Source organism: Zonotrichia leucophrys, chromosome 22 (assembly GCF_028769735.1).
Source record: "Zonotrichia leucophrys gambelii isolate GWCS_2022_RI chromosome 22, RI_Zleu_2.0, whole genome shotgun sequence".
Classification (NCBI taxonomy): Eukaryota; Metazoa; Chordata; class Aves; order Passeriformes; family Passerellidae; genus Zonotrichia; species Zonotrichia leucophrys.
In genome coordinates this window covers 4,988,286-5,271,915 of record NC_088191.1, presented here as the reverse complement: position 1 = coordinate 5,271,915, position 283,630 = coordinate 4,988,286, and the positions used below count along the sequence as shown (strand labels likewise).

The window sequence follows — 283,630 nt, the reverse complement described above, 5'->3', positions numbered from 1 at the left end:
TCTGTTCTTCCTCTCTGCACCTTCCTCATCCTCAGTTCCTACCTCCCTCCTCCTCCACTCTAAGCTATCAGCTTTGTTCTTCCTCTCTGCATGCTCATCATCATCCTCAGGTCCCATCTCCTTCTCCACCCCTGAGTTATCAGCTTTGTTCTTCCTTTTTGCATCCACCTCCTCTTCATCATCCTCAGCTCCCACCTCCCTCCTTTACACCCCTGAGTTATCACCTTTCCTCATCCTCACCTGCATCCTCATCATCATCCTCAGCTTCCATCTTTCTCCAGCCCTGAGTTATCAGCTTTGCTCTTCCTCTCTGCATCCTCATCATCATCCTTAGCTTCCATTTCCCCCTCCACTCCTGAATTACCACCTTTTTTCTTCCTCTCTGCATCCTCCTCCTCTTCATCATCCTCAGCTCCCATTTCCTTCCTCTTCCTCTCCTTATCAGCTTTGTTCTTCCTCTCTGCACCATCCTCATCCTCCTCAGGTCCCATCTCCCTCTTCCACCCCTAAGTGACCACCTTTGCTCTTCCTCTCCATCCTTCTCCTCTCCCATTTCCTTCCTCTTCCACCCCTGAAGGATTAGCCCTGTCCTTCCTCTCTGCACCATCCTCATCATCATCCTCAGCTCCCATCTCCTTCTCCACCCCAAGCTGTCACCTTTGCCCTTTCTCTCTGCATTCTCATCCTCATCATCCTCATCTCCCAACTCCCTCCTCTTCCACCCCTGAATTACCACCCTTGTTCTTCCTCTCTCCATCCTCATCCTCCTCACCTCCCTCCTCTTCCACCTGAGTCACAAGCTTTGTTCTTCCTCTCTGCATCCTTGTTCCCATCATCATCCTCAGCTCCCATCTTCTCCTCCCCCTGAGTTATCACCTTTCCTCATCTGCATCCTCATCATCCTCATCTCCCACCTACCTCCTCTTCCACCCCAGAGTTACCAGCTTTGCTCTTCCTCCCTGCATCATCCTCATCCTCCTCAGGTCCCATCTCCCTCTTCCACCCCTGAGTTACCACCTTTGCTCTTCCTCTCCATCCTCCTCCTCTCCCATTTCCTTCCTCTTCCACCTCTGAAGGATTAGCCCTGTCCTTTCTCTCTGCACCATCCTCATCATCATCCTCAGCTCCCATCTCCTTCTCCACCCCAAGCTGTCACCTTTGCCCTTTCTCTCTGCATTCTCATCCTCATCATCCTCATCTCCCAACTCCCTCCTCTTCCACCCCAGAGTTACCACCTTTGCTCTTCCTCTCCATCCTCCTCCTCTCTCCTTTCCTTGCTCTTCCACCCCTGAAGGACCATCCTTGTCCTTCCTCTCTGCACCATCCTCCTCCTCAGCCTTCCTCCCCATCCCAGCCCAGGGGATGCTGCATTCCCAAATCCCTGCCCTCCCGAGCAGGGAGTGGCTGTGTGAGAATCCTCTCCCCTCTCTCCGTTCCCCTCGGACAATCAGGGTCTGGGTTTTTTCTTTCCTGGTACAAGGAGGGGGAGGGAGGAAAGAAAAACAACTGCAGCACTGCTGGTCGTGGGCATCATCTGCAGGCTGATGTCAGATCTGCTCATGCTGACCTAGATGTCCCCACGGACTCAATTCATGCTGCAGATACTGCAGAGAGATGGGTGGGGTTTCTGATGGGGGGGAAAAAAAAATCCTGCTGGAGAATAAAGAGGTTTGAGATATAATCGCACCCTGCCCAGCCTGAGAGAGGCTGCGGGGTTGGGGAAATGTGCTCAAGTGAGGGAATATGCAGATTATTTTTATATTTCTGTTCTGCAGATGGATTTTTAAAGTGGTTCTGGAGACAATTTTCTACTCCTGTTTCACAGAGCTCCAAATGAACTGGTGGCATTCAGCAAACAAGAGCAGCAGAACAGGGTTTAGCAACCCCAAATGTTCTTCCCACAGAAGAAAAACTTCGTTCCAGCTTCAGCACAATTTGTTTTCACTTTTAATCCACTTTTAGGAGGTTTTTTGTTTGTTTTAGAATAAATAAATGAGAATAAATAAACGTTTTAGAATAAATAAGTGTTTGTATTAGAATAAATAAATTTAATATTTTCATAAATAATTTTATAATATTTTATAATTTTATAATAAATTAATTTTAGAATAAATAAATGAATGAATAAATGAGGCTTCTTGGTGGGCAAATTTCTACTTCTCATTCCCTGCTTTGGGGGTTTTGCCTCTTTTTTTGTGCTTCCAGTGGCACCTCACCCCAAGAATGAGAGAATTTACCCCAATTTAAAGCAGAAATTCCCACCCTGCCTGCAGAAGGAGCACCTGGCCCCAAACTGGGTTTTTTACACCAAAAATTCCCCAAATTTCTCACTGGGACTGAGGAACCAGCCCAGCCCAGGAGGGGTCCCTGGCAGGGCTCTGTGGTGCTAATTAGGATAATTAGGGTAATTACTGGGCTGCCTCTGTGCTCCTGTCCCATCCCACCCCCAGCCGGGGTTTTAGCACCTGGAAATGCTCCCGCTGCATTTTGGCCTCAGAAAAACAAAATGTGAGCAGGGAAACCGGCCCAGGCTGAGCTGGGATGGGGGATGGAGAGAGGGAATGGAGCAGAAATTCCCTCCAGCACCGAGTGGAAATATTCATGGAAAGTGGCAGGAAAAGCTGCAGAGAGGGGCTGGGCAGGAGCAGGGTGGGGATTGAGGCTTTTCTTGTTCCACTGCAGAAAAATCCCTGCTGCTGCTGCTGCAGGAGGGATGCAGCAGGTGCAGAGCAGGGCCAGAATTCACTCACCAGGCTGCAGCTCCTCCTCAGCACTGCCTGCCCTCATCCAGGCTTTAAAAATGATCATTGCAATTAATTAACGTGGTGATTATTGCAATGAATGCAGCAGGTGCAGAGCATGGCCAGAATTCACTCACCAGGCTGCAGCTCCTCCTCTGCAGCTCCTCCTCAGCACTGCCTGCCCTCATCCAGGCTTTAAAAATTATTATTGCAGTTAATTGACGTGGTGATTATTGCAATTAATGCAGCTGCAGTGGGTTATTCACAGTGCCTGGGTAGCCAGAGCCTTGTGGAGCTGCAGGAGGAGAAATTTTGGGGGGGAAATTTGGAAGGAATTCTCCCCTGGGAGGGTGGGGAGGGGCCGGGATGGAATTCCCAGAGAGTCCCTGGCAGTGCCCAAGGCCAGCTTGGAGCAGCCTGGGACAGTGGGAGGTGTCCTTGTCATGGCACTGGATGTGTGAAAAAACTGGGCAGGTGCATGAAAAACACCAAACTGGCTTTTTTCCTTGCTTCTTTGGGGTTTTTTGGTGTTTTTTTGGGTTTTTTTGTGGGGTTTTTTGTTTTTTTTTTTTTGTTTTTTTTTTTTTTTAAATAAAGTCCTTTGACTTTATTCCAGTAAAGGCAGAGGCCATGGGGCATTCCACTGGGATGTTTCAAATTTTTGGAGGATGCAGCCTCCCTTTTTATCCCAATTTCCAGCCACATTTCCCTCTCTCTTCCCCCATTTCTGAGGTACCTGAGAGGTTCAGACTTCCCAGAACACCTGACCCCAAAGATTTCCCTCTAATGTATAACACTGCCTTTTCATTTTTAATTTTTTTTTGTTTTGTTTTTGTTGGGGTTTTTTTTGGGGTTGTGAGTTTTGTTGGTTTTTTTTTTTTTTTTTTGGGGTGTCTCTTAACCCCACTTGGCCAAGAGAAAAGATTTTTTTTTGTTTTTTTATTAAATTTCAACGCCACGTCCCAACCATCCCCACGCTCCAACTCAGTGTGCAAATTGCCACCCAAAACATATGGAGGGAACAGATGGGAGGGAACTTCCTGTAAGCCATGGGAGAGAGGGGAGAAAATGAAAAATGAAACAGCAACTAGAGAGGAAAAAAAAAAAGAAAAAACACTTGGTGACAATTTACACTTACAAACCAGCGAAAAAAAAAAAAAGAAAAAATATAAAAAAACAGGAGCAGGCAAGAAGGCATCCACGTGTGGCTGAGCAAGGAGAAGCTGTGGATGGTTCAGGAAGGACCTGGAGGGGCTGGGGGGAATCCAGGGAAGGGAACAGAGCTGGGGAAGGGGCTGGAGCCCCAGGAGAGGCTGAGGGAGCTGGGCAGGGGCTCAGCCTGGAGCAAAGGAGGCTCAGGGGGCCCTGTGGCTCTGCCCAGCTCCTGCCAGGAGGGCACAGGGACAGGAGCAGAGGGAACGGCCTCAGGCTGGGCCAGGGCAGCTCAGGGTGGGCACAGCAGGAATTTCCCCATGGAAAGGGGCCTCAGGGCAGCTCAGGGTGGGCACAGCAGGAATTTCCCCATGGAAAGGGGGCTCAGGGCAGCTCAGGGTGGGCACAGCAGGAATTTCCCCATGGAAAGGGGGCTCAGGGCAGCTCAGGGTGGGCACAGCAGGAATTTCCCCATGGAAAGGGGGCTCAGGAACTGCCCAGGGAGGGTGGCAGTGCCCATCCCTGGAGGGGTCACCTGGAGGTGGCACTCAGTGACATCGGGCACAGCCGGGGCTCCATGGCTGGGAAGGCTTTTCCAAACCTCATTCTGTGATTCCACGAACCCCAGGCGTGGCCAGGCTGGCATTTGCTGGTGCCCAGAGCAGGAGGCTCCTGGAATTTGCTGCCACCACGAGCAGCAGGACCACAGCTCCAGCCCTGAGCAGAGCAGGAGAGCTGATCCTGGCTCTGGCACTCCCGGCTGCCTCCGGCCTTTGTTTTCCACTCTCTCTTGCTTTTCCTGGCCCTAAACTTCAGCTGGGTAAAAACTCAAGGTTCTTACAGCAGATTCATCATCCCTCCTGCTGGCTGAAGCATCCAAAGCTCTGTGAACCCAAACCTGGTCCCAGAACAAACTGGATTGTGCAGGAGCTCAGGAAAGCTCTCCATGCTGGGGCCAGGACAAGGACACAGTTTAGGACCACTGTGGCTCTCCGGGGGTTTTATTACATCTCAGGGACAGGGAAAGAGCAAAAAGTGAGATCATAAGAAAGAAGGTGACTTCCCCAAGCACCAGCACTGGGAATGGACACAGACTCCCGCATCCCTGAACCCTGCTCCATTCAGAGCTCCCTAACCTCAGGCTCATTTATTTGCACACCCAAATTAGCAAAAACCACCTTTGAACCCAAGGACTGCCAGATCCAACAATAACTGTGTGACCGTGTTCACAGGAGTCTGAGGATGAGGGAAGAGACGAGGATCTGGTCAGATCCATGTTTCAGAAGGCTTGATTTATTATTTTAGGATATATATGACATTAAAACTATACTAAAAGAATAGAAGAAAAGATTTCATCAGAAGGCTGGCTAAGAATAGAAAAAGAAGGAATGATAACAAAGGTTTGTGGCTGGGACAGAGAGTCTGAGCCAGCTGACTGTGATTGGCCATTAATTGGAAACAACCACATGACACCAATCCCAGATGCACCTGTTGCATTCCACAGCAGCAGATAACCACTGTTTGCATTTTGTTCCTGAGGCCTCCCAGCTTCTCAGGAGGAAAAACCCTAAGGAAAGGATTTTTCATAAAGGAATTTCTGCGAGAGAACTGCGTTTCACAAAGAGGGTTTCTAAAGATACACACACGTGCTGGATGGAGGGATTCTGACTTACCACAAAGTAAAACCAGGCTTAAAACCTGCTCAGGAGTCTTCCCGCATCCCTTCCTTTTGGCAGCTCCTCCAGGAGAGGACGACATCACCAAGGACAAGGTTCAGGACCACTGTGACTCTCCAGGGGGGTTCATTACATCCCAGGCACAGGCAAAAGTGACTTTTCTCAGAGAGACAGTGACTTCCCCAGGCACCATGAGCACAGACTCCCTTATCCCTGAATCCCTGCTCCAGTCAGAGCTCCCCAACCTCAGATTCCTTTATTTTCACACCCAAATTAGCAAAAACCACCTTTGAACCCAAGGACTGCCAGATCTCCTACCAATAACTGCATTTCACAAAGAGGGTTTCTAAAGATACACACACGTGCTGGGTGGAGGGAGTCTGTCTCACCACAAAGTAAAACCAGGCTTTAAACCTGCTCAGGAGTCTTCCCGCATCCCTTCCTTTTGGCAGCTCATTGAGGAGAGGATGACATCAGCTGTCTGGGTCCTGCAGCCATCAGGATGCACAAACAGCCCAAAGGCTGCAGAGCCTCCCCAAAGTGCCTGGATGTGCATCCTGTTCCTGAGATTCATCATCATCTCCTTGGCAGGATGACTCAGGGAGCTGGAGCCGGGCTCCTCTCAGCTCCCTGCATTTGCAATGAGATTCCCCTGATTTATTTTATCTGCAGTAATTAAGGCAGCTTCTCCCTCGCTGCCACGACACCAGGAAGATTTAAAAATAACACAGCAGCAGGGATCAGCAAGAAAACTGCTCTGCGTGGGTAAAATTTCACTGGAATGTACATGGAACGATTTCTGCTGCTCAGGGGCCCTGCCAGAGCCAAGCCTGCAGGAGAAACCTGCTTTTCTTTTGGGGTTTGACCCCCAGCATCCCCTCAGAATGTGCCAGCAACACCAAACCCCGACCCTGGTGCAACAATTGCAGAATCAACAAGAAACTCCAAGGTTGCTCCTCAGAGGAGCCACTCCCAGGCTGGAATTCCTGCAGCTCTGCAGGAGCTTTGTCCTTGCACACCCGAGTCACTCCTGAGGCTGCTGCAGGAGCTGCAGGCTCTGCTCTGCCCTGGCCTGGGATGGGAACTGGGCTGGCTGCTCATCCCTGGGATGAGGAGCAGCATCCCTGGAACGGGAACTGGCTGTAGGTGTCAGGAACAGCCCAGCCTGAAATCGGAACGGGCTGCAGCATTCCCTGGGCATGAGGGGTCAGGAATAGCCCTGTATGGAATGCGAACTGGCTGTAGGGGTCAGGAACAGCATCCCTGGAACGGGAACTGGCTGCAGGATTCCCTGGGGATGAGGAGCAGCATCCCTGCGATGGGAACTGGCTGCAGCATCTCTGGGGTGGGGGCTCAGAACAACCTCAGACCTGCCTGGAATGGAAACTGCCTGCACATCCCTGGGATTTGGGGGTCAGGAATAGCCCAGCCTGGGATGGGAACTGGGCTGGCTGCACATCCCTGGGGATGAGGAACAGCATCCCTGGAATGGGAACTGGCTGCACATCCCTGAGGAATGAGGGGTCAGGAACAGCTCCAGTCCATCCTGGAATGGGAACAGGGCTGGCTGCACATCCCTTGGGGAGGAGGAACAGCAGCCCTAGGAACGGGGGTCAGGAACAGCATTTCTGGGGATGAGGGGTCAGGAACAGCCAATCCTGGAATGGGAACTGGCTGCAGGATTCCTGGGATGAGGGCTCAGAGCAGCCGCAACCCTGCCTGGAATGGGAATGGCTGCACATCCCTGGGATGGGGTTAGGGTCAGGAACAGCCCCAGGCCATCCTGGAATGGGAACTGGCCCTGCAGCATCCCTGGGATTTGGGGGTCAGGATCAGCCCTGTATGGAATGGGAACTGGCTGCATCATTCCTGGGATGAGGGCTCAGAACAGCACCATCCTGGAATGGGAACCGGCTGTAGGATTCCTGGGATGTCAGGAACAGCCCCAGGCCATCCTGGAATGGGAATGGCTGCACATCCCTGGGGATGAAGGCTCAGAAGAGCCCCAGCCCTGCAGGATCCTCCTTCTCCAGAGCCTCCCCCAGCCCAGCCCAGGGACAGAAGGAGATTCAGCTTCTCCCTCCCAAAGTTCCAGGAGAAGGAGGAAAACAAACCAGTGTGAGATCCCCAGGCTCAGGTACTGAAGTTTGGCTGAATTTTGCATTTCCAGCGGGATTTTTAACCCTCCCTGTGCTCCCTGCCCCAAGGGCTGGGCTCAGTGCCCCCAGGCTGTGGCTGCAGAGGTACCTCAGGATTTTCTTCCAAAATCCTCTCTAAATCCACCCCCCTTCAGCTCCACCAGGCTCTGGACATCCAGATGTCATAAATAATTTATAAATAAACTCAAACTCAAACCAGTCACTAAAACCAATCTCTGCCTCTGGGACTGATTCTTTCTGCTGCATTCATTGCAATAATCACCAAATTAATTTTTTATTTTTATTTTTTAATGCCGCACCTGAGGGCACAAAGAGCAGAGGGGGAGCTGCAGCCTGCATTGTCCTGGATGTTCCGGATGCTGCAGGGAGCACAAAACCCCTCTGACACCACAAACCACAGCCAGCAGAGCTCCTCCAGGGCCTGATCTTATGGAATCATTTACTGTACATGCCAAGATCATTCTGTCACTTTAATATCTCACTTGATGATTCTGGGGGTTTGTTAAAGGTATTTCCTTTATATTTTTTCCCTTTTCACACCTCATGTGAGCTTGAAAGCTCATCCCCACTGTTCTGCCCCCTCCTGCCCTGATGTCCTTTAATTCCTGCTTTCTGCTCCTTTATTCCTGCTTTCTGCTCCTTCATTCCTGCTTTTTGCTCCTAATTCCTGCTTTCTGGTCCTTTATTCCTGCTTCTAAATTCCTGCTTTCTGCTCCTAATTCCTGCTTTTTGCTCCTTTATTCCTGCTTTTTGCTCCTTTATTCCTGCTTTCTGCTCCTTCATTCCTGCTTTTTGCTCCTTTATTCCTGCTTTTTGCTCCTTCATTCCTGCTTCTTAATTCCTGCTTTCTCTCCTTAATTCCTGCTTTCTACTCCTTTATTCCTGCTTTCTGCTGCTTTCTCCACTCCGAACCATCTCAGGCACTTCACTAATTAAGGGAGGGCCCCACCCTGCATGCTCTGGTGCTAATGAAGGGCTCGGTAATTTCTGGAGCTCTGCTGAGGATGCTGCAGCATCGCTGCCCAGGCAGTGGGAACAAATCCCATTTTCCTGGGTAAGCAGTGCCTGGAGTGTGTGCTGCTGTCAAGGTCGGGCAGGCTGCAATGGAAACAGCAGCAGGAGCTGAGCAATGAGTACAAACTGTGATGCTGCAGGCTCAGAAATGACATTTCCTCTGCTGGTTGGGTTCCCAGAATAAACCAGGGCCAGCCCTCGCAGGGAAAACAGCACAGCTCGCACTCCAGTGCCCACCCTGCCTTTATTCTGCAGGAATAAAGTGATTTATCAGGTTAATTACGGGCTCTGCAGGCTGTGGGCTGATCCTTCACCACGCTGGCATTTACACCAGGGGGATGAGCCATCCCACAGATCTGCTCCCAGTTTGCTCCGTGCACAGAGGAGTGTCAGGAAAATTAACACACAAACACCAGAGGTTTCTGTCCAAAAAGGAGACAGAGGAGTCCTTTGACTTTATTCCAATAAAGGCAGAGGCCATGGGGCATCCCCTGGGGTCTCTCCAATTTTTGGAGGATGCAGCCTCCTTTCTATCCCAATTTCCAGCCACATTCCTCTTCTCTCTTTCCCCATTTCTGAGAGGTTCAGACTTCCCAGAACACCTGATCCCAAACATTCCTCTCTAATTTTTAAGTTTTAATTCTTATGGAATTAATTAATTAATTTTAATTTTTAATTCTTACTGAATTTAGGGGTTTTCCCCATTTCTGAGGTACTTGAGAGGTTCAGGCTTCCCAATACATCTGATGCCAAATATTCCCCTCTAATGTATAATCCTCCATTTTAATTTTTAATTCCTACTGAAGTTTTCCCCATTTATTAGGTACTTGAGAGGTTTAAACTTCCCAGAACACCTGATACCAAAGATTCCTCTCTAATTTTTAATTTTTAATTCTTACTGAATTAATTAAATAATTTTAATTTTAATTTTAGTTTTAATTTTAATTTTTAATTCTTATGGAATTTAGGGTTTTTCCCCATTGGCTGAGGTACTTGAGAGGCTCAGACTCCTCGTTACACCTGATGCCAAAGATTCCTCTCTACCTTTTGAGTTGTAATTCTTATGGAATTAATTAATTAATAATAATTTTAATTCTTATGGAATTAATACATTAATTAATTTTAATTTTTAATTCTTATAGAATTTAGGGGGTTTTCCCCATTGGCTGAGCTACTTGAGAGGTTCAGACTTCCCTGAACACCTGATCCCAAAGATTGCCCTCTAATGTAGAACCCTCCCTTTTAAATTTTAATTCTTACTGAAGTTAGGGGTTTTTCCCCATTTCTGAGGTACTTGAGATGTTTAAACTTTCCAGAACACCTGATACCAAAAATTCCCCTCTAATTTTTAATTTTTCATTCTTATGGAATTAATTAATTCATTTTAATTTTTAATTCTTATGGAATTTAGGGGTTTTCCCCCATTTCTGAGGTACTTGAGAGGTTCAGACTTCCCTGAACACCTGATCCCAAACATTCCCCTCTAAGGTATAACCATACTTTTAGTTTTTAATTCTTACTGAAGTTAGGGGTTTTTCCCCATTTCTGAGGTACTTGAGAGGTTTAAACTTTCCAGAACACCTGATTCCAAAGATTCCCCTCTTATTTTTAATTTTTCATTCTTATGGAATTAATAAATTAATAAATAATTAATTTTAATTTTAATTCTTATGGAATTTAGGGTTTTTTCCCCATTTCTGAGGTACTTGAGAGGTTCAGACTCCCCGATATGCCTGATCCCAAAGATTCCCCTCTAATAAATAACTCTCCCTTTTAATTTTAAATTCTTATGGAATTTATGGGGTTTTCTCCATTGTTTCTTTCTTCTTTCAATGTCGAATTTCGTTTATCAGCAAACCCAAATTTTATTCGTGAAAGCAAATATCTTTTTGCATCCATCAATCTGTGGAACCCTTCCCATGGTTTCTTTTATCTCCCAGCGCTGGTTTTATCACCCAGCAGCCCCACAGCTTGTTTGGAAACACAAATCCGCCATTCCTCTCCGGAGGGGCCGCAGCCCTGGCACTCCCATTTGGGAATTTCCGTTTATTTTTAGCAGCCCCTCAGAAGATGCACATCCCATTTCTGTGACAGATGTGCCTGGAAGCCCTCACACAGCAGGAACAGAGAACTTCACACCTGCCAGCCCTGCTGAGTCAGCGCCGCTCTCTGCTCCATTTCCCGAGGCTGAAATGCAAATTTCAGTGGCTGAAGTGCAAATTTCAGTCGCGTTTCACTCCCAGGGCCATCACTCCTCCCTCTCCCAGGGAACAGGCAGGAAGGAAATGTCCATTTAATGGAATTACAGCCCCAATCACCTGCAGTGCCAGCAGGAGCAGATTTTGGGGTGCTCCAATGGAGTTTGACCCTGTCTGGGTCATTCCCCTGGGCCACAGTGGGGATTTATGGCTGGGGTGGTTTTTATTCCATGATTTCCATCTGTGCCTGGAGGCAGGATTCAAAGCCATGTTTCTCCTCGAAACACCCAGACAGCACAAAGGAATTGGGAAAAAAAAACCAAAAAAAAAAAAAAAAAAAAAAAAAAAAAAAAAACAAAAAAAAACAAAAAAAAAAAAAAAACAAACAAAAAACAACAAAAAAACCCAACAAAACACCAACCCCCCCCAAAAAAAAACTCAAAAAAAAAAACAAACAAACAAGAAACCCAAACCAAACCAAACCAAAAAACACCAAAAAACAGAAAACAAAAAAACCCAAACAAAAAAACATCAAAACCAACCAAACAAACAAAAAACCACAAAAACCCAAACAAACAAACAAAACAAAACAAAACAAAATATCCACAAAAACCCGCCAAACAGGAGCTGGGGAATAAATGGTTCTCTGAGGGAAATGATCCCAATAAAAGGGAGACACAGAGCTCTGGGTTGTGTCTCCTTTGTCATCATCAGAATATGGATTAAAGCAGTGGCAAACTAAAGGATGCCCAATGTGTCAGCAAGCAGCCTCACAGGCTGCTGAAGGATGATTATTGCTGTTTTTCATTACAGAAATTAGCTTGATAAGTGGAATAATTCGATATCTGCATGTGCCTGACACCTGTGGGAGATGAGTGTCTGCCTTTCCCCTTTTGTTTCTTTGCTCTACAGGTAATTTATAGATGAATAAATCCAGAACTGCCATGGTGCAGCATTCTGTGCAGCCCTGGTGTGTGTCTCAGGGGGTTTGCCCTTCCTGCAGAGCAGATTCAGCTGCAGCATTTCCCAGCAGCAGAGCTGGGCCCTGGCCCCACCCCAGAACCACGGCAGGACCAGGAAAAAGCAAAGAGAGATCCCAGAGGGGGGAATTGAGCTCAGCACGGGATCCTGGAGTGCTTTGGGCTGAAGGGACCTGAAATTCATCCCATGCCACCTCTGGTATGAACAGGGACAGCTCCCTCTGCCCCAGGGTGCTCCAGCCTCGGGCACTGCCAGGGACCCAGGGTGTTGGGGAAATTATCCACAAACACCAGAGGTTTATGTCCAAAAAGGAGCCAGAGGAGCCCTTTCACTTTATTTCAATAAAGGGAGAGGCCATGGGGCATCCCCTGGGGTCTCTCCATTCCCTTCGCCAGGATTTCTCTCCTGGGAAGCCAAGAAGCCTCAGAGAAAAAGGAAAACAATTCTTATCTCAAATGCTTCTCCTGTGTTTTGCTGCTTTGGAATGTGGCTGGAGATTGTTTATCCAACATGTGAATTGTTCTAACTTAATGATCAATCAGTGTCCAGCTGTGTCGGGACTCTGGAGTCAGTCATGAGCTTTTCACTATTGTCTTTTAGTCTTCTGTCTGTATCCTTTCTGTATTCTTTAGTATGGCATAATTATAATATAATATAATATAATATAATATAATATAATATAATATAATATAATACCATAAAACAATAAATCAGCCTTCTAAGAACATGGAGTCAGACTCGAAATTCCTCCTTTTTCCTGGGGACCCCAAAATACCACAGGAAACCTCCTAAGAGCAGCAGCCTCCAGCCTTTATTTCAGATTCCAAACCTTCAGTTCCTCTCCTGAAGCTGATTTCTGTCTCCCAAGGAGGGATAGGAGTTATCCTGTCACTGTCACATTTTCTGGAAAAAACCCTTCACCCAGGATTTTTCTCCTGGGAAGCTGAGAAGCTCCAGAGGAAAAGGAAAACAATTCTTGTCTCAATTGCTTCTCCTGTGTTTTGCTGCTTTGGAATGTGTTTGGAGATTGTTTACCCACAGGTGATTGTTCCATTGGATTCTGCTGGGAGTTGTTTTCACTCTTTGGCCAATCAGAGCCAAACTGTGTCAGGGCTCTGGAGAGAGTCACAAGTTTTCACTATTATCTTTTTAGCCTTCTGTCTGTATCCTTTCTGTATTCTTTAGTATAGCATAATATGATAATTATGATATGATACAATATAATATAGTATAGTATAATATAATATAGTATAGTATAATATAGTAGAATAGAACATAATAGAATATAACATAATAGAATACAACATAATATAATATCTTTAAATAATAAATTAGCCTTCTGAGAACATGGAGTCAGATTCTCAATTCCTTCCTGCCACAGGGCACCCTGTAAATACAACATTATTCCCCTCCCAGGAAAACCTGTCCCTGTGGCTGTGCAGCTCTGAAGCCTCTGGTGGCAGCAGCAGGCTTTGTGTGCTGAGATCTGAGCAGAAACTGATCCCTGGGACAATGAAAATTCCCCTTAAATAAAGGAGTTGTGGGGCCAGACCTTGGGATGCAGGGATTGCTTTGAACCCCACTGATTCAAAAGGAATTCTGCATTTTGGAGGGTGGTTCAGGAAAGACTGATGGGAAATAAACACATCATTCCTGTCTGTGCTGTGCAGCTCACAGAACAAAGCAAATTTAAATTAGAATTAAATAGAAGTTAATATTGATAAGTAGAATCCAGACCATGCCTGATTATTTTATCCAAATGAAGTGAAATTGTTAATTGGCATTTAAATTGCATCGAGGCTCTGATTAAGAGCACCCTCAGATTTCATGCCCTTTGCTGACTAAAATTAAAGATTTCATCAACAAAAATACAAAAAACCAGACCCTCAATGGAAGAACAGATTTATTCTTATTCCTGGGTAGAAATATCAGTGCGGGATCAAATGTGGCCTTTGGAGCAGATCTCTAAAGCCATGCTCAGCACCCTGAAAACCAAATCACAAATAAATCAGTTAATTTATGGCATCGTTTAATTGCACAATGCCAATTAACTCCAGCTGCTGTGTTTCACCCACAGCTGGGACCCAACACATGGAAGAAATAAGAGAAATAAAAATTTTGGTTGCCTGATCTCTGCTGTGCCTTTGACATAGAGGTTCCTGGGACAAAGTGCCACTGAAGTTGTTAAAAGGGAAGATTTGTGTCTCCAATTTCCATGCAGTTGGAAAAAAATGGGCTTTGTTTATTCATGGTCCTCAAATAAACCAAGGGATGAAGACATCTCTGGCTTTTGTTGTGTTTCTTTTCCCAGCCAAAATGAAATTACACTGAAATTCCAATTTATTTCCAGGATGTGCTTTATCTACACCAGCTATTTATTATCATAATTACAGCAGGGCTTGCAGAGCAACAAATCCTGTGCATTATTAAAGCCTGGAGATTTGCAATTTCCGTGGGTAAACATCATCCCAAGGAGCTGCAGGGACATCCTTTGGGATGCCACCACACTTTGAAACCAGAATCAACCCAGTGGATCAGTGTCAGAAGCCAGGACATTGCTCTGGCTGCCCTGGGTGATTCCAGACCCTGGCAGGGGCTCAGAGACCTTGGCACAGAGTCACAAACACCTGAGCCTTTGATTTCAGCCCGTGGAAACAATTCCCAACTTTGGGTGAGGAGTTACAAGCCACAAGGGTTTGAGTAGAATGATAGTGAATTTGTCACCAGGTGAAAAAGTAGAATTTTGGGGTTTTTAGAATGGGGGTTCAAGAGGCAAGATGGAGGAATCGGCATGTCCTGTTCTCCTTCTCCTTCTCCTTCTCCTTCTCCTTCTCCTTCTCCTTCTCCTTCTCCTTCTCCTTCTCCTTCTCCTTCTTGTCCTCCATCCTCTGCTGTGATGGTGGCACTTTTGGATTGGTTTAGAGCAGAGACAGACTGTCTAACATGGGTGATGGGTATTGGAAAATTATTGTAAATAAAGCACAGGTAGTTCTGAGTATAAAAAGCCAACAGCACCCCAAGGGCAGGGACTGTGCCACAACCCGACCTGCTGGACAGATCTCAGCAGGGCAGAGACAGAATGGAACAGATAAGAGCAAATAAACAACCTTGAAAAGCAAAACTGACCAATCTTGACTTCTTCGGTTGCGGAGCTGGGAAAAGAGACTTTCCAACACCTCGGGGTCATCTCAACCATAGAAACCCAAGAGATCAGCAGCCTTGACAGTCTGAGGAGAAAAGAAACAAAAATATGATGCTAAGATGCAAAATCATGATTTCCATTAGGAAATACCTGCTTTTTGGGGTGTGTTTGTCTTTAAAACGTCCCCAGTGGGGCTTGGCAAGGGCAGGAATGAGCCCAGAGCGTTCAGCCCCTGCTCTGGGGCCATCTGGGGATGCTGGTAATGGGTTTTGGGGGGGTGAGGGTCAGGGCACCCCAGAGAGGCTCCTAAAAGGCTCTTAAAGATGGATTGGGAGCATGGAAACCTCCCCCACACCTCTCAGGCAGGGAATAAAATCTCTTTTTGCAGAATTATGGACAGGAGAGGGGAAGGGCTGAGCTCAGGATCTGGCATCCAGCAGCCAGGGGGAGGAGATGTGCCCAGAAAACAGAGGGGAAACGGAGCATGAGACAGATAAAACCAGGATTTAAACACTACAAGTTCAATTAATTTCCTTTAGATTACTCTCAGAAATTCCAGGCTAATGCAGAATAAGATCTACACCAATATCCAACATTTTCCTGCATTTTCCATAGGAAAATTCAAAATGATCCTGGATTATGACTAAATCAAAAGAAATGTGGGTGATCATCAAAATTAATGTGTTTTAGCCATTATTATTATAATAATCCTATTATTACTGTTATTACTATTATTACTATTATTACTAACAAACATTAATTACTAACAGTTATTATTATTAATTATTACTACAAAAATTAATTTAAAATTAATTAATAAATTTCCCTTTTCAATAAAGCTTTTTGGAAGAGCCCTGACAATCAGCACCCCCCACATTTTGGATTTTCTCTGTGGGATCTGAGTGCTAGACCGGATCTCCCAAAAATCCCAAAGAGAACAGAACAAAAGCAGATTAAATTTTGATTTTTTCTCTTTAAAATCCAATTTGACCCAAAGGCCTCCAGTCTGCTGTGAGTTCCAGCCCCACCTGAGCCACCCCAGGGGAGTTTGGATCCTGCCCTTTGCTCCCTGTGCCTCAGAGCTCCTCCAGGATTCCCTGCTTCGGGTCCCCCCATGGAATTTCTGGTCAAAATTAGCATTTCAATCTGATTGATTGTTTGCTGTGGTTTAATGAGCCCTCAGCTGGTATAAAGAGATGGAGAAGTCCAACCCAATATTGATATTTCAGTCCCAGCAGCCACATGGCAAGGTCCCCATGGCCAGGTGGGTTTAGAGCATGTGCAGAGCTCCACATCTGAGCACAATTAAAAAACATTAATTTAAAAAGCTACAATTTCATCCTCCTGGAATAGACTGGAAGATCAGGATCCATTTTTTATCTGTGTTGTGGCTGTTCTCAGATTTTCCTGCCATAATCAGGTTTTTGCATCCTCCCATTTCATGCCCATCTCTGACTAAAATTAAAGATTTCATCAACAAAAATACAGACCCTCAGTGGAAAAATAGATTTATTCTAATTCCTGGATGGAAATATCAGTGAAGGATCAAGTGCTGGCCTTTGGAGCAGATCTCTAAAGCCGTGCTCAGCACCCTGAAAACCAAATCACAAATAAATCAGTTAATTTATGGCAGCATCCACAACTTTCCCTTCCTAATGCTAATTGGATCGATGAGAAACATTGGAGGGTTTTTGTCTTTCCCAATGATCAGATCATCAGCATAATGTTCATCAATAGCTGACATTTGCTTTGGCAGAAGGAAATAATTGAAGAAGGAGATAATTAAGCCTCGCACTTCTCTGATTTGGGGGAGCCCATTGCGTTTCTCCACTGGGGAGCCATCTCCATCTCTGACCCAATTAATAAATTCTTGATATAATCAGGTGGAATTTCCTGCTGGTGAAGGAGACATAATGAGATTTATCAGAGCAATCCCAGCTCTGCCACCATGGCATTGGAGATCCAGGGAAGCTCTTTTTGTGCAGAGCCCCCCAGTTTTTCTGCCGTGGCCCCCAGTTCCCAACCCTGAGCTCCTGCAGTGACTTTGTCCCCCAGTTTCAGCCAGAGGACACCTGAACCTGCTCCACTTCTCCTTGAATATTGCAGATGTTGGCCCTGGCACAGCCCCAGCTGCACGGGGAGGTTCAGGTGTCAAAATCCAGAGGGACACGTCTGGTTTGGGGGGTGGGAGCTCCAAATGCTCCATGGGCAGGGACACGTCCCATGTCCCAGACTGCTCCAGTCTGGATCCTGAGGACACCACCCATGCTGAGCTTGCTCCTCACACATCCCCCAGCACAAACAAAAGCTGATTTACTACAGAGAGTGAGAGGAAAGCTCCCTCCATCCCCTGCAGCAGAAACGTGTCCCAGAGGAGCTGACAGGACAGATTTACCCGACACAGCCCATTCAGAGCACTGGGATCCAGAGACCCTGAGGTTTGGGAAGGGGCTGCATGAGTGTGAGATGTGGGGGCAGCATCACTGATTGTCCTGGATTGCCAAGAAAATTTTGTTCTATTCCCCATCTGCATGGCAGTTGTCTCCTGTTCACTGGGCAGTTTTCCTTATCTCTTCCACACCCTCTCCTCCCTCTGGGGAGACATCTGCTGATAAGAGGCCATTGAATGTCCCTGCATGGCTGATAAGAACTACAGCACCACTGAGATGTGAGCCCAAGGAGGAGCCAGCATCCTGCTGATAACCTGGGGATTGGAACACGCCAAGCATTCCTGCCTGGATATAATCTGGGGATTCTGGAACACCAGCCAAGCATTCCTGCCTGGATATAATCTGGGGATTCTGGAACCCAGCCAACATTCCTGCCTGGATATAATCTGGGGATTCTGGAACACCAGCCAAGCATTCTGCCTGGATATAATCTGGAGATCTGGAACACCAGCACGCTTCTGCACTGGGTTCCAAGGAGCAGCAGCTGCCTCTGCCCCTGGATCTCCAGAGGAGACTCCACCCTTGTCCAGGATCCTGCTCCAGCAGAACCAGCCCTGGCACTGCAGGAGGGCTGAGCCACAATTCCAATGGCACTGCTGCCAACACCCTGACCCACAGCGTGTCAGGCTGGGTTCTGACTCTGGCAGAGTTGGTTTAGTTCACTCATTGTTTATTTTCTCTTTTTATTTTCTTCCCTAAAAAAGAACTGTTATTACTGCTTCCATATTTTTTGCCTGAGCCTCTTAATTTAAAATTTATAGCAATTTGGAAAAGGGGGGGGGTTCATTTTCCATTTCAGGGGAGGCTCCTGCCTTTCTGAGCAGACACCTGGCTTTTGAAACTGAAAGGAATGGCAGATTTATCCTTACAAACAAGCTGTGGGTCTGCTGGTAGATAAAACCAGCACTGGGAGATAAAAGAAACAATGGGAAGAATTCCACTGATTGATGAATGCAAAAAGATATTTGCTTCTACAAATAAACTTTAGGTTTGCTGATAAATGAAATTAGACAATGAAAGATGAAAGAAACAATGGGGAAGAAAACCCCCTAAATTCTGTAAGAATCAAAACTTAAATGGAGGGATTTATACATTAGAGAGAAGTCTTTGGGATCAGGTGTTCTGGGAAGTCTGAACCTCTCAAGTACCTCAGCCAATGGAGAGAGAGAGAAAGGAATTGTGGCTGGGAAATTGGGATAAAAAGGAGGCTGCATCCTCCAAAAAACTGGAGAGACCCCAGGGGAATGCCTCATGGCCTCTCTCTTTATTGGAATAAAGTCAAAGGACTCCTCCGTCTCCTTTGGACATAAACCTCTGGTGTTTGTGGATTAATTTCTGTAACAAAACCAAGACAATAATCCAGCCCTGAGCCTCCTCAGGTGTCCCTGAGGAACATCCACTCCCGGATCTGCTGCAGAGCTGCATTTTCTACCTGAGCAGCTTCGCTCCACCCAGGGCCAGCTCTGGCTGCTGCTGGGGCCCATCAATATTTTAGGGCTCTGTGAGTGGGAGCTGCAGGAGGAGCAGTCACGCAATGTGTCAGAGCCACTTAGTGCAGGGCAGCTGCCTCCCCTGACCCGAGGAGACCCCGCTGCTCCCACAGCCAGCGTGGGCTCAGGGTGGGTTTCCATCTCCCCTCACGTTGGGCTGCTGCAAAATGAGCCCTGGAGCCAAGCAGCCCTACCAGGAGGGCTGCTGTGATGGAAAAGCTGCAAAAAATGAAGTTATTAGAGAAAAGCGCAAGACTCGTGCTGGCTTTTCTCACACTCTGCATTCAAGGAATGAGTCCTGTGGGTTTGGAAGATCAGGAATCATTGTGGTGAAAATATTTTGCCATTCCCAACTCAGGAGAAGGAGGATCAGCATTGGATTTTCTCTCACCCCCAGGGAGCTCCTTGTCTGAGCAGGGAAAGGGGAAAATCTCTCCAGAATTGGATTTGTTTGGAAGATCAGGAATCATTGTTCACTCAGGCTGGGAGGGATGCCTGGTGGTATCAGTGGTGGTATCCATACTTCTCCTTGCTTCTTTTCCATGGGATTGGGGTTCAGGAAAAGCTGCTGGACCTAAAGGAAGCTGGAGAGAGGCTTTTTGAAAATTCCCAATATTTCATCTTAACTGTGTCTCTTTAGGTTAAAAGCCACTCCCTGGTGATGGGACAAGAGGGAAGGGCTTTAAACTGAAGGAGGGAGGTTTGGATTGGATATCTGGGCGAATTTCCTCCCTGTGAGGGGCTGGGATGGAATTCCCAGAGCAGCTGTGGAGGTGCCCAAGGCCAGGTTGGACAGTGGGAGGTGGCCCTGCCATGGCAGGGGTGGCACTGGGTGGGATTTAAGGTCCTTCCCAACCCATCCCATGTTTCCACAGCTCTGAGTTTAGGGAAGAGCTGCTGGTGTTCCACAGGGGAGGAACTGGCACCGGAAAGTGATGGAGGGAAAACCAAGCCCAGAACATGCCAAAGTCATCAGCAAATCAGCTCCAGAGCCAAGAACACAGAGCTGGCACGAGCAGCCAGGTCCAGCCAAGGAGGAGCTCTTCCAAGAGCAATCTCCATTTGTGTTATTAATAAAAACCCTCTCTGCCAACAAGCAGCAGAAAAATTGATCCCATCCTCAGCAGAGTAAAATCCAATCAAGCTCCACAAGGTGACATCTCAAAAGCTGAGGCTTTGATTAAGAGGATGGTGTTTAATTAAAGGCCTGTGCACTGCAGCTGGAAGGAGCAGCGCCTGATTAGGACAAAGTAATGTCACTTTTGGGGATGTTTCTCCCAGGAGAAACACAAACTGTTCCTCATGGAAACCAAGGGGAAGGACTGAGGGTTCAGGAAACCTCTGGCTTTGTTTCCATCTGGAAAACCTTGGAAATCTCTGCTCAGAAACCAAGTGAGAGGATCTGGGGGTGTTTGATTAAAATGACAAAAACTGTCCTGCACCTGTAATTACAACACCAGGTGTGCAGGGTGGGATGGAGAGGGATCATCTTCCAGTGCTCCTTCCCAAAATACCAACAATAGAGGGTGGAAAATATTTTTATATATTTTTTTATTTATATAAAAAGCAGCAAAAAAATGAAGTCATTAGGAAAAACCCAAGTCTGGTGCTGTTTTTTCTCACCCTCCACATCCAAAGAGTGAGTCCTGTGGGTTTGGAAGATCAGGAATAATTGTGGTGAAAATATTTTGCTGTTCCCAACTCAGGAGGAGGAGGAGGATCAGCACTGGGTTTGCTCCCACCCCCAGAGAGCTCCTTGTCTGAGCAGGGAAAGGGGAAAAACTCCCCAGAATTGGATTTGTCCCCACAATGCACTTGGAAAAAACCTTTTCCATGGCCCCTCTGAAGGGAAAAAAGAGGATAAAGCAAAGGATGGGAAGCATTTCCCAACAGCAGCAGCAGCAGGACCAGGATTGCTTAGCCCTGAATGGGCATCAGGTCCCTCGGGATGGGAAATCAAAGGCAGCCAAAAGCAGCCCCAACCTCATCCCTGCCAGCTATAGAAAGTGCTGGGCTTTAATCAGCTTCCCCAAAGATTGCCTTTCCATTGGAGAGCTCCAAAGCTTTTGATCAAAACAAAAACCCCAAGCAGAGTCTTACGCAAAAACCTCGCGGCTGCCTCAGTTCTGCCTCAGCTGTGACATCTTGACCCAAATAATCCCTTCCCTGTGGAGTTCCCCAGGATTTCATTTCATTTCATTTCATCCTGGGCAGAAGCACCAGTGAGGCTTGGAGAGAGCCAGAAATGCCTGGGCCAGGCTGGAGCTGGAGCAGGGAGTGACTCCAGGGGCTGGGGGTTTATGGATAATGCTGAGTTCCTGCAATGGGTCCCCCAAAGTCGGGACTAAAAGCAGCATTTCCTCTGGAACTAAAGCAACACAGCAGGTTTTGACTGGTGTTGGGGAAGATGAAACAGAAAATCCTTACAAATATGATTGCTTGGCAAAAGATTTTGAGAATATAGAAACTATAAGTGAGATTGGAATGAAAGCAAGCTTTGAGATCCCTCAGTTACTGAACAACTGGAAAACAATGGTGTGGCTGGCTGAAGGTGATCCCCTTTTGATGGAACAACACCCTCTGCTTGCAGACAGGCCCAAGGGTCAGAGCAGACCCTACAGCTTGGCAGAAGGGCCCAAAGAGGAGTTTTTAGGGTTTAAAATGTAACACAGTGTGGTAATGTAATGATTCTTATAGGCTGTATGGAAATGCTGTAGGATTTGTATCTTGTACTAGATTGGTTAGTGAGAATTAGAATATTCAACACAAAAAATGATTTACTGTATTGTAACAGGAACCTCTCTCTCTCTCATCCCCTTTACCACTCTCTTGCCTTTCTCTTTACCTCTCTCTCCTCTCTCAGGCCTGCTCTGAGCTGTGGCTGCAGCTCCCAGCAGGGCCCTGCACCCAGGCCCTTTGCAATAAACCCCAAGTTCCATGACCAGAAGATTTATTGTATTGTAACAGGAACCTCGTCCTCTTTTACTCTCTCTTTACTCTTCCTCACTCTGTCATCTCTTTACCACGCTCTTGCCTTCTTTCTCTTTACCTCTCTCTCCTCTCAGGCCTGCTCTGAGCTGTGGCTGCAGCTCCCAGCAGGGCCCTGCACTCGGCCCTTTGCAATAAACCCCAAGTTCCAAGCCCTGGCTTCAGAGATCTCTCATCTCCGTCCATCCCAGCCATCCTACCCCCATCACTCCTGCAGACTGGAAATGAGGATCCATAGAAACATGGAGTGGTTTGGATTAGAAAAGAGATGAAAATCATCTTTTCCCACCCCTGTCCTGGGCAGGGACACTTCCCAATATCCCAGGGTGCTCCAAGCTGGCTTTGGACACTTCCAGGGATGGGGCAGCCACAGCTTCCCTGGAAAACCTCATTAATCCGGGTGTTAATTAGGGTAGCAGATTGTTCCTTCATCCTTATCCAGCTGAGCCTGCAGGGATGGACAAACCCAGCACTTTGGGCTGCCCCAAAGCCCTTTGTTAGGGTTACAAAGCAATCCTGACCCCGACTCCTCAACACTCTCCCAGCACTCCCAACTTTACCCCCCCTGTGGCCTCCAACAAGCCAAATCCCAATGAAATGGAAAAAAATCCAGCCTGGATAAGAAATTTTGGACCTTTCTGATCTCGGAGTGCCTCAAATCCACTTTCTTCTTGTGTTTTTATTTCAGATAACCAGGCAAATCCTTTTTTCCAACAAAAAACCCCACGACTTTCTTCTTGTGTTCTCCTTTCAAAGAAAAAGGAACACACTTCCTTCAAAGCCTCCCCTCTCCAAAACATCCTGTTCCTCCCCACAACGATGCTCTCTGGTGTTTTAAAAGTCAAATTTCAGTGAGTGACATGTTTTGAGACTCGGGTGACAGAAAGTGAATTTTCATAAAACTCACTTTGAAATGAAATTGCTGTTCAACTCCACCTGAAGCTTTCTGAATTCTGAACTTACTGAAGGAAAAAAAAACCCCAAAATACACAAAAAAACACCAAAACATCTGGAAAATATGGGAAGCAACTGCCTGACTGGAGGAGCTGGAATAATTACTCAGAGTATTTCATATCAGTATTTCACAGGATTAGATACTGAGATTAATGACTCTTTGTCTAGGAAAAGGCAAATTGCAGCATTCACTGAAACAGGCAGTAACAGCATTTCTGCAACCTCACAAAGTCCAATGGAATTAGAAATTAATTGTCTGCAAGTCAAAATTAATAATGGTTGGAATGAGCACAAGGGAAACAAAGTGTGAGGACATTATTGAGGTTGAAAAGTAACAACAGAAACATCTTTCCAAGCATTAATCTCTCACAGCCTGACTCAGCTGGGGAGTTCATCTTCCTAAATTCCATTTTTCAGTACAACGGGGTGTTGTGAAATGTGTGTTTGGGTTGTTGGTTTTATTCTAATTAGATGGAATTGCTGAGGACTCATCGTTTGCGTTCTGCCAAGTGGCAATTGGATAAATTCTGAAAACAGCATTTTCTGTCACTAGAGCTCTGATCACCACATCAGTCAGAATGAAAACAACAGCGAGATGTTCAGGGAAAAGGAATTGAGGACGTTTTTGCATTCATTGTTTTCTCCCCTTTCCCACATCAGACTTTGCTTAAAGCACCACCAGGGCTTTTCCTGAGCTGGGAATTTTGGAGCTTTGGACCATGGCACAACACAAGCCCTGAAGGAGACACCTCTGCTTAAAACATTGATCCCTTCCACCCCTCAGGCATCTTCCCAATTCATTATGGATGGCAGGATCCCTTCTGGAGGGAATTCGTTCCAGCAGGAGGAGCAAAGTGCTGCCTCATCACCTGGCGCACAGAGAGGGGTGAAACTGCACCAAAATCTGGCGCTGAACCCACCTTGTCCCACCTGAACCTGGGTTCTGAACATGCAGAGCCACATTCCTGCCCCAAATCCCCTCTGGAGGTGCCATTTCTGCCCCAAATCCCCTCTGGAGGTGCCGTTCCTGCCCCAAATCCCCTCTGGAGGTGCCATTCCTGCCATTTTTGCCCCAAATCCCCTCTGGAGGTGCCATTCCTGCCCCAAATCCTCTCTGGAGGTGCCATTCCTGCCCCAAATCCCTTCTATAGGCATTCCTGCCATCTTCCAAGTCCTTGAGTGCCACTCCTGCCATTCTGCCCCAAATCTCTGGAGGTGCCATTCCTGCCCAACCCTATGGAGGTTCTTCCTCCCATTTTGCCTAAATCCCCTCTGGAGGTGCCATTCCTGCTCCAAATCCTCTCTGTAGGTATATTTCTGCCATTCTGCCTCAAATCCCCTCTGAGGTATAATTTCTGCCATTTTTGCCCTAAATCCCTTCTGGAGGTGCCATTCCTGCCATTCTGCCAAATCGCCTTGAGTGCCATTCCTGCCCCAAATCCCCTCTGGAGGTATCATTTCTGCCATTTTTGCCCCAAATCCTCTCTGAAGGTGCCGTTCCTGCCCCAAATCCTCTCTGGAGGTGCCGTTCCTGCCCCAACCCTCTGTAGGTATAATTTCTGCCATCCTGCCCAAATCCCCTCTGGAGGTGCCTTCCTGCCCAAATCCCTCTGAAGGTATCATTTCTGCCATTCCTGCCCAAATCCCTCTGGAGGTGCCATTCCTGCCCCAAATCCCCTCTGGAGGTGCCATTCCTGCCCCAAATCCTCTCTGGAGGTGCCATTCCTGCCCCAAATGCCCTCTGTAGGTGCCATTCCTGCTGGTTTTGCCCCAAATCCCCTCTGGAGGTGCCATTCCTGCCATTCCCATCCCAAGTCCCCTCTGGAGGTGTCATTGGGCCACTGAACTCTGGGAGCTCCTTCATCCAAAGGTCAGCAGAGCTGCCTGAGAATTGCTCCCACGCTGAGGCACTGCAGTGTCTAATTATTATTTGGAGAGAGTGATACTCTCATTTTTCAGATGATGCAAGGAAATAAATCAGTCTGGTGCCTCTCCAGGGGGAAAAATACCATAATTGAGCTGCTTTTGCAAACTCTACTTTAATTGTCTTAAGTGGCTCATCCTGACTGGGAGCATCTGTGGATCTCATCTTCGAGACCGCTCTGCTCCTTCTAGAAATGCCCAAACAAAAAGGATTCTGTCTAAACCCACTCCTGATCACAGGATTTTGCTGCAGCTGAGATGTTCAGAGCCCCCATTTCCCAAACCAGGGGTGGGAGGAATCAGGACCTGTCCCTCTCCCTACACAAACCTTGAACTTCCCAACCCAAACCCTCCCCGAGTCCCAGGAGCAGGAAAATTGTGATTTTTACCCTCCTGATTGATCAATCACCCAATGAATTTCAGGGAGAGGACAAAGCAGATTTTCCACCGGATGTCCTGAGCACCAGCAGCACCCAGAACAATATTTAGTTAAAGGAATTTAACGAGGGCTAATGCATGATTAATGAGCTATTAATGAGCTGTGCTGGGCTAGAGAAACAATTGGTGTAACGAATCCTCTGTGAGGACGCAGCCCCAGCTCTCAGGACACCGAGGGTGACTCTGCTTTTCCTCCTCATCAGCACAGTCTGCTCCTGCAGCTCTGGCTCCTCATGCATTTTTAAAAGCTTCCGTCTCCTGTGCTCCGCATGGCTCCAAAATCACTTTCCAAATGCCATTAACACGTGCATTAATTGAGTTATTGTTGTGATTGGCAGTGCTTGCTCAGGTCTATAAATCCAGCAGGGTTTTTGTGGGGCCCAAAGCAGCAGCTCTGGGCTCTGCTCTGCTCCCACCTCCCCGCACTGACCTGAGCAAAGAAGGAAAACAAGAAATTCCTGCTCTTTTTCCCGAGCTTAGAGACTTTGTTTTGTCTCTCTCTGAGATCATTCGCAGCCCTGAAGATCTTTAATTTCATCTTTTAATTTATGGTAGTGGCTGCCAAAGCAAAAATGCACAAAACCATTGTTCAAATTTTACAACAGCTACACTGACTTTAAAAATTCAATTTTTTCTGCCAAATCCATGACAATCTCCTCTGGGGATAAGAGGGATCATTTCCTACAGGTCAGAAATATTTTGGGTAAGCTGACCCAGGTGCTGAAGTGCAGCAGCTCCAAATTTCAGGTGCTAAAAAGTGACAATTTTTTTGGAAATAACTCTGTTTTCTCACCTCAATTTAGGTATTTTCCCACTTCCTGAATGACTGAGTGTGCTGCAAAGGAAAATCCAGCTTAACCTGGGCCTTGATGGGAGCCACAGTTAAGCTCAGGTTGTTGGACTGAGCCACTTCTCAGAGCTGCAGCATTTCCCTCTGCTGGGAGAGTGACTCACACAAGAAAAGAGCTCATTCCCCCAAGTTCTCTTTTCTTTTGGGCTGCTATGAAAGGTTTCTCTTTTTAATTAAAGAAAAAAGAGCAGTTTACAGCTGCCTTGCACGACCACCCAGCTCTCATGTCCTCACCTTTGATTTTTCCTTTTGCTCTTTGCCAGCCAGGAGAATATTCAGGATTAAGTTCCATCCCTTGTTGCTGACACACACTCCAGGCTTGGAAACACAAAATCAATTTTCTGCCCTGCTTAACCCTTCCTGAGGGCTTTGGACAGGTAATAATGAATTCTGCTTCATGGCAGGCTTGGATTGGAGGAGGAAGGCAGGACATTTTTAAAAATATAAAAATACAGATTATTGATGAGCACACTGTATTTAATAATGAGTTCTGTCAGTTTAGAAGAATTTATCAAGGATTTCCTTCCCTGCTGCTCATCTGGTGTTCAGCCCAACCGGGGCAGGGTCAATGTCTCTCCAAAACCAAATTCCAGCTGCTGGGACCCTGTTTGGGGACAGGAATTTCAGTCTGGGGACAGGAAACCAGGGACATCCCAGCCTGGCTTCCCCTGCTCATGGACATGTGGGGCTGTGGTGCTGGATCATTGATTGCTGGGAGTTTGGGGCAGCCCCGACCCAGCTGTGGGTGAGTGTTGGGGTCTCTGCTGCTCACAGTGACCCCAGGAAATGTTAGAAATTCTCTTTTCCCAGCCTGGTGCTTGAAGAAGGAGTCAGAGCTCTTCATTTCTCGGTCTCAAGGTTGTTTATTTTATCTTATCTATAAAATTCTTTCTCCTGTCCTGCCGAGGTCTGCTCAGCACGACAGTCAGAGGCACTCTGCCTGCCCCCAGGGTGATATTATCTTTTTACACTAAAAACTACCTGTACAATATTTACAATTACTTCCCAATACCTATCACCTATGTTAGACAGTGAGCTTCTACTCTAAACAAATCTAAAAGTGCCACCATCACAGCACCTCAGTTCTCCGCAGCAGTGTCTCTTCATGAACTAGAGGAGTTGATTTTATTCTTTTTTTTTAAGCTGATGCCTCAATCCCAGCAGAGCTCTGGTACCACAAGAAAAATTCCATTTGTGGATGAGGAATACGCAGTTAAAAATGACATTTTCCTGTCTCCAGTGAAGAGATCACTTCTTAAATCAGAGCCTGATTCAATAAACAGAGGTTCTGTTTAAGTCCCTCCAGGCTGGGAACAAAATTTCATCCCCTGTGCCCTCCCTTGAGGTGCTGATTTGCACCATTCCACATCCTCAGCACAGAATTGCACCCCAGAACTTATCCAACATCACATGGAGGTGTGATATTGCTAGGAAAAAAAACCAACAACTTATTTTTGGTGAAAAGCTAGCAGAAAAATTACTGTGAGAAACAGGGAAAAACCAAAAACCTTCCCACAAATATAATTATACTCTTGCCTGAGGATGAAAACCCATTTCCCAATGCTCTTAAACAATTTCAGAGCTCCCTTAAACTCTTTGATAACAGAATTTGCAAAAACTGAGGCAAGCGACAAAAATAATTTAACACAGGGAGCAAATTTCTGTCTCTCCTGCTAATAATAAATACAAGCAATAAATGCAATTTGTGAGATCAATGTAAACATGAAGAGTCAGTGAGAAAAGACTTTTAAAACTCTTCAGTCACTTGGAACTGGGAGGAATATCCTTAAAACTGTTTTTTACTCCCTTGGAATGCTCTTACAGCACCTCAAACAGGCCAGAGGCTGCTCCTTGGTGAGGATTAATAAATCAGTATATTTCCCAAGGCAGTTTCTGGGTTATATTTTACATTTAAGCAGGTAAAGCTGTGTAAAACAACCTGGAAGGAGCTGCAGAGATCAGCCCTCCCTGGTTGCCATCAAACCCTTTGAAAGTCGATTTTCAAAGGTGCACAGAGAGTTGAAATATTTCCCCTGAAAGCAAAAGAAGTTGGGCAGAGGGAGAAAAAAGGAATTCAGTTCTTAGAGGTGCAAACAATTCCATGGGAGGGCTGAGCACCAAAGGTCACCTGAGCAGAGCAGCCTTGAAAAACCTCTCTGTACCCACAGGATGGGGGAGTTTAAAGGGAAATAACTCCTGAAAACTCCCCTCAAAACTGGTGGGAAAACCTGAATTTACTGAAGGGATCAGAGGCGGGGAAGGAAGGGGCTCCTCCCCTGTGGGCTGCAGCATTTGGCCACTGGAGACAGCCCAGACACAAATAAATAAAATTACATGGGCTGCTGGAAAAGCCCATAAGAGCCCAAGAAAGGGCTCAGGTCAAAGCAAATATCCCAGAATTTACAGAAATTTCATTGCATTAAGTTGTGCTCAGCAGTGGAGCATTAAATAGTGAAGGGAATGGCTTTAATGGGAACAAGCGCTGGGTTAGATGGGACATTGGGAAGGAATTCCCAGTATGAGGGTGGGGAGGGATGGAATTCCCATGGAGCTGTGGCTGCTCCATCCCTGGGAGTGTCCAAGGGCAGCTTGGAGCACACTGGGATGCTGGAAGGTGTCCCTGCCATGGCAGGGCTGGAAAAAGCTGATTTTTAGGTCCTTTCCAACCCAAATAATTCCCAGATTCCATGAATGTTCATTCCCAGGGGATGGGCACCATGTCCACCCTATCCCAGCCCACCCCAGGGTTTAATCAGCAAGGAAAAGTTTCCATTTCATTTCTGGCCATGGAATTCTCCACCACAGAATCCCCTAAGTGTGGAAACCACAGGGAATATTTCTGTGTCTGCTCTGGGGTGCCCTGACCCCCAGGGGAGCTCTGACTTTGCCCCTCATCCATGGAGAAAGTTTCCTGGACTTCAAGACAGACCAGAATCCACAAAAGTGTGAAATAGATTATAGAGAGCAGTGTGGGTGTGTCACTGGGTGAGGAATTGAGGTTTTGGGGTTTTTAGTGTGTTGTGGGGAGAGGCAAGATGGGGAGCACGGGGGGCTGTTCTGGGTTTCTTCTTCACGGTGTTCACAGGGGTCCCAGGATGAGGTGAGAGATGAGAATGCTGACTCCATGTTTCAGAAGGCTGATTTATTATTTCATGATATATATTATATTAAAAGAAGATGGTATCTTGAAACTATACTAAAAGAATAGAAGAAAAGTTTTAACCAGAAAGGAAGAAAAAAGGGAAGGGAAGGGAAGGGAAGGGAAGGGAAGGGAAGGGAAGGGAAGGGAAGGGAAGGGAAGGGAAGGGAAGGGAAGGGAAGGGAAGGGAAGGGAAGGGAAGGGAAGGGAAGGGAAGGGAAGGGAAGGGAAGGGAAGGGAAAGGGAAGGGAAAGGGAAGGGAAGGAAGAAAGGGAAGAAAAGGGGAAGAAAAGAGAAAAAAAAAAAAAGAAAAGAAAAGAAAAGAAAAGAAAAGAAAAGAAAAGAAAAGAAAAGAAAAGAAAAGAAAAGAAAAGAAAAGAAAAGAAAAGAAAAGAAAAGAAAAGAAAAGAAAAGAAAAGAAAAGAAAAGAAAAGAAAAGAAAAGAAGAAAAAAGAAAAAAGATCTTGTGACTGACCAGAGTCTGAGCCAGCTGACTGTGATTGGCCTTTAATTAAAAACAACCCCATGAGACCAATCACAGATTCACCTGGTCCATCCCACAGCAGCAGATAACCATTGTTTACATTTCGTTTCTGAGCAAAAAGATTTTTCACAAAATCTGTCTGTGACATTCACGCTGCTTCCTTCTCCTTCTCCATGGGTTTGGGGGCATTTTGTAATTGGGCAGAAATTCCCCATTGCAGCTCTTTGGGATCAGTTATTGGGTTAAAAGGGAAAATAATCCAGGTGTCAGCTCTTAATTGGATAGTTTAGTCTTGAAAGACCTTGGAACCAGAGATTGTTACCCATTTTTGTGCCTTCTAATGAAAAGATGACAAACTCACAGTAGTGAGACTGTTTCCCTGATCAGAAATAATAAACATTTTAGTCCAAACACAAACTAGAGTCTCAAGTTCCTTCAATCCAGACCCAGAGAAACTGATGACTGGTACTGCCACACCTAACGTGCCCATGACAGATTTCCCATGATTTTTGAGGGATCTGCTCTGTTTCCCATCAAACAAGGCCCTTCTGGTGGTTACCAGGTATTGTTTTGGCAGCTCTCAAACGGGGCTGAGATTTCATCTGGGCAAAACTCCAAGTGCTGAAGCTTCCAGGCAAAGTCAGCATTCAGCAGAGTGAGGAAAATCTCCCAGAATCCTGAACCTGCCTTTTTTTTAATGCTAAATTGTTGTATTTAAGGCTTCTTTTGCAAGATAATCTCTCAAGTGTGTGTTCTTCCCCCCGAATCCTGACAAAAGCCTGAACTCTGCTGGCTCTGTGCAGAGCTGGAGCAGCAGATGGGGGAGCAGGAGGCTGGGATTGCCATTGGAAGCTGTAAAGTCACATTTATTTTCAGCTGACTCCAACCTTTCTGCAATTAAACCTCTCCTTTTTTGCTGGTTTTAATACTTGGTGGCTGAGCTTTTATTATCAATAATGCAAAAGGTGTGAGGAAAGCAGGAGCTGGCCAAGAGCTGATGGAAGAAATCTGGAGATTTGCTGCACCCCTGACACTCACACATCACCTTTTACAAATATTTCGTGGTCATAGGTCAAAGAAAGAGATACAAAAAGTGGTTCTCAAGTATTTTTCAGTCAGAGGAGGATGGAAGCTGGACAAAGAGAGCCCTAAATTGGGAATAATTGAATAATAGAACTGTTAATGTTCCAAAAGGGATTTAAAATCATCATTTCAACAAAGCAAACATAACAAAACAAAGTGGAGAGGATTGGAATTTCACTCAGCATCAGTCCCAAATCCATCCCTTACAATGCTGGGAGCAGCTCCTTGCCCAGATCCCTCCTGGGATAACTCTGCTGGTACATTCAAACCCCACCTTGCTCCAGGACAACCTCACAACCAGCCCCTGCACAAAGTACAATTTTCCATTCCTGCACAAATGACAATTTTCTATTCCTGCACAAACACAGCATTTCCATTTTTGCTGGGTACTTAGAGAAGAACTGAATCCCCAAAATCATCCCCAAGTGCAGCCCCCCAATCCCCAATTCCCTCCTGTGTGGCTGAAATTCCATCCAGCTCCACACCAAATGTTCCCAGAGTGTTCCAGGACTCTCCTGGAAGGGCTGGGCAGGGAAAGCAGCTCGGGCAGTGCTGATACAGCCCTGGGACACCTCTGTCCCCTGTCCCGAAGGTCACTGTCACTCAGGGACAGAGCTGCTCTTCCCATTAACTAAATTCCCTTCCCTGGGCCAGATGATTGCAGATTATCTCCTTCCAAAGTGCAGAATTTGGCTCCATTTCCACTTCCTTCATCTTTTGTGATCTCCCAGAGGAATTTTTTTTCATGGCTTCTCCTTGAAAGTGTGCAAATAAACTAAAAAAAAGTGACAAAACTCAAAAAAAAGGTGACAAAACTCCCGTGAAATACTCTCCCGTCCCAGTAAGAAATGTTTCACTGATGCCAGTTTGCCTCAGCTGAGAGATCTTTGCCAGTCACTGTTTCCACCCTCAGGAAATCCCTGATCCCAGGTTTCCTATAAAAAAAAAAAAATACTACAAGGAAAATAGAACAATATTTACATTGCTACTTTTTATCTGAAATCTCTGGAATTCAGCTGGGGAAGGAGATTTCTCCCAGTTTGCAACATTTTCACAAAGAAACAGACTGGGACAATCCCACTGCTACCTGTAATGATTTGGAGTTCCCTCAAGAGCTCCTTTTCTAGAAAAACAAATAAAAACTCAGTGTAAGGACATGATGAAAACCCCTGAGAGAGTTTTAAAGGAGGGAACAAGAATTCCAGTTTAACCAGGAGGGGACAAGAATTCCAGTTTGACCAGTTTGGTTATCAGCTTTTCCAGCAATGCTGAATTGGTGCTTTTGGAGATCCAGCCCTGCTGATGAATTCCTCACATCTCCAAACTCACCACTGGGTTTTCAGTTCTACATCCCCATGGCTGGGAATAAATTGAGGATAAGCCCAGGAAGAGGTTTGGATGTCAAACACGCTCTGAGGGGCTGCCCCAGCTGTAAAAGTGCATGTGAGGGGTTGATATTGAAAACAACAAAAGGAAAATCACTAATGATAGGTTGAAGGGCAGCACCACAGGGGAGGGAGCTGGAATTTATTTATGGGAATAAAGAGAAATAGAGGCTTTATTTAATTATCATAAAGGAAGCAAAGCCACAGAGCAGCACAGAGGGCAAGAATCCTCTTGAAGCAGCACAATGCAAATGTCCAGGACAAAATCCTGCTGCAATTCCAGGGCAGCTGTGGGGGAAGGAGAGAAGGGAAGTGGTGCAGGAACCACAGCCCCTGCCAGAGCTGGGGCTGAACTGCCTGGCACGGCCCAGAGGGGCAAGGAACAACCTGGGGGCGCTGAGGTGTCAACAATGGGGCAAGGAGATCAATAATGGGGCAAGGAGATCAATAATGGGGCAAGGACACCTGTGGGGATAGGAGATCAATAATGGGGCAAGGACACCTGTGGGGTTGAGGAGATCAATAATGGGGCAAGGAGATCAGTAACGGGACAAGGAGATCAATAATGGGGCAAGGACACGTGTGGAGCTGAGGAAATCAGTAATGGGGCAAGGATACCTGGAGGGCTGAGGGGATCAGAAATGGGACAAGGAGATCAATAATGGGACAAGGACACCTGTGGGGCTGAGGAGCTCAATAATGGGATAAGAACACCTGTGGGATGAGGAGCTCAATGATGCTAGAAGGACACCTGTGGGGATGAGGAGCTCAATGCTAGAAGGACACATTTGGGGCTGAGATCAGTGCTGGGGCAAAGAGATCAGTGATGGGACAAGGATACCTGTGGGGATGAGACATCAGTAATGGGGTAAGGACACCTGTGGGGCTGAGGAGATCAGTCCTGGGGCTGGTGCCCTGCCAAGCAGCCCCTGTTTGCCAGCCAGGTGAGCTCAGGCACAGCAGAGCCCTGGGCAGCCCCACAGAGGCCACCTGCACCCCTTTTCAATCACCTGCACCCCATTCCTGTCACTGCACCCATTCCATCACCTGCAACCCTTTCAATCACCGACACTCCATTCCCTCCAGCACCCCATTTCCATCACCTGCACCCATTCTGCACCTGCACCCATTCCAACACTGCACCCCATTCCCATCACCTGCACCCCATTCCCAACACCTGCACCCCATTCCCATCACCTGCACCCCATTCCCAGCTCCTCCACCCCATTCCCATCACCTGCACCCCATTCCCATCCCCCATTCCCATCACCTGCACCCCATTCCCAGCTCCTCCACCCCATTCCCAACACCTGCACCCCATTCCCATCACCTGCACCCCATTCCCATCACCTGCACCCCTTTTCAATCACCTGCACCCCATTCCCATCACCTGCACCCCATTCCCATCACCTGCACCCATTCCAGCTCCTCCACCCATTCCATCACCTGAACCCATTCCCAGCTCCTCCACCCCATTCCCAACACCTGCACCCCTTTCCAGCTCCTCCACCCATTCCCAACACCTGCACCCATTCCCAACACCTGCACCCCATTCCAGCTCCTCCACCCATTCCCAACACCTGCACCCCATTCCCATTACCTGCACCCCATTCCCAAACCTGCACCCATTCCAGATACTCACCCCATTCCCATCACCTGCACCCTTTTCAATTCACCTCACCCCATTCCATCACCTGCACCCCATTCCATCACCTGCACCCCTTCATCACCTGCACCCCATTCCCGTCACCCACCCTTCCCACCTGCACCCTTTTCCCATCACCTGCATTCCCCTCCCATTCCCATCCTCACCCCATTCCCACAGACTCCTCCACCCCATTCCCCATGCACCTCCCACCCCATTCCCATCACCTGCACCCCATTCCCATCACCTGCACCCCATTCACAACACCTGCACCCCATTCCCATCACCTGCACCCCATTCCCATCACCTGCACCCCATTCCCAGCTCCTCCACCCCCCTCACACCCAGCTCCGGCCGAGCAGGATTGAGACAGTGCCACCTACTGCCACCAGCTCAGCTCTCCCTGCAGCTGAAGGGACACACTGACATAAAACTGACATAAAACTGAAATTAAACTGAAATAAAACTGGACCCGGGAGTCCCAGGGCAGGAGCAGATGGGGCTGGGGGAGCCCCAGCAGGGCAGGAGCCAGCACAGCACAGGGGACAGCCTTCTGTGTGGAACTCAAATAAAACCGAGAGAAGAGTGGAGCAAAAGTGATTGTTGTGGTTGGGAGACTGAAAAATAGAAATCAGTGGAATGCTGGTTTGTGGCAGGAGGAATCTGAATTTCCCAAATCCAGCTGATTTGGGGGTTCTTTCCTTGCCCAGGTAAAGGACAAAAGCCTGGTGGGAGCAGGACAGGGGGCATAGAAAGAAAATGTATGGAGAGAAACTTTGGACAAGGGGTGGAGGGACAGGACTGGGAATGGCTCCCACTGCCAGAGGGCAGGGATGGATGGATGTTGGGCAGGAATTGTTCCCTGTGAGGGTGGGATGGAATTCCCAGGGAGCTGTGGCTGCCCCTGCATCCCTGAGGTGCCCAAGGCCAGGCTGGAGCCCCCTGGGACAGTGGGAGCTGTGGGTGGCACTGGGTGGGATTTCAGGTCCTCCCATCCCAAAGCATTCCAGGATTCTGTGAAACTCAGGAAGCAGAAGCCAAAGCAGTTCCAGGTCCCAGGGCTGCCCAGTCACTCGTCCTCAGCAGACTGAGCCTCCCACAGAGCTGGAGAGAGAGAAATGAGCTGTGCCTGAGCCAGGGTGACCCTTGTGGGATCCACACCCAGGCACTGATGCATCTCCAAAAGCCTGAACATGGAACAGGGAATGGGATGGGTGGGCAGGGACCTCAAATCCCATCCAGGGCCACCCCTGCCATGGGCAGGGACACCTCCCACTGTCCCAGGCTGCTCCAAGCCTGGCTTTCACCTTTGAGATGAATCCATGCAGTCAAGGCCAAGTTCCCAAAGGTTTCATCTGTATTTTTTAGGATGCCACAACAAAACCAGCGGATCCCAGAGCCAGGCTCTGTGCAAGCAGCCCCTGACAGACATTTCACAGCTCCTGGGCCTGCTTGGTGCTTGAAGGGCAGACAGAGCTTTGCATCATCCCCCTGTCTGGGCCCTCACTTCACCTCCCCTGCTCCCTCTCAGGGACAGAGCAGAGGAGCAGCTCAGTCACAGCCTGTTAGGCAGCAGAGCCCTGATGAGCCGTGTCCCCAAAAATGGCCCTGCTGGCCCCAAATGAACCTGTCCAGCTCAGAGGGGATGGCAGGCCAGGTATGAACAGCTCTGCTCCATTCCTGCTCCAGCTGCTCCCTGTCCTGCCCCACAGGATCCAGAGAGGGCCAGAGCATTCTCTGCTTCATTCCTGTTCCTCTGAATCCAGGGAGGGCTGGAGGATTCTCTGCTCCATTCCTGCTAAGGCTTCTCCCTGTCCTGCTTCATGGAGCACATGGAGAGTTGGAGAATTCTCTGCTCCCTGTCCTGCCCCACAGGATCCAGAGAAGGCTGGAGAATTCTCTGCTTCATTCCTGCTCCTCTGAACCCAGGGAGGCCTGGAGGATTCTCTGCTCCCATTCCTGCTCCACAGGATCCAGGGAGGGCCAGAGCATTCTCAGCTTCATTCCTGTTCCTCTGAATCCATGGAGGGCTGGAGGATTCTCTGCTCCATCCCTGCTACAGCTGCTCCCTGTCCTGCTCCTCTGAATCCAGGGAGAGCCAGAGAATCCTCTGTGCCCATTCTGCTCCCATTCCTGCTCCTCTGAACCCAGGGAGAGTTGGAGGATTCTCTACTCCCATTCTGCTCCCTGTCCTTCTCCACAGAATACAGGGAGAGTTGGAGAATTCAATGCTCCCATTCCTGCTCCTCTGAACCCAGGGAGAGTTGGAGGATTCTCAGCTCCCTCTCCTGCTCCAGAGGGTCCAGGCAGCGCTGGAGGATTCTCTGCTGCCAACCCCAAAAATGAGCTGCAAAAGCCCAGCAAAGGCTCTGAGCAAAGGGTCACAATTCCTGCCTCATTCCTGACAGAATTCCTAGGAAAACAGGATTAGCTGCTCTCTGTCAGATTGCACACCAGCAGCACATCCAACACCCTTCACTTCTCTTCACATCCACTCCTTCCACTCTTCCTCCAAGGGTTAAGGTTGGCAGAGCTTTGAGGAGCCTGACTGGGAACTGGCTTTAATTCTGGCTATTGATTTGTGCATTAATGTGCCATTATCCCCACAATCTATGGCAGCTGAAACCCAGACAATGTTCAAATTTATTGCTGCCTCTCTTTTTTTTTCCTCTTGTTAAATCACTTTTATTGTTTCTTCCATCTCCAGAGATGTGTCATGAACAACCTTCAATCAGACATTAAGGCTTCCAGTCAGGAAAAATGTTAAGTGTGCAAAAAGCACATTTTTAAATACATCATACCCATATACATCTTCATAATCTTAAATGGTTTTGTTCTTCAGAGTCCTTTACCACTAAAATTCCAGTTTGGCTTTGAGATGCTCAGGAATTGGGAAGATCAAGGAGCTGCAGCTGGAAGGAAACCAAGAGATGTTTTCATGGGAATTGCTTCTTCCTAAAGTGGCACTTTTGGAAATGTCACTGCCATTGTTGGTCACCAGCGACACACAAGAAAAAATATTAAAAACCCAATAAAAATATATAAATGATATATTAAAATATGAAAATAAAATAAAATATAAATAATTAAAACCCAAAAAGAAAATTTTAAATGCTCCAAGTGAAGTATCCTCATCAGAGGGGATTCACACCCCTTTGGGATATTCCCTCTTCTATAGATCCAGATTATCTGTGATATTTTCCAAGTCACCTTTGACATTGAAAATAGCACTTGGAGACCTGCAGAAAACCCAAAAACCATTAAATTAACCCAATTTATTCCAGATTCATCCACCTGCAACTCCCCCAGCCTTGAGCACAGGGAGGAACATTGCTCAGGGCTTTGAGGAGTTTTTCCCACTTTTCCAGCCTCCTGTAGGATTAGAGTTGGTCGTTTTGAATTAAACTTCCCTTACACCAAATGTAGTGAATTTCTGTAAAAGACTGAGTTTTGGAAGCAGCCACAGAGGGGGATTGGAACTCTCAGGGAAGATTTTGCTTCCCCAGTTTGTGTTGAAAAGCAAACACTTCAAATAAACCTCAGGATTTCACACATGAATTTCAATCTATCATCAGTTATTCCACTGAGTTATAAATCCAAATTATAAATACCAAACCACAGAGGGAGCTCATCACTGCAGCCTTTGCTGATAAATCTTACTGCCCTTATCCTTTTTGCCTGGAAAAACCAGGATTCTGCCTTGATTTCCTTATTGGGCTTGAAGATAATGAGATGTCAGTAACTCACATCCTCAGCAACAACCAAAGAATTCCATGTTACAACTCACTTTCAAAGTTTTTTGACCAATCACACAAAACAAAAGCACATTGACAGTGGTTTTATCTAACCACTATAAGCACACATACTTTCACTTAAAACAATGCTTGCTTATTTCGAATACAATACTTACTTTCAAGCTTTAAAATACAACACATTTAGTATTAGAACTCCATTATTAAGCTTAGAACTCCCTAATATCTCACTAGATATACTTTTCTGTAGCTTAGGGAGTTATTCTAGCCAAGCATTAACACACAGACCATTGTTTTATTCATCCTTACTTTCTACTTCTCATAAAGTCTTATAACGACCACTTAGCTCTACTTACTTCTGCTGTTTCTAAAACCTTTCCCAAACCCTCTCATGTTAAAGATTCCCATAGCAGCTCATCACTGCAGCCTTTGCTGATAAATCTTACTGCCCTTATCCTTTTTGCCTGGAAAAACCAGGATTCTGCCTTGATTTCCTTATTGGGCTTGAAGATAATGAGATGTCAGTAACTCATCCTCAGCAACAACCAAAGAATTCCATGTGACAACTCACTTTAAAAGTTTTTTGACCAATCACACAAAACAAAAGCACATTGACAGTGGTTTTATCTAACCACTATAAGCACACATACTTTCACTAAAACAATGCTTATTTCGAATACAATACTTACTTGCAAGCTTTAAAATACAACACATTAAGTATTAGAACTCCATTATTAAGCTTAGAACTCCCTAATATCTCACTAGATATACTTTTCTGTAGCTTAGGGAGTTATTCTAGCCAAGCATTAACACACAGACCATTGTTTTATTCATCCTTACTTTCTGCTTCTCATAAAGTCTTGTAACTACCACTCAGCTGTAATTACTTCTGCTGTTTCTAAAGCCTTTCCTAAAACCCTCTCATGTTAAAGATTCCCACAGAGGGAGCTCATCACTGCAGCCTTTGCTGCTAAATCTTACTGCCCTTGTCCTTTTTTACCTGGAAAAAACAGGATTCTGCCTTGATTTCCTTACCTAGGCTTTTAGGAACAGATCTAAAATATTCAGAGAAATGAACCTAAAAGGGCACAGGATGGGAAGAGACAACATTTGCTAAACCCTGCCTGCAATTCCTGCACCTTCATGGGGATTTGAGCACAGCCAAGTCACCTCTGATGGAAAAAAAAATAAAAAATCTGTCCAAACCCCTCAGATATTGGTGTAGACAAGAGATTTCTCCCTCTACACACCCAAGAGTTCTTTATCAACACTTGTTTCTATCTCTTTTTTATTCTGCACTACAAAATAATCAAGTTCATGAAAGTCCAAGCAAATGATAAACTGTGAACATTTATAAAAGAGGAATCTTACAAAAGCCAGGGAATCCGGCAGGGGCACAAATTCCATGATCCTGGAAGATCCAGCCTATACCTGCCCATATGCACTGAGGTTTCTGGGCTTAAAAACCTTAAAAACCATTGAATTTTCTGGGCCTTAAAACCTTAAAAACCATTGAGTCCTCTGGGCTTAAAAATCTTTTAAAAATTGAGTTTTCTGGCCTTAGAAACCTTAAAAATCATTGTGTTCTCTGGGCTTAAAAATCTTAAAAACCACAGAGTTTTCTGGGCTTAAAAACCACTGAGTTTTATAGGCTGAAAAATCCTTACAAATAACAGAATTTTCTGAATTTAAAAATCTTATAAATAATTTCATTTTCCAGGCTTGAAAAAATCTTACTAATAATTGTTTTCTGGGCTTAAAAAAATCTATAAAAATCCTTCTATATTTGAACAGTCTCCTCAGAGCTGTTGTAAATTGAATTTGCCTCAGCACAGGAAGTGTTTTGGGTTTAGGAGTTCATCCTTTGGTTTTCCTGGAGCAGCAATCCAAGGGTTACAGGGATTGTAGCACCTGGCTGGCGAGGCTGCATCTCTGCACAGGCCACAGGAATTGTGCCAAATAAAAAAAAAAGAAAAGCTGCACAAACTCCTGATGCATTGCAGATAAAATGTAGATCAGGAGAGCTCAGGCTGAGCAGAGTCCTGGCTCCAGGATGGGAACACACATGTCCTTCCTTATCCTTTCTTTAGCCCAGGTAAAGCCTTTTTTAGAAAAAGAAAATACTAAAAATTTGCTTTAAAATTAAATTATTGCATAAATTTAATTTTTTTTTAAATTGCATAAATGCAGTTATCTTGTAGTAATTCACAAATCTCAGGGGTTTTGGCTGTACCACCCAGCTTTGCTTTCACATTAATGTAAATAATCCATATTTAGATGTGATAGAATCATTTAATTAGGCAGCAATCCTGTGTCATTACATTAACTGTTCATTTTGCCATTGAGACAGCAGCTAGTTGTGCAGCATAATTTAATTGTGCACTGGAATTCCATGGATTTACCTCAGGAAAAGGCAGGAAATCCTTGCACACACAAGGAAAGGCCCTTCAGGGCCCCGCTCAGGCACAGCCTGGCCCTGCTGTCCTCGATCCAGAGGCAGAATTTACAGATATCAGTTAGGAAAAGGTGACAGAAATGGGGGGATGTCCTAAGTTAGAACTAGGAGTCTGTGTTCAATTCCCATCAGTCAGAGGTGGGCCATTATCTTCTGTTCATTGGGCAGTTTTTTCTTTATTTCTTCCACACCAATCCTCCCTCCAGGAGAATCTCTTCCATTAATGATCCATAAAGTGTCACTGCATGGCTGATAAAATTCAATCATTCCTTGCAAAAACTCCACCCAGAGGGAGGAGCCAAGCATTCCTACCTGGATAGAATCTGAGGTTTGGAATACCACAACCAACCTTTCCCACTAAATTCCCAAAAAACAGCTTTCTTCTCCAGCAAATTCCCAAAAGAAGACCAAGGCCATCTACACCACCACCAAATCTTCAAAAAAACCGAAACTACACCCTTCTACAAGATCACTGCTTCAACAAAACCACATTTATCACCCCAAAAAACTGCAACCACCATTTCATCACACTGCTACCAACACCCTGACCCACAGGGTGAATGATCATATTCTGACTCTATCAATAGTGTGTTTTCTTTTTTATACTATTTTTATATCTATTTCTATATTTTTCATATATATTTCTATATATTTTCCATATATTTCTATATTCTATGAATTTCTATTTTATACTATTTTAATAGTATACTTTTTAAGTATAAAAAGTAGTTACTTTTTAATAAAAAATTAAAGCATTTACTTTTTAATAGTATACTTTTTATACTATTACATTTGTATTTTTAATTCCCCTAATAAAGAACTGTTATTCCTGTTCCCCTATCTTTACCTGAGGACCCCTTAATTTCAAAATCATAAAAATTCAGAGAGAAAGAATTTACATTTTCCATTTCAAAAAAATGCTCCTACCTTTCTTAACAGAAATCTGACTTTTCAAATCAAGAAATTTCTGCTCCCCCAAACCCATCCCTGCCGTTTATTCACAATTCCCTGCTTTGGGTTCACTCCTGCCCTTGCTTCCTTCACATGAGCCCTCAAAATTCCATCCCAGGGCTCCTCTGCATCATTTCCACCCAAATTTTGCAACTTCCAAAGGACCCAAATATTCCAAATCCTCTGGAAGGACACTGATGTCCATCAGTGAATTCACACCTGGGGCATGGAGGGGAAGATTTTAAAGCTGCTGAAATGTTTCACTTTAGTATTTTACCCTTTTCTCTCTTTTTTTTGTCACCTCTTCTGCTTCACATATGATTTTTCCTACTTTTCCTGATCAGAATTCGAACTACAAGACTTCCAGCTGAAGAAAATGAATTTTTCCCTGGAAAAGATCAATGTTTGCTACTGGTTTTCTCAATGAATTCAGTGAAATTCTCAATCCAGAGGTCAAGTCTGAATTTCTCACCAGCACTGCTGTGCTGGAACAAAACTGAGAATCTGAAAAGAGAAATATTTCTCATTTACAACCAGAAATGTTTTCTCAGAGAAAAAGAAAAAATAAATCAATCTTTCCTCACTTTCTGTTTGGTTTTTTTGCCTCATGATTTCTTAATTTGTTCAAATTCTGAGATGTTTTGCATGCAGAGGATTTAGCGATTGATATTATTTCAAATAAAACAACTATGAAAATAATAATAAAAATAAAGAAAATTAAGAAAATCAAGCACTATGAAAATAATATTAATGAAATAATAGCAAAAATGAAATTTTCCCTCCTGCTTTTACACTCTTAGGAGCTCAGTGGCAGCGTGGGCTCATGAAAGCTCAGGATCCAGCTCCTCCCATGGACTCTGTGCTCCATGGATTTGATTCTCTTTGTGTGTTCTCACTCGAGTTCACTTTGAAAACACAAAATCTGCAGCGTCAACCCTCCTGCCTTTTTTTCCCCAGCAGTTCTTTGTGCCAGATCTCCCCATCTGCTGTCAGAAAGAAAACTTTAAATGTTATTTATGTGAATTCCTTGATGCCACCAACTCCCGCCGCAGGTTTCTTGCAGCAGACAGAGCTCAGATTTAAGGTGAAAAAACCCCAGAGCTCAGCAGAATGAGCTTTCCTTGAATCACTTTGGCCAGGCTGAAATCACTTTGCTGCACCAGCAATCAATAAATCCCCATCCCCAGCTCTGGCATCCACAGGGTGAGAAAATGTTGGGATCAGCAGAGGGATGGAGCAGAAGTGTGGAGTCACTGCTGCTGCAGTGCATTCATTACACAGAATCACACAGCTCCAAAAAACTCCTTTTTACACAAAAATTCTCCTTACCCAGGGAGCAAAATTGACCTTCCAGCTGCAGGGATCTGACAGAAATCCCACACAGGGATAATTCAGCTGCCAAGCCTTGGGATGCTGCTGAGGAGCAGCACTGGGTGGCCCTGGAGGATAAATTCTCACAACAAAAAAGGAGTAATAAAGGAATTTTCACTCCTAAACTGCTGGAAAAGCCCCCTGATCCACAGGACTAATTGTTCTGCCAAGGGAAAGCCAGGTTTAACAGGTCAGGGAGTTACAGGTAGGATGGGTGGGACAGTAGAACTTCCTGGGGATGATTTTACAGATAAATTAGGTAGAAAAGATAAATATAGGACTGAATTAATATAGAATTAACTTAATATAGGACTCACTAAATATAGAACGCACTAAAGATGGGACTAACTAAATATAGGACTCATTAAATACAGGTCTAGCTAAATATAGGACTGAAGCTCACAGCCCCAAAACCCCTTTGGCTCTCAAGTGCCCCTGATGTCAAGTTGAAAACAAGAGTTCACCCCTCATAATGTAGAACTGCACAGCGACCCCAATCCCAGTGAAAGACAAAAACCTCTCTGGTTTACAGCTTGTCAGTGTAGATTGAAGTTGCTCAGGATCCTGAAGGAAGTTTCCAGCAGAGCTTAATTCCACTGCTGCCCCTTTGAAGGATTTGAAGGACTCCAACCATTTGCTCTGTAGCCAAAAAAAAGCCCAATTCTGATGATGTCTGGACAAAGAGCAGGAGCCCAGCCCTCAGTGATGGATTTCAGCTCTGTGAACAGGCAGGGTCACTGCTGTGCAGGGATTTGGCAGAGCTCCCTGGGCATGGGACACGGATCTGCTGGAAAATGGATATTTGGGAGCAGCCAGGGTGGGATGGCAGGGTTACATCAATTTCTGGAAGGTTTTTCCATTCCCCCATGTCTGCATCTCCTCAGGGGTGTTACCCATCCTCTGGAGCTGCCTCTCAGTCCCTTTGGGGCACAAGGACATGGCCAAGGAGCATTTCAGCAGAGGAGGTGCTGGCCCAGGGCTGGGGTACCCCAGTGTGACGGTGTTTGCAGGGGTCTGAGGATGAGGGAAGAGATGAGGATCTGACTCCATGTTTCAGAAGGCTTGATTTATTATTTTATTGTATATATTATATTAGAACTATACTAAAAGAATAGAAGAAAGGATTTCATCAGAAGACACAGCTAAGAATAGAAAAAGAAAGAAAGATAACAGAGTCTTGTGTCTCGGACAGAGCGTCTGAGCCAGCTGACCGTGATTGGCCATTAATTAGAAACAACCACATGAGACCAATCCCAGATGCACCTGTTGCATTCCACAGCAGCAGATAACCATTGTTTGCATTTTGTTCCTGAGGCCTCCCAGCTTCTCAGGAGGAAAAATCCTAAGGAAAGGATTTTTCATAAAAGATGTCTGTGACACAGCCCCTTTGCCCAACCGGGCTGGGAAGGATTCCTTGGAAACAAGTGGAAAGAACCTGTTTATTTACCAGGCAAAGCACCCCCCAGCACACAAAATGAACAATACCAGATGACACCACTCTTTCACCACTCTGAAAAAGATGACAAATTGAGAAAGTCTCTCTTGGAGGTGGTCACTCTGTTATCAGTCCCTCCGGTGCTGGCAAAGGCTGTGGCCCAGAGTAGGCCCCACTAGGCCACAAAGGGGCCCAGTCCAGAACAGGCTCGAGTTGGTGCAAAAAAGGGAAAGAAAAACAGTCCAGGGAAACAGTTCAGTCTCTTCCCTCATCCTCAGACCCCTGCGAACACTCTCACAGGGCTGTGTGGGTTTGCTTTCTGGAGGGGCCCCCTTTGGAGGTTTTCTCCCAAATTTGCCCTAAACCAGGACACCTGTACAGTGGGAACAGTGGGAAAGGCTGGGAACAGCCCTGGAGTATTTCCAGAGCCACAGCAGCTCTTCCAACACATCTGAGTCTGGTTTTATTCTCCTGGTTGCCCCAATGAATCTCTTGAAAACATCCCAGCCTCTACCTGAGCTAAGCGGTCACCTGGGACAGGGAGAAGGTACAAAAGGGACCAGGGGTTGACACTTCTGTATCTCATCCAAGATTTGCTGGCCAGGGGAGGAATTCAGGCCAGACAAAAGAGCTGCAGCTTGTTCCTGGCATTTCCATCAGTGGAATTAATCAGGATTAAATTCCTGCTCTCCTTACAGGGACAGAGCCAAGAGGACAGGACAAGTGGAAAGGACTTTAAACTGACAGAGACCAGGGAGAGATGGGACGTTGGGAAGGAATTCCTGGCTGGGAGGGTGGGGAGGGACTGGGATGGAATTCCCAGAGCAGCTGGGGATGCCCCTGGACCCCTGGGAGTGTCCCAGGCGAGGTTGGAATAATCCGGAATAGTGGAAGTGTCCCTTCCCAGGAGATGGGGCTGGAAGGGATTTAAGGTCCTTTCCAACCAAACCCTTCTGGGATTTCATGGCACTGATTCGAGTGGATCCACCCCATTTCTGCTGGCCCAGGAACAGGTTCCCACTGAAAGCCAGCCCAGTGTCCCTGAGGGGATGCTCCTTGCTTTGCACCAGCTGAGGATTTTCCCCAAAGAGCCACGAGGGATGGGACCAGCTGGCAAATTCCTGACCCTATTAAGAGAGCTGGAAATCAGAGTTTAAAATATTCCTGATCAATAACAGCGAGTTTGCTTTGACTCAGACTCTTCCTTATCAGTGTTTAAACACAAAGAGAGAATAAACCCCAGAGTTTTGTGTCAGTAAAAACTCCTTTCAGCACTGACAGAAAGAACAGTTTTAGTAAGATTCCCTCCTTCTCCACTCTTGAGAAAAATCCCTGCTTTGGTCACTTCCCACACAACTTCTCCAATCCTGCTTTATTGTCTCTCCCAGGATTTCTGCCTGCTCAGAGCACTCCAGCAGGGCACAGATACAGCTGAGAATCTGATTTTGGAATTACACATCCCAGCTGATTTCATCAGCCTCCTTCCCCAGCACCAGTTTGTCCTCCCAAAAGTATTACAGAACCAAATCCAGTTGAGAAAGTCCTTCCAGCTCCTTCATGGAAAATTTCTGTGAGTCCCAGCATGGGCTGGGCTGGGCAAAACCCATCTCTGAGGAGAATAACAGCAGGAACTCTCTGCTTTTCCTTCCTGTGCCCAGTGAGAGCCCCCTGAGCCTGCCAGGCTGCTCCTGTACTGCTGCCTCTGCCACACACCTGCCCAGGGTTCTGTACCTGCAGAATGGGCTCATTCCTGGTTTTACACACCTGTCCAGGGTTCTGTACCTGCAGAATGGGCTCATTCCTGGTTTTACACACCTTCCCAGGGCTGGTTTCTGGTATTGCACACCTGCCCATGGGGTTCTGCACCTGCAGAATCAGCTCATTCCTGGTTTTACACACCTGTCCAGGGTTCTGTACCTGCAGAATCCGTTCTTCCTTGTTTTACACACCTGCCCAGGGCTGATTCCTGGTTTTACACACCTGCCAGGCTGGTTTCTGTATTGCACACCTGCCATGGGTTCTGCACCCGCAGAATCAGCTCATTCCTGGTTTTACACACCTGCCCAGGGACTCTGTACCCGCAGAATGGCCTCATTCCTGTTTTGCATTCCTGCCCAGGGCTCATTCCGGGTTTTACACACCCAGCCAATGGTTCAGTACCTGCAGAATCAGCTATTCCTTGTTTTACACACCTGTCATGGGGTTCTGTACCTGCAGAACAGGCTCATTCCTGGTTTTACACACCTGTCCAGGGTTCTGTACCTGCAGAATCTGTTCTTCCTTGTTTTACACACCTGCCCAGGGCTCATTCCTGGTTTTACACACCTGCCCAGGGCTGGTTTCTGGTTTTGCACACCTGCCATGGGGTCCTGCACCTGCAGAATCAGCTCATTCCTGGTTTTACACACCTGCCCAGGGGCTCTGTACCCGCAGAATGGCCTCATTCCTGTTTTTGCATTCCTGCCCAGGGCTCATTCCTGGTTTTACACACCTGCCCAATGGTTCAGTACCTGCAGAATCAGCTATTCCTTGTTTTACACACCTGTCATGGGGTTCTGTACCTGCAGAACAGGCTCATTCCTGGTTTTACACACCTGTCCAGGGTTCTGTACCTGCAGAACAGGCTCATTCCTGGTTTTACACACCTGTCCAGGGTTCTGTACCTGCAGAATCCGTTCTTCCTTGTTTTACACACCTGCCCAGGGCTGATTCCTGGTTTTACACACCTGCCCAGTGCTGGTTTCTGGTTTTGCACACCTGCCATGGGGTTCTGCACCTGCAGAATCAGCTCATTCTTGGTTTTACACACCTGCCCAGGGGCTCTGTACTCGCAGAATGGCCTCATTCCTGTTTTTGCATTCCTGCCCAGGGCTCATTCCTGGTTTTACACACCTGCCCAATGGTCCAGTACCTGCAGAATCAGTTATTCCTGGTTTTACACACCTGAGAGGTCCCTCCAGGGCCACAACATCCTGACAAGATGCCTCAAACCCCGTCCCAGGCTGAGCTGGAGCAGGGGCAGTAAATAAACTCCAGACAGGAGTGGATGGTGCCTGGTCTCCAAAAATGTCCCCTCTGAGCTCTGGCAGGCAAGAGAGGAGCAGGCAGTGCCCGTTCCTCCATTCCTGCTGCAGGCAGCACCGGGAACTTCACTTTCCCCATTTCACCTCTTGCATCCTCCCTGCTCTCAACTCAGAACTTTCCAGAGCAGCTCTGAACATCCCAGGGTACAAAAGCAAACCCAGGGAGGCTGCTGGGCCCTCGAGCTCCTTTTCCAGCCTGCAGGGCTGCAATCAAGGCAATGCCATCCCAGGCAGGGCTGCCCTCTGGCTCTGAGCCTTTGCCAGCCACACAAGGGGGAAAATCCAGGGAAAAGTTGGTTTTCCAAGGCTCATCCAGGTTGGGACTAAAATGAGCCAGATCAGAGCAATTAGGGCCAGAGCTGCCCCCTCCATTATTTCCTTATTTGGGAATTAAGGGGCAATTAAAGCCTTAACCAGCATTTATTAATTGCAGGGGTGTGGGAGGGGCTCTTTAGGCCTCAGAGCAGCTGAGACCCCAAACCTCTCCATGTGATAAAACTGCAACTTGTCCTCCAAGCTGCAAACCCCCTTCCCTGCAAAATGAGGTGAACCCAGGGGGATCCATCAGCAGAGTGTTCTCTGTCCATCACTGACTCCTCCTGATGCTGCCTGAATAAATCACCAGGGCAGTGTTTGCCTTTCTGGCCCTTTCATTAAAGGTTCTTGTGTGTTTTGTGAGCTTGTCAGAGCAGCTTGGCAGCTGCAGGCAGGAATTCCTTCCAGAGGGAGGCAGGGATTGCTGGGGGACAGGGCAGCCTCGCCAGGGTGGGCAAAAATGTGGGAAAAAACCTTGGGAACAGTGAGGAGAGAGTGCTGCAAGATCTCATTTGGGACCCTTCAGCTCCTGGAAAAGGGCAGGGAAGGAGCAGGGGAGCAGAGAGGGAATGCCAGGAATGGCTGAGGGCCTTTCCCTGCTTCCTGCAGCCCTTGCACAGGGAGAAGGTGGGAGAGGGACTGAAATCCAGGTGTTTCAGTGTTCCCTCTGCTTCTCACCATCCAGAGCCATAAAATCCATCTATTGTCCCCAGGCTGGGCCTGTTTGCCCCCTCACTGCTGCCTCAAGGACCTTCCTTGCCTTCCTCTCCATCTCTGAGGGATTTTCCATCCTGTTTTTGTCCCTCTCCCTTTCATCCCACTCCTTCCCCAGGTTCTGCCTGGCTTCAGTTCCCACCTCTACAAAATTCTTCTTTGTGAAGATTTGGTTTCAAATCCCTTTGGGCAACCCCATCCCATCTGAGCTGATCCATTAAGGTACGAGCCATCTTCCAAACAAGTTTAAAAGCAAATTAATCCCCTTGTACAAGGATTTTTTTTTTCCAAGCTGCCAACTCCACCACGTTGTTTATATGAGGCCTTTGCTAATTTATCTCTGGTATAAACAAACCCATCGAGTTTAGGAGCTGGTGGAATGCACATCAATCTGCTTTGCCTCCGTTATTAACACAAAAAACCCATTAGGCATTGCAGGATCACAGGAATTGGATAAATTATCTCTTTATTCCCTCATATTTTTAGAATCAACACTGAGCATACAAATGAAAGATGCTTTAGGGTATTTATTTCTAACAAGGTTTTTATTTAATGGCCTTAAGAACAATTACAAAACCAAGAGCAGCAGCTGCCCCAGATTTTTTGGATGGCTCATCCCATCTCACCCCCAGATCCCAAATCCTGCTGTGCTTCTGTGATCCTCAATTAAATATTGAAATAACCCCTGAAATATCAGTTTTACTATTCAGTTGTCAAACCTCTCCAGAGCAGTCTGGATATTAATTTTATTTTCCTGGCTGCAGCACTTTAATCTGGATTTCTATTTGATTTTCCTGAGTGCAGCACATCCTTTGTTGCAATCTCTGGGATTCCAGGCCCCTCTCCAGATCCCAGCAAGACTTTGGATACTTTTCTATTTCTGAGGGCAAATAAATTGCTTTTGGAATGACCCAGCTGTATGCACCTCTCAAGCATCTGCTCCAGGTGGATCCTGGAGTCCTAACAGGGATTTTAATCCCCTTCCATCACTTCTTGGAATACTTAACTGGAATTTCAAAAGGATTTTGGAGAAATTAGATCCTGAGGATTCTTTTGTTTCTTTTCTCTTCCAGGGTTGGGATTCAATCACAGGATGGTGATTGAATGATTTCTTGTTCAACTCAGATGTTTATCAGTTCTTATCTCTGTCCCAGTCCCACAAACCCTGAGTTCTGCAGCACTTCTCTCTAGCAAGGTAAAAGTGGAGCCCTGTCTCTCTGTTCAAGGCCTTTTAAAGATAAAATGTCCAATAAAGAAATGACACTGTGAAATTATTTTTATTTTTAACCCAATAACCAACCACCAATGGCCTGCAATGGAGACTTTTTATCCAATTACAAAAAACCACCCAAAGCCATGGAGAAGAAGGAGAAGGAGAAGAAGGAGGAGAAGGAAGGTAAAAGAGAAGGTGAAGATGAAGGAAAAGAAGAAGGAGAAGAAGGAGGAGGAGGAGAAGCTGAAAAGAAGGTGAAGAAGAAGAAGGAGAAGAAGAAGGAAAAGAAGGAGAAGAAGAAGGAGAAGAAGGTGAAAAAGAAGGTGAAGAAGGACCAACCTCCACCCCAAGACCTCCATCTTCCTTTATATCCATTACTACATTCTAAAACCTTAAAATCTAAATTTTCCACTATTTGATATTACATATTGTATTCAAACTCCACTACTAATTCACTACTAAAGAAGAAGTGAATTCCACTACTAATTTAATTTCTAAAAGTGTGTGATGTCACACACTTCTATCCAAACTCCACACCCACAATCCTACTTCTATCATTCCATTTTGGAAGCTTCTCCACAGCCTCAGGTCAAATGCAGAGCTCTCCTGGGGGTCAGTGCCTGTCAGCACAGAAAGTCTCAAATTCTCAGGGTTCCAACAAGATCCCATTCTGGTGTTGACACAGCTTAAATATTTTGAAAATTCTGCATTGGTGGAGGAGGTTTGAGCCTGGTCTGTGGTGGATCCACAGATCCCACGTGGATAACGGGATCTGTCCAATAAAATCCAGGTGTTCTCCTCTTCATGGAAGTTTTTTGCTGTATTTTTCCTTAGGTTTTATATTTAGTCTCAGTGCTTCATGCCTGACTTGCTCTGGTATTTATAGATGCACTTACACAGGTAATTTGGGAGACAAAAAACCAAATGGAGACATTAGAAAAAAAAGAAAAGTTTTTTTTAACAGTGCTCTTCAAATCCTTGAATTCTATAAAAAAAAAAGGCAGGAAGAAATAAAAAGAACAGGTTTTATTTAAAAGTGCTCCTCAAATCCTTGCAATTCACCCAGAATAAAACCAGGGGAAAACAAAACAGGTTTAAGTGTTCTTCAAGTCCTTGAATTGTACGCAGAAAAAAAATAAAATAAGGTACAAATCAAAGAAATGCAATGCTGGAGAGAAATATCACCCAGGAATAAAAGCATAATAAAATATAAAAATATAGAGGAAACATTTGGGTTTGATGGCTCAAATGAGAAAAGTTTGTTTTCATTGGCTTTCAATAAAAGATTTAAAAATTGTAAAAATCTTTGCATCAAATTCTACACAGGAGGAAAAAAAAGCCATTAAATGAGCAGGGTTAGGGGGGATATTGAGAATAAATTCATTCTTTGGAGGGTGGGGAGGGGCTGGGATGGAATTCCCAGAGAATCTGTGGCTGCCCCTGGATCCCTGGAAGTGCCCAAGGCCAGGCTGGACAGCATGGGACAGAATCAGTTTATGAGGAAATTGTGGAAAATTTGAAATTCCAGTATTTTCCAGAACAATCCAACTGCAGCACAAACCAGGCTTTCAAGAGTTAAATAATTCTGGTTTTTTAATCTGACTTTTCTGGCTCTGCAGCCCCTGCAAGCAAAAGAAGCCAAAATGCACATTTTTGCCTCAGAAGGACTTTGCCAGCTTCTCATTTTCAATCATTTCAGCAGCAATTCTGTGTCCAGCCCCAGTAAAAATTATTTGGCAGAAATTTGGCATCTGAGCACCATTAAACATTTTGTGTTTGTGCCCCAATTCTCTGTTAAAAAGAAAAAAAGAAGTGGTGGGATTCGTAGCACTAAATCTTCCAGATTCCCAAAACTCAAAGTCTTCAGGATGGATCCTATAAAGTAGAAGAAAACAAAAATTATTTCTGTTATAAAGCAACACAATTTCAAGTTTTGTGTCTTTTAGGATTTAGGTTCAGCACAGTTGCTCATGTTAGAATTAAACTGACTTTTTAAGTTGAAAATCACCACAACAAAAACAAGTTTTATGTTGATATTTTCATTTTTCCAACATATATTTGGTCTTTTATGTGCATCTAGAAATTACATCATTTGCTGAAAATAAAAAATAAACCAAGCAATATTTATTCCTCTCAGCCTCTTTCAAACATCTCCAAATCAAATTTTGCTGTCCTAATCACAGTCATTTTTAGCAGCAGGCTCAGGTTTTTTATTTCATTTCAAGGTTCCAAAGGTTTCTTTTACCTTCCTGTAAATTTGTCCTGGAGATTTCTCAGGCTGAGCCCCCAGAGCCCCCTCCTCACATCCCTGTGCTCAGGGGGATCCTGCTCCACCCATGCTCAGCTTTGAAGAGAAATCCTCAAAACCCAGAATATTCCATTGGAAAACAACTGCAAAATTACTCCTGGCTTGAAAAAAAAAAAAGAATCTTTCTCTGAAATTACAAATCCAGCACCATTTTCTGGTGATGTTTTCAGCCATTAATCTGATAGATTTGGGTGTTAATCTCTCGTTTAAGGCATGAAAAACTCCTGGATTTAGAACCATCCTCTGTCCTTCCTTACGAGCAACTCCCAGAGGCGCCATTTGCCTCTCTCTTTATTTACAATTTTTTTCTTTCTCTCTGTTCTGTTTCAGGGCTTTTCCTTGGCCTGATCAGACACAGCAATCCAGGGGCAGCTGGGGTGGGGTTGTAGGAAAATCTGAAATTTGAGATTGGCCAAAATCTGAGATTTGATCCTGGTCAGAATCTGGAATTCGATACTTGTCAAAATCTGGGATTTGAGATTGGCCAAAATCTGGGATTTGATACCAGTCAGATTCTGGGATTTGATACTGGCCAAAATCTGGGATTTGATACCAGTCAAAATCTGAGATTTGATAATGCCCAAAATCTGGGATTTGATACCAGTCAAAATCTGAGATTTGATACTGGTCAAAATCTGAAATAGTGGTGAAAATCTGAGAGTTGAGATTGGCCAAAATCTGAGAGTTGAGATTGGCCAAAATCTGAAATTTGATACAGGTCAAAATCTGAAATTCTAATAAAAATCTGAAATTTGAGATTGGCCAAAATCTGAGATTTGATACTGGTCATATTCTGGGATTTGATACTGGCCAAAATCTGAGATTTGATAGAGGTCAAATATGTGATTTTTACACACACAGCCCTGCCCAGGGGTTTAAAGCTTGGTCACACCTGGTGCACTCTATTTTTTCCCAGTGATCATTTTGGGGAAGAACAATTATAATTTCACTCCACAAATACAGGATTTTTGCCCCTAATTCTTCCCCTCTGAAGTTTGCCCCACTGACCTCCCCAGCTCAGATGCTGAGCTCAGAACCCTCCAGTCCTTGCTGCCACCCCCAAAGCTGCCCCAACACCTGAGAAATGCCCCAACTCTTCACCCACATGGGTGAAATTCCACATTTTATGGAAATGTCCTGCTGTCACCCGGCTGACAGGGATATCAGCTCCCTTCCCCAGCTTGTGCCTGACATTTCCTGCTGGATTTGCTAATTAGTCAATTATTTGCACACAGGGTTTGCCTGTGCTGTGTCATTATTGACCTGCCAGGGCAGAGCAGCTTCCAGGGCTGCAACTCAACCCAGGAGTTGACTTCGTGAGAAATGATCTTCCCTTCCAGAAAATGTAAAAGGTTTATTAAAACCTTACCAAAAATACAACAGAAGACTGAAGAGAGAAAATCTTTTGGGAGCAGAGGATTTTCCCCACTGTGTGTTCATCCACACAATGGATGTTTCACCTTTTAACCCTTTAGCCCTCACAAAATTCTGTCCATCGACTTCTTCTTCACTGCCCAGGGGTGGAGGTCACTTCCTGACACCTTGATTGGAGGTCAGGTACTGCCAGGGTGTCTTGGTTTGGAAAGCCAGGTGTCTGCTAAGGAAGGCAGGAGCCTCCCATGAAATGGAAAATGCAAACCCCCTCCTCTAAATTGCTATAAATTTTAAATTAAGGGGCTCTCTGGCAAAAAATATGGGAACTAAACAAACCCTGCCAGAGTCAGAACCCAGCCTGACACCCTGTGGGTCAGGGTGTTGGCAGCAGCGCCATTGGAATTGTGGCTCAGCCCTCCTGCAGTGCCAGGGCTGGTTCTGCTGGAGCAGGATCCTGGACAAGGGGGGAGTCTCCTCTGGAGATCCAGGGGCAGAGGCAGCTGCTGCTCCTCTGGGGAACCCAGTGCAGAAGCCGTGCTGGTGTTCCAGAATCCCCAGATTATATCCAGGTAGGAATGCTTGGCTGGTGTTCCAGAATCCCCAGATTATATCCAGGCAGGAATGCTTGGCTGGTGTTCCAGAATCCCCAGATTATATCCAGGCAGGAATGCTTGGCTCCTCCCTCTGGGCTCACATCTCCCAATGGGGGACATTCAATGGCCTCTTATCAGCAGATGTCTCCCCAGAGGGAGGAGTGGGTGTGGAAGAGATCAGGAAAACTGCCCAGTGAACAGAAGACGGCTGCCATGCAGATGGGGAATATAACACAGTTTGCTTGGCAATCCAGCACACATGGTAACGAGCTGACCCTCCCAAATATCCCAAACCCAGCCACCCCATAATAACAACGCAAGGGGAGTAGAACAGTTCATAAGTTTTACTTATAAGTTTATAGACTTTCATTTCTAAGTATATAATTTTTGTCTAAGTTTTATAAGTCTATAAAACTTCTCTTAACATATATACACAATTATAGTAAAATCCCAATGTGAGGAAATGATTGGCATCTGACTGCATTGATTCAGAAGGCTGAACAATTGCTTTATTAAAATATTATATTATATTATATTATATTATATTATATTATATTATATTATATTATATTATATTATATTATATTATATTATATTATATTATATTATATTATATTATATTATATTATATTATATTATATTATATTATATTAATTATAGAGATGCTATACTACACTTTACAAAGATACATCCTAAAGAAAACTGGTGACTGTCTCCTGACAGCCAGGACACAGCTTTGAGTGATTGGCCAAGGAAACAAAACAATCCTCAGCAGAATCCAACTGACAAATCTCTTCAGATAAACAATCTTCCCAACACATTCCACATGTGCAAAAACAACAGGAGCAGCAAGTAGAGACAAGAATTGTTTTTCTCTTCTTCTCTCTGTGCTTGTCCAGGAAAAAACCCTGAGAGAGAGAATTATGTCTCTCCCTCATTTCAGAGAATGTAAATGCCACATATAATATTTTCTTATATAAATAAAGTGTAATAATAAAGTATAATAATTATTACACTTTTAATTGTGAGAGCCAACCATGGCATTACTCATCTATCACAATTCTAACAATTTTCCCTCGCTGGATGGATTTTCCCGCTGCAGTGTGTCCCTGCTGCTCGCACACTCAGCTCCTGCAGGAGGGGAGAGCTGATCCAGGCAGAGCCAACCCAGCCCAGATTGTGTCCTGGCAGCAGGGATGGTTCCATCAAATCCCCATTTCCACACCAACACCCCGGCCCACGCCAGGCCCGAGCGTGCAGGGGCTGCTGGCCAGCCTGGAGAGGGTTTGATGGACAGGGGGAGCGATTTCCCTGGAGATCTGAGGCTGGAAATGTGCAGGGAAGTGGGGAGCAGGCGGTGTTACTCAGCCTGGGATGTGGAGAACTTTGGTTTTACCTCACTGCAGGTTTTAGCTGCACTTTGGGATTAGAAATGCACTCAAATGTTGCAATTTCTGGGGTGAAATACAGAAATCCACTAAAATATTGCAGTTATTGGGGTGGGCTGTGAAATACAGAAATGCACTCAAATATTGCAATTATTGGGATAAAATACTGAAATGCACTTAAATAGGGCAATCACTGGGGTGAAATACAGAAATCCACTAAAATATTGTAGTTATTGGGGTGGGCTGTGAAATACAGAAAGGCACTCAAACATTGCAATTATTGGGATGAAATACTGAAATGCACTTAAATAGGGCAATCACTGGGGTGAAATACAGAAATGCACTCAAATATTGCAGTTATTGGGGTGGGCTGTGAAATACAGAAATGCACTCAAATATTGCAATTATTGGGATAAAATACTGAAATGCACTTAAATAGGGCAATCACTGGGGTGAAATACAGAAATGCACTCAAATATTGCAGTTATTGGGGTGGGCTGTGAAATACAGAAAGGCACTCAAACATTGCAATTATTGGGATGAAATCCAGAAAGGCACTCAAGTATTCCAGCTACTGAGATGAAATACAGAAATGCACTAAAATATTGCAATTACTGACGTGAAATACAGAAATGCACTCAAATATTGTAATTACTGGGGTGGGCAGTAAAATCTAGAAATGCACTCAAATATTGCAATTACTGGGATGAAATATAGAAATGCATTCAAATATTGTAATTACTGGGGTGGGCTGTAAAATCTAGAAATGCACTCAAATATTGCAATTACTGGGATGAAATACAGAAATGCACTCAAAAATTGTAATTATTTGGATGAAATACAGACATGCACACAAATATTGCAGTTACTGGGGTGAAATACAGAAATTCACTGAAATATTGCAATTACTGGGTGGGCTGTAAAATACAGAAGTACACTCAAATATTGCAATTTTAAAATATTTTATCCCAATAATACTGAAATGAACTCAAATATTGCAGTTACTAGGTGGGGTGTAAAATACAGAAATGCACTCAATTATTGCAGTTATTAGGTGGGGTGTGAAATACAGAAGTGCACTCTGTTGCAGCTACTGGGGTAAAATACAGAAATGCCCTCAAATATTGCTACTACTGGAGTGAAATACAGAAATACACTCAAATATTTCAGTTACTGGAGTGAAATACAGAAATACATTCAAATAATGCAATTACTGGAGTGGGCTGTAAAATACAGAAACACAAATATTGCATTTATTGGGATGAAACACAGAAATACACTCAAATATTGCAGTTACTGGGGTGAAATCCAGAAATGCACTCAAATATTTCAATTACTGGGTGGGCTGTGAAATGCAGAAATACACTCAAATATTGCAATTATTGGGACAAAATACAGAAATGCACCCAAATATTGCAGCTACTGGGGTGAAATACAGAAATGCACCCGAATATTGCAATTATTGGGATGAACTACAGAAATGCACCCAAATATTGCAGCTACTGGGGTGAAATACAGAAATGCACCCAAATATTGCAGCTACTGGGGTGAAATACAGAAATGCACCCAAATATTGCAATTCTTGGGATGAAATACAGAAATGCACCCAAATATTGCAGCTACTGGGGAGGGCTGTGCCCGTTCCCTGTCCTGGCTCCAGTGGCAGCAGCTTTTCCCAGGAGGGATCAAGGACTGTGATCTCCCAGAGCTATTCCTGAGGAAATCCCATCCCCTGAGAACACTCAGCACAGGGAGCGCTCCCTATTTTAACACAGAAAAGAGCTGCAGGTGCACAAATCACCTTTGAAAAATGTCCCAATAATGGCTGAGCCATGCAGTGACCTCCGTTTGCTGTGGAGGACAGGAGATAACCACATCCCTTATCAGCAGCCAGATACAGGGCGCTGCTTGAGATAAACATCACAACACGACATTTCCTGCCTGCCTCAATCTAATTAATTAATTCCTGACTTAGGAGCCGGCCCTGTCTGCAGCCTCATCCTTGGAGTGCTGACTGGAGACTTTCTCTAACTCCACATATCATTAACCTCAGAGTATAAAGCCCTTTCCTGGGGGAAGGAGCATTTGTTTGCTGAGAAGCAGCAGAAACAGGCAGAAAAATCAATTTTACACTGCAAGATTTAGAACTGAATTAAAGAAATCCTTCCTGAAGGCCATGGCAAATAAAGACATCAGCTGTGAGGCAGCTCGGGGAAGGCACTGAGCAGAAATATTCTGCTTGAGGGCTTGGTTTTGTTATCTGAGTGCTCGAGTGCTACCACAGGTGCCAAACATGACACACACTGTCCTGAGGGGAAAACATTCCCATCCAGGCTGCAGTTCCACAGAGCAGTGTCTGTTTTATGGATTATATGGATTTTATTGGCTAATGAAAGCTGTCAAAGCCCAAGTGAGAAAAATATTATCAGAGTTTAGATTGTGGACAGTTTGTGGCCCAAGCCAAGCTCCCAACTGTACCCCAAGCTCTTCAACCATTCCAAATGCCCACCCTGACCTCAGGTGAGTTCCTTACACACCCATGAAGGTGCCCAAATATGGATAATTTATGATTATTAATTTATATTTTTTAGGCTCATTTGAGCCTCAAGAGCAGCCTCCACACATTGATATTTTGTGTATAACGAGTCAAATAAAGAAAGAAAAAACACCTCATCCATCCTGCACATCAGTGTGATCAGGAAAACAAACTGATGGATTGGATGAGCCACGAATAAAAACCCTCATTTATCAGCCTGTCTCAAACCTGAATTTCTTAATTTATTTCTCCCCAGCTACAAATCCTTGCTGAAAAGAAGCTTTTGATCATCTGCCTCAGAGCAGAAGGGCCCAGCTGGCAGTGCCAGCAGCGAAACTGCTGCGGAGGGGCAGCACTTCCAGCCCCTCCTGGTGAGCTCCTGGCTGGCACAGGGAGAGGGGAAGGGCTGGCAGCTGAAATCCCCCTGGCAAAGAGCCCCAGCCAGCAGCTGGGATCACCTGGGGGCTCTTTCTCTGATCCAGAGAGTTACAAGTGTGTAAATGTCCTGCTTTGAAAGGAGGGGTCTGCTAAGGAAGGCAGGAGCCTCCCATGAAATGGAAAATGCAAACCCCCTCCCTCTGAAATATTATAACTGAAATTAAGAGGCTCTCAGGCAAAGATATGGGAGCAGGAATAACAGTTCTTTACTAGGAAAATTAAAAATACAAATGTAGTAGTACAAAAAAGAAAACACAACACTGATAGAGTGAGACCATGCCCTGTCCCTGTGTGCCAGGGGGTGTCCCAGCCCCATCCATGGGGGCTCAGCCCTCCTGCAGTGCCAGCTGTGGCTCTGCTGCAGCAGGGATCCTGCACAAGGGGGGAGTTTTCCTCTGCAGCTCCAGGGCTGCTGCAGATGGGCCTGGGCTCCCTCTGGCCATGCAGGGCAGCAGAAAGCTGCTCCTCTGGCAATGCAGGGGGCAAAGGCTGCTGGGGTGTCCCAAAGCTCAGATTGGATCCAGGTAGGAATGCTTGGCTCCTGCCCTGGGCGGAGCATCTCCCCATGGGATGCTGGGATTGGATCAGCCATGCCGGGACACTCACTGGCTATGGACAGGAGGTAATTAATAATAAATGGCCCATGAACAGCAGATAATTAATAATTAATGGCCCATGAGCAGTAGAGATGTCCTGGAGGGAGATTGGGTGTGGAAGAGATAAAGAAAAACTGCCCATGAACATCTGCCCCACCTCTGACAGATGGGAAATAGAATACACACCCCCAGCTACACCTTTCAACCTAGGACAGTAAGGGTTGAAGCTCTTGGAGTCCAAAACCAAAAACACCTTTCACCCCTCCAAAAGAGGACTTGGAATATGAAAAATCTCCAGGAGATCATCAAAATTTAAGAACCAGAATAAGTTCCTGGATGTCACCATCATATTTTCTGAAAAATCCTCTTTGCCCAAGATTTCTCTCCTGGTAAGCTCAGAAACCTCAGAGAAAACAGAAAACAATATTATCTCATTTTCGTCTCCTGTGTTTTGCTGCTTTTGAATGTGGTTGGGGATTTTTATCCAACATGTGAATTGTTTTTACTTAATGACCAATCATGGTCAGGCTGTGTTGGGCCTCTGGAGAGTCACAAGTTTTTGAGTAGTATCTTGTTAAACCTTCTGTAAGTATCCTCTCTCTATTCCTTAGTATAATTTAGTATAGCATAATAAATATAATATAATATAATATAATATAATATAATATAATATAATATAATATAATATAATATAATATAATATAAGCCTATAAGCCTTCTAAGAACATGGACTCAGATTCATCCTTCCTCCTCCAATGGGGGACCCTGAAAATACCACACCTGGGCAGACAGGTTGCCTGTGTGTGCCAAGCATCTGTTCAGGGATCATTTATTCTTGGATAAGAGCTCATTTTGGGCAGGCCCAGCTTTAGATCACACTGTGAGCCCTGTCCTTATCTCCCACTGCTGCTGTTTCATCTCTCTCCGGGATATTGAGCTGGGAACTGCCAATTGCTCCCACAAGTCACTGTGGGAGGATTCAGAACAGGTGAAAAGAAAGCATTTGTGTAAATCAAAGCAATTTTATTCAACCTCCAGGTGAGCAGGAGGGGCTGAGAGCACTCTTCACACAGCTCAGCTCTGTGGCTGCTCTGTCAGGGCAGTAGCAAGGACAAGCTTTGGGTGAGTTTGGATTCAGGCTCAAACCCAGTGACTTTACACTTGCTCAGCCCTTGTTTAATTAATTACCTGTCACTCACTGAAGCTTGAGTTAAAGCCAAGCCCCTTCTCTGCTCTGGGCACACATGAAAATCAACAGCTCTCTGCCAAAAGCTCATTAAAAATCTGCCAAAAAAGGGTCTTTTTCCTTCACCTTTCGTCCAGGAAAGAAGTTGCTTTTGTTTTCTCAGCTTCCCTTGGAGTCACTCGCCCCAGTCTGGGAAAGTCTTTGATTGATTATTGCATCTCTCTCCCACCCTCTTTTAATTTATTAATGTTTGATTTCTGTCTTGGTAAAGAGAGAAAAAGCCAAGTTAAAGCAGGCAGCAAGAGTGTCACCAATGACCTGTGAAGAAAACCTCAATTAACCCTTGGGAACCCCTCCCATCTCTCAGAGCAGCTCCAGCCCTCAAACCCAGGCTGCAAACGGAGGGGCAGGGCTGAAATCAGAATTAATTAATGTGGCTGTTCATGGAGACCCCACCATCCCTTGTGCTGGAGGGTTTTAGGGGGAACATGGAGAGGAGCAGGAGTCTTGGGGCAGCAGTGCAAGCCAGAGAAATCTCTGGCTCCTACTGGAAGCGGTGAATTTTGGGTGTTGAAGAAGGCAGTGTTGGGCAGGGTGAGCTGTTCCCGGAGGTGATGGGTCCATGAATCCCTTCTCCTCTGTTCTCCTGCCCCAGAATCCAGGGCTGACCCTCAGCCACCCCCTCAGCAGGGGCTGTCCCTGTCCCCAAGGCTCCCCATGTGTGACAGCCCACGAGCTTCTGGAGTCACCAAGCTGAGATCAGGGTCAACCTTTCATCCAGACTCCAAAATTTACAGTATAAAAATTATCCACTCAAAACACCCCAGGCCCTCAGGGATGCTGCCCTGCACCCAAAATTGCACAGCACTGCCCCAAATCCAGCTGATTGAAGGTGCTGTAGCTGCTCCCAGGCCAGGAACAGTGGAAATCACCTTGGAGAAGCCCAGCCACACTTAGTGGTGGTGCAGCATCCCAAAATCCCCAGAGCTCCCAGGAGTGAGTATCATCTCTCTATTCTTTAGTATAGCATAATATAATATAATATAATATAATATAATATAATATAATATAATATAATATAATATAATATAATATAATATAATATAATATAATATAATATAATAATCAATTAGCCTTCTAAGAATATGGAGTCAGATTCATTCCTTCCTCCTCCAACGGGGGACCCCAAAATAAAATTAAATAAAAGAGCTCCTACCCCTGCAGAGGGATTAAACACCCTGGAGCAAGGAGGGGCAGGGATAAATGCAGGTGGGAAGGTTGGATGGGCCAGAATTACCTGTCCTAGCACTGGGTTAGAGCTGAAAATGGTGAGGTTTGGTTGGAGATGGGATTGCAGTGAAGAGATTTTGCAAAATAAACCCCAAGCAATATCAAGCTCTTTATATGGACACCTTTGAATTGCTGTAAAATACCAACATCCTTCAGATATCTTGGAGTCTAAAGTTACATTTTAATCCCAGAGCAGTTTTTTTTTCCCAAGGTCAGGAGTCCATGGATGCTCTGAGCCTCCTTTGTTCTCTTCTCCATCTCTAATCACTTTTTTTTTTTAAAGCTTTCACGGCTCCCTCTGAACACTTTGGGTGTTAATCCAGCCCAGACCAGAGAGGGGATAAAAAAAAGCCACACTAAAGTGACATTCACACAAATAAACAAACAAACAGGGGAGGCTGCCACTGCCTCTCTGCTTTGTTCCTTTTAGATTGGTTCAGAAATCCAAATGAACTCGGTCTGGGCACAGCAATTGGGCTCAGCCTCCTTTCATTCCAGCTGAAGGGTGTCACATCTCCCTTTGTTGTGCTGCTTCCTCCTGCATTCAAACTTGGAATTGATGAACAAATCCACTCAGGGCTGCAGGCTGGGGCTTGGCAGATCAATTTGATAGCAAAATGAAGGGTTTTGGTTCTCTGCATAGAGAGCAGGGCAGACAGAGCAGGGGGAAAATGGGGTTTTTAGGCTGATTTGCATTTCCACAGCTCTGAAATGAAATGTTTGCAGAGATGCATTTTCCTGGTGGGGAATGGAGCTGCATGGAGCTCATTCATTGTGGGATATCTGAGGCTTCTCCACAGGATTAGGAAGGACCTGAGTGTTTAAAGACACTGAAATTCTGCTGAAAGTCACCTGGAATTACAAATTACATGCAAGGAACACTCAAGGCTTTCTGACAAACCCCATGTTATGATCATGAGGGGGCTGATCTGTTTTACACTGACCCAAAGCACATTAAATCCCACTTGGGACAGAATTTGTTTTGTTTTGTTTTATTTTTCCCAAGCAGCCAAATTGCTCTGCACACAGAGCCCCTTCCTCTCCCCTCTCCCTGCTTTTCATCCCTGCTCACTTGTCCTTGATCTCCCCCAGAAAAAGGTTCTGAGTCCCATCCCCTCACCAGGGATGATTTTCCTCTGGCCCCAAATGTCCAGGGATAAATTCACCTCACAGAAACCCCTGGGCTCTCATTCCTGCTGGGTTTGAGGTTGAAGCCAGGTTCCTCAGGTTATCCTAATTCCTCATCTTCCTCCATCTGTGACTGCAGATTTGTCCCTGCTGAAGTGGCAGTGAGGCAGTGAGGGGTATTAATAGAAACAAATGATTTTACAAGCTTCAAAAAGAGCCATAAATCAACCCCTCGGAGCTGAATGTTCCCAGCAGTCGGGGGCAGCTCCAGTGAAAATGAACCTTTTTCCTCAATGGGTTTGCTCACAGAGGGTGAAATAACAATTCCAGAGCAGAGGCTCTCCAGAGAGAGCTTCAGTGAGGGTTTCTGGCCCTTAAATTACACACAGCTCCTGGCAAACCATGCTTTGGTGGCTCCTGTTCTGCCTGGCCTCAGGTTGGCCAAGCTCTGGCCAAATTTGTCACCTGCCAACCCATGGTGACACCCATCTCTGTGCCAGTGCCAGACCAGGAGGGGCTTCTCCCCCTCCAGTGCTAAAAGAAAAGTAATTTCCTTCTTTTTTATGGTATAAGTCCCAAATTCCCAGCAGGGAAAGGGAGTTTGCAGTCCCTGACCATGATCTGGTTCAGGAGGGGCCACGTGGAAGTGCAGTGAGAGCCCAGGGGAGGCTGTGGATCAGCCCAGAGAGGATCCTGCAGGAAACACCCGCTGCAATTTGTGCCTCCTGAGCGGGAACAAGGGTCTGGACCACAATGCTCCCACTTACAACTGTCTTTAAATGCTCTGTGTGTACCCAAACCCTTCATGTCTAATTTGTCTCCTGAGCTGAGCCCTCAGACAGGGCAGGAGCTGGGGAGGAAGGGCTGGATGCCTTGGGTTGGAAATGCAAGGTGTGCCCAGGGCTGTGTGTTCTGTTCCCATCTGTGAGAGCTGGGGCAGTTATCCTCTGCTCATTGGGCAGTTTTCTTTCTCTCTTCCACACCAATCCTCCCTCCAGGAGATCTCTGCTGTTCATGGGCCATTAATTATTAATTATTAATTATCTGCTGTTCATGTGTCCCTGTATGCTGCAGTTGAGATGGAGACAATCCAAAGCAACACACTCCATTTTCAGAAGGCTCCAAACTGTTTTTATTCCAGCATGGATGCTTTTTGTACATTCTTACAAAACTCATAAGCTTACACTTCACTCATTGGTCACCAGAGACAAACACAGTGCTCACTGGAACAGGCAGTTGCAGGTTTCTCTTATTTCTCCTTCTTTCTCTCTTGGTTTCTATGTCAACGACCTTGGTAGAAAATTCTTTCAGGGGTAAACATGGATCCTCTCATCCAAATATTCTCTGGCTCACAGAAGTCGCTGTAAAACCTCTTCCACAACTGCAGGGCTGATCCAATCCCAGCATCCCATGGGGAGATGCTCCGCCCAGGGGAGGAGCCAAGCATTCCTACCTGGATCCAATCTGAGCTTTGGGACACCCCAGCAGCCTCTGCCCCCTGCATTGCCAGAGGAGCAGCTTTCTGCTGCCCTGCATGGCCAGAGGGAGCCCAGGCCCATCTGCAGCAGCCCTGGAGCTGCAGAGGAAAACTCCCCCCTTGTGCAGGATCCCTGCTGCAGCAGAGCCACAGCTGGCACTGCAGGAGGGCTGAGCCCCCATGGATGGTGTGAGCGTGTTCACAGGGGCTGAGGATGAGGGAAGAGACGAGGATCTGACTCCATGTTTCAGAAGGCTTGATTTATTATTTAATAATATTTATTATATTAAAACTATACTAAAAGAAGAGAAGAAAGGATTTCATCAGAAGGCTGGCTAAGAATAGAATAAGAAGGAATGATAACAAAGGTTTGTGGCTGGGACAGAGAGTCCGAGCCAGCTGACTGTGATTGGCCATTAATTACAAACATCCAACATGAGACCAATCACAGATCCACCTGTTGCACAGATAACCATTGTTTACATTTTGTTCCTGAGGCCTCTCAGCTTCTCAGGAGGAAAAATCCTAAGGAATGGATTTTTCATAAAATGTGTCTGCACCAGAATGGGGCTGTGCCACCACCCTGACACACAGGGGGCAGGGCCTGCTCTGGCCCTGACAGTGTTTTTGTTTATTTGTGCTACTGCATTTGTATTTTTACTTTTCCTAGTAAAGAACTGTTATTCCTGCTCCCATATCTTTGCCTGAGAGCCCCTAATTTCAATTATAATAATTCAGACGGAGGGGGTTTGCATTTTCCATTCCAGGGGAGGCTCCTGCCTTCCTCAGCACGCACCTGCCTTTCCAAACCAGGACTGGAACATCCTGGCAGCTCGTGGAGCTCTTCCCTTCAGCTCCACTTCCCGAGGACAGCAAACACATCCCTGCTCCATCAGGGCCCTGCTGATGCCCCATTGATCACCAGAGGGGTGGGCAGGACCAGGGAGCTGCTCCTGCTGTCCCTGCTGCTGTCACAGGACATCAGGGGACAAGTGGCTGACTGGGAGCCTTTCCCAACCATTACAGCCCTGTTCTGGCTGTCAATTAGAGCTCTAATTCCATCTGAAGGGGACGTGGCTAACGAAGCTGAGCCTGAGCAGCAGAGGACTGGAGCAAATTAAGAAATTGGAGTTGAGGCTGACAGGGAGAGGAGGATGGCTCAGAATCCCAATTGCCACAGCCTGGCTGCAGCTCCCAGCAGCTCAGATCTGCTCACAGAGGGGTTCAGGGCTTCTGGTCCCAAAATGTTGCTCAGGTGAGAGGGAATGTTGACAAATGCAGCACCTGGTGCACCCTTCTGCAAAGTCAGGTTATAAACAGAGAATGACCAGGATCAGGGGCTGCCAGGGCCTTTCAGGATAGGCATGGAGTGATTCCAGTTATTTGTGTGGAATTCTTGATGCCTTTAATGGCTTTGAACTGACAGGAGGTTTGGGTGGGTTATGGGGAAGAAATTCGGTGAGGGTGGAGAGGCCCTGGCACAGGCATGAAAACCCTGTCGGGGGGATGGAATGGGCTGAGCTTTAAGGTCCTTTCCCACCTAAACCACCCAGAATTCCATTAAAATAATAATAAATCTGTAAACTAAAATGAGAATCCAGATGTATCTTGGGTTTCTCATTCCTCCATCACATCTGATGTGATCCCAGGTTTCACTTTGCTTCAGAAGAGCCCAAACTCCAGTGGCACCAAAGGGCTTGGAAGCTTTGTGACCAGAAAACAGCCCAAAATCACAGAATTGGGGATTATCCTGAGCTGGAAGGGATCCAAAAGAACCCTCAACCCCAAAGCAGCAATGGGGGACAGTGGGAAAATTTGGTTTCCTGATGGCCCAGCTGCAGCTCCACTGGGAGCTCCGGTTTTCTGACAGCTCCTGGTTCTCCAGCAGCTCCTGATTTTCTGGCTTTATTTACCCAAACCCCCCCAAATCCAGCAGAATAATCTGTGTTTCACCCTTTGGGCTGTCCCTGGGGTGAGCAATGCCTGTGACTGAGCCCCAGCCCTTCCCATCACATTTTCCAGGCAATTCCTTTCTCTGGGGCTCAGGGCTGCCCTGCCCCAGCCCTTCCCCTCCTCAGGATAATTCTGCACACAAAGAAAACTCCAGGAGCACAAAGCCTGCCTCAAACACTCCCCAGTGTCTTTATTTTGGAGCAGCTGGAATCCATTGCCTGTGGAAAACAGGCAGCCAAGGAGCTCCTTCCTATTATTGCCATTATTTCTATTACTTCCATTATTTCCATCATTTCTATTATTCCTCCTCTATTTCAGAAGCCTGAAACACAAAGCTAGAGATGAAGAAGTTTCCTCCATTCTCTAATTTTATGGAAAAGGACCCCAAACAGATGCAGGTTCCAAAGCTCAGCTCCTGTTTTTCGTTGCAGGGTGAACTCACAGCAGCCCCTGCACTTTCCACCACCTGAGCCCAAATTAGCTGGGATCTCTTGCAAACACATTTATTTTTCCATGCTTTACATGTTCCCCATGCTAAGGATAGAAACTCAAATCAATATTTATGAAAAAGCTCTTATTGATGTCGGAAGTAGCTGGACCAAGCACAGCATTTCTTGACAAAAGAGGTTTTATTCTGTATTATCCTTTGCAAATATGTGGCATAAATAATATAAAGTGTATTAAAGTGTTTGCAGCCCCTCAGATAAATTCAGATTCCTGTGTGCAGGAGCCTGGATAATGAAAAGGAATATTAAAACACAAGCAGCAATTCTGGTGATTAACATTTAGTACCAAATAAAAATTGAGATCACTGAAGGATGTGGAATCTAATGGGCAAAGCTGACAGTTAATTTAACCTGCAGGAGAACAGCAAATATGCTTTTACCTCCAATTTATATTATTTTTTTACATTTTTAACAGGCATGAGTCCAAGCAGTGAAAATTTAAACCAGAAAAGCACAGTCAATGCCTTGTTTTAAATGGGTTTTATGATAATAAAATGAAAACACATTTTGAACAGAAAATCTGGAATGTTTCACCTGGAATGATTTACACTTATTAATTTATTTTGCTCTTTGTGGGCTTTCACAGAGGTTGCTGTTAGTGAGAATAACTGGGAAATATGGAGGTGATACCTGAGAAAAAAACATCCCATAAAAACCCCTGTGGATTTTTTAAAAACGTGTTTAAAGCAGGAAACGGGAGATTTAAGGCAAAGTAGGGCATTTTAAAGGATGAAAGCAGAGCCAGGGAAGGGGTCTGACTGCAGTGCCACATCCACAGGGCTGGGAGCAGCAGGAAAATCTTCCCCAAGGAAATTTCCTCTGGGAGGGAGGGGAGCCAGGGCCTGATCAATATTCTTAGTCATAGCTGGGTTATTTAATTACGTGGGGATGAGCTGGGGTTTAACCAGATTTTTTTCCAGCTCAGGCTATTAAAAAGCTTTTCCTATAAATATCCCTGAGCCCCAGGGCAGGGACCCTGCACTCCCAGCCCCAGCTCCACCCAAATCCATCCCCACAGGAAGCTCTGGAAGCTCCGTCTGCAGGGCAGGGGGTGCTCCTGTTAACGTTCAGAAACACATAATCACTGGGGATTGTATGCGGTGCTTTTTATTTAAGAGCTCTGGGAATCGGGGTATTACCCAAATCTGATTCTGACCATACATCCGAAATGATCATGTTTTTATACTCTATCGTTATATAACTTTCATGTTAATTATTAAACTTATGTTGTTCTATTGTATACATAGATTTCAGCTAAGCTCAGCTCCCCCCCCAAATTTCCAACATAGTTTTTCATTATTTTTCTGATGGTTGTATAATAGTTATATTTAATTACTAAACAATCATCACATATAACAATTATATAATTTATCATACTGCTTATGCAGGCACAGTTGATATGGGAAAACACAAAGTCTAACATTTTAGATTCTATCTTTAACTTTTTCCAGGGCTCCACTATCACTCCCTGAGCCCAGGGATTGCAGGGATCCCTCCCCTGGGAATGTGCCTGGAACTCTGTCAGGAGCCACTTTGGATAATTGAAATCCTGCCTTAAAAGCATGCAGGGCGAGGAGCAGGAGCTGGAGCCTAATGCAGGGCCAGGGGTTAATGCAGGGCTGCGGGAGAGCATTTCATCTTCACGGAGGGACGGGGCAGAAATTGATTGATTTGTTTGTTTATTTGCTGGTGTTTGGCCCCTCCAAAGCGGGGAAAAATCTGCTCCACGACCAACAGCAGAATAAAAGGGAAATCCCTCTCTCTGCACAGCTCTGCTCTCCCTGTGCTCCTCCTGGTGTCCTGTGGCACTCCCGAGGCAGGGGACAGTGGCACAGCCCTGAGCTCGGGGTTCCCTGGGTTAACACAGCCCAAAAATCGCCAGGAATTTGGCACAGGAGGGGCTGAGCTGAGCCTGTCCCCTCTGCAGGGAGAACTCCTGGCAAGGAGGAGCAGGAGGAGGGAGGGAGGGATGGATCCTGATCCACCAGGAACAGAGAGAAACCTTCAACAACGGGAATCTCCTGCTGGGCAGGAGCTGGGGAGCTGAGGGGTGGGATGGGATGGGATGGGATGGGATGGGATGGGATGGGATGGGATGGGATGGGATGGGATGGGATGGGATGGGATGGGATGGGATGGGATGGGATGGGATCCATGGGATGGGATGAGATCCATGGGATGGGATGGGATCCATGGGATGGGATGGGATCCATGGGATGGGATGGGATCCACGGGATGGGATGGGATGGGATGGGATCCATGGGATGGGATCCATGGGATGGGATGGGATCCATAGGATGGGATCCATGGGATGGGATGGGATAGGATGGGATCCATGGAATAGGATCCATGGGATGGGATGGGATCCATGGGATGGGATGGGATGGGATGGGAGGGGATGGGATGGGATCCATGGGATGGGATCCATGGGATGGGATGGGATCCATGGGATGGGATCCATGGGATGGGATGGCATGGCATGGCATGGCATGGCATGGCATGGCATGGCATGGACGAGCTGTGCCCACAGGCAGCAGCACTTCTGGGCACCTGCCCCCAGCCCTGGCAGGGACAGCTGAGCAGCAGCACTGAGGCTTTCATTTCACCCCCTGCCTTTTAAAATGTTCTGCTTTGACTTAAATGTTGTGTTTCCTCTTTAAAATCATGTTTTACAAAAATCCACAGGGATTTTTATGGGCTGTTTTCTTCTCAGGCATCATCTCCGTATTTCCCTGTTATTCTCACTCCCAGCAGCCTCTCTGAAAGCCCACAAAGGTCAAAATAATAATAAGTGTAAAACATTCCAGGTGAAACATTCCGCATTTCCTGTTCAAAACGTGTTTTCTTTTTTAATATTAAAAAAAGAGATTTAAAAGAAGGCGTTGAAGTTGCTCCTAAACGACTTTTCTGCGTTAAATTCTCACTTCACGCACCAGCCCAGCACCTGCTCCCTCCAGGCAATACAGAAACCTGCAGATTTCTGCTTTCAGGGGCTCTGACCCTGAGCACGGGGGGATTCCGGGGTGTCAGCCCCTCCTTGGGCTGCTCTGTGCCTGCATCCATCGAGCTTTACCTGCTGTGCCCATCCGCTCCCAGCTGTGAATTGCGCTGGGATCCGCACACAGAGCCCTGCAGTCAATCAGAAGCTCCTGGAATTGGCTTTTCCCCAGCCCTGGGCTGTGCAGAGCGCAGAGGAACCCGGAGGCGCTGGGCTGTCCCTGCTGCACAGCTGCTGTGACATTGGAGCGGCCTCGGTCCCCTCGGGGACACCGAGCCCAAGGAATGCAAACCAGGGCAGGAAATCAGGATTTTTGCAGTGGGGCTGGGATTATTTCAGGATCCAGGCATAAGCATCTTTGTGTTTTAGGGAAAGGAGGGACTGTGGGCGCTCCTCCGTTTGTGCCCTCAGCCCTTTATTTGTAATTTTATTATTCTGGCTCAGATTATTTCTGGTGCTGCATTTCAATGCACAAAAAAAAAACCAGAAGCAATTTTTTCTCCACATCAGCCACGTGGAGGGAGCACCCCTTGTTTGTCAGGATGTGAAAAAACGAGGCCATGCTTTCCCCAGTCCCCACAAGCTCCTCCAGAACCAGGTTTTTCTTCAGCTAAAATGGATAAAATAACTGCAGTGCCTGGCCCTTGGAGTTTAAACTGCATGTCTGTATTTTCAGATATCTGTATTTTAGAAATACAGATTCTGAGACATAGAGGGAAAAAAAAAAAAAAAAAAAAAAAGAAGATCTATTTTTGTATCAGCCTCTCAGAACGTGTTCCTTGCATTCCATGGAAGTGCCATCATTAGCGTTAATTAGAATTCCAGCCCATCATCACTCAGACACTCATTAGCACCGGAGCAGCCCCCACCTCTCTCTCAGCCAGGACTTCTCCGCATTTCCCCAGGATAAAACGCAGAAAACCCAATTTTGGAACAGCAGAATTTCATAAAACCCATTTTGGAACAGCAGCATTTCAGAATATCCCCCTCGCCCCCAGCACGGCTCTGCCTCTCCTCTGAAATCAGCGTTTCCCTGGAACTCCATGGAGGATTTCCCTGGATTTCCGAAGGGGGAACTCGGGAAAAGCCTGGAAAGCAGCAGGGGGAGGCAGGGCTGGGCATGTTTAATTCAGCAGGGCTGGGCTTGTTTAATTCAGAGTTTTGGAAGGAGCAGCCTCACAGCCGGTGCTGCTGACTCATGAGAGCATCTCAGGCAGAGGCTGCAGGGAGAGAAAAAGGATCCTCCATCCATCCAGAGAGAGGAAAAGGATCCTTCATCCATCCAGAGAGAGGAAAAGGATCCTTTTATCCATCCAGAGAGAGGAAAAGGATCCTCCATCCATCCAGAGAGAGGAAAAGGATCCTTTTATCCATCCAGAGAGAGGAAAAGGATCCTTTTATCCATCCAGAGAGAGGAAAAGGATCCTCCATCCATCCAGAGAGAGGAAAAGGATCCTTTTATCCATCCAGAGAGAGGAAAAGGATCCTCCATCCATCCAGAGGGAGGAAAAGGATCCTTCATCCATCCAGAGAGAGGAAAAGGATCCTTTTATCCATCCAGAGAAGGAGGAAAAGGATCCTTTTATCCATCCAGAGAGAGGAAAAGGATCCTTTTATCCATCCAGAGAGAGGAAAAGGATCCTTTTATCCATCCAGAGGGGGAGGAAAAGGATCCCTTTATCCATCCAGAGAAGGAGGAAAAGGATCCTTTTATCCATCCAGAGGGAGGAAAAGGATCCTTTTATCCATCCAGAGAAGGAGGAAAAGGATCCTTTTATCCATCCAGAGAAGGAGAAAAAAGATCTTGTTATCCATTCAGAGGGAGAAAAAGAATCCCTTTATCCATCAGAGAATGAGGAAAAGGATCCTTTTATTCATCCAGAGGGAGGAAAAAGATCCTTTTATCCATCCATAGAGAGGAAAAGGGAAGGTCCCATATCCACTCATAACAAGAGGAGGGACCCCAAAAATGAGAGGGAGAGGAATGACCCCATATCCCCCACAGCAACCCAACAATATGGAAAAGAATCAAGTTTGGGTTCTCCCTTAAACTGGGGAAATCCTTTTGGTTTCCTCCCCCACTCCCCCTCCACAGGGAGGTTATTTTTGATATAACAGGTTACTTTTGATAAACACAAACCAGGTTATTTTTGCTATAACAGGTTATTTTTTATAAACACAAACCAGGTTGTTTTTGATACAACAGGTAATTTTTTATAAACACAAACCAGGTTATTTTTGATGTAGCAGGTTATTTTTGATAAATACAAACCAGGTTATTTTTGATATAACAGGTTATTTTTGATAAATACAAATTAGGTCATTTTTGATATAACAGGTTATTTTTAATATAACAGGTTATTTTTGATAAATACAAATTAGGTTATTTTTGATATAACACGTTAGTTTTGATAAATACTAACCAGGTTATTTTTGATATAACAGGGTATTTTTTATAAACACAAACCAGGTTATTTTTGATATAACAGATTGTTTTTTGATAAACACCAGGTTCTTTTTGATGTTGAACACAAATTGCTTTAAAATCTCCTGACAGAAGGAAGTGGGAGATCAGGAAATCAAACCCTCAATCAAAGGGAGCTCCTCTAATGCCTCCCAGGTGGGGAAACAAAAATTCTCTATCCAGCAAAAGCTGCTGGGCAAAGCCTCAGCTCAGGGCTGAGAACTGAACCCATCCCAGGACATTTTTCCTTCTTGGGCCTCTCTGATTCTTGGATTTCTACAGAAAAACCCTTTTGCCGGTACATTTAATCCACATTTTCAACCTTAAACACCCAATTTGCTCCAAAATCCCCCAGGCTGAAGCAGAGGTGATGAACCCTCCCAGAGCTGCTCCAGAATTCCCTGTGGCAAACGGGAATTGGGCTCTGAGAGGGAAAATTGCCCTGGAAAGGGAAAGGGAACAATCCTGGGAAGGGCTCAGGAAAGGTGGAAAACAGGAATAGACCCCAGGGAAGAAGAAAAGGATCCCTGTCCTGGATTTTATACTGGATTTGGTCAAGACTTTCATCCCCTGAGGTTTCCAGGGGTTCAGGAGATTTTGGGTGTGCAAAGGGAAATATTTCACCTAAGAAATGCATCTCTGAGCAACCTGGGTTGAACATGATTATCCTAAAAATGCAGATATCCTGAAAAGGAAGATATCCTGAGAATGCAGATATCCTGAAAATACAGATATACTGAAATTCAGATATACTGAAAATACAGGTGTTCTGAAAAGGAAGATGTCCTGAAAAGGAATATATCCTCAGAATGCAGATATCCTGAAAAGGAAGATATATTAAAAATACAGATATCCTGAAAATAGAGGTGTTCTGAAAATGCAGATATACTAAAAAAACAGATATATTGAAAAGGAAGATATCCTGAGCATGCAGATATCCTGAAAATACAGATCTACTGAAATTCATATATCCTGAAAATACAGGTGTCCTGAAAAGGAAGATATCCTGAAAATACAGGCTCCTGTGAATTAAGATATCCTGAGAATGCAGAAATCCTGAAAACACAGATATACTGAAAATACAGATATCTGAAAATACAGATATGTTGAAAAGGAAGATATCCTGAGCAAGCAGATATCTTGAAAATACAGGTATCTGGGAAATACAGGTGTTCTGAAAATACAGATGTCCTGAAAAGGAAGATATCTTGAAAATACAGGTATCCTGAAAATGCAGATATACTAGAAACACAGATATATTGAAAAGGAAGATATTCTGAGCAAGCAGATATCCTGAAAATACAGATATCCTGAAAATACAGATATCCTGAAAATACAGGTGTCCTGAAAATACAGGATCCTGTGAATGAAGATATCCTGAGAATGCAACTATCCTGAAAATACAGATATACTGAAATTCAGATATCCTGAAAATGCCGATATATTGAAAAGGAAGATATTCTGAGAATGCAGATATCCTGAAAATACAGATATATTGAAATTCATATATCCTGAGAATGCAGATACACTGAAAATAGAGGTGTTCTGAAAATGCAGATATACTAAAAATACAAATATATTGAAAAGGAAGATACCCTGAGCATGCAGATATCCTGAAAATACAGATCTACTGAAATTCATATATACTGAAAATACAGGTGTCCTAAAAAGGAAGATATCCTGAAAATACAGGCTCCTGTGAATTAAGATATCCTGAGAATGCAGAAATCCTGAAAACACAGATATACTGAAAATACAGATATCTGAAAATACAGATATATTGAATTCAGATATCCTGAAAATACAGGATCCTGAGAATGCAACTATCCTGAAAATACAGATATACTGAAATTCAGATATCCTGCAAATGCCAATATATTGAAAAGGAAGATATTCTGAGAATGCAGATATCCTGAAAAGGAAGATATATTGAAAATACAGATATCCTGAAAATACAGATCTACTGAAATTCATATATACTGAAAATACAGGTGTCCTAAAAAGGAAGATATCCTGAGCAAGCAGATATGTTGAAAATGCAGATATCTGGAAAATACAGGTGTTCTGAAAACACAGATGTCCTGAAAAGGAAGATATCCTGAAAATGCAGATATACTAAAAACACAGATATATTGAAAAGGAAGATATTCTGAGAATGCAGATATCCTGCAAATACAAATATCTTATACTGAAAATGCAAATATACTCAAAATACAGGTGAAAAGGAAGATATCCTGAAATTACAGGGTCTGTGAATGAAGATATCCTGAGAATGCAGATATCCTGAAAATACAAGTGTCCTGAAAAGGAAGATATCCTGAAAATACAGGTAATCTTGAAAATAGAGATGTCTTGAAAATGCAGGATCCTGAGAATGCAGATATTCTGAAAATATAGATACACTGAAAATACATGTGTCCTGAAAATGAAGATATCCTGAAGATACAGGATCCTGTGAATGAAGATATCCTGAAAATGCAGATATATTGAAAATACAGATATCTTGAAAATACAGATATCCTGAAAATACAGGTTCCTGATAATGAAGATATCCTGAGAATGCAGATATCCTGAGAATATAGGTGCTCTGGAAATACAGGTGTCCTGAAAAGGAAGATATCCTGAAGATACAGGATCCTGTGAATGAAGATATCCTGAAAATGCAGATATCCTGAAGATGCAGATATCCTGAAAATACAGGATCCTGAGAATGCAGATATCCTGAGAATATAGAATCCTGAAAATGCAGATATCCAGAAAATACAGGATCCTGAGAACAAAGATATTTTGAGAATGCAGAGATCCTGAAAATACAGATATATTGAAAATACAGACATACTAAAAATACAGATATATTGAAAAGGCAGATATCCTGAAAATACAGAGTATTGAAATTCAGATATCCTGAAAATACAGGTATCCTGAAAAATGCAGATATACTGAAAATGAAGATATATTGGAAATTAAGATATTCTGAAAATACCCTGAAATTGAAAAAAAAATAACAGTTTAGAGAGGGAGACACGTGCTGCTTTGTAGCATGAAAGGAGAGGAAGGAGGGATGCAGGGAAGCCTCTCCCAGGCCAGGGTGGTGCCACAGCTCACCCTGGATTGATTTACACAGAAACATTTCAAAAGCACAGGGGCAGGTTGGGGGTTTTTCTCCTTGACCTCTGGGCCCTATTGATTGGTGCTCTGAAAGGGAAATGAGCATCATTTGCGCTCACAGATATCCCAGCTGGGGTTAAACCCAGCCCTCCATCCACTCCCAACATCTCCAACCCAATTAAAAGAGATTTTTCACTCTCAGGGTTGTTCAAATCTGCCAGTGAAGATCAGCCCTGGCACGTAGAATGTTTCTTTTCCCTGCTTAAAGGAGGTAACTCAGTTCTTGTGAGGGGAAAAAACCACAATCTGAACGGATTCCAGCCCCTTCTGCACATGGGAATTAAAGAAAAGCTGTTCTTGGCACTGGATTTTAGTGCTAAAAGTGGATTTTCTAGGGCTTGGTGGCTGTGGCAGTAAATTTGGGCTGTGTCAGCACAATTCCAGGTTGGAAGCAGCAGTGGAGGTACCTGGGGGAACAATCCCAGTGGCACCAGGGCAGAGGAAATGTTTCAAATGGGACAAAGGAAATGTTAAAATGATCCCACTCATCCCCTCTTTCTGCATGGAAAAAGGGTTGGGATTGAGGGAAGCCCCAAGGAAAGAGGATGGGGATTCCCCCAGACAATAAATCAACAGTGGGGAGAAGTTTCTTTAAATATTTCTGTAATTGAGGCAACAAAGAGGTGGAGGACATCAAAATCTAATAATTGGCTGGAAGCATCCAGAGCCAGGCTGGATGGGCTTGGAGCAGCCTGGGATGGTAGGAGGTGCTGGGGTCGGCACTGGGTGAGTTTTAAGGTCCCACCCAACCCAACCCAACCCAACCCAACCCATGGCAGGATTCTGTGACTTTGCTGTGGGGATGAATGTTGCATTGTGATTTCAGGATTTACTTCATAACCTCGGATCCCTCCCTGATAATTCCCTGCCAGGTGTGTCAGTCACCTCTCCTTCCCCCTCCCAGCACTGTCTGTCAGTCCTGGCATTCCAGAATTGGCAGATCCAAAGGATGCCCTCTACCCCTGGGGGCATTGGGCCATCCCGGTGTCCTTTGTCCCTTTGTCCCTCCCCTCCTGTCCCTGCTTGGTGGCTCCCTGCCCCTTCCCTGCCCCTCTCCCCGGGGTTAAAGGAGCAGCAACCACGGGCTCAGGGAGTTCTGTTGGAGCTGGTGCTGCATTCAGAGGCCTGTGGGCCAGAATAAAGCTCTGGGTCCAAACCCTCCATCAGAACCGACTCCTTTCCTTCACCAGCGCCTTAAAGCTTCTCCACAGAGGGGAACCTGAGGAGCAGCCCCTGTTATGGGGGGAAGCTCCATCCCAGCACCCCCAGAGCTCCTGCAGGCCTGGCCTTGTCCCCACGGGCCCAGTGCAGCACCCAGCCAGGCAAAAGTGTCTGTGGGGTGAAACACCACACACCCACAGCCCAAAGTGTCTGTGGGGTGAAACACCACACACCCAGCCAGCCCAAAGTGTCTGTGGGGTGAAACACCACACACCCACAGCCCAGAGTGTCTGTGGGGTGAAACACCACACACCCAGCCAGGCAAAAGTGTCTGTGGGGTGAAACACCACACACCCACAGCCCAAAGTGTCTGTGGGGTGAAACACCACACACCCACAGCCCAAAGTGTCTGTGGGGTGAAACACCACACACCCAGCCAGCCCAAAGTGTCTGTGGGGTGAAACACCACACACCCACAGCCCAAAGTGTCTGTGGGGTGAAACACCACACACCCAGCCAGCCCAAAGTGTCTGTGGGGTGAAACACCACACACCCACAGCCAAAAGTGTCTGTGGGGTGAAACACCACACACCCACAGCCCAAAGTGTCTGTGGGGTGAAACACCACACACCCACAGCCCAAAGTGTCTGTGGGGTGAAACACCACAGTGCTGCTGTTTGGTTCAGCAGCAAGGCCCAGACAAGCTCAGGCAGGTCCCATCTGGTTACATTGGTGATATTCCAGTAGATGAAGGTGAGACCAAGGCAGCCCAGAGCTGAGCGTTTCGCACTGCACTGCTTTCCAGGCAGAGCTGGTTTAGTGCCAGACCTGTCCCACCAGCAGGGAGCTCTGTGGGAAAGGAGCAGGAAAATCCAAGGGAAATCTCATCAGCTGCTCCAGTCTGGCTTTGGGGACTGATCCATGGAATTCCATCCAAGGAGGAGCTGGGCAAGGCTGTGCCTCTCTCTGCTGGGCTGGGCAATCCCCACCCTGCAAGGGGAGCTGGGCATCCTGAGAAAGGCAGGATCCAGCATGATATTTTCTGAAAAATCCTTTCCTTAGGATTTTTCCTCCTAAGAAGCTGGAGGCCTCAGGAACAAAATGTAAACAATGGTTATCTGCTGCTGTGGAATGCAACAGGTGCATCTGGGATTGGTCTCATGTGGTTGTTTCTAATTAATGGCCAATCACAGTCAGCTGGCTCAGACTCCCTGTCCCAGCCACAAGCTTTTGTTATCATTCTTTCTTTTGCTATTCTTAGCCAGCCTTCTGATGAAATCCTTTCTTCTTTTCTTTTAGTATACTTTTAATATAATATATATCATAAAATAATAAATCAAGCCTTCTGAAACATGGAGTCAGATCCTCATCTCTTCCCTCATCCTCGGACCCCTGTGAACACGGTCACACAGGGCAGGGCGAGGTGTGAGGGCCAGCCCAGGCTGAGGTGCTGTCCATGGGCTCCACTCCGTGCCCTTCATGGAGCTCCAACCACGGGACTCAGCTAAAACTGGAGAAATGGTTCCATCCATGGGGCACTGAGAGGGAAAAGCAGCATCTGGGGAACGGGGGTGTCTCCACATTTCTCTTCACAGAGAAAGCAAGGCACAATTCTTCCCAAGAATATTTCTGGGTTTCACATTCTCTGAACCTCAGAGAAAGAAAAACCAATTCTTATCGTTTACTGTGCCTGTGTTTGTGCCAAAGCAGAATGCAATATGGAGATTGTTTACCCACAGTGATGGTGTTTGGTTCCTTGGCCTGTCAGGGCCAGGTGTGTGTGTGTGTGTGTGTGTGTGTGTGTCAGGACTGTCAGGACAGTCACAAGATTCTGTGCAGTGTGTGCAGAGTTGAGTGCTGGGCAGATTCACTTTAGATGTGATGTGTTACCGTGTTCGCAGGGGTCCAGGGATGAGGGAAGAGATGAGGATCTGACTCCATGTTTCAGAAGGCTTGGTTTATTATTTTATGATATATATTATATTAAATCTATGCTAAAAGAATAGAAGAAAGAATTTCATCAGAAGGCTGGCTAAGAATAGAATAAGAAAAAATGATATCAAAGGCTTTGTTTCAGACTCTCTGTCCAAGCCAGCTGACTGTGATTGGCCATTAATTAGAAACAACCACATGAGACCAATCCCAGATGCACCTGTTGCATTCCACAGCAGCAGATAACCATTGTTTACATTTTGTTCCTGAGGCCTCCCAGCTTCTCAGGAGGAAAAATCCTAAAGAAAGGATTTTTCATAGAAGATGTCTGTGACAGTAATGTAACATAGTGTAACATAATATAGAATAATATAGTATAATAAGGTAATTAATTAACCTTCTGATAAGATGGAGTCAGATGCTTCATTCTCTCCCCTCATCAGGGTTGCCTGCAAATTCTAAATGGGGCCATTGATCCCTTCTGCCACTGGGATCACCCTGAAACAGGGAAAGCCAGCAGGAAAACCAGCAGGAAAACCAGCAGGAAAAGCAGCGAGAGCACAGGAAGGGTTTGTTTCCATCTTGGCCCAGGGGTGAAGGTGGAACCCCTGCCAGGCCGAGCCTCAGGAGAAAGGGATGCAGTGAGGAGCAGATCTCAGGAGAAATGAGATTGTTGGCAGAAGCTTTCCCTCATTCTCCACAAACACCAAAAATTCCATTGGACATTTAAGAAAGGGAAGGGATCAGCTGGGAGAGTTTTGTTTGCTTCACTGTTCAGTTCTAAGTCTCACACCTGAGAGAATTCCAGGCCCAGCCAGCCCTGCCAAGGCCAGGAGCATCCCCAGTGACACTGCAGGATGTGCTGACCTTGAAATTCCCTGGGATAATTTTAAAATTCGTTTCTCAAAGACTTTTCTGGATGCAGTTCATTGCCATGGAGCCACCTCATGAGAGACAAGGTCAGTGTGAGGCTTGGAACCAAAGAGGGAGGGAGGCAGAAGCTGCTCCCAGCTGGCACCTCCTGGCCCTGGGGCACTGCTGGCACTGCTGGAGCTCACCTGGAATTCAGAATATTGGCATGTTTGGCACCACTGGAGATCACCTGGAATTCAGAATATTGGCATGTTTGGCACCACTGCAGCTCACCTGGAATTCAGAATATTGGTGGTTGCACCATGCAGTCACTGAACTCAATTGGCATTCCTACCCCAGAGCTCCTTCCCACACTCCGTTTCCATGGGGGTTTTAAGGAATCCTGTGTGCTGAACGTGCTGCTGGAGGGTCCATCAAGCCAAGAGAAGGCTCCAGAGAATACCAGGGAATTTCATTCCAGGGAGTGCAGAATTGCATTTGCTGCTGGTGGATTCAGAAAAGCACATTTTGATGGCCTTTCCTGCATCCCAAAGGGCAAACAAGCTCCTGGTTTATGACAAACGTGGAGTCTCTGGGCTAATCCAGGGGGATTTGTCCTTGTCCTTGTCCCCTTCCCTGTCCCCCTCCAGCAGCAGCAGCAGCTCGGTGACATTTCCCTTTATTCCTCCTTTTATTTTATTGCCTTGTTTCTACCAGAGGCAGAAGCAAAGCGCTTCAGTATGGATGGTGCCAGTCTGAAAGAAAGGAAACATTTCTCCTGGCAGGCTCATTAGGATCTGGGTTAATTGCTCTCCTGCTGGAGCTTTAATTGATGTGTGAGGAGGAAGCCATGAGAGGCTGCAGCTCGGTGACAGCCCCACACAACCACAGTGGCTCCTGATTTTTCTTTTTAATTAGCACTAAGGAAGAGTCCACCTTGCTGCTGAGCCCTCTGAGGATCAGCTCTCATGGAGAGGCTGCACATAAATATAATTTATTTTCCTGATGCTCCTCGTAAGCAGAGCTAGGGAGGTTTTTCCAGGTGAGAAAGTTTCACAACAAAATTAAGAAAGAAAGGCCCATTCAAGCAGTGCTGCTTGGAGGGTTCACCTCGTGCTTTATTGTGGAAAAAAAAAAAGGAGAATTTAATAATATTAATTATCACCTTGGCCCAAGAACTCAGAGGAGCCTGGGCAATCTTTGGACAAAAATCTGAGCTGGTTTTGGCTGGAATTTCACTTTAATTTCTCCAGTCTGGTTCTCTTAACATCTAAAGAATATTCTTAGCAGAAGTAACTGTAAGCTGATTAGGCGGGAAGCAATAAATCCAAATCAAATCGAATCATGCAGAGACTCCCAGCAAGAAAATCAATAATTTCAGTGATGTATTTTTAAACTCATGTTATTAGGAAAAAACACAGGCAGCTTCTTCAAGTCTTGATTAAGCCGGAGCTGGGAGTTCTCCTTTTTGTCTCATGGCCCTCAACTGGGGTAAAAATCAGAATTTTAAATTTAAATTTTAAAGAAATGGTGTGAATTTGCACCAAGGAGAAGCTGGAACACACAGGACAAACCCAGGACAGCTTGGGAAAGCCTCCTTCTTAAGGGGGAGGGATGATTCCAGGGAGCTGCTTGTGGCAATCCTGAAAATATTCCATAATCTGATTTTAAAATGGCAAAACAAAAGGTAATTTTAGTGCTCATTCTTTTATTTTTTAAATCAATGCCTGTTGTGGGCAGCTGCACATTGAATTAGCTCAGAGACTCCACGTTTGTCATAAACCAGGAGCTTGTTTGCCCATTGGGATGCAGGAAAGGCCATCAAAATGTGCTTTTCTGAATCCACCAGCAGCAAATGCAATTCTGCACTCCCTGGAATGAAATTCCCTGGTATTCTCTGGAGCCTTCTCTTGGCTTGATGGACCCTCCAGCAGCACGTTCAGCACACAGGATTCCTTAAAACCCCCATGGAAACGGAGTGTGGGAAGGAGCTCTGGGGGTAGGAAACATCCCAATATTCTGAATTCCAGGTGAGCTGCAGTGGTGCCAAACACGCCAATATTCTGAATTGATTTAAATTTGATCTAAATTTTAGGTTTGAATTTAATTTAAATTTTGGTCTTAAATTTTATTTAAATTTTAGGTATAAATTTTATTTAAATGTTTGGTATATATTTGATTTAAATTTTATTTAAATGTTTGGTTTTAAATTTGATTTTCCTTTTGGGTTTAAATTTGATATAAATTTTGGGTTAAATTTGATTTTCATTTTAATTTTAGGTTTAAATTTTAGGTGGAAATTTTATTTAAATTTTATTTAAATGTTTGGTTTTAAATTTGATTTTCATTTTGGGTTTAAATTTGATATAAATTTTGGGTTAATTTTGATTTTCATTTTAATTTTAAATTCAATTTACCCAAGAGCCCCCAAACCTCCAAGCCTGGACATGACCCAAAGCTCTGAGCTCCATTTACCCACCAACACTTTTGCTGTGTTAAAATCCACCAGCTGCAGAATTTCCAGGATATTGAGAATATTCTGAGCGAAGCAGTCTCTAGAGGAGGTAATTTGGACAAAGTGATCCCAGCCCAGGCTGGTGGCATTTCCCCATCCAGGTGCTGCCACTGGACTGAAAAATCAGACTTTTCCCCCAATAATTCCCATAATTATTGCTGGCATGGCTCAATTGTGTGACAATAAATGTCCCAGCTAGCTGCTGTTGTGGGTATTGCCTCTAATTTCCAACCTGCTGGAATTTATCTGCTTTATTTCCTGGGAAGCAACACCCTAAAAATGGCTTTGCCCTATGGCAGAGCTGTCATGGGGGACACAAAGCTCCAGGAAAAATGGCCAGAAAAAGCAGAATTGTGGCACTTGTCAGTGGTATTTTTAGAAAGGGAAGGCTACAAAAAAAGCCCTTTCCCAAGGAGGGAGGAAGAGCTATTTTTGGTCACTTTCTCACCAGGAGATTGCTGCCCTGACCTGGATTTGTGCTGTTCTGGGTGCCAGACATCAAACACCACATGGGAAAGGGAGCAGAGAGCACAACCCCAGCAGGGCGTGGGACAGCAAGGGTTAAACACCAAAGGGTTAAACACCAAAGGGTTAAAAACCAAAGGGTTAAAAACCAAGGGGTTAAAAACCAAAGGGTTAAAAACCAAAGGGTTAAAAACCCCACGGGGCTTCCTCTGCCCCTCATCCAGGCCAGCCAAACCCAACCAAACCCCAACCTAACCCAGCCTAATCCCAGGCACATCCCAGCTAAATCCCAGCCTAATCCCAGCCTAAATGCAGCCTAACCCCAGCCTAATCCCAGCCTAATCCCACCCAAATATAGCCACATCCCAGCCAAATCCCAGCCTAATCCCAGCCTAATCCCACCCAAATCTCAGACGAATCCCAGGCAACTCCCAACCAAACCCCAGCCAAATCTCAGCCTAATCTCAGTCTAACCCCAGACTAATTCCAGCTAAATCCCAGCCAAATCTCAGCCTAGTCCCAGCCAAACCCCAGCCAAATTCCAGCCAAATCTCAGACAAACCTCAGTCTAATCCCAGTCTATTCCCAACCTAATCCCAGCCACATCCCAGCCTAATCCCATCTTAATCCCAGGCTAATCCCACCCAAATCCCAGCCTAACCCCAGCCAAACCCCACCCAGATCCCACCCAAACCCCACCCACATCCCAGCCTAATCCCACCCTAATCCCAGCCACATCCCAGCCTAATCCCAGCCACATCCCAGCCTAATCCCAGCCCAGTGGGGCTCAGAGCTGATCCTTGCCAGGGTTTGTGCCTGGATCCTGCAGTGGGTGCTGCAGAAGAAAGGAAACTGAGGCTCAGTGGATTCCTTGGAGTTCATCCTTCTCCTTGAATAAATGGGAGCTGGTTCTGCCTGTGCAGCCTCACCCTGCACCTCCAAACTCCTCCTGCCTGGAAAAAGCTGTTCAGGCACTCTCACTGCTGCCCTGTCAGGTTTTGGTTCCTCTGACACTGGGCTTGACAAAGGAACTCTCTGGTGAGAGCCAGCTTCTCCAATATGTGCCCAGAGAATGTGGCCATCACTCCAGAAATGTCCCTAAGAAGGGTCACGGGCCATTTGTGGGCTGAATTTGCTCTTTGAACTGAAGGAGGGCAGTTTTAGATGGGATCCTGGGAAGGCATCCTTCCCTGGGATGGGATTCCCAGGGAGCTGTGGTGCCCCTGGGTCCCTGGCAGTGCCCAAGGCCAGGCTGGGGCAATCTGGGACAGGGGAAGGTTCCCTGCCCTGGCAGGGTTTAGAGGATCTTTAAAGTCCCTTCCCACCCAAACCCTTCCAGGACTCAGTGATCCCATGATTCACATAAATTCATCATAGTTCTATAATTAACTGGTTAAAGGGCAGTTAAAAGAAGCAGTGGAAAAGAGTTCAACACCCAATTAAGGAGCACAGGCAGAGCTTTTGCTGGCCAAGGATTCCAAAAGTTGCTGGAATTTATTGGTGGAAAATCAAAGCCGTGAATCTCAGGGAGCTGGAAGCACAAGATCTCCCTGTCCCTGTCACCCCCTCCCTGTTATCCCAAAGAACACCACACAAAGCTGCAGGAATCTGCTTGGATACCTTTCTATTCTTTCTATTATTAATCAGCACACTCCAGGCTAAGCCCTTCATGGAATAATTCAGCATCCTGCTCCTCTGTGAATTCCTGCAGATTAAAGAAGTGGCCCATGGAAGCAGAACAGGAGGAGGCCAGGAAAGAGAACATCCCACTCCAGGAGTTATAAAATCAATGTGCAATGCAGGGCTTTCAAAATGCAGGGAAAACACCCCAGAAAAGTGTGGGTGGTCTGGTAAAAGTTTCTTTTTTTGAAGTGAGTAAGTGCCTGAAGTGTGTCTGGAGCTGTGAAACGATTCCTGGTGCTGACACTGCAGGAAATTTTGGGGTGAATGTTCCACAAGGCCAGGCTGGATGGGACTTGGAGCCATCTGGGCCAGTGGAAGGTGGGGATGGGCTGGGATTTAATGTCTCTTCCAACCCAAACCATTCCATGAAGGGCTCTTGCAGCAGGTCAGCTGAGGAAGGTGAAAGCAGCAATGAGCTCAGCAATGATTTGGAGGAATTTCCAAGAAATTTTCCTTCACTGGTCAGTGGAATGAAAGTTCTGCCTCAGGGCTGGGCTCTCAGGAATATTTCATCCTTAAATGCAACACAGAACATTTCTGCATGAAGAAAATAACCCAAGTGTCTGGCAGGGCTTGATTTGAGGTGCTGAGGTGCCTCAGGTGGCTCGGAGGGAATGATGAAAAGTGCATTAGGAGAACGGTGCTGTGTTACAGCTCTGCTGTGAGTCCAGTTTCCAGCAGAAACAAAATAAACACATCAATTTTTCAGAGCACAGGCATTGCCCAGCAGGACCTCTGTGTTTGTGCTGTGATACCAAAACGTGACATCCCCACCTCAGTCCCAGAGAGGAAATGGAATCCTGGAATGGTTTGAGTTGGAAAGAACCTTAAAATCATCCATTCCCACCCCAAAAAGAACCTGAAAGATCATCCCATTCCCACCCCAAAAAGAACATGAAAGATCATCCCATCCCCACCCCAAAAAGAACCTTAAAATCATCCCATTCCCACCCCAAAAAGAACCTTAAAATCATCCATTCCCACCCCAAAAAGAACCTTAAAGATCATCCATTCCCACCCCAAAAAGAACCTTAAAATCATCCCATTCCCACCCCAAAAAGAACCTTAAAGATCATCCATTCCCACCCCAAAAAGAACCTTAAAGATCATCCATTCCCACCCCAAAAAGAACCTTAAAGATCATCCATTCCCTCCTCAAAAAGAACCTTAAAATCATCCATTCCCACCCCAAAAAGAACCATAAAATCATCCATTTCCACTCCAAAAAGAACCTTAAAATCACCCATTCCCACCCCAAAATGCTCACAGCTTATTCTCTCCCTTCCAGCCCCTTCCCTCTTTGCCCCAAGTCCCTGAGGATGCTGAAGATCTTTTGTGAACAGGATAACCCAAACCTGATCCTTCAAATCTTGAGACCCTGAACAAATGACAAGGAAAAAACGAATCCTGTTAAAAATCAGCCCTGCCTGGCCCTGGGCTGTCCTGCCCTGTGCTGGGCACTCCTGGGCCCCCTCAGGGGTGAAATCCCCTCTCAAGGAGCATCCAGCAGTCCAGGACCAGGCCCTTAGGCCATAAATCCCATTTTTCCTCCCTGGCTGTGGCTATTTAAATATCCCAGGCCACATCCTCAGCTGGGCTCAAATGTCTGTCCTTGCTCTCCTGGCTCAGCTGGAACGAGACCAATTTCCTGCTGATGTCCTGATGTTATTGATGGTGAGTTTGGGGTGACCCCACAGCACACCAGGGGCTCCAGGGCTGGAAATGGGTGTAAATTTACACCCTAAATGGGTGTAAATCCTGCACTTTGGCCAGTCCCATCACTGCCTGGTGGGGAACATCAAAATGGACCAAATCCTGATTTCCTAACTCCTTTTCCTCTCTGTCAAAATTCCATCTGATGTCGCTGTTTGCCCTCCTTACGTGGTTGTCATTAAGATCTATTTAGGCTTGAATTGCTTAAACTTAAACCAGGCTTTATATTAAAAACTTATCAAGACAAATCCCCTTTAATTATTACAATCTTAATCTCCCAATCTTAATTATCACAAATAATCTGTAATAGTTCCAGCCACGTTGCATTACCTGCACAGTGCCTTCATTCTGCTGCCTCTCTCCAACATAAAAAACCCCACCCAACCCCCCCTTTTATTCCACCCATCTGATTCAATACTTTCTTAATATATTCAAATGAATTCATTATCATTGGATGTATTTTGATCTTTCCCTGGCAGCAGCCAGGCTGCTGTGCTACTCCACTTTCTGTATCTTCTTTGTTTTTCTCTTGTTTTTTAAGGAAGCTGCAGGACTCAGTGTCCCCCTCCCCTCACTGCAGGGTTGTCAGTAGTGGACAACCAAGATTAAAATCGATGCTGCTGCTTTCCCTTTGCATGGGAGTGCCCCTTCCCTCCTCCTGCCTCAATCCTGAGACATCAGCTTTGCTCTGCTTTGGTCAACTTTGAGGCAGAAACAATTCTCCTTCAGCAGAAATATCAGCCTGCATTTCAATATCTCCAGACAGAAAGGGAAAAGGGATTAATTACTCATCAGAAAAGAGGGAACATCTCACACTGATTTCCCTGACTCATTTTAACCTTCAAACCACCTTCAGGATAATGTAGCAGGAGCTCTGTCCCCCTGCATCTGATTAGAGAGCAGAAATTCACATTGCAAGGCTCTGTTTTCAATTAAAACAATGAATTTTATTTCAGAATTTCTGCACTAAACACCTCCGTGAATGCCAACTTTTCCCCTTCTAAATATCCTGATTTTTAAGGCAATCCCTATATACATGGGATGTATTGTGTTCCATAAAAGTTTGCATTGCTTGGTATCACTATTAAATAAATAAATCAAACCTAGCCCTGCCTGATTAGAAAGCAACAATTTATTTTGCATACAGGGTAAATGGATTTCAAACACCAAGGTATTTAATGAGAGGGAGTTTTATTACAAAGTTCCATCTGCCAGTCCTTGTTGTCAGGAGATTAAAAGGATAATAAAAGCTCCCCAGCACCTCTGTTAACTCTGTGTTTCCTTATGCAGTGAGTTTTCCTTATGGGTTAAACCATGATCTGTTCCCCCTCCCAATCTCTATTATCAGGGGGGAAAACCCCATTAATAAACCAGATCATAACATATCTTTCACCCTAAAAAGAAACAAAATGCAATGCCCTGACAGGCAGTAATTTTATTTTGACTCCCAATGAAATCCAAAGGGGTTTGTGCCTATGGCAAAAACTTTCAGTAAAATGAACGAGGCAGGTTTTGAATCCGTGATTGCTTCATTAGCACAAAGCCCCTGTGCTGTGGGGACGATGTGGGAGCCGAGGCAGGGCTGGGGCTGCCCGTGCTCGGAGCAATCCCGGGATAGACCCGGGCTGTGCCTGACTGCAGTGCTGCAGTCCTATGACAGCGTCATGTTAATGAGCCGCCGGGGGTGCGAGGCTCCGCGTGCCCGGCAAAGTTTAACCCTGTCCCCGAGCGCTGCCCGGCCACACCATCCCACCGGGAACCGGCTTGGCAGGGGGGGTTTGCCTTTCACGGGATCGTCTGCTCAAAAATTCCGGCTGTGATCACAGCAGAGCCCTTTCTGCACCTTCTGAGTGAGGAGTTACCTCTCCCCCCTCGGCGTCCCTCTGCTTTTCCACGCGAGCTGTGGCAGGGGTTTTTCTAGCACCAGCAGTTTTGTGGGGTTTTTGGTTGTTTTATGGTTTTTTATTTTCTCTTTGCAGTTTACTAATCCGTTTCCTCCGCAGCTGTAATCCCTCCAGGAGGGTTCGGAGCCTGGATGGCAGCCAGGCACTGTCATGCAGCCCATACAAAGTCTATTTTCCCCCCAGAAACGTAATTTCTACCAAGGTTTCAAACAATTTATTATTCATTCTGAGCAATGCACCAAGCGTTAGATCAGAGCAGATGGGTGGGAGGAAAAGAGAAGAGAAAAGAGAAAGGAAGAAAGAGAGGAAGGGAAGAACCAAGAGCAAGGATTTGCGATGCCGGGGGTCTCCCAAACTCTTGCTGAGCGCTCCAGGGTCCCCCCGCCCCTCCGCAGAGCCCCCGGGGCCGGTGCGGGGAGCGCTCGGTGCCGCAGAGCCCCGGCGAGCGCCTCCCCCGCCCGCTGCGACCTTCACAGCCAGCCCCGCCTGGGGACGGGGGACAGGGGACGGGGGAAGGAGCCTCCCCACCCATCTGCGCTCCCTGTGCCCCCCGACGCCCCCCGAGCCCCGCTGCAGGCCGGTCCGACCCCCAGCCCGCGGGGCCGGAGCTGTCCGTGGTGATGGAGGCGCTGATCCCGCATCCCGCATCCCCCATCCCGTTCCCAGCCCCGGCCCTACCCCGCTCTGCAGCCCCGGCAGCGGCCCGGGGCCGGCACCGCGCTCCGCTCTGCCCTGGGCGCTGCCGGAGAGAAAACAGAGGAAAAGAGGGAGAAGAGTGACGAGGAATGGAAAAATAGGGGGAAAGAAATGAAATCAAGAGTAGGGGGAAAATTAAAAAACCAACAAAAAACAAAAGGAAGGGAAGGGACAAAGAAAGGGAAGAATGGGAAGTAAGGGAGGAAAAAAGAAAGGAAGGAAAGAATGCAAGGAAGGAAAGAAAGAGGGTGCTGGCCGAGGGAAGGGGGGGAAGGAAGCCGGGCAAGGGGGAAGGAACACGGGGAAGGCAAGGGGGCAGCGGGAGGGAGAAAGGAGAGATGGGGGGCAGCGGAGACAAGGGGGGAGTGGGTGGGCAATGGGGAGGGGGCAGGGAGCGGGGGCAGCAAGGGGAGCGGGAAATGGGGAAGGGGCAGCGGGGAGGGGCAGGGGCCGGGCAGGGGCGGCCGGGACGAGGCGAGGGGCGCCAGGGAAGGAAGGAAGGAAGGAGGGAAGGGGGAGCCGGGGCGGGGCGCGGGGCGGGCCGGGGCCGGGCCGGGGGGAGCCGCCCCCCGCACACGTGTGCGGGGCCGCCCCGGCGGGGCTATAAAAGGGGCGGCGGCGGCCGGAGCAGCCCCGCACCGCCGCCCCCAGCGCCCCACCATGAGCTACACCATGGAGCCCCTGGGCAACCCCTCGTACCGCCGGGTGACCGAGACCCGGGCCACCTACAGCCGCGCCAGCGCCTCCCCGTCCAGCGGCTTCCGCTCGCAGTCGTGGTCGCGGGGCTCGGGCAGCACCGTGTCCTCCTCCTACAAGCGCCCCAACCTGGGCGGCCCGCGGGCCGCCTACGGCTCCACGGTGCTGAGCTCGGCCGAGAGCCTGGACGTGAGCCAGTCCTCGCTGCTCAACGGCGCGGCCGAGCTCAAGCTGAGCCGCTCCAACGAGAAGGAGCAGCTGCAGGGGCTCAACGACCGCTTCGCCGGCTACATCGAGAAGGTGCATTACCTGGAGCAGCAGAACAAGGAGATCGAGGCGGAGCTGGCGGCGCTGCGGCAGAAGCACGCCGGGCGGGCGCAGCTCAGCGACGCCTACGAGCAGGAGCTGCGGGAGCTGCGCGGGGCGCTGGAGCAGGTGAGCCACGAGAAGGCGCAGATCCAGCTGGACTCGGAGCACATCGAGGAGGACATCCAGCGCCTGCGGGAGCGCTTCGAGGATGAGGCGCGGCTGCGCGACGAGACGGAGGCGACGATCCGCGCCCTGCGCAAGGAGATGGAGGAGGCCTCGCTGATGCGCGCCGAGCTGGACAAGAAGGTGCAGTCGCTGCAGGACGAGGTGGCCTTCCTCAGGGGCAACCACGAGGAGGAGGTGGCCGAGCTGCTGGCGCAGCTGCAGGCGTCCCACGCCACCGTGGAGAGGAAGGACTACCTGAAGACGGACCTGACGACGGCGCTGAAGGAGATCCGCGCTCAGCTCGAGTGCCAGTCCGACCACAACATGCACCAGGCCGAGGAGTGGTTCAAGTGCCGCTACGCCAAGCTCACCGAGGCGGCCGAGCAGAACAAGGAGGCGATCCGCTCCGCCAAGGAGGAGATCGCCGAGTACCGCCGGCAGCTCCAGTCCAAGAGCATCGAGCTCGAGTCGGTGCGCGGCACCAAGGAGTCGCTGGAGAGGCAGCTCAGCGACATCGAGGAGCGCCACAACAACGACCTCACCACCTACCAGGTACCGGGGCGGCGGCGCGGGGCTGTCCGGCACCCAGCACCGGGGAGGAGGGTGCGGGAGGTGCCCGCTGGGAGGGGTGCGGGAGGTGCCCGCTGATCCGGGAGCAGGGGATGCGGGAGGGATGCGGGACGCGCCCTGTGCCGGCTCCGCAGCGCGGGATGCAGGGATGCGGAGGGCGGGCGGACGATGCGGTGGGAGCGGGTGGGTCCTGCTCCGGTGGCAGCCCTGCCTCCCCGAGCGGCGGGAAGAGTTTCTAAAAGTGCCCTCAGAGAAGTTGTGCCCGCTCTGTCCCCTCGCGCGGCTCTGCCTGTGTCACAGGGGTTTTCTGCGTCTCCCTTGCAGGACACGATTCACCAGCTGGAAAACGAGCTCAGAGGAACCAAGTGGGAAATGGCTCGTCACTTGCGGGAGTACCAGGACCTCCTCAATGTCAAGATGGCCCTGGACATCGAAATTGCTGCATACAGGTACAGTGGGATCTTTGCAGACATGTCTGGAATATTAATAGCACTGCGGATGCTGCTGGCTCAGGAAGCTTTACCACAGCTAAGCAATATCTGCAGGCAGTGAACACGGGTGAAATGAGAGCTCGGCTGCATCCCTGCAGCCATTAGAGAGCCCAGAAGGTCATTAGGGACCGGCTGATCATCAGCAGAGCTGCCAGCGAGCCCCCGGGCACGGCACAGCGTGACTCAGTGCCGGCTCCCGTGCCGCATCCTGTCCTTGGCTGCAGAGCAGCAGATGCAGCGAAAGACGAGGTTATTTTTAATTCCCGTCTGCTTTGCAGATGCCAGGCATGCAGGGCTTGTCACCAGAGCTCCCTTTTATCGCCTGCGAGAGACAGTGAATTTGCTTGATCATGGTTTGAGGCAGTGAGTGCTGATCTGTCTGTCACAAACACTTTTACTTTTCTTGCTCAACTTTCCTTCAGAGGCATCTGCTCTAATCTCGAGCTGAGCGCTGCTTGCTGTTGCCATCACCTGGCAGGTTTTTTTAGTCTCCTCGGTATCACTTCAGAACTCTCACTGGAGAGCTCCTGATTTTTCTGGGTCACGGGCTTAGATGAAAAACATTTGAACAGAAGAAAAGTAAAAACAACAAAAACCCACCCCCATCTCGAGATCTGTTGAAATTTCTGAGGTTGCTCAGACACACAGACACACCAGGGGCTGTAGCTGCTTGCTGCCAAAGTCAGCTGAAGCCTCGAGTTCTCATATTCCCACAAAGAAAGGGTAGATGCTCAAATTATGAAATTAGAGCACGTGCTCTAATCAGCTGTGACTGTCTCAGACACAATATTTGATTTGGGTCTGTTGGCTGTGTCAAGTTCTGTTTGCCTAAGTCATAATGAACCCTATTAAATTACCTAGTTTGTCCTAATCCCTGCTGATTTACACCATAATGAAGCTTTCTGACAGTAAAGATGAATTTTAACTGATCATTGAAGGTGTCACACCAGCCATAAGCAATACCGAGCTGAAATCTGCTGAATGTGAGTTTGCAAAAAGAGCAGATTCAAGGAAAGCTGGGCTGGGGCTGTGAGCAGTGGATGGCCCTGGACAGTTCCAGCACATTCCACAGCAAACTGGTTCCATCCTGCTGGCAGGGGAATAGTACAGCAGGGAAATGTTATAGAATCCTGGAATGGTTTGGGATGGAAGAGACCTTAAAGCCCATCCAAAGCAGGGACACCTTCCACAATCCCAGGCTGTTCCAAGCCCCGTCCAGCCTGGCCTTGGACACTTCCAAGGATGGGACAGACACAATTATTCCCATAGCTGTCCCTTATTTTGGTTTTTTTATGCTCATTTTCTTTTTTTCTCTCCTCCTGATTCCCTTAGGAAGCTGCTGGAGGGTGAGGAGACAAGATTCAGTGCCTTCTCTGGAAGCATTACTGGTCCCATATTCACACACAGACAACCATCTGTCACAATAGCATCCACCAAAATCCAGAAAACAAAAATCGAACCACCAAAGCTGAAGGTCCAGCACAAGTTTGTAGAAGAAATCATTGAAGAGACGAAGGTGGAGGATGAAAAGTCTGAAATGGAAGATGCCCTGGCAGCCATCGCAGAAGAAATGGCAGCCAAGGCACAGCAAGAGGAACAGGAGGAAGAAAAAGCAGAAGAAGCTGCAGAGGAAGAAGCTCCTGCAGAACAAGAAGCTGCAGCTGAGGAGGAAGAGAAGGAGGAAGAGGAAGCAGAGGAGGAAGAAGAAGCTGCAAAATCTGACGCTGCAGAAGAAGGTGGCTCTGAAAAAGAAGAAATCGAGGAAAAGGAAGAAGGGGAGGAAGCTGAGGAAGAGGAGGAAAAACCTGAGGCCAAGGGCAAAGCTGAAGAGGTACCAGCAAAGGCAGAGAAGGTCAAAACACCTCCCGTAAAGTCCCCCCCCAAATCCCCTGTAACAGAGCCGGCCAAGGCTGCCCCCAAAGAAAAAGCCGCGGAAGCAGCAAAGGAACAGAAGGTGGAGAAAGCGGAGAAGGCGGCCAAGGAGGAGGAGAAAGCTGCATCTCCAGAGAAACCTGCCACACCAAAGGTGACCTCCCCCGAGAAACCTGCCACCCCCGAGAAGGCTGTGACCCCGGAGAAAGCTGTGACCCCGGAGAAAGCTGCCACCCCAGAAAAGGCTGCCACCCCAGAAAAGGCTGTGACCCCGGAGAAAGCTGCCACCCCAGAGAAAGCTGCCAGCCCCGAGAAGGCCGTGGCCCCGGAGAAGCTGGCACCCCCCGAGAAGCTGGCACCCCCGGAGAAGGCGCGCTCCCCCGAGAAGCCGGCCAGCCCCGAGAAGCCGCGCACCCCCGAGAAGGCTGCGAGCCCCGAGAAGCCACGGTCCCCGGAGAAACCTCCCTCCCCAGGCAAGGATGCCAAGGCTGTGGTGGAAGAGACCATCACTGTCACCAAGGTAACGAAAGTGAGCGCCGAGGCCGAGAAGGAGTCCAGGAAAGAGGACATCGCGGTCAACGGGGAGGTGGAGGAGAAGAAGGAGGAGGAGTCCAAGGAGAAGGAGGAGGAAGACAAGGGAGTGGTCACTAACGGCCTCGACGTGAGCCCTGTGGATGACAAGGCTGAGAAAATCGTAGTAACCAAAAAGGCAGAGAAAATCACAGGGGAGGGCGGGGACAGCGGCACCACGTTCATCACAAAGTCGGTGACCGTCACTCAGAAGGTGGAGGAGCACGAGGAGAGCTTTGAGGAGAAGTTGGTGTCCACCAAGAAAGTGGAGAAGGTCACTTCACATGCTGTAGTAAAGGAGATTAAAGAGAGCGAATAAAAGCAACCATAGCTAAAATTCAAACCAATTCAAGAGCTTGGGTCGGTGCAAAAGGTTAAGCCATAGACAGCTGCAAAATGCATGTGGGTGACGGCTTCAAAGCAGATCGGGTTCTCTCACGGAGGCTCCAGACACACAGTATTTTACTTTTTCGTGCAATATAGGGAAGGGGGGGGGAATGCATGCAGGCTCAAGATGTACTCCCTCCACAGAGCTTGGGGATCTACAAAAAAAATACTGCTACTACTAGTGCATGAGATGAAATGTGCAGAGGAAGCTTTTCTGAATTTCCTGAGCTGTTGGAGGGACATATCTGAGGAGCGAGTTCAGATGTATTATGCAAAGAACCAACTGAGCCAAAACCAAACTGAAAACAGTCATAGAGTATTCATGAGAACCAGAACTCTCCTAGCCTTAAAAAATAAAAAAAAGCTACTTATAACTAATTATGTTTACCTCACTGGTGCAATTAGGGTGGACTTTTGCTCCTGGGAGAACCTTGTTGACATGCACAGTACGCAACCTTTTGTTGTTTGATGTAAAACAGTCACAGCAGTTCTTGCTCAATAAAGGTCAATATGAAAACATGGCTTGTTCTGATGAGTTTTTCCCAATTTAAACCCCTCCCTAAGCTGGGTGCTCTCTCCTGAATGGGAATGGAGCTGCATGGGTTGGGAATTGGTTGAGGTTCTTTTCCTCAGTGTTCTCTTTTGTCTGGAGTTGGACTTTGATGGTCCTTGGGGGTCCCATCCAGCTCAGGATGTTCTGTGCCTTGGGAATTGGATATGATGGACAAATTTCCTCTAACAACACAAAGGCTGGATTAGGAACATAAGAGCTATAGCCCAAATTTTCTAGAGGAAAGAGGAATCCATTGAGCACCTCTGCCTGGCCTTGAGGTGCTTAGAGGGGTTACAATTGGTATCTTTAGGAAGGGGAAGGACTCGAAGCCCTCAGTCCTGTTAATGCTGAACCAAAAAATGTTAAAATCTGCTGCAAGTGTTGTTGCCCTCCTTACACCCCAACATCCACACACAGAGAGCCGATTTCCAAATGATTCCTGGATTTTCCTGGGGAGAGAGCCTGGGTGTGGCATCTTCCGTGGCACCAGTTTGTCACTCAACTGAGCAAAAACCCATTAAGGGACTCAACCAAGCCCTCAGAACAGGCTTGGCTCTGGTTATTTTACCCCCTCTTGCCTTAATTTTATTGGAACCTCCTTATTTATTTTCTGGGTCCAGCGATCAAAAAGTTCAATTTGCCTCTAAACACAAAATTCTAAAATCAAAAATTAACTCAAGGAGGGTAATTTGTTCTTTTGTTGAGAACAAAGCCAATCAAAAATTGCTCTACATGGAAAAATAAATGGAGACAAAGGAGAAAAGGGAAGAAGATAAAGCCCCAACTCCGATGTGGGAATTAATTGTTCATTATAGGATTAATTTTGGTTTTGCTTCCCATTTCAAAAGGAAAATGAAGATTGCAGCTGCTGCCCCACCTCCCACAACTCACAAAGAAATGCAAATAATTTTCATGCCTGGATTCAGGCAGTGGACTACCCTGAAATCTGTTGCCTGACTGAGGGTCTGATCAAAATCTAGAATTTCCACGTGCCTTCGCCCCATCAATAATTGAAGATCAAGGAGTTTTTAATTGAAAGGGTTCAGCACATTCTTCACTGGAGAAGTGGTGGAGAGCCCACAGCAGATAAAGCTTCCAAATGAATCTGGGTGTCTTTGTGGAGCAAAGCAATGGATGTTTCTCCTGCTGCTATCAATAATGGGAATCTGTGCTCCACAGCTTGGCTGCTGAGTGATGTTTAATTAAAGCAGAGTTAACAAATTAAACAGCAGCTTCTCCATAGTCCTGTGTGGGTGTGACACAAAAATAACTTTACCTTTAGGAACAAGGAGTGTAGTATTCCCCTGTTTTTTGGTATCTGCATCAAATTGTGTCAAAGCACAAAGTGCCCAAAGGTTTGTGAGAATCAAAAGTGTTTTCCCCTTAAACACAATTTTCAAGAGAACACCGGCACTAAACCAGAGACCAATATTTAATGTGGAATTATGTGTTCCACAACATCCTCATTCCACCCCTTTCACCCTCACAGCTTTCAGTTATTACCCACAAGTGTGTTTTTCCCCCTGCTCCAACACACTGGATTTGTGTGTTTAGCCCATTTCCCACTGCAGATGTTCCCAGCAAGTCCTAAGAGGAACAAGCAAGTGGTTAACACATTTCTAAATGTTTATAAAACTGTAAGAACTGATTAATATTTAATGGTGCCAAGAGGTTTTGTCTACTGACATCTGCAATCAAACAGTTTCAAAGGAGAGCACCATTCCCGGGCAGAGAGGCATAAATAGGATGTTATTTGCCTGTTCTGCACCAATTACTCCTCCAGACTGCACAGAACCAGTGATGGGAATAATTATTTTCAGACAGAGAAGTTCATTAAACAATAGGAAAAAAATCCATGCAGTGAAAAATAATAATTAAAGGAATTTACAGTGAAGATTTCTGCATCTTTTTTAAGGTGGGATATTTAGACCACCGTGGCTTCAAGAGCTGGAGGGCTCTAAACCAGGATCTTTTTCCTGTGCTGGCTTGTGGAGATGCCAGAGTTATTTTTCAGCATCCCAGAACAAAATTCCAGGTGGGAACAAGCTGAGAAGCGTTACAAAACACAAACAGGATGCATTTGCCAGGGAGCTGAGTCAGGCACCAGAATTTTCTCCAGTCATCAGGGTTTGTGCTCTCCCCATGCACATTTGGGGTTTGTTGCTGCTTTTCCAGGATTAAAGCATCCCTAACTAATCTGGGTGGCAGGAAACGATGGGCTGTTAATTGCTGAGGTATTAAAGGTGAATTTCTGGGCTGTGGGTGCTCTGTACAGGTGTTCCCCTGTGAGGGAGAGGGGGTGGCAGGGGGTGTGTGTGCACCTCAGGGAAAGCACCCAGCACCTCCCTGGGGCGAGATCTCGGCCTGACCCAGCCCCAAAGAGCAGCAAAGACCCCCAGGACACTCCTGGCTTCCCTTGCAGCTGCAACTGGGGTGAAAGTTTCTCCTGAGCCTCCCTGTGCCAGCTTTTACTGCATTGCGTCAAAGGCAGCCCTGGGCTCTCCAAGGTAAGGAGTGCTGGCAGCAGGATCCATCCCCCAGCCCTGCAGCTGCTGGGGCACAGGAGCCCGGCCCAGGCTCCCACCAGGCTGGGCAGAGGGCAGGAGTGGGAACCCAGCCTGGAGCCCCTGCAGAGCCAGCCCTGCTGCAGCTCCTGCTTGGCTGACTCAGCCTGCGGAGCTGCAAGGCATTAAAAATAACCCAGGGAGCAGGGACCAGCCTGGGAACGGCTGCAGGAGAGAGGAGAGGGCTGCTGCAGCGCTGGGGGCTGCACTGGAGCTGCTCTGGATGCACAGGGAGGGCAGAGCTGCTGCAGATCTGTGTGTGCTGCACTGGAGCTGCTCTGGCTGCACAGGGAGGGCAGAGCTGCTGCAGCGCTGGGGGCTGCACTGGAGCTGCTCTGGCTGCACAGGGAGGGCAGAGCTGCTGCAGCGCTGTGTGTGCTGCACTGGAGCTGCCCTGGCTGCACAGGGAGGGCAGAGCTGCTGGGATTCTGGAGATGCTGCTCTGAAACAGCCCTGGGTGCACAGGGAGCTTCACTTCCCAAAAGCAAGAGGGATGCAAAGGGCTGAGGGAAGGAGGAGTTAGTCAGCAAAAAAACATCGTGAAAGGGGATGAAAATTTGGGGTTGGAAGAGTTAAAGGAGCTCAGAGTGCTTGGAGAAAGCAGGGTTTGATAAATCATGGAATGGTTTGGTTGGAAGGGACCTTAAAGCCCATCCAGTCCCACCTGCCATGGGCAGGGACACCTTCCCCTGTCCCAGCCTGGCCCTGGGCACTGCCAGGGATCCAGGGGCAGCCACAGCTGCTCTGGGAATTCCATCCCATCCCCTCAAGACCCTCTGAATAAGGAATTCCCTCCCCATATCCCACCTAAACCTCCTCCCTGCCAGCTGGAAGCCATTTGAAGCCATTCTCCCTTGTCCTGTCCCTCCACCCCTGCTCAGTGCTCTCTCCAGCTCTGCTCTGCCTTTGATGCTCCTGCTGGGCTCTGGAACAGCATTTCCCTCCCCAGGAGCAGCCGGCTGAGTGCACGGGGGCAGTTCCCAGAAGCAGCTCCCATTTCCGAGAAGCAGCTCGCATTCCTTATCTGTGAGCAGCAGCCCCAACAGTCTGCTGGGGGAGCTGGGGCTGTCACACCCCAGAGCAGCCCCCGCCATCCCTCACAGCCCCGAGAGATCTGGGAGAGCCCTGCAGCTTCCCCCAGTGCTCCTCACCCTGTCCCGCAGAGGGAAAATAAAATCTGCTTTGTAGCAATGGCTCTGCATAAACACGGGGGGAAATATATCAGGTAAAAAAGGAGGGAAATGTAAATAAGAAATATTTAAACACAGGGAGAAAAATCTCCATTAAAAGCAGGAGGGAAATGTAAAAAAGAAAAATCTCTGTTAAAAGAGGAGGGAAGTGTAAAAAGGAAAAAGAGCCTGAAGAGCACTTCAAGCTTCCCCAGTGCTCCTCAACCCTGTCCCGCAGAGGGAAAATAAAATCTGCTTTGTAACAATGGCTCTGCATAGACACAGGGAGAAAAATCTCTGTTAAAAGAGGAGGGAAATGTAAAAAAGAAAAATCTCCATTAAAAGAGGAGAGAAATGTAAAAAAGAAATATTGAGTGCTCTGTGAGAGCCCTGCAGGTTCCCCCAGTGCTCCTCACCCTGTCCCGCAGAGGGAAAATAAAATCTGCTTTGTAACAATGGCTCTGCATAGACACAGGGGAAAAATATCAGGTCAAAGAGAAGGGAAATGTAAATAGAAGTGTTTGAACACAGGGAGAAAAATCTCCATTAAAAGCAGGAGGGAACTGTAAAAAAGAAAAATCTCTGTTAAAAGAGGAGGGAAGTGTAAAAAGGAAAAAGAGCCTGAAGAGCACTTCAAGCTTCCCCAGTGCTCCTCAACCCTGTCCCGCAGAGGGAAAATAAAATCTGCTTTGTAACAATGGCTCTGCATAAACACGGGGAGAAAAATCTCTGTTAAAAGAGGAGGGAAATGTAAAAAAGAAAAATCTCTGTTAAAAGAGGAGGGAAATGTAAAAAGAAATGTTTAAACACAGGGAGAAAAAATCTCTATTGAAAGAGGAGGGAAATGTAACAAAGAAATTTTGAGTGCTCTGTGAAGAGCACTTCAAGCTCCCCCAGTGCTCCTCACCCCTGTCCCGCAGAGGGAAAATAAAATGTGCTTTGTAACAATGGCTCTGCATAGACACAGGGAGAAAAATCTCTGTTAAAAGAGGAGGGAAATGTAAAAGGAAATATTTAAACACAGGGAGAAAAATCTCCATTGAAAAAGGAGGGAAATGTAAAAAGAAATACTTAAACACAGGGAGAAAAATCTCCATTAAAAGCAGGAGGGAAATGTGAAAATAAATATTTGAGAGGTGTTGCTGAAGAAAGTGAAAATTATTTTACTTCTGGTTCTCAAAAGCATCAAACTCCTAGGAAAGTAGGGGGAAAAAAGATTGGAAATGATACTGGAACTGTGAGTTACTGGGATTACTGCTTTTCTGAATGGTTTGACCAAACTTATTTTTCTTTCTCTTTTCTTGGGAATGTGGAAGAACATAATAATCTGAAGTGCTTGCTTCATCCATGGTAATCTTTTTTATCACCCTTTATACATGGAGATGCTTTTGGTACCCCCTAAAGACTTGTATAAAAAAAGAGATTCCTTTCTCTGCGGACAAAGCCATTGAGGAGAACCAGTGCAAACCAGCTGATACCACACCACCAGTGCATAAAATCAAATTACCCCAAAATCCTGTGCAAAAACTCATCCAGAAAACCTTTCTGTAAAGTTTAGTGCTGCCATTAATGCTTATTTTAACTCAAATTTCCATGGGTTTGGTTTCTTTAAACTGGTTTCATTGGCAGCATTGGCCCAGTGCTTGTCCTTACAAGGTTTAATTTCCTCTATCAGCTTCAGGCAATTGAACACTGACAGGCTCAGAGCACAGGACATGGCTTGTGGAACTGCCAGGCTTGTGCTGCTTTGGGATGCTCCTTTTTGTGCCTTTTTTAGCTCAGCCAAAACTTCAAAAGGCCCTGGGAAGTTCTCAGAAGAAAATGAGGCAGGGCTGAGTTCAGACAGCGCCTGGGGGAGAGAGGAGCTCCTTCCCCTGCACCATCCGCCCTTCTCACTGCTCATCATATTCTGATTTTAATGTGTTTTTTTCTTTGCTCCAAGCCTCACCTACACTCTAAATTGTTCTTCCCTCTCCTCACTGACCCTGCAGAAGCTGAACAACCTCCTGCCACAATTTAACAGCCACATTTGCCTTTCCCCTCTGTGTTGGTTTGATAAAATTCCCATTTTTCAGAAGGGAGCTCGTGCTTGTTGCACCCTCAGCCAGTGAGACCCATCCCAGGCACCACCACACCCCAGGGTATTGCTATAAAATGTGTGAAATTTTACACCCAAGAGGTTTTCCCCATTTCTCATTCACAAGAAGAGTGGGATAAAGCCCTTTATCAACCTTTTCAGGGCATCAGTGACACAGGACATGCACGAGGAATCCGTGTAAGCATTTCTGAACTTTATTGACAGCTTTATTGCACGTACTTAATGAAGCCTCCATCACTTCCCCCACCCACCGTTTCCAGAATTAGTTTAAATGCAAGTTAAAGGTAACCTTTCATTCCCAGCACTTCTTTCCCCCCCATTTGAAATGTTAAGGTTCTGGGTCACCCAGGAAGGACAGAAGCCCTGAACTCATACGTGGAACCATGCGGCACTCGGGGAGCAAGCCTTGGGTGCTCTGCAAGCAAACTCAGACTCTGCACAGGGAGAAACATCATAATCATGGACTGGAACTCAGTGGGCGCTGAATTAAATAGGTGAGACTGCAGCTGGAGCTCAGTCAGTCGTGGTTCTGATGGAAAGCTGCCCTCAGGTCAAGCCTTCTTCTTGCCTTCGCTCTCCTCCTTTCCTGCTGCTTCCTTCTCTTCCTTCTCCTCCTTCTCCTCCTCACCACCTTCCTCAGCAGCTTCCTGGGACTCCTCCCCTTCTTCTGCTGCTGTTTCTTCCCCCTCTCCTTCCTCTTCCTCACCCTCTTTGGCTTCTTCTGATTCCTCCTTGGCACCTTTGAAGGACACAAAGATATTTCACATCCAGGAACAATTCCTGAGGCCAGTTCAGTGGGAATCCCCTTCAAGCCCACACATTTTGGCAGCTACAGCAGAGCTGCACAAGCAGCTTCTCCTGGATTTCAGGGGGAGTGAAACATTTAATAAAAACGAATCATGGCCTGGAAAAATATCAGTTCTGGACTCAGTGTTTAGAGCCTTATCCAAAGACCTGAATTATCTTTCACTGCTCTCCAATTGGCTCTTTAATTAGCTGTAATTTCACTATAATTAAACTTTACAGTAACGAACCCCTCACAGTTCAATGGCCACCAGTGCCTGGCAGAGCAGTGATGGTGCCATGGCCTGAACCCAGTAATTCCAGCCCCACACATCAGCTGATGTTCCCATTATTTCAGGCTGCCCTTTGGGAATTCACATTTAGCTCAGGATGTCCTTGGGCCTTCTTTCTGAGGATGTCTGTAACACCTGAGCATTATCACTGGGGGTTTGGAAACCTATAATCTGCCTGATTTGAACACCTGACCTTATCTCCCATTCAATATTTAGAAATTCCATGTGCTTAACCCCACCATCCTTTGGCTGATAGGAACAGAAAGGGAAAGAGCTTTAATCATTAGATTTAATCATTGGGATTTCTGGGGTTTATCCCTTAGGAGCAGAGTGCAGCATGAATAAAAGGGATTTAAAAGCAACTCCAAGTACCTTCCTCCTCTTCTTCAGCCTCTTCCCCTGCTTCCTCCTCTCCTTCCTCCTTCTCCTCCTCCTCACCCTCTTCTGCAGGAGCTGCCTTGGCCTCTCCTGCTTTAGCAGCCTCGATGGTTTCCTCGATCTCAATCTGCTCCTCCTGCACGTGGCTGGAGTAGTAGGTGGGGAAGGAGCGGGCGCTCATCAGGTAGGAGCTGGCCTGGAGGCCGCTGTAGGCAGACCTGCCGAAGCTGGGGGCGCTCTGGCTGTACCCACTGGTGATGCTGCCCACGCTGGTGAAGCTCAGCCGGGTCTCCTCCCCCTCCAGCAGCTTCCTGGCAGGGAGAAATAAAAGCAGGGGGAAATGGAGCTGGTTGTGCTGCAGCAGGAGCCCTGCAGGCTGCACGTGTGGTTGTTAATGCACACTGTGCCAGTGCCACCCTGTTCGCTTGGAATCATTTCTTCAGAAATGATTTTTCATGAATTAACACCTTTCTTTAAAATACCTTTCCTTAAAACCTCTCTAGAACCAGGTCCCCCTGGCAAGTGAAAGCAGAGGTGCATTTTGGCACCCTGCAGCTGCAACAATTTGCTGCTGAGCTGTCAGACAAGGCTTGGAGCTGCTCTCTCAGTATTCCCCCTTGTGGCTTCCACTGAAATTCTGCTCAGTATCAGAGATAAAATATCACAGTTACTTAGCAGCAATTCTGCTGGAAAATATTTAATTTGTAGATTTACAAGTTAGAAAAAAATCCCTATTCTTGAGGGCATTTGAGGGATTTCCCATTTTGAGAATGAGCCATTGGTATTGAGGAATTCCACTGATATAAAATCTCTTCCCCAAGTACGGAACAGGTACTTTTATCTGTCAGGATGGAGAACTGAGATCATTTATTGCCAAACTAAAAATTCTGTGTGCACATAGAGAGGAACTGACTAAACTCTGCCACAGATCTCTGAAAATTTCTGCTGGGGGAATGATAAATACCCTGAATTCTCCTGAAGAGAATGGGAACTGCTCTGAGCTCTGGCTCATTAGAACATCCCCCACCATACCTATAAGCTGCAATTTCGATGTCCAGGGCCATTTTCACATTGAGCAGGTCCTGATATTCCTTCAAGTACCGAGCCATCTCACTCTTTGTGGTTCTCAGCTCATTCTCCAATTTGTTGATTGTATCCTGTTGGATGGAACAATATTGACAGCATAAAATTCTGTTCTCAAGTCTAGCAATAATCACAAGGAATTTCTCCAATCCTTTTAATTTAATCTTGCTCTAGCAGACAGAAACTGCACAGCTCCCACTCCACCCTCAGCCAAAAAGCATCATTCCTGGCAGGTTTTCTGCACCACATTATTCCAGTCCTATTTAACACAAAGAGCCAAATTTTCTGGTACCCAAGTGCTAAAGCATCTGTGAAATCTGTGTATTGTTTCATTTTGATTTTGGCCTCTATGAGCTTTTTCTCATTTTAACTTAGGGATATCCATTGATGATCCTTGTGGGTCCTTTCCAACTCAGGATATTCCATGATTTTTTGGTATAGTTCAGGCTGAATCAGTACACGGACACATAGATATTGGGCTTTATCAGGGGCATTTTCAGATACGCAATGTCCCCATCTCTGGTATGATTTTGGTAATTCAGATCCTGATTTGGGTCTGGATTTCCACTCCACATCGTGCTCTAGAGCTCGTGGCATTCTGCAGTGTGATTGCAGGATGCCTTATCTGCAGCACGGGCACAGCACGAACCAGGAGTGATGCCCCCGACAACCCCCCAAACCTGATCCCCTCATTTGGGAGACTGCAGACCCCAACTGCCCTCATCTATAGAAGCCAGCAATCCCTGACCCCTCTCACCTGCAGATCCCTTCAAACCCCAACATCCATCCCTTCACCTGCAGAGCCCAGAAAACCCTGAAAACCCTCACCTGCAGAACCCTGTAAAACCTGACTCCTGTTGCCTGCAGAGCCCTTCAAACCCCACCATCCCCGCATTTTCAGAGCCCTTCAAACCCCATCATTCCTCACCTGCAGAGCCCTTCAAACCCCACCATCCCTGCATCTTCTGGACCCTTCAAGCCCCAACTTCTCCTGAACTGCAGAACCTTTCAAACCTCCTCATCCCCATATCTTCAGAACCTTCCAAACCCCAATATCCCCGCGTCTTCAGAACCCTTCAAACCCCAATTTCTCCCGACCTGCAGAACCCTGCCCACCCCATTATCCCCGCATTTTCAGGACCCTTCAAGCCCAAATTTCCCCGACCTGCAGAACCCTGCACACCCCATCATCCCCTCCCCTGAAGGACCTCGACCCTCCCAGCCCGCACCCCTCACCTGCAGGGCGGAGATATCCGCGCTCTGCTTCTCTTCCAGCTCCTGCAGCTGCTTCTCCAGCGCCTCGTTCATGCCGCGGGTGGCCTCGATCTCCAGCGTCTTGGCTTTGAGCAGGCGGCGGCTCTCGGACACCTCGTCCTTGGCGGCTCGCACGGCGTCCGTGTTCTTGGCGGCGCTCTCGCTGAGCACGGTGAAGCGGCTGCGGAACCACTCCTCGGCGTTCTGCATGTTGCGCGCCGCCAGCTTCTCGTACTGCGCGCGGATGTCGCGCAGCGCGGCCGACAGGTCGGGCTTGGCCGACACGTCCATCTCCACGGACAGGTGCGCGTACTGGATCTGCGCCTGCAGCTCGGCCAGCTCCTCCTCGTGCACCTTCTTGAGGAAGGCCAGCTCGTCCAGCAGGCTGTCCACGCGCTTCTCCAGCTCCGCCCGCGCCAGCGCCGCCTCGTCCGCGCCCTTGCGCACCTCGAGCAGCCGCGCCTCCGCGTCCTCGCGGCTCAGCACCTCCTCCTCGTAGCGCGCCTGCAGCCCGCGCAGCGTCTCCTCCAGGCTCTCCCGCTCGCCCTGCAGCGCCTGCTTCTCGCTCGTCGCCTCCTCGGCGGCCAGGCGCAGCTCGCGGATCTCCTGCTCGTAGAGCGCTCGGAAGCGGGAGGGCTCGGCGTGCTTCTGCCGCAGCACCAGCAGCTCGGCCTCCAGCACCTTGTTCTGCTGCTCCAGCTCGTGGACGCGCTCGATGAAGCAGGCGAAGCGGTCGTTGAGGTCCTGCAGCTGCGCTCGCTCCTGGCTGCGGATGGACTTGAGGTCGTTGCTGATGGCGGCCACCTGGCTCAGGTCCAGGCTGTCCACGGAGTGCAGCAGCGAGCTGGAGGCGCTGGAGGTGGCGTAGCTGCGGCGCACGGACACGGAGGACACGGGCGCGGACAGGCTGGAGTACGCGGAGCGCGCCGAGCCGAAGCCGCCGCCGCTGCGCACCGACACATGGATGCGCGGGCTGTCCGCGTAGCGCCGCTTGTAGGACGGGAAGAACGGGTCGTAGCCGTACGAGCTCATGGCTGCGGCGGCTCCGGCGACGGCTCTGCGGCGGGCGCCGCCCGCAGCCCGGTATTTATGCGCGGGGAGGGCGGGCGGAGCGGGGACGGGGCGGGGCGCGGCGACATCGCCGGGGGAGGCGACGCCCGGAGTGGTCCAGGCTCCGCCGCGGGAGGGGGTGCCCGGAGCGATCCAGCCATTCATGCCCTCCCTCGCTGCTGCGATGCCTGAGCGGCACGGGCCGGACCTCGCCCCGGTGACGCCTGGACAGCTCCGGGCGTGACCGCAGTGAAGGGATGCCCAGACAGTCCGGGTATCACGGCAGGGATGGCTGGACAGCTCCGGGCATCAGCGCAGCGAAGCCTGGACAGCTCCGGCCGCCACTGCAGGGATGTCTGCACAACTCCGGGCATGACCGCAGGGAAGGGGTGTCTGGACAGCTCCGGGCATCTCCGGGCTTCACTGCCCTTCACGGCAAGGAAGGGATGCCTGTGCCCGGCCCGCTCTGGAACAGCCCCGGCTCGGCCCCTCCTCACCGGCTCAGCCCTGTCTCAGCCCTCCTCGGGCCGCCCCGGGCCATCTCCCGGCCCCCCTTCGTGCCCACCTCGGCCCTTTCACATCCAGCTCCCCTCAGGTCTATCTGCACCCCCAGGCTGTGTTTAACACCCCTGCTCTGCCTCTTCACAGCTGCCCTGGCAGAAGCTTCGGGAATGAGCTGCAAGCCCCAGGCTGTGGCTGAGGCTGTAGGACACCCAACCCTGGCTGCACCTCAGAACCCTCAGATGTGTAAATAGAATATTTTTTTTCCTTCAGCTTGCAGTTAGCACAAGGCATGAGTGCTCTTTGAGCCCCTGCATCCTCCCCATGTCCTTTGTTACAAGTGGTCCCTAATAACCAGGTAATTACAGCACCATGGAATCATGGAATCGTTTGGGTTGGGAGGCACCTTAAAGCCCATCCACCTCCTACTGTCCCAGGTTGCTCCAAGCCCCATCCAACCCGGCCTTCAGGGCAAGCCTGGCACTGTTATTTGTCCTTTCATTACATGGAAGCAGCAGCAGCAGACACAGGTGGCTCTCAGGCCTGGCAGAACACGTTGATTCCTGGTTCCTTGAGATTCCCTGGAGCCCAGTCTGTCTGAGACATGGATCACAGGGACAGGATATTTATCCTTGTCTAATCTGACTAATACAGAGATTAAATTTGACAGCTGCATTGCAGCTACCTCTGGGCCAGGCTATTACCACTGGTTGATTAAAACAAAACAGCATTTATGTAGTAGAGATTTATCAGAGGTAAATTAGAGATGTATTGAGCACAGCCTGCATGGGGGGCTCAAAAAGACAATGAGAATTCATCTCTTGGAGTCAGAAGGGCAAATATATCACAAAAAAGCTTTCTCAAGGAAGGAATAAAAGTCAGTTAAGATTGGGGGACATCTTAATAGATACCACACAAATGCTGAGGTGCTTCCCAAAGAAAGGGGAAGGACTTATTAATGTGTATGAATTAATGTGCCTGTCAGCAATTGCAGTGCTAATTCGGTTTTTCTGGCACAAATAAATGTTTATTTAATAGCAGCCTTTTATGAAAGGTAGAGCAGGGTGGATTTAATGTATTTCCTGCTATTTTCCAGACCTCACACAGAACATCACCTGTTGTGTGACAGCTTCTCCATAAGTTTCAGGGAATTTAAACACGAGAACCATTGAGCTGTGAAGGGCAACGGCCTCTCAGGTACAAAGCTGCAGTCCCTGCTCATTCTGGGTGGAATGAACTGCACCAAGAGCTCATCAAGGCTGAAGTGTCACTTATATCCCAGCAGAGCTGCTGGGAGACTTTATTCTGCAAATCTGCAGAGTCCTCCTGAAGATCAGTGCAGCTGCTCTCAGCAGCCAGCACTGCAAGCTCGGCTTTGCCTGGATTTTTATTCACCATTTGTCTTTAAATTGAGTCCTGGCTGCATTCATGCATGTCAGAGCAGCCATTCATTATTCAGAACATGCAAAGATAGAGTCTTCTGTGCTAATCTGTTTTATCTTGAGCAGAGATTGGGCTTGAAAGGGTGAGAAATGAGGAACAGAGACACTGTAGAGAGGAGGATTCCCAGCATGTTGGTCAGGGATTCAGGGATTCAGGATATTTTCTGGGATATTTTCTCAGCTCCTGCAAACTGAAATACCTTGTTTCATGCCAATAGATTTATGCTAATCTGCCCTACAGCAACCTGAGCACAAGATTTAATTATTAATGCTATCATTTCTTATGCCATGTATTAATAAAGGAATGTACCTCAGCTTGTAAAAACCACTGCGCCTCAGATGCCAGCAAAACAAGCCTTGTAACTGTGGGCTGTTAATATTCCTTCTCACATTTTTTTGAGTGGAAAATCCTTTGCTGTGTGCCAGGAGCACGGGGAGGAGGATGGGTGTCTGCAGCCAGCCCTGCAGTGTGGAACCTCCATGGGACTCAGGGTGAGGATGGAGCTTTGCTACTCCAAGGAAAAGAAAGGCATTCCTGAAGGCATCCTGCTCCCCAAACTCCTATTTCCAGGCACAGGGGAATGCTGCCAGATTCCACCATTCCCTTTGTGTCCCTTTTGCTACTTTCTGCCTTAATGCAGAGGATAATCAAGCCCCTGGATGTGTGTCAGAAAAATCAATATTGTGAGCAGAGGGAGGGGATCAAGCAGGGCGGGTTGCAGCCAGGATGGAGTGGCCTGTGCCTCTTGTCTCACCTGCAGCAGCTCAGCACTGTCCCCCTTTGCCCTGGTGGAGCTGAAGCCGCTCCCTTACTGACTGTGAGTGTCCCCAGGCCATCAACATTTCAGGCAGAGAATCCCAAACCCAGGTTCACCTCTTGAAAACATTCCCTGGGTGACCCAAATAATGCAAATTATTCTGAGGGATGGTGCAGAAATGGAAAGGCAGCTGTGCCCCATCCCTGGAAGTGTCCAAGGTCAGGTTGGAGCAGCCTGGGACAGTGGGAGGATGTCAGAACCCAGGAGATTCCTCTGGATGCCCTGGAGGGCTCAGGACCCTGGCAGGGGCTCAGAGACCTTGGCATGGAGTCACAAACACCTGAGCCTTTGATTTCAGCCCATGGAAACAGTTCCCAACTTTGGGTGAGGAGTTCCAAGCAGCAAAGGTTTGAGTAAAATGACAGTGAATTTGGCACTGGGTGAAAATGGAGAATTTTGGGGATTTAGAATGGGGGTTCAAGAGGTAAGATGGAGGAATCTGGGCATGTCCTGTCCTTCTTCTTCCTCTTCTTGTCCTCCATCCTCTGCTGTGATGGTGGCACTTTTGGATTGGTTTAGAGCAGAGACAGACTGTCTAACATGGGTGACAGGTATTGGAAGATTATTGTAAATAAAGTACAGGTAGTTCTTAGTATAAAAAGCCAACAGCACCCCAAGGGCAGGGACTGTGCCACAACCCGACCTGCTGGACAGATCTCAGCAGGTCAGAGACAGAATGGAATAGATAAGAGAAAATAAACAACCTTGAAAAGCAGAACCCAAGAATCTCGACTTCTTCTTTGGTCGCAGAGTTGGGAAAAAGAGACTTTCTAATACCTCAGGAGCCATTTCAACCACAGAAACCTGAGAGGAGGTGTCCCTGCCCATGGCAGGGCGTGGCACTGGATTAATTTTGAAGTTCCTCCCAACCCAACCAATTCCATGATTCCAAATCCCACTGCTCCCCAAGGAAAAGCAGCAACTCCCCAGTAAAGCATCCCTGTTCATTCCTTTCCCTCTGCTGCATCCATAAATTACACATCCCCACCTGCAGCTGCCATTTCCTCAAGGAAAACTCAGACCTGAGCCCTGGGCTGGGCCTCATTGAGCACCAGGAATTACCTGAATGCCCCCACTGAACTTAGGAGGGGTTTGCCTTTTTATCCTTTTTTAAACAAAGAATTTCCCATCAGAAACTGCTACAGGGGCATTTCAGGAAGAGTCTTCATTGTTCATGTTCATGTCTTCTGCTGCTGCTTTTATTGCAGAAGCACAGAAGGAGCTGAGCCTGCTTAGCTGGGATGTACACAGAGATCGAGCAGTCCTGAGTAAAAAAATAAAAAAGCAAAAACATTGGTTTTCCTTTTTTAAAAAAATAATTTCTACCTCATAAAAGCCCAGCTCTGAGGGAGTGGGGAATCAGGCACTCTCACAGCTAAATATGATCAATAGCTCTGATGTCAGGTCTTATGTATTTATCTAAAATTATATCAAAGTGTCTGATGAGTTGAATTAAAACAGGCAAAAGAAAACGCTCTGATCTATTTTGATGAATTGGAACAAAATCTCACATTTTAGGAGCTCCTCTTCCTATATTCCAAGCAATCCTTTTAATATGAGGCAACACTCACAGGGATTTCCAAACCAAAGCAGAATTTTGTCTGCAAGGACTGAACTACAGTCTCTGGGAGACTCAGAAGAAATGCAAATAAGTGTTTAATTTATCTCCTTTGAACTACTGTTTGCTTTGTTGGTGCCAGATATAGCAAGTGCCTGGGCAGCTTTCATTATTTTATTATTATTTACAGCAATTTCTGCACACAGTAGCAGCAATTTGCTCACTTTGAGTTTGTTCTGCCTCTTGATTACAGGAGCTGGAGGAAGCAGGCAGCCAATTCTTTCATCTGAGCTGTATCAGGGAACGCTTAATTATAAGATTCATTAATTAGCTTTGTTTACTTGTTGGATCAGGCCTCCGATCTAGGCCTCAACATCTGATGGCAGCTCCCAGGGCTGGTTCTTATCTCCCAGAATCAATTAAATTGATGTTTTGCTTTTGGTTCCAGCAAACTGAGAGGGTTTTTGGCCAAATCCTGGAGTGCTTTGGGTGGAAGGGACCTTAAAGAAGATCTTTTTCCACCCCCTGCCATGGGCCCTTCCTGCAGGCCAAGCCCGGCCTTGGGCACTTCCAGGGATGGGGCAGCTTCTCCAGACAAACAAAACTCCTGACAAAACCCTCCCAGCCCATTTGGAAGGAGATAATTTATTAATTTGTAGTCTCCTTGCTTTAATTGCATTTCTGCCCATGTGAGGAAACAGCCCCAGGGCAGCACCAGGGGCTGGGTTTAAGCTGCTCCTGACTTTAGGCCTCACTGCAGGCCCCACTTAGGCCACCTCATGATCTCAGCTGAGCTGAGCTTTGTTGTGCCCTAAAAAGCTGCTCTGGAAAGCCTGCAAAGATATAAGTGTTCTTTAACAAGAATTCAATTTTTGTGGTGTTGGTTGAGGGCTGGCTGCTGAAGGAACATGTGCTTTAAAAACTACAACTGATTCAACAGGAGAAATTTCATCTCCTTCATGTTTAGGGAGTTGGATCCTCATAGCAAGAGAAATATCCAGACTGGAGCAGTGAAATATTTCCCTATTTTCCCATTTTTGCTGTGCCAGCTTAAGTAAGTCCTGTTGGTGACAGGGTGAAGAGAGAAACTGCATTTACAACACAACTGAGAACACATGAAGGCTCATAATAACTCCATTTCCTTCCCAGAACTTTCCAGTATGAATGAAAATAAAGATAAAACACAGGTCCAGAAGAGCATTTATTTGTGGGCTGCATGGACAATTAAAAAGCAGAGAGATTTTAGGGTTGTGGTTTTATCTGCAGTGAGCTGAAGCAGAGAATTCCAGGATGTTCTTCCTTTCGTCACAGAAAGGGGATGAACAGCTCAGGAATTCTTTCCCTATAATTCAGTTATTTCAGTCTTTGGATATTTTTTCCTCTTGCTGCAGAGGCAGCAATAAAATCCACATAGGGTGTTCACAAAGGCACCCTGGAGTGAGTGAATCATATCCCCACAGGCACAAGTGAAAAGCATTTCTTGGGAAGATGTAAAAATCTCTTTATTTCCCAGTCTGGCACGAGCTGCTGCCCATAAAACACAGATCCCAGGGAGAAATAAAGCTGGGAGAGCTGTGCTGCAGTGAGGTGGCTCAAGGCAGCTGAATGTGCTCAGCTCTGCAGTCTGTGAATAAAAATCCTGAATTCTGCAGCCAAAGCAGCTCACCTCTCACCCCAGCCCTCCTGCAGGCTGCACACTCCTGTGCTGCCCTCAGGGATGGAGCCCAGGGTTTCTGTGGGATGGAAGAGGAGCCACCCCCATCACTCTGCGTTTATTTTAATGGCATCACTTAATTGGGAGGTTTGCAGAGGTCTGCAAATACTCATCTCCATTTCAGCTATTTCATCCCTGGCACTTCTCCTCCTGGAGAGAAAAGGGCTTTGCACCACTCTGAGGCAGAGATGAAATTATAAATTACCCAGCCTGGACAAGAGGTTACTGGGAGAATCAGGGTTTTTATTGGACTACTGATAAGGAGCTGCTGGTTTTAATTTTTTTGAGGGAAATATTTTTTGTATATTTTTCTCTGTGCAATTTTTTTTTGATAAATACTTCACTTCCATTTAAACTGCAGCTGGGTTTTCAATTTTTTCCCCCTTTAACATCTCTATCTCTTAGTCCTTTCTATAACCCTCAATAAAACCTTAAATGGTAAAATCTTGAGTATTAAACTTTCTGTTTCAGACATTGTATTTGGATGCTTTAATCATGTCCACATGAATAAATCCTTACCAATTCTTTTCCGTTGGTTTCATCATCAAAATAATATTTTTCTGGTTTTTTAAATATGCATTTACTATTCTTCCCACAATCTTTCCCTCTGTCTAATCCCATTTCCAAGGTGTTTCCTCTAGATTTAATTGATGCCAAAAGGACTTCAGAGCCTGTTTTTCTGGACAAGACTTTAAGGATATTCAGTATATTTTAGTATTCCAGCACTTGCATTGTGACAATTTCAGACCCTTTCAAAGCCTTCAGCTTGGTAGAAATTCCAGCATCAATTTGGCTTTTATAGAATATAAATGTATTATTGAAACTGGCACCAGTAATTAACTAACAGGGAAGTGGGACATTAATTGTGGGACATTTCCCAGGCTGGCCCATGGCAATGGGGTGAAATTCCCCCAGCAGTGCAAGGGCTGCTTGAGCTTTGAGGCCTCCACAGCAAAAAATCAGAGCTAAATCTTCAAGGCTGTGCTGATTCCTAAACAGGGCCATCAGAACTGCCTGGGAATGGTTTTAACTCTGCTTTTCCAGAGCAGCCTTTAACTCTGCTTTTCCAGGAGAACTTTTAACTCTGCTTTTCCAGAACCTTTAACTCTGCTTTTCCAGAACAACCCTTAACTCTGCTTTTCCAGAACCTTTAATTCTGCTTTTCCAGGAGAACAGCCTGGCCATTTGTCCTGAGGCAGGACAAGGCACCTGAGCTGGTGTTACAAAGAGCAGGCAGAGGATTGGGAAGGATGATATTTCTCCTTTATTTCCCATTTTCCTGCTTCTCCCCTGGGATCCATGAGAGGCTGTTTGTTCAGCTGTAAAAAGGACATTTCAAAGGCTGAAGGAAGGTCCTGTTTCACCTTCCACTCCACAATAAAGCAGCTGGGTAGCATTGCTGCTTTGCAGGAGAAGTTTTGGGGTGGATTCCCCCTGGTTTGTGCCTGGTGCAGCTGGAATGACCCTTTGGGAAAGCTGGGAGAGCTCCCTGACCAACAGCACTGCCCTGCAGTGTTCCAGTGGCCCTGGAACAAAGCTCTTTTTGTGGGATAAAGGCAACAAAGTGATAAAACAATGGGAGCAAGAAATAACCAGGAGAGAAGAGATGGCAGCAAATGATTTTCAAGTGAGCAATTCGCTGAACCATCAAACCAGGAGTGTTTGTGCCACTGTTTGAGATGCTACATGTGCATTATATATCCAGCCAAAGTCCTCCCTCCCACGTCCATGCTTTGGGCTGGAATTCCTGGAAATCTTCAGTTGGTAGAGGATAAAACACCTGAAGCTCTTTGTGTTGTTGAGAAGGAGAGGATTGCATCTCTCTGAGGCACTACAGAAGGGCTGGGGAGGGTCAGGAGCTGGCTCTGTGTTAGAGGAAAATCCTGTGTGGTTTGAGAAATGTTTCCTTGGTGCTCAGAGGCTCAGGAGGTCTCTCATACCCTGAAAAAAGCAGATGTGAGTTCACAGACACCCCAGAAATGGCTGTCAGGAGATTGAAGGAGGACTTTGGGCGAGTCAGTCACTCCTCACACACCTTCAGAGCAGCTCTGCAAAGCAGCAGTGTCAGAACCCAGGACATTGCTCTGGCTGCCCTGGAGGGCTCAGGACCCTGGCAGGGGCTCAGAGACCTTGGCACGGAGTCACAAACACCTGTGCCTTTGATTTCAGCCCATGGAAACAATTCCCAACTTTGGGTGAGGAGTTCCAAGCCACAAGGGTTTGAGTAGAATGACAGTGAATTTGGCACTGGGTGAAAATGGAGAATTTTGGGGGTTTAGAATGGGGGTTCAAGAGGCAAGATGGAGGAATCTGGGAGTGTCTTGTCCTTGTCCTTCTCCTTCTCCTTCTCCTTCTCCTTCTCCTTCTCCTTCTCCTTCTCCTTCTCCTTCTCCTTCTCCTTCTCCTTCTCCTTCTCCTTCTTCTTGTCCTCCATCCTCTGCTGTGATGGTGGCACTTTTGGATTGGTTTAGAGCAGAGACAGACTGTCTAACATGGGTGATAGGTATTGGAAAATTATTGTAAATAAAGCACAGGTAGTTCTTAGTATAAAAAGCCAACAGCACCCCAAGGGCAGGGACTGTGCCACAACCCGACCTGCTGAACAGATAAGAGCAAATAAACAACCTTGAAAAGCAGAACCGATGAATGTCAACTTCTGCTTCGGTCGTGGGGCTGGGGAAAAGAGACTTTCTAACACCTCAGGGCATCTCAACCACAGAAACCCAAGACAGCAGCTGTGGTGTCTCTGTTTTCTGGTGAACAAGCTTCTGTTTCCCTAATTCCACTGCAGGCTCTCTATCAGCATTTGTGCCCCACAGTCTCCACACGAGTGACGTGGTCCTGCAATGTGTGGCAGTCACAATGAGCCATGGAGATGGCATCCATGGCAGTTAGGATGGAGGTTTGTCCTGAGGAGAAATGGCCTTTAGAAGGTGTCAAGGAAGATTTTGTACAAGCTGCAGTTTTTAAGTACTGGGGAAAAGATTTCAAAATTGCTTCTTATGATTTCAAGCTAAATTTTTAGGTTTCAGGTAAAGAGGCTTTACTTTTTATGCCAGTATCACATCATTGAAAGCAATTTCTTGAATTCTTTTTGGGGGTTGTTTTGTTTGATTTTAATTTGGTTACAAGCATCTTGTTTTCCATCTCCCCTTCTCTTTTCAGAGTGCAGGTGAAGAGAGAAAAGAGGACTCCTCAGACACATCTCTGTGAGGCTCTGTTGCTCCTTCTGCTGGATTTATTGTTTGGGAGTGTGGCAGGGCTTCTTCCCAGGGATCTGAGCACACAGGTGGCACAACCTGGGCTGCTCCTGCCACTAAAATCACCTTTCATTTTGGGAACACCTGAATGTTTGTTTGGAGACCACAAAGCTGGCTGGAGGCTCTGACTCTGCAGATTTGGCTGCAGAAGGAGGAGGTGTTTTGGCAGCTCCTGCACAGCCAGGAGGGAGCAAAGGCCCAGCCAGAGGCAGGTGCAGGTGCCTTTTGGGGCTGTGTGTGTGGAGGAGCTGGGGGTGAACCAAGGGGAAGGGAGGAGTAACTCCTGACAGAAATGCAGCTGCTGAATAAAACAGGAGGCAGCCACTGAGCTCAGAGGAGGAGAAAAAAGCCCAACCAAAAACCTCCTGCAGATTTCATTTGGGCTGGGCAGGAGTGTCCAAATCCGGAGCTGCCATCCCTCTCTCCTGACCCAAGTCAGCCCTCGGGAGCTCCTCACCCCTGGAGCAGCTGCACGGAGCTGGGAGGTGCTGTGGGAGGGGAAGGAAAAGGACGCAGCAAGGGTTAATCCTGGGTTTGCAGGTCCCTGGGAAAAAACGTGGGGAATTTGGGGCTCCTCCAGCGCCTCCTTCTGGGAATTCTCTCCCGGCAGCTGCAGTTTGGGGCACAAGGGAGGGCAGGGAGAGCAGAAACTCCTTCTGCTGGACTTTCGGTGGAGGAAACCTCCCGCAGGAGGTGCAGGGTGTCAGGAGAGCATCAGCGACAGCCCCAGAGCAAACCTGGAGCATCTCTGCATCCTCGGGGAGGAATGGGATGGCAGAGAGGGATTTGGCCTTTTCCAGGGGCACCGGAGGGGAAGCTCCCTTGCAGGAGCCCTTGGCAGTGCCCTGTAAATGCAGCGGTGGGACCCGGGGAGTTGTGAACGCTCCGAGGAGGAGAGAAGGGGCTGTGTGAGCCCGGCTGTCAAGAGGGGCCCGGTGGGAGCATTTACTCCACCTGCCTGCTCCCTCCTCCCTCTGCAAAGCTGCTGCTGCTGCTTCTGCTGCAGGTCCAGCTCCTGGCAAAGGTTCAACGCTGCACCAGCCTGGGAGGAGAGAGGAGGAGAGTCCCGCAGAAAGGAGGAGCTCCAGGCCACCTTTGGCCAGCAGCAGAACTGCTGCAAGCCAGCCAAGGGCTGCAAAGAGCCCGTTTCCCTTTTCCGTCAGCAATTCCTGCTGTGCCCCAACTCCCAGAGGGTTAAACAGGCTTTTAGCACCTCCGGACATCACCCTGAGAGCGGCAGTTTGTGCTTTATACCGCATCAAACCCACCCCAACGAGACAAAATGCTGCAACAGAGGGTTGGGATGTCCATGGGAGCAGAACAGATTTGTCCAGGGAAGGTGGTTTGGTTTTTAATGAGGCCAGGTAAAATTGCATGAGGGGCGGAAAAAGTCCATTTACACCCCAAATCAGCTACAGTCGGGAGAAAGGTGTTAAATAAGGAGTAGAGAGGTAGGATGGGAACAGATGGAAACACCCAGGTTTGTAACAGCCTTGGGGCTCTTCTCCCTCACTCCTGCCACCTTTCCCAAGCCCTGGCACATGGCAGAGCCTGTGGGCACCAAGGCCAGGCTGCAGGAACTGGGCCCAGTCCAGATCAGGTTCCCCACTGTGGGATTGGGCTCCCCACCGGCCCTCAGCCCCTGACAAAACAAACCCAGGTGTTTGTCCCATGTGCACCTCCCTGTGCTGCAGGGTCTGGCACTTTGTCCCCCTTTCCCCCTTTTTCTGCTCCCATGACAATTAAATCAATTACAGTTCTGTGAGAGTTTGGAGGGGTGCAGGGCAAGAGGGATCAGCTGCTCTTGGTGAGTGGGAGGTGAAATGGCAGAGTGGGAGTGAGCAGCAATTCCTGCAGATCCCAGGGAGGGTGGTGGTCTGCCTGGATTGCAGAGGGAGCTGGGAACGTCCCAGCACTGCTGATGCTGTGCCTGCAGGAAGGGGGAACATCCCAGCTCTGTCCCTGCAGGAAAGTGGGACCATCCCATCTCTGCTGATGCTCCTCCTGGAGCCAGACCTTGGGAAGGGAGTTTAGGGGGGTAGGGGTAGCTTTTATGGGCTTTTTTTTCCATTATGGTCATATGGCAAATAATTGTAAAATGCTTAAAATGGCGAAATAGATGCAGAAAGAAACATTTCATCATTTGACAAAGCATTAACATCCAGTTTGTGGATTTTAAAATCCAGACCCCTCAATTTCAGGACCAGCCAAGGCCGGGGTGGCTTTGGAGGGCGCTGGTTTGGGCAGGGAGGGTTTGGGGCAGGGGGAGCAGCTGCAGGGAGGGGTCTGGCGTGGTTGGGGTCTGTCCTGCAGGGATTGCTGCTGGAGAGGGCTGCTGAGGAGGAGGAGGATGCTGAGGAGGAGGAAGATGCTGAGGAGGCTACTGAGGAGAAGGATATTGAGGAGAAGGATGCTGAGGAGGAGGATGCTGAGGAGGAGGATGATGATGAGGAGGAGGAGGAGGATGATGAGGAGGAGGAAGATGCTGAGGAGGAGGATGCTGAGGAGGAGGATGATGATGAGGAGGAGGATGATGATGAGGAGGATGCTGAGGAGGAGAAGGATGCTGGGGAGGAGGATGATGATGAGGAGGATGCTGAGGAGGAAGATGCTGAGTCACTCCCCAGCTCCTCCGCCTGAGCCTTTCCTGCGGTGGCAGGGATGGAGGCAGCTCACTCTTTTCCCACAACCTGACTTTTCTTTCTCTTTTCTCTCTCCCTCTCTCGCTTCCCTCCCCTCTCCCAGCCCCAGTCAAAAGGAATCTTTATTTTAAATTGCTTTAAAATAAAAATCCAGGGCTGCAGCTGCCATGAGGTGCTACTGAATCCTTTCCCATGTGCTCCTCCGGGAGCAGCAATAATCTCTGATGCACGCAGAGAATGCTGCAGCAATTTTCTTCTTTAAAGGAGCACTGAGTGAGTCAGCAACGATTCTCCATCACTGGCACTTCTTGGAAAAAGGGCTGGGCTGGGGAAAACTCGATTTCTTTTTTCCATTTCTTGCAGGAATTGACAGCAATAAAAGCTCTTTGCTGCTGCTTTGCACTGCCTGCTGTACAAGCTTCTCCTTTAACCTCTTTTTCCTCCGGGATTCCCACAGAAAGCTCAGTAAAACCCTCAGAAATTGTCAATTGTGCAGCTTTGGGGAAATGGGAAGGGGAAAGGTGCAGCAGGGCCAGGCTGGGTGGAGCAGCCGGGCCCGGGGGAAGGTTCCTGCCCATGGCAGGGGCTGGAACGAGGTGGGATCCAAGGTCCTTCAAACCCAAACCAGCCTGGGATGCTGTGCATCATCCATTGCCTCCAGCTCTGTTTTATAATCCTACTTTCATTTGTTCAGAATTTTTATATATAATATTAATAAGAAAAAAAACCACAACTATTCCTTTTGCTTTAGAATCTCTTTTGCCATCCCATATTTTATTTTAAAATACCCTAATTATGAGCATTATTGCTCAGTTGTCTTGTTTCCCTATGACAAAGTTTTTAATTAAGTGATAATGCATTTTTTTCCAGAGCATTTTTAGATTTATACAATGAACTGAAGTTTAGATATTGACTTTTTAATCCTCTTTCTGTAATGCTTAACCCCAGTTAAACTCTGTAGTGTTTAGAAAATTCTGTATGTAACCCTTTGAGCTTTTATGGGTTTTTTTCCGTTATGATCACACAGTAAATAATTGTAAAATGTTTTAAATGGTGACATAGATGCAAAAAGAAATATTTTTACCATTAAAATCCAGTTTGTCCTCAATTTCAGGACCAGCCAAGGCCACTTGTGGGTAGTCCCACAATGAATCTGCCTCGTTAACAATTCCTGGCCTGAAACCTCCCTACAGAGAGAACAATCCATGGGAGCAGCACATGAAAAATCCCCATCCCTGCTCCTGGCATCTGTAACTCTCTATTTTGAGTTTTATTTCCCTTTGGTGGCCACAAATCCAAATGTCACCCTTCGTCCTTGGCTCTAAATCTCACCCAGCCCAACTCCTGACTCCTTTGGGAACACAACTTCCAGAATTTTCTACAAGGACTGTACTTGAACATTTGTTCCTGAGCCCTGAAATTCTGGATTTTCCTGAGGTGCTGCTGAGGTGGAGGAAAAACCTTTTCCTTTTTCCTTGGAATCTGCTCCAGTAGTCATTGCTCCCTCTTTCACATCCATGCTCAGCTGAGGATGTGGGGGTGGAGGGTGAACAGGGGAGTTCAGAGCCTCAGTGGGGGCTTGGAATTAGGAAATCCCTTTTCTCCAGCCCTGTAATTTGCATCGAGCTGTTTGTGCAGACAGAATTGTCTGTGTGACACCAGGTACAGCAGCGTTTCATCTGAGCAGCCTGAGGGGGACGGATCCAGCTCCCAAGGAGTGGGAAAGTGCAGGTCCTCCCTTCTCTCCTTCCTCCCACGCTGCTCTGCAAAGTCTCCAGCGCTGACAAACTCCTCGGGAACATTTGGAACTGATCCCCCAGAGCTTCCTCTGCGAGCAGCTCACCCCTACCACGCTTTGTGCAGCTCCAAAAGGAGCATTAACACCCAGGCTCCTGAAATGTGAGGGTTCAGCAAAGAAACAGAATTAAAGGGTGGAGGAAAATGAAGAGGAGAGGAACCATTGAGGTTTTCCCAGTGATTTCATTTCAGGGGGTGTTTCTATATATGATAATAACAATAATAGATGATAATACTCATATATAATATTCATATATAATAGTAACAGTAAATAGAATACAATAAAAATTATATAATATATACTAGATACAATACACAATATAATATACAATATACAATGCATAATATATAATGTATAATGTATAATATAGAATATATAATATATAGTATATAATAGAAAATAGATAATATATAATATATTATATATAATATATAATAGATAATATATTATATATTATATATAACATATAACATATAATATATGTTATACATTCTATATGGCATACTATACATTATTGATATATATAACATTAATATATAATAATAATATATTTCTATACATGAGAATAGCAATAATAACATCTTGTTCTGGAGTTTTTCATCTGCAGATCTCAAGCATCAAAACCATGAATCAGCTTCAAAGGACATTTGGATTGTCCTGGCTAAATATGGAATACAGATTATTTCAGTGGCCCTGGCAATGGTTCCCAAGGATGTTCCTGTTGCATTTGCTGTGTTTATTCTAGCCTTTTAGGAAAAGCTGGAATTTATATTTTATATTTATATAAATATATATTTTTATATTATTTTTATATTATATTCTTTATATTTTTATATTATATTCTTTATATTTTTATATTATATTCTTTATATTCTCTTGGGGTGTTTTGTGGTACAGGTTATCAATGGTGAGTTTATTAATGAGTTAATTGATTAATTACTGCACTGTGAAGGAGGGAGCATGGGCTGAAATACAGAGTCATGACTGGCTATCAGAATGTTAAAGAAAATGTGAAATTTATTAACATTTAAGGGCACCTCTGTAATGGACATGACACTGTCTGTCACTACCTGTGCCTTGCTCAGGGCTGTTTTATTTTAAAATAAAATCCCTGGCAGTTTTGAGGTGTCAGAGCAGGGTTGGTGTCACTGGGGTTTATTTCTGTGGACCAGCCCCTCCCTGGGCAGTGTCACAGCTTTGACACAGAGCAAATCTTCCCCTGCTGCAGAAAACCCAGGCAGGAACAGCTTCAGGAGCAGCCCCAGAGATGGCTGAAGGTGATTCCCTGAGCACTTCCACAGCAGGGTAAGGACCTGCATTCAGCCCCACTGCCACCCCAGAAACCCCCAGTTCTCCTGGAACATAAACAGTGACTCCAATAAAAATGAGAGAGGACAAAAATCTGCCCAGCTGCACCCACAGAGAGCCAGGTCTGTGATTGCCCTGGGGTTATTCCTGGTGTGGTGCAAGGCAGGGGGGCTCTCCTGTCCCTGCTGAGTCAGGAACAGCAGGGAGGCACACACAGGCTCTGGGCCTCTCCAGCAGGTTAATCTGATTTTATCAGAAACCCATTCCTTTGTACACCCTTCTGATACAGGGGCACCTGATTGGTCATTTAATCAACACCCCAACACCACTGGCTAATTAAGAAAACACCCTTTGGTAAACATCTAATGAGAAAACAACTGCTCAAAACACCAGCTGCAAGATTGGTTTAATTCTTTCTCTGAGCCTTCTCAAAGCTCCCCAGAACAATTCCTGGGAAAGTTTATCTGGCTCCTCTCTCTGACCAGGCTGTCACATCCACACTCCCATCCACTGCCCCAGATCTGCAGCACTCTGAGATGCACCTGCCTGGAACAGGAATAAAAGAATAAATTACTGCAGAACAGCTGGAGATTCTATTCCACGTGCAGCTGCTGCAACGTTTTTAATTCAATTTATTAAAGGATATAGACATCAGCTCTATTAAATTACCTGCCCGTGAGGAATGGGGGGATGGAGGGACCATTAGCAAATGCCATTTGCTGACCTCATTGGCCACGGGGGGAATGAATTATGAACAAAGGCACAGCCCCCATTTGTGGTTACCCAGAAGGAAGAGGCTCAAAGGGTCAGCAATCCATTATTGCTGGAGTCCAGGGATGGGCAGATGGGAGATGTGATGGATATTCCTGATTTCAGACCCAACCAGGGTGAGCAGAGGATCCTGCTGGGCTCACCCTGGTTTTCCTGGGGCTGATCTGCCCCCTTTGCACCAGCAGGAATGGTGGCAGGGCTGGAAGGAGCAGGATAAGGCTGGGCTGGATTTTGGGGGTGCTGTTAAGGAACAGTTTTGGGGCAGAGCCCCAGCCCTGCCTGTCACTCCCTGGGGAGGGAGGCACGTTTGGTGCTGTGCAGTGACAGCCCCACACCTGGACAAAACCCATCAGCTGTCCTGGCTCCAGTTCTCTTCCCTCACACTGCCCCTTCCTGCCCAGAGAGCAAAACACCAACTGAGGCTGCTCTAATTAATCCTTACCTCCCAAAAGCTGGGAGTCAAATCCAGAATTACTGAGGGGATTTTTTAGATAATTCAGATTAATTTTTTTTACCAGCACACCCATATTCCAGCTATTTGATGATACATTTTCCTCCAAATGCTTTTACTGGAGTGTTTCAAGCCTGCCCAGAGCCCTGACCTTGCTTTGCTTTTCAGAGCTGTTGTGTAGCTCCCATTATGTTTTCCTGGATTAGAACTAAAGCCCAGCGTGCCTCCAGAGGATAAATAATGTATAGAATCAAGCTGGAAGCTGGCTAGAAGATAATTGCCTGCAGTCCAGTCATTTGGAGCCCCATTTAAAGTTCCATTTAAGGAAGCCAATCCACCAGCAGGGCTTTGGGGATCAGATCACTGCTGCTGCTCCCTGCCCATTTTTGGTCCATTGATGGAGTGTGCAGCTGCAGGCCCCAATCAATCGATCAATCAATAGGAGCAGGCCCTGCAGCTGATCAATGCAGCTTTAAAAGCCTGCAGATCACATTACAAGGGCACCTGCTCCTGCAGGCTCAGCAGATGTGGCTGCAGGCTGGGATTTGGCACGGAAATTATCACAGCAAGGCGACCCCCAGGCAGGGAATGAGAGCTTTGAGGCCATGATTTCAGGAGGCTGATCAATTGCTTTATTAAGCTGTGCTATGTTATACTAAACTATCCTAATTCTATACTATAATACTACAGGATATGAAAAAAAACCCCTGAGCCCTTACAGACAGTCACAACCCAGCTTTGACATAATGGGTAAATTGTCTCAGTTTGGAAAGCCAGTTGTCTGCTAAGGAAGGCAGGATCCTCCCCTGAAATGCAAAATGTAAACCCCTCCCTCCAAATTGTTATAAATTTGAAATTAAAGGGGGCTTTCAGGCAAAAAATATGGTGTGGTATTTTCAGGGTCCCCAGGATGAAGGGAGGAATTGAGAATCTGACTCCATGTTCTTAGAAGGCTAATGTATTATTTTATGTACTTACATTATGTTAAAGAATACTATACTAAAACTGTATTACAGAATAGAGAAAGGACACAGACAGAAGGCTACGAAGAATGATAATGAGAAATTGTGACTGGCCCCTCAGAGTCTGACACAGCTGATGGTGATTGGTCATTAATTAAAAACAATTCACATGAAACTAATCAAACAATGACCAGTTGGTAAACAATCTCCAGCCACATTCCAAAACAGCAAAACAGGGAGAAGCAAATGAGATAATATTGGTTTTTCTCTGAGGCTTCTCATCTTCCCAGGAGAAGAAATCCTGGCAAAGGGATTTTTCAGAAAATGTGACAGTGACAATATGGGAGCAGGAATAAAAGTTCTTTTTTAGGGGAGAAAATAAAAGGATAAAATAAACAGTGCAGTGAACTAAACCAACCCTGCCAGAGTCAGAACCCAGCCTGACACCCTGTGGGTCAGGGTGTTGGCAGCAGTGCCATTGGAATTGTGGCTCAGCCCTCCTGCAGTGCCAGGGCTGGTTCTGCTGGAGCAGGATCCTGGACAAGGGTGGAGTCTCCTCTGGAGATCCAGGGGCAGAGGCAGCTGCTGCTCCTCTGGGGAACCCAGTGCAGAAGCCGTGCTGGTGTTCCAGAATCCCCAGATTATATCCAGGCAGGAATGCTTGGCTGGTGTTCCAGAATCCCCAGATTATATCCAGGCAGCAATGCTTGGCTCCTCCCTCTGGGCTCACATCTCCCAATGGGATGCTGTAGTTCTTATCAGCCATGCAGGGACATTCAATGGCCTCTTATCAGCAGATAAGGGAGGAGTGGGTGTGGAAGAGATAAGGAGAACTGCCCACTGGACAGAAGACAACTGCCACAGAGATGGTGAATAGAACACAATTTGCTTGGCAATCCAGGACATCAATCAATCCAAAACACCATCACCAGTGCCCAATTAACAATCACCTTTGGTAAACAATCTCCATAACTCATTCCACATGTGCCAAACAACAGATGCAGCAGGTGAAGATAAGAATTGTTTTTCTTCTTTCCTGAGCTTTCTCACAGACTTTTAGCTTCCCAGGAAAATCCTGGGAGAGAGAATTATATCTCTGTTCAAAGAATTATGTGAATACCACACAGAAGTGGGATTGAAAATGAGCCAGGCTCCCCTGCACCCACCCTGCTCCCTTTTCCTGGGGAGCCTCTCTTTAAAGCCCTTTTTGTGCCCTGGCTCTGGCATAACCAGAAATTTGTTGGGGTTTTGTCCTTCTGTTCTGTTCTTTGCACAAAGCAAGAGGAATTTCACCTTGGAAAAGCTGCTCCAGCCCTGCCTTCATTGACCACATCACTGCCCACAGTGACAATATCCACTGGGATATTAACTCCCATTTTTGTGCCTGACTCCCATCCTGGAGGCACCAAGCAGTGCTGAGGAAGTGAAGCTGTGGTGGAGCTGAGCAGGTCAGGAGATCTTTTACCAGGATTTATTTATTTCCTTCCATTTCATGTTCAAAAATGTGTGTTTTATTTTTGGCAATCAGCCTTTTGTCACTTATTCCCATTCTCATCTTGACATTTTGACACATCAATAACATTCTGGAGGCTCATCCCAGTGCAAGATGATATTAAAAAGCTGAGGATGAAATAGCCAGGTTTGTAGAAGTTCTGGGGGAGAACTCTACAAGCACTGATTCCCCCTGAGATATTGAGAATTTATGAGGCAAGTAAAGAATGGAGGATTTGCCCAAAGTGACACAAAGTGAGGAAGAGCAATGTGAACCTGGAAATTAGTCACAGTTATCCACTAATTACTGTCCCTCCTTAAACCCCACATAACAATAAAGGAAATTCCACTCAGGAAAGCCTCTCCAGTGCTGTGACCTCACCCAACAAGTTCTTCTCTCCACCTTTATCCACTGCATGCCCTAATAAATACCCACATTCTAAAGCACCTGAAGAAATTGGGACTCTTTTCTTGAATTATCTGGACTTTTAATTAGAGACCCGCTTTTAATTAGGGCCACAAAGGTGCCTGAGTCTGTTACAATTCCAGCCAGTTCAAGAGAATATTCTTTCTCCTGATTTCTCAAGCCAGCAGGAGTTTTCTGTGGGATGGGGACCCCCCTGTGCACCCCCATCTCCTCTGGGAGGGGCAGAAATGCAGAGAAATTTTGGGGGTTAATGCCAAGTGCTTTTAAATCCATGACAGCCGTGGCTGGGCCCCACAGACACTAAAATAACCTAAATATCTGTTTATTTACACCTTGTTTCAGCTCAGGGATCCTTTTTCCTCCAAACCCCAGAGCCCTCCCCCTGTTGCACAGCTGATGCTCCCTCCAGATCCCTCTTGGCCATTTCTAACAAATTTGCTCTTTTGGAATGCAGAACAGAGGCAGGAGCTGTGGTAGGGGGAGAATCCTGAGTCTGTAGCTGAGGAATCTTTATTTTACAACCAGGGGGTTCACAAACATGAAAAGAAAAGCTTTGGGGAAGAGGGGGTTGGAAATTCCTTCCCAGGCTGCTGATAATTCCTGTTCTCACCCAGAACAGCTTGGGGCCATCCCATTCCAGTGTACATTGAATTCCAGCCTGATTTTTTATTGATCCTGGGATTAAAGGAAGGGAATAGCAGACCCTGGACCACAGGAACACTGCAAAGCGAGAAAATGTTACAGGAAAAATCAGGAATTCTGGCATGGGTGGGGCTGGAAGGGACCTGAATCCCACCCAGTGCCACCCCACCATGGCAGGGACAGCTCCCACTGTCCCAGGTTATCCCAGCCTGGCCTTGGGCACTGCCAGCGATCCAGGGGCAGCCACAGCTCCCTGGGAATTCCATCCCAGCCCTTCCCACCCTCACAGGGAGGAATTTCTTGCAATATAAGAATCATCCTATACAATTTAAATTTTTGTTACCAAGCACCAAATCCTGCTAATTTTCCCTCTATTTTAGCCCCAGAATGTTGTGTAAGGAGAGATTCAGGATGGATTTTGCCTTTTATCTCTCCTGAAACCATGTTTGCCCAGCCTGGCCCAGCTGCACAGTGACAGCCTGAGCTGTCTGGGGATCAGCAGTGACAGCAGAACATGGCACAGATCACTGACCCCGTGTATGCTGTGTGGCACTGCCCCAAACCCCTCTGTTCTGCTGGCCTTGCCCTGATTTTCCTCCTCTTTCTGCTTTTTCCCCCCCACTATTCTTTAAATATTTTATTCCTCTCCAAAAGGCTCCCAGCAAAGATGATTTATTTAGTGCAGTGCAGATTCACTCTTTCCCTACCACACTGTGTTTTGTCCTTGTCCTGTGTGCTCCACATTCCTGTTCCAGCCACCTCAGGATCCTGCCCTCATCCAGCTCCCATTTTAAATCAAATTACATCATGCCACGACATTTCTTTGGGAATGTTTTTTGTTGGCTCCTTCGGGTACTGGAAGGCCACAATGAGCTCATCCCAAAGCTGCTCCTCTCCAGCTGAGCACTCCAAATTCTCCCAGCAGAACTGTTCCATCCCTCTGATCATCCTGGAGCTCTGGGCTCTCTTCAGCAGCCCCAGGTCCTTCCTGTCCTTCAATCTCCTTCCAGTTCCTGTGTGCAGAGCTTGGCCAGCCCTGCAGGTGCTTCTTCACCCTGGGTGGGACAGGATGGAAGGACCTGGCGATGCTTCCATGGCTCCTCTGGCCTGGCTGGGACATCCCAGCCCCCTGTGCTCCCCTGTCACCCCAGCCTGACTCAGCAGCCACTCCAGGCTCACCCAGGGAGCCAAAACCCCAAAGCCCCAAACCCCTGCCAGGTTCTGGTTCTGCTGTGGAGCTCCAGGAGCTGCTGTGGACCAGCAGAGGGTTCACAATTCCCCAGTTTGCTGCACCAGGCTCCTGAGCCTGCCTGGGGCTGGGGGCTCAGGGTCCCTCCTGCCCCATGCTGGGGGCTCAGGGTCACTCCTGCCTCAGGTTGGGGGGCTCAGGGTCACTCCTGCCCCATCCCAGGGGGCTCAGGGTCACTCCTGCTTTGTGCTGGGGGCTCAGGGTCCCTCCTGCCCCATCCCAGGGGCTCAGGGTCCCTCCTGCCCCAGGTTGGGGGGCTCAGGGTCACTCCTGCCCCATGCTGGGGGCTCAGGGTCACTCCTGCCTTGTCCCAGGGGGCTCAGCATCACTCCTGCCTCAGGTTGGGGGCCTCAAGGTAACTCCTGCTCCATGCTGGGGCTCAGGGTCCCTCCTGCCCCATCCCAGGGGCTCAGGGTCCCTCCTGCCTCAGGTTGGGGGGCTCAGCATCACTCCTGCCCCAGGTTGGGAGGCTCAGGGTCCCTCCTGCCCCATGCTGGGGGCTCAGGGTCCCTCCTGCCCCATCCCAGGGGGCTCAGGGTCCCTCCTGCCCCATCCCAGGGGGCTCAGGGTCACTCCTGCCCCAGGCTGGGGGCTCAGGGTCCCTCCTGCCTCATCCAGGGGCTCAGGGTCACTCCTGCCCCAGGTTGGGGGGCTCAGGGTCACTCCTGCCCCATCCCAGGGGGCTCAGGGTCACTCCTGCCCCATCCCAGGGGCTCAGGGTCACTCGGGCCCCAGGTTGGGGGGCTCAGGGTCCCTCCTGCCCCAGGCTGGGGGGCTCAGGGTCCCTCCTGCCCCATCCCAGGGGCTCAGGGTCATTCCTGCCCCATCCCAGGGGGCTCAGGGTCACTCCTGCTTTGTGCTGGGGGCTCAGGGTCCCTCCTGCCTCAGGCTGGGGGGCTCAGGGTCCCTCCTGCCCCATCCCAGGGGCTCAGGGTCATTCCTGCCCCATCCCAGGGGGCTCAGGGTCCCTCCTGCCCCAGGTTGGGGGGCTCAGGGTCCCTCCTGCCCCATCCCAGGAGGCTCAGGGTCCCTCCTGCCCCACCCCAGGGGGCTCAGGGTCCCTCCTGCCCCATCCCAGGGGGCTCAGGGTCACTCCTGCCCCATCCCAGGGCATTTGCTGGGCTCCTTCCCCCTCTGGCTGGGGGTGTCTCCCCCTGCCCTGCTCTCCCCCCGTTCTGCCCCTGGCGCAGCCTCGGGCTGGGAGCAGCAGGGCTGGCACCAGCACCAGGGGCTGGCTCTGCAGTGCTTCCTCCCGGCCCTGCTGCAGAGGCATCAATAATTCCCAGAGCTTCCTCAGCACACCCAGATCTGGGCTGCCCTTCACAGGGCATGAGGAGAATGCTGCTCTGGCTCTTCCCAGATCCCAGCCAGTCCTGACCTCGGGAACTGCTCCCATTTGTGCTCTGGGGCTGCTCTCCTGCACCCCAGTGACACATCAAACGTAGGGGACTGCAGAATATCCTGCCCAGGTACTCAGGTCCTGGCACACAGGGAAGAGCAGCAATCCAAGTGAAGTATTTGTGTGGAACAGATGGATTTATTTGGTGATCTGACACAGATTCTTATCCTGGAAAGAAATTCAGGTCAGTTGTGAAAGGAAAAGTCAAAGACATTCCCTTAGGAGATGTTTCTCTGATTAACTTCGGCAAAGTTCCACTTTTGCTTCATCCTTCTGGCCAAAAATCTTTTCTGAAGCAGAGCTGCATTTACAAATAGTGAATTTTTCACCAAAATCAGAGCCTGTGAGAGAGATAGTGTGGAGCCTGTGCCTCAGTTTACCAGATAAAGCAGCTGGGCTTGGCAAAACTGCAAAACTGCAGAGTCATTCCTGCCTTGTAGTGCAGCTCTGCAGGGAGGATCCAGGAGCTTGGATTCCCAGGCAGGCACTTCAAACCCTGCTCCTGCAGCAAGGAGAGAAAAAGAACAAACAGAAATATCCTTTCCATGCCCACATGCACAGAAATATCTACTGGGACTTTGTTAGCAGGAAAGGGGCAGCTGCAGCAAACACAGATCACTCCCACCTGGACTTTCTGGCTCCATTTTTCTGCTCTTTTTTTGGTTTTTCTGAGGCAGTTTGTTCTGAAAAGAGTTAAGCTCTGGGTTTGGTGCCAGCATTGCAGCAAGGGGATGGAGCAAAGCTGAAGGGCAGCAGGATGGATGTGCTGCATCTTTAACTGGGTGTGCCCAGCACTTGCTGCAGTCTCTGCTGCAGTGAGGGCTCTGCAGTTAATGACAATCGCAGCTGCTGGCACACTCAGACAGACAATCTGTCTGCACCTTGATGTGAAACAGAAATTAGCCCAAGAAGGGTGGGGAACCTCCCCCAGCACATCCCCAGCTCTGCCAGCCCAGGGGTCTGTCCCTGATCTGGGCTTGGGGAGTCAAAGGGAGCTGTCCCTGATCCCTGCTTTGGGGAGTTAAAGGGAGCTGTCCCTCGTCTGGGCTTTGGGGAGTTCAAGGGAGTTGCTGGGCACAAAAAGGATCCAGGCAGGGATTTCAGCATCTCCCTGTTAGAGCCTCACCCTCACCAAACACTTCTGCAGAACCTGCTGGATGTGGCACGCAGAGATCACGGGGCTGCTGAGCTCCCTTTGCAGTTTTAAGTTCCTTAAACTCATCTATGTGTGGCCATGAAATGAAAGGTGCTGGCTTCTAAAACTCCTGAGAAGCAGCTTTTAGAGGATTGGGACAGAAATTATTTTGGAAGTGTGTGTTATGCCTTCACAACTGCTGTGGCAGCTGGGCTGTGGCCACTGGTGCTGTGAGGGTTGGGGATCCAAAGCTTTCCCTGGGATGCTCTGGGGATCCAAAACTTTCCCAGCCTCCTTGAGGGCTTGTTCTCTTTACATAAAACCAGCCATTTGTGACAGAAGTATCGTATTAAAATCCTGGGGAATTTGTTTGTTCTAAACTTGGTAGACAGCGTTTGCAGCTATTTTTAGAGACATTCTCAGCACACCTTGCAGCTCCTCGCTGTGCAGACACAAAGTGCTGCTCCGACAGCAATCCCAGTGTCACAGCTGCACTCCCTGCTCCAAACCTCATCCTTTTTTAATTGAGGTTTTGATCACAAAATGCATCTGAGACCTGATCTTCCTTCTGAGAAGCTGAAGATGATTTTTTTTAACCTAAATCTGAAAGTGATACTTAACCACAATAAAACTCTAATTTGGCTGCTGCTTTCATAGCAGCTTTCTCACCCAGTCGCGTCTGGGGTGTGCAGGATGGGTGGGATTCAGATAAAGCTGCTCCTGGTGGGGCTGATTGAGGGATCCATCCCTGCAATGAGGGCAGGGCAGACACCCCCCTGCCCTCCGGGGAGGGCTCGCTGTGCTTTGGGCACCGGGAATGGCAGAAATTGTTCTGTTCCCGCTGATGCTGTGAAAATTCCCAATTCTGAAGCCCCGCGGAGGCTCCAGAGGGGCTGCAGGAAGCGGAGACGTTTCCCTGGGGATTCCAGGGGAAGCGGAGACATTTCCCTGGGGCTTACACAGCGCTGGCATTTCCCGAGGAGCGGCAGAGCCGGGCAGGGCAGGGCTGGAACCGAGGGAACCGCTCCGGAGCCAGGAGCAGCATCAGCGCAGGAGCTGCTGATTCACCCGAGCCTCCCTCCCTGCCTGCCTCCGACGGGCTCTGGTGCCACCAAGTGCCAGCTCCCGGTGCCACAAGGAGCCAGCTCCCAGTGCCACCAGCTCCCGGTGCCACCAAGTGCCAGCTCCCGGTGCCACCAGCTCCCGGTGCCACCAAGTGCCAGCTCCCGGTGCCACCAAGTGCCAGCTCCCGGTGCCACCAGCTCCCAGTGCCACCAGCTCCCGGTGCCACCGAGTGCCAGATCCCGGTGCCACCAAGCTCTGGGTGCCACCAAGTGCCAGCTCCCGGTGCCACAAGGTGCCAGCTCCCAGTGCCACCAGCTCCCGGTGCCACCAGTGCCAGATCCCGGTGCCACCAGCTCCCACTGTCACCAAGTGCCAGCTCCCGGTACCACCAAGTGCCAGCTCCCCGTGCCACCAGGTGCCAGTGCCACCAAGTGCCAGCTCCTGGTGCCACCAGGTGCCAGCTCCCCTCGCCACTAGATGCCAGCTCCCGGTGCCACCAAGCGCCAGCTCCCACTGCCACCAAATGCCAGCTCCCAGTGCTACCAAATGCCAGCTCCCAGTGCCACCGAGTGCCAGATCCCGGTGCCACCAAGCTCCGGGTGCTACCAAATGCCAGCTCCCAGTGCCACCAGCTCCCAGTGCCACAAGGTGCCAGCTCCCGTGCCCATCCCAGAAGCAGTGCCAGACGGGACCAGGTGCCACCCCGGTGTCAGGCCATCCGTGCCAGCCCTGCCGACACCAGGCTCCCTGCCTGCTTCCAGGAATGCATTGCACCATACGGGTCTCTGGTTTGACCCGAGTGTCTGAAATTCTCGTTTCCAGCCCGTGACAAGAGGCGACAGATTCCTGCTCTGCTTGTCAAGGTGTTTATTTTCTCCTACTGTTTCATTCATATCTTCCCAGCTGAATCGTCCAGCAGTCGGTTGTGGCACAGTCCCTGCCTGGTCTTTGCTTTATACTAAACTACTTCTTTTTACATAATTCCATACCCATCACCAGTTAGACAGTTGTCTCTACCTAACCAATCGAAGTGCACCATAGCAAGATGGAGACAAGAAGAAGAAGAAGAAGAAGAAGAAGAAGAAGAAGAAGAAGGAGGAGGAGGAGGAGGAGGAGGAGGACAGGACACACCCAAATTCTTGCCTCTTGAACCCCCACTCTAAATCCCCAAAATTCTACATTTTCACCTGGTGATAAATTCACTCTCATTCTACTCAAACCCTTGTGGCTTGGAACTCCTCACCCAAAGTTGGGAATTGTTTCCATGGGCTAAAATCAAAGGCTCAGGTGTTTGTGACTCCGTGCCAAGGTCTCTGAGTCCCCTCAGGGTCCTGAGCCCTCCAGGGCAGCCAGAGGAATCTCCTGGGTTCTGACAGGACCAGAGCTCAAATAACCCTCAAACAGCACGAGAAAGGCTTGAAGTGGACATTTCCACCATGGGCCTTAAACTTGATTGCAAATTTCAAATAAGTGATTTAGCCACGTTCTCAGCTTAAATGTGGTGAGTGAAATGTCAGGAACAGCAACTCAGGAGCTGAGCCAGCAGATGCAGGTCCTGCAGCACAGTTCAGAGCCAAAGAGGTGGCCGATGCTTCATTCCTGAGCACGTCCTTCTCCTCCCCTGCTACAGCCCGGGCTGGTTACTCAGCAAAACGTGCAGGGGTGGCCTGAGAGCCAACCTGGGAGGGCTGGGCTGGGTTTTGCATGCAGGGAAAGGGCTGGGAAAAGATTACTTTGAAAAAGATTATTTTTTTGAAAAATATAATTTATTTTCCAGGGGAAAAGCTGGAAAAAGATTATTTGGAAAAAGATTCTTTATTTTGAAAAAGATCATTTATTTTGAAAAAGATAATTTCTTTTGAAAAAGATTATTTATTTTCCGGGGAAAGAGCTGGAAAAAGATTATTTTTTTGGCCTCTGAAATCCAAGTTGAAACAGAAGTGAGGGAAGGTACAGCCTTAAACTGTGGCAGCTTTAAAGCTCTGCTGGTGAGACAAAGGCACATCCTGGGGATGCACTGATCTTATGTAATGGCAGATGTAAGAGTGCCAGCACTGACGTAAACGGGGAGCTGGGACATTTTTAGGGCTTCACTCCTGAGTCTCAGGTGGACGGGCTCTGCCAGCACTCTCTGTGCTGCCTGGCTTTTGTTCTCAGCCACTCAAGGTGATTCAGGCTCGTCCTGCATTCCTCCTGGGAAGGGAATAATGCTGGGCTTGAGAGCTCAGCAGAGAAACAGAAACTGCTGCTGCTCCTTCCCCTCACAGAGCTGTGCTGAGCTGCACCATCCCCAGCAGCTGGCTCTTGTTTCAGCCCTTGATTCCTTTACCACAATTTTTTAAAATATTTATAATATAAATATATAAAATTTAATATTCATATATATATATGAATATATATTTCTAGATTTCTAGAAAATCCTATATTTCTAGAAAATATTAAAGTATTTAATACTGGCTAAGGATGGTGTACTACTACAGCAGTGCTCTTTGTAAGACTGGAATGATTTATAATTATAAAATAAATTTGTAATTTATAATTCAAATATATGAAATTAAACCTATGTTAGCAGGCAGCTCTGAGTCTTTGCAGCGCATCCCTGCTGGAATGGGGACTCAGTGGAGGATTTTCCCCCACAGTGGATTTTCTAATCACTATTTTCACTGACATTTCCCCTATCAGTGAAGACGGGAAGCAGCCAGAGGACAGATAAGGAGCTCTGAATTTTCCTTTTCTGCTGCAGAAGAAAGGCCAGAGTCCCTCAGCCTTGGCAAAGTGGATCAAGAACCTCCCCAGGAGCTGAGTCAGCTCCTGCAGTGCTGAACAAAACCTTTGCATGTTCACAGGGCTGGGATCATCAAACACCAGCTCCACTCTGCTCTGCCTCCCATCCATTGATGTGCCGGGCTGGGGCTCACTGGAGCTGAATCACAGCCCTGAGGGATTTGTGCTTGTGAGGAACAATCAGGAGCACAGAGGTGTCAGGGCAGGCAGGGAGCGGGGCTGACTCACAGCTCCTCCACTCTCCTTGGCTCTCCAGTGCACACTCTGGATCAGTAATTAGGGACTGATGGAAGAAATGGGCTTATTTTCTCTTAGCACAGAAGGCTCCATCCTTCTTGGGCAGTTTTTTCCATATTTCTGAAGCAGTGTGTCTCTAATTCATCTCTGAGCCTGAGTTAATATTCTGGGCTGAAAGCTCTCCTCTCCTCTCCTCTCTCAGGCATTGAAGGGTGTGCCTGGATCTGGAATCTCACAGAGGTTAATCCTCCGCCCTGAGAGCTGCTGCTGGGTCAGGCACTTCAGTCTTACACTGCTCAGCCTTGGATTAGGAAAGCAATAATAAAATCCAGCCTTCCTGCCTTTGCCTGCAGCTTTGGTGAAATGAGGCTGCTGTGTTAGAGATAACTGATTTGGGCTGAATTACTGGGGCAGGTATTGACAAGCTGCTCCTCATCCATATCTACACTAAACTCATTAATTAAAATCCCAACAAATAGGAAGACACAGAGAAGCTTTTCCTCACCCACTACAGAGAGTTACATGTTGCCAGCAAGTAATTCTATTTTCCTTTGCTTGCTGGGTTGATTCCCTGCTCCAGGCAGTGAGTACAGCTCTGAATGCCTGGCACAGTGAGCTGACATCAGCCCAGCACTCCTGAGCCTCAGGAGCTGAGCTTTGTCAGGAATTATCCTTGGCCACAGCCACATCCAGCCCCTGCAGGCACAGGCTGCTGTTGGAAAATCAGGGTGTCCATGACAAAGGAAATAATCTGACTGCAAGGCTTTGGAATGCTGAACACTTGCTTTATTAAAACTATATTATATTACATTATTGTGAAAAATGCATGTGTTTTATGATTGACTTTTCGCAAATATTAAAATGAATATTATATGTGTTGTGTTAGAAAATAATGCTGTATTAATTTTCTTAAGTAGTGTGTTAAATATAGTTTTAGGTTATAAAAATTGTTAAAATAGAAACTATGCTATGTAAGATGCTTTGTTTAACAAGAAGTGCTTGCAGCGAGATAGCAGCCACAGGACACCTAAATCTTTCAGGGAAGGGGAATTTATTGCCTTCTTATCAGAAGAAACGAACTTCTTCCCACCTTGGAGGCGCTGTTAGGATTAGAAGGAAGCAGCTGACACTGCCCGGACAGAATCCTGTGTTTGAATGGAATTTATGCATCATGTATGCAGTGTATGAATATGCAACGGCCTATCGTTCTTAAGGGTTAGTCCTTTGTTAGCAGGGGTCCTTTTTCGGGCTCGTGCTGCCCAGAAAAGGTACCCGGACGTCCGTAACTCTTTGTTTTTATTGTCTCATATTGTCCTTATTCAATTTGTCCAAATTGTTATTACTCTAATTGTGTTACTATTCTTTTTAGCTATTTTATTACTATTAAACTTTTAAAAATTTTAAAAACAAGTGACTGGCGTTTTTCACAATTATATTGCACTATATCTATACACAAAGAACCCTAAAGAATACTCACTTCTAACTACTGAGAAACTCATGTCTGTCTGCCAGGACACAGCTTGGACCTGACAGGCTAATTAACATCAATAATTCCACCAGAATCCAATCAAGCAATTCCTCCAGGTAAATAATCTTCCAGCACATCCCACACGAGCACAAACAGAGGAGCAGCAAATGAGATAAGAATTGTTTCGGTCATTCTCTTCTCTGTTTCTCTCCCAGTTCCGAGGGGATGTGGGTCCCGCAGGCTGAGGGTGGGAGCGGCGCGCTGGCCCTGCCTGCATGGGCGGATAAATCGCGGCTGCTGCAGGGCTGGGAGCAGCAGGAGGCTCTGTCCTGCCGGGCAAAGTCTCTGCTTGTCGCACGGTGCCACCTTCTGTGCAGGGCACAGCGGCACAGCCGCTGCTCCCTGAGCTTCCCAGTCGCTCCCAGTTCCGCAGGACCCATGGATGGGCGGCCACTCACCCACCCGGCTGGCAGCGCCCCCTCCCAGTGCCCCCTCTCCTCCCTCCTGGGCTCCCACAGGGACTCAGAACAGCTGATTTTACCAAAAAAATCAATAAATATTCCTGTATGACACCCTCAAAGCCAAGCGGGGCTGGGATCGGAGGGGAGCTGTCCCAGGGCTGGGAAGTTTGGGGGTTAAAGCCCAGTTTGGGGGTTAAAGCCCAGTTTGGGGGTTAAAGCCAGTGTTTTGTGACTCCTAATGCTTCAGACAGGCACTGGAGGCTTGCAGAAGTGAGAGTGCTGGGGTTGTACTCCGTGTCCTCAGCTCTGAAGGATCGTGACAGAGCGTGACTCTGCAGGGCTGCATTTCCTGCAGGAGAACGCTAAACCTCGGCTCGTTCTGTTCTCTGCAGAAACCTCCGGGGCGAGCAGAGACCCAGAGACCCCCGCAGGAACCCAAGCACCGCTCCCTGCCCGCGAGCTGCTTTTCCCGGGGGCTTACAGAGCTTTCCCCTGGGATTTACAGAGCTTTTCCCGGGGGCTTACAGAGCTTTCCCCTGGGATTTACAGAGCTTTTCCCGGGCATTCACGGAGCTTTTCCCGTGCCCCTGGCGGTGCTGCTGGCAGGGAACCAGCCCGTGCCCGCAGCCCCTCCGGCCGGGCAGGGGCTCTGCCCGTTCGGGTGTGCGGAGCATCCTCTGCGGGACTGGGGATGATGGAGCATCCTCTGCCGGCTGCCCCCGTGCGAGGCGGAGTGGCAATTTTCCAGAGTAAGAAATCCATTTTGATTCAGGTGAAATGTACACTTTTGAGTTAAGTCTGTAGGTTGTTTAGTCTGAAACTGCTTCAGCCGAAGGACAAAGATAAGGCGGGCCCTTGAACTCTGAAACAGACACAGAGGGCTGCTACGGAAAGCAGGGTCAAAGTGACCCAGCAATTCTTTCTGATAAAGAAGAATTAGCGGCAAATGTCGCACGAAATCAGTGGAATGAATATGTATGAACCTGTCGTGAAATTGCATACATATGGATTTGAGAGGGAGCTAAAAAAGGATCTGGAGTTCCCAGAGGCACACATGTCATGTTAGGGAACGATTCCCACGTGTGTCCAGCGCTGTGACAAACACACCGCGTTTACAACTCTCCCAAAAGTTGTGGCGTTTGTTTGCTTCCCAAATCAGGTGTGTGGAGCATCCTCTGCCCCATGCCAAGCTGCTCCTGGTGGCACCTGGCACCGGCAGCAGCGGCTCCTCCCGCCCTCGGGGCACAGCAAGGGCTGAGATAAAGCGGTTTGGGGCTCTCTGTACAGGGAGTATCCAGCCCCACCCCCGGGATGGATAAAACCTCGGGAAAAGCAGCTGGAGGATGAGAGGGAATGGCCCTTATTAGATTTAGATGGGATTTTAGGGAAGGAATTCCTCCCTGTGAGCGTGGGATGGAATTCCAGAGCAGCTGTGGCTGCCCCTGCATCCCTGGCAGGGCCCAAGGCCAGGTTGGACGGGGTTTGGAGCAGCCTGGGACAATGGGAGGCGTCCCTGCCCGAGCCAGGCTGGCACTGGATGGGATTTAAAATCCCTCTCAACCCAACCATTCCCTGATTCCTGATTCTCTTCTCCTCCCCACATCCTCGGTATTTTGGTATTCCATCCTTTGATTTTGGTATTTAGCAAGTCCTTCGTTAAATTCTGTTCATTAATTCTCACTCTCAGGGCTGTGGGATCTCCACTGCCCTCAGCTCTGCTCTCCCCGGCCCCACATCTGAGATTTCCCTGCCCGATGCAGCTGAAAAAGCTCTGCAGGCAGGGAGCACCAGCATGGCCCAGTACTGCCCAGTATCAGCCAGTATCCTCACCCAGTACTTCCCAGTATCAGCCAGTACTGCCCAGTATCCTCACCCAGTATCATCACCCAGTATCACCCAGTATCACCCAATATTACCCAATATCATCCAGTATCATCCAATATCATCACCTAGTGCAGCCCAGTATCACCCAGTATTGCCCAATATCATCACCCAGTACAGCCCAGTATCACCCAGTATCACCCAGTATTGCCCAATATCATCACCCAGTGCAGCCCAGTATCACCCAGTATCACCCTGTATTGCCCAGTATCACCCAGTATCACCATCACCAGTAATGCTCAGTATCTATCACCCAGTATCACTGGGTATCACTAAATATCACCCAGAATCACCCAGTATTTCCCAGTATCACCCAATATCCCCCAGTATCACTGGGTATCACCCAATATCATCACCCAGTATCGCCAAATATTGCCTCATGTCAGCCCAAAATCAGCCAATATCACCCAGTAACGGCCAGTATCAGCCAATATCACCCAGTATCAGCCAATATCACCCAGTATCAGCCAAGATCACCCAGTATCAGCCAATATCACCCCAAATCAGCCAAAAATGCCCAGTATCAGCCAAAATCACCCACTATCATCTAATATCACTCAGTATACCCAATATCAGCAAATATCACCCAGTAACTTCCAGTATCACTCAGTATCACCCAGTACCCCCCAATATCAGCCCAAATCAGCCAAAAATGCCCAATATCAGCCAATATCACCCACTATCGCCAAATATTGCCTCATGTCAGCCCAAAATCACCCAATATCACCCAGTACCACCCAATATCACCCAGTATCAGCCAATATCACCCAGTATCAGCCAATATCAGCCCAAATCAGCCAAAAATGCCCAATATCACCCACTATCACCTCATATCACCCAATATCACCCAGTAACTTCCGGTATCACTCAATATCACCCAGTACCACCCAGTACCACCCAATATCACTCAAACTTGGATTGCTGGAATGGAGGAGTTCCCATGAGAATCCAGCCTCTGGAGAATCAAACCTGAATGCGCCTGTACAATCAATTTCCTTTAAAATTTAAAGCCTTTCCCAAGCCAGAGGGAACTGATTTATGGAGGACACTGAAAGCTCTCAAGTCTCTTATCAGCAGCACTGCAAGCAGCAGCATCCTGGAAAAGAGATTATTGTGTTGCTTTTGTTTCTCTGTTGTGGTTCTCTGTGTTGGGAATGTGTCTCTTTCCTCTTTCTCAATGGGACAAAAGGGAAATAAAGTTAAATGAAAAAGAATTAGAAAGATAAAACTCATAAAAAGAGCCAGCATTGGATGAATGGAGAAATTCTTAGGGCTCTGAATGTATCATTGATGTGCTCATTTACTCCTATGCAAATGCAGCTGAGTCATAAAAGCAGACAGACTTTATTTTTTTAATTCTAAAATGTGTTTCTGCTCTTTTCAGAGCATTTCTTATAAAGATCTCTAAGCTGCTTATGCAAATCAATCAAACCCTGCAAGCAAATAGAGAATTTGTGTTTCGAGAGGATGCAAAGAAGATGCTGCCCTTAAGTTGTAAATTAGTACTTCTGAAGAATTGCACAGAACCACTCTTTATTTGCAGTAAAATCAATCCCATCTGAGGTTTGTAGCTCCATCCTAAGAGATCGGTCTGAGAGACAAAATCTGGTTTTTGAGGGGTTTTTTGGGTCCTTTATGGTCTGTGATTAGATCTAGAAATTGCTTGAGCTCATCAGCTCTAAGATCTGGATTTTATTTTTCTTTTCATTAGCATTGGTTTGTTACTGAAGCAAGAATTAAATGTGCCAGCAGAGATAAGGAAGCAGCAAATCCTGGGAGAGCACTCAGGTCCTTCCCTGCTTTGCTCTGTCCACGGAATCTAAAATTCCCATCCCAAACCAAAAGTCGGTGACTTCTTGTGAGAAGCAGCCCCTAAACCAAGGCTGAACAATCATTTTTTGGCACAAATTTCCTGAATTCCTTAGGAAAAACACTTTACTCCTGCCTGAGGCTGAAGAGGGACTTTGGGGTGCGTGGCAGCGATGGCACTGGATGATATTTAAGGTCCCTTCCATGATCCCAAACACATTTCTAGTTTAAATGTGGGATTTTGGCTCTCTGCACTTCTGACTGCCAAAATCAGAGGCTTCATTTTATAGCAACACTTTTCACATAAACCTCCCAGGAGCACAGGAGAAAAAAAAAATAAAATAAAAGATTACTGCTTTTAAAAAAGGGACTCATTAATTGCCATCTGCCAAAGACACGACCCAAGAATTATTGGGAGCTCATTTCCAGCCTTGGAAATGTTGATTAAATCTGACCACACCACCCCCCTGCTGAGGACACTTTCGGGAACAAGGCATTAAAGATGTAAGAGCTGCATTAAATATAAAATAATCAATATCCAGGGCCCAGCTGTGATGGATGGACACACAGAGGGCTCCTCCTAACAGGCACTTCAGAATTAGCCAGGGGTTATTAATGAAAATCCTGCCAGAACTTCCTCCTTTTAATCTTCCTCATGGTCTGGGAAGGGCGGGAGGGAGGGAGGGAGGGAGGGATGGATGAGCAGAGTTACTGGCACAGAAAGGAAAATGTGAATTCAGAGTCTGGAATTCTCGTGCAACCCCTGGGTCTAGGGCAGTTCTGTAACCCTGGCTCTGGTTGAGGGTTCAGAGGTGCAGGAATAAGGGGGGAACTGGAAAAACTCCTCCTGAATTCACACTGGTGTAAATAAGCAGAGTTTCTGCCTGAGATGCCAAAAATCTCACTGAATTTTCATCTTATTAGCTCAAACAAATATCACTCCTGATCAGCTCAGCTCCTCAAGTGTTGCAAAACACCTTTTTGCTCTCAGTGCTAAACCCAAACCCACTCCAGCTCTCCTTGCTGTGCAGTAATTGGGAATTCCCTCATCTTGTCCTTCATCCTTCAGCCTTTTTTCCCAGTGAAATTCCTCCCACAGGTGGGTAAGAAGTGCCACAAGAGCAGAGTTTATTCTTCCATCAGGACACAAACTGAGCCCTGTCTTGTGACTCTGATTACAAATTTAATTTCCAAGGCAAATGGGAACAGTAGACCAGAAAAAGCCCCTCAGCACTGAAATTCAGTATTTTATCAGCAATACTTTCCTACAGAACATTTATTTCTGCAGGAACTACTGAGGCAGACAGCACAGGGGGCCAGGCCCATTCTCAGTGTCATAAACCTCATCCTGCCCTGGGGACACTTGTGGTATATTCAGGAATATCCCATGGCAGGAAGGAAATGATGAATCTGACTCCATGTTCTTAGAACATGGAGTTCATTATTATATCATACTGTTTTATATTGCATTATATTATATTATATTATATTATATTATATTATATTATATTATATTATATTATATTATATTATATTATATTATATTATATTATATTATATTATATTATATTATATTATATTATATTATATTATATTATATTATATTATGCTATACTAAAGAATACAGAAAGGATACAGACAGAAGGTCTAATGAGATAATAATGAAAACTCATTACTCTCTTCAGAGTCCTGACACAGCCTGACCATGATTGGTCATTAAGTAAAAACAATTCACATGTTGGATAAACAATCTCCAGCCACATTACAAAGCAGCAAAACACAGGAGAAGCACATGAGATAATATTGTTTTCCTTTTTCTCTGAGGCTTCTCAGCTTCCCAGGAGAGAAATCCTGGCAAAGGGGACTTTTCAGAAAATATGATGGTGACAAACATTCTGCTGCTGTTCCAAACCCAGCAGAATTCCCTGCTTCCTTTGCTTCTGCACAGCTCCAAACCATCCATGGAGCTGCTCTGTGGAATTACCTGCACAGAAAAAAATATTAGCTAATGGGTGAATGTGGGATTTTTAATATGGTTGGAAACAAGGGGCCAAACCCAAGCCTGTGACCTTTTAGTTCTCTAGAAATTGTGAGCTGGAGGAAAGAAAAGAGGGAAGGGAAAGTGAAGATGTGACAGAGATCTTTGCGTCCAAACATTTTGTAGTAAAAGCTGGGAGTACTAAAAGTCCGTATCTGCTCAGTTTGTTCCCTCTTTCATTTCCTAGAAATAGTCACAATTTCTAGCCCAAGAGTTTTGATGATGAGATTTTCCCCAAGGCCACTGACTTGCAAAACCTTCCATCAAACCCTCAGCAGCCTTCCAGACAGAGGAGCTGCAGCACAGCCTTTGCTGACCTGTTTGGGGAATGCTCGGAAGGAAGATAAAACAATTCTGCTGTAGGGAAGGATCTCGGCATCACTACATGGAGCTCATGCCACAGCCCTCCCAGCGCTGCTGAGAGCAAGGTTTGGTGTGTGGAGTGTGGAAGGGAGGCAGAATGATTCCTTTGGATGAAGCTGTGCCGATTTCCACCCTCTGATGTGAGGAGCAAAGCCTGGCTTCCAGCAGGAGCTCAGGCAGGAGCCCCAGGGCTCCTCTGCTGCTGCTCTGGAGGCTCTGCCTCAGTGCTTGGGGCACAGCACACAGAGAAAATGCACATCTGGATCCCTGCAGGCTCCACCACCTGAGGGTTCCTTTCCCATCACGTTTCCCTGTGGCATTCACATTCTCTGAAAAATCCCTTTGCCCAGGATTCTTCTGCTGGGAAGCTGAGAGCCTCAGAGAAAAGGAAAACAATTCTTATCTCATTTGCTTCTCCTGTGCTGTGTTCATGTGGAATGTGTTTGGAGATTGTTTACCCACAGGTGATTGTTTCACTGGATTCTGCTGGGAGTTGTTTTCACTCTGGCCAATCAGGGCCAGGCTGTGTTGGGACTCTGGAAAGAGCCACGAGTTTTCATGATTATCTTTGTAGCCTTCTGTAAATATCCTTTCTGTATTCTTTAGTATAATTTACTAAACTATACTAAATATACCAAATATAATAATCTATAAAAACTATAGAATAAAAAACTATAGTATAATATATATATAGTATAAAAAACTAGACTAAATATACCAATACTACCAGTATTCTTTAATATAATATAGTATTATAAAATAATAAATGAGCCTTCTGAGAACATGGAGTCAGATTCATCATTCCTTCCTTTGTCTGGGGCAACCCAAATGCAACATTTCCCTTCAGGAATATTGATGTGGGACTTCACACCTTCCTCCTGTCCTCGCTGCTGTCTCCCTGAAGGGTGCTCAGGCATTTATGTGGCTGGCAGTGCAGCACAGGACGTGCTCTGCAGGGCTGCACACAAGCTGGGCCACCCTCAAACACTGCCCAGCCTTGCTGCTGAAGCTAAAGCTGATTTGTGTTGTTATGCTTTGATCTGCAGGGCCAGAGCTGCCTGAACAAAGGGAAATCTCCAGCTGGGGAAAGTGCTGACTGAACAGGAGCTTCTGCTGTCTCTCCTTAGAGAGAAGCAGAGGGAGGAGTGTTGTGTTCGCAGGGTGCCCAGACAAAGGAGGGAATGATGAATCTGACTCCATGTTCTCAGAGGGCTAATTTATTATTTTATGATACTATATTATATTAAAGAATAATATACTAAACTATACTAAAGAACACAGAAAGGATACAGACAGAAGGCCAAAACGATAATAATGAAAACTCGTGACTCTTTCCAGAGCCCTGACACAGCTTGGCCCTGACTGGCCAAAGAATGAAAACAACTCACAGAAACCCAATGGAACAATCACCTGTGGGTAAACAATCTCCAAACACATTCCACATGAGCACAACACAGGAGAAGCAAATCAGATAATTACTGTTTTCCTTATCTCTGAGGCTTCTCAGCTTCCCAGGAGAAGAATCCTGGGTGAAGGGATTTTTCCAGAGAATGTGAATGCCACAGAGGAGGGGCAGGGAAGCCAAGGTTTGAAATTTTAATAAAATAGAAAGCGATGAAAATGGAAACAGCAACTGAGAGCTCCTCTGACTGCAGGGTACATCAGGGCAGAAACTCCCCAGCTCCCCACGGCTGCTGCAGTCCCCATTCCTGTTCCATGGAGGGGAGGCAGCTTTCAGCAGTCAGGCAGCTCTGGAAAGATTTGCACGGAATCACAGAACAGCAAAGATGACATTGCAGGGAATACTCCTCCAGAGAAAAAGCCATAAACCTGTCTGACAAACCATTGCCCTGCTCAGCTCTGTGTTATCCAATTTAACAGGGCCAAAATTCTCCTGGATCAACAGCTCTGCTACAGGAATGTGCCCTCTGGTGACAGAGTGACAAAACTATCCTTCGTCTCCTTAAAGAGGAGAAAGGCCCAGAAGTTTCTTTCCTCAATTAGCAAAAAGCACCTCATAGGACCTGGGGACTTCACCTCAAACTTAAGGACAGCCAACTGGACAGGAGCCAAAAATTCCCACCTGAGCAATTCACTAGGAAAAGAAGAGAACAAAAGAACTAATCACTCTTGTGAGGTGTTTTACCAGGGGCAAGGACCTCGTGCACCTGGCTCGGTTTTTCTCTGTAAAGAGTTTTGTTATTTTGCCTTTCATTAAAACCTTTTTGTTTCCAACACTGCCACAGAAGCCATCCTGCTGATTTTATGCCTTCTGAGGCAGCTGAGCTATCTTGGGTGTGAAATAGAGCTCCAAGAGCTTGTGAGACCTGGCTGGAGACCATATATCACTGTGCCCCACTAGGGCTGATGGGGATCCAGGGAATTCCATGGCACTGGGGCAGAATTCCATGCCAGGTCCTGCTGATAAAGGGAATTAAAACCCTCTGGACCCCTGCAAGGAGTCTGTGCCTGTCTCTTGTTGGGATGCAGGTCCCAAAGTCACAGGAACTGGCAGGTTTGGGACATTGCTGACCCAGATGAGTGAGCTGTGGGGGAATCTCCACCCCTGGGACTGTCCAAAGGCAGGATGGGGTCTGGAGATTTGGGGATGTGCTGTGCTGGGCACGCTGGCACTGGATGGGGTTGGGTTTGGTGGTTTTTCCCAACCTTGTAGGCCTCTCCCAACCTTGGAGGCCTTTTCCAACCTTGGAGGCCTTTCCCAACCTTGGAGGCCTTTCCCAACCTTGGAGGCCTTTTTCAACCTTGGAGGCCTTTCCCAGCCTTGGAGGCCTTTCTCAACCTTGGAGGCCTTTCTCATCCTTGGAGGTCGTTTCCAACCTTGGATGTTTTTCCCAGCCTTGGAGGCCTTTTCCAACCTTGGAGGCCTTTCCCAACGTTGGAGGTCTTTTCCAACCCTGGAGGCCTTTCTCATCCTTGGAGGTTGTTTCCAACCTTGGAGGCCTTTTCCAACCTTGGAGGCCTTTCCCAACCTTGGAGGCCTTTCCCAACCTTGGAGGCCTTTCCCAACCTTGGAGGCCTTTTCCAACCTTGGAGGCCTTTCCCAACCTTGGAGGCCTTTCCCAACCTTGGAGGCCTTTTCCAACCTTGAGGGCCTTTTCCAACCTTGGAGGCCTTTCCCAACCTTGGAGGCCTTTTCCAACCTTGGAGGTCTTTCCCAGCCTTGGAGGCCTTTCCCAACCTTGGAGGCCTTTCCCAACCTTGGAGGCCTTTTCCAACCTTGGAGGCCTTTCCCAACCTTGGAGGCCTTTTCCAACCCTGGAGGCCTCTCCCAGCCTGAGTGGTTCTGTTCCAGGGTCTCTGCAGCTCCTGGCTTTGAGCTGGCAGTGCTGGGGAGGTGCAAAGCCAGGTCATTACTGACTCTGACCCTAACAAACCCAAACCTGAGTGACTCCTGGGGAATTCACTGCTCCTGGCCTCCTTTCAGCAGGAATCTGAGGCACTTTTGGACTCCTACAGGCACCTTTCAGCATCATTAAGCACCTGAACACCTTTACAGATCTGTCCCCAGGAAATCTCCTGTCCAAATCCTGCAATGTTTGCTGGTTTTACACAAAAGCAACAACTTTTTCAGGAGCACAAATCCTATTTCCAGCTGAGGAACAGGCAGAGGACAGTGTAACCCACAGCACTGCTGCAAGGTTCCTGTCTCCTGCAAACCCAGTTCAGGGTGTTTCACCTTCCTGCAGGGATGGAAAGAAATCATTTCTTTACTGGGCAAAACAACAATTTTGCTCTCCCCTGTCCAGCTGCAGATGGGAACAAGTTTGTCACACCTTGGCTCCATCAGAGCTGGGTTCTGGTGCCTGTAAATTCTGTTTAATTAATGAACTCTGCCCTTTCTCAGAGTTTGCCTGGAGCCACAGGAACTGGGGGCAGGTGAAGAGTGGTTTTGCTGAAAAAATGTTTAGAAATACACCTGACACCTGAACAGAACAGAAAATGAACTGCCAAGAGGGCAATGCAAACCAAGGGACAAAATCAACATTATCAGACAACTGGGTACCAAAATGTGCAGTGGAATATTCAGACAGAAGGTGTCTGGGCAATGGGATTGTCAGACAATATCTTAAACATTGTTCCATGCTAAAATATGTTCAGGCAGATGGATAAACCCAGTGCTTTCCTCCTTTTGGTGGTTTTTTTGCATATTTAATTATCCACCCCACTCTGCTGCTTTTTCTGCGTGGTTTCTGCTGGGGACTGAAAATCAAGAGTTCAGTTCTTACCAGACCTGATCATTCATCTGCCAGAGGGACTGACTTATTACATTAATGAACAGATGGCTTTTGTTGTATGAGGCTTTTTCTTGGCTTCATTATTTTATTTTTTTTCTCCAGTTTCCATGTCCTTTCTCTTGCTAAAATATAACCTGGTTAATTCAAGGGCCCTCTTTGCTGTTTGTACATGAACAGAGAAGATTCAGACTGATCCAGGAGAGTTTTTAAGCATTATCCCAGGAAAAAAAAAATTTCTTTCTTTTCCCATCATTTTAGCTGTAGTAACACTTTAACTGCTGTAGTTTTGATTTGGACACAGGAGGGCACCAGAATTCCATTTCTTAAACTTCAGTTGTGCCACAAAAAAAAAAAAAAAAAAAAAGAGGAGAGGATTTCAGGAAAGTCTGTAAGAACAGGGCTTCATTTAATGACTTTAACTTCATATTTTAAAACTTAGAGACGTTTAGAAATGTAGAGGAAGGTTCTGCTTTTGCAGCCTGATCGTTTGCAAATGTGCTGCTCTTTCAGCTGTAAAGGGCCCAGGAGTAACGTGACTTTTGTAGAGCACTAAAAATGTGGGTGAACCTCACCCACAAATTCTCCCAGCTCTGATCTGTCCCTCAGAATCGGGGGTTTGATGCGGCTGAGAGTTCATTTCTGCTGTAGCCTCAATTAGAATTTAATTATTGATCCTGTTCCTGCTGGGGGCAGAATAGAACAGGCTGCCCACCAATGGCCCTGTGAAGCAACAGAGAAAATGAGCAGGAAAACATGGATGTGGTGATAAAAAAATGAAATAAAAGACTTTCTGAAATAACTCCAGCTTTCAGTGAGAGCTGAGCTCGCTCCCTGACATTTGCAAATCCTGATATTTGATGGAGCATTCCCCAAGTTCCCCATTTGGGTAAAACCAGCACTCCAGTTGCTACTTGCCTGCCTTTCATGCTTTGCTCTGGTTTTCATTTGCTGCCAAGAATTTGTTTCACCTGGGCTGGGAAAACACTGGCACAGCTCAGGCAGCTTATCTCAAAATCAGGAATCTTACAGTAAAATCAGGGCCTGGGCTGTCAGTTCCACTCCTGAGCAGAAAATTGGCAGCCAGAATTCAGCAGGCCTTGGAAAAGAGTTGGTGTCTCCATGAAAACTTTTCTTCTTTAATGATCTGGCCCCAGATCTCAGCAGGTTCCTCAGTTCCCCTCCTGTCCCCTTCAGGACACCTCTCATGGAGCTGTTTCTCCTCTTTTTTGGGGGGTTGTGCTGCAGAAATCAATGCCCAGGCCAAGTAAAATAAAAGAAATAAAGAAAGAAATAAAACTGCCTTTCTAAGGGAAGAAACAGCTGGTTTTGCTCTGCTGAGGAAAAACATTTTAACTGATTTTGGGTGTTAGCACACAGAGGGCACCTTGATTTTCAGCAAGGAATATTCCATTCAAAGCACTGAAACTTTACAAGATTTAACCATCAGCCCTGGAGGGTGATGGATGGAGCATTCCCAGGACGGAAGGGAATGCAGAGTGACCAAAAACCCCATTCTCCTCTGCTTCTCTTGTTGCCATACACTGCCCAAAAAGGCCACAGAAAAGCCACATCCCAATCACAGCAGGGAATAGTTTGAAATCCAGGTGGTCCAAAATCAGACCTAGAAAATCACAGTTAATTGTCCTGACATTCCAGTGACACTGCTCATCACATGAAGGCCTCACAGCCCTTTGCAATATTAAGTTCCCATCTATAAAGCCTGGCTGAATCTTTCAGGATTTGCCAAAGCCATGAATATTTTCTGTTCCCACATTTTCTGACCCCATCCCACCAGGAGGGGCCTCTCTGTGAGCCCCCAGCTCCAGGGAAACCCCACTCAATCCTTAACCAGAGGAGCTGCAGCTCTTTCTGCATGAGAACAAGGGTTTTATGTGCCAGAACAACGTCTGAGCGAGGCTGGCTGGGCTGAGTTGGTGTTTTATAAATACCAAATCAGTTGAGCAGCTCCAGCTTGCAAATCTCGTCTCCTTTTCCTTCTGTGCCTCCCTCCACGCTGTGCCGAGGCCTCAGGTGCTGCTGCAGTTCTCAGGAGCACCTTGAGCCCCTGGAGCATCTCCCCAGCTGCAGCCCTTGGACAAGACCCAGCCATCATTTCAGGGTTTGGGTCAGGGTTATGAATTTTCTATAAATAGGGTTATGAATTTTCTGTCGGTTTTTTGACCTCTGAGCCTCAGGCTGAGCCCCCCCAGGGGGCTCCCCTGTTGGGAGAAACCCTCCTGGAGCTGTTTTGTGTCAGGAAAGAGATGCACTGGATTTTTTTGGTCTTCACGTTCTTGTTTATTATTATCTTATCTAAAGTTTTGCACGCTGTCCTCACCAGGCTCAGTGCACTGGAAAAGCACCACAAAAATGGCCAACAATCTCTTGGTACAAGGTCTTTTAAGACTAAACTATCCAGTTAAGGAAGGACACCTAGATTATTTCCCCTTTTAACCCAATAACTGATCCCCAAGAGCTGCAATGCAAATTTTTCCACCCAATTACAAAATGCCACCCAAACCCATGGAGAAGAAGGAAGAAGAAGCATGAAGAATAAACCCAGGACAACACTCTGTGCCCTCCATCTTGCTCCTGTCCACAACACACTAAAAACCCCAAACCCTCAATTTCTCACCAAGTGATGCACCTACACTGCTCTCTATAATCTATTTCACACTTTTGTGGATTCTGGTCTGTCTTGAAGTCCAGGAAACTTTCTCCATGGATGAGGGGCAAAGTCAGAGCTCCCCTTGGGGTCAGGGCACCCCAGAGCAGACACAGAAATATTCCCTGTGGTGCCCTGGGTTTCCACAATTTTCCATAAATTCATTTCCCCGATTTGGCTGCCTGCTGCACCCTGGATGTGACAGGACTGCACATCCTGGGTGAGTAACACTGTGTGTGTGTGTGACAAACCCAGCTCTGTCCTGGGGGTGCCACTTCAGCACCACTGCTACAAAAACCAGGGCACTGTGCACTGGGACTGTGCCTAAGAGTGACATTGAGCGTTCTGAGTGCAGCTTTTGGCTTTTGTTTGGGTTCATTTGTTAGAGCAAATTGCTGATCATTAATTCTTATTTATGCTGCTCTGCCCCTTCCAGGCGCCAGTGAAGAGGAAGGAAAACTGAACTTACTGGAAACACAGGTGAGAGAGGAGGGAGTATGGAAAACTCTTCCTGAACACGCCAGGCAGGGATCAGAGACCCAAAGTGCCCAGGGCACCCCGAGAGCTGAGCAATAACTCTGCCCTGCTGCCTCTCACTTGCAGTAAAATAATCAAAAATGTGATGATCTCTCCAGATCTTCGTGCTTTAATGCAATTAAAGAGTGGTCAGCTGTTAAAATACTCTGAATAATCATTGTTCTCTTTCATGAGACAGAGGTGTCCTGTCTATGGCAGGGGGCTGGAAGGAGATAAGATTAAAGTCCCCTCCAGCCCCACCATTCCAAGAATCCATGGGCTCCACGGCACTAGTACAGACCACATCCAGTTACTACAGCCCTGGAGAGATGGGAATAACCTGGATCTGCTCAGTTTGGCCCTAAGGCTGGGTGAACAATGTGATTTAACACCTCTCTAGGTGTTACTGAGCACCCCTGTACCAAGACCTTTGCCAGCCCAGCCCACACACTGCAGGATGCAGCCAGCCCTGCTGTGGCCCTGCAGGACCCAGCTGGTGCTCAGCGGGTCCCCATGTCCCTGCTGGAGGTGCTTCACCTCCAAGCCCTTGCTGGAGTGGCAGCTCCTGGCCCTGGAGTGGGGCTTGGCGTCACCGAGCGCCGAGTCAATCTCTAGAACATCGAGTCTCCTGTCAAGTGTGGCCCTGTGACATTTCCCAGATGCCTGGAGTGCTTTTCCAGTAACCTCGTTGTTTTCTTAACTATTAATGAGTTACTCTGAAAGCACAGCAGCCTTGGAGCAGCCTGGGCTGGTGGAAGGGGTTGGGATGAGATGGGCACGAAGGTCCCTTCCTACCCAAACCATGCCATGATTCTGTAGAACCCCAGAATATCCTGTGCTGGAAGGGACATGTGGGATCACTGATCCAGCTCCTGGTCCTGCACAGACACCCCAAAATCCCACCCTGGGCACCCTTGGAGTGGTGTCCAAACCCTCCTGGAGCTGTGGCAGCCTCGGGGCCGTGCCCATTCCCTGAGGAGCCTGGGCAGTGCCAGCACCTCTGGGGGAAGAGCCTTTCCCAAAATCCAACCTTTCCCTGATCCCCAACCTCTCCCTGGTATCCAGCCTCTCCCTGACCCCCAACCTTTCCCTCAGGTCCAACATTTCCCTCATGTCCAGCCTCTCCCTGATCCCCAACCTCTCCCTGATCCCCAACCTTTCCCTCAGGTCCAGCCTCTCCTTGATCCCCAACCTCTCCCAATCCCCAACCTTTCCCTCATGTCCAACTTCTCGCTGACCCCCAGGCTCTGGCTGAATCCCCTCATTCCCAGCGCCAGCGGGGCCATTTCTCCTCGCTCACACCCACCCCCTGAGGCAGCGATACCGAACCCAGACCCAGCCCAGTCCCGAGCGGCTCCGGCCGGGTCCCGGTGCCGGGGCGGGGCCGTGCGGGGCAGGTGATGCCGGAGGCGGGGAGAGCTCCCTCCTTCTCTTCTTCCTCCTCCTCTTTCTCTTCCTCCTCCTCCTCCTCGTCCCGTCACGCTCTCCCCGCCCTCTCCTCTCTCGGCGCGCCGGGGAGGCTGCGAAGTTGGGCGTGTGCGGGGAGTTCGTGGAGCGTGTTTGGGACCGGCTGTGGGCGGCGGGAGCGGGCCAGGAGCGGGGCCAGGAGCGGGGCCAGGAGCGGGGCATGGCTCAGCTGCCCGGGGCGCCCGGCCCGCGGCTCCAGCGCGGGGCTGCGGCGGCCGAGGCGCGGCGCTGAGGAAACCCCGGGACCCCCGAACCCCCCGAGACCCCGGGGAGCCCCGGAGCCGCCGGCATGGCCCGCTGGATCCCCACCAAACGCGAGAAGTACGGGGTCGGTGAGTGATGCCCGCCGGGATGCCGCGGACCTGTGCGCCCCTTCCCATCCCATTCCCTCTGTTCCGTACCTTCTCTCCCACTCCGTCCCATCCCTTCTCTTCCATCCCGTCCCTTTCCCTCCTTTTCCTTCTCTCCTTCCTCTCCTTTCGCTCCCATCCCTCTCGGGCTCCGGTCCCGGTCCGGCAGTGCCCGCTCCCCGAATCCCTCGGGGTGTGTGTCCAGCGCTGGCTTCCAGGAATCCCTCAAAGTTCAGGGCTGACTGTTATCATTTTGCCTCTCTAGCATGTTTTACACTGAAAAAAAGCTATAGCACAGCAGAAAAAAATTGCCTGCTGGTGTGCCTGGAAAGAGATGTGCTTGGGAAAGGATAGAGAGTGTCATGGGCAGGTTGAGGGCTCTGGGTGCTGGAAATCTTGATTTAGGGTGAGGGATGGGAAGAGCTTGACTGGAAGTGTCCCAGGCCAGGCTGGACGGGCTTGGGCAACCTGGGATAGTGGAAGGTGTCCCTGCCCACAGCAGAAGGGAAACTGGAGGAGCTTTAAGGACCTTCTGACCCAAACTATTCCATAATTCTGTGATCTATGATTCACAGACTGACACCTTGTACCTCCGGCTCTGTGCCTTGTTTAAAAGGATTTTTCTGAGTGCTGGCTCACTTGTGTCTAACAGGAACAGAACTTTGTGGTGTTGCTGATAAAATTCCGCTTTGCTTGAGAGTTTTAAACCCACAGTTTTGAGGTTGATGGTGAGAACTGGGCAGGGAACATTTGGCAGAAAGACACTTATGACACAGCGAGCTTTTGATAATTTGTGTTACTAATAGTGATCTTCTGTGCCACTGGTGCTCAGCACTGGACTTCTCAATGTGAGAAAAAAATTACTAATTTCGTGCTTGCAAAGTGTTCACCACCCCAGCTCCCCTGAGGGTGTTCAGCCTGCGAGTTTGAAGGTGAAAAACCTCACCCTGCACGATTTTCACAGCAAATTGAGCTGGGTGACCCCTCCAGTTCAGAGTGGCTGTGCAGGAGCTGCAGAGACATTTTACAGCCTTATCTGGTTTCTCCAGGTAACTGGCAGGGTGTGGAGTGCTGACACCCTGAACTTTGTTTCTTGCTGTTTATCCATGGAAGTGTGCACATGAGATTGCTGTGGGCATCTGTAATTTCCAAACTTCGGTGGATGATCAGATAACCCATATCCTGTGGGGTGATGGGCTCTGCTGGTGTTTTCTGAGCACACCTTTGAGCTGTTCCCCAGCTGGAATGGCCTTGGGCAGCAGATGAATCAGAGGCACTCCTCTGACTTCCCTTTTATTTATTACCTTCCGGGGTGAGTTTTCCGTGCTGGCCTCAGCCAGCTGCTCCTTGTGACAGCTCCTTTCCCACAAAGGGCACTGGCCTGAGAGTAAGCAGGGTGGAGGGAAAAAATGCCTCTTCCTGCATGTTTCCACCCAAAAAGTGTGTGCTGGACGTACCCTGTGAGTCCTGGGTGATCAGCCGGGTGAAAAAGGTGTTTTCTGTGCCCAGGTGACATGGGGCTGTCCTGCTGCAGCTCTGGGGTTTCATTTGCAGCCAGCACTGATAAGGTTGATCCACAGGCAGTTTTAGAATTATTGAGGCACTGCCTGGCTTTGACTCACTGCATTGTAATTTTGTCATTTTGGTGTTTGCAGACTTGATGAGTTTCTTATCTGTGTGTCCTGTGCCCAGCTCTCACTGCTGTGGGGTTACCTGGGAGGGTTGATGGCGTTTGAGTGGGAGATTTGGGCTTCTGGGCTGGGACTGTACCAGGGCTGGAGTGGCTGAAAGGAGGGGAATGCCCTGGGCTGTGTGAGGTGGTGACACATCCCACATGTTACACATGAAGTGTAACAACACAGCTTTTGTTCAGAAAGAAGAGACTGAGGGGGGATCCCACCAATTCATATAAACACCTCCAAAGGGTGCCAGGATGGTGCCAGAGCCTTCCCAGCCATGGCCATAAAATAAAACACAAGTTCCACCTCACCACGAGGAAGAACTTTTTCCATGTTCTGTGGAACAGCTCCAGGGAGGGCCTGGAATGTCCCTCTCTCTGGAGACATCCCAAACCCACCTGGATGATTCCTGTGTCCTCTGCTCCAGCTGGCCCTGCTGGATCAGCTCCTGAGGTCCCTTCCACCCCTCAATAGTCTGGGATTCTGCAAAGGAACACCCAGATTGTAGCTGCTGGTGGTCTCTGCTGTGGAAACTTCTGTAGAACTGCTTGGATTTATTAAAAACGTGACCCTGGAATCATGGCAGTGTAGTGAGGAATTCCAGGAAGTCAGCTGTGTGATTCAGTGTCACTTGTCTGATTGCTGCCCTTCAGAAGGGTTTCTGTGCTGGGTTCTGTTTTACAGACCCATTCATTGTGAGTTGCAGTGGATTTGCCGGGTTTATTCTGCCCTGAGCTGGTTGAAGCTGGGGAGGGAAGATGGCAGAGGGCTGAGTTTGGAGTGGCGGCAGCAGGGAGGGCAAACTGGGAATTGCAGTTTTTAGGGAAGCAAACGTGAGAGTCAAGCAGCTTGCAGCTCCTGCCTGGCAGTGAATTCCCAAGTGACAGATGGGCCTTGGGGAGGGACAGGAACCCCACGGAGCAGCTCCCAGGCAGCATCTCCTCCTGCCTGGCTCTGACAGAGCCTCCCTGCCACAGGTTCCCCTCTGATGGCAGACTGAAGGAGCGTCTTCATGGGAGGCTGATCAGTTCTTGGGCCACGCTGAACACAATAACCTGCTCTGCTCATGTGTTTCTCTCCAAAAGGAGTTGTCATTTGCAGAAATCCTTTCACAAAGTCTCCTTCCAGTCAAAGAACTCTGCTCTGAGGGAAAACACACCTTAGTGAATGCCTAAGACTTTTAACTTTTCTTATCTATTTGATTTAAAGGTATTAACTCAGAGCATAAGGAACCAATAATGTAATTACTTTCTTTTTCTGCTGGCAGTAACCTGGATTTGCACTTTACCTCCAGTGCTACACCTGGGTTGTAAAAGCAATTCTGTCATTGCTCATCAGCTGTGCCTCACTTTGTGGCCTGGAGCCTTAATGGAGTGAGAGAACCTGGAGTCTGTGGAATCCTAAATTAGTCTGTAATAAATCCATTATAAACAAGCAGCCAGGTCCCTTTTCCTGAGCCTTTCTCTCACCCAGAGCAGGGCAGGGTGGCAGTGCTGCCTCTGGGCCAGGTGCTTTCCAGTGGCTGCAGTGATGATGGATCAGGCACACAGGTTCTTGTGGCCCCTCTGACTATGAACCAACAGGATGTGAAGTGTTTATTCATCCTTGTGCAAAGCTGCAAGTGCACCAGTTGTTGAGTGAACACACAAATCTGAGCTTCCAGAATCAGGAATTATTAACTCAGGTTTGCTTGGAAGAGCTCTGAGATGTGAAAAGCAGAGTAATTTGCATTTTGGGGAAGGTGGTGGCATGCACCTGGATGCACTGGGAGGGCTGGGGGGATTCCACAGTCCTGAGGGAGCAGCTGGAGCTGGGCCAGGGGGTTTTGGGTTGGATTTTGGGAAAGGCTCTTCCCCCAGAGGTGCTGGCACTGCCCAGGCTCCCCAGGGAATGGGCACGGCCCCGAGGCTGCCACAGCTCCAGGAGGGTTTGGACAGCCAGGGGTGCCCAGGGTGGGATTTTGGGGTGTCTGTGCAGGGCTTGGTTTGGATCAGTGATCCCAGTGGGTCCCTTCCAGCTGAGGCCACTCCATGATTCCTTGACCCTCATTTTTGGGGCAGTGTGGCTGTTCCACAGAGTGTGTGTGGTGGGACTGGGGAGGGAGCTGGGAGATTTTCCTGGCATTGCCCTGCCAGGTTTGGGTGGCCTCTCCCAGCCCTGGCGGGAGCACAGACTGGGCTGCTTTATTTGAGGATAAGCACTGAAGTCTTTCCTGTGTCACATCCCGCTGGTGGCTGGTTCCAGTCATGGCCCAGGAGTGGCAGCAGCTCCCAAAGCCCAGGCAGGGCCTGGCAGCCCTGGGGGGCTGAGGGAGCTGCGGGACCAGCTCTGCTCACCGGGCTTTGGTTTGTGGTGACTCCTGTGAGGCCTTGGAGTCGCTGCCTAGAGCAGGGGCTAGACAGAGTTAGAGAATAAAGTGGGCATTTATTAATAATAAAAATTATTATTAATAAAAATATAATAATTAACGATAAATAATGGCAAATAATAAATATTTATTTAATATTAATATTTATTAATATAATTATTGTAATTATTAATAAATTAATAACTAATTTTTAATTATATAATTAATAAATATTCATTAATGATATAATAAATATTTATTTATAAATAAGATTATCAATATTTATTATAATTAATAAATATTAATAAAAATATAATGATTAAATATGAATAATGGCAAATTAATAAATATTAATAATATAATAATTAAACATAACTAATAACAAATTAATAAGTATTTATTAATAATAAATATCATTAAAGGCCTTAAAGGTAGCTACACCTTGGGCAGTCAGCAGCATCCAAGGTGCACAGTGGTCCTGAGTTTTTCAAATATGAGTTTGGTTCATTTACATATCAGGGGTTAATTGTCCAATTACAGCTCCAGGTAATGAAGCCATTTACCCCCAGTTCACTTCTGTTGATGCTTTTTGGGGCCTGAGGCAGCAGAGTGTCCCTGGATCTCAGGCCTGGAGGGATTGTTCTGTGTGCCCAGAATGTGAAGCCGGTAACCAACACTCTCTGTGCAGTTCAGAGGGATGCACTGAGGCAGGGCAGGATCTGGAAAACAGCAATGCTGGAACTCGAGGCATCACGGGGGTGCTGGGCCCACAGCTCCGGGCTCCCTGTCCCGTTGCAGGCACCTGCAGAGCTCTCTCCTCAGTCTGGGATCAAAGCCCTGCTCAGTGCTGGAGCTGTGCATTGTGTCCAATTAGGGCAAAATCCGTATTTGTCTCAACTTGCTCCTTGCTTTTCCCCACCATTCCTGTTCTGACTTGGAGCTCACGTCCCCTCTTGTGCCTCTGGTTCCTTGCAGGGGCTCCAGAGGCTGGAAAAGCCAATTCCTCCATTCCTGCTGCAGAGCTGCCCACCTTCCTTCCTGTGTGTGCAAACTCTGCTCATTTCTCCTGCTTTATTCTCATTTATGGCTAAAAATTGGCTGATGGCAATGCCAGCAAAATTCCCAATGGGGAAAAGCAAACCCTTGGCATTGTTAACAGCAAAGAATTGAATTTTCCCAGCAGATGACACTTCATTTCTGACCTAGTTTCCAACTTTTATTGCTGTGTCTGCAGTTGATTTGATGTGAAATTTGGCTGAGCTGCTTCTTGCTTCCATACTCCTTTCTATTTTTTTTTAATCTATATTAGCCAGGGTCTGTCTTCTCTTATTTTTGGTGATTTCCACTCTATTGCTGTAGTCATTCCCTGTGAAATTAATCCTGTGGACTTCAAAGGCATCTCATTGCCACGAACAAGACTTGTCAATGTTCCTTATCTTACTGTGAAAAGAAATATTTCCCCAAGTGTTTTGTGACTTGTGTTGAGTTTGTGACTGATATCACCCTGGTGTTCAGGAACTGTCCCACAGTTCATCTTTTTAACAATTAAATCCCTTTATGGAGGCTCCAAAGAGGCATCCAGAGCTGCTGGGTGCTTCTGGAGCTTGGCCTGAGCTGTGCCCTGCTGATTAGAGGGGGGTTCATTGTAAAGGGACCACAGGAACCAACCTCCCCCAGAGCTGGGGGTGGGACCAGTGCTGAATTTCACACCAGTTCTGGATTGTTCTGGTGGTTCTTCCTCTGGCATAGGGGCTGTATTTGCCAGCACAACTGCAAATGGGAGTTATGGAGAGGAAAAGCAAAATAAACACTCATGAACTGAGAAAAATGTAAATATATTGGTCAAGAGACAGTGACAGTGCATAATGTATAATATTCTTTATCGTCATGTGTAATAATCCTTATCATTCAGCTTTGAAATATGCACACCCCTTCTACCTGCAAACTTGAATTGGAAATCTCTATTTTTTGCTCTTCAACTTGCACTTTACTTGACTGGTAGGACATTTCTCTCAACTATTGCTTTTAAAGAAAAAGCTCCTATTTCTGCCAGGACATTAAAGTCACAGCCATGCCCAAGCTTAGAGCCACGTCAGCCCACAGCCATAAACACATTTCCCCCCTTGCTGCTGGAGCTCAGGGGATGTTTCAGGTCCAGTGCATTTAACTGCTGATGCCTGAAATCCTGCCATGGACTGGGTGCATTTGCCAGCAAACCTGTGCTAATAAAGCCAGCCCATAAATACAAGTTTCTAAACAGCTTTTTGGGCTGCCAGACCATGGTTGCCTTCATAAAGTGATGATGGTGCAGAGTTTCAGTTGGAGCAGTTGCTGAAATGATAAAAAAATGTCTTTTTGGTGCAGTACAGGCTGTTCCTCCCAGGGAGATCTCCCTGGACCAGAGGGGAAAGCTGCATTTACAGGATTCATTCTGTGGCTCATTGTCACAGCACAGCCAAACCCAGCAGTGCTGTGGGAGCATTCTGTGCTCACTGACAGTGAATTTTTGGGAGGTGTTGGTGCAATCCAAGTGCCCCTGGTCCTGGAGGTGCTGAGTCTGAGCCGAAAGTTCATTAAGGTGCAGTGGAGATAACGATTCCTGCTCTTAGGAAGTGTGGAACTTTGATCCTCCATGGCAATAAAGCCATTTATGGCTTCAGCTCCAAAGTTCTGAGAGTGGCTCAGAATGTCACGGACAAGTAGTGGCCAGTTAGTTGTGGAAAAATGCCTTTTTATTTTTCTTTTTTAGCTTATTTCACCCGATTCTTCCCACAGTTCCATTCTCCTGCTCTGACAATGCCATTGAGGCTTCAAGCTGCTGAGAGTTTGATGTAAAGGAATAAAGTAGGGAAGGCTTCAGTGCTTAATTCTTCATCTCCTGGCATCTCAGACAGTTTAATTAAAACTTAGTGCAAATTTTGGAGCAGTTTGTTCTTCATTCTTCCTGGCAGCAAAGGGATCAATATTCTTGTTTGGATTTTTGCTTCTACTTTAAGACCCAACCCCCCATCCCCTGCCAAGATTTCCTGCTCCTCATTTTAATCCTGTTCCCCTATTTCTTGTTACCTGGGATAGGTGGTAAGAGAAAAACGCAAGAGAAAAACGCCTTGGAATTGCCATTTCTGTGGAAATGAGGAGCTGTGAACCAGTCTGGCTGTGCAGTGCCGGTTCCTGATGGGCTCTGTTCTGCACAGTGGGATCAGTGAGCCCCAGGCCATTAAGGGAAGGTCAGTCTGCCCCAAAGTCCACCTTGGCTGAGCAGAATTGCAGTCCCGTTGTTGTGCATGTCAGAAATTCTCCTTGTGTTGCCCCTGCCAGCTCCAGAGAGCTCTGGGGTTTCCATGCAGGGCTTTGCCAGTGGAGCTAAAAACCCCCTCAGCACTGAATCCCAAATTTCTCCCAATGGGCTGAGCCATGCTGTGAGTTCTTTCCCCAAACTATGGGAGAGCTGCTCTGTCTCCTCCTGAGCCCTGGCTGGGCAGGGAGGGTGTTGGAGCCCTCGTTACAAATTCCCAGCTGTTTCTGAGGCGGGTTTTGTTCGCAGCTTTACCCTGGATTTGCTGTTGGTTGTGCTGGAGTTTGAGCTCAGGGTTCCTTTGTGGTGCAGTTCAGCCCCCAGGCACAGCTGGACCCTGTGCCCAGATGTTTCCCTCCTTAACCCCTCATCTCTGCCCCTGCAAAGAGCAGAGCTCAGCCTGGGAGCACTCCCAGCTCTGAGCAGGGGCATTTCCAAGTTCTCCTCCTCCTGCTTTGATGTTTTGCCCAGTGAGAACTGGGACAGTCATTTCAAGCCAGTGGCAAATTCAATTAATTCTTTTGAAAGTGCCACACGCTTTCAAGTTGGAAACAAGCTGAGCAGTCCAATTTATGGAGTGCTGGGGTCTTGCTTTTACAAATCTGCCTGGAACTATTATTGGGAAAGTTACTGTGTTGTACTTAAAGTACCAAAGCACAAATTGCACTTTTAGCTTGCAGGAGGAAAGGTAATTACAGACAGACTTGGTAAAATCCAGTTGCAGTTGTGTGGGTGTTGTAAACAAACACTGCATCTTCACAGGCTGTAAAAATGAGAATTAAATCAGAGGTTGCTTTTGTGGAGTTGGATTTCAGAGCCCTGGTAGGGCTGTGCAGTTATTAAATCAGAATTAGTGCCACAGTACTGTGGGGTATAAACTCCTTCTTGTGGAGGGCACAGCCCCAAGAATGGCTTTGTGTTCTCCCAGGTCTCTTTGTCCAAAGGAACAAAGGAAAACCATAATAGAAAGTTGAGGTGTGTTGAGTTGCAGGCTGGGCTGAGCACAAACCACGCTCTGCCCCTCGTAAACCAGTGGCAAAACCCTTTGTGCTGTGGTCATGTTACAACAATTTCATGGGTCAGGGTGATTATTTAAAATGTTTTAATGTACTTTTGAGAGAATACTGATCCTTCAGTCTGGCTGTTGGTGCTGGGATCCCAAAGAGGCAGAACAAAGCTGCAGGGCTGGGAGGACAAGAACATCAGCACCTTGAACCCTGGCAGGGATCGCCAGGCCTGGGGCACTGCAGCCCTAAAAGCTGTTTGGTGCTCAGGCCAGGCTTCGTTATTTATCTGCCCTTTTCATGTGCTGCTCTCACTGGGAAGCACTGGGAGCAAAGCTGGGCATTCCCAAGCCACAGCCTGGGCAATCACAGCATCAGGGAAGATCAGGTTGGAGGAGACCTCAAGGATCACCTGGCCCAAGCTCTCCTGGCCAAACCCTGAAGAGCACCATAAACAGATGCCTCCAACCTGATAAAATGTACAGAGGTGTGAAGAGAGGCCAGGCTGTTTTTCCAGCTGAGTCTCTGCAGAGGGAACATTTCCTGGTGTTCCAAGGGGACTGGAATTGCAGGTCTGGGTGTTTTGGTTGGTTTCTTTTTTCTGAAATCACGGCCTAGATCTGGTTGGGTGCTGTAAATTCAGGAGCAGCCTGGCTCCTCCACTGGCAGCACTGATTTATTTCTCCTCTGGCTCGCAGCACTCCAGACAGAAGCTGAGACAGCTCATGTAGATTAATTCCTTATCTGAGCTTAAAATCCCCAAGGGCCCTTCAGAGTGAAAATAATAAAGGAAATGGAGAGGCCAGTGAAGAAAATGACACAGCAAAAGGTTTGTGTGTGGGTATTCACTGGGTGGAAAATAAAGCAGAGTGTCTGTGAGGGTCAGAGCACAGGAGCAGCTGAAGTTTGGCTCCTTCCGCCCTGAGTGCTCTGAGACAAAACAGTTTGTGCTGGGGTGAAATTGTGCTGGGCCCAAATCTGCGTGTTTAGGGTGTATCTGTGTCCTGTGTGCAGTTCAGATGCACTCTGAGAACTGAACATTCCTTATTTTTACACAGATACCGTGGTGTAAACACTTTGTGACAAATATCTGAGGGGAAGGCGATGGATGGGGATTCTGCAGACATGAAAATACAGATATTATCTCTTTTTTTCCTTACAGTCAGGATATCTCGTGCTTCAGCAGTTCTGAGTGATGTCAGTTTGCCTGATTTGGATCTGAGAAGCTCTAATTAAAATCCAGGGACTCATTTGTCCCTGCTCCAGAGCACTGGTGTGGAGCTGCCTGTGGGTTTGGGGTGTTTAAAGCCATAGGAGGCCATGGGATCATCCCATGGGAGCCCTTGTGTAACCTTGGGAAAGCCTCCCCATTCCCATGGGCTGGGCTGTGAGGTTGTTTTTCCTAAAGCAAGCCAGGCTTTAGGAGATTAAACCATTGAGGCCAGGATCTGATCCAGCCCCGGATGGGGAGTGAGACAGGATTAGCCCAGAGATGGTGAGGGCATGGCTGAAAGCCTTCCCTGCTCCCACATCTGGGAATCACTTCCATCTGGGCTCTTTGGGCAGGACAGAGTCTGTAAAACCTCTGATTGTTTGCCTGTCTCACTCCAAGGTGATCCATTATTGACAGGAAATCAGGGAATCGTTCAGGCCTTGATCAAGGGTGCATCCAGTGCTTGTGCTGGGCAGGTGGGCAGGGCACCCCCTCACTCGGGTCTGGCTCCTGGCACAGCCTGAGGCTGGAAGTGTTGGAAGCCTCTGGAGGGCAGTGGCTCCTCCTGCTTTTCTCCTGCTTCCCAAAGAGAGGGTGAATGTAGTAGGAGTCCTTGTAAAATCTATGTATTGTGTAAGTGGCCTTGCCCTGATCCTACTTGTTCCAAATGGGCTGCAGCTGTGATGCCCTTAATTGGGTGGCAGCTGTGGCTAATGAGGATAACTGGGGTAAAAGGGGGTGGGTTGAGAGCCTTGGAGGAGCCCTGATGAAGCCACAAGGAACAACACTGCTGAGAAGAGCTGCTCGTGAAAAAACCACCTAGAAGGTACAGGACTCTAGAAACAGGATAATAACAATATGAATACAACAGGTGAATGTAAAACCCCACAGTGACAGCATCCAGGTTCCAAAGGGCACGTCCCATCCTCCTGCAGAGGCAGCTGATGTCATTGCTCAGATGATTTCATGCTCATTTCTGAGATAACCCAGTTTAGAAATGTGGAGTGTGTTCATTGTGTGAGGTCAGCCTGGACCAGGGAGTGCACAAGGTGCTGAAGTCATGAACCCCCAGAATTGCAGGAGTTTGGGGCTGGAAAGGACCCTGAAGATCCTCTCATTCCTGGGCAGGGATGGGCCACCTGCAGCTCACTCTGCTGTCTAAGGGTGGCTGTCAATGAAAGCATTTCCAGCTGCATATTCCCATTAAATCTGAGGTACTGACACCCCAAATGCTCAGCTCTTACTCAGAACTTTTGGAGTTGATCTGAATGGCAGCAAGCACCATCCAGGAGTAGGAATTTTCCCATAACAGTGACTAAATGTCCATATTTCCCAGTGTTGAACCATGAATTACTTTTTTTATCTAAATCTTAATTAAGCCATTCTCAGTTTGTCAGACACAAATTCCTGGGAAGTTACCAGAATGTTTTTGCTCCATACATAAAAAAGACTTTGTTCTTGTGAAGAATGAATTCCTTGGGTAGTTCCTTGTTTTTTCAATAAAGCCACTGTGTGTTTGGCTGGATCTTGGCACCGGGACCATCCCGGGCTCCTCCAAGCAGGGCTGTCCTGCAGCAAAGCCATTCCTGGGTGCTGCAGCAGAGCTCAGATCGCTCTGGTTCTGGCTCTGGGGTTTGGCTGTGGGGCTGAGGGATGGAATGAGCTGGGGCTGGGCTCCTGAATGGGATCCTTTGTTCTGGGGAGCTCCCCAGCCTGTGCTGGCAGATGGGGGGCAGGGGGAGCGGCCGTGGCATTTGGACAGGGCTGGTGTGTCTTTGTGCTGGGTGGGGCGGGGGGTTCAGAGCCAGCTCACAGATAATGGATCTTGCAGGGGCTCTGTTTTCCAGCCAATAATTCACATTTCAAGTGCCCTCATGGAGGGGAAGATTCCATTTCCTTCTGATTTGAGTTACACAGAAATTGTGTGTGATGTTTCCTGCTTTGTTCTCTTTGCGTTTTGAGGCATTTCAGCCCAGCTTGGCTTTCAGGGCAGTCTTGGAAAGGAATTAATCTGTGGGAAAAATGGGGTCTAGGAATTAACAGAAGCATGGAATCATGGAATGGTTGGGTTGGAAGAGACTCAGCAGCTCATCCCATCCCACCCTGGCATCCAGGGACACCTTCCCCTGTCCTGGGGTGCTCCAGCCTGGCCTTGGGCACTGCCAGGGATCCAGGGGCAGCCCCAGCTCCCTGGGAATCCCATCCCACCCTCACAGGGAGGAATTCCTGCCCAACATCCCATCTAACCCTCCTCTCTGTCACTTTGAAGCCGTTCCCCTGAAAATGCCACATCTGTCCCTGGTTCCCCTGAGCCCAGCTCAGGTTCCATGGGCTGCTCACAGACCTCTTGCAGGCTGAGGCTTCTCCCTGGGCCCTTGCACACAGAGGAGCTTGGTGGGGTTTTTAAAGTGTGTTTGGGGGTTTTTGCTTGCAGTAGAATTGTGCTGTTGTTATTGTACTTGTTGTTTTGTGCCTGGTCTGAGGGCCTGGCTCAGGGCTGTGTGCTGGGGCTGACCTGTGCCCAGGGCAGTGGCAGGGCCAGAGCTGCTCCCTGTGCCACCCTGGGGAGCCCAGGCTGTGCCAGCTTTCCTGTGCCACTCCTGCAGTCCCTGCTTTGGGGTGACTTTGGGCCAGAGCATCCATCCCCAGGTTGTGCAATGCCCTCAGGGTCCCTCCTCCAGCCCCTCCGAGGAATCACCCTCTGCCCTGGAGCATGAAAATTGCTGCTTATCTTCAATTCTGGCCCTGGCTGTGCCATAAAACCAACTGCTCGTGGAATTATCTGCTGCCCTTTCCAAACCTGATGGATTCCATGGGCTGGGTGCCCTTGGAAAACACATTCTTCACCTTTTAACCAAACTGAAGCACTAAACCAAACACGAGACATTGCCTCCAGTCATGCTGGAAGAAATGATCATTAAACAAACCCAGGCTCGTGTTTTCCACCTCTGCCTCCGTATTTGGATTAAATTTCCTCAATTTCAGTGCTGCTTTTCATCTGGGATGATGAAAGGAGCAGGATCAACACTCTGAAGTGAATTTCAAAGGACAAAATCGCAGCTGAAGTTTAGCTCGGAGCAAAAAGACAACTTCAGATATTGCTGCAAATTTGAATACAAAAGTCTCTGTATTATTTTTCCTTCTTCCTTTCTTGCTGCTCTGTCAGGATTTAAGTGGAGGGGTTTTATTTTTCCACACCGTGCCCATGTTAGTGATGTGAAGCTTCCTTTTCCTTTCAAGTCAGTGAGAGGTCAGGGAGGGGGCTCCCAGCACAAATCCCTGCAGATGGGATGGCTGGGGACAGCTCTGACTTCCAGCAGCAGGAAACTTCACTGCAACCAGCAAAGTTCCCAGGGAAAATATGCCAGCAATTTGTCTTTTATAATCTTGTACATAAGCATGAGGGAGGAGGTTTCAGACAGTGACCCTCTGTTCTGGCTTAGTTCAGTCTGGCAGGGCAAGGAAAGATAAAATTGACTTTTTTTTGTTGGTTTTTTTGATGTGGGAGTTCCTCCAGGTTGTAAATGCTGCGTGTTGGGATGTGAAACCTGCCTGGTGGAGCAGGCAAGGGGAAGGGAAGGGGAGTGCAGGGCTTGGTTCTGTCTTGTGGCTGCTGTGATCTTCAGGAAGGGGAAGGGATGGCTGGGCTGAATTAACTCTGTGTTCCCAGCAGGAAGGCTGGGCCTGTGTCCACCCACCTTTCCCTGGGCAGCATTTGATGGGAAAAATGCAGCCTGGTGTTTGTATAATGGGTGATTGTCCCAGAAAAACCCATGGGGGCATGTGGGGATTGTGTGTGGGAATCCCTGGGTGCAGCAGCCCTGCAGGGGCCAGGCCGGGGGGGAACTGGGGGGGCTGCAGGGCTGGAACCCCTCTGCAGGGCTGGAACCCCTCTGCAGGGCTGGGAGAGCCCGGAATGCTCATGGGAGGGGAGCTGGAATGCCTCAGCTGGGAGGGAGAGCTGGGAGTGCTCAGCTGGGTCCAGAGAGAGATGGAAATGCTCACCTGGGGAGGGGAAATTCCAGGGAGAGCTGGGAATGCTCATCTGGGTCCAGAGAGAGCTGGGAATGCTCAGCTGGGGAGGGCAGAGCTGGGAATGCTCACCTGGGGAAGGGAGAGCTGGGAATGCTCACCTGGATCCAGGGAAGGGTCCAGGAGAGATGGAGTTCCATTGGAGAAGGATCAGGGAGATCTGGGAATGCACTGGAAGGAGCTGGATGTTCCTGGTCGGAGAGATGGAAGGTCATGGAGAGGTCCAGAATTGGGAATGCTCACCTGGGAGGGAGAGTGGGATTCACCTGGAGGGAAATTCCAGAGAGAGTGAGAATGCTCACCTGGGGAAGGGAGAGCTGGGAATGCTCACTGATCCAGGGAAGGGAGAGTGGGAATGCTCACTGGATCCAGAAGGTCAGGAGAGATGGAATGTTCATCTGGAGAAGGATCCGGAATCTGGAAAGCCCACCTGGGAAGGAAGGATCCAAGGAGAGCTCAGAGCCCCTTGCAGGGCCCAAAGGGGCTCCAGGAGAGGGATTTGCACAGGGGATGGAGGGACAGGACCCAGGGAATGGCTCCCACTGCCAGAGGGCAGGGCTGGATGGATATTGGGCAGGAACTGTTCCCTGTGAAGCTGGGATGGAATTCCCAGAGCAGCTGTGGCTGCCCCTGCATCCCTGAAGTGCCCAAGGCCAGGCTGGAGCCCCTGGCACAGTGGGAGCTGTCCCTGCCCTGGCACTGGATGGGATTTAAATCCCCTCCCAAACCACTCCACACTTCTCATTCAGCTTTGGCCATGAACATTATCCAGATTTTTCTGTTAGAATGTGAATGGAATTTTTACTTCTGGGCCAGGTCTGGGGTGTTTAAGGTGTCTGGGCCACACAGCCAGCTCACCAGCCAGCTTTAAAATCCTGATTTGCAGCCCCTTTGTGGGGAGGGAGAGGAAGGTGGGTGTGGAAGCAGCTCTTAGGAGCAGAAATCCAGTAAAATTCCTGTGGAAATCATGGATTCAGAGCATTGTCCATGTGTGTGTGGCCCCAGGAAACAAACCCTGCCCTGGGGTCAGGGATCCTGCAGGGATGCACATCCCCAGGCTGCTCCTGCTGGGATGTCTGTGGCCACAATATTTTGAAGAAAGCTCTGATCTGGGAGAGTTTGTGGTGCTGAAAGCCCCAGGCTGTGCTGGAGCCCTCACCCCACGGCAATGGGAGGCACTCCATGGGAATTTCCTGGCAGAAGAGCTCTGGGTTTTATTTATTTATTTCATTTCCAGTCCAGAGCTCCTCAAACACAAACCTTGGGAAGTCTCACGAGTTCTCCTCTGAAAATGTTTGGCTGTTTTTTTTTTTTTTATTTCTTTAAAACAAATGTGTTTGTTCACCAATGGATTTCCTTAGGAATACATAAATATGGGAACTTTGTGTTTGGGAAGATTTCATTGCTGAAATTTAGGATTTCATTGCTGCATTCAGGATGTGATCTATTCTTAAATCAGTATTTTAAATAAATCAGGGGGTCTGGGTTTGATCTGCTCTGACTTTGCTGACAATTCCTTGAACCACAGCAAAACATTTCATTGATTTTATGTCTTTTTACTTGGTTTGAAAGGAAATTCCATTTAAACTTTCTCACCTGGCCCCAGAGGGCTCTGCTTTGCCCAGTGAATCTGCAGCAAGTCCCAGGGAAAAGGCACTCCAGCACTTAATCCTCTTCCCCTGGAAATCCCATCAGCATCCAGCTTAACTTTGTCTTTGGGAGGGATTAAATTCACACAGAATCCCAAGTTTTGGTGCTAAAATTGGTTCTTGGCTGGGGAGAGCCTTTGGCAGCAAACAAGTGTGATTTGGTTTGGGAAGGAGTGGTTTGGGGTGGGATGGGGTGGGTTTTATTCCAGCATCCCATTTCTGGTGTGTTCTGATGCTGGAGACAGACTGGAAAATGGTGATTACAGAAGTGATGTGCGTGAGGTGCTGGCGGCTCTGTGGGCAGGTTTTTGGCCAGGTGGGAATGCTCAGCTCCCCAGAAGGTGTCCCAGGCCTGTCTGGAAGGTAAAACCCCCTTTGTTGTCTGTTAGTGATGCTTGTCCATGATAAACTCTGCAGACTGACACATGATGCCCTTTCCCAGTGTATTCCATACCCAGGGTGACTCCATCCCTTTGTTCCTTTCCCAAACCCTGCCCTGCCTTTGCAGAGCCCATTCCCAGAGCTGATTCCCTCATGGTTCTGATTTGTCTCTTTTCTCCCCATTTTTCAGCCATCTACAACTATGAGGCCGTGCAGGACGTGGAGCTGTCCCTGCAGGTGGGGGACACCGTTCACATCCTGGAGATGTACGAAGGTAGGTGCAGCTCACGGGGGCTTTGAGAGGAAAATAGGAACAAATCAAGATCATTTTTCAAATTTTAGATCTGTGTTTTCAACTCCTGTTACACCCCAAAGCACAGGTTTGGTGTGTAGTGGCTGCTGTTGCCTCTTAATTTTTAAAATAGTGCTAAAATGCAGAAATGCAGAGGGTTTCTCATCTCTGTGCTGTTCCAGGCAGAGTTTATCAAGGTCAGGTTTCACCCCAGTGTCTCAAGGCAGCACTAAAAGGAAAAGAAACATTTAATTCTGGCTGTTCACTGCTGGTTTCACCTCTGCTTTGGCTCCTCTTTGGGCCAGGCCAGGCAGCTGTGCTCATGGTCCTGCTGGAAAATAAGAATAATAATTAAAGAAACCCCTGGCTTTTAACCTGAGTGAGTTCTTGATCTGAGTGGATGACAGAAAAGGAGAGGGAAGGGCTGATTAGTTCATAGTTCATGTTGTTTGGAGTTGTAATATCACAAACTGGCATTAAATGTTCTTAAAATGCTCCAGTTGTGGAGCTTCCATGCCCTTTTTGGGCTGTTTCTCCTCATCCTTCACTGGGCCATTTTTCATACCTTAATGTAAACCACAGAGTAAACAAAATTCTTAATTTAAAGATTAAAATGACTCTTGAGTGTTTCAACTCTCGCTATCAAATTTGACTCTTTGACAAAGATTTCAATATTGAGACTGGAACAGAGCCATTCAATCATTTTAAGGAATGCTCTGGTCGCTGCTTCCCTCTCCAAAACTCAAAGGTAAAATATAAATCCAATTATTTTCAAGCAGCATTGATTTGAATGAAGATTCTGTGCTCAGGATCAGCACTGAGAACAGGGAGCTGCTCCTTTTGAATTTGTTCTTGGCCCTTTGCTCCCTTTCCACGCTCAGACCTGGGAGCAGCTCCCAGTCCTGGCAGGTTCTGCCGTGGTTTTACCCTCTGTGGGTGATCGTGGTGGGGGAGAGGGGAAAAAGGGAAATGCCCAGTGGAAATCACTGATTTATGACATTGTTCTGCAAAAAGACACAGGGAAGGGGGAGGAGAACTCCCTCGGGAAGAGGAGGCATCTTGGACTTGCCAAAATTTGAGGGGATTTAGTTCTTTCTCCCTGTTTTTAATTTTTTAATCATTGTTTAACCCCTATTTCTTGTAATCAGTTCAACAGAGAGAGGAACAGGGAATGAGTACATAAATGGCACCTTTTTTTTGGCCTGAAATCTCCCAGTTTGGAGCTTTGTCAGGAGAAAATTGCCTGTGAATAGTTTGGGAGAGACGTGAATGTTTTCATGTGTGGAGGGGAAAGTGATGGTTCCCAGATGCTGAGCCATCAGTGGGGAGCAGGAATCTGTGCCTGAGGCACCTCAGGGCACCAAAAATTCCCTTTTTCCAGCAAGAGCAGCCAGAAATCCAGGCCAGACAGTTGGGAGTGTACAGGAGGAGATGCAGAGATGGGGACTCTGCTCTAATTTCCCATAAATTCACCTCCAACCCTCCCCATTCTGATATTCTGCCTGCCTGGAAGGAGCTTCTTGTTCTTCCCCAATCTCTTTTTTTGGGCTATCAGCTCTCAGCTGTGTTCCCAGCTCTCTGGGGGTCTGGTTTGGAGGATAAATGTTCTCACAAGAGGCTTTTTCTGCTCCTTTTCATGCTAATGCTGCCTGCTCACCACTGGAGCTGATAAAAACTGGTTTTGTTCCTCTAATCACTGCTCTTATCTGGACACACAAGCCTCGAGTGAGGAAAAGTTTCCATGGAAGCAGGGCGGGGGCTCTGAGGGAGGAAAGGCTGGAGATGCCCTGTGGAGGCATTTTTGGGGCTGGGAGATTCCCCATGAAGTCATTTTTTGGAGGGTTGGGACATGCCCTGTGGTGGAACTTCTTGGAGCTGGAGATGCCCTGTGGAGTCATTTTTTGGGGCTGGAGATGCCCTGTGAAATAATGAAATATGGGAAATAATTTTTGGGGGTTGGAACAAACCCTGTGAAATCACTTTTGGGGGTTGGAAGATACCCTATAAAATAATTCTTTGGGGTGGGAGGAGGAAGTCCTGTGAAGGCACTTTGGGGTTGGGAGATGCCCCATGAAGTCATTTTTTGGAGGGTTGGGACATGTCCTGTGGTGGAACTTCTTGGAGCTGGAGATGTCCTGTGAGATAATGAAATATGGGAAATATGGGAAATAATTTTTGGGGGTTGGAGCAAACTCTGTGAAATCATCTTTGGGGGTTGAGATAATAATAATTTTTTGGGGTGGGAGGAGGAAGCCCCATGAAGGCATTTTTGGGGCTGGGAAATTCCGCAGGTAGTTATTTTTTGGGGTGGAAGATGCCCTGTGAAGGCATTTTTGGGGTTGGGACATGCCCTGTGGTGTAACTTTTTGAGGGCTGGAGATGCCCTGTGAAATAATGAAATATGGGAAATATGGGAAATAATTTTGGGGGTTGGAGCAAACTCTGTGAAATCATCTTTGGGAGTTGGGAGATACCCTATAAAAAATTCTTTAGGGTGGGAGGAGGAAGCCCTGTGGAGTCATTTTTGGGGGCTGGGAGATTCCCCATGAAGTCATTTTTTAAGGGGTTGGAACATGCCCTTAAAAATAGTGTGATTTTTTGGGGCTGGAGATGCCCTGTGAAACAATTTTTGGGGATTGGAGCAAAACCTGTGAAATCATTTTTGGGGGTTGAGAGACGCCCTGTAAAATAATTCTTTGGGGCTTGCAGGAGGAAGCCCTGTGAAGGCATTTTTTGGGAACCCAAACCCTCTGGGCAGTCCCTGCAGTCAGGTGCTGCTCCTGTGCTGCCTCACAGTGCCAGGAAACTTCCTGAAATTGCAAAATCCCTGCTTGATTGTGCTGCAGCTGCAAGGGCTGGAATCACAAAATATCCTGAGTGTGAGGGACCCGCAGGAATCATCCAGTCCAACCCTGCACAGACACCCCCAAATCCCAGCCAGACTGGGGCTGAGGCTCTGAACATGCTTTGCCTCTTTGTTTTCCAAGCCCCAGGTTCCAAGTTAGGCTGATGCTGTGGGGGTGGGTGGTGAGGGCACCTGGGAAGATTTGGGGGAGATAACACAGGGGGTGATAAAACAGGGGGGATCACACAGGGGGTGATAAAACAGGGGGGATAAAACAGGGGGTGATAACACAATGGGGATCACATGGGTGATAACACAATGGGGATAAAACAGGGGGGATCACACAGGGGGGATAACACAGGGGGTGATAACACAATGGGGATCACACAGGGGGTGATAACACAGGGGGTGATAAAACAGTGGGGATCACATGGGGTGATAACACAGGGGGGATAAAACGGGGGGGATCACACAGGGGGTGATAACACAATGGGGATAACACAGGGGGGATCACACAGGGGGTGATAACACAGGAGTGCTCACATTGGGGGGATAATACAGAGGGTGATAAAACAGTGGGGATCAGCCAGGGGGATCAAGAAGGAGTGATAACATGGGGTGATGAAACAGTGGGGATCACACAGGGGTGGATCACATACAGGGGATCATGCTGGGAGTGATAACACAGTGGGGATCACACAAGGGGTGATAACACAATGGGGATAAAACAGGGGGTGATAACACAGGGGGTGATAACACAATGGGGATAAAACAGGGGGGATCACACAGGGGGTGATAACACAGGAGGCTCACATTGGGGGGATAATACACAGGGTGATAAAACAGGGGGATCAGCCAGGGGGATCAAGAAGGAGTGATAACATGGGGTGATGAAACAGTGGGGATCACACAGGGGGTGATAACACAGGAGGGATCACACAAAGGGGATCACACAGGGGGTGATAACACGGGGGATCACACAGGGGGTGATAAAACAGTGGGGATCACATGGGGTGATAACACAGTGGGGATAAAACGGGGGGGATCACACAGGGGGTGATAACACAGGGATGGATCACATACTGGGAGTGATAACACAGAAAGGATCACACAAAGGGGATCACACAAGGAGTGATAACACAGGGGGATCACACATGGGTGATGATAACACAGGGGGATCACACAGTGGGGATCACACAGGGAGTGATAACACAGGGGGATCACACAGTGGGGATCACACACAGCAGGGATAACAAGGCAGGGAATAACAGAAGGGGATGACCCAGGGAAATGGATTCATTCCTCTGCCCTGCAGCGCCCCTGTGCCAGGGATTGGTCAGGGGGTGGCATCCCTGGAAATTCAGCTCCAGCTTGGACAAAGGACATAGGGAAGGAGGTCAGAGGGAAGCCACAGGCTGAGCAGTGTGACTGAAGGTTCCAGATGTTTCCAGTACAAGCTGTCCATGGAGTCATTGAATGCTTTGGGTGGGAAGGGACATTAAAATCATTCTGTCCCGGCCCCTGCCATGGGCAGGAACATCTCCCACTATCCCAGATTGCTCCATCCTGGCCTTGGGCCCTTCCAGGGATGCAAACACTTGCAGAGGTGTTTCTGTATGCCAGTGACAATCTGGGTAGGACACCTGAGAGCTCTCAGATCTCTTTTCTTGGATCCCTTTTACGCACACAGAGCCAAACCCACTGCACATCCCAGGGCTGTTCAGGTCCCACACTGCAGAACGAGGTTTTGTTGTCCCCTCATGTCTCTGCCTGCAGAAGGGCAGGAGCTCTGGACAAGATTTCTCCCTCCCCTGGCAAGAAGACACTCAGTGCATGTTCCTCCTGCCTGCCAAGGGTTCAGCACAGTGCACGTGCTGCAGAATGCAGGAGAAGCAGGGACTGGAAAAGGAACCTCGCTGCCTCCAGGACTGTGGAGGCTGCTGCAGTGCAGGGAGCCTGGCCTTGAGCAGGGAGGATGCTTTGCTGTTGAGGGGAACCTCTCCCAGTCTGCAGGATTTATCATGATTGTTGTTAGCTGTGGGATTTCAGGGGAGCTGTGGGTGGAAGGAATGTGTGCTCACATACCGTGACCCCTGGCAGGTTCTGTTCTGCTGAAAAGAAGTTTACCTTGAATTTGTTCCTGCTTTCAGTCAGCCCTGGGGAGGGTGAAGCAATGCCCTGAGTGCTGTGGGACAGGACAGGCCCCCAGGAGGAGGAACAGGGACCTTGTGGTCCCACATGTGACCTGGCCTTGCATCACTGGGGAGAGCTCAATCATCACTGGAGTGTTGTCCTTAGATTTTTCTTTTCCATACTGCATAAAATCCACTTAGTGAAGGGTAAAGTTGACGACTTGATCAACTAAAAAAAAACCAACAAAACAACAACCCCCAAACTTTTAGTAATTTCTTTGCAAGTCTGCTGTTTTTTTGTTTTCACTCAGATTTCACTCTGAGTGTTGGAGCAGCTGAAATTCTCCATGTCATCATCAACTGCAAAACCTTTCTCCATTTTTAGCCCATCTCTGCTTGGGGAAAACACTCAAACACTTAAACAGTCTCATTCCTCTGAAGATTTAAGCAGATTTTGGGTTTCTTTTCAAGAAATCATGTAATTAACTGACCACTGCCCAAAGATTGATGTTCCTGTTAGTGATGGATAAAGTTACTGAAGGTGGGAGCAGAATTCCGACACAAGTTGCATGAGGTGCTTGCAGAAACAGCTTTGCACAATCAGGCCCAACGTGCTTTTATGCAATGATTGCAAAATATTTTACAGGAATGGGGGGAAGGCCAGGGGGCCCTTTGAAACAGGAGGAAGTTGTGCTGTCAAAGGGCTGAACGTGTTAAATGGGATTGAAATCCCTCCTGGTAAATTCCATGAGCTCTGTCTCCCACCCTGAGTAATTTGTCCTTTCCCCTTCAATTAATGACAACTTAGATAAAAATAGAACCTAAATCTTCTCATCCCTAATCCAGGACCTCATCCATGGCTCCATGAGCAATGGATAATCTTGTTTTCCTCCTGTGGAAAGAAATGGAATTTCTTCTTTCCTCCTAACTTATTACTGGAATATTGGAAGTTTTGAGGTGGAGGTACCTCCTGATTGCTGGAGAAAGGGCACAAAGCTGCATTCCAGAAAATAAATAAATAGAAATACAACCACATGCATATAAAAATACTCCAAAAACCTGAATTAAATCATTCTAGGCTCTAATTTATGGTTGAGGAGTGTCAGATCCATGGTTCTTTATGGAACCTTCTTTGATAAATATAGGAATATTGGAGGGACCAACAATAAAACCACCAAAAACAAATCCACACAGAAAAAATTTAAACCCAGAGAAACCAGTCTCCCCTCCTCTCTTCTTTGCCTGATTATTCCCTTAAACCCCTTTGCCTTCTTGATGCTGCCACTCAGCTGGACATAATCTCCTTGGATGGGCTTTAATGTCCCTCCCAAGCCAATCCATTCCATGGAAATCCTGGGTAAAACCCAGGTGCCAAAGAGAGGAGAAATGTTCTCTCAGAGACATTTGCTCCTGAGGCCTGGGCAGCACAATTGTTGCATCTGCCTTAGAATTTTTAGATCTTATCAAGGTAGGATTGATAAACAGGATTTGTGTCAGGGCAGGGAGCTCAGCTCCTACAAACAGAGCTGTCTTCCCAGGAGTGGATCCCAAATTGGTGTTGTAGAAAGGTGGTGAGAATCACAATTTGTATTTAATTGCTGTCAACAGGAACTAATGAAATACAAATATCTGTGTTTGCTTTGCCAGGCTGGTACCGAGGATACACGCTCCGCAATAAATCCAAGAAGGTACGACCTCACTTTTGGGTGGCTCCCATTTTAATTTCACACCTTGCCAGACCCCATCTGGTGCTGAAAACTCCTGTATTTCTTGTCTTAACCTCAGGCAGGACTCCTGTCCTCAGTGACAGAAATCAATGACCTTGAGCTGCAAGTTCAGAGCCATGTGTTGGGAATTCCTCCATTGGAAGCATGAGGAATGCAGTTGGAACTTCCAAAATTACCTGTTCCCATCTCCATACAGGAGATTATTGCTTTATCATGATGCTCTGGGACCTGTGCACGTCCAGCATTAGTTCTGTTTAATGGGAACATCAGAGTTTTGAGTGGAAAATATTCCAGAAATTACACATTCCTGGCTCTCAGCCAAGCTGCTGGAGCTTGGGCTGGAAGCTGCCTGGAAATCCAGGTTCCCCCAGGAATGCTGGCGCCTCTCCTGTGGTAACATCCCCCACAGCTTCTGCTTTTAGGAAGAAAGAGGGGAGAAAAGGGAACAGAAAAGGATTCCAGCATTTCCAGAAGGTTTCTCTGTAACAACAAAAATTTGGGAGCTTTTCTAGGGAGCACAGGGTAGCCTGACTCCAGGAATATTTCATGTCAGTGACTAGTAATTTTCAGGAATTTCTAGCATTTTCTGCAGGAAGGTGAGGGTCATTGGTGTAAAACAAGGAATCAGCTTCTCTGAGTTGCCTGTGTGGAACCTGCTGCTCCTCCCTGTCCTTTTTCCTGGCATACTGGGACATTTCTTGCTCCTTTCCCCTGTTTTTTGTTAAATATCTTTCTGTCACATCCTATGCCACAGTAGGATTGATTTATTTAATTTCTTTCTTTATTTTTAGGGCATTTTCCCAGAAACTTACATCCATTTGAAAGAGGCCATTGTGAAGGACCGGGGGTAGGTTGGCACTTCTTTGGCAGCAAAACCTAGGGAATTTCATTCCCTTTAAACCCCAGAAGAACCAATTTATACAGCTGTGGCTGTCACAAAACCAGGGTGTATCTCCTGAGCTGGACTGGCAATGCATAATTCCATTTTTCAGAGCACTGACAAAGCAGAGCAGTGGGGAGTAGGGGCAGCAGGAGATGATTTGCAGGGTTAAGGAAGCTCTGCTGGACAAGTCAGTAGTGGGGAGGGTCAGTGCAGCTCCATCCAGCTCCCCTGGGGACTCCTGGAAGCCACAGCAGCCTCCTGCTGGCAGCCAGGGCCCAGCAGGAGCGTGGATTCCTTCCTGTCTTGGAAAACACTGGAGGAAATGACTCCTCCTTGGGTTCCTTGAGCTGTATCTGTGCTCGTAAAGTGAGAGCAAAACAGCGGCTGCAAAGGAAGGAACTTTATAAAACACTTCTTTTTCAACTCTTATTTTCAAGTAACTGTTACCATTGCATGTGGGGATTCTTCCAAGTTTAATTTCTGTCTATTTATCCTGGGTTTGGAACAAATCCACAGGGAATAAGAGGAGTGAAAGAAGCTTGAAGCATTTTGCATTAAAAATGGATGATGAATGTGGATGTGTGTGTGTTGAGAACAGCTTAAGGGTCTTGACATCATGTGTGAGTGAACTGTGTGAACATCAACTCCTCTGGAATTTCCATTTTTACATTTATCAAAAAAGGGTGTTTTCCATTAAGTTCAAGCCCTGAGTGTGAAAGCTCTCTCTGATGTCTCCCTTCTCCCCAGGCAGCACGAGACGGTGATTCCCAGCGAGCTGCCCCTCGGCCAGGAGCTGACGGCCACGCTGCGGGAGTGGGCAGTGATCTGGCACAGGCTGTACGTGGTGAGTGCCATGGCTGGGGCTGTGAGGGGGGCTCAGCCTGGGAATGGTGGCTGTGAGGGGAGCTCAGCCTGTGAGGGGAGCTCATCTGGGCTGGGGCTGTGAGGAGAGATCAGCCTGGGGGCTGGGGCTATGAGGGGAGCTCAGCCTGTGAGGGGAGCTCAGCCTGGGAATGAATGGTGGCTATGAGGGGAGTGGGCAGTGATCTGGCACAGGCTGTATGTGGTGAGTGCCAGGGTTGGGGCTGTGAGGGGAGCTCAGCCTGGGAATGGTGGCTATGAGGGGAGCTCAGACTGTGAGAGGAGCTCAGCTTCTGAGGGGAGCTCAGCCTGGGGCTGGGGCTGTTAAGGGAGCTCGGACTGTGAGGGGAGCTCAGCCTGGCAATGTGAGGGGTGTGGGCAGTGATCTGGCACAGGCTGTACATGGTGAGTGCCAGGGCTGGGGCTGTGAGAGGGGCTCAGCTTGGGAATGGTGGCTCTGAGGGGAGCTCAGTCCAGGGCTGGTGGCTGTGAGAGGAGCTCAGCTTGGGAATGGTGGCTCTGAGGGGAGCTCAGTCCAGGGCTGGTGGCTGTGAGAGGAGCTCAGCTTGGGAATGTTGGCTGCACAGGGTAGCTCAGCCTGGGGCTCGGGCTGTGAGGGGAGCTCAGCCTGGGAATGGTGGCTATGAAGGGAGATCAGCCTGTGAGAGCAGCTCAGCTTCTGAGGGGGGCTCAGCCTGGAGCTGGGGCTGTGAAGGGAGCTCAGCCTGTGAGGGGAGCTCAGTCCAGGGCTGGTGGCTGTGAGAGGAGCTCAGCCTGGGAATGGTGGCTGTGAGGGGAGCTCAGCCTGGGAATGGTGGCTGTGAGGGGAGCTCAGCCTGGGAATGGTGGCTGTGAGGGGAGCTGAGCCTGGGGCTTGGGCTGTGAGGGGAGCTCAGCCTGGGAATGGTGGCTGTGAGGGGAGCTCAGCGTGGGAATGGTGGCTGTGAGGGAGCTGAGCCTGGGAATGATGGCTGTGAGAGGAGCTCAGTCTGGGAATGGTGGCTGTGAGGGGAGCTCAGCCTGGGAATGGTGGCTGTGAGGGGAGCTGAGCCTGGGAATGATGGCTGTGAGAGGAGCTCAGCCTGGGAATGGTGGCTGTGAGGGAGCTCAGCCTGGGCTGGGGCTGTGAGGGGAGCTCAGCCTGGGGCTTGGGCTGTGAGGGGAGCTCAGCCTGGGAATGGTGGCTGTGAGGGGAGCTCAGCCTGGGAATGGTGGCTGTGAGGGGAGCTCAGCCTGGGAATGGTGGCTGTGAGGGGAGCTCAGCCTGGGAATGGTGGCTGTGAGAGGAGCTCAGCCTGGGAATGGTGGCTGTGAGGGGAGCTCAGTCCAGGGCTGGTGGCTGTGAGAGGAGCTCAGCCTGGGAATGGTGGCTGTGAGGGGAGCTCAGCCTGGGGCTTGGGCTGTGAGGGGAGCTGAGCCTGGGCTGGGGCTGTGAGGAGAGCTCAGCCTGGGAATGGTGGCTGTGAGGGGAGCTCAGCCTGGGAATGGTGGCTGTGAGGGGAGCTCAGCCTGGGAATGGTGGCTGTGAGGGGAGCTCAGCCTGGGAATGGTGGCTGTGAGGGGAGCTCAGCCTGGGAATGGTGGCTGTGAGGGGAGCTCAGCCTGGGCTCTGCAGGAAGCTCTGTGCCTCTGCCTGGGGCAGGACTGAGTGATGGAATGGGGCCTGGGGGGCTCAGAGTGTTCAGCTGTGGGATGTGACAGAGGCAGGGTGACACTGTGGGTGTCCCTGCCCTGGGGCAGCAGCGCCTGGCACAGGTCACACTGTCACCGTGTCAGGGCTGCCTGGAGGGCCCAGCTCACCTGGGAGATCCAGGCCCTGCTCTGCCTGTCCTTGCCAGCCCTGCACGAGGGCAGGGAAGCCCAGCTGGGCACAGGGCTGGAGTGTGACACAGCTGTGGGCAGGGTGGGCTCTGCTGGGCTGGGAGGGCTGTAGGAACCCCATGGACTGGCTGATCCCCACCCAGAGCTCCCCTGGGAAACAGGGACGGGGGAAGGGGCAGAACCAGGCATGTGCCATGGGGGCAGATGTGACTTGTGACAAAGCACATCATGGAATGTTCTGGGCTGGAAGGGATCACTGATCCAGCTCCTGGTCCTGCACAGACACCCCAAAATCCCACCCTGGGCATCCCTAGAGTGCTGTCCAAGCTCTCCTGGAGCTGTGGCAGCCTCGGGGCCGTGCCCATTCCCTGGGGAGCCTGGGCAGTGCCAGCACCCTCTGGGGGAAGAGCCTTTCCCAAAATCCAGCCTGACCCTCCCTGGCACATTCCCAGCCATCCCTGGCCCTGTCCCTGCCCCACAGAAGGAATTCCTTGGCTGCCCCAAGGCCTCCCATGGCTGGGGCTCTCAGCAGGGTGGGGAAGGAGCTCTCCTGTCCCAAATCCCTGAGCACAGAGTCCCCTCAGCAGTGTCACAAGCTGCCACTGCAGGCATCTGAGGACTGTCCTGCAGCAGGTGCTTCTTGCTCAAAGAAATGAGTCCACAGGGAGTTGCTTTATTTTAAAGACACATTAAAGAGCCAAATTTGATTTTTCTCTGAGCAGTAACGAGTTCAGCCTGCACAAAATGTGCTCCAATACTTTAATTAAGAAGAGGGAGTGAGTTGAAATGAGCTCTAATCACCCAGTGCAAGTTTTCCTACTGGAAATTTCACCAGGCCACAAATAAGTTGTGTTTGTGTGCCACAAAACCACAAGAATTTATTCCACCCTCTCAATTTAATGAGAAGCTCTACGTGATGGTATTACTGTGTGAAAAGAGAGTTTTGTTCCCGGCATTTTTTATTTCTGAATAACTTTCAGGTCCCAGCCTCAGAATCTGTTTTTTTAACAAGCAGAAATCTTTCATGTTCCTGTGCTTAACCACTATAAGTCTTAAAATAGGTTTGGAAAATGTTGTGGTTTAAAATGGATTTGAGTTTATTTTATTTTCCCTGCAGTATGTATTAAAAGAATTTTTTAAAAAGCTAAAGGAGGAAGGAGGCATTTGAGGAGAAAAAGGAAACATGAGGGGATTTTTTATTTTGGCAGCATTTAATTTCACTTCTTTAATTTCTGGGGGTTTCATTGCAGCAGTGGCTTTATCTCCACTGCAGAATAAGTACAGAAATGGGGAGAGTTTTTAATTGGTCTGGTTAGTAGGAATTAGCTGTGGAGATAACTCAGGTCAAATTGAGGTCTGCTCTGAAAATTCACACGAATTGCCTTTCTTTGCAAGCTTTTTTATGTAAGAACGTGGGGTGGGGGTTATTTATGAAATATATCTCAAATATCCTTTCTATGGAGCTAAAAACTCAAGCAGCCCCATCAGCACCGTGGTGTTCACTCAAATCAACTGAGGCTGACCCAAATCACAGGCAGGATTGTTTTCATACCTTTAAATTTGAGGGAAATATGAGTAATTTATGTCATCCCTGTTCATTGCAGAGATGAGAATGGGGAGATAATTGCAATTAGGTTCTGTTTGTGCTGGGTGGGAGCAGGGGGGGTTTGTGGCTCACCATGAACAGCTCCAGCCCCCAGGGAGCACCAGAAGCACCCCTGGCTGTGGGGGAGATGTGGCCCAAAGCCAGCTCCTGCCCTTTGGGCTCTCAAACCCCAGGGAAGGCTCTTAATGCAAAACCAGGCACTGAGTTAGGCTTGAATTTCTCCTTTGGAGCTGAATAACCTCATCACTGTGCCAGTGACTCAAATCTGTGGCAAAAGAGTCAGAATCCTGTCAGGAACTGCCCCACTGAGGTGACAGAGAGAAAGGGAAGCCTGGGCTCCCTTTTTAATGGGTTAAATGTTTTCCCTGACACTTTAAAAACTTATTTACATATCTAAGCACACACTGCCACAAACAGGGTGGGTTACCACAAATCCACGTTTAATTACAGCCTTGGAGCTTGGAGGTGCAGGAACAAGGTGTGGGGATGGGACTGATTTTGTGAGGGTGGAACCAGTGAAGGGCATGGGAAGTATTTTCATTAATTAGAGATGGGAACAGGAATGCAGGAGGGGACTCTTCACCAGGCAGGTTTTGTTCAGTGTCCTTGCTCAGTTGTGCTCCTTTAATATAATCTCTCTGTCTCTTTTATAAAAAACCTCCATCAGAGCAGTCTGGAAGTGCTGGAAATCACTTGCTATTTTTAGTGGGTGAGGTTTTTCTAAAATAATGTCCCAGGGAAAGGTGAAGCCCTTAAAGACACTTAAAAGATCTTAAAGGCACTTAAACCTTGGCAGTGCCAAATGCTGCAGAATTTACTGTGTGGCTCTGATCTTGTGGTGTCACAAAGTGCCAGGTATTTTTAGTTCAATAAAACTTGTGTGGCTCTGCAGCTGCACACATTGCAGAAGGGTTGCTGAGCTAAGGTTCCCAGGTGTTCTTTGATTAAAATTGCCCTTTTTTTTTTTTGCCTCAGAACAACAAAACCACACAGTTCAGGCATGTCCAGCAGCTCACCTACAGCCTGATAGAGTGGAGATCCCAAATCCTCTCCGGGACCCTGCCCAAGGATGAACTGGCTGAGCTCAAGAAAAAAGTCACTGCCAAGATTGACTATGGCAACAGGTGAGCTCCAGACTCCACCTGCAGGGCAGAGGAGGCTCCCAAACCCCAGGGAAGGCTCTTCATGCCAAGCCAGGCACTGAATCAGGCTGAAATGAGGTGAAATGGCAGCTTTGAGTCCCTGAGACATCGTGGCCACCTGGCAGGTGGAGATGGAGCAGTTGGTTCTTGGTGTGCCACAGGTCTCTGTGCCTTGGCAGGAATTCTCCTCTCTTAATTCTGCTCAAATCCTGGCACAGGGGGGCCTTGCCCTTGGAGCACAGTGTGTGCCTGGGTTTGGATGTGGTGGGAAATGCTCTGCTTTCTCAGCAGCTGAGGGGCAGGGTTCCTCAGACAGCCCAGCCCTCAGTGCTTTGCAGTCCCCAGGACTCATATCACAGTCAGCTCTCACCCAGGCCCAGTGAGCAAATTAAGAAGTTGTTTATGGCAAAGAATAACAACCAGCTGCTATCTGGGAGCTCTGTATGTACTCATCCACCTTTGAAACAAAGCCATTTAAGCAGGAATAAGGGAGATGTCACCTTAGGATTGACTTGCCTGACAAATTCCTTCTCTCTTCAATGGGAAAATGGGAGGGAGGAGTTTTTTGAGACAAGAAAACCAGCAGTGAGTGAGGTTATTCCAAGGAGTGGGATGTTGAGCACTGGCAGCCCGGGCAGGGATTTGGTCTTTGCTGCTGCCACATTCTGGCTCTTTTGTGTCTCCTGGGGCTGTCCAGGATCCTGGGTCTGGACCTGGTTGTCCGAGATGACAATGGGAACATCCTGGACCCAGATGAGACCAGCACAATCTCCCTCTTCAAGGCCCATGAAACTGCATCCAAGAGGATTGATGAGAGGATCCAGGAGGAGAAGGTACCTCTGCTGTCCCTGGTTTGCCCTCTGTGCCCACTGAGTTCTTATATTCCTCTTAATGTTGTGCTCCTCTGGCAGCAGAACTAAATTCTCCTGTGTTTGTTTGTAGTGGAAATATAAAATGTAATGGAAATGTGGAATTCTTTGCAGTCCCTGCAGCAGAGTTTGGACCTCCGGGGACAGCCAATATTCAACTCCACACACACTTACAGCCTCTATGTGAACTTCAAGAACTTTGTCTGCAACATTGGGGAAGATGCAGAGCTGCTGATGAGCCTCTATGACCCTGACCTCTCCAAATTCATCAGGTAGGGCTTTCTTTGGAAATTCTTAAGCAATGTAGTCATCAGGGTGATCATTCATAGAAGTCAGCAGGTTAGAAAGGGAGATCCTGCAGATGTTTTCCAGTTCTGTTGGTTGCTGCCCCAGTGGGGGAAAATTAATTCCAATTACTTTGGAATGAGTTTCAGAGAGATAGGAAGTCCAGACACTGTCCCTCCTAAAGCTGGGTATTTCTTTGATCCCACATTGTCTTTTTATATTCTTAATTTTCTCTGCTGTGGCTGCAAGCCTTGGTTAAGTATTTTATTAATTGTTTCCCAGTAAATCATGGATTTAAATGATGTTTGCTGTCCAGTCAGTGCCAGTTCACATCTGAAGAGTTGGGAGGATGTGAGGAGCTTTATCAGGGAGGCAGTTCTGTGTCAGGAACACTCTGTGTCCATCACTGCAGTTATCAGGTGTGGCCATGCAGTGGGAATTGTCCAGGGAAGCAGCTGCCAGGGCTCACCCCATCCTGCCTCCATCAGTGAGTCACTTCACAGGCATTTTGGGATAAAAGATTGGTCAAATAGTCCTTAAAGATTAAAATGCTGTTGGGCGTTTGCCAGGAAATGAGGATGTCAGGTGTTGATTTGTTCAAATTTACTTTTTCTCCCTTTCTTTGCAGTGAAAATTACCTGGTTCGTTGGGGCAGCAATGGGATGCCTAAAGAAATTGAGAAACTGAACAACCTCCAAGCAGTGTTTACTGTAAGTTCAGAGAATCCCAGAACAGGTTGGGCTGGGAGGGACCTGAATCCCATCCAGTGCCACCCCTGCCATTGCAGGGACAGCTCCCACTGTCCCAGGCTGCTCCCACCTGGCCTTGGGCACTGCCAGGGATCCAGGGGCAGCCCCAGCTCCCTGGGAATTCCATCCCAGCCCCTCTCCACCCTCACAGGGAAGGATTTCTCCCCATTATCCCATCTCTCCCTGCCCTCTGGCAGTGACAAGCCATTCCCTGTGTCCTGGCACTGTCAGTGTGTCCGTCCTGTCCATCCCCATTATGGTCTCCCTCCAGATCCAGAAGGCCACAATTTTTACCTGCGTAGAACCCAACAAAACCCCTCCTGTGGTATTCACATTCCCTGAACAGAGAGACACAATTCTCTCTGCCAGGATTTTTCCTGGGGAAGGCAGTGAGAAGCTCAGAGAAGAAGAGAAAACAATTCTTACCTCTGCTTGCTGCTCCTGTTTGGCACATGTGGAATGTGTTATGGAGATTGTTTACCCAAAGGGATTTTGTTACTGGACACTGGTGAAGGTTGTTTTGTTTCCTTGGCCAGTTGGGTCAGAGCTGTGTCCTGGCTGTCTCAGACAGTCATGGGTTTTTCTTTAGTATCTCTTTAGGATGTAGTATAGTATAGTATAGTATTGCATAGTATTGTATTGTATAGTATTGTATAGTATTGTATTGTGTAGTATAGTATAGTATTGTATAGTATTCTAGTATAGTATCTATACTATATATATACTATCTATCTATATATAGTGCATATATATATACATAGATATAGTATATATATGATATATATATAGATATAGATATATCTATATATAGATCTATATAGATATATATATAATAGTATATATATTGTAATTAGGATTATTTCTATTTAGTATAGTATTACTATTTATTATAGTATTATATAGTATAGCTTAATAAAGCAATTGTTCAGCCTTCTGAAATCATGGAGCCACAGCACGTTATGCCCTAGCTGGGGGATTGCCTGTTTCCCCTCCCTTCTTCCCTCCCTCCCCCTCTCCTCCTTTCTCCTTTCCCCTCAGAAAGGACACTGATGGAGGTTGATGTGAGCTCTCTTTTCAGGACTTGAGCAGCTCAGACCTGATCAGGCCCAGGATCAGCCTGGTGTGCCAGATCGTGCGCGTGGGGCACATGGAGCTGAAGGATGGCAAGAAGCACACCTGCGGGCTGCGCAGGCCCTTCGGCGTGGCAGGTGGGCACTGCCCCCCTGGGGGCACCTGCAGGGCCCAGTGAACCCCTGGGGGCACTGGGACACAGGGCTGGCAACGGGGAGCTGTGTGCTGGAAGTGCCAGCACAGCCTGGGAGCTGCCAGCGCCAGCATTGCTGCTCCAGGGTGGATAAATTGTCCCTCTGAGATCTTCATGAGGGTGATAGCTGGAGATCAAACACTGGCACTGCTCACTTTTGTCACCTCCCACAAAGATAACAGGGAATAAATGGGTGGTGAAAGTCTAGGGAGCAAGGTTTGGTGCAGTTTAATCCCTTCCCTGAGCCCAGTGGTCTTTGCCATGGTTCTCACTTTGTCCCTTTGTCCCGTCACACATGGAGCTGAAATCCAGATAAAACCAGACAAAGCTTGCATGAGAGCAGCTCCTCCAGCTCCTCGCTTGCTGGTCATACGTTTAAGGTCAATATTTTTTAACACCTTTAAAATAAAAGTGTTTTATGGGGGGTGAAATATTTGTAAGTGGACGTGGCTGCGTGTCCCAAATGGCTTTGGGGTTAAATCACATTATTCCAGATTTTTCTGGTCTTCTTTGGCTGCAGCAGACTTATCAGGGCCTTATCAGAGTGGGATTTGCTCCTCAGGACTCATGGGATAAAGCTGGAGGTTTTAAAGGGGCCTTGGTGAACCAGACTGCCAATTCTTACTTTATTCCTGGGATTTCTTGTGAAGGGGCTTGCTTGAAATCCTTGGTGGAAATCAATATCCAAAGGAGCAGCATTTGAACACCAGTGGAATTTCTTTGCCTTGAAATGCCCCAGTGCCACCTGGTTTTCTCAAAGGGTATTTTATAAGAGTATTTTATCAGGGTGTATTCAACATGTTCACACTCACTGCTATGAGCTGACAGTGCACATCAATGTAAATGTGCATTTAAATTTAAAAACACATTTAAATGTGTTTTTAAAAAGGTTAAAATGGGAGTGATGCTCTCCATTGCTGTCACAGAATCCCAGATTTTTTGTGGGTTGGAAATAACCTTAAATCCCATCCAGTTCCACCCCTGCCGTGGCCAGGACTCCCTCCACTATCCCAGGTCACTCAGAGCCCTTGCTTTGAGTGCCACTGGCCCAAGATAACCCCTTGTTGTTTCCATTCTGAGAGGGCAAAGCTCTCTCTGGGCTCTGGGCAGCTCTGAGTGCTGCTCTGGTGTCGTTGCAGTGATGGACATCACTGACATCATCCACGGCAAGGTGGACGACGAGGAGAAGCAGCATTTTATCCCCTTCCAGCAGTGAGTACTGGGCTGCAGGGCTCACCCACCCCTGGGCAGAGCAGGCATCCTCTGGGCAGGGGCAGATGGAGCCTGGCAGAGCCCCAGGGGCTCTACAAACACATCAGCTGATAGCAGGCAGCTCTTTGCAGGGAGAGGTTCCTGTCACCCTCAGGAGCCTTTGTTCCCCTTGGTTTTCATGGCTCTGTCAGAGACTCAGTTGCTTGGGGACTTCAGCCCTGCAGCTGGAATTTCTGGGTACCTGTGGGGTGAGGAAGAGGAGCACAGAGTGAATTAATGTTGTGGGGCTGGGGAGATGTGGCTTACAAAATGTTGTGGGGTTGAAAGGCAGGATTTTCAGAGAGGCTGAGCTTTTTGTCACTGCTGTGTGGGGCCCTCTGGGCCACTCCCTGCCCACATTTCTTAGTCAGTCATAGGGAAGGGGGTTCTCCCTCTTCTAGGGAAGAAATTCCAGCCCCAATGAGTTCTGCATTTCTGAGAGTTAGACTTGTGTGTTTGTTCTGCCTGCTCTGATTGCTCCCTTTCTTTGGCACATTGGAGTAACAAAAATGGAGCTTGTTTGGGTAGGCCCAGCCTTGTTGTTACAGCCCTAAATAGAGCAAAGCATTGGCTGCAGCCATTTGTTATCACAGGGTATTTTCCGGGGAGATTTGGGTTTGTTTCCCTGCCCTTTCAGGGCCTGGAAGGATGGCTTTCCCTTTGCAGAAAAACGTTAGTCTGCTACTTGATATTTGGGTTTTTTTGTGAGTTTGATTGCTTATTTTTTATTTGTTTAGGGGTTTTGTTTTGATTTGGGTTTTTTGTTTGCTTTTTGTTAATTGTTTTGTTTCAGGGTTTGTTTTGTTTTGTGTATTTTTACTTGTATGTTTGATTAGTTTTTTGTTTTGTTGGTTTGGGATTTTTTCCCGTTTTTTTTGTGCTCCAGTGAGGCTGAGTTCAGACTCCCAGCTGGACACCAGGGTGGGCAGCCTGTGGGGACCTCATTTCTCCCTCATTATTGGTGGTGTGGGTACAGGAGTGAAGTCAGACTCAAGATCCAAACCTCACTAGTCTTGTTTGTGACTAGGAATGGGTTCAGCCCATAGGTGTTGTCACAGCAGTCATTAATTTATATTAATTTATATTTGTTTGCCAGTAGTTAATCTGCATAGAGACAGCTCTGAGCCTGAAGTCAGGGCTTAAATCCTGAGGTCATTGTTACTTACCTTAGGCCTGAGGGACAGACTGTGGTGCATCTCCTAATGTGAAAGTTTAAATGGATTTTATGCAGGTGAAGGAATGAAAATCCCCATGGAATCCTTAAAAAGCCCCACATTTATTTGTAAACCAGCCAGCTGCTGGCCAGCCCTCTCCTGTATGTGGTTGGTGTCAGTCTGTCCCAAATCCTGACCCCGTTTTTGTGTCCCCTGGCCAGGATTGCCATGGAAACCTACATCAGGCAGCGGCAGCTGATCATGTCCCCCCTGATCGCCTCGCACGTCATCGGCGAGAACGAGCCCCTCACCTCTGTCTTCAACAAAGTCATCGCTGCCAAGGAGGTCAACCACAAGGGCCAAGGTGCAGCCTGGGGAAAGCCAGCCTGGGGGAGGTTCCAGGGAATAAATGGGTGGTGAAAGTCTGGGGAGCAAGGTTTAGTGGAGTTTAATCCCTTCCCCGAGCCCAGTGGTCTTTGCCATGGTTCTCACTTTGTCCCTTTGTCCTGTCACACATGGAGCTGAAATTCAGATAAAACCAGACAAAACTTGCATGAGAGCACCTCCTCCAGCTCCTCGCTTGCTGGTCATACGTTAAAGGTCAATATTTTTTAACACCTTTAAAATAAAAGTGTTTTATGGGGGGTGAAATATTTGTAAGTGGACGTGGCTGCGTGTCCCAGATGGCTTTGGGGTTAAATCACATTATTCCAGATTTTTCTGGTCTTCTTTGGCTCAAAGATACTCAAGATTCATCTCTGAAAGTTTGGGACTTGCTTCAGAGAATCTTCTTGCCCAGAAAAATCTTACTCAGATTCAGGGACAGGAAGGACTGGGCAAGAGAGAACCAGATGGGGACATGGAGTTGTCATGAAATCACAGATTTTTTTGGAAGCACAGGCTTAAATTTCACGGGTTTGTACCTGTTTATTTTCAGTAAACAAGTGTCATCTCCCCTTTCTTAGGTCTCTGGGTCTCCCTGAAGTTGCTCCCTGGGGATCTGGCTCAGGTTCAGAAGGATTTTTCCCACCTTGTAGACAGATCCACTGCAGTGGCTCGAAAAATGGGGTTCCCTGAGATCATCCTTCCTGGTAGGTCCTGTGTGCTTCTGCATTCCATGGAGTGAAAGAACCTGAAATTCTAGAATTTCTGTCACAAAAAGACTTTTAAAAAAAATTATCTGAAAACTTTATATTTTTCTTCAAATTTCCTGGTTATTTTCTTAATTTTTGTCACAAGAAGTTGAAAACATGAGTTGCCTTTCTTACGGCAAAATGGTGATTTATGGAGCTTTTGGAAGAACATGTCTCTTTAGTCAAAATAATTTTGGTTGCATATGGCTTTGACCCACCCATTCAGAGTGGGATTAACCCTAGAGAGCTCATTAAATTAAAAAGCAAAACAAAACATAAGTACAGAGGTTTGTAGAAAGTTCATTTTAGAAGATTTTGTGTAATTTGAGACAGAGATGAGAATGGTGTGATGGGAAGTGTTGTTAATTAAAGGCTAAGAGGAAATTAGGTAACATGGTACCCAAGGGTGTTGAATTTCAAGCTGTCCCAGTGGGAATGAGAATCGAGCTCATGAAACCCTGGGAATTGCAGGTGATGTCAGGAATGACATCTACGTCACCCTGATCCAGGGGGAGTTTGACAAAGGCAAGAAGAAAACCCCCAAGAACGTCGAGGTCACCATGTCTGTGCATGATGAGGATGGGAACCTGCAGGAGGTAGGACGGCCTCTGACACCCTCTGAAGATTTGCACCCAAAATCCTCCATATTTACCTTTTTTCCCTCTCCCTGTGTTTTGTCCAAAGAAAGCCATCCACCCTGGGGCTGGCTACGAGGGAGTCTCGGAGTACAAGTCTGTGGTTTATTACCAGGTCAAGCAGCCCTGCTGGTACGAGACTGTCAAGGTATGGCACTGTCATCACTGTGTCACCTGAGTCAGGAGCAGCAGTGAGGCACACACAGGCTCTCTCCAGCTGAGTTTATTAAAAACCCATTCCTTTATACACCCTTCTGATATAACCTGATTGGTCATTTAATCAATACCCCAACACCATTGGTTAATTAAGAAAACACCCTTAAGGTAAACATCTTACGAGAAAACAACTGTTCAAAACACCAGCTGCAAGATTGGTTTAATTCTTTCTCTGAGCTTCTCACAGCTTTTCCCAGAACAATTCCTGGGAAGGTTTATCTGTTTCTCTCTCTCTGACTAAACTGTCACATCCACAGGTCCCCCTGTTTGTTGAAAGGAGGAGGCAGGGTCTGTAATCCCCTGCAGGGCCCCTTGCAGGAAGGAGAGCAAACACAGCTCAAGAGTCTCTTCAGCAATTTGCCAGTTGTTAATCAGAACCTCAATCAGATGCTGATTTAGAATCAGAGAGATTTCCAACATACACCATCAAATTCTTTCCAGTCAAGCCTTGCTGTGTATGTTTTCCTTATAAAAAGCCTTTGCTGATTCCAAGGCAGTGGCACACCTCATTGGTGTGCTCAAGGGCCAGGCAGTGTAACTGTCACAGCCCTTCTTCAGAAACATCAACATCTGTGTTCTCCTGTGTGTGCACAGCAGGGCTGATGTGGAGCAGCAGCTGCATCAGCCCTGGGAGGTGCTGCAGAGTGGCTGGGGACAGTCTGGGACAGGCAGGGACAATGCTGCTGTTGTGCTGTTCCCCGTGCAGGTGGCCATTGCCATAGAGGAAGTCAGTCGCTGCCACCTGAGGTTCACGTTCCGCCACCGCTCGTCCCAGGAGTGTGAGTGCCAGGAGGGGACCCCTGCAGGACTGCTCTGCTCCTCCCACTCTGATTTCTGCTTATTCAGTGTTACAGACATTATTCTTGCTCAGTTTACTTATTCCCAGTTTGTGGCAAGCAAAAAAACAAAAATATTCAAAATTTTTGCACCCAGAATTTGGCGCTGGTTTTGTCCTGAAACTGAGATTTTGTAAGGAGCAGCAATTTATCCTCCTGAAAGATAATTGTCAATGTTTGTTATTGCTTTGGCTTCTGAGTGTAGGGTGTTGCTTTTAATTTATTTGCCAAAATTCACTGCAAGGCCTGGTGGGCTTCTAATTATCTTCCTATAGGAGGATTTCCAATTAGGATAATAAAAGGCTAATGAGAGCTTCAGAACCAGAAGTTCCATAGATCACTTCAGAGCCCTGAAATGAGATCAATAATGGGAGGCTCAGCCATTGAAGGCCCTCAAAGGCACCTGGTTCTGGGGGCAGTGACATCCTTCCATGTCCACAGCTCATAGACCAAAATCCCAACCAAAAATACCTACAGAATTCTATATCAGAGGATCATTGAATTGTTAAGGTTAGAAAAGACCTGGAAGATCGAGGAGTCCAACCATTAATCTGTCCAGAAAAACCCCTAAAGTTGTGTGTGGGAGATGCTCCAGGAGGATGTGTTTGTGTAGCTGCAGTTAACTATTAAATAAAGCTGCTGCTGAGGTTAGAGGGCTGCATTTTGGGTTGTGTGGACATGAATAAGACAATGGCTAATGAAGATTTCTCCTGTTTTGCAGCCAGGGACAGATCTGAGAGGGCTTTTGGCATGGGCTTTGTGAAGCTGATGAATGCAGATGGAACAACACTGCAGGATGGCAAACACAATTTGATTATTTACAAGGTAACCTGGGCATTTCCAGCCTTGTCTCGTGTTTGACTCATCAAAACTCTCTCCTGGCTGATTTTCCAAGCAGTAGAAAGCTACAAAATGTGTGTGTGGGGTGGGAAATCCTCCTAAACTTTGTGGCTTTGGAAATAGCTCAGTTCATTGCAGCATGGGCAATTTATCCCTGAAAGTAGGAACTCAAACAATGATAGAAATGAAAAAGTGTTTCAAACCCTTTCTGGCTGTCACTGTGGGCCATGACCCTTCTCCCTGCTGTGTCCAACCAACAGGGTGACAACAAGAAAATGGAAGATGCCAAGAGTTATTTGACTCTTCCTTGCACCAAAACAGAGATGGAGGAGAAGGAGGCTCCCTCAGGGAAAAACCTGCACTCTCTGGCCAACTTCACCCCCACGAAGGACAGCACAAAGGACAGCTTCCAGATTGCCACTGTCATCTGCTCCACCAAACTCACCCAGAATGGTAGGGCTTGTGCTGGGGCTCTGAATTGCAGAGGGCATTTTCTCCAGGCCAGAGAGCTTCAGCTTTCATTTTGCTGCTCATGTGTCAGTGGCAGCCCCATCCCACCAAGCTCCCAGAATGTGTGTGCAGCCCCCAGAAACCCTTTCACACAAATGCTCAATCCAGACTGCCAGTGCTCAACCCAGCAAGGTTGTTGGCACATGTGGAAATGTCAGTGACCGTGTGTTTTATCAGAATTTGAAGTGTTTGAGGTTAATTGCCTTCTTTCCTCTGCCTGTTCAGAGAGCAGCAGTTGGGGCTGAGCTCTCCAGGGTGATGATGTGCATTAGCTCTGCCCTGTGCCAAAGGGCTCAGAATGAAGAGCAGTGTGTGCCTGAGCCAGCCTGGGCTGGTCAGTGATGGGAGACTTCCAGCAGCTCTGGAAGGGCTGTGCTGAGTCCTGCACTTCAATAAAATTCCGGGCTTGAGATACCTGCTCTTAAAAAAACCTGCAAAATGCTCTCCAAATGTGTTATCAGATGGCAGCCAGGTTTCCATTTATAGCAGAGCTTTGCTGTTTTGCCAAGACAGAAGCACCTCAAGGTAACATTCTGTACCTCAGGGTGATTGTTCTTTGTGCACTGACTAAAAATAGCCCCCAGCCTTGCTGTGGGCTCTGTGCAGCCCTTCAGGCAGCTGCCGTTGCTGATTGCTCTTTGTGTCCTTGCAGTTGACCTGCTGGGTTTGCTGAACTGGCGCTCCAACGCCCACAACATCGCCCACAACCTCAGGAAGCTCATGGAGGTGGAAGGAGGAGAAATTGTGAAGGTATTCCCAGGGGTCTGAGCCTCCTTGGTGCTCACAGTCCCATGTGTCAGCCTGGTGTTGGACCCAAAAGGTGTCTGGCTAGGCTGGGAGGGCAGGTCTGGGTGCTGAGGAATGGGAGAATCATCAGATCATGGGATGGTTTGGCTTGGAAGGGACCTTAAAAGCAGCTTTTTCCATCCCCTGCCATGGACAGGGGCACCTTCCACTGTCCCAGCTTGCTCCAGCTTGGCCTTGGACACTTGGACACCAGGGATGGGGTAGCCACAGCTTCTCTGGGAGCCTGTGCTCCACCTCTCATTAGTGGAATTTACCAGAATTACAGAAGTTGAATATTACAGGGATCAGGGAGAGAGCAGTGACTCTATTTTCCCCTTTATCCTTATGAAATAACAGATACATCCAAAGCCTAACTTTTCATTCTCAACTCCTTTGTGAATGAGGAGAGGCTTGCTGTGAATCTGGGAGCAGAGACAGCCCAGAGATCTCACAGCATGCTGTGGGGAGTGGACCTGAAATGGGGGAATTCTCACAGAAAACATGAAGGATTTAGGATGAAGCCTTACCTGCAGAGAGGGGTCCCAAGAGTGAATGTGCTGGGATTTTGGAAGGTGATGGTTTTATGGAGGAGCTGACCATGACAGGAATGTGTCACTGCAGACAGGCTGAGTGCAGGGTCCTGCCTGGGACAGGGCCAGGCTGCTTTGGAGAGCTCAGGATTTTCATCCTGTGGGATGAAACCAGAACAGCAAAGTGGGGCCATTTAGGGCTGAGAAGATCTTCCTTACTGTAAAGATGATCATGACAATCATGTGCATGAACACAGGGCTGGGATCCCTTCTGAGATGTTTTCTCATGGACACAGGGCTGGGATCCCTTCTGAGATGTTTTCTCATGGACAGGATTTACAGTTCAGCCAGGCTGGAAGGGGAGGAATGATCCAGCTCATGCTGCTGTGCAGGATGCCAGAAGCAGTTGCCCTTCCTCACCTTTTACTGTTCCTTTCCCCCTCTAGTTTTTGCCAGACACCCTCGATGCACTTTTCAACATCATGATGGAAATGTCAGAAAATGAGACCTATGATTTCCTGGTGTTTGATGCCCTGGTGAGTGAATCTTCTATGGCTGCAGAGTTTGTTTTCAGCCACATTTCCAGTCTGTTCCTGGTGATTCCAATGAGCAATTGGTATTTTGCTCTAGTAATAAAAGATATTTAAACACTTCTTAAGGCTTTTTCAGGAGCCAGGAATGAAATGCACATCAGATTTTTAGTAGCCACAGTGAAAAGAGTAATAAATTCCACACACACTGTGACTGTTACAACATGAATAACACTCTCTGTAGCATTAATGCTGTTGATAAAACAAAATTATAACCCAGCAAAATCAATTAGAGACTGTTCTGTTGGAGTTAGTGTGCAGCTCTGTGCATCTGTTTCCTTCTGGACTTTTGGCAGGTGTTTATTATTTCTTTGATTGGAGACATCAAGTTCCAGCATTTCAACGCTGTGCTTGAGACTTACATCTACAAACACTTCAGTGCAACCCTGGCCTATGTGTGAGTATTGGCCCAGGCCTCGGGTGTCACCCAGCAGTGGCACTGAGGGCTTTGGGGGTGACATCAGCTCTTGGGGATGGATTTCATTAGGTCATTTTTGATGATGTTAATGGGGTAAAGGCAGCAGAGAGCAGAGTTCCATCCCTTCTCTGTACTCAGGAGAGAAAGAATCCTTCTTATTGCTCTTTTTGCCCTCTAAAAAATTCAGTTGTGAGATTTTTTTTCTGTGAAATCAGACAGAAAAGACTCTTCTGTCATGGATCTTGGCTTTCCTTGATCAAGCATCCCTCAGCCAAAGGTCACCACCCTTGTGGTAACAGAAGTGAAAAGTTCAAACTGAGGCCAATAGGGAGGGCAAAACCAGAAACCAAACTGCTTTTCCTCTCTGAAAATCTCCTTTTAATTTTTACTGATCCACATGAACTGGCTGTCACCCTAAAATAAACACAACTTGAAGTGCCCCTCTCCTGGAGTGCCTCCTTCCCTGCCCTGCCACACAACCACTGCTTCCACGTGGTTTCCTTTGCTCCTCTCTGAGAGTTCTCACTCAGGGACAGAGCCTCAGTCCCCTCCCCTGCACTGGGGTTTGCATCTTCCTGTGCAGCTCCTTTTAGGGCAGAGGAAAAGCAGAGCCAGAGGGTGCAGTCTGTGGACTGTGAGCCCGAGGTGTGAGGAGGAGATGGGCTGTGAGCAGGAGCCCTGGGCTGTTCCTGTGCCTGCAGTTCCTCTCTGGGGTGAGGGAGCTGGGCCTGCACAGGAACTGAGCCGTGCCTGCATTGGTTCCACTTTTTGTCTTGTTTCCAAAGGAAACTCACCAAAGTGCTGAACTGCTACGTGGGGAATGCTGAGGACTCCAGCAAGACAGAGCTGCTCTTTGCAGCCCTGAAAGCCCTGAAATACCTGTTCAGGTTCATCGTGCAGTCCCGGGTGCTGTACCTGAGGTGGGTCCAGCCTTCCCTCCCTGGGCCTCCTCTGGGAAACCCACTGGAGTTCCTTCCAGTAAACACCACTAAGGCAGATATTCTTCACCAAATCCTCTATCACTGACTCACTAAGAGGATCTTTCTGCCCTTTGTCTGTGGCTGGAACAAATGAGTTGAGCAAAAATTGAAATACCTGATTAGAAGGGAGAAAAACCTTTTTGTCCCCCCTAACATGCAATAAGCAGCACATGGTAGAGCTGAAAAGGAACACAGCAGTTATTTTTATAAAATAAAACATGGAATTTCCTCCTCATTTTCAGAAACTTTAAAAAAACAATACACAGATACTTCAGTCATTAGATGAGGTGGGGGATGACACATTCTCCAGTTGGGGTAAAATCAGAGTGGTTTAACTGCAGCTTCAAAAACACCTTTCCAGAGAGTCACAATGAGGGTTTGAAACCCTTTATTCATGTCCATTTTGGATTTTTTTTCCTGTTCAATACTTGGAACCCAATTTGCTGCAGTGGCAGCCTGAAAAGTGCAGGTTTTCCCCTCTGACAGATTCCAGCAGGAAATGGCTGCAAAATCTCCAATTCCATTTTTACCCCCATGGCTTTGCCAAAGGAGATGGCATGAAGATGTTGTTGTTGCACAGGATGAAATCCTGACTGAGCTGCTGGATTTGTGTGTGTAACTGGCCCTGTTCTTTGCAGTGTGTATGGGAAGAGTGAGGATGGCAATGAATTCAACGATGCAATTCGCCAGCTCTTCCTCTCCTTCAACATCCTCATGGACCGGCCCCTGGAGGAGGCTGTCAAGATCAAGGTGAGCAGAATTTCCGGGGAAAAGTGAAAAACTTCAATTAGATCAACTGGTGCAGTTGGGAAGGGGCTGGGCCAGAAAAAGGAAGGAGAGAATTATCCATGAATCCCTTCTCTTCCATCTTTCCCACTCTGCACTGCAGATCTTGGGTCCTGGAGGCTCTTTGGATGCATAAATTTGTTTTTTATTATTTTAAACCAGTTCTCTGCAGTTGTCCTCACTGGATTTCCCACGTGCATTTCACGTCCTTGGTTTCTTTCTTCTTTCAGGGGGCAGCTTTAAAATATTTGCCAAGCATCATAAATGATGTCAAACTGGTGTTTGACCCCGTTGAGCTCAGGTAACTGTATGAAGTTTGTTTGTCCTCCAAACCCAGTTTATCTGGGAGGAAGAATTTTGGAAACTTCATTAAAAACAGCCACTCTGGTTATGATCTGATGGTGCAGATCCCGTGCATGGACTCAAGGAAGTGCTTGCTGAGCTTTAGAGGAAGTCAGGGGAGTTCAGAGGATTCTCTGCATCCCAGTTTTTCATTCTGGGAGTGTCCAAGCCCAGGTTGGATGGGCTTGGAGCAACATGGGATAGTGGGAAGTGTCCCTGCCCATGGCAGGGGTGGAGCTGGCTGATTTTAGGGTCCCTTACTACCCAAATCCTTCCAGGATTCTGGGATCCTTACAGGCACCTTGAGATTTTACTGAAAAGCAAAATCTGAGGGCAGTGAAGTGTTGAAATCTCATGCAAGTTTCCACCAGTTCTTGGTGAATGCTCCTGAAAAGTGTGGCAAAGGCTGAGCCTTGGCTGGGAGCCCAAAAGTTGTGTTTATCCAGGAAATTCTCAGCCCTGTGGGTTGCTGGTTGTGGTGCTCAGAGCTTTGCCCAGAGCTGCCCAGCCCTGTCTCCTGTCCTGCCACAAGTGATTTGCTGGGAAGCAGCAGACAGGCAGCAAATGGCCGTGGAATTTCATTAAAGGGAATCTGGGGCTGGAGTGAGTCACTGCTGCTGATGGAAGGGGCATCTGGGAGGAGGCTGTGCCTTTGTGCTGGGCACGTTCCAGCTTTCTCCAGGCTGCTGAGTCTGTTCAGATGAGGCCTTCAAACTGTCCCTGGGTGTGACAGCCAGGGGGAATAACCTGTGAGGGCACAGAGCAGTGGGATTAACCTGTGAGGGCTCAGGTTTGTAGGGTTTGGGATGCACCTGGTGTGTCCTGGAATAAAAGTTTCAGTTAAAGAGGGTCAAGCCTGCAGTTTCTGAACACTGCTCAGTTTTACTTTCACAGAATTCACAGAATTCTGTGACTAGATTGGAAGAGACCTTAAAGATCATTGAGTTCAACCCACACCTTAACACCTCAACAGGGCTTTAAGTCCCTTGAGAATCACCCAGGGCTCTGTGGCAATGTGCCTGTTGGATGGAATTCCCAGAGGAGCTGTGGCTTTCCCATCCCTCCCAGGCTGGGGCATCCTGGGGCAGTGGGAGGTGTCCCTGCCATGGCAGGGGCTGCAGCTGGGGAGCTTTAAGTCCCTCCCAACCCATCCCATTGTGGGGTGCTGTGGTTCCAGCTGTGGTTCCAGCTGTGGTTCCAGCTGTGGTTCCAGCTGTGGCCCAGTGTCTGTGAGGGATGGGTGGGCTGGTGCTGATGCTGCAAACACACTGCTACACTGACCCTCTGCTCCCTCTGCCTTGCCCACAGTGTCCTCTTCAGCAAGTTCATCCAGAGCATCCCTGACAACCAGCTGGTCCGGCAGAAGCTGAACTGCCTGACCAAGATTGTGGAGAGTGACCTGTTCAAGCAGGCTGGTGAGTGGCACTTGGGAGGCTCTGGGCCTCAAAAGCCTTCAAAAGGAGTTCCCTGTCAGTCATCAGGGGCCACCCACCACTAAATCCAGCTCTAGAAACATTCCTTGCCATGGAAACTGAGGTTTGTGCTGTCCAGCCTTTATACAATGCCCAGTGTGTGGGATCCTGATCCAGGGTGGTGATTCAGAAGGAGGGAGAAGCGGCGGGGGCTGTTTGATGGAATATACAGAATTTATAAATGAAAGGGTGGGGTTAGATGGGATAGTGGGAAGGAATTCCTTCCTGTGAGGGTGGGGAGGGGCTGGGATGGAATTCCCAGGGAGCTGGGGCTGCCCCTGGATCCCTGAAGTGCCCAAGGCCAGGCTGGAGCCCCCTGGGACAGTGGGAGGTGTTCCTGCCATGGCGGGGGTGGGATGAGATGATCTTTTTGGTCCCTTCAACCCAACCCATTCTGGGATTCCACTGTTCATATTACAGATCATTTATGACTCTCCAGCCCATTTGTCATAGCTCCAGAGGCTTTAAGCAGGTTCTGGTGTCCCAGATGGAATCAGGAGCAGGACTCTCCTGTGAGGTGCCCATCCCCAGGGCATGCTGAGGCTCTGCTCTGTCCCTGTGTCCCTTTGCAGAGTGCAGAGATGCCCTCCTGCCCCTGCTCATCGATCAGCTGAGTGGGCAGCTGGATGACAACTGCAGCAAGCCCGACCACGAGGCCAGCTCCCAGCTCCTGAGCAGTGTCCTGGAGGTCCTGGACCGCAAAGATGTGGTGAGCACGAGCTCTCAGGGCTGCCAGCTCAGCTCAGTTCTTCTTTTGAGAAGTCACAGTAAAGAAACATCCTCTACTTGTGCTTTAGTGAGTCAGAATTGTGATATTTATAGAAACTGGGATGGCTTGCTGTGCAGTTCTTTGTAAGGGCTCTGTCTGAAGAGGAGCCAGGAAAGGTTGAATTAGTTGTTATCACTACTAGAAGCATTTACTTCCCTTTCTAGGGACCAGAATGTCATCTCAGCTGCTTAGGTGGCTTGTTCAGTAATTTGGAGCAAGTCAAAGAAGTATTACATGGTATAAAAATGAGGAGGTTGCTCATTCTCTGTTATGGAATAGGGACAGCAATCACTGTTCAGCCAGAAAAATGTACTTCCCACTCTGTTCATGGGAATTGTTCTGAGTGCCTGTGAGCAGAGTGGTTTGAGCTGTTCAGAGAAGAGCTGCCAAAGCCCCAGCACGAGCTGATGAAGCTGGGGCAGATCCATTAAGGGAATTCTCCACCCAGTGAATCCCAGAGTGTTTGAATCGATCGCTCGTGCACTTAAATCTCCTTTTTCTGCTTCCCCTCATGAAATTCATCCCTGCCAGGGCAGCCCTCCCACACAGGGAGCTGCCCCTGGCAGGCTGTGCCTGAGGAATGGTCCCCAGTGTCCCTTGCTGGCTGTCCCCAGGGTGCCACTGCTCTGCACATCCAGCAGATGATGGAGCGGCTGCTGCGCCGGATCAACCGCACGGTGATCGGGATGAGCCGCCAGAGCCCGCACATCGTGAGAGCCCTTCCACCTTCCCACCTTCCCTGCCTTGTCTGAGGGGTTCAGTCCCTGAGAGCCCTTCCCCACCTTCCCTTCCTCTGACTGAGGGGTTCTACCCCCTGAGAGCCCTTCCCTGCCTCTGACTGAGGGATTCAGTCACTGAGAGCCCTTCCACCTTCCCTGCCTCTGACTGAGGGGTTCAGTCCCTGAGAGCCCTTCCCTACCTTCCCTGCCTTGTCTGAGGGGTTCTACCCCCTGAGAGCCCTTCCACCTTCCCTTCCTCTGACTGAGGGGTTCAGTCCCTGAGAGCCCTTCCCACCTTCCCTGCCTTGTCTGAGGGGTTCAGTCCCTGAGAGCCCTTCCCCACCTTCCCTTCCTCTGACTGAGGGGTTCTACCCCCTGAGAGCCCTTCCCTACCTTCCCTGCCTTGTCTGAGGGGTGCAGTCCCTGAGAGCCCTTCCCACCTTTCTTGCCTCTCACAGAGTGGTTCAGTCCCTGAGAGCCCTTCCCCACCTTCCCTGCCTTGTCTGAGGGGTTCAGTCCCTGAGAGCCCTTCCCTGCCTCTGACTGAGGGGTTCAGTCCCTGAAAGCCCTTCCCACCTTCCCTGCCTGCCTCCTCAGGAGCTCTGACTGAGGGGTTCATTCCCTGGGAGCCCTCCTCTCCTTCCCCAGCACCTTTAACTGAGGGGTTCAGTCCCTGGGAGCCCTCCCCTCCCTCCCCAGCACTCCCTGCAGTGGGTTCATCCCCTGGGAGCTCTCAGTGGGCAGCAGTTCATTCCTGATGAGCTCATCTCTCCCTGCCCTGCAGGGCTTCTGTGCCACCCAGCCGTGGCTCCTGGTGTTTTTGTGAGGATTAGGATTCAGGTTATCCCCCTCCACTTTGAGCTGAGTCACTGGGGGTGATTTCATTTCCTTTTGGCCCCTGTGCACAGAATTTTGTGTCAGTGCAGTGCCTGACACAGGATCTGTGCTGCATTTTGTCACCTGGGCTCAGCAGGGTGAAATGTTGGGGGATGAGACCCTTCAGGGGCATTTCTGACTGAGGGGTGCAGGCAGCTCTGGGGTGCTTTAACCCACCCTGGAGTTCATGTACAGAAGGATGGGAAAGCCAGGAGCTGGGGATTTGCCTGATTTTTGATGAGTCTGGGGTCACTTCAATGTGCCACCCATGAGAATTGCAGCTGGCCCTGCTAAATCTGAAAATCAGAGTCAGCTTGGAAAAGACCTTTAAGATCTGATGGGGTGGATCAATATATATATAAAATAAAATTCTGTGTTGGGAGGATGTGTTTCTCTTGTGATCCATGGGGAGAAAGAAGGCAATACCCAGATTTCAAACTTGAATTTTAGGAATTCTTGACTGGTTTGGAGGAGCAGTCTCAGGCTGATGTCAGGACACAGATAAGGAGGATTCTGATCAGTGATATTTGATCAGGTCACATTTAGAAGTTACAGTGCTTAAGCCAGGAGAACAACCAGTGATTTGTGGCTTTCCCTTTGCAGGGTATCTTCGTGGCCTGCATGACAGCCATCCTGAGGCAGATGGATGATTTCCATTACAGCCATTACATCAACACTTTCAAAACCAGGCAGGACATCATTGTAAGTCAGCCTGGCTGGGCAGTGAGCTCAGCCTGACTCTGCTCTGGGTCATTCTCTGCTCACTTTGGGGGCAGCAAACCCTCAGCAGTGGCTCCGGTGCCACAGTTTCTGGGAATTCATTCCTGTCACCCTTGCTGGGCACTGGGGGGGTTGCTGACTCAGCAGAGCCCTGGAGCAGCGTTTGTGGCATTGAGGAAAAACATCTTTAATGGGTAAAAAATGTTTGATTTGAGTCAGGAACCAGAAGAGGGAATGAAGATGGAAAAGTAAAGCATTTCATTGTCTGGCTCTCACTTTGTGCCCCTGTTCTCTTTATCTAATTCTTTCTCCTCCTCTGAAGTTTAATTAAATGCTTGAATCTTGCTTTAGTGGCAGCAATGCAGAAGGTTCTCAGAATGTTAAAAATTCACATCCCCAAAAACTTTGGGTGTGAAACAAGGTGAAATATTACATTTTTCTGCTTAAAGCCAGCAGATTTTCCCTCAAACTCCCCCAAATGGCCCCAACTTGTATTTTAGCAAGACTGGTGCACAACACAAGAACTGTTGGAGCTTTTTTGTCCCTTTATTCCTTATTTTGCAATTGGCAAGTGGCAGTTTATTGAAATACCAGCTGGGGAATGGCCTGGAGTTTTGTTCTTCCTGTACCAAAATCCACCAGAAGGTCTGGATTTCATTTTGGGGAGCCAAGGTGATCCCTTTTTTCCCTGTGCAGTTGGAATTACAGAATTTCACAGAAAATCACTTGCAAAATCAGCTCTTGGGGCAGCGTGGAGCAACACAGCCATCTACAGGTCACTCCCACTTCATGTGGCTTTGGGACTGCTTTTATCTTAGCCAAGTGATGGAAAGGAAGGGAAAGGAAAGGAAAGGAAAGGAAAGGAAAGGAAAGGAAAGGAAAAAGGAAAGGAAAAAGGAAAGGAAAAAGGAAAGGAAAGGAAAGGAAAGGAAAGGAAAGGAAAGGAAAGGAAAGGAAAGGGAAAGGAAAGGGGAAAAGGAAAAAGGGGAAAGGAAAGGGGAAAGGAAAGGGGAAAGGAAAAAGGGGGAAAGGAAAGGGGAAAGGAAAGGGGAAAGGAAAGGGGAAAGGAAAGGGGAAAGGAAAGGGGAAAGGAAAGGGGAAAGGAAAAAGGGGAAAGGAAAGGGGAAAGGAAAGGGGAAAGGAAAGGGGAAAGGAAAGGGGAAAGGAAAGGGGAAAGGAAAGGGAAAGGAAAGGAAAAGAAAGAAAAGAAAAGGAAAGGAAAAAGGAAAGGAAAAAGGAAAGGAAAAAGGAAAGGAAAAAGGAAAGGAAAGGAAAAAGGAAAGGAAAGGATAAGGAAAGGGATAAGAAAAAGAAAAAGGAAAGGGGAGGGGAAAGGGAATGGGAGCCCAAATCAGGCAGATTTAGGAATTCTGGAAGTATTCATCCAGTGAGAAGATTTTCAGAATGATCATGGGAAATAATAATTTCTAATCTGATTTTTCTACACCTTTAAATCTACAGGAGCTAACCTGCCTTTGTAGTGGTGTGGTAGTTGTTAATACCAACAGAAAATTTTGTTTTACTGCAATAACTGCTTTTATTTTTCCTGTTCTTTCTTTGTGCTGGTACTTCCAGCCCTGCCTTGGCATCATTCCCTGTTAGTCTGGCACTTTTAGGAGTTAATTCATGTCTTCAAGGTGCCCATGTCAAGGCCAGCCCTCTCATCAGGCTCTGATTTAATAAAGCCAAAAGGATTTTTACTGAGGCAGCACCAAGTGCTCCATTTCTCCATCAATATCTTGCCAATTCTTCAGCCCAAACTGTTCAGCTCAACAGATTTTTTGCTGGTGATCATTTCAAGGGGATGGCTCCTCCTGTGACCTTCTTTGTGTCCCTCTCACATTTGAATATTAATGTGCTGCTGCAGAGAACAGAATTGATTTAAGAGCTCAGAGTGGCTTTTGGACCTGCAGAGACCACAAGGAGGAGATCAATATTCCTGCTACTCCCTTCTTTTGCTCATCTCTGCTCATTTTCCTTTTTGTTCTCTCTCATTCTGCAGTTCAACCTTGTTTTTTTCCAAGTTTGAAGTCTTGTTTGGAGGGTGTTTGTGCAAAAAGTGTCTTTTCTGCAATAATGTAGGATAATTCTAAATCACATCTCTGATGTTATATTCACTGTCTCTCCTTAATTATTCTTAAACAGGACCAGGAAAGGTTTAACTCTAATTAGTGAGTGAAATACAATAATTTCAGGCTTTCTAGACCATTCTGTTGCATTGTCACCACTCAGAGATTTGGGAACAAGCCCTGCAATATTGGTTTTGCTGTCTAATCCAGCTTGTGCACTGCTCCAGCACAGCTTAATGCAAAACAGCAAAGACAGATCTCATTAACCAGACCAGCATTGTGTGCAGTTGTTTCTCCTTGTGCCACTGGATGGATGAGATGCCAGCAATAATTTCATTATTGGGCCGTACCCACAGGATGAGAGCCCCCTGTTAGGCAGGGCAGGGCATTGATTGCCAATTAGCAGGATCATTAATCAGTGCAATCCCAAACATTTGCATTTCATGAGGTCACAGCAGCATCTCCCTGTAATCCCGTGGACACAACCCCTCCACGTGCAGCCTGATGGGTTTTATAAAAAAAATTATTTTTTTTATGGGTTTTTTAAAAAAAAATATTTGTTTTATTTATGCTCTTTTATTTATTGCTCCAACAGGATTTCCTGATGGAAACATTCATTATGTTCAAGGACCTGATTGGGAAGAACGTGTATGCAGCGGACTGGATGGTCATGAACATGATGCAGAGCAGGTACAGGCCTGAGCCTGGGCTGGCTCTGGCTCTGGGGCCTCCCTGGGCCTGATGGGAGGGTGACTCACACAAGGCAGTTTTCTTCCTATTTTTTACAGTTTATTTATTTTATTTATGTTCTTTTCTTTATTTATTTCTTGTTATTTTTATTTATTTATTGTTGTTTCTTAAGGCTTAAGTCTGGTTTAAGTACAGGCTTGAGTCTGGGTAGAGTCTGGCTTTGGGGCCTCCCTGGACCTGATGGGAGGGTGACTCACACAAGTTTTCTTGTTTTTTAAAAAACTCAAACAGTTTTCTTGTTTTTTAAAAAAAATTATTTGTTTTATTTATGCTCTTTTATTTATTTATTTATTGTTATTTTTATTTATTTATTTTTATTTCTAAGGCTTAAGTCTGGGTTAAGTGGTTTTGGAGCCTCCCTGGGCCTGGCATGACTCACATGTGGCAGTTTTCTTATTTTTTAAAATGTATTGATTTCATTTATTTTCTTTTCTTTATTTATTTCTTCTTATTTTATTTATTTAATTTTATTTCTAAGGCTTGAGTCTGGTTTAAGTACAGGCTTAAGTCTGGGTTAAGTCTGGCTTTGGAGCCTCCCTGGACCTGACAGGAGGGTGACTCACATGTGGCAGTTTTCTTTTATTTTTTAAAATATATTGATTTCATTTATGTTATTTTCTTTTCTTTATTTATTTATTGTTATTTTTATTTATTTATTTTTATTTCTAAGGCTTAAGTCTGGGTTAAGTCTGGCTGGAGCCTCCCTGGGCCTGACAGGAGGGTGACTCACATGTAGCAGTATCCTTGTTATTTTTTAAAATGTATTGATTTTATTTATGTTATTTTCTTTTATTTATTTATTGTTATTTTTATATATTTTCTTCTTATTTTCTTCAGCCACTTCAGGTTGGTTTCAATCAGATTCCAGCTGTTTTTAGTTCCTGTGCATTTCCACTGGTAGAACTGGCAGTCTCTGTCCTGCCCAGAACATGACTGAACCCTGGGTTCTTTTTTCCAGCTTAAACCAGAGAAGCCTTTTTGATCTCAGTTCTGGGGGAATCACATGGGAAACCTAAACCCAGAGCTGGCCAATGCTTAACCCCTCTCCCAGAGAGGAAATGTTCCCTGATGTCCAACCTGAGCCTCCCCAGTGCAGCTCGAGGCTGTTGAACCAAGGGTTGGCTTTGCCTGAATGTTCCCTGATTTAGAGGAATTCCTGCCTTTTTGGGAGCGTCTGTTGCTGTCTGCTGAGCTTGCACATGGGAGCTGTGAGCCCAGAGGTGCAGTGTCACTGATTTTGGGTACAGAATCACCTTATTTGATGTTTTTGTCTCTCCAGGGTTTTCCTCCGGGCAGTGAACCAATTCACCTCCGTCCTCAACCGCTTCTTCCTGGATCAGACTCATTTTGAGCTCCAGGTGATTGTCCTGTTTTCTCTGGATTTTCTTATGGATCCCAGCCCTGTTTTTTCTGGATTTTCTTATGGATCCCAGACCTGTTTTTTCTGGTTTTTCTTATGGATCCCAGAACTGTTTTTTTCTGGATTTTCTTATGGATCCCAGCCCTGTTTTTTCTGGATTTTCTTATGGATCCCAGCCCATTTTTCTCTGGATTTTCTTATGGGTCCCAGACCTGCTAGAACAGCTAAACCCCACTGCTAGCAGGCTGTGGCTCACTGAGGTTCCCTCCCTCATGGAGGGGGCTCTGCATTTGGGGCTGGGCAGCTCTTTTGTGCCTGTTGTTGCTTTTCCTTTGTTTTCTCCTCTCGGGTTTCTGTGCTTGAGATGACCCTGAGGTGTTGGAAACTCTCTTTTTCCCAGCCCTGCGACCAAAGTTGAGATTCATCAGTTCTGCTTGTCAAGGTTGTTTATTTTCTCTTATCTGTTCCATTCTGTCTCTGCCCTGCTGAGATCTCTCCAGCAGGTCGGGTTGTGGCACAGTCCCTGCCTTTGGGGTGCTGTTGGCTTTTTATACTCAGAACTACCTGTGCTTTATTTACAATAATTTTCCAGTACCCATCACCTGTGTTAGACAGTCTGTCTCTGCTCTAAACCAATCCAAAATCCAATCACAGCAGAGGATGGAGGACAAGAAGAAGAAGAAGGAGAAGAGAAAGAGAAGAAGAAAGAAGAAGAAGGAAGAGAAGAAGAGAAGAAGGAAGAAGAAGAAGAAGGAAGGAAGAAAGAAGAAAAGAAGAAGAAGAAGGAAGAAAAGAAGAAGAAGGAAGGAAGAAAGAAAAAGAAGAAGAAGAAGGAAGGAAGAAAAGAAGAAGAAGAAGAGAAGAAAGAAGAAGAAAGGAAAAGAAGAAGAAGGAAGAAAGAAGAATAAGAAGAAGGAAGGAAGGAGGAGAAGGAAGAAGAAGAGGAAGAAGAAGAAGAAAGAAGAAGAAGGAAGGAAGAAGAAGGAGGAAGGGAGAAGGAGGAAGGAACAGGACACACCCAGATTCCTCTGTCTTGCCTCCTGAACCCCCATTCTAACATCCCAAAATTCTACTTTTTCACCCTGTGACAAATTCACTGTCATTCTACTCAAACCCTTGTGCCTTGTAACTCCTCACACAAAGTTGGTAATTGTTTCCATGGGCTGAAATCAAAGGCACAGGTGGTTTTGGTGGTTGTGACTCTGTGCCAAGGTCTCTGGACCCTGCCAGGGTCTGGAGTCCTCCAGGGCAGCCAGAGCAATGTCCTGGCTTCTGACATCCTCCCATTTTAATCTCCTTTCTCTCCCCCAGCTCTGGAATAACTATTTCCACTTGGCCGTTGCCTTCCTCACTCACGAGTCCCTGCAGCTGGAGACCTTCTCCCAGGCCAAACGCAACAAAATCATCAAGAAGTGAGTTCCCATTTCCCTTTTTGCTGTCAAGGCTCCGTTTGGGCTGTTCAGACACCCCCAGGCTGGGAGGAGGTGCTGTGGAGATGCTGATGAAGGCACTGTGGTAAAGGGGTGAGCAGGACAAGATGTCAGGGCTGGAAATTAGGGCTGGGTGAAGTTTGGTCAGGCAGATCTTGAACTGTTGCAGCACCTTGCCAGGGGTCTCTCCACTGGAAGGTCTGTAGTGGAAAGGTTGGCATGATTCCCAAAATTCCCTTTTGCAATTCCTCAGCCTTTGTGGAAGGTAGGTCAGAGGAATCCTCAAAGCCCTCCAGCTTTTTAGTCCCCCACCTTTTACTTTTCTTCATTTCAGAGCCATTCATATCCCCAAACCAGCAATTTTTAGTCACTGAGGAGCTTTTACCTCTTCATTCCCTTGGCATTGAGTGCCTGGATATCTCTGAGCATCCTGACACAGACTTTTGTTAGGATTTTTCCTCTTTTTTCTGCAGAAGTGGCTTGAAGAAGCCTGATAGTGAAATCATTTTGCATTGCCTTGATGTCGGAGGTTAAAACTTTAGGGAAAAACACCCAAACCCAACCAGAGTGGGGTGGAATTGCAGGAAAAAACACCCAAACCCAACCAGAGTGGGGTGGAATTGCAGGAAAAAACACCCAAACCCAGCCAGAGTGGAGTGGAATTGCAGAAAAAACACCCAAACCCAGCCAGAGTGGGGTGGAATTGCAGGAAAAAACACCCAAACCCAACCAGAGTGGGGTGGAATTGCAGAATTCCCCTTTTCTCTGCAGAAGTGGCTTGAAGAAGCCTGATAGTGAAATCATTTTGCATTGCCTCAATGTCAGAGGTTAAAGCTTTAGGAAAAAACACCCAAACCCAGCCAGAGTGGGGTGGAATTGCAGAATTCCCCTTTTCTCTGCAGAAGTGGCTTGAAGAAGCTTGATAGTGAAATCATTTTGCATTGCCTCGATGTCAGAGGTTAAAGCTTTAGGAAAAAAACACCCAAACCCAACCAGAGTGGGGTGGAATTGCAGAATTCCCCTTTTCTCTGCAGAAGTGGCTTGAAGAAGCCTGATAGTGAAATCATTTTGCATTGCCTCGATGTCAGAGGTTAAAGCTTTAGGAAAGAAAACCCAAACCCAACCAGAGTGGGGTGGAATTGCAGGAAGCAGAGGGGCTGCAGCTTTCAGGAAATCTGAATTGCCAGGAATTCTGCTCTCAGCAATCTGCAGTGCCCTGGCAGAGGGAGCTGTGCCCATTGGTGCCTCTCCCGTTCACCTCTCCAGCAGCATTGCCGGGATCATTGCAGGGCTGGGCCTCTCTCATCTCTGCTTTCCCTGCTTTCTCTAGGTATGGGGACATGAGGAAAGAAATTGGCTTCAAAATCAGGGATATGTGGTATAACCTGGGTGAGTTCCAGCTAAAGAATTCTCTTTATTCCAGCTCTCAAGCTGCATTTCAGATCCTTTATTTCCTTATAAAAGCTGCACGTGTTTCATGTGGGGAAATGCACTTACAGTTCAGCTGTTTCAGCACACAAAAATCTCTTTTTTTCTGTGAATAACTTGGAAAAGCTGATTTTCTCCTCACATCAGCTGCTGAGATAATTTCTTAGATTCCCTCCAAAGGATGTTCTGCCATGTAAAGGACGAGTGGGATTTTTCAGAGAGCCTTTTTTTGTGATTTACAATTCAGCTCAATTATTTCCTTGGGCTATTCCTGAATTTTGGAGCTGTAACCTGGTAATTCTTGAATAAAATCCACATTCTGAGCAGAGTGGTTGCTGTGTGAATAATGTGCTTAAACATTGGGAAATGCAAATCCTGCCACTGGATGTGTTTGACTCTGAATTTCTTGCAGGTCCCCACAAAATCAAGTTCATCCCCGCGATGGTGGGGCCGATCCTGGAGGTGACCCTGGTCCCAGAGCCTGAGCTGAGGAAAGCAACAATTCCCATTTTTTTTGACATGATGCAGTGTGAGTTCAACTTCAGTGGGAATGGGAACTTCCACATGGTAAGGGATGCCATATATAACCCATATATATAATAATACAGTATATAGAGATATTAAATGCAATATAATATTAAAATATATATATAATGATGAAATATTATATAATAACATATATAATAATGAAATATATATAATGAATATAATATTAAATATATACACAGTATGTCAAAAACCACAATTATATATATATTATATTTTCATATATAATATATTCAGTATTATGCATAATGTAATTGTATATTCATTATATAATGATGAAATATTATATAATAACATATAATAATGAAATATTTATATAATAATGAATATAATATGAAATATATATACAATCTGTAAAAAACCATAATTTTATTTATATTATATTCTAATATATGATATATATACAGTATTATGCACACTGTAATTGTATATTCATTAAATAATAATGAAATATAATTTTTAGTAATATATAATAATTAAATATTTCTATAATAATGAATAGAATGTGAAATATATATACAATATGTAAAACGACACTATATTTTAATATATAATATATTCAGTATTATGCATAATGTAATTGTATATTCATTATATAATGATGAAATATTATATAATAACATATATAATAATGAAATATATATAATGAATAGAATATGAAATATATACACAATATGTAAAAAGACACAATATTTTAATATATAATATTATATATTCAGTATTATGCATAATGTAATTGTATATTCATTATATAATAATGAAATATAATTATATAATATATAATAATGAAATATATATAATAATGAATATAATATGAAATATATATATACAATATGTAAAAAACCACAATTATATATATATTATATTTTAATATATAATATATTCAGTATTATGCATAATGTAATTGTATATTCATTATATAATGATGAAATAATTATATAATAATATATAATAATGAATAAAATGTGAAATGTATAGACAATATGTAAAAACACACCATATTTTAATATATAATATTATACATACAGTATTATACACAATGTAATTGTATATTCATTATATAATCATTAAATATAATTATATAATAATATGTAATAATGAACTATTTATATAATAATGAATATATATAATTAATATGAAACATATACAATATGTAAAAAGACATTATTTTAATATATAAAATTATATGTTCAGTATTATCCACAATGTAATTGCATATTCATTATATAATAATGAAATATAATTATATAATAATATATAAAAATGAAATATATATAATAATGAATATTATATTAAATATATATACAATATGTAAAAAACCACAATTATATATATATTATATTTTAATATATAGTATATTCAGTATTATGCCTAATGTAATAGTCTATTAATTATATAATGATGAAATACTTATATAATAATATATAATAATGAAATATTTATATAATAATGAATATAATATGAATTACATATACAATATGTAAAAAAACGCAATTTTATATATATTTTAATATATAATATATATACAGTATTATGCAAAAATGTAAATGTATAGTCACCATATAATAACAAAATATAATTATATAATAATATATAATAATGAAATATTTCTGTAATAATGAATAGAATATGAAATATATATACACTATGTAAAAAGACACCATATTGTAATATATAATATATATTCAGTATTATGCACAATGTAATTGTATATTCATTATATAATGATGAAATAATTACATAATAATATATGTACTAATGAAATATATATAATAATAGATATAATATGAAATATATGCAGTATATAAAAGACACAGTTTTTAATGTATGAGATTATATATACAATATTATGCACAGTGTAATTGTATATTCATTATATAATAATGAAATAATTATATAATATATATAGTAATTAAATATATATTATAATGAATAGAATATGAAATATATATACAATATGTAAAAAGACACAGTATTTTAATATATAATAGATATTCAGTATTATGAATAATGTAATTGTGTATTCATTATATAATAATGAAATATAATTATATAATAATATATAATGATGAAATATATATAATAATGAATAGAATATGAAATAAATATATACTATATGTAAAAAGACATTATTTCAATATATAATATTTTATGTTCAGTATTATGCACAATGTAATTGCATATTCATTATATAATAATGAAATAATTATTAAAATGAACAATTATTAAAATAATATTAAACATATTAAAATAATATATATGTACTATTGAAACATATATAATGAATATAATATGAAATATATACAGAATATAAAATACACAGTTTTTTATATATAAGATTATATATTCAATATTATGCAAAATGTAATTCTATTTTCATTATATAATAATGAAATAATTATATAATATATATAGTCATTAAATATATATAATAATGAATATAATATGAAATATATATATACATTATGTAAAAAGACACAATATTATATATTTAGTATATATACTGTATTATACACAATGTAATTGTACATTCATTATATATGACTATAAAATGTATATAAAATTATATATATAAATACAGTATAATACATGTATTTGCAGTGTACACACAATACTGGTACCTTCACTACAACTGTTCTGCATTGTCCCTGGGGCAAAAGGAAAATCGAATACTGGAACAAAGCCAAGGAATCCCCACCCAGAGCTGTGCCCAGCCCTTGGGAAGCCCCTGTGCTCTGTGGGGTTCAGGAGTTCCCAGCGCTGTCCTGCCTCAGCCTTCCCATGGCTTTGATGATCCCTCAATTCCCCTTTTCACCCCTCCCTGCGTTTGCAGAGCTGTCAATGCTCACCTGTAAACTGGGAGGAGTTTGGAGACCCTCAGAGGGTCTGAAATGTAATTTTAGCTGTTTGTTCACCTTTACAACAACATCAGGAATCCCCCCCAAGGGCCTGTGGCAGTGATGCAGGGAGCTGAGGGCAGCAGGGATCAGGGTCAGCAGTGTTTCATTGCACCACAGCGTGGCTGTGTGCGGTCAGATTTCCTTCTCCAGGCCTGGCATTTGGGGTTTTATCCCTTTTTTCTGCCTCAGCCCTGGCTGCAGTGCTGGGGGAGGCTCCCCAGAGCTGCTCTGTTCCACCGCGGGTTCTGTGTCTGCAGTTTGAGAACGAGCTGATCACCAGGCTGGACCAGGAGGTGGAGGGGGGCCGAGGGGATGAGCAGTACAAGGTCCTGCTGGAGAAACTGTGAGTTTTATTTTATATCTTTTACATATCTATATATTTTATATCTTCTATATATCTATCTAATATATCTATATTATATTTCTATTATTCAATTTATGTATTATATTTTATATATTTCTATTTATTTACATTTATAAATTTATATAATATAAAAATTGTTTTATTATATAAATCATATAATGTATTTACATTTTATATTACAGTTATTATTTTATATAATATATTATTTATATATTATATTTTAAATATTATTTCATATTTTATATATCATATATTTTATTGTATTTTATATATTATCTATATGTTAAATTTTTTACATTATTTTATATAATATCTATAATATGTATATAGTATATAATATATTATATATATTATAATATATAATATATATATATAATATAATATGTTATATAACATATAATGTATGTTATATATTTTAGTATTATATGTTTTAATATATTATATTATATATATTATTATATATATTATATATATAATATATATTATATGTTATATATATATATGCATTGTATGTATTATATATAATATCTATATAATATATATGTAATTATCTATATATAATATATTTTTATATTATTCTCTATTTTATATATTAAATAATATATAATGCAGTATATATTTTATATTATTTTATGTTATATATAATATAATACTTTTATCATATTATATATTTTATATATCTATATTATTTGCAGTATATCTATTATTTATATGTTACATATTTTTATATTATATTTTATATAATATATATGTACATTAATTTTTTGCATTATTTTTATTTTATATATTATTTTTATATTGTTCATATTTTTTATTATATATATTATATAATATATATTATATTTTATTTTGTTGTATTTTATATATTATATATTTCTATATTATTTGCAGTATATCTATTATTTATATGTTACATATTTTTATATTATATTTTATATAACATATATGTACATTAATTTTATTTTATTTTTTACATTATTTTTTATTTTCTATATTATTTATATGGTTTATATTATCTACATTATTTATGTATTATATATTTTTCACACTTTATTGGGCTGCTCTCCTAATGCAAAGAAGCCCTAATTCATGAATTATTCCAGTGAGCAGTGCAGGTGTTCTGGGGCTGACTGCCCAAAAATGAGGGGTTTATTCTGCACTTGTAACTGGAGGTGGAATTCAGAGTCAGCTGCCAAACTGGGGAGGGGCTGCAAGGGGAAGTAATTGGGGAATTTTGGAAAACTATTGAGTGGTGAATCTGCCTTATCTATTTTAAGGTTGCTGTAAGAGTATTCCCTGTAATCAGCAGACTCATCTAATTCTGATAAAGAATTTTAGTGACAAGAAATGTATGAAATGTCTGATTGAATCTAATTGGCTTTAGTGTAATCTGGCACTTCTGGGACATTTCTTTATGGCCATGAAGTGGCTTCATTTCCTGTGTGTGAACCCAGAGCTGTGGTGAGCAAGCAATAAAATCAATGTACAGAACAGATACTTACTTCAAAGGATTCAAAGACTCGGTTAAAGCAAAATTGGAGCTTTTAGCAATAAAAACTCAATTTTTTTGACCAGCAAGTGCTGTCCTGCCCTGCCTGAGTTGGCTGTCTCAGGTGTGGGTGTCCAGCACTGTGTCCATCCAGGGAAATTGGGTCATTCCCACTGAAATTTGGGCAATTCACCCCAAAATGCCATTTCCAGTCCTGGGAGGCCCAGCTGAGTGTCCTGCTGTCCTGCAGGCTGCTGGAGCACTGCAGGAAGCACAAGTACCTGGCAGCCCCAGGAGAGGTGTTTGCCCTGCTGGTCAGCAGCCTCCTGGAGAACCTGCTGGACTACAGGACCATCATGCACGATGAGAGCAAGGAGAACCGCATGAGCTGCACCGTCAACGTGCTGGTACGGCTGGGGACAGGTCCCTGCGCTGGGGACATGTTCCTGGGACACCTCCCTGGGCTGGGGACAGGTCCCTGGGCTGGGGACTCGTCACCTGGGCTGGGGACATGGCCCTGGGCTGGGGACAGTTTCCCTGGACTGGGGACTCATCACCTGGGCTAGGGACCTCATCACCTGGGCTGGGGACTCTCACCTGGGCTGGGTACCAGTCCTTGGGACACTCCCTGGCTGGGGGACCTCCCTGGGCTAGGGACAGGTCCCTGGGACACCTCCCTGGGCTGGGGACCTCTCCCCTGGGCTTTGGGAAGCTCATCTGGGCTGGGGACATGTCCCTGGGCTGGGAACACCTCCCTGGGCCAGGGACATGTCCCTGGGACCCCTCTCCCAGGCTGGGCACCTGGGCTTTTATTTCCCCTGGGCTTTGGGCACCTCCCCTGGGCTGGGGACAAGTTTCCTGAGCTGGGACGGTTTTTCCCTGGGTGCCTCCCCTGGGCTGGGGACAAGTTTCCTGAGCTGGGGACAGGTTCCCTGGGATGCCTCCCCTGGACTGGGGACCTGTCCCCTGGGCTTTGGGAACATCACCTGGGCTGAGGACACCTCCCTGGGCTGGGCACCCCCTCCCAGGCTGGGGACATGTCCCTGGGACCCCTCTCCCAAGCTGGGGACTCATCACCTGGGCTGGGGACCAGTCCTTGGGACACCTGCCCTGGGCTGGGGACTTCTCCCCTGGGCTTTGGAAACATCTCTCCCAGGCTGAGGACCTGTCCCCTGGGCTTTGGGCACCTCCCCTGGGCTGGGGACAGGTTTCCTGAGCTGGAGACACCTGCCCTGGGCTGGGGACTCATCACCTGGTCTAGGAACCTGTCCCCTGGGCTGGGGACACCTTCCCTGGGCTGGGGATCCCTACCCAGGCTGGGGACAGGTTCCCTGAGCTCAGGACACCTGCCCTGGACTAGGGACACCTCCCCTGGGCAAGGAACTCATTACCTGTGCTGGGGACACCTCCCCGAGCTTTGGGTGCCTCCCCCGGGCTAGAGACTCATCCCCTGGGCTTTGGGCACCTCCCCTGGGCTTTTCTAGACCCCCTTGGAATTATTTTTGATCTAGGGAAGGATTTTAATGAATTCCTCATGCCATTTTTGGTTAATGGTGTGCCCAAGTCAGGCTCTGGAGCCATGATCACAGAAAGATGGGCAGTCCAGAATCAAGGCCTTGGCTGATCCTCCCAGTCTGGAACCCTGGAGCACAGGCAGAGGAGGTGCCTGGCTGATGGCTGGGGTCCCTGTTCCCCTGCAAAGAGCCTGTGTCCCTTCAGACAAGTGATTTCTCTGATTTGTCCCTTTTTGGAGGTGCTGGTGCCCCTCTGGTATGAAGGGATGGTCCCAGGGCTGAGCAGCCAAACCAACAGCAAATATCCCTGAAATGTCTAAAACTGCTGCTCAGGTTACTTGTGTGGAGATGATTCTGCAAATCTGGGCTGCTCTGCATTGCCAGTGTTTGACTTTTTCTCTTGTTGGCAGAATTTCTACAAGGAGAAGAAGCGAGAGGACATTTACATCAGGTAGGCTGTGTCCTGAACCAGCCCTTGTTCCCCTGCAGCTCCCTTGGACACAGGAGCCCTTCACAGCAGGGAATTGTTTTGTTCTGCTTTGCCCAGGTATCTGTACAAGCTCAGGGACCTGCACACAGACTGTGAGAACTTCACAGAGGCTGCCTACACCCTGCTCCTGCACGCTGAGCTGCTCCAGGTATCCCAGGCTTGGGCTTTGGTGAGGCACAGACTGCTCACAACAGCCAAAGCACTTTGTTTTCTGATTTAATGGGACTTCCAATCATGTAGGTACCAGTGGTCATTGAGGGGCTTCACAATCTTGCAGATTCCACAGCAATGGAATATGATATATATAAAATTATGACTATGATATATATCAAATTATATAGTTATATATATAATGATATAATGTTATAAATAATCATATATTATATGCATAAATAATAATTGTATATTATAAAAATATATATAAATTATATATAAAATAATATTTATATTTATATAATAATATATTATATATTGTATAATATATAATATAATTATTATATATAATATAATATATATTATATTTATATATATTATTATATTTATATTTTTATATATTTATATAAAAATATATAAAATAAAAATAGGTGATTTAATTAAATAATAACGAAAGAAAAATCATTATTAGCATCCTCCTGCTGCAGTGAGCTGGGAGAGAATGTCTCAGGTTTTATATCCCTGCCAAACTTCCTTTGCCTCCATGAGGGGTTTGTTTTGAGTCACCCTGTCAGGATTTCTCTGGAAGCGTTCCAGTTGTTTCACCTTTACATTTTTGCTGTCCCAGTGGTCAGAGAAGCCCTGTGCCCCTCACCTGCTGCAGAGGGACTCCTTCTGTGTGTACTCCCAGCAGGAGCTCAAGGAGAAGCTCTACCAGGAGATCATCTCCTTCTTTGACAGGGGCAAGGTGAGCGCTCACCCTGCTCCTGCAGCAAACCCTGCCCTGGCAGATTCCCTTTGCTGTGGATTTAGGATTTCCTTACTGGTCAGTTCTTGCCTCAGTGCTTGGGGCAGCCTGGGGTTGGTTAAAGGGGAAAGCAGATGTGGTTCCACCCCAGGCTGGGGTTTTGGCAGGGACCCCAGCACTGCCATCAGCAGGGCACCTGCTTGTCTGGAGACATTTAAACCCTATTTCTGTGTTCCAGAGAGTGTCTGGAGGGTGAAGCTGTCCAAGGTTCTGGGTGGATGGGAGCAGGGCAGGTGTTTTCCTTCCTTCCCCTGGGAGGGCCCTGTCAGGTTTTGGGCTTGCAGGGAGAGAGGTTCCCTGGCTGCTGCACCTTGGAGAGAGGGTTCTGCCAGGGCTGAATGGCTTTGAGCTGAAATAAGGGCATTTAGATGGAATTTGGGACAGAATTCCTCCCTGGAAGGGGCGGGGATGGAATTCCCAGAGCAGCTGTGGCTGCCCCTGCATCCCTGGCAGTGCCCAAGGCCAGGCTGGAGCCCCTGGGACAGTGGAGGTGTTCCTGCCCTGGCAGGGGTGGCACTGGGCTTTGAGGTCCCTTTCCACCCAGATTCCATGATCCCATGATGAGACAAACCCCAGGAGCTGCTGGAGGAGGAGACCCCCATGGCTTCTCTCTCTGCTGTTCACACCTGCCCTTCCTCCTCCCAGTTTGTCCTGTCAGGATCTCAGTGGAGACCTGGCTTTGTAAATCACTCTCAGATCTCCAAATCACAAGATCTGTATGACTGTAATAACCCTGCAAAACCAAAAATGCACAGCGGAGTCTGAGGGAAACCTGGCAGAGCATGAAAGCAGTGCCTGAATTAAAATCAGCTGCATTTTTGTTTACCTATCTGTGCTAATGAAGGCTTTTAACTGAGTCTTTCATGTTGCTTGTGCTCTTCTTCCCCCTGCTGCCCGTCCTCCCCCTCGTGGAGATGTGGGAAAAAGCCATTCAGCTGAGCAAGGAGCTGGCTGACATGTATGAGAACAAGGTCTTTGACTACGAGGGACTTGGCAATCTCCTGGTGAGGCTTTTCCCTCCCTGCCCAGCAGGCTGCTGACTGCTTCACTTAATACTGTTCAAGCAGGATAAGCCTAAAATAAATGTATGTTAAAGGCAAACAAACCAACTTAACCCCATGGCTTTGTAAAGGTTAGTAGTAGAATAAATATTTTCATAGTGTCTTTTCACCTCCTAATTAGCATGATAATACCATGTGCAGATGTTTGGAATTCTTGGTCTTAAGCAAATGAAGTAACAACCAGAGTGTATTTTCAGGCTCCATAAATCTCATCACCTTGTTATTTCTGTGGTGAAAGTGCTGGGCATGAACACAGAGCTAGAGAATTCTCTTGGCTCAGAATTCTGCTTTCTAGTGGTTAAGGATGGAACCAGATGGTCTTTATGTTCTTTCACAGCAGAATCATCTGCCCAGTTTTATTTCTGCCAGTTCTCTGACATTTGTCTCCATTTGTGTCTTCTCCCTTGCAGAATATATTTGTATTTCATTTGTTTTCCCACAGTGAAGGATTTCAAATCTCCTTCTGGAATCCTAAAGCCATGGCATTGTTCTCATGTCTGCAGAGCAGGAAATGAAGTTGGTTCTGGCCCAGACAAAGCAAATATTTAATCAAGTAAATGGATAAGGATGAGAGACTGCATCAAAAAGCAGTTGTGGAGTGTGTTCTGAGGGCAGAGATCAGGAATTGTCCCTGGGAATGTGTCCTGCAGCATCCCAAAGTGAAAGTGTGCTGTTGTTTTCTTTTCCAGAAAAAAAGAGCCACTTTTTATGAGAACATCATGAAGGCCATGAGACCTCAGCCTGAGTACTTTGCTGTTGGCTACTATGGACAGGGTTTTCCCTCTTTCCTCAGGGTAAGGATCCTTCCCCACCCAACTTCTGCACTGCTGGAGACCCTGAAAGTCACAACTTCTGCAGAGCTCCCACGAAAACTGGGTGCCAAACTCCTTTTCCTTTCAGTGGCACTGAGAGATCTAAATCCCAGGGGTGTCTAAAAAGAGTCAAGCCAGAGATGAAATTTTGTGTGTTACCAGCTCAAGTGGGGTCTGGGTGTTACAATAGGTCTTTTAGATGATTGGTAAGTTCTTCTATGGATTTAAGCAGAATTTACCTTTTGTGTTTGTGCTCCCAATGTGATTGTTGCTGTTAGGAAATGTTCAGCCTGTAAAGAATTTATCCCATTGCTTTTCAGCCTCAATCAGCCAAATTTTCAGGACAGGGATTATTTCAGTGGTCAGGGAGAGTTTGTCCCACACAGGAGAATTCAAGTGCAAAGGTGCTTCTTATTCCAGCTGCTGAGCATGCTGGATCTGTGTGGAGGACAGGAATGACTCAGATCCAGGGTCAGCGAGGCTGAGAATATTCCTGTTATTTAAAATTCAGGGCCATTTTACCTCCTCAGACTGGAGCTGTTTGAAGCTCTGGAAAGGAGGAAGTGAAGCCAAGCTCAAAAAAAGAGAAGAATGTTAAGTTAGAGCTGTGTGAGGAGATGGCATGGAGGGCTTTCAACTCCAGGCCATGTTTGGGCATCCATCCCTTCCTGAAGCCACTGCCAGGTGACAATGATTGGCCGTGGTCTGGTGTGGGTGTGTGGGACAGACCTGCCAGGGGTGACATTGTGGGGCTGGTGGCCAGGAATGGGGCTGAGGTGAAACTGCCACCTGTGCCCAGGGACATCCCTCAGGGAACTCACAGCAGGGCCCTGGAATGGAGAATTTCCTGGTACATTTATTCCTTTACAAAAATCAGCTCCTGGCTGAGATCCCTGTGCTGAAGCTGGGAGTGCTGGCAGGTGTGAGCAGGGCAGTGACTCTGGGATGTGTTTGTGTGGACAGCCCCACCTGTTTGAGGGTGTCCCTGCTCATTGCAGGTGGCTTTAAAAGCTCCTTTCCAGCCCTGTTTGATGAGTCTCTGTGCAGCAATGGATTTTTAAGACAAATCTGAGGTTCCCCTTGCCAGGCCTGGCTCCCAGCAGTTTCTGTGCCTTTGTCGTAGACATCTTTTATGAAAAATCTTAAGGAAAAGATTTTTCCTCCTGAGAAGCTGAGAGGCCTCAGGAACAAAATGTAAACAATGGTTATCTGCTGCTGTGGAATGCAACAGGAGGATTTTTCCTCCTTAAGGAAAAATCTTTTCCTTAAGATTTTTCCTCCTGAGAGGCCTCAGGAACAAAATGTAAACATTGATTATCTGCTGCTGTGGAATGCAACAGGTGAATCTTTGATTAACCCATGTTAGATGTTTCTAATTAATGGCCAGTCACAGCCCAGCTAGTTCAGACAGAGAGTCTGAGACAGCTGCCTTTGTTATCATTCCTTCCTATTCTATTCTAAGCCAGCCTTCTGATGAAATCCTTTCTTCTGTTATTTTAGTATAGTTTTAATATAATATATATCATAAAATAATAAATCAACCCTGCTGAAACATGGAGTCAGATCCTCTTCTCTTCCCTCATCCCAAAATCCCAAACCCCTGTGAACACTCACACTCATTTCAACCTGTGTTCCTTCCCTCACCTCTTCTGTCCAGCTGGGACCCTCCCTTCCCATTACCCAGCTCTGGGGGATTTGGGAAGCTCTGTCCCTCTGCTTTGCTGAATTTTAATTCCCTTTTTCTTCTCCTGCCCCCAGAACAAGATTTTCATCTACCGTGGCAAGGAGTACGAGCGCAGGGAGGATTTCAACCTGAAGCTGCTGACCCAGTTCCCCAATGCTGAGAAGATGACCAGCACGGCCCCTCCAGCAGAGGAGATCAAGGCTTCCCCCAAACAGTGTATCTTTTGGGTTTGGGGCATCTTGGCACCCCCAGAGCTCCCTGTTCCCTCCAGCAGTGATGGGAATGAGGGGGTTACTGCTCCTGGGGGATGTGGGGGCAGGCACTGGGCTTGAAAATGTGAAAAGGGGCTATCCAGAGCTGTAAGGGTGGGTTTAAAGAACAAGGTGCTGTCAGGGTGAGGAGCAGACTGCAGGGAGGGTTCCCTGTGTTTCACTCAGGGGCTGCTGGCTGCTCTGGCCATGGTGGGACCAGTTGGGTGTTTCTGGGTGAAAGATGGGAAATGCAGGATGTGAAAAGTGAAGGGTACTCCCTTCTTCCTTGCAGTCCATTAGCATTTATGAAGTGCTGGGGTTTGTGTGTTTTTCCCCTTTGTAAGAAGTGTGAAAGGATTATGACACTAAAAGTTGTTGGGTGCAGAGCCCTTACTATTTTTAATTCATATTTTTGCCCTTGCTGGTGGGACTGCAGGCTGTGTCCCAAGCTCCCCACCAGGCTCAAGATGCTCTGAATTGGGAGTGTGAGCCAGTGGAGATGCTCCAGATTGCTGCCAGTGACTTCAGTCAGTGGCTCCTGGAGGATGCACGCCAGGAAAACCAAATCCTGGGCTTCCAGCCTGTGCTCAGCAGGCCAGGCTGGAGAATCTGAGGGTCCATTTTGGCCCTCAAACCCTGTGCACAGAGGCCCAGGCCAGGCAGTGACAGCAGATGCTTCCTGTGCAATCCTCCTGCCAAGCACTGAATCCACAGAGGAAATTAAAATCCATTCAAGATCAAGCTTGGTATCAAAAATGCCTCTTCTGTTGCTGCTTTGTTTCAGCTGCTTCCTCTGCATCTGTTTGTGTTTGTCCTGATGTTCCTGGCTGGGGATGAAGCTGAGCTGCAGAGTTTGGAGGCAGATCTGAGCCATCCCCGGGGTTTGGGGGTGTTGGTTCCGGGGCTCTGGCACAGCCCTGGGATGAAGGGAGCAGCTGCAGGGCTTGGATGTGGGACAGGATCTCCCTGCACTCCCACAAACACCTCCTGACACCAGGAGTGCCCAGATCTCTGTTGTCTTAGGCAGACCTTGCTGCTCCTGGGGCTGGTTTTGCTTTCAGGCTCCTTTAACCTCCTTTGCCTCAGGCTCTTTTTTGTTTCTTTAGGCTGTTTTTTGCTCTTTTATGACAAAACACCTCCTTCTTCTTTTGGTAGGGATGTGCTGGGGCCCCCAGGTGAGCTGTGCTGAGCCTCAGGGTTCCCTGCAGCCCAGAGCAGCCCAGGGAGCTGAGCAGGGCTCAGGGCAGGCTCAGGAGCTGTGCTGGGACACACAGCTCACCCAGCTGGGCTCAGGGGCTGTGCTGGGACACACAGCCCACCAGCTGGGCTCAGGGCAGGCTCAGGGGCACTGCTGGGACACACAGCCCTCCAGCTGGGCTCAGGGGCTGTGCTGGGACACACAGCCCTTCAGCTGGGCTCAGGAGCACTGCTGGGACACACAGCCCTTCAGCTGGGCTCAGGGGCACTGCTGGGACACACAGCTCACCCAGCTGGGCTCAGGGGCACTGCTGGGACACACAGCCCACCAGCTGGGCTCAGGGGCACTGCTGGGACACACAGCTCACCAGCTGGGCTCAGGGGCTGTGCTGGGACACACAGCTCACCAGCTGGGCTCAGGGGCTGTGCTGGGACACACAGCCCTTCAGCTGGGCTCAGGGGCTCTGCTGGGACACACAGCCCTTCAGCTGGGCTCAGGGGCACTGCTGGGACACACAGCTCACCAGCTGGGCTCAGGAGCCTGTACTGGGACACACAGCTCACCAACTGGGCTCAGGGGCTGTGCTGGGACACACAGCTCACCAGCTGGGCTCAGGGGCACTGCTGGGACACACAGCTCACCAGCTGGGCTCAGGGGCTGTGCTGGGACACACAGCTCACCCAGCTGGGCTCAGGGGCTCTGCTGGGACACACAGCTCACCCAGCTGGGCTCAGGGGCTGTGCTGGGACACACAGCCCATCAGCTGGGCTCAGGGCAGGCTCAGGGGCACTGCTGGGACACACAGCTCACCAGCTGGGCTCAGGGGCTGTACTGGGACACACAGCCCTTCAGCTGGGCTCAGGGGCTGTGCTGGGACACACAGCTCACCCAGCTGGGACACACAGCTCACCAGCCTGGCTCTGTGCTCCTGGGCTCAGCTCTGCCTGTGGCTCCTCAGCCAGGCAGGGTGGCTTTGCTCTGCCTCTCAGAATGCCCTTCAGAGCTGCCTCAGTGGGTTGAAGGATGTGTGGGGCTGCCTTAACCCCCACTGAAACACTGCTGAAATCTGGGTCTCCTCCAGCCAGGTCTCACAAGCTCTTGGAGATCTATTTCACACCCAAGATAGCTCAGCTGCCTCAGAAGGCATAAAATCAGCAGGATGGCTTCTGTGGCAGTGTTGGGAACACAAAGGTTTTAATAAAAGGCAAAATAACAAAACTCTTTATAGAGAAAACCCGAGCCAGGTGCAAGAGGCCCTCCTGCCCCTGGTAAACACCTCACAAAAGTGATTAGTTCCTTTGTTCTCTTTTTTTTCTAGTGAATTGCTTAGGTGGGACTTTTTAGCTCTTTTCCAATTGGCTATCCTTAAGTTTGAGGTGAAGTCCCCCAAGTCCTATGAAGTGTCTTTTTGGCTAACTAAGAGACATTTTTAGGCTTATTTCCTTTTTAAAGGAACAAAAGATAATTTTGTCACTCTGTCAACAAGGAGCACATTTCTGTACACTGCCACTTCAGAGGGCAGAGGATTCTCAGAAGCCATCTCCTCATGGGGCCAGGTTGGCTAAGCCTTGCTTTTCCAGCCAGCTTTTTGCTCCTGTAAAGCCCAGCACAGTCCTCAAAGCAGAATTTTGGAGGAGCAGGATAGGCTGTTGTGCTTGGGGATACAATCACTAAGATCTTTTCAATGTCTGTCATTATTCCCAGGTACAAAAGCTGAGTGTGAAGCCATTCCTTTGTTCAGTTGGCTTCATGAATCTAAAAGGTGGGAGGGAAGGAGCAGCAGCCTCTGATAAATAACTGTGGGGTGAGAGAAGAGCCAGATGCAGCCACAGAACCTCTGCAGAGCCCTGCTGCCCTTTTCTTGTCTCCCAAAGGAGAAATCAGTGGTGCCAAGGACCCCCAAGCATTTTCAGGGAATTTCAGCACCTGGAAGTGTCCAAGGCCAGGCTGGAGCACCCTGGGCCAGTGGGAGGTGGCCCTGTCCATGGCAGGGGTGGCACTGCATCAATCTCAAGGTCCTTTCCTACCCAAACCATTCTGGGGTTATTATTTGTGAAGTCCTTTTCCTTTTGAGTTTTTAATTCACAAGGAGCCTACAAACAGCAAGATGCAAGATAATGCCTGTGATTTGTGGTGAATTAGTCAGGTTTGAAGAAAAATCCTTAATGAGAGCACAGGGATTTGTGGAAAACTCTGACAATGGAAACAGGAAGGGTTTTTCTCTCCCTCTGCTGTTTTCCCAAAAGGTTTCCTGGTTTTTCATCCTTAACTGGAGCTGCTCAGATGTGCAGTGCTTCATTGTGAAGCCTGTGATGAACCTGCCACCTAATTACAAAGATAAACCTGTTCCTGAACAGATCTTAAAGTAATTTATTTTTCTTTTCCTTCAAAATTTTGTGTGTGTTTTCCCCACTAACTTGGGCACAAGGTGCTGTGCCTTGTTATTTTGTGTAAATTGTGTAAATTCCTCCCCACAAAGTGTGAGGAAACACTTGAACATTTGAGTGAGGAGGATGGGAGTGAGGAAATCACCTTTTTACTCTGCCTCTTCCCAGCTACTACAGAGCCAACGAGGTGCAGCAGTTCACTCACTCCAGACCTGTCAGGAAAGGAGAGAAGGATCCAGACAATGAGTTTGCTGTGAGTCCTTTGCCTTTGGTTTGGTTTCTTGGTGGCATTTGGACCAAACTGTCACCTTTTCCCTCTCCCTGTGGCCACAGAGATTGGGAATGAAAAAGCAGGAGACACAAAGGGCATTGTGAAGCTGGGGGTGATGTCAGGGGGCTCCACAGCTGGAGTTTGGGCATTCAGCATCCATCAGAATCCATAAATTGGTGCTGTGAGAGCCCAGGCTCAGCAGAGCCCAGCGCGGGGCTCTGTCCCAGAGGAGGTGGGAATTGGGAAGCAGGGACACTGTAGGGAGGTGGAAGGCTTTGGAGGGTGATGCGTGGGGTAAGGTGGGCTGGCGTAGGACAGAGGGATCCATGGAATGGTGGTGTGGGAGGTGCCAGGCTGGGAAGGCCATGGGGTGGCATGGCCTGTGGAGTGGATGCGTGGGGTGGGAATGGCTGTGGAGTGAGGGTGGGAGAGTGGCCATGGCTGAGGGGAGCTGGGCAGCATAGGGCTGGGATTGGTGGGAATGGCTGTGGGGAGGTGGGAATGGCTGTGGGGAGAGGTGGCATGGCTGGGGAGAGTGGAATGCGTGGGCATGATGGCCGTGGGGAGTGGGAATGGGATGGCTGTGGGAGATGGCATGGCTGTGGGAGAGGTGGGCATGGCTGTGGGGAGATGGGAATGGCTGTGGGGAGGTGGCCATGGCTGAGGGGAGCTGGGCATGCATAGGAGCTGGATTTTGGGCATGCGGTGGGAAGTGTGGGATAGGCTGTGGGGGAGGTGGGCATGGCTGGGGAGTGGAAATGGGCCCTGCTGGGATGGATGGGTGGAGTGGAATGTGGGCATGGCTGTGAGGAGCTGGGAATGGCTGTGGGAGGTGGGCATGGCTGAGGGGGGTGGAAGCTGTGGGCATGGCATGCTGGGGAGGTGGCATGGCTGTGGGGAGTGGGCATGGCCGTGGGAGGCATGCTGTGGGAGTGGTGGCGCGTGAGAGTGGGCATGGCCGTGGGGAGGTGGAAATGTGGCCATGGCCTGGGGAGATGGAGTGGCTGTGGGGATGTGGGCATGGCTGTAGGGTGAGGTGGGGATGGCTGTGGGGAGATGGGCATGGCCTGTGGGAGGTGGGATGTGGGAATGGCTGTGGGGAGAGGTGGCCATGGCTGTGGGGAGGTGGGAATGGCCATGGGGAGGTGGGAATGGCCATGGCCAGGTGGGCATGGCTGGGGAGGTGGGCATGTGGCCATGGCTGTGGGGAGGTGGCCGTGGGGCTCTGCCAGCTCCTTCAGGAAGCCTCACTCCACGCAGGAGAGTGTTCAGTATCAAGGCCAATATTTGCCTTACACCTCAGATATATTTTTTTCCTTCTCTACCCAGAACATGTGGATAGAGAGGACAACGTACACGACAGCTTATTCCTTTCCAGGCATCCTCAAGTGGTTTGAGGTCAAACAGGTCACAACGGTGAGTTCTCCATGGCGGCTGCATCTCCTCCTCCTCAGTCCCTCATGGAATAAAGCCTTGAGCACTTGGGAGTGCCACTCCTTCCACTGCTGGATGTGGCACACATAAAAGCAAATTTTTTAGTTGCTTACTCAGGGGAGAGGAATGAATCACAGAGCCATGGAATCCCAGGATGGTTTGGGTTAGGATTTACTTAAAATCATCCAGTGTCACCCCCTGCCATGGCAAGGACACCTCCCACTGTTCCTGGGCTGCTCCTTGGACACTTCCAGGGATCCAGGGGCAGCCACAGCTCCCTGGGAATTCCCTCCCAGCTCCTCCCCACCCTCACAGGGAGGAATTTCTCCCTGAAAATTGCAGGGAGGTTTGAAAGGTTTCTTGTGTGGCTCTAAAGAAAGTTCATTCTGTTTCCTGTGTCCCTCAGGAGGAGATCAGCCCCCTGGAGAATGCCATAGAAACCATGGAGCTGACCAATGAGCGGATCACCAACGTGGTGCAGCAGCAGGGCTGGGACCGCAGCCTGCCCGTGCACCCCCTGTCCATGCTGCTCAGTGGCATCGTGGACCCCGCGGTCATGGGGGGCTACACCAACTATGAGAAGGTCCTGGCACATCCGTGGAGCCCCTCTGCAGGGCTGGGACACCTGGGGGTGCTCACCTGGAGCAGGGAAAGCTCCAGAGAGAGCTCAGAGCCCCTGGCAGGGCCTGAAGGGGTTCCAGGAGAGTTGGAGAGGGGCTGGGGACAAGGGTGGAGGGACAGGACACAGGGAATGGCTCCCACTGCCACAGGGCAGGGATGGATGGATATTGGGAATTGGGAATTCCTGGCTGGGAGGGTGGGGAGGGGCTGGGATGGAATTCCCAGAGCAGCTGTGGCTCCCCTGCATCTCTGGCAGTGCCCAAGGCCAGGCTGGAGCCCCCTGGCACAGTGGGAGCTGTCCCTGCCATGGCAGGGGTGGCACTGGGTGACTTTTGATGTCCCTTCCAACAGAAATCACTGCTGAATTCCCTGGAGAGGGACTGGGGACGAAGGATGGAGGGACAGGACCCAGGGAATGGAGGGGCCTGAAGGGGCTCCAGGAGAGCTGGGGAGGGACTGGGGACAAGGGATGGGGGGACAGGACCCAGGGAATGGCTCCCACTGCCAGAGGGCAGGGATGGATGGATATTGGGCAGGAATTGTTCCCTGGGATGGAATTCCCAGTGAGCTGTGGCTGCCCCTGCATCCCTGAGATGCCCAAGGCCAGGCTGGACAGGGCCCTGACCCCTGATAGGGGTCCAGCCCAAGCTCTGCAGACTCTGGGAGCTGCCCCTGGGCCCCTGCAGTGTTCAGGGACCTGGCAGGTCCTGGCAGGTCCTGTTCCATCTCCAGCTGTCCCAGCCCCTGTGTGGGGCTCTGTGTGTGCACAGCTCAGACAGGAGCACAAAGAGCAGAGCTTTGCACTGGCTGCAGGGTGGAAAAGCTCAGCTTTAGTGCCCTCAGGGCAGGGTCCAGCTCTTCTGGGCCTCCTTTGCAGTGGGATGAGAACCTGCTCCTGCCCTGTGGGGCACAGAGGTGCTCAGGCAGCCCAGGTGGCAGAGAAAAGCCCAGACCTGCCCTTTCTGCCCTGCATTAATGGGGAATGAGAAGGCTGAAGAGGCTTTCTCTTGCCAGCAGCCTCTGTCTTTGGAGTCTTGCAACAGAGCAAATGACTCAGGAAAAAAGCAGCATTTCCTGTGCAGGTTTACTCAGCTGACTTCACTTGAGCAGTGTAGGTTGTTCTTTTTTGTGATGTTTAACTTAAGCTGTTGATTCCCTCCACCTAATGATGAAATGCCCAGCACAGAATGCACTGCTTGTTTCCACAAAGGGGGTGGGATGTGGTAAAACACATTTAATTCTCCTCAGCTGTGTCCCAGCCCCATGAAAGGAGGTGCACACGTTAATTGGGAGAGGGGCTGATTGATCTGGGCTCTGACTCTGCTGATTCCAGAGCAGTTTGGGTGCTTTGCCAGGCCTGAATTTGGCCCTGAACCCTCCCATTTTATGAATTGAGGTTGACATCAAGTTTAGAATTACAGAAGTGGGAAAGCAGTTAAAACTAGAAAACACAAAATCTCTGCAGCCACATCTGGAAATACTCATTTCTGGTTCATATTTTCCTATTTCAGCTGCAGATCAGTGCAGAACATTTGGCTTTTGTGGGCGGCTAAAATCTGAGTTTTAATTGTTTCATTGTAGCCAAAACCCAAAGTTGGGGTTTTTAAACATCTTTCCTCTTGCAATAATTAAGCACTTTCAAGGAAAATCCTCTGGGACCAGCCCAGCAGCCCTTTCCCAGGCTCACCTCCATCCTGTTCAGGATCAAACCCCCAGCCCTATAAACCTGTACCACAGTCCAGCCTTACAGAAGTAAAAAAAAAATACACTCAGAGGCTGAAATAGCTCAAAGAAACAAATGAAAAACTTATTAGGGAGTTTATCTAGGAAAAAAAAAATATTCTGAGCAGGAATTGGGATCCATTTTAATGGGATACATCATGGGAATTGGCACAAATTTCAGTTTTCAGTCCAGGAAAGTGGATTTGTGTTTGTTCAAGTTCAAACCAAGACCAGCTTGTGCTGATTAAAGGTAAACCCAGGAGAAGTGGAGACTAAAGGTGCTTTGTTGAAGGGAGCTGGGAGCCCAAATCCCAGCATGGTCTTTATTTCTGCTGAATCTTTGTAACCAGCCCCAGGTGAAAACGAGGGATTTGGGGGCTGAAATGAGGAAATTGCAGCAGGAGGTGCTGTGCTCTCCTTGGGGCAGCTGTGCTCTGGGGCACTGGCTGCTGGGAAAGAAAGAGGCTTTTTGAAGGCACAACTTGAGGTTTTGGGCCTGTCACTCCCATTTAAGTGAGAAGTAGAAGTGATGGAAGCTCAATTATTCAAATCAATGCTGGTTTGTGAGAAGGGGATCAGGGCTGAGCGAAACCTGTCTGATGCAGTAACTGGTTTTCCATGTGTCTCACTAGAAAAAAACATTACTTTTTCAAAATAAAAAGTGAGGCTTGTTCTCTGTTCCTAACAAATAACCTTGGTTCTTTGTCCCTCAGCTTGGTGCCAGCACAATTTGGGTTTAATATGAGGAATAATGGCAGTGAATTGCTCTTAAAGGATCTTCCCCTCAGAGCTGCATGAGGAGGAAGTGTGTGTGTCACCTGTGTCACCTTCTCCCTGTGCTTCCAGGCCTTCTTCACAGAGAAATATCTCCAAGAACACCCTGAAGATCAAGACAAAATTGAGCTGCTCAAGCAACAAATTGCAATACAGGTATGGAATTGGGGAAGAGGGAATCCTGGAATGGTTTGGGTGGGCAGGGACCTTAAAGCCCATCCTGCCATGGGCAGGGACACCTCCCACCATCCCAGGCTGCTCCAAATCTGCTCCAAATGCTGCTCCAAATCCCATCCAGCCTGGGGAAAATGTTGGTGTTTGTTCAACACCTGGAGCTGCAGCACTGAAGGTCCCTCACTGGCAGCAGCTCAGCTCCCTTGCTGTGTCCCTGTTTATCTCCCCCTCTGCAAACACAAACCACATTGATTTAAATCCTTTAATTTTATCTGAGCTGCTGAACTCTCCCTCTGGGGAGCAGGAGGGCTGGTTTGTGCTCCTGCAGCTCATTCTGCTCCTGCCTCCCTGCCTCAGATGCCTCTCCTGGCAGAGGGGATCCGGATCCACGGCGAGAAGCTGACGGAGCAGCTGAAGCCGCTGCACGAGAGGCTCACAGCCTGCTTCAGGGAGCTCAGGAGGAAGGTGGAGAAGCAGTACGGGGTCATAACTCTGGTGAGGAAACCTGGTTCTTCCATGTTTTGCCCCAGAGGAACCCAACTCCTCCTTTTCCACCCGTGGGTGGGTGTGAGGTGGTGTCACAGAATCCCAGAATCATCAGGGCTGGGAAAGAGCTTTGAGACCAGGGAGTGCCCAGTCCCCCTGTCCAGCCCAGACTCGACATCACTCGCCCTCTTCCCACAGCCCAGTAGTCTCTGGAGTCCCCACCTTCCAGCTCCTTCCATGGTGGACCCCTCCAGGGGATGGGACCAGCTCCCTAACCCTCCCTGGGCAAGTTCCCTGAGCCCTAGCCCCTTTCCATGGGGAAATTCCTGCTGTGCCCACCCTGAGCTGCCCTGGCCCAGCCTGAGGCCGTTCCCTCTGCTCCTGTCCCTGTGCCCTCCTGGCAGGAGCTGGGCAGAGCCACAAGGGCCCCCTGAGCCTCCTTTGCTCCAGGCTGAGCCCCTGCCCAGCTCCCTCAGCCTCTCCTGGAGCTCCAGACCCTTCCCCAGCTCTGTTCCCTTCCCTGGACTCTCCCCAGCCCCTCCAGGTCCTTCCTGAGCTGGGGGGACCCAGAACTGGACACAGCCCTCAAGGTGTGGCCTCCCCCATTGCCCAGGGGACAGTCCCTGCCCTGCTCCTGCTGGCCACCCTGATCCCACCCGGTGCCTTCGGCCTTTTTGGCCACTTGGGCCCACCTGGGCTCGTGTCCAGCTGCATCCTTTGGTCCCTCCGGTCCTTTTGTGTCCAGCAGCTCTGTCCCCAGGTTGGGGGTTGTGGCCCAAGTGCAGGGCCCTTGGTGTTGTTAACCCTTGTGTCCCCGGGGTTCAGGCCCTGGGCCAGCCTGCCCAGCCCCAATGCAGAGCCAGCCTTGCTGCAGGGCCCAGCCCTGTGCAGAGCCAGCCCTGCTGCTGTGCCCAGCCTGCCCAGCCCCAATGCAGAGCCAGCCCTGCTGCTGTGCCAGCCTGTGCGACCAGCCCTGTGCAGAGAGCCAGCCTGCCCAGCTGCCAGGCCCCAAAGGAGCCAGCCTGCTGGGCCCAGCCCAATCAAGATGCAGAGAGCCAGCCTTGCTGCTGGGCCCAGCCCTGTGCAGAGCCAACCTGCTGCTTTCCAGGGGCCCAGCCCCTGCTGCGCCTGCAGGCCCAGCCCATCCGCCCAATGCAGATCTCCTGTTTGCTCACACGGTTCCCTCTGTTCCCTGCAGCCCCCGGTGCTGACGGACAGGAAGCCGAGCCGCTCGGGCTCCATGGTGCTGCCCTACATCATGTCCTCCACCCTCAGGAGGCTCTCGGTCACCTCCGTGGCCTCCTCTGTGGCCTCCACGTCATCCACCTCGTCTGACAGCGCTCCCTCCAGGCCGGGCTCCGATGGGTCAGTGAGGGCAGAGATGGCAGGGATGGAAGTGACTGGCATTGATTGGCAGTGATTGCAGTGATTACAGTGATTGGCGCTGATGGCAGTGACTGGCAGTGATTGACAGTGATTACAGTGACTGGCAGTGATTACAGTGGTTGGCAGTGATTACAGTGGTTGGCAGTGATTGCAGTGATTGACAGTGATCGGCAGTGATGGCAGTGACTGGCAGTGAAGGCAGTGATTGACAGTGATTACAGTGATTGGCAGTGATTACAGTGACTTGCAGTGATTGACAGTGATTGACAGTGACTGACAGTGATGGCAGTGATGGCAGTGATTGGCAGTGACTGGCAGTGATTGACAGTGATTACAGTGATGGCAGTGATTGGCAGTGACTGCAGTGATGGCAGTGCCTGGCAGGAATTGCAGTGACTGGCAGTGATGGCAGTGTCTGACAGTGATTGGCAGTGACTGGCAGTGATGGCAGTGCTGGCAGTGATTGCAGTGATTGGCAGAGATAGCAATGAGTGGCAATAATGGCAATGATGGCAGTGCCTGACCATAGTACTTGCAGGGATCCCTGTGGCAGGGAGGAGTGATGAGGAGGACTCCATCTTATCAGAAGGCTCATTAATGACTTTATTATACTATATTATTCTATACTAATATACTATTTTATTCTATATTCTGTTCCATTACATGTAAACTGAGTCTGCCAAGCTCTCAGCTCTGCTCACACTGCACAGAATCTCATGACTGTCAGCCCACAGTCCCAACACACACACACACACCTGGCCCTGACAGGCCAAGGAACCAAACACCATCACTGTGGGTAAACAATCTCCATATTGCATTCTGCTTTGGCACAATACAGGCACAGTAAATTATAAGATTTGTTTTTCCTTTCTCTGAGGTTCAGAGAATGTGAAACCCAGAAATATTCTTGGGAAGAATTGTGCCTTGCTTTCTCTGTGAGGAGAAATGTGGCTACACCTGACAGTGCCTGCCAGCAGGGGGAGGTGCCTTACACAGGCTCAGGTGTCACCTGAGCCAGGAGCAGCAGGGAGGCACACACAGGCTCTGGGCCTCTCCAGCAGGTTAATCTGAGTTTATCAGAAACCCATTCCTTTATACACCCTTCTGATATAGGGGCACCTGGTTGGTCATTTAATCAACACCCCAACACCACTGGCTAATTAAGAAAATGCCCTTTGGTAAACATGTAATGAGAAAACAACTGCTCCAAACACCAGCTGCAAGATTGGTTTAATTCTTTCAGCCGCCTCAAGACTCCCCAGAACAATTCCTGGGAGGTTTACCTGGCTTCTCTCTCTGACTAAACTGTCACATCCACCATCAGGTGCTCTGAAAATCAAAATTTACTCCATGGAAATACATTTTAAAATGTTCCTGGAGGTCAGTGCTGTTGTTCCATTTTACAGAAGGGGCTTTGGAGCACAAACAGTGGGAACTGACCCCCAGCTGCTGCCTCTGGAGCCCCAGCTGTCCCCAGTGCATTCCAGGTGCCCCCTGCCTCAGTTTCCCAGGAAAACAGGGCTGTGAGGCACCACCAAGGGGGGAATGAGGCACACAGCACTTGTTTCACCCTGTTTGCAGCTGCATCCATGGTGTGGAAAGGAGCTGCCACACCTGGGGACATCCCTGATGTCCCTTGTGTGTACATTGCCTTTCCACTGGGATAGGCAGAGTTCAGGTGATTTGGTGCAGCTCAGTGAGACTCATGGCTGAGCAGGAGCTGCAGCTCTGGCTCCCTCTGCCAGCAGATCACACTTTACCCTGGACAAAAACCACATCACACTCAGAATTCCAGGGGTAGCAGCACAAATCCCACTGAAAAATCCATGGTCCTGCCTCACTGTTTCACAGTAATCCCTTACACAAACTGAGAGATCACAGCTTTTTAACAGCCAGCCCTTGCCATGTCTGATGGATTCATGTTTCATGTTTTCCTCACTCTTTTGGGCCACAGATCTACCCTGGAGCCTCTCCTGGAGAGGAGAATATCCACGTCTTCCAGAGCTGAGGAGCTGCCTGTGAAAGAAGACGGTGACAACAGGATTAGCAAACTCAAGAGGAAGGAGTGGAGCATTAGCAAGTCTCAGGTTATTGTGGAGAAGGAGCCAGAAACAGAAGTGACTTCCAAAATGGTAAAAACCCCATGCCAGTAATGACAGCAGTAATAAACCCCAGCAGGAGCTGAGAGTTTCCATTGCCCTCAGCCCTGCTGCTCAGGGGGAGCTCAGCAAACACTGGGAGGGGCTCAAATACCAGCAAGGCTCAGTCATCTGAGCAATTCTCTTCTTTAATTTGGAAAATTCCTGTCACAGCCCCAAGGGCAGCTTGGCTGGAGGTGCAGCCTGGGAGCAGGAGGAGCTGAGCTGAGCCCTGGGTGCCTCAGCACCATGGCCAAGCCCTGTTGGGTTGGGGCAAGGAGCCCCTGCCCAGCCAGGCAGGATCCAGCTGCCAGCCAGATGTGGAGCTGCTCTCAGGCAGCAGCACTGCACAAATGCAGTGTGCTGTGAGCTGCAGAGCCCTGGGATGGGTCAGGTTGGTGGGAGAAGATGCTCTGGGGGTTCTGTCAGCACCTCTGGAGGGCTGGAGCTGCCAGGCTGGGCTCTGCTGCAGCCCCTGGGAGGGCAGGGTGGTCACTGGTGAGGAATAAACAGAATGTGCAGCCCCAGAGGGGGCTGGGGTGAGGAGCAGAGCGGAGGCTGCTGGGCTAAAGGGCTCCCAGTGCGGTCTGAGGGCTCACCCAAAGCACAGGGAGGAGTTTCAGCCCACAGGCAGAGCTGTACAGCCTTGGGACATTGTCCTGATGGATGTAAAAACTGTTACACCTTGAAATATTGTCCTGATAGATGTAAAAACTGTTACACCTTGGGATATTGTCCCAATGGCCATAAAAACTGTGCTACACCTTAAAATATTGTCCTGATGGACATAAAAACTGTGTTACACCTTGGGATATTGTCCTGATGGACATAAAAACTGTGCTACGCTTTGAAATATTATCCTGATGGATGTAAAAACTGTATTACACCTTGGGACATTGTCTTGAAGGACATAAAAACTGTGTTGCACCCTGGGATATTGTCCATGATTGGAATTGTAAAAGCTGTGCTACACTCTGAAGCTGAGAGAATTGGGCACCTGGGCATTTCAGTGCTCCTCATCACACTGAAGCTGGTTGTTAATGTGATTTAACACAGGCTCATTTTTCACAGTACCAAGAAAACAGAAATTCCTGTGCTTCCCTTTCCTCTCCAGCTGAATCTGGCAGGGACAGGTGAAGCTGATCCATGCTCAGGAATTCCCATCAGCTCTGGGGGATGCTGCCAGCACTTGGAGGCTGCAGAGTGTTTCTAGGAAGGGATTCTGTGGTGCCAGGGCGCTGTCACTGGGGCTGACAGCATTTCCAGCCCAGGAAAATTGGGCTTGTGGATGTTGGAGCTGCAGGAGGCCTGGCCCTCTGCCTCTGCAATTGCTGTTGGATGGAATCCCCAATGGCTCTGAAGGGAAGGAACCATCCAGGGTTCCAGTCCTGCCTCAGGATGCTGCAAAGCCCAGGAAAAGGTGCTTTTGTGGCTGCTGTGCTCCATGGCTCCACAGTGAGGACAGGAGCTGGACTGAGGGGTTTTCTGAGCTGGAAAGGCAGAGGGAGGCAGAGACTGCCTGGGCTTTGTGTGTGTGCTCCCTCCTGTGCAGGGAGAAATCCTGAGCTGCTCAGGGATGGAGAACTGACCTCTGACAAGGAGTTATTGGTGTGTTTGGGTGACAGCCTGCTCTGGGAAGCAATGAACCAATGCTGAAAAGGACCCCAGTATTGGGCACTGCACTTTGGGGCCACACTGAGGTGGCCTCGTGGTTTGAGTGAAGAGCACAAAGGGTGTGACACTGGAAGGAGCTAGATGTAAATTCCCAAATGCAAAGGATTTGCTCTATAAAGCCTAAAACAGACTCATTTCACAGGCTCAGGAGCTGGAGGATACCAGCAGCCCTGACCTGCACCCAGAATTTTATTTTTCTTTATTTCTTGGAAAGAGTTCACCCTCATTCCCCTCAAAGTTTATTCACAGAACTGCAGCAATTTTTCAGTGTAACATCTTCCCACCTTAATTGATATATCTCAATTAATACAACTAATTAATACATTAATAATACCACTAAAAGCAGTTCAGTGCTGCTCAGGAAGTCCAGGGGACGCTGGGCTGTGTCCTGGGAGCACAGAGGTGCCTGTGGCACTGCCAGGCCAGGGCAGGGCTTTACTCCTGTTCACCTCTTTGTGCCAGGTGTGGTGTCACTGTCACAGCCCTGGGTCCCCTGGCTGTGCTCACCTGTGTGTCCCTGTGTCTGTGACAGCCCTGGGTCACCTGGCTGTGCTCACCTCTCTGTGTCTGTGACAGCCCTGGGTCACCTGGCTGTGCTCACTCTTGTTTCGTGTTTGTGACACTGTGGAGTTTAGGTCATCTGGCTTGCTCACCTGTGTGTCCCTGTGTTTGTGACAGTTCCCTGGCTGTTCTCACCTCTCTGTGTTTGTGTCAGTGTGACAGCTCTGGGTTCCCTGGCTGTGCTCACCTGTGTGTCCCTGTGTTTGTATCCCTGTCACAGTTCTTGATTCCCTGTGCTTATCAGTGTGTCTCTGTTTGTGACACTGTGACAGCTGTGGGTCACCTGGCTGTGCTCACCTCTCTGTCCCTGTGTTTGTGACACTGTGACAGCTCTGATTCCCTGTGCTCACTGTGTGTCCTGTTGTCTGTGACAGTTCTCTGGCTGTTCCCTGCTGTTGCTCACCTCTCTATCCCCCTGCTGTCTGTGACAGTTCTGGGTTCCCTGGCTGTGCTCACCTGTGTGTGTCCCTGTGTTTGTGTCCCTGTGACAGCTCTGGGTCACCTGGCTGTGCTCACCCCTGTCTCTCTCTCTCTGTTCCCAGCAGGGCCCAGCAGGGAGGGCACAGAGGCCCAAGAGTCTGCAGCTGGGGGACACCAGGCTGACCCTGCTGCAGGGCCCCTCGATGCAGCAACCCACCCAGAGCCCTCCCCCCATCACCCCCAAAACCCCCCGGACCCTGAGTGAGTCCTGGGGTGGGATTGGGATGGGATGGGGTGGGGTGGGATGGGATGGGATGGTGTGGGGTGGGATGGGATGGGAATGGCTCTGTGGGTGCTGGGGGGCAGCTGGGAAGGGAGGGAGGGAGGGAGGAGCTGCTCCAAGTCACGTCACAGCTCGGGGCTGTTGGAAATCTCAAAAATCAAGCCTGGAATTACATGAAAAGTGTTCCTGGAGGTCCGTGGTGGTGTTGTTCCATTTTTCAGACAGGGGTTTGCAGCACAAACAGTGGGGGCTGAGCCCCAGTTCAGCCTCTGGAGTGCAGTTATTGTCCCCAGTGCATTGCAGGTGTCCCTGCCTCAGTTTCCCAGGAGAACAGGGGTTATCATTTTTGTCAGAGAACAGAATTTGGCTGTGGTATCAAAGAGCAGATCTGTGGCTTGCACTTGTTGAAGCACTGCAAAACAGGAATTCCAGGGAACAGTTTCTGGGTTTCTCAGTTCCTTTCTTGTTTTCTCCTGTATTGACCTGGACAAGAAGGATGGGGAGTGATGGGACAGGGGAGCAGTTTAAACTGCCAGAGGGCAGGGTTAGATGGGATTTGGGGGGGAAATTCCTCCCTGGGAGGGTGGGGAGGGGCTGGGATGGAATTCCCAGGGAGCTGTGGCTGCCCCTGGATCCCTGGAGCCCCCTGGGACAGTGGGAGCTGTCCCTGCCAGGGCAGGGGTGGCACTGGGTGGGATTTCAGGTCCTTCCAACCCCACCTGTCCCATGACTCTGAATTTTGGGCAGGTTTATGAACCCTGAAGCAAACAGCAGTGCAGTCAGTGCAGATGGCTGTAAATCCCCAGCCAGGTGTGCAGGAGCATCTCCAGTGGATCCCAGGAGGGCCTGCAGGGATCCCAGGATGTTTGTGATCAGCTCTGGGCCTGAATGATCAATGCAAGCCCTGAGGGTTCTGTTCATTAATGGACAAAACTCCCCTCACATGGCAGAGTTCTAGCAGAGCTTGCTGTGCAGCTTGGACATTCAGCTGTAAGTGTTCCACCTGAAGGAGGTGGGATTTATCTTCAAGAATTAACAAAATGAATCATTTCAAAGCTTTCAAAAACATGCTGAATGTAAAACAGCACAGTAATCTGATCCTGGAAAAGAAGAGGGGGAAAAAAAGCCCTTTCTTGTATATTCAGGAAGTTCTGTAGTTAGTTCTGCAGCACATTTAAATGTGGCTTAAGGTAAAAATAAAAATCCCTGGGCAGTTCCACCCCTAGAACTGCCTGGCTGCTGCATTTCTGGCTGCTGCTCTTTTTGAGAGGAACAGAAGTTCCTGGGCAGGACCTGGCAGGCTCTGTGTGGGTGCCCAGTCAGAATCCAGTGCAGATAATGATCCAAGCCAGCATAAAATTGTCATGAGAGGATGAAAACAAAGTAATCCTCACCAGGGCAGGGGATGAGTTGTGGAGACAACCAGAAACAAATCCAGGAACTCAGGGAAGAAAGATCTGTGAAAGGAATGTAAAACCTCTCCTCTCCTTAGCAAGGCTTTAATTGCTGGAATCCTTCTGGAGGTTGGGTTTTGTCTCCTCCATCAGCTGGAGCTCAATCACAGTGAGTTCTGAGGGGCAGCCCCAGGAACAGCCCAGATGTGCTGATGGAAGGAATTTGCTGCTCCCTGGGGCAGCTCTGGGGAAGGGGAAACTCCTCGGGGCTTTGGGAGCTGGAGGGAGCTCAGCTGCACCCAGCACAGCCAGGCAGCTCAGGAGCTGCTCACAGAAGGCATTGAATGAATCTCCCTTAAAATCTGTATGCAGCCCCATTGCCCTTTCCTTTTCCACCTTTCTTATTTGTTCTTTTTTATTTTTCTTGATTTTTCCTTATTTTTTGTTATTTCTTCCCTTGTTGCCAGGCTCCCCCTCGTTGCAGGCTGATGGATTGGCCACGCCACCCCCCCCTCCCCCCAAAAGCAAACCCTACGAGAGCAGCACCCCCAGGAACTCTGTGGAGGTGAGGAAATGGGGGCTGACAGCTCCTGGAGAGCAGCTGGGAGCAGGAGGCACCAGTGCAATGTTCCAGGCTGATCTTAGGGTGGTGCTGCTTGAAACCTGTCCCATCATTTCACTGCTTCACTCCCTGAAACCACAAAAGAAGGAAAAAAGGGGTTTTGGTTCAGGAGAAGGCAGTGGAGTGCAGTGCCTTTATTATTTCTTTCTCCAAGTGGGAGTTGTGTTGTCCTTGGTCAGGAAAAAAGTGTGTGGGGGTGGGAAGAGGCATGGAAAACACACCAGCAGCAAAAGTTTCAAAAACATGATCAGCCTAAAATACTGCAATAATTTGGGCTGAAAAAGAAGTGTGGGGGGTAAAATCACAATTTCACAATTTTCAGAGGTCTCCAGTGTCTCCTTCTAAGCCTCAGCTTAGCAGAATCTGATTTTTCAAGCCATTAGTGACTTTTAAAAGCCTGTTTTTAAATCCTGCCCTTTGTCTCAATTCCATGGAGTGATTTTCTTGTAGGAATATCAAACTGCCCCTGTGTCAGTGAATATCAAACTGCCCCTATATCAGTGAATATCAAACTGCCCCTGTGTCAGTGAATATCAAACTGCCCCTGTGTCAGTGAATATCAAACTGCCCCTGTGTCAGTGAATATCAAACTGCCCCTGATATCAAACTGCCCCTGTATCAGTGAATATCAAACTGCCCCTCTGTCAGTGAATATCAAACTGCCCCTGATATCAAACTGCCCCTGTGTCAGTGAATATCAAACTGCCCCTGTGTCAGTGAATATCAAACTGCCCCTGTATCAGTGAATATTAAACTGCCCTGTGTCAGTGAATATCAAACTGCCCCTGTGTCAGTGAATATCAAACTGCCCTGTGTCAGTGAATATCAAACTGCCCCTGTGTCAGTGAATATCAAACTGCCCCTGTGTCAGTGAATATCAAACTGCCCCTCTGTCAGTGAATATCAAACTGCCCTGTCTCAGTGAATATCAAACTGCCCTCTGTCAGTGCTGCATCACTGATGTTTCTCACACCTGGGTGTCTCCAGGCTCTTTGGAATCCCTGACATGCAAATCTTGTGTCAGAATCGTTTCACCTGCCCCTGGAATGAAGGTGCTGGTGGTGTCAGACTGATTCCTTAGCAGTGGGAAGCAGAGAAGGGATCCTGTTGTGACTGAGACAGGGATGGAGCCTTCCCCAAACCTGTCAGGAATTCCCTTTTGCAGCTGAAAGGGGGGGGTGTCTCCCCCAGTCCAGTTTGCAGAGAGGATTTGGGGGTACCTGAGTGAGATAAACTGGGATTTGTCCAAAAGGAATTTAGAGAGGGATCACACTTAACTGCTTTAGCAGCACAGGAAGACAAGACAACAGCTCATCACCTAATTCAGTGTTGTGACACTGGAATAAAGCCTTGAAACATGGCATCAGGGGGAAGTTTTGCTTCTTTGCCCTTGATTTGGCTGAAAGTGACTGTGGCTGCTGTGCCCAGCAGAGAGATCCCAGCTGCAGGGATGCTGTGGGAGTCACTGGATCAAGAGGATTAATAAAAGAGCTCCTTCCCCTGGGTCTTGTAAGGAAACTAATTACTGCTGTGTCCTGGCCTGCAGCATCCCCTGGCTGGCAGCCAGAGGGGAAGGATTCTCAGGGCTGGAGAGGGAGATTGGGGAGGGTTTTCTGAAGGGTTTTGTTAGTTTGGTGCTGTAAAGTTGGGTCTGTCTTCCTTTGGATAAAACAATCCTGAAATGCTGGGGTTTGGCTGAGGAGTGATGAACCACACAACCTCCTCCCTCTCCTGGCCTTTCCCATCTCATTTATTTACAGGCAGAGACAACACGAAACCTCCCCTCCCTCAGTGCAGTTCCTGCAAGAGCAAGAAATGCCCTCCAAGCCCCTCTGCAGGCAGGCAGGATGTGGCTTGTTTAGTTAGAGCTGCCCTTGCTTCCATTTTAGGGTGTAAAGTTTTGCCATTCTCATTTGAACACATTTTACATCCTTTTGGGGCAGCTCATCCAGCCAGCAGGAGAAAAAACCTGAGTTTTGAAAGGGAAGTGAAATGGGTTTGTTGGCATTTTACATTTCACCAAAAGCAGGGATGAATGCTGAAGTTGGGCTGCAGGTCAGGAGCAATTAGAGTCTGTCCTGGGCCTGCTCTAGCAACAAAAACATTTCAGCTTCTGGTGTCTCCAGGGGATCTGTCCTTGCTTGGCCCTCTCACGTGGAGCTGAGGCTGAACTCCAGGCTTTGCGCCTGAAGGAGCCATCAGGACTTTGGGTTTCTCATTTGGTGAAGCAGAGTGCCTGGCACTCCTTGCAGTGATTTATGGTTGTGTTTCCATCTCCCCAGGTTGCTCCAGCGCTGCCCAGCAGGCGAGAGGCCAAACCTCCCCCTCCACCCCCCAAAACCAGGAAATCCAGCGTGGTGTCCTCGGAGCAGGGGCTGCCCTGAGCCTGGGGGGTGCCAGAAGTGCCAGCCTGCAGTGGTGCTTCATCTCCTGCCAGCCTGGCATCTCCCTGCCCTGGCATCTCCCCTGCCCTCCTTCCACCCTGCCCTGGAGCTTTCCTGGCAAATCCCACAGAGGAAACGTGGCTGGGGCTGGGCTCCCTCGCTGTGTTTGCCTGTGCACTGCTCACTCTGATCCTGAGCTCTCCCTCACACACTGATACTGCCCTGTCCCTCACACACTGATCCTGCCCTGTCCCTCACACACTGATCCTGCCCTGTCCCTCACACACTGATCCTGAGCTGTCCCTCACACACTGATCCTGAGCTGTCCCTCACACACTGATCCTGCCCTGTCCCTCACACACTGATCCTGAGCTGTCCCTGTCACACTGATCCTGGGCTCTCCCTCACACACTGATCCTGAGCTCTCCCTCACACACTGATCCTGCGCTGTCCCTCACACACTGATCCTGAGCTCTCCCTCACACACTGATCCTGAGCTCTCCCTCACACACTGATCCTGAGCTCTCCCTGTCCCTCACACACTGATCCTGGGCTCTCCCTCACACACTGATCCTGAGCTCTCCCTCACACACTGATCCTGAGCTCTCCCTCACACACTGATCCTGAGCTCTCCCTCTCCCTCACACACTGATCCTGCCCTGTCCCTCACACACTGATCCTGAGCTCTCCCTCACACACTGATCCTGAGCTCTCCCTGTCCCTCACACACTGATCCTGAGCTCTCCCTCACACACTGATCCTGCCCTGTCCCTCACACACTGATCCTGAGCTCTCCCTGCTGCAGTTCCTCTCCCTCCTGGGCCTGTCTGTCCTGGGTTGGTCACTGCTGCAATGCCAGCAGCTCCTCCCAGTGCCCTGGGAATCCTGGCTGATCCCACTGCAGGGCTCAGGGTCTGTGCCCAGCTCTGCTTGCTTTGGTACAAGATCTCATTTGTGCTTTTAATGGGGTGGGAAAAGCATCCTGTGAATGTTGGAGATGACAGAAGCTGCACTTTGGCCAGGGCTGGACTGGCACCACTGCACCGATGGCAGAGCTTCACTGGCACCACTGCACTGACACCAGGACTTTACTGGTTCCACAAACAGATCATGGCCTCTTTATTTGTCATCAATAGTGATGAAGATTTTGCTTTCTCTTCCAGGAAATAATTTTGTTTGTTCATTTTGTCACTTTGCTTTGGATTATCTTGTAGGAGTTGGGAGGAGCCACTGAAACCCTGCTGAGGGTGTTGCTCACAGCAGGAATACAATTATTGTTGGGCTGGGGGTTCATGGGCCATTATTGTGCTCCCCTGAGTGAAAGAAGTTTCTGACCTTACTGAAAAACCAAAGTTTGTTAAACCTAATGAAAAGTTTCCTCAGCAAGGTCTTTTTCAGAGAAAAGCAAACCCAACAAAACCCAACCCAACAAAAACCAGCCCCAGGAGGGTTTTGCTCAGACTGAAGTTGTCATTTCCTTTTGTCCTTCCCAATTCTTTTGACATGAGTGTGAGTGCAGGGGCTGGAAGCAGATTGCCCTCATCCCAGATCATCCCAGAGTGCCATCAGCTCCAGCCTGAGCTGCTCTGGAGGTGGCACTGCAGTCACATCCCATCCATCCCCAGCCTGATTGCTGCGCACATTCCAGCTGCCTCTGGGCTGCTGCTCCTCGGGGGAGCTCTTGGAGCCTCCCTGGGGCACTGTGTGCCCTGCCAGCTCCTCCTCGTGTTCCTGACACAGACACTGCTCGACTGCAAAACCTCTGGGTTTTCCTGCCCTTCATTTCCTGTGCACTCTCCCTCCCTGGATGCTCTGAAAGTTCCCCTAAAGCAGCTTTTTGTGTGGGCTGAGGTTCTGCTGCAGGCAGAGCAGCAGGATGTGCTCTGGGCTGTCTGAGGTGCATCCTGGTGTTCATTCCGTGCCTTTCTCCTCTCAGCCAGGCTGGGTTTAACTCAGTGGGTCAGCAGGAGCAGGGGAGGCCGAGCAGGGATCCCAGGATGGTTTCCCTGGTGTGGGCAAACAGGCTGAGCTGTCAGGTTTGGGTGTTTTGGTTCTCAGTGACTTTGGAGTCCTCTTTGCAGCCTTTTTGTTCTGCTTTAACCACCTTAACATAGGGAGGTACCTTTTGCATCCAGGTTTTTTCCTGGAGAAGGAAACCTCCATGCAGAAAACACTCACAGGAGGAGGTCTGACCTTGGGAAGAATTTTTCAGCTGATTTTAAATCAGCTGTTTGCTCTCAGATTTGGCTCTGGCTGCATTTTCTGCAGCTACAGATCAGGATTTTGAGCAGAATCTTTGGCATGTTGGTGGTGAATTATCCCTCCCTCTCTGCAGCTGCCACCTTCAGCTCTGCCCTGCCTTGAAATTGCTCCTCTCACCTTAAACCTCACCTGGCTTTGCTGCTCACAAGTTCAGGTTCTCCCGTGCCCCCTGTGCATGCCCAGTTTGGGGTGGGCACCCCTGGCTGCGAGGAGAGGAGCAGCTCACACCAAAGAGCTCAGAACAAGCTTTCCCTTCCCAGCACATTTTGGGCATTTCACTGGCAAATTTGCCCCAAAGGACTCTAAATTTGGTTCTGTTTTTTCCTTTCTCAGCATTATTTATGTGGTAGAGTTTTAAACTTGTTGCACTCCTGCTCCTTTTGGCAGTGTCCCCAGTGTGGTGTCCAATTCCCTTACCTGGCTGATAAAAGTTGGCATCACTGGGCTCAGAGGTGCAAGATGGAATTTCTGTTCTGTGCCCAAATGATTCAGGGCTTTGGGCCAGTTTTGGGGAGGAAAATCATCCAAGAGTCAGATTTTTAAAGGCATTTGGGCATTAAGTGTGTGAGGAAGAACAGGGCATGAAAGTGATTTTAAATGAGTGGAGTTAAGTGCCCACTCTAAGGACAAATCCCACTGGAACCTTCATTGTGTGAAGTGTTTGCTCCTTGCTTGGGTGAGATTTCATTTTCAGAGGCACTTCAAGGTGTCTCTACCTTGTTTCTTTAAATGTGAATCATCTCCTCAGGTTCATTGGGTGCTTTAGGAAATGCCTCCAATGTGTTTTCAGCTGTTGGGTTTCAAATGGGAAGAGGACATTCCACAATGATGATCTCTGCACACCACAAATTGCAGCAATTTCTGCCCAATTCCTGCTTTTGAATAAAATCTCAAATTTAAAACATCCCCTCTGCAGAGGAGACAAAACCTAATCCCATTTCAGAGCCAAGCTGCTCAAAGCTGCTGTGAAATTTCAACTCTTTGAGGATTTCAGTTTTTCTCCTTTGGAGAAATGTGCTCAACACTTGTTTTCTGGAGCTTTGAATTAAAATGTGTCATGCTGGGATGAATTCCTTTAGAAATGTGGCAGGGGCAGAGGGGAGCAGGCAGTTTTGGATTATTGGATTAGGGAAGGACAGGGATTGCAGAGGGAGCAGCTCTGTGAGCCCCAGCAGGGATTTTGGGGCTCCTGCTCCAGCTCACACCGAGCTGCACTTGCAGTGACAATGCCTCAGATTTTCCTCTCCTTATTTATTTTTACCATTGTAAATGGAAATAATCACTTTAAGTCTGTAATTTAACTAATTTTTTATATAGTGAAAACATTGCTGACCTGCTTCTGCTACCTTCTTTTGATTATTTTTATTTTAATGAAAAACTTGACCTTATTTTTGCTGTTGCAGACCAAATCCTGTGGTGGACCAGGGTAAGCTTATCCAAAGACTACAGCAGGGAGGAAAAATACACAAAATGGGATTTTATGGCTGTTCAAAGCACCAGGTTCCCCTGATTCTTCTCTCTGAGCATTAATTAAAGCACTTTAGGACATTTTGGGCACTACAGGGATTACTCAAAGCAGGTTCACACCTTAACCCATTTTTCAGCTCCATGTGGTGCTGGTTTGTATCTTTAGGCAGAGTTCACCCCAAATTACATTTGGTTCATTTTTCTCACTGTGCTATTACAGAGGTTTCATCACTCTGAACCCTGGGATGAGTTTGTTGGGAGTTCAGGAGGGTTTGGGTGTTGTGGAAGGAGTTGTTGTGTTCTGGGATCCTGGGTTGGTGGGTTCAGTGCAGACTGCAAATAAAATGTTTGGGGGTTTTTTCAGTCCTTTGCAACTGAATCAGTAAAAAATTCAGCTTTAAAGTGGCTCTGGAGAGAGCTTTGGGAAGGGACTGCAGCTCTCTGGGTAAATGCCACGATTCACTCAATCTGTACAGCAAGGTGTACACATTTCTGTGGGGTTTTTACATGTAATGATTGCTGTAAAGTTTGTAAATACATTTTTAAAATAAATGTAGTTTTTATGACTGAACCAGAAACAAGAGCAGTAAAAGTTTTTCTTCCATGGACCACTGGCAGACAGGGGAGGTGATTCCCAAAGGGAATTTATTCTTTTAGCAGAATTTATTCTTTTAGCAGAGTTTCCTCCTGTTTCACCCCGAGGGGAGTGATGAGGCCATGGACACGTGAAACAAAAATTGTCACATCCAAATTGTCCCTGCAGGGCCCAGAGCAGACCCTTCCCTGCTGCTCCACTCTGGGCTGGATGTGTTCTCTTCTACACAAATCAAATAATCCACACAACAATTTTCCACTGTTTTAATGCCATGTCAGAATATTTATTCACATATTGATCCAAGCAAAGACCATTTGAGGAGGAATTTATTTTAACACAGTTTTGAAACCTCACTCTGGCCCCATTTCACTTTGGGTATTTTTAAACCTTCTTTCTTCTGCCTTCTCCCTCCACCAGCCTCTCCTGTAACCACACCAAATCCTGGGTTTAAAGGGCAGAAGTGACTTTGAAGATGGAATTTTCAGGTGCTAAAACAGCACGGAGGTGAAGCCCTGGGGTGCTTTGGATGGGGATGAGCTGGGTGAATGTCCGGGGCTTTGTTCCCTGGGGCGCCTCAGGGAGGGGAATTTGTGCTGCCTCCCTCCCACCTTCCCCAGGAAATGATGGTAACTGGACTTTTCCATGGGGTGGAACATTTCCAGCCACTCCCCTTTTTTCCCCTGTTTAATATTCCTGTAGCAACACAGGAATGTGTTGGGTTGGAAAATCTGGGTGTGGGAAAAGCTCATTTGTTTGCAGTGTTATTGAGCAGCAAGAAATGAGAAGTTCCTGAGCAAACCTCAGGACCTGGTGGGGTTTGGTCCTTTCAGCTCTGCCAACACAGGCCAAGTTCCCTCAGTGAGCCAGGGAGGATAATTCCAGATATCCTGGGGATTATCCTGCTGTGTTTTCCTGCCTAACATCAGTAAAAATAAAATACTAAACCATAGCAAATTACTGCTGCTGGCTCTTCACTGTTCAGTGCTGCTCAGAATCATGGGCCCTGATTCCAAAACATGTTCAGTACAAATAGGATTAAAGATGAGCTGAAATCATATTTATTTAGGTAGTGTCTGCATGAAAATCCAGTGGAATTCGGGCTCTGCATTGCTGCTCCTGATTCCCTGAGCCTTTTCCAGGCCTGGCTCCTCAGGGAGCCCCGAGAGCTTTGGGGTTTGGCCTCAGCTTTGAGCTCTGGGGGGGCCCAGGGGCACTGCCGGGAAATGGAGCCCATCTGGCCCCATCACGGCGCTGCTGGGTTAATGGAAAGGCACAGCTTTGCCCGAGAGAGCTCCCAGAGTGTGGGGGAGCCCAGCTGGGAGCTCTGTGCTGGGAGCAGCTCGATGGAAATGCATTTCCAGCCCGGGGACCCTGGGAGCAGCGGCTGCCATCTGGCTGTGCCCTGCAGCAGCTGGGACGGGACAGGGACAGGGACAGACCAGGGACAGGGACAGATCAGGGACAGGGACAGACCAGGGACAGGGACAGATCAGGGACAGGACAGGGACAGGGACAGATCAGGGACGGGGACAGATCAGGGACAGGGACAGACCTGGGACAGGGACAGATCAGGGACAGGACAGGGACAGGGACAGATCAGGGACGGGGACAGATCAGGGACGGGGACAGGGACAGATCAGGGACAGGGACAGACCAGGGACAGGGACAGACCAGGGACAGGGACAAGGACAGGGACAGCTCAGGGACAGGGACTGCTCAGGTACAGGGACAGGGACAGACCAGGGACAGGGACAGGGGTAGGGGACAGCAGCTGGGACAGCCCTGGGACAAGGGACAGACCTGGGACAGGCACAGGGACAGGGACAGACCTGGGATAGGGAGAGTTCTGGGACAGGGACAGCCCTGGGACAGGAACAGGGACAGGGACAGACAGCTGGTGGGGGCTGGGCAGGGACAGCCCTGGGACAGGAACAGGGACAGGGACAGATGTGGGGCAGGGACAGATGTGGGGCAGGGACAGCCCTGGGGCAGAGCCGGGGGTGCTGTGGCTCCGGGCAGGGCTGGGCTCGGTCTGGGTTAACTGAGGCAGGAAATGTCACAGCCAGGGGGGCTCTGGAATGAGGGATCCTGTGCTGGGAGTGCCCAGGGAGGGACCTGGGAGCGGTGCAGGTGACAGGGAGGGAGCGGTGCAGGTGATTTTGCTCCAGTGGGAGATGGCCCTGCCCATGGCACAAGGTGGATTTTAGGTCCCTTCCCACCCAAACCATCCTGGGATTCCACAATAAGATCAGAGCCGATATTTCTTCATCTGAGCTAAACTTCACTCCCTCGTGCTCCTCCACCCCCTTTTTCCCCTCCCCTCAGGGATCTCCTGCAGATTTTCCCATAGTGGTGACAGAAAAACCACATTTACTCACCATGGCTTCCTTCAGATCCCTGATCCTGGAATTCTGGTACGAGCCTGGGCACTCACTCTGCTGCACCTCCTCTAAGTTTTCCATTTCTTTTGGAATCTGGATTGGAAAAGTGACACGAGGAACCTTCAGGAAGGGAGAAAGGAGATTTTTCTGCCAAAAGCAACCCCAGGTACAGATGGAGATGGAACTCCAGCACTGCAATTGTGTGGTGGAGGGTTGCACTGCACACCTGGCATTCACCTTCTCCTCACGAGCCCCAGGATGCTGAAATGAGGAGGAAGACATGAAATATTGATTGGAAAAGAGGGGGAAACCACTGCTGGGAAACCACCACAACCTTCCACATGTGCTTTGCCATTTAATTGCTGACCATCCACCACCTGCCAATTGCCAAAATGTTAAGGGAAGTGGAGGAATTGTCATCAAATAACCCATCAGAAGGCTGGAATATAGGGAGAGGATGAAATCGGATTTAACCTGGACCTCAGAGCTCTATCTGTCCCTTGGAGCTGGCTGCCCAATTTATTCAGTGAAAGTTCAAAGAGATTTTACTCACAGTGATTATGAAAACGTGTATTTTTCTCCACACAATAGTTTTATTTCTGCAATGTGCTGTTCTCTGTGCCAGGCTGACAAATGTCACCTCACCCGTTTTCCCAAATCCTCCTCCAGCCAATGTGTTCATCCCCAGACCTGGGGGTGTCTGGGGACAGACACAGGGACAGCTGCAGAGAGAAGCCTTTGCCTCCTTTTTGGCTGCGCTTTTTGCAGGCCAGGGCTGTTTCCCAGCCCAGGACCCACCTCCTGGAATGGCCCCAGCAGGACCTGGGTGCTCCTCTTGCCCCCTGGCTGGAGCCCATAGGACCAGTGCTGGGCCAGGCCCAGCCCCACGGCCAGCACACACAGCAGGGCAGCGGCCACCATCCTCTGGGGCTTCTCCATCTGGGGAGACAAAAACACACCAAAAACACACCAAAAACACACCAAAAATACACCAAAAATACACCAAAACCACCAAAAGCCTGCTCACAAAGGCCCTGCAGCTCCTGCTGTACCTTGCAGAGGGGGGAAATGAGGCATTTCTGGCATGGAATGTGCTGAGCTGGAAGGGGCTCCCAAGGACCGTGGAATTCCAGCTCCTGGCCCTGCACAGACACCCCAAAAATCCCACCCTGCCCCTCCTGGCCAGGAGCCCCAGCTGGATTTGCAGCCTCTCAGAGTCTGGATTAGCTCACTTGAAAGAGATTGGACATCTGAAAAATTTGGCTGCAGATCTAAATTAGGATTTCTGAGCTGCAGGCATGTGTGGACCTCAAAGGTTGCATTCCCTGGTGGTGCTTGGCAGATGTGTTCAGCTGGTTTCTGCTCTGATGTCCCTGCTCTTAAAACCTGCCCTTTGCAGTCTCTTCTAATTTTTTTTTTTTTTTTTTTTAATAGGAGCATCTGGAAGCACTGGATAAATAAAAAGGGAATGTGGGATGCTGTTCCAGCACATTACCTGCTGCCTGAGAGGTTGTGGAGCAACTCCAGCTCTTCTCCTCTGGAAAATGTCTCTAAATGTGCTCCCACCTCACTTTTTATAGCCAAGAGCCCCAATGCCACCCCGTCCCCAGCAGGAGACTTTTCCATTTCTCCCTCCCAGGCTCAATTTTGGTGCTCCTGTTACAGTGGCTGTCATGCAGCACAAGCAAAGCCCATAATTGGGACACCCTGGTGCAGCAATTAAATCCAGCTCTTTTCTCTAAAAGTCATAAAAGTAACAGCTTTGCTTTTAAGAGGTTGTAAATCCCACATTGGGATCCAGATGATCCTGCAGGGAAATACAGGAGCTTTTCTGTCACTGAGTTCTGGTTCCTTCAGTAAAAGTTCTTGGGTCAGTCTGAATCTGTTGAGGGTGGGAAATGGGTGAGGAATTGAGCTCAGTCTTCAGGAATCCTGGAATGTTTTGGGCTGGAAAAGACCTTAAATTAATTTATTTCCACCCTGCCTTGGACAGAGAACCTTCCCGTACCCCAGGGTGCTCCAAGGCCCATCCAGCCTGGCTTGGGCACTCCCAGGGATGGGGAATCCAGGCAGCACCTCCTGCCCATTCCATTTGTGTCAGGCATGAAGGAAACAACCCTTGAGAGCTCAAACAGGAGCACCAGGGCCCAGAGCAGCTTGAAATCCTCCTGTCAACATTTAACTTCAGGTGCCTTGGTGTTCCTTGCTCTGTAAAATGCCAGGTGGGATTAACCTGGGTGAGCCCATGATTGTAAATGAACTTTGCAGGCACAATGGAATCTGGTGTGAACAGGATCCCCAAATCCTTTCTGGAAGTGACAGGGACAAGGGGGAATGGGTTTAAACTGACAACAGAGTCAGAAAGAAATATAGAATTGGGGTTTATATCAGGACAAATTCCTTCCCTGTGAGGGTGGGGAGGGGCTGGGATGGAGTTCCCAGAGCAGCTGGGGCTGCCCCTGGATCCCTGGAAATGTCCAAGGCCAGGCTGGACAGGGCTTGGAGCAGCCTGGGACAGTGGGAGGTTTTGGGGATGGAGTTGATGGAAATGATCCCTAAGGCCTCTTCCAACCCAAACCATTCCATGTTTCCCTATTTTTCAGTCTCTCAGGGTTTGTGCACTGCAGGTTTATAGACTTGTTGGCATGCAGGAGCTCAATTCAGTACTTTGGACTGCAGAAATTGTATTTTTCCCCACCTGGCTGCTCCCCTGCCTTGCTGTGCACTGAATGTCTCGTGTTCCCTGTTCTCCAAACATCCCATGGCCTCTTGGAGCTTTAATGGATTAAAGTAATTCAGTAATTCAGTGAGTCAAAAATTCAGGGAGGATTTGGTGACTCAGCAGAGTCACCCTTCCTGCCCCAGGGCTCCTCCCACTCCTGGCAGGGGCAGCTCCAGCTCAGCTGCTCAAGCTGTGACAGCAGCTGGGTTCAGGGCAGGAACGTGGGGTTCAGAGCAAACTGTGGGGTTCAGGGCAGGAACGTGGGGTTCAGAGCAAACTGTGGGGTTCAGAGCAGCAATAGTGGATCCAGAGCAGCAATGGTGGGCTCAGAGCAGAACTGTGTGGTTCAGAGAAGGAATGGTGGGTTCAGAGCAGCAATGGTGGATCCAGAGCAGGAATGGTGGGTTCAGAGCAGCAATGGTGGATCCAGAGCAGGAATGTGGGTTTTAGGGCAGGAATGGTGGGCTCAGAACTGGAATGTGGGGTTCAAACCAGGAATGGGGTTCAGAGCAGAACAGTTGGGTTCCGAGCAGGAATGGTGGATCCAGAACAGGAATGTGGGGTTCAGAGCAGCAATGTGGGGTTTAGAACAGCAATGGTGGATCCAGAGCAGGAATGGTGGGTTCAGAGCAGGAACGTGGGGCTCAGAGCAGCACAGTTGGGTTCAGAGCAGGAAAGGTGGATCCAGAGCAGGAATGTGGGGCTCAGAGCAAACTGTGGGGTTCACAGCAGCAGTGATGGGCTCAGAGCAGCAATGGTGGATCCAGAGCAGGAATGGTGGGCTCAGAGCAGAACTGTGTGGTTCAGAGAAGGAATGGTGGGTTCAGAGCAGCAATGGTGGATCCAGAGCAGGAATGTGGGTTTTAGGGCAGGAATGGTGGGCTCAGAACTGGAATGTGGGGTTCAAACCAGGAATGGTGGGTTCAGAGCAGGAATGGTGGATCCAGAACAGGAATGTGGGGTTCAGAGCAGCAATGTGGGGTTTAGAACTGGATCCAGAACAGCAATGGTGGATCCAGAGCAGGAATGGTGGGTTCAGAGCAGGAACGTGGGGCTCAGAGCAGCAATGATGGGTTCAGAGCAGGAATGGTGGGTCCAAAATAGGAATGTGGGGTTCAGAGCAGCAATGGTGGATCCAGAGCAGCAATGATGGGTTCAGAGCAGGAATGGTGGGTCCAAAATAGGAATGTGGGGTTCAGAGCAGCAATGGTGGATCCAGAGCAGCACAGTTGGGCTCAGAGCAGCAAAGGTGGATCCAGAGCAGCAATGGTGGATCCAGAGCAGGAATGTTCCCGCTCCTCCTGCAGGCACGTGGAGCCACCCAGGGGTTCTCCTGTGTTTGGAGCCTCCTTCCTGCTGAGCCTTGCAAACGTGAGGGTTATTTAAAGGTAAAGCAGGGCTGGTTTGGGCATTTACCGAGCTCTGCCCAGTAACTGCAGCTCACTGAGCACCGCTCACCCTGGCTCTGAGCACTGCCCTCAACAGCTCCCAACAACTTTTTCTCCCCAGGTTTCTGGTGCTCCCACAGGAATTGGATTTTATGATCCTTGGGGCCCTTCCAGCTCAGGATATTCCACAATTCTCTGACTATTCTGCCTCCAACTGTTTTATTAAGCCAATATGAAGGGTGGGGACAAAAAGGCTGAGAAGTCTTGGGGAGGAATGACAAACCAAAACCAACCCCATGCAATTCCCCAGTTAATGGCTCAGAACTCCCACAAGCACAGCTGTTTTTCCAACAGGTATTTTATACTTAAAACTAAAAAATTCTTGTTCTTCTCACACAAACCAGGTAAGATTTGGGGGTTTTATTAAAATGAAGACAACCAAGCCATTTTCTTCTTTCACACTTTTTATTAATGCAACTTAAATTAGCTGGAACCTGCAAATTCTGCACAGGGCTCTTGCCACAGCTCTGTCCTGGCAAAAGAGGTACCAAAAATCCAGCTGTGAATGATGGTGCCACATGCTGTGATTATTCCATAGTGCTTCAGTGAAAGTTCAAAGAGATTTTATACACAGTGATTATGAAAATAGATATATATATATATTTTTTTTCCATACAATAGTTTTACTTCTGCCAGCTACAAAATATGATAAAGAAAAATAATTCATTTGTTTCTCTAGCCCTAGGAATCTTCTCCTACTGCAACAGACACAACATTCCCACTGAAAGCCATGAGGTGTGAGAAAGGACTCCAAAGTCACACTGGAATATTTCCCTGGAATTTACAGGTCATTTCTCCAAGGATATTGTGTTGTCCTAGAGCTTGATCCAGAGGGATCTGCAGGAAATGATCCCAGTTCTGAACCTCGTGGCTCTGGGATTTTGAGCCTTGAAAGTTCACATCACTCACCTGAGTCAAACCAACTAGAAAAGGAGGGAAAATCCTGCAATTCCCCCAACACATCCTCTGCTGACCCTCAACCACCTCTGATCCTCCCAGCCTGGGGGCAAAGCAGCATTTGTGTAACAACAACTGAGACAAGACGACAGAAATTGCACTGCAAGGGAGAGACAACCCCCGGAGACCTGTGGAACTCCACTGGTTCTTATTCCTCCTTTGTATTTCTACAGTAACAGCTTGATTTCCTTAAATTCAAGGTTAGTTTTAACTTTGGGGTGGTTTAAGCATCTGAGGTAAGTTCTTGATGCACCTTTTTTCTTTTTTTTTTTGGTATAGTTTCTTCATGTGCTTTTTGATTGTGTGTAAAATAAAGGTGGTGTGAGCTGAGAACTCCGTGGGCCCTGCAGGGAGCAGCTCCTCATCCACAGCAGGGCTGAGGCCCTGCCTGCCCAGAGCTGCTCTGTGCCAGGCCCAGCAGCCGTGGGAGGGCAGGGAGGGCTCCTGGCCCCAGGCACGAGGATTTTGCAGCACCTGGAGCAGCCCAAACACAGGAGGAGACCCAGCTGGGAAACGCCCAGGGAGCTGTCAGGGAGGCTTTGCATAGAGCATGGAGGGAAACAGGGAAATGTTCACCTGCTGAGGGGGTGAGGGGAGGGCCCCTCTGCCTCCCTCTGCTTTGGTGCCAGCTCTGGACTTTCCTCTCTGCACTGAATTCACCACAAAGGGTGAAAACTGCAGCAGCTGCAGCCTGGAGTGGTCAGGACACGTGAAAGCAGGATTTGTGTCACCAGCTGTGACTGACAGTGCACCTCCACGCTCATTTGGAGAGGATTAATTCAAGATATCCAATTTGTGAGCAGGGATGTTCCCATCAGCTTCCACCCCAGCAGAGCCCTGAGCACCCCCTGGGGACACTGAGCCCCCCTGGCACGGATCCAGACTGGAAATACACCTGTAAACCTCAACTTGGTTGCTACTGTACAGGAGTAACATCTTCTATTCATATTGCAGCTACAGATTTAATAAATAGAATTGCATATATTGTGCTTTATAAATTAAAATGCATTCCAAAGTGAGGCAATGCTAAACAATGAAACCACTGAACCTTTCCCCCCCAAACCAGCCACTCTCTGATTCCAGCACCAGCCCACTTCCTCACTCTGCTCACAGAGGTACAAACCTCTGAAAACAAAAATTCCCTCCCCAAAAGTGATCAAAAAGAGTTTACCTAGGCACTACTGCAAATGTAAGGTGGCTAATAACCATGACTGTAACTCAGGAAGGGGAGGAGGTGAAGCAAGTCACGATGAATGTCTGATTCCTTCCTCTCCAGCATCCTCTGCCCCTATCTGACACTCTGGGACATGTGCAGGGGTGTCAGCATCTCCTCAAAGATGGCTCCTTTCACGTTGGATCCCCTCAGATTTGCTTCTTGCAGGTCACAACCTGACAGATCACAATTCTGAAGGGGGAAGGAAAAACAATGTTAACTGAATAGAGACAGAACTCTGCTCAAAGTTTGACTCCACTTCCCATAACTCCATTTAACTTTGCAGCTGGAGAAAAGCCAGCAACCCCCTGAATTCCCATCTTTTTGTACACATACATAATATGGGTACACATTATATTTACATATTGTTGTCATCTTATTGCAAATGTTGCACACCTTCTTGGTGATTTCTCATGGGCAGCTCCTCACAGAACTGACTCCTTCACAGCACAGCACACAAACTCCAGCAGCTCCTCACCCACCCAACCCACTCTTTCATATCTCATCCGTATCAGACACAGCTGTGGCCTGCTCCTAATCTTTGATAATCAGTGCAGCTGCAACTCCCCAGGGCTGAGATTACCTTCTGCACTCTATTTTCTCCCATCCCATGCCCCCACAATATCAATGCCTAGGAAACAGCTGGTATTTGTGCCCACCTCCAGGTCAGTCCCTGCCAGTGTGGCCCCTCGCAGGTTGCAGTTCTTGAGCTTGGCGTTTTTCAGCGTGGCCACTCTCAGGTTGATGCCGGTCATCTGGCTGCCCTCCATGTCCACTCCCTTCAGGTTGGCACCTGCAACACCCACAGAGGCCTGAGGGAACCAGGCAGGAGTGCAGCAGCTCCAGGAGAGGCTCCCCCAGAGCTGGGTGCTGGGGTCACCCCCAGGTGTCACAAAGTCTCTTTTTGCCAGCCCGAGACAGGAGGAGGAGTCAGGATTCCTCAGCTGTGGTTTCCAAGGTTTGTTTTGGTTTGTTGTGGTTTTATTTTCTGTTAGCTAGAACATTCTTTCCTGACCTGCTGAGTCTGTCTAGCAAGTGGGTCCGTGGCACACTGACCACCTCAGGGTGGTGTTATCTTTTTATACCAAGAACTACCTGTACTTTATTTACAGTAATTTTCCAACACCTATCACCTATGTTAGACAGTCTGTCTCTACTCTAAACCAATCCAAAAGTGCCACCATCACCCAGAAGATGGAGGCCAAGAAGAAGGACAGGGCATGCCCAAATCCCTCCATCTTGGCTTCTGAACCTCCAATCTAAAACCCCAAAATTCTGCTTTTCTATCTTGTAACAAACTAACTCTCATTCTAGTTAAACTCTCATGGCTTGTGAATCCTCACACAAGGCTGGTCATTTTCTCCATGGGTTAAAATCAAAGGCACAGGGTCTGGGGCTCTGGGCCAGGGTCTCTGAGCCCCCAGGGCAGCCAGAGGATGTGCTGGGATCTGACACTGGGCAAACTGGGAGAGGCCAAGGCACAACTGGGAATTCAAGGATTGTTTGGCAGAACCAGCCCAGAGCTGTGGGCTCTTCCCAGGGACTGTCCAAACACATAAATGTGCAGGCACAGGGCTGATTCCAGGGAATAATTAACAAACCAACACTTACCTTCCAAATTAGCTTTAAGGCCTGATGGATCTTCAAAGTTGCAGCCCTTCAGGGATGCTCCCTCTGCGTTGGAACACAACATCTTCACCCCCTGCAGGTTGGCACACTGCAGACACAGGATGTGAGTCACAAGGGTGTTGATAAACACAGAAATCAGCAGAACACAGATTTCAATTCTGCACTGAACCCCCAAAGCACAACCCCCCCGTTACTGTGAGGGAGTGTGGGAGTGCTCTGAGTGCAACAATCACAGAAAACATTGGGAAGCTGATTTTTTTGTTCCAATTCCTGTTTCAGGAGACAAGTGCAGGCAGCCCAGGCTGCCCAGGGTGCAGCAGCCTTACATCCAGCACGGAGCCAGACAGGTCAGCTCTCTCCAGGTTGGCACAGCACAGGTTGGCATGGGCCAGGTTGCAGCGGCTCAGGTTGGCCATCTTGAAGTTGATGTAGCGAAGATCCAGGCGGGAAAGGTCGGCCCCACTGAAATTCAGCCCCTGCAAGAGCAGTGGACACCCCCAAAGTGGTCACAGAGGGGAAGGGGGAGCTCTGGACACAAAAGAATTACAAGAAACACGTCTGGGCAGTTGTGTGTATAAATCTATACAGATAAACAATGTATTGACACACAACCAGGACCTTAAAGGGGCTGAGAAAAAGATGGGAGAGACTTTTATATGGACAGAGAATGCCAGGACAAGGGGCAAGGGATTTGGAGATCAGGTTTCCCACCTCTGAGGGTGGGAAGGGGCTGGGATGGAATTCCCAGAGCAGCTGAGGCTGCCCCATCCCTGGAAGCATCCAAGGCCAGGCTGGAGCACCTGGGACAGTGGGAGGTGTCCCTGCCCATGGCAGATTGGAACAAGATTATCCTTAAGGTCCCTTCCACCCCAACCATTCCATGGCCCTATATAAACACCCACAAGATCATTTCATCTATTACATAACAACATGACATGGAAATGCAAAGCTCCCAAGGTTTGGTATTTCCTTAAAACAGGTTGTGGTTTTAAACTGTAAGAGGGCAGGGGTGGGTCGGGTGTCAGGAAACAATTCCTGCAGTTTTGCTGACAGACAGAGGCTGAGCTCCCTCACCTGGCAGCGCAGCTCGGACTTGGTGGGCGTGGCCAGCAGGAACCGGACAAACTCCTTCCGAGAGATGGGAGAGTGATCCTCGGCTGGCTGCGAGTTCTGGGCACGGGGGACAGGGACAGCTCTGAGTTAGGGCTGACAGAACCGAGTTACAGCTGACAGCTCTCAGTTACAGCTACTGGCTCTGAGTTACAGCTCTGAGTTACAGCTCACAGCTCTGAGTTACAGCTACCAGCTCTGAGTTACAGCTCACAGCTCTCAGTTACAGCTCTGAGTTACAGCTCCGAGTTACAGCTCAACTCTGAGTTACAGCTAACAGCTGAGTTACACCTCACAACTCTGAGTTACAGCTCACAGCACTGAGTTACAACTACCACCTCTGAGTTACAGCTAACAGCTGAGTTACAGCTCTGAGTTACAGCTCTCAGTTACAGCTCACAGCTCTCAGTTACAGCTCACAGCTCTCAGTTACAGCTCTGAGATACAGCTCTGAGTTACAGCTCTCAGTTACAGCTCTGAGTTACAGCTCTCAGTTACAGCTCTCAGTTACAGCTACCAGCTCTGAGTTACAGCTCACAGTTACAGCTCACAGCTCTCAGTTACAGCTCACAGCTCTCAGCTCTCAGTTACAGCTACCAGCTCTGAGTTACAGCTCACAGCTCTCAGTTACAGCTCACAGCTGAGTTACAGCTCTCAGTTACAGCTCACAGCTCTCAGTTACAGCTCTGAGTTACAGCTCTCAGTTACAGCTCTCAGTTACAGCTCACAGCTCTGAGTTTCACATTCCCTGCCAGAGCACCACCACCATGGCTCACACACAGCAAGGTACCTTAATAGCAACTTCCAGGTGTTCAATGAGGGAGTCGATCCCAAAAAACCTGGCTTCTTCCAGAACCCCTAGGAACAAAGCAGGGCTGGTTAATGCAGGGAATTGCTGGGCCAGAGAGCAGCACCCTTCTCTCCCCTTACTGGAGAACACACACACATTCTACTGGAGGTAACTGGGGAGAGAGAAACAGTTTGCTTGCAGCTAAAAGGAAAAACACAACTCAGACACAACATTTCAAACAGCAGCATTAGGTTAAAGAGATCAACTCCAGCATTCCAGATATTAATCCAGTATGGATTTTTAATGCTCCAAAGAGAAATAACCAGCCTATCCTCATTAAAGCAAGCACATGGAGCTGCACTCTGAGAATAAATCCACCAAAGGAAAACTCCCAACCACGGGGAAGAGCACACAAAGCCCCCCTGGCCTCACCACGGGCAGAGCTTTAATTCCAAGGAGGAAAAATTAATTCAGATGTCAAACAGGTAATACCTACCTAGCAAATGAATGCCATCATTTACACACAAAGCTTTAATTCCAAGGAGGAATAATGAATTCAGGAGATGTCAGACAGGTAATACCTACCTAGCAAATTAATGCCATCATTTACAATGAGCTGTCCGTGCCGCAAATAGTTCAAAATGGGCTCAAAATACTCGGGACTGCGGTCAATGAGGAAAGCTCCTCTAGGATCTTGCTTATTCCCCCAAGCATCTGTTTCCACAACATATATATATATAAAATTACTTTTGATGTAGTAATAGAAGAGCATTTGCTTCAGTTTTCAGAGTTTTTTACTACCAAAGGCACTGGAATAGCAAACATTCCACTTGGAAGGGTGGTTCGGAGAGAGAAGGAAGGAAAAGAGGAGTGGGGGGAAAAATCAGCTTAAAATGAACTTGTTCCTGCTCTGAATAACTGAATTTGCACCTCATACAAAAGAATCCTGGCTAGGATAAAAGCAGCACTGAAATTTTATTCTGACTGTCTCCCCAAGGCTCCCTCGTGCACTTTGCTCTTTGGCTCTGCTGACAAAACTCAGAAGATGCAACAAGATGAAAACCTCAAATCAAATACACAAACAAAGGACCCAAAGTACCCACAGTGGATGGGAGCTGTGTTTGCAGCCTGTGAGACAGATGATCAACATCAGGTGGTGAGATGATAGAGAGAAATAAAGCTTTAAAAAATTATTCCCTGTTCTGCTCTGGTACTTTAACATACTCTGGATATTTTACTGTATGAACAAGAGCCTCATCCTGGCAGTGACTTTTGCCTACTTTGCTCATTTATTACTTAAAAATAATCAAGTTCATCTCAACATACTCACCTTTGTCTTTGAACATGTGTGCCAACATACTGTCAGGCTCTTTGTTAACCAAAGTGCTCCTAGGAAACAAAAGCAGCCCAACTTTACTTTTCTTTCATCTGTAAATGTTTGAGAATTAATTTCTTGCAAAACTGTGGTGGCAAATACGAAATACAGAGAAAGCTGCAGGAGTCAAAGACCTCCTGCTTCATACTAAGTTACTTTTTAAGGTATTTTTTTAAGGTATTTTTAAGGTACATTTTAAAATACATTTTTAAGGTGTTTTGCTTTATTGAAAGGAAGTTTTGGAAGTTTTTGAAGACCATTTTTACCGGGTGGTGGTGAAATATCTGCCTCCCACATTGAGAGTCAGCCAGTCTGTGTGGGACCCTGTCAGCTCCTCCTGAGCTCTCCCATCAGTCTGAGGGTCTGCAGAGAATAAAGCAAGCAATTACAGGGAAAACTGTTAATATTCTTTAATTACAAAGAGGTATCTTCTGAAAACACCACAAAATAAAATCTTAAGTTTATATGAAAGCAAAAGAAACTCTAATAAATAAAAGGTTCAAGATAAGAATTAGAGACTCACCAATGAAGGGCTCCCCTTCACAGACAAACAAAACATCATCATCCCTGAGACAGGAGGGGCAGAGGGAAGAGAAAAAGAAGGTTAATCAGAATTTATTCTTCATCTAATTGACTGTGGAACCTCTCCTGACTCTTTCAGGTAAATTATGACCAGTGGCCATCAGCTGGAACTTCTGATTTTTCTCAGTATTTTGCAGGTTCTAATGGATTGGAATGGACTGACTTCACCAGATTTTATCTGCAGCAGCCAGGTAGGGACCACTTGTGTAATCAATTAATTCTTACACAATAGCTGCTGCTCTCCCCAGTCTGGGGCCATTCTGTGAAGCCAAAGTACTGCCAGAATTTGTCTCCTTTACAGAAAACCCCCATTGCAGGGCTGACTGAAACAGGGGGGATTTCATGGCACAAACATTGCCCTGAACCAACACAGGAGGAGGTGAGAAGGCCTCAGACACAGCTTGTATCAAGTGCTGAGTCAATAAATGGTTTGAAGTTAAAAAGACATGAAAGGACATTTGGGCACCCTGGCTGGAAATGATCACATCTGGTTTTAGGGAAAGCACTGGGTATGGATTAAGGGGGATTAACAGGTCAGTCCCTTAATCCAGAGGCCTGATTTGCCTTTTCCTGGCTGATCCTCACCTAATCAAAGCAATATCATCAATGAGCCCCCCCTTCCCGTTGTAAACGCTGGTGGCTTTGATCCCAAGCTTGTTGCTGGCCACAGAGAGCAGATCTGAGAGAGTCCCATACACAGCCACGACCTGGGGAGGAGAGAAGAGCAGGCTGTGAAGAAAAACAAAGCCAGGAACTGTGCTCCAAAAGTTCTGCCCCTTCACATTGAGCAGGGCTATCAGGAGGAGCAAAATCCATTTGGATCTCGACCAGGAAAGAAGGGAAAGGAAAACCAGGGTGACTTGCACAGCTGCCACCAAACTCACTGCAACAGCAGGGAGGGAATAAAGGCTGGGGCTGTAGGAATATAATTCGGTAATTTATTTCTCTAAAGAAATATTGCTACTTGCTCTGTTTCAAATGTACTTCCCTCTCTAAAACCAAGGATTAGAGGAGAGGCTCATGAGCTGTCTGCCCTCAGGATGTGGATGGAAAATCAGGATCACAGACACAATTCAGCAGAACTGCAAGGCTGAAATGCATCCACAGGAACCCCTGCACTCCCGCCCGGCTGGAAATAGCGGGATCATGGGCAGAATTAATGGAATTAACAATTAATACACATTAAAGCACAGTCACATCAACATCTACACTCAGAATGTGATGGACACATCAGGATCACGGTATCTCTGTGGAACTGCACCCCAGAGCCTTTTCCACTGCTGGACAAGCACTGCTGGGCCTCTGAATCGCTATTTTCAGTCCTGAGGCGATTTTAGCGAGGTTTAAACAATTCAATGCGATTATTGCCCGGGTACCCGCACGCAGGGTCCGTGTCCCCGCAGAGCCCTCATCCCGCAGCGGTGCCCGGCACGAGCGGCCGGACGCGGCTCCCTCAGGGCACCGAGCGTGACAGACCGCGCCTGTCGCGATTCCCTGCACCGGCACTGAGGGGGACCCCGCGCCCCGCTCCCGCCGGCCCGGCCCGGTGCCCCGGGAGCTGCGGGAGGGCGGGCAGGGCCCCGCGGGAGCGGCCCCGGCCCGGCCCGGCCCAGCCTCACCTTCCCGTTGCGGGCGCTGCCGTTGACGAACAGCGTCACCCGCCTCATGCTGCGCCCGCCGCCGCGCCGACACCCGGAAGGGGCGGGCGCTGACGGGCAGGCCCCACGGCCAATCAGCGCCGCGCTGTGCCGCGTCTCTGCCCAATGGGCAGTGAGGAGGCGGGCCAAAGCCGGGAGGGCAGCGAATCGCGAGCAGAGGAAGCATCCATATTTGCATAACCCCTCTGCGATTGGTTGTCGCCCGTCACGTGCGCGCGGGCCGTTGAATTAATTCATTTGCTCATTTTATTTTTTCTCCCGTACCAAAGCGGTGCTGCGTCCAACGGCCGCGATCTCTCCGCCGAGTCAAAGAGTCCCCCGGTCGCCGCCCAGCCCCGCGCGGACCCCCGGGGCATAGCAGCGGTGAGGGGTCGCCCCCATGTCCCTTCCTCCCTGCGGTGCTGCCGGGACCGGCGCGGCTGCGGCGGGCGCTGAGGGTGGGGAAGGGGCGGGGGCGCGGAGGGATCCGCAGGGGCGTGGCGCGGTTTGAAAGCGTGAGGCGGGCCGGGCGCGGGCCCAGGTGAGGGCGGCTTGGCGGGGACGGCGGCGGGCGGCGCTCGGGGTGCCCGGGAGGTACCGGGCGGTACCGGGCTGTGCTCAGAGTGTGCTCCGGGATCGCGGGGTGCCGGTGCCCAGTGGCCGGTACCCACCCGGCAGCCCCGCGTTGGAGTTTCTCCCCTCTCGGCCGGTGGCTCTGGCTGAAGCCATCGGCCTCCGCTGGGCCTCAGAGCAGGAAAGGAAAAAATAAGAAAGAAAAAGATTGCCCAGGCGTTGTAAAGCAGATTCGTTTAGATATGTTTGTTTCTAATAGTGCGCGTGTGTTCAGAAGGGGAGTTGTAGAGTCGCGTTATTGAGTTGTACGTCATTAACTTTAGAAATTAACAGCAAAAATACCTAACCTTTTAAAATTTCTAATTACAAGCTCTAGTGGTAGTTAATATATATATATATATATATGTATATATTACTAGTGTTTCTTCTGCTGATTTCTTTCCAATGTATTTGCATCTTTCCAATTTCTTTTGTATTCTCTTTCTGCTGCTACTAATTAGTGTGATTAAAAGTAGCATTAAACTGCTGATACTGATTTTAACACTTGGAGCAAAACAGCCGCAGTGTGCTTGTGATTATTGTATTTTCTGCACGTATTTTATATAAATGTGAATTGACAGAGTGACATCACAGCCTTGTGGCTCCTTACCCTGAGCCACTCCTGTGCATGTTTATAATGCAGACTTTTGTTGCTCTGTGGTTTTTTTTCTGGTCCTTGCCCCTTGTGTCCTTTGCCTGCAGGTTTTTGGGGTTAAATTTCCCTTCCCACCCCACTATTAAACACCTTGTTCTGGAAAATGTGGATTTGGGAGAAGCATGAGTGTGGTAATGAGCTCTTGCTCTAAGTAATAAGGTTTTTTTTTTTCTTGTTAATAGGAGTCTGTAATTACAACAGCAAAAGCTGAGTGGATGTTTCTTCAAATAAGTCCCAAACAATGTTGAGAGGATCTAAAACTCCCCTGAAAGTTAAAGAAAATGAACAGCAGGAAGAGGCCTCTTGCCCTCTGCCAAGAGCCCAGAAGAGCTGCAGAGTGACCAAATCCAAAGCCATCAGAGCATCCAGGAAGGAGAATTTCACTGATGGGAGCCAGGCACGGTCACCAAAACGTGCCCCGAAGTGCCCCAAAGGCCCCGAGGAGAATCTGTGTCCCCTGCAGGGGGCTGCTGTGGGCTGGCAGCTCCCTGGGGGCTGCTCTGGGGGGGATGTGCTGCTCACTGAGCCCCCCTTGCCCACCAGGGAGGGTTTGTCCAGCAGCCCAGCTGTTCCCTTGGGAAGTGACTTCTGCACCCCTGAGAGGGACAGAGTGGAAGGAGAAGCTGCTTTGGGGCTCTCAGAGCAGAGGAAGAAGCCCATGGCCATTGGTGCTGTGATCAGTGCTGAGTGTGGGATTGCTCAGCAAAGTCCTGGAACACGAGCCACAGGTGAGGCTGGGGTGACAAAAGACCTCTGTCCCCCTCAGAGGGGCTTCTGCAGCTCCTTTGGTCCCAGCTCATCCCCAAGGCTCCAGTGCAGGTTCAGGTGATCAGTGTGGGTGTGCCCTGGAGCACTCTCTGAGGGGCTGCAGCATCTTCATGGGACATCCCACGTACAGGATTTGACACCACTGAACTGCACAGGTTAAATCCTGCTCTGAAATGCTCCCTGTCCATCTCAGTCAATGCAGTGTCCTGAGTGTCACAAGGGAATGCAAAACAAATTTGGTGAACACTCACAAACAATTGAAAAGCTGAAAGGCAGGCTGGGTTTGTGATTATTGATATGCTCAGGGAGGTTTCTTGGGCTCAGCAGGTCATTTTGGATCAAAGTGGCATTAATCAGCCTTAAAAAAGATGAAAAAATACCATTTTCTAGCTTTAGGTATTACAACACATTTTTGTGGCTTTGTGCTTTGTTTTTCTTTTGAACCTCTCCTCGTGTGCCCTTTTCAGGGGCTTCCCCAACTTCACTAAAATTCAGGAGAAGATCAACCATTGGCTTGAGGGGATCACCAGAGAACAACACCCTGATCAGGTTCCTGGCCCAGCAGAGGAGCAGCAGGCACAGAGAAGCTTTCACCCAGGTGAGTCCCTCCCAAAAACCTGCTGGGAGAGGGGCCAGGAGTCCTGGGCAGGATCCAGCAGAAGGGACAGCCATGGCATCAATGTGCTGCTGTCCCTTGGTCACTGACTGCAGGACAAGGGGATGTTCCAAGTTCTGTTTGTATTGTAGAGGCTGGAATTTCTTCTCCGTGATAAATTTTAATTTTTGTCACATTCCTGTGTTTGCTGCTCTTGGTTTTTGGGTAATTAAAGTGTTGCTGGTTCCAAGTGAAGCCAATTTCAAGCGTGAGTGACTTGGTCAGTCAGGTCGGTTCAGAGCTTGGTCAGTCAGGTCGGTTCAGAACATGAACTATCCTGGGCTGTCACAAAGCAAATTCTAGACTAGAAGAACAGATGAAATGCAATAAAATGTTCAGTGAGATTTACCCAGACATGTACCAGATTTCTGGGTAAAGTTCCTTTTTTCATTTTTTTTCTGTACAGATATAATTGCAGCCAGATTAAATGCCAGATCTTTTGCACTTTATATCTAAGTGCAAATACAAAGCACAAAAGCTGCAGTGGTGAGGGAGGAAAGGCCTGATGGGATTCATTTTGTTTTGCAGATCAGTCCTTTCAAACCTGCAAGTGTGAGGTCGCTGAAGGACAAGATCAGCATTTTCCAGGCCTCCTTTGAGTCCCTGCAGGAGGCTGAGGGGGAGCCTGGGCTCCCATACCTGGGAGCTTCCTGTGAGTGCATTCAATATCCTGGGCACTGATTTACCTGAAATATCAGCTGAAAGCATGAAACTGGAAATGCTTCTCGTAAAACAAAATCATCTTCCTTTATTAGGCTTGGCACAGGTGGCTGTGCTTGCTTTGAGGTTTGTTTGGTTTGTTTAAATCATCTTAATGCACCCTGATTGGTGGTTTCTCTGAAAACTCATGGTTTGGAGTCTCTTCCATTAGTTTTAGTTCCTAGATTTGTGCTCTTTGATGAATTTCTCACTGAACATGAATGTTTTTGCACTTTTTTCTGTAAAACTTTTCATTTTACTTTCATTTTACTTCTCTGTTATTGCTGACCTTAATAACATTTATATCACAGGAATCATTTATTTTGTTTTGGAGGTTGGTAATGTTATTTCCAAAGTAGATCTAAAAAATGTGTTCTTCTCCCTGCCTAGAACATTTCCTGCCTTTTTGCACCTCTTGATGGGGAAACACAAAAAGAGGATTCTTTGAAAAACCTGAAGTTTATCTTTGTGATTTGTTTGGGTTCTGTTTTATTTTATTTATTTTGAATTGATGCAGCTCAGGACAAAGCACCTTTTAAAAAAGAGCCAGACCTGGAGCAGTGGAGTGGAAAGTTCATGCTGGGCAACAGAGGAGCTGCTTTAAAAGAGAATTTCAGAGAAAATGGGACCCAGAGCAGCAGGAGTGAGCTCAGGATCTGCAGCATCTTGTCCCCACAACGAGCTGTGACTGTCACTGCTGCCAAGGTGCTTTCAACTGGGGAGAAACCTCTCAGTTAGACATTAAAATAGACAATTTCTTCATTTGCTAAGCATTTAATTCATTAAGCATTTTCTAAGCATTTCCCTGGGTGCTGAAATAGTGGCTGATGGGGAAAACTCTGAAATCCTTGTCTGTGGGATTGAAACCCTCCATACTTTGTGCTGTTGTAAAAATCCTGCAACTCTTTCTTTAGGAATGGGTTTGTGAGCAGCAAAATCCTGTTCAATCCTTGGACCCTGCTGTAACTGGGGAGACCCTGGAAAGAGACCATGGTGAGAGGATTCAGCACTGTTAAATCTTTGTTAATCTTTGTTAAATTCTCATTAGGAAATACAAATATTGGTCAGGAAATGTTTCAGCTGACATTTGTCACCTTGTCTAAATTTAGGATGCAGTAGAAACCTGATGTAACTTTTCATTCATGTACTGCTCCTTTTTAGTATGTGTTATAAATTTCTGAAAACAGCAAATGTCCATGTGGCACAAAAAGAGCCAGAATTTAGACTGGTGGATTTTTGTGGGGTGTTTCTGCTCAGGATCTGTGCAGATGTGGGTGCTTTAATACTGCTGCTTTCAGCACTAAAGTTCTGTCACTTTTCCTTCTCTGTTTCAGTGTCCCAGCTGGGTGCTGGCTCTGCAGGGGCCGGCTGGGAGCCCATTGGCCCTGGGGGTGCTGTGCCAGCCCCCAGCAGGAGCTGGGCTGGGGAAGGTGGGAGCACTCCCAGCACTGCCCTGGGCCACAGCAGCTCCCTGCTCAGATCCATCCTGAAGAAAACCCCAGCCAAGGAGCTCCTGGCCAGCCCCAGGGCTGACTCAGGGCCTGCACCAAGGAGGAGCTTCCAGGTGCTTTGGGGACTGATGGCTGTGCCTTGGGAGTGGTTTGGGAATGATTTCATGCTTCTTGGGCATCATGGAGCTCTCATGTTGGGAGAGGATTGGGGTGACACCATTGCACCTTCAGCCCCTGAAGGGGTGACAGGAAAAAGAGACTTGACAAAGGTCTGGGGTGCCAGGAATGGCTTCAGGCTGCCAGAGGGCAGGGATGGATGGATATTGGGAAGGAATTGTTCCCTGGGAGGGTGGGATGGGATTCCCAGGGAGCTGGGGCTGCCCCTGGATCCCTGGCAGTGCCCAAGGCCAGGCTGGAGCACCCCAGGACAGGGGAAGGTGTCCCTGGATGCCAGGGTGGGATGGGATGAGCTGCTAAGTCCCTTCCCACCCAACCATTCCATGATTCCATGCTTCTGTTAATTCCCAGCCCCCATTTTTCCCACAGATTAATTCCTTCCCAAGACTGCCCTGAAGGCCAAGCTGGGCTGAAATGCCTCAAAACGCAAAGAGAACAAAGTGCAAGTGTCCCTGGCCAGGCTGGGGCACCCTGGCACACTGGGAGGTGTCCCTGCCATGGCAGGGGTGGCACTGCATCATTTTCAGCTCCCTTCCCACCTGAACCATTCCATGCAATGAATGTTTTTGAGCTTTGGCTTAATAAAAGGACTGATTATTAAATGCTGCTTAGAGAACAATATTTTAATTCATTTTTATTAAACTGTATCTTAAATTTGACAGGAATATTTAAACAGTGCCACTGATGGAGGAGGAGATGAATCTGCTGCAGTCTCCAATTGTGTAAAAGCCTCTGAAACACTGCAAACAGGTCAGATTCTCCTTTCTAAGAAAAAAAATATCCCTTGGCTTTATTTCTTTTTAAAATAAGTAAAATATTGTGATGCTAAGGTTTTTGCCTCTTTGCTAAGCCTGATTATTGGTATTAATCACCACTGAGTGACCTCCTTGTGGCATCCTGCTGCTGACATGGAAAACAAGATTGCCAAGGAAAGGAATGTCTATAAAAAATTTAACCCACCCCAAAACTTCAGAAACCTTGAGCACCTGATTTTTGAAGGAGTCTTACACTTCTCAGCTGAAACTTGGGTTACTGGGAGTTGTTTTTAGCCTGTTTCTTCCTTGAGTTTTTAATAAATCCAGAGTGAAAGTCCTGGCTGGCCTCACAGGCCATGTGAAGATGTTTTGCTGGTTGTTTGGGTGGTGATTTTTAGGAGAATATTTAAAGCTCTTGCAAAGCCTCTGCCCTGTGCCAGTTCCCCTTCACACAGCTGTTTATTTCCTTTTATCTTATTCCAACAGAGAGTGCTGACAGCTCCAAAACACCCAAGAAGAAAAAAGTGACTTTTGGGGAAGTTCTGAGCCCCGAGATCTTTGACCAGAGCCTGCCTGCCAACACCCCCCTGCGCAGAGGAGCCTCCCCAGGGAGGGGCCAGAGCCCCTGGGCACGGCCAGGCCTCCCTGAGGAGCCTCTGCCCCTGCTGGACTTTGGCTGGGATGAGGTCAGTGGTCAGTTTGTGTGGGCTCAGTCCTGGGTGCATTCCCCTCAGCCTGCTGGGTTTGTGAAGAAAGGGCTGAAATGTGTTGGATTCTTATTGTTATTCATGTTTCTAGAGTCCCATACATTGTTCCATACCTTCCAGCTGGTTTTCTACCATGCTGCTCTTCTCTGTAGCACAGTTCCTCAGGGCTCCTCCAGGGCTCTCAGCCTTTTATCCCAGTTATCTTTGTGAGCCACAGGACTGGGCAGCTGTGCCTCGTTTAGAATAGCTGGGACCCACTTGTCCAACACACAGGACTCTCCCTACAGAAATGTAAAAGCAGAGTTCAGCTGGAGTTAAAACTCAACTTCTCAGTGTGAGTCTTAGGAATTGTGAGCAGCACTTTGGCCTGGAGAGCTGTTCTAGGAGCTTTCTGAACCTTGAAATGTTTTCCCCTTCACTTTTTCTTACATTTTGCTGCTGTGTTTCTTTTTGCCACACACAGCAAAGGTGTTTTCTTTAAGGAAACAAAATAAAACTGCTTTGTCTACAAGCTCCACCAAATATCTGCAGTGATTTATTGCTAAAAAAATGACATTTTCTGTTTGAAGGAAGGTGTTGAGCCTCTCCCAGAGCTCCTGGAAGGTTCAGAAGCCCCTGCAGAAGCCCCTGCCCCTGTTGAAATTGCAGAAATTGCAGAAGGTAACCCCAACTTGTGCTTTTATCAGTAGATAATGAATCTTTTTATACCTGAAAACTGTAAGTTGAGGGTTTTGGTTTATTTTTCTGTTTGTATTTTTTTAATACAGGGGATATATTTCAATTGTGCTAAAACTTGAATGCTGGCATTTAAATGGAAAGGTTTTCTTCTGAAGCTCTTGCAGTAGCTGCAGTGTTTACCTGAGCTTTATTTAAACTTGTGAGATCATTCTGTGAAAATTTTACTGCTTAAAGGAATTTTTTTTACAGTCTTGATTCTGATGCTGTAATTTTGATAACTTTTAAACAGCAACCCAACAACAAAAGAATGGAGAGTGGGTTGTGCATATTTATCTATGAAAGCTTTGCATGTTCTAATTCTTGTTACCAAATCCTCCCAAGCTGAGTCTTCCTCTATTTTGTAGAGCAAGTAAAATTTTTTATCTTGCCATGTTTAATAGTTCTCAAGATGAAGTTTCTAGTCAAGACTGGCTGAAGTGCACAGGATCAGAAATAATGTAGATAATTTTCTCATTGAAACTGAGTAAAAATCCTTTTTTTCATTTCTAGTAGCAGAGACTGACAAACCTGACGTGGTAACAACTCGTTCTGCTGCTAAGAGGAAGGTGAGTTTCCTTGGTGATACAATTTATTTTATTTATTTGAATTGTTCTTTTATCCCTCTTGATGCTTAAAAAAGTTCTTCCAGCTTCAGGTATGAGGATTATCTATATCCAGGTATATGGAAATACCTCCTGGTAGTGCCTTGAGGAAATGAGATTTTTCAGTGAAAGTGATTTTCCAGTTATTAAAAATATAGCCTGATACTTAAATTGACAATTTCTATTGAATTTTCCAGGAGCTTTTCCAAAAAATCTGACAAAATGTTTTGGTTGCTGGAATTTCAAGGCACAGGATTGATTGTACAAGAATTGATTCAGCTGCAGTGTTGGGCAGCTCTGGTGGGAGGGGAAGGCAACAAATAGAGCAATATACAGAAATAACCCATTTTCCTAAATAACTAAAGATAAAAATGACTGTACTTTCATTATAACACAACCAGGACTGGATTGTACTGGGGGAAATAAGTCTATAATGTTTAATTCCCACTTATGCCAACCTCTAATGAGGTGAGAAGAGATGAATTCCATTTGATTCTTGTGCCTGTGGGACTCTGGGGGTTTCTCTGAGCTGCAGGTGCCCCCAAGCACCCAAACCTGTTCCCAGCAGTGCAGGGCCGTGGCTCAGGACCCTGATGGGAGCAGCTCAGGAGCCACAAACACTGAGAACAACAAGGACACCAAAAACCCAGAAAGGAGCAAGATCCAGAGACAGAGGAATCCAAGCACAGCTGTTCCCAAGAAGGCCCAGGTGAGTGCCAGCCACTGCAGTTGCTGAATTCTGCTTTTATTTGGATTTATTTCTCTCCCCTTGTGTCCTACAGGATTATTTTGATTTTCCTGTTGCTGCCAAGATTTTCTTCTTCATCCCCATCTTGTTTTCCTGCCCCATCTCTTTTCCTTGCTGACTTGAGGGCTTGAATTCTTGTAGGGCCTAAAGGATCTCTGTGGGGTTGGGTGTTTGTTCTGTAATGTCCAGCTGATAAATTCAGTTCTTGTTGCACTCCAGTGCAAATCTGACCAAAAATCCAAATCCACCTCTTTATTTGGGTGCTGCTGTTTTCATAGTGAGCTGGGCATGGAGAGTGAAGGGATGTGCTGAGCTTTTTCTTTTTTTGGCTTTGTTCTCCACTGTTTGTGGGATGCTTGTGTAGAAGTTATTTTTATATAGGTTAATCAGTATAATAATTTAAAAAATTACTTTAAGCAGTAAAATTTTCACAGAATGATATCACAAGTTTAAATAAGATCCAGTTAATATAAAGCTCAGGTAAATATCTCTTTTCCTTTTCAGACTTGAGGGCCAACAAATGAGTTTGTGCTTCTTCCCTTACCAAGTTCTTGCAGAGACAAGTTAGAAAAGTAATTCTTTTTTTGCTTATGAGTTTCTGGATTATTTTGTAGCTGGCAAAGGAAGTGAAATCTTCCTTTTAGGGAAACACTTGTCATCCATCAAAATCCAGTAATGGGGTCACTTACTGAAAAATATTGTAGAGAATGATTAAAATTTCACTGTGCTTTATTCTCCTCCTCCATCTTTTCAGAGAAAAACCCGCCCAAGCTATGGGAAAAGAAGAAAGAAAAAAGTCAAGGAATCTTTGTATGGGGAAAGAGAAATGGCTTCTAAGAAACCCCTGCTCAGCCCTATCCCTGAAATCCCAGAGGTTTTCTCTTCTGTGTCATCTCCAGACTCACCAAAGGCAGATGCACTTCTTACAGGTAATTTGGGGTTTGGTGTTGTTTTGCTTTGCTCTTTCTGTTCCTCAACAGTTGTACAAAAAATATTTTTACTTTCAATTGTTTCTGTAATAGCAGAGTCTGGAGGATCTAATAAATTAATAATGTCCAGCTGATAAATTCAGTTCTTGTTGGACTCCAGTGCAAATCTGACCAAAAATCCACATCCACCTCTTTACTTTGGGCGCTGCTGTTTTCACAGTGAGTTGGGCATGGAGAGTGAAGGGATGTGCTGAGCTTTCTGTTGGCTTTGTTCTCCACTGTTTATGTGTGGAAGGTTATTTTTATATAGGTTAATAAGTATAATAAGTAAAATAATTTATACACAAAGTAAAATACAAAGAAGTTTTCTTGTAATACACCAAGATGTCGATTGACTGAAGGCACAACCATGTGTTTGCTCTTTGCAGAGGGTGCCGGTGTGGGTGAGCCCACCTGCAGGGGCAGTGCCCAGCAGCCCCAGGCTGGCAGGGTGCAGGGGCTCTGGGCAGCTGCTCCGTGCCCGGGGCTCCTGGGGGAGGCAGCAGCCGCCAGCCCTGCAGACTCTGCGGTGCCAGGGAGCCTGGAGGCAGCTCCTGAGGTAACTGCTCACAATGAGCTTTGGGGGGAGGCACTGGGATGATTCAGCTGGGACAGAGTGAAAAACCCCCCAGAGTAAAAATCCATTTTGAGTTGGGTGAAATGTCTAGAAAGGGTGAAAAGTCTGTAAGGCTGAAGCTGAAGGGAAAACTGCAGGACAGAGATAATGAGGAGACAGAGAAAAACAGAAACTACTGCAAGGGCAGGCTGGCCAGAGCAGGAATTGTTCCTGGTAAAGAGGAACTGGTGGCAAATGTCACACAGAGTAAGAATGAATATGTGTGGGCCTATTGTGAAGCTGTGTGCATGTGGGTTTGGGAGGGGAGATAAAGAGACCTGAAGCTCTCAGAGGCCCACATGCCTTGTTTGAGGAGAGCAATCTCTGCATGCACCCAGCAGTGTCATAAACACACCAGCTGTACAGCTTTGACAAAGTTGTGGGGCACTTTCCTTTCTCCACAAAACTCAGCCTGCAGGCCATGGAATCTCTGTCCTTGAAGGAGGGGTTGGGCATTCAGAACTCAGCTGAGCCTCTGAGCAGCCTGGTGAGGCAAAGTGAAAATTTTCCAAGATAGAAACCCATTTTAATTTAGGTGAAATGTACATTTCTGAGTTGAGTCTGTGGTTAGAACCCAGAGTTATTTAGCCAGACTGCAAGGCCTAAGCTCAGTGAAGTCACTTCAGTGAAGGACAGAGATAAAGGGGGGAGACAGAAGATGATAGAGAGAGACAGGGACTGCTGTAAGGGCAAGTCAACCTGACCTGGGAATTCTTTCTGATAGAAAGGAACTAGTGGTAAATGTCACACAAAAGCCATAAAAATGAATATGTATGAGCCTGTTGTGAAACTGTATACATATGTATTTGAGAGGTACAAAAGGAGATCTGAAGTTCTTCTCAGAGGCACACATGCCTTTTTGAGGAGAGCACTCTCCTGCAGGATTCCCTGTCAGGTGTTGGGATTTTGGAGTGGTAGGGGAGCAGTAGCCAGTTCAGCTGTTTGAAACCAGTTTTCATGGATTACCTGTTGCCTGTATTTAAAAAAAAATCAAGTTTTTTTTTATTTTATTTTATCTCCCCAGTTTTCAAATACTGTCCCAGATGCAGAAGGTGATTTTGATACATCTGATTATTTCCAGCGAGGCAAAGAGACTCCATGTGAAAAAGAAGCAAAAGAAAGCAGTTCCTTGATAGAAAAGGAAGAATTACAAAGAAATCTTCTAACTGAGCTTGAAATTGTGGAACAACAGGAGGTACAGGAGGGTGCCCAGAGAGCCAGGTGTCCTCAGAAGGATTCTGTCAGACATGAGCCAGCAAGGAGAAGAAGAAGAAGCAGCAGTGCCTTCTGCTTCCCTCCTGTTGAGAACCTGGCAGTGCCTGGGGCTGACCCTGCAGTTTGCTCTTACAGCGTGGAGGAGGTGCTGGCAGTGCCCCAGGGCAGGGGGAGCCGCGGGGCCGGCGCGGAGCTCCGGGTGAGGCGCAGCCTGAGGCTGAGCAGGGACGGGGCCGGCTCGGGACTGGCCTGGATCGAGGTGCCCAGGGAGCCTCCCCTGCCCGCTGCTCCCAGAGGCAGCAGACGCAGCAGCACCTCCGTCCTGGCCGGGCCTGGGAATGTTCACAGGGAGCAGAAGCTCCTCCCCCTGCCAGCCCCGGGCAAGGAGAGTGAGGGCTCTGCTCCCCTCGCTGCAGCTCCTGCCAGGAGGTGGAGGAGGAGAAGCCTCTGTGAAGCCACAGCTCAAGAAACGCCCTGGGCTCCCACCCAGAGAAGGAGAAGCACAAATTCTGTGTGTGGGAAGAGCAGGAGTGACCAAAACCACTCAGGAGCAGCAGGAGAAGCACAAATTCTGTGTGTGGGAAGAGCAGGAGTGACCAAAACCACTCAGGAGCAGCAGGAGAAGCACAAATTCTGTGTGTGGGAAGAACAGGAGTGACCAAAACCACTCAGGAGCAGCAGGAGAAGCACAAATTCTGTGTGTGGGAAGAACAGGAGTGACCAAAAACACTCAGGAGCAGCAGGAGAAGCACAAATTCTGTGTGTGGGAAGAACAGGAGTGACCAAAACCACTCAGGAGCAGCAGGAGAAGCACAAATTCTGTGTGTGGGAAGAGCAGGAGTGACCAAAACCACTCAGGAGCAGCAGAAACTCTTGAGCTGAGCTTGAAGGATGTTTCAGGCATCTCTGGTTTTCTGAAGTGAAGGTGCTTCTCAGGCCTTGTGTTGTGTCTCAAGTGCAGTTTTCTTCTTTCCCACTTGTATTTCCTCACTTATTTTCTTATTCATTTTCTGGATAACTTAGAACTCATTTTCCTTGCTTTGATGCCTAAAATGTTTGAAGATCTGAACTGTTTGGCATTGGTCTGGTTATGGCAGGTAATGAAGAGAATTAAAAAATTCTTCTCCCTGATAAATGTGGGTTTGTTTTTAGCAGTTAAACCAGAACCAAACGTGTCCTTCCAGCCACAATTGCTCCAAGGCTTTGTTTCCTGTGTGTGACCATTCCCTAGAAATTGCTCTTGAAATCTGCATATATTTTCTTTTAGATTGCAAAACTGCACTCACAAGAGATTGTCTGCAATGAATAAAGGAATCACTTCCTCCTCTTCCCTTTCAAGAAGTGGGGAACCTGTTTCTACCTTCTGGAGAGGCTTTGGGCATGAGCAGAGGTGGAGTCAGAGTGAGATTTAGTGTTAGAGTTCATGAAGTATTCTCTGATGTAAAGGGTGGTCATTAAAGAAAAAAAAAAAGCTTTTAGATATTTATTTGTGTAAAATTCATCTGACAAATGAAACTGGCTGAGGGGAGAGAAGCATTGGCTGGGCTTCATTTCCAGCCCTGTGTGTGTCCTGAGCCCATCCCCTGCTGGCCCCGGTGGAACAGAGAGTGAGCTCTGCAGCTGCTCTGCTCCAGCCTCTGCTGCTGCTTTCATTTTTCAGCTGGGCTGTTCCAGCCCTCAGGGACGCCCGTGCCAGCCTGGAGGAAATGGCTTTGTGTCCAATGCAGTCCCTTCTGTGACTGCTTTGTGCCATGAGTGATGTGGGATAAAATCCTTGATGTACTTAGCTGCTTTTATAGAGCTTGAAAGAAACCAGAGCAGTTGGATTTTTATACCTCTTGCTCCCAAGACAAGAATTCCTCAAGCAACTTGAAAGAAACTGCACTGTTTAAGCTGTTTGAGTTCCAGAATCATTGGGGTTGGAAAAGAGCTTTAAGATCAGAGTCCAGCACTGCCCTGTGGCCCATAAACCACGTCCCCAAGTGCCACATCTCCATGTCTTAAATCCCTCCAAAAACAGTTGCCTTAATGTTTGGCTTGGGGATTTGCTTTGGGGTTGGTTTGGAAGCAGACTGGAGAGTTGTGGGCTGGATGCTGAGCTTGGCTGCCAGGAGAGGGCAGCCTGGGCTGGGATTTCTGCTTGGAAGGGAAAGAACATCATGGACAAAACCTGAGAGGCTGGCTGAGCTTATCATGTAGAGCTTAAAGAATGAGTAAATGAGTAAAAATAGCTGCACCTTTTACTGTTCAAAACAAAGCAACTGAGCTGTGCACTGGAATTAAACTGGGCTGGAATCAGGTGGGAGTTTGATCTGGAAATCACTTTGTGCCTGATCAGTCAGGTTGTACCTGAGCTGTCTGGGTCTCTCTGTGCAGCTTTTAGGTACCAAATCCAGCCCTGGGTGACACTGGGGCTGTCACACCCTGAATGCCAGGCACCAGTGAGACCAAGGCGTTGTAAAGGAGGGAGAGACAATGAATCCGTGTGTTTGTACAAGAGGGAGAGGAAGACACAGTGAATTGGTGTGTTGGGCACAGGAGGGTTCGTGCCCAGTGTGCCAGAGCTCTGGGGGTGCTGCCTGAGGCAGCCCCAGCAGCACAGGGAGCTCTCCCTCCCTCAGGATCCCTCAGAGGCTCCCCGGGTGCACGGGAGGTGGGAGGAGGAGAACAAGGGGAAAATATAGCCCAAAATAAAGCTTGGATTTTCCTCCTGGCACAGCTGGGTGGAAAAGGGGTGTTGGGGATCATTTGTGGATGCTTGATAGCGGTGACAGGGTGAGGAAACCCACAAGAAAGGAGGAGGTTGCAGTTTGTTCCAAGACATGTCTACTACTTTATGCTGCTTTTTATTTCCTTTTGTCCTTCTCTGGATAGAATTGATCCTCAAAATATTTTGTTTTCTTAATCTGGAGAGGATCTGAACAAGTGTTCAGCTGTGCAGAGGTGGGGGGCAATAATCTGTTCTCCATATCTGCCCTGAGAAGGACAAGAGATGTGATTTAGTCAGAGGAAAAGGTCTCTGTTAAACATTAGGGGAAAGTTCTCACAGCAGTGATGGCCAAGCAGGGGAACCTGGGGAAGTGTGGAATCTCCATCACTGGAGCCTTCAGGAACAGATTAAACAAATTCCTGTCAGCAATGACAGATGATCCTTCCTGGGGTGGGGATAGGCCACGATGGCCTCTGCAGGCTCTGGCTGCTTTCTGATGGTGGAGATTGCAGGAGCTGCTGTGGGGCTTGCTGAGCAGCCCGGCCTGGCCTGGGAGCTGGGGAAAGCTGGGAGAGCTCCTCCTGCAGGGCCCCTGCAGCATCCTGGGGCTTCAAACACCCAGATCTCACCTGAGTCCCGGCCCTGCCTCGGGCCAGGAGCTCCCTGAACTCCTGAACACTCACTGAACTGAACTGGGCCCTGCACTGGTGCCTGTGCTGTCACACAGGCTGGGAGCAGCAGTGTAATTCCATTCTCCCCTCTGCTTTTCCAAAATCAACATTTCCCTCAGAATGACCAGCAGCTTCCTGGAAAAGAACAGCATGGACAAAACCTGAGAGGCTGGCTGAGCTTATAATGTAAAGCTTAAAAAGTGAGTAAATGAGTAAAAATAGCTGCTCAAAACAAAGCAACTGAGCTGTGCACTGGAATGAAACTGGGCTGGAATCAGGTGGGAGCAGCTTTGCTGGAGCTGTGTCTTGTTTGGTGGCCATGGTGGGGGTAGGAAATGAAACCAAGGTGTGACAGCACAGAGGTGTCGGGGCTCTTCCAGTTTGTGCTTCTGCTTTCCAGCTCTGCCTGAAGGAGATTCCAGTGGTTTTTTCCCATTTTTATGTGCTGAGCTCCAGCTCAGACTGTGTGTTCCAGTGGCATCTAAATAAATCCATGGCATGGCCATTCCTCTTCCAAAGCCAGGCCCTTCTCCCTTTGGAGGGCTTTTCTAAAGATGAATTTGTGTTTCAAAGCACTTCCCTACTTTAATTTGTGTGGACTTTAAATGACTTCGAGCAGGTCCAAGGCAGGCCTGGGTGTGGGTTGGTGAATAATTGCATTTAGCAGCTCCCCACGTAATTGCTGCTCTGACTGAGGGAGGACAAGGGCTGGGGCTGGAATCGCTGATTGTTTTGCTGCTGTGTAATTATGATGTTGTTAATAAGTAAGAGTAATTACACATCACTTGTGTGAGGTGCAGTGGTGGTGGATTTTCAGAGCTGGATACCTGGCAGTGATTTCACAGTTGGAAAAGTCTCAGCTTCACTTTGCTCAAGGTACAAAGAACAATCCTTATCCCTGAATTCTCCAGGAGCTTTTCAAGGGAAAGTGTTAATGTTTCCCAGGAATTTTTATGCCTTTATTTTGCCTTAATTAAGGTGCACATAAGTTATAAAAGGGGGATGAGATGACCAAATTTCTCCCATATGAGTTAATAAAACTTGAAGAAGTAAAACTTCTCTCATTCTGACCTGATAAGCAGGGGGAAAAAATAACAAGAACTGTATATGCCGTTTTTATTTATTTCACTTTAAAATGTAAATAAATCTGGTTTAGAGCTGATTTTTTTTCTACTTTATCCTGACTACTGAGCAATAGAAGATGCTGAAACACCCAAGTGCTGCCTGGAAATGTCACTGTTGTGGGTTTGTCTGGGTCAGTTGTTCAGAAATGTTTAGAAAGTTTGTGCTTGACTCTTCCTCCTCCTCCTCACTGTGAATCCTCTCACTCTCAGACCTGCAGAGACTTTAGTGATGAACAGGAAGCAAACAGCAAAGGCTTGGAGATGGAGAAAGGGGAAGTTCCCCTGCAGAATGGCAGGGATGGCTGCAACACACAGGAACACGAACAGGCAGGGGAAGAAATTGCATTTGCAAGCTGCCAACAGGTAGGTGAGCACTGGAAATCAATAAAAAATCGTGGGGTATTCCTTCAGCGTGGTTTTAAAGTGAGGAAGTAAAATGAAAATGTTTGAAGTCGAAATACAGTCCGGTCTGCCTGTGCCCCTGTGGAGGAGCTGGAGCTGGGCCTGTGACTGGGAGACAAGCAGCCTAATGTATTAGTTTAGTAATTAACTCCTGTAAATTGTGCATAACAGAGCAATTAACTACTTTAGCCAGGCTGGGGAGGGGGGAGAGGAAAACCTGTGTGCTGTGGGAGTGAGGGCATGGAACAGATTCCCTGAGCCAGGCCTGGATCCTGGTGTTGCTCTTGGGTTATTTCCAGTGACCCCTTGACTCCCATCTTCCTGCCCCCTGCCCGGGCTCGGGGCTGGTCAGGCCGCTCTGTTTTTGGAAGGCAGAGCAGACAGATAGAATGAATGGCTTTTATTGTGCAATATTTCAACCCCTTTTTGACTGCCTTCGGATGGGATGGAAAATGTTCCACCCCGCGCCGCAGCCAAGATAAATAAAACTTATTCCCTAAACCTGGCTGTGTGCTTCACTCAAACTGGCAGTAGTTAGAGCTTCGCTCTTAAACAAGAATTTAGTTTGACAATTTTTAGGCCTTGTTCAGCTGAATGTAACAGCCAAAGAAAATACTTGGGGAAAAAAAAAATTAATACATGTATTTACAGCTTGCAGGTGGCATTAATTTTTTTGGGGGTCAGACTTTTTAGGTTTAAGGATCCCTGTAAAGTTGGGCTGTAGTGTAGATTTTTAAAAAACATTCTTAATTGTCTCTTTTTTTCTTTTTAAATTAGTTTTTTTATGAGAATAGTCACTCTGAAGGAAAATACATTTTATGTAACTCCCTGATGGGTGATAAATTGTTGTGATTCAAGGCTTTAAGAGTTTAGGGTCTACTAAGAACCTGAAAAATCTGCAGCCACAAGCCCCAGCAAAGGAGCAGTAAAAGCTCTCAACAGAATCCTGCAAAGGATTGCCCTTCAAGTCCACTGAGTTGGGTTTGAATTCTTTCTGGAGCCTTTACTGCTGGGTTTTAGCATTGCCAAGCAGTGCAGTGAAGCCCTCACTCTGTAGCTGAGATATTCCAAGCTGTGCAGCATGTTTAATGGTCTGGACAATCCTATTTATTGAGAATAACAATAATAACAACACCTTTTCATTCAGTCACCATGTCCAGAGCTCTCCTGAGAGTTTGAACAATGGAGTAAAATTGAATAATCAAAGCAGCCACCTCCCCACCCAACCAAGCTTTTATTCTTCACAATCCCTCTCTCCAAACAAACCCCCTTTGAACAGATAAAACGCAAAACTGAATATTTTAAAGTAGATAAATGAGCCTGGTTTTACATCCTGCTGATGAAGTTGTTAACAGTTACCACGGGCCTCAAAGTCCGAGGAGAAGCTGCAGCACAAATGGTGCCCATTCCTTGAAAGCCCTGATGCTGCACTAAACTAAACAAGGTAGGAATTGGAAAATTGGGAGTTTTATCCCCTCTGTGCTCTGAGTCTGGGCTCGTGCTGTTCTTGAATTGAGTTGTTGCTCCTTTTCCTTGCTCTTTGTCTTGCCAGCACATGGAACATCAGGGTGGAAACAGGGATCCAATATCCCCATCCCTTAAATCACCTGGCTCACACTGGAGATAGAAACTTCACCCTGCCATAAATAACCCGCCTGTGGCACCCAAATGTTTGGACAAACAAATGCCTGCAGTCCCACGTTCAGCAGGTCAGAAATGCTGAGCTCTGGCAGTAAATAATATTCACTAATGCAAATCTATTAAGGTTCTAAGGGAATTCACATTTGAACTGGGCTTTGGAGCTGTTGAGTGGCCTCGGGTGTGCCATTGAGGAAAAAGTAATTGTGTGGGTACAAATATTAATGAGGAATAAAAGGGTCATTTTACTCTTTCCTCAAGGTAAAAAAAAAAACCCTTAAAGTACCCAGGGTGTGTTTTGCAAGGAAAGTTTTGTAAGGTTTATGTAAGGAGTAGGTAATGTGTGTGTGGAGTTTATATCAGTGCATGACATAATCCCAGCTATGGAATAGAATCCCTAAATGTTCATTTCCCATTTGTTTTTCCCACCTCTCCCCCTGCTTGTTCCTCACAGAGCTCTCTTGTCCTGGCTTTTCCTGCACCTCCTGCCTCAGGTTTGGGGTGTGCTGCTCCTGCTCTGCCTCTCCTGAATTTCTTTGTCCCCAGTGCTTCCTGCCCTTGTTTAACACCAATGTCCAGTCACAAACATGACAAATTTGTTCAGAGGGATGGTCCAGAAAGGGACCCAAGCAGTCAGGAGCACAGGGAAGACGAGTACACAGAACTGAGCACTGAAAGCTTGGCTGGCAAGAACTTCCCTGGTCCTTGGCATGGTGCCCCCTCCAAGAGCCACAGAAAGCTCATTCCCAGCCAGATCCCTGGGCTTTGGTGCCTTGGAACTGTCCCTTTGTGCAGGAGTTCAGAAAATGATCAGGCTTTAGGCAGAATTAAACCCGTGGTTTCATCCTGACACACAGACTAGCCCAAGCCTTAAATTGTTCCTCTTTTATTAGCAAGGCAAATATCTGCTTCTGAAAATGGCTTTTTTTTCCTCATTCCATGAAGGACTGGGGACTTGGGCCAGTAGTCGAAGAGAAGCCTAAAACTAAACCCTAAAACTGAATCCTAAAACTTTCCACTTCCCTCTTTTTAGCCTGCCTTGCTTTCAGCCTTGAGCGCAGCACAACTGGTGTGCCTGTGCCAAAAGCTGTTTAAACAATATTAAGATGTTTTCTTCAAACTTCTCCCTAGGAAGATACTCTTTTTCGAGAGGAATGTTTTCCCTGGAGCATTACATCATGAGCTGGTTCAGTTCTTGGAGGAAGAAATTGGACCAAATGGTGGGGAAGGTCTCCAGGGGAAACATATTTCTGCTGTTGAGTATTCCCCCCAGGAAGCTCAGCAAGCACTCACGGATTCCCGTGCTGTCCACATTTAGCCTTTCACCTTGCTGCAGCTGAGCACGGGGAAAGGGGGGCTGGACTTTTTTGGAGGAAATCTGACCCTTCTTTGTTTTTGTCATTACATTTCCCCCCTCTCCTTGTACCTGCGATCCCAGCTGGGGTGATGGGTTGTCTCGTTGCTCTGACAGTGACGCTGCTGAAGGTGCTCCGGGTCTGTGTGCAAGCTGCTAATGAAATCTTAATTAGGGAAACTTCCTCGGAAACTCTGGATTTAGGAGGCTTTTGGAGGATTAAAATGAGAGGAACCTCTGAGAAGAGCAGAGGATGGAAGGATCTGGGTGGATTAATGGGACAATGTGAAGCATGTTGAGCTGGAGCAGGATTGTGTTTCCTCCTGTGTGGGGAGCATTTCCCCATCAACCATGGAGGCTCCTGATAAGGTTTCCTATAGCAAATGAAACTCTCAGAATGAGGAAAAATATACTCCATAAATGTAGTAGTGCAGATCAACAGAGTTTTTATTAATATGATTTTTTTCTCATATGGCAGCTCTGCTCTGCAGAATTATTCTTTGAGAGCTGATAAGCTGCAATTCACACTTTGGTTTGAAGGCAGTCAAGGACCTGAGAGCAAGTTGGACTTGGAAGGGTTTGAATTGTTTATCTTCAGCTCACACAATTTCCTTAGAGGATATCCAATGAAAATACAAACCAGTGGAATAAAACTTGGAAGAAAAAAATCTCTTGGGCAGAAATGCCCCAGGGCAGGGCACTGAGGGGTTCAGGAGTGGCTTAAATTGGGCTGTGGGGATGAATTAGAGGAATCTGAGTTGTGTGTCCCAGACTGGTTTGATGGGCACAGACAGGATTTTCATATCCAAACCTTTTGTTTTGCACCTTCAATCACAACTTGGAAAAAACAAAGCCAGGCAAAACTTAATTAAATTTCATTTTCTCACTCAAAAGTTCTGACACCTGAAGATCATAAGAGGTTGAAGCAAAGGTCAAGCCCTGCAGATGTTTCCTCCAGTTTTATTTGATATCTAATTTTTCTAAAAAGTGGGGTTTTGCTGAGGATTTTTTAAAGGAAAAAAATCACAGACAAATTTTGAATTGCTCCTGACAAGAGGGCCCATGAAGCTGGGGCAGCTGCTGAGGGCCTGGCACTGGAATTGGTGACTGGGAATTGGCACGGGCTTGGGGAAGACTTTGGCCAAACCATGTTTCAGTTCTGTGATGAAGTTACACACACAGTAATTACCCAGAGCTCGTTAGTGCTGCATCCAGGTTATGAGGTCATGCCATGGCAAAGTGGGGAGGAGAGAATTTCATTTAATGGGAGTGTTCAGGGCTGGGAGCAGCCTGGGACAGTGGGAGGTGTCTGTGCCCATGGCAGGGGGGGCACTGGATGGGCTTTAATGCTCCCTCTCACCCAAACCATTCCATGATTCCGTGAGGTTTGGATTCTCCTGCCACTTTGGTTTTAATTCACAAACTCATTCTGATTGCAGCAAAGTCTTTGTTTGGATATTTCCCAGAATTTGTGGCTCAAACCCCACTTTTCCAAACTCTGAGCCCTGTGGATGTGAAGCCAAAGGGCCACTCCATCTTCCTGCTGCTGGGAGCTGAATGGCAAAGGATGAACGTGCAAAGATGGATTTCCCTTTGCTTCCTTTCTCAGCCATTTTTTCAGTGCAGAACAAACTTTTTCAAAGTGATTACACCAGATGATTTAACAGCACGGCCAAATAGTCCCTGTTGATTAAGATGGATGGGAGCTGTATTTGGAGCAATTGTAATTAAAACTCCTGTGGCAAGCAAGGAAAAATAACAAATTAATCTAATAAGAGCTTGTGAGGGAACTCTTAAATTGAAAAGTGTTCTGAAAATCCCCAAATTCTGTAACATTGGTAAAATTTTAGTTTATTAAGGCTTTCAGCATTATTAAAAACTCAGGCTTGGAGTTAATATTCTGATATTTGTTACTTTTAAACTTTAAAAAAAGTTATAGCATAAAGATCTGAATTTTTCAATGCAGAGTAAACATTTTCAGTTAAATTTTGATGAGATGGACTATGTTTGTGATCTGGTTTTAATCATCTTTTTACCTGATCCGTGTGAAAAAAAGTCTTTCTATCATGAAAACATTTGATCCCTGGATTGCATTTTCTGTCTTGGTCAGAATAAACTGAAATAAATACAAAATTTAGATTTTTCTCTCTCAAAATACACCGAAAACAAAGTGTGCATGGTCTGATGGACATCACAATGTTCCTGGTCCTCTCCTTATTCTGCTCTTGACTTTGCACATTTGTACACCAGTGCCTCACTTTCTCCGTGTGTAAAATGAGGTGTCCCCTCTTGAAGGCAGTAGAAATTCTGTTTAACTTGGGGAAAACCTCTCTTCTCTTCGCTCTTTGAAGCATTTCTGTGCCATTTCTGTCCCTGGGGGCAGAGGTGAAGGCACAGCACTCCCATCCCTGCTGCTCAGGTGCAAGCACAGAAAAAGCCCCGACCATTTAAGGTCTGGGGCTACTTTTAGAAGAGAGGTGGCTTGTTCAGCTTTTGCAAGTCCTTAAGATAATGTCCCTTAGATCCATGATTGATTTATTTGATATTTATGCAGTTGGCAGGGGGATTTGAAATATAACATAAGCACTTCCTGAGATGTCACGGCTGCGATGTTCGTGGTCTGAACAAGGATGTAATTCATATCTGCAGGTGCTTGCTCTGGTATCAAACACTCCAATAACATCATGCCTGTGGAATCTGGAGCTCCCCAGTGTCCCATTTGTATCCTGATATGCCCACGTCTTTCCTATGTGTGTTTTTCTTTCTTAAGGAGCTCTCATTTCCTTCAATAGGATATGTTTTATTTCATCCTTTTTCCTGCATTTACTCATATTAATGTCACCATGTGCACTGGTAATAGCTGGGCTTGGAAATAACCCGTGGATCCCTGAAAACATGGGCCTGAAACCCAATGCCTGGGATACTTTATTAGCAAAGAATTGATGTTAAAGTGAAGGGAGGGGATCGTTCCTTGCTGGACTCAGATCTCACCCCTCTGAAGGAGCGTCCAGCAGCCTCAGCCCCAGCACATTCTGCTGGGCTGGGTTGAAGTCCTGCCTTTGAAGTTTTTTGGGGGGTTTTGTTCCTGCTAAATGGCTGTGAAATCTGGAACTGGGTGCTGCCAGTTTGTCCTGTGAAACAGTCGGGTTGGGAGGGATCCTAAAGCCCATCCAATCCTGTTGTTATCTTGTTGTATTTCAAATTTCTAGAGTCTTACTTACAGACACAGGTTTCACATATTCCACTTATAATTATATAATACATATATTTTCCCAGCTCTCGACTGCACAATACAATACAACTAGGACTTCTACCATATTTTCCTCCTTTTTACAGAAACATATTTAGATGGACACAATACACTACATATATTCTACCACAGCTCTTGGCTGTACAACACATATATTTACCATAACTTGAAGGCCATGTTTCCTCACAGCTTCTTGACTCAAAGGCCATATTCTTACACACAGCTCCTTGAGATTCAATAGCCATGCTTCTCAACAGCTCTAGGCTGTCCCACAGCTCTGGCTGTCTTAGCCTCCACAGCTCTCAGGCTGCGTATCTCCATCACATCGGGGTCACTACTTGTTGTTATCTTGTTGTATTTCATATTTCTAAAGTCTTGTACCGTCTCGGTGATACTTCTTGGGGGCAGTTCTTCACAGCTCTGACTTCTCCTGCTTGTTGCTCCTTCTTTGTCAGGGCTCCTTGTCAGCTCAACTCGACTGGCCAAGCCCAGCCCCTTTAATCCCAGTTATCTTCAGTAGCTACAGCTGCAGCCCAATGAGGGACATCACAGCTGTAGCCTATCAAAAACAACCAGGGCTTGTCAGGGCAAGGCCTATATACAGATATTCAATATACAATACAGATATTTTACTAAGACTTCTACTATGCAGTCCCACCCCCAGGGACGCCTTCCACTGTCCCAGGGTGCCCCAAGCCCTGTCCAGCCTGGCCTTGGGCACTGCCAGGGATCCAGGGGCAGCCCCAGCTGCTCTGGGAATTCCATCCCAGCCCCTCCCCACCCTCACAGGGAGGAATTTCCCCACAATATCCAGTCTAGAGGAATTGACGCCTTTCTAAAAGGGCCAGGCTGCAGGTGCCTTTGGACTTCTCTTAGGGGAATTTATTCAGGGTGAAAGGACAGAGGGCAGGCGAGGGGCTCAGCTGGTGAGGGATTTCTGGCCACTTTCAGGGCTGGATTTTCAGCCCTACATCTGACAAGGAGTTTCCCTGAGCCTTTGTGTGCCATGAGATTCCTTTTTGTACCTCTTTTCCTTCAGCCCTTTCTCCCATTTCACTCCACTTGTGAACACTGAGTTCAGTTTCCGAATCCTTTAAGCACCAGCAGTCTCTGCTCCTGCTTTGCAAAGCCCATTGCACATTTGGTGAGCTGCAGTTACCAGGGGCTGGGAGCATTCCCCTGGAGCTGCAGGGTCCATTCCCAGCTGCTCTGGGGTCTGAGCCCTAATGAGCCCCTCAGACAGGAGAAGGTCCCTGCTTGGAAGGATCTGAGCCTCACCTGGGTTGTGGAGCTGATTCCAGACCTGACAGGAGCCAGGGAGCAGCTGGAGCTGTGCCAGGGAGGGTCAGGTTGGATCAGGGAAAGGCTCTTCCCCCAGAGGGTGCTGGGCACTGAATTTGGGAACAGTCACACTCCCAAATCTGGGTTTGGACCCTGCTCCCAGGGATGCCCAGGGTGGGATTGTGGGGTCCCTGTGCATGGCCAGGAGCTGGATCAGTGATCCCACAAGTGCCTTCCATGATCCTACAGCAGGGATCCCATCCCTGCAGCTCCCAAATGCCACAGTTATTTCTTGCTCTGGAGGCCCCTTTGGAACAGCTTTTGATTAAATATTCTGGAGTGTTCAGTGTGCAAAATCTTTTTATTTCCTGTCATTATCTCGGCACAATCATGAGTGCCTCTTTTATTATTTTTATGGATGTGCTCATCAGCTGTAGCTTTTCCCATCCCAGTGGGAATTTCCCTGCCCTGAAAAGCTGAACCTCACACTATCTGCTAGAAACTGAATTTTTTCCCAGCTGGTGAGTGCAGCACCAGCATCTCCCATTAACAGAGCTCTTCTGGGGGAAATATTACAAACCATAATCTGCTGGAACAACCCACTGGGGTGAGTTTGTGCTTTCCTGGAAACTGTCACAGGTACCTCAGCTGGGACACGGCAATGAACAGAAATAAAGGAATGAATACACGATTAAAGAGTCTTGTCTGTAACTTGAACTTGTGCTTTACAAGGCAGAAAATCTCTTTTTATACATTTTGCTATAAAACTGGCCTAAGTTTAATGTTTGTTTGTAGTATGAGAGGGTTTTTGTTATCAGTCTTTAGCTGGAGGAGGAACCCCACAGTCACAGTGGAAGCAGCCCCATTTTTTCCTTTTTATTTCCAAATCAGGTAGATTTCTTTTCCTGAGACATTTTTGCATTAGGCTCTGTATGAACTGGATTAATTTGGGATCAATCCTTGCTGTGCTAGGCTGACTTCACCTGAGGCTGTTTGCTTTGTTCTTATCTCTTCATTTATACACAGGAAGGTCCAAAGTGGGAATAATTCCACAAAATAAACCTGTAAAGGACGTGTAGCTCTGTCAGGGCTCTGTGACAAAGTCAGTGCAGATAAACAACCTTCTTCCAGAAAACTTGAATTCAAGAGAGGCACTTTGGAGCTGTGCAGGAGCTGAGTCCCAAACTGTCCCTAATCCAGCCTGGTGGGGCAGTGCAGTGGCACTGGAACGTGCTCTGGGCTGGGAGGAGGAAAGTGCCCTTGGGAGAGGTGAGGAACACAAATTATTGGGTTATAGAATACCTAACCCAATGGAGCTGGGCAGAGGCAAACCCAGAGCTTTCTTGTTCTTTCCCTCTCAGCGCTGCAATTTCCTGCTGTCCCCAGGGCAGCTGTGACAGTGCCAGGGACAAAGGGCAGCAGGAGCCAGGACTGAGCCCTGGTGCCTCCTCCTCCTCCTCCTCCTCCTCCTCCTCTCTCTGCCCCAGCCCTGCCCTTCCCAAACTGCCCCTTCCTCCACCACACCTGCCTTGGGGTTCCATTTTAAACCTTTCCCCCACGGCCCAGCCTAGAAAATGGACAAGATTTTCTCTGGACAGATGAGGACAGGGGATCCAGAACTTGAACTCTGCTATGAGGGGGGAATGAAGCAAGAGGATTTAATTTAATTGAATTTCCTCTCTTCAGCAGGTGGAACAAGTCTGCCTGCCTGCCTAAAATACACATTCCACTGCTCCCCTCCATGGAGCCTCTTCTCCCTCTTTATGTTTTCCCTTTATCTGGTACAACTTCAGTTCATCTCTCCAGAGAAGTAAGCAAATGCAGTTTTTTATTTTGTCTTTAGAAGTGTTTGAGAGATCCTGGAGCTCCTCATTCTGGGACAGGACAGGTTTTCCCTTCACAATTACTGGATGTGCTGAAGGGAAGCACGAGAATAAACAAGGATAAAATTTAAACTTCCAGGAGTGCCCAAGGCCTGCCCTCCCTCAGGGATGTGCAGCCCAAAACCACCCTCAGCTGGCAAATCTCTGCACACAGAACCTTCTGAAAAGTTAAATATTGAGAAGAAGGACATGGAGACATGCTGGACTGTCCTTTTTGAGTGAATTTATCAGTCAGGGAGCAAGGAATATATAGAAATGTTATACACAGGCAGAGAAATCAACAGCAGTGATTAAATGACTCTGATGAACCCAAAACAGATTTGAAAATTCACATTTTTAACCCCCACTTTCACAGCAGAGGTGGCTACAACCACACACTCACTAAAATTCAGGAAGGAAAATGATGGAGAAGCCACGGTGCAGCTTTGTGTGTGAATTAAGGAATGATTTTAGGTTAATGAGGGGATTTTTCTCCTGCCCTGCCATGGTTCTGCTCAGGGGTGCTCAGAGCTGTCTGATGGGTTTGGCTGCTCATGAAAAAAGGACCCAGCTCTGGTGTCAACATTACCCTGATCCTGCTCTGGGCTTTGTTTTAGGCTGATTTCCTTCTTGGAGGTTGGGGAGGATCTTAGATTCTCGCCAAAGCCTTGACTCAGTCAAGGACACAGCCTCAAGCTACCTCAGGGAAGGTACAGGTTGGATATCAGGAAAAAATTTTCACCAAAAGAATAACAAAGCACTGGAATGCTCTTCCCAGGGAGGTGGTGGAATCACCATCTCTGGATGTGTTTAAAAATGCCTGGACATGGCACTGGGTGCTGTAGTCTGGGTGAGGTGTTGGGGCACAGGCTGGACTCGATGATCTCAGAGGTCTCTTCCAACCTCATCATTCTGGGATTCTGTGACTCTGTGACTCTGTGACTGCAAGTCTGTGATTCTGTAATTCTGGGATTCTGTGATTCTGGGATGCTGTGACTCTGTAATTCTGTGACTGTGATTCTGTGACTCTGTGATTCTGATTCTGTGACTCTGTAACTCTGTGATTATGGGATTCTGTGATTCTTTAATTCTGTGACTCTGTGACTCTGTGACTCTGTAATTCTGTGACTCTGTGGCTCCCCAGGTTTTGCCCAGCTGTGTCCCAGCTGAGCCCTTGGCTTCCCAGGCTCTCCAGAGTGTTCTCCTTCCAGAGCAAGCCACCAAGCCCAAGTCAGATCCCGCCAGATCCCAACCTGAGCTCTCCTTTCAGCTTCTGAGCTCTCCTTTCAACCAGGACAGGCAGGACTGGGGTGCTGGGTCACAAACCACACATGACTTTGGGATTTGAATCGATTTTAAATGGGAATTTGAGCTTTAGAGGACACAGTTTTGCTTTTGCAGAGTGCCTGGATGGAGCCAAAGCCACCCAAAGCAGTGGCAGCAGCTCCAGCTCCTCACACTGCCACGCTGGAAATGATCTTTGAGGGCAGAGGGGAAATGAAAAGTTATTAAAAGCAGGAGAGCTCTCGAGGAGCCCAACTTTTTGTTTCATTCTTATGAAGAAGCTCCGAATCCAACAGGGAAAAAGCACTGGGAGTAATTATCCAAAATGGGTGGCATAAACCCGAGCAGAAAGTAATACATCAGTTTTAAAGCTGCTCATCTCAAACTGTGAGTTAGATTTATTTGACCTGCATTTGGGAGCAAATATTAATGAAAGGGCGAAGGCAGCTTATGGCTCTTTCACTTCTTTCATTTCCCACTAGATGTCTCTGGTGGAAAAACTAATTAGGAATGTTCTTGATTTAATTTGGGAAAAAAATTGGATGAAGTTTTTTGGTGTTTTTTTTCTTTTAATTTTTAGTTTATTTTATTGTTATTATTATTATTTCTTTTAAACTCTTGCAGCTTAATCCTTGATCTTTCTTCAGTAACTACTTCAGCCTCAAGAATGATAAGAAGCTGCTCAGAAATTATTCAGTTAATGGATATTGTGGTTTTTAAGTAATAAACAGTTGTCCAAGTTTTAGGAGAAGGAAATCTTCATTCCCACCAATTCTTTGGCTGGAATCTGTAACATCAGAGCTGGGAAAGGAGTTCAGGAATTGGTGAAACCTCCCAGTGTTTTTTTAATTTATCCCTGTATTGGCAGCATGTCTGAGAGCTTGGATCTCCTTTTGGAGTTTCTCTTTCAAGAGCAGCTTTAAAATAAAATAAAATAAAAACAAAATAAAAATCTGTGTGAATCTGCAGAAATGATTTCTTTTGTCTGACTTGCTGTTTGTTAAATTTAATGGGGCTTTAAGCAGATGTGAGGATGCACCCACCCTTGCACCCATGTAAGGATGACTCTGGCTGCAGAACTGAGGCTTCATCCTAGAAAAGAGCCCAATTTCCTGGGCACTCTCCTGTTCCCTGTGGACAGGAAAC

At 47.6% G+C, this 283,630-nt stretch overlaps 6 protein-coding genes across 16 annotated transcripts; 3 read left to right on the top strand and 3 right to left on the bottom strand.

Moving 5' to 3' along the window:
* The first annotated feature begins 88,128 nt into the window (after positions 1 to 88,128).
* NEFM (neurofilament medium chain) lies at positions 88,129 to 93,086 on the top strand. Its single transcript, XM_064730968.1, has 3 exons — positions 88,129 to 89,227; positions 89,570 to 89,694; positions 91,069 to 93,086. The coding sequence occupies exons 1-3, from the start codon at positions 88,166 to 88,168 to the stop codon at positions 92,495 to 92,497; spliced, it is 2,616 nt and encodes an 871-aa protein (XP_064587038.1). The 5' UTR covers positions 88,129 to 88,165; the 3' UTR covers positions 92,498 to 93,086.
* Positions 93,087 to 99,121: 6,035 nt separating this feature from the next.
* NEFL (neurofilament light chain) lies at positions 99,122 to 103,808 on the bottom strand. The gene is made up of 4 exons (XM_064730969.1): positions 102,723 to 103,808; positions 101,436 to 101,560; positions 100,398 to 100,714; positions 99,122 to 99,688 (listed from the first exon to the last, which is right to left on the bottom strand). Exons 1-4 carry the CDS (start codon positions 103,770 to 103,772, stop codon positions 99,501 to 99,503), a joined length of 1,680 nt encoding a protein of 559 aa, XP_064587039.1. The 5' UTR covers positions 103,773 to 103,808; the 3' UTR covers positions 99,122 to 99,500.
* A 44,736-nt stretch (positions 103,809 to 148,544) lies between these two features.
* DOCK5 (dedicator of cytokinesis 5) lies at positions 148,545 to 239,662 on the top strand. 3 transcript variants are annotated; one of them, XM_064730967.1, is made up of 52 exons: positions 148,545 to 148,700; positions 164,509 to 164,592; positions 171,235 to 171,275; positions 172,106 to 172,161; positions 172,945 to 173,041; positions 177,461 to 177,609; positions 178,325 to 178,460; positions 178,611 to 178,768; positions 179,410 to 179,491; positions 180,609 to 180,738; positions 181,934 to 182,006; positions 183,421 to 183,563; positions 184,165 to 184,290; positions 184,804 to 184,928; positions 185,017 to 185,115; positions 185,890 to 185,962; positions 186,741 to 186,844; positions 187,120 to 187,312; positions 188,022 to 188,119; positions 189,132 to 189,221; positions 189,572 to 189,672; positions 190,479 to 190,613; positions 191,312 to 191,423; positions 191,690 to 191,760; positions 193,110 to 193,216; positions 193,846 to 193,982; positions 194,657 to 194,752; positions 196,241 to 196,339; positions 199,022 to 199,116; positions 200,456 to 200,534; positions 201,848 to 201,948; positions 203,297 to 203,355; positions 203,807 to 203,961; positions 207,098 to 207,183; positions 208,944 to 209,100; positions 210,618 to 210,658; positions 210,755 to 210,845; positions 211,479 to 211,598; positions 212,573 to 212,662; positions 213,409 to 213,513; positions 215,290 to 215,431; positions 218,948 to 219,029; positions 219,220 to 219,304; positions 220,652 to 220,738; positions 221,163 to 221,339; positions 223,946 to 224,029; positions 224,405 to 224,542; positions 225,732 to 225,898; positions 227,874 to 228,051; positions 230,838 to 230,973; positions 232,857 to 232,954; positions 235,294 to 239,662. In XM_064730967.1, the coding sequence occupies exons 1-52, from the start codon at positions 148,658 to 148,660 to the stop codon at positions 235,393 to 235,395; spliced, it is 5,613 nt and encodes a 1,870-aa protein (XP_064587037.1). In that variant the 5' UTR covers positions 148,545 to 148,657; the 3' UTR covers positions 235,396 to 239,662. The 3 variants fall into 3 exon arrangements, 2 of the variants coding, with proteins under 2 accessions (XP_064587037.1, XP_064587036.1); XM_064730966.1 differs by having other exon boundaries at positions 230,835 to 230,973; XR_010442617.1 differs by lacking the exons at positions 221,163 to 221,339; positions 223,946 to 224,029; positions 224,405 to 224,542; ... (3 more) ...; positions 232,857 to 232,954; positions 235,294 to 239,662 and having other exon boundaries at positions 215,290 to 215,429; positions 220,652 to 220,700.
* Positions 239,663 to 239,993: 331 nt separating this feature from the next.
* GNRH1 (gonadotropin releasing hormone 1) lies at positions 239,994 to 243,621 on the bottom strand. 2 transcript variants are annotated; one of them, XM_064730970.1, is made up of 4 exons: positions 243,596 to 243,621; positions 242,899 to 243,039; positions 242,098 to 242,220; positions 239,994 to 240,142 (listed from the first exon to the last, which is right to left on the bottom strand). In XM_064730970.1, the coding sequence occupies exons 2-4, from the start codon at positions 243,037 to 243,039 to the stop codon at positions 240,101 to 240,103; spliced, it is 306 nt and encodes a 101-aa protein (XP_064587040.1). In that variant the 5' UTR covers positions 243,596 to 243,621; the 3' UTR covers positions 239,994 to 240,100. The 2 variants fall into 2 exon arrangements, with proteins under 2 accessions (XP_064587040.1, XP_064587042.1); XM_064730972.1 differs by having other exon boundaries at positions 242,098 to 242,193.
* Positions 243,622 to 246,656: 3,035 nt separating this feature from the next.
* Positions 246,657 to 255,659, bottom strand: KCTD9 (potassium channel tetramerization domain containing 9). Of its 2 annotated transcripts, XM_064731054.1 has the most exons (12): positions 255,546 to 255,659; positions 254,512 to 254,633; positions 253,868 to 253,911; positions 253,611 to 253,707; positions 253,300 to 253,358; positions 252,555 to 252,683; positions 251,970 to 252,037; positions 251,144 to 251,239; positions 250,396 to 250,545; positions 250,052 to 250,157; positions 249,100 to 249,233; positions 246,657 to 248,632 (listed from the first exon to the last, which is right to left on the bottom strand). In XM_064731054.1, exons 1-12 carry the CDS (start codon positions 255,591 to 255,593, stop codon positions 248,516 to 248,518), a joined length of 1,170 nt encoding a protein of 389 aa, XP_064587124.1. In that variant the 5' UTR covers positions 255,594 to 255,659; the 3' UTR covers positions 246,657 to 248,515. The 2 variants fall into 2 exon arrangements, with proteins under 2 accessions (XP_064587124.1, XP_064587125.1); XM_064731055.1 differs by lacking the exon at positions 252,555 to 252,683 and having other exon boundaries at positions 255,546 to 255,658.
* A 167-nt stretch (positions 255,660 to 255,826) lies between these two features.
* On the top strand, positions 255,827 to 269,913 carry CDCA2 (cell division cycle associated 2). Of its 7 annotated transcripts, none has more exons than XM_064731052.1 (15): positions 255,827 to 255,947; positions 257,013 to 257,558; positions 258,066 to 258,196; positions 258,782 to 258,905; positions 259,470 to 259,657; positions 259,867 to 259,945; positions 260,287 to 260,516; positions 261,243 to 261,330; positions 261,822 to 262,021; positions 262,612 to 262,702; positions 263,273 to 263,325; positions 263,927 to 264,070; positions 264,864 to 265,038; positions 265,467 to 265,636; positions 266,718 to 269,913. In XM_064731052.1, the coding sequence occupies exons 2-15, from the start codon at positions 257,072 to 257,074 to the stop codon at positions 267,564 to 267,566; spliced, it is 3,009 nt and encodes a 1,002-aa protein (XP_064587122.1). In that variant the 5' UTR covers positions 255,827 to 255,947; positions 257,013 to 257,071; the 3' UTR covers positions 267,567 to 269,913. The 7 variants fall into 7 exon arrangements, with proteins under 7 accessions (XP_064587122.1, XP_064587119.1, XP_064587120.1 ...); XM_064731049.1 differs by having other exon boundaries at positions 263,897 to 264,070; XM_064731050.1 differs by having other exon boundaries at positions 263,270 to 263,325.
* Positions 269,914 to 283,630: the final 13,717 nt, after the last annotated feature.

Excerpts from the sequence above, each read along its gene's own strand:
- GNRH1 (XM_064730970.1), bottom strand. The coding sequence starts at position 243,039 with ATGGAGAAGCCCCAGAGGATGGTGGCCGCTGCCCTGCTGTGTGTGCTG. Across the intron at positions 242,221-242,898 it reads TGCTGGGGCCATTCCAGGAG|GTTCCTCGTGTCACTTTTCC; the intron begins GTGGGTCCTGGG and ends CCCTTCCTGAAG. Across the intron at positions 240,143-242,097 it reads GGGATCTGAAGGAAGCCATG|GAGAGGCTGGTGGAGGGAGA; the intron begins GTGAGTAAATGT and ends GTGTGGTTACAG.
- KCTD9 (XM_064731054.1), bottom strand. The coding sequence starts at position 255,593 with ATGAGGCGGGTGACGCTGTTCGTCAACGGCAGCGCCCGCAACGGGAAG. Across the intron at positions 253,359-253,610 it reads AGATATTTCACCACCACCCG|GAGCACTTTGGTTAACAAAG; the intron begins GTAAAAATGGTC and ends TTTGTTTCCTAG. Across the intron at positions 251,240-251,969 it reads ACCTGGAAGTTGCTATTAAG|AACTCGCAGCCAGCCGAGGA; the intron begins GTACCTTGCTGT and ends CCCCGTGCCCAG.
- CDCA2 (XM_064731047.1), top strand. The coding sequence starts at position 257,072 with ATGTTGAGAGGATCTAAAACTCCCCTGAAAGTTAAAGAAAATGAACAG. Across the intron at positions 259,946-260,286 it reads GACCCTGGAAAGAGACCATG|TGTCCCAGCTGGGTGCTGGC; the intron begins GTGAGAGGATTC and ends TCTCTGTTTCAG. Across the intron at positions 263,326-263,896 it reads GTTCTGCTGCTAAGAGGAAG|GTGCCCCCAAGCACCCAAAC; the intron begins GTGAGTTTCCTT and ends TCTGAGCTGCAG.
- DOCK5 (XM_064730966.1), top strand. The coding sequence starts at position 148,658 with ATGGCCCGCTGGATCCCCACCAAACGCGAGAAGTACGGGGTCG. Across the intron at positions 178,461-178,610 it reads AGAGGATCCAGGAGGAGAAG|TCCCTGCAGCAGAGTTTGGA; the intron begins GTACCTCTGCTG and ends AATTCTTTGCAG. Across the intron at positions 187,313-188,021 it reads CACCAAACTCACCCAGAATG|TTGACCTGCTGGGTTTGCTG; the intron begins GTAGGGCTTGTG and ends GTGTCCTTGCAG.
- NEFL (XM_064730969.1), bottom strand. The coding sequence starts at position 103,772 with ATGAGCTCGTACGGCTACGACCCGTTCTTCCCGTCCTACAAGCGGCGC. Across the intron at positions 101,561-102,722 it reads CGGATATCTCCGCCCTGCAG|GATACAATCAACAAATTGGA; the intron begins GTGAGGGGTGCG and ends TCCATCCAACAG. Across the intron at positions 99,689-100,397 it reads GGCTGAAGAAGAGGAGGAAG|GTGCCAAGGAGGAATCAGAA; the intron begins GTACTTGGAGTT and ends TGTCCTTCAAAG.
- NEFM (XM_064730968.1), top strand. The coding sequence starts at position 88,166 with ATGAGCTACACCATGGAGCCCCTGGGCAACCCCTCGTACCGCCGGGTG. Across the intron at positions 89,228-89,569 it reads ACGACCTCACCACCTACCAG|GACACGATTCACCAGCTGGA; the intron begins GTACCGGGGCGG and ends TCTCCCTTGCAG. Across the intron at positions 89,695-91,068 it reads ATCGAAATTGCTGCATACAG|GAAGCTGCTGGAGGGTGAGG; the intron begins GTACAGTGGGAT and ends TGATTCCCTTAG.